The sequence below is a fragment of the Phodopus roborovskii genome, unplaced genomic scaffold (genome assembly GCF_943737965.1).
Source record: "Phodopus roborovskii unplaced genomic scaffold, PHOROB, whole genome shotgun sequence".
Lineage (NCBI taxonomy): Eukaryota > Metazoa > Chordata > Mammalia > Rodentia > Cricetidae > Phodopus > Phodopus roborovskii.
The window spans coordinates 39,127,667-39,351,145 of NW_026126418.1; the positions used below are offsets into that span (position 1 = coordinate 39,127,667).

The 223,479-nt window shown below is 39.3% G+C and overlaps 1 protein-coding gene across 3 annotated transcripts; it reads left to right on the forward strand.

Annotated features, from left to right (window-relative positions):
• The first annotated feature begins 5,548 nt into the window (after positions 1 to 5,548).
• Positions 5,549 to 151,960, forward strand: Cobll1 (cordon-bleu WH2 repeat protein like 1). 3 transcript variants are annotated; one of them, XM_051184564.1, is made up of 15 exons: positions 5,549 to 5,573; positions 6,093 to 6,219; positions 95,082 to 95,270; positions 105,491 to 105,692; positions 108,730 to 108,958; positions 114,910 to 115,007; positions 115,105 to 115,329; positions 130,727 to 130,883; positions 131,507 to 131,581; positions 132,735 to 132,854; positions 136,431 to 136,662; positions 137,614 to 137,711; positions 140,012 to 141,834; positions 144,257 to 144,430; positions 150,746 to 151,960. In XM_051184564.1, the coding sequence occupies exons 1-15, from the start codon at positions 5,564 to 5,566 to the stop codon at positions 150,830 to 150,832; spliced, it is 3,846 nt and encodes a 1,281-aa protein (XP_051040521.1). In that variant the 5' UTR covers positions 5,549 to 5,563; the 3' UTR covers positions 150,833 to 151,960. The 3 variants fall into 3 exon arrangements, with proteins under 3 accessions (XP_051040521.1, XP_051040523.1, XP_051040522.1); XM_051184566.1 differs by lacking the exon at positions 132,735 to 132,854; XM_051184565.1 differs by lacking the exon at positions 5,549 to 5,573 and having other exon boundaries at positions 5,937 to 6,219.
• Positions 151,961 to 223,479: the final 71,519 nt, after the last annotated feature.

Below are 223,479 nucleotides of genomic sequence, written 5' to 3' on the forward strand. Positions count from 1 at the left end.
CTATTTTCATTCAAACCACCATGGCGTATAAGAATACTTTCCTTTTATTACTCTACAGTGACAACTTTCAAGCTAGGTATGTTGGTTATCAATTTATCTGTATCTGGAATCCACTAAAACCTAAACAGCCAGATACACTTAAATAAACCATTTGCAGTGTGAAGATCCACCACCTTTTATCTGGGCTTCACCTTCTGGTGGCAGTTTATATAAAAGACATGGGAGAAGAAAGCTCCCCTTTTTACCTGTTTGCCCTTGTTTTTGCTGGCAAGTCCATTCCTTCACTGGCATTAGGACCTACTTTGGGATTCTGGAATACACTAAATACCAGCTAAGACATCCAGTGTTATGGAATAATCTTTTTGTACACTGTTAAGATTTGTCTTTGTCAAGGTACTTGCTGATTAATTTAATAAAAAGCTAAATAGCCATTAGCTAGGCAGGAGACAGAGGCAGGGCAGCCAGACTGGAGGGAGGCTGGGAAGAAGGGCAGGTATCCGGAGTCAGCAGGAGCCACCATGAGACAGAGCAAGCAGGATGGGAAGTATGTCCATGAGGTAAATAAGCCTCAGGGTAGCACATGAACTAATACAAATATGTTAATTTAAGTTATAAAAGCTAGCTCAAAATGAGCCTAAGCCATTGGCCACACAATTATAATTCTCTGTGTGGTTATTTGGGGAACAGTTGGTGGAACAGAGGTGACTGGCAGTCTAGACAGAAAAAGTCTGTCTACAATCCAGCCTCATAAACAGCAACAACCTGGTAGACATTCTAGTAAATTCTCTTCATATATATGCGTGTTATACATCTTGTTCCTCTAAAAAACCTTAACTAATACACTAAGTTATCACTTAAAGATATTCATAGAAAAATTGACCATTTGATATGGCCCAATATGTAGCTAAGGCTGAGCTTTAATTCCTGATCCTCCTGACCCCACCTCCTAAGAGAACCAATGCTTCCTTCTTACTAGGGCCAACTCACTTTCCATCTCTTGTTTTCAGTGATCAGCCAGGGCTTCTGATCTAAACTTTTCTTCTTAGACTCCTTCTTTTTAGGAAGGCCGTGTAACAGTTTCTTCAGAGACATTCCATCCTGCAGGAAAACTCCTTAAACAGAGAGGTAAACAACTCAAGATAGCTGACCAGATTCACTAGGCCTTTCCCTGTCAGCATAAGCAATGAAAGCAGAGTTCCTTTCAGATCAAGTTATGACAGGTGATCCAAAAAGACTCAGACCAGCTGAGCTTCAAAGAAGGCTCTTAGAGGAAAAAAGACGTGAAGACAGACCAGACCAGCTGCATAAGAGAAGCATAAACCAGCCAGGCTACCTGGAGGAGGGTTAGACCTATGGAGGCACCTGGAATGGACACCCTCCAACTTGTTGAGCTGCCTGGAGGCTGAGCAGTATGTTCCAGGTTCCTAGCTTTGTGAGCTGTTACCAGTGCTGGGATGGGCTTTGGTGATGTAGCTGTCTTTGAGTCATTTCTGCTCCTGTAAAAAACCCCAACAAAACTCATTGGTTCACCAATGTCTTAGTTAGGGTTTTGATTGCTTCGATGAAACACCATGACCAAAATGCAAGTTGGGGAGCAAAGGGTTTATTTCACTTACAGTTCAGCATTGCTGTTCATCACTGAAGGGCAGGATCCTGGAAGGCAGAAACCGATGCAGATGCCATGAAGGATGCTGCTTTCTTGCTTGCTTCTCCTGGCTTGCTCAATCCACCTTCTTATAGAATCCAGGACCAACATCCCAGGGATGGCACCACCCACCATGAGTGAGCACTTCCACATTGATCACTAAATGAGAAAATGCTTTACAGTCGGATCTCATGGAGCCAACATTTCCTCAACTGAGGCTGACTGATGATTCTAGCTTGTGTCAAGTTGACAGATAGAATCAGCCAGTACAATTGACCCCTTGTCAACTTGACACACTAGTACACCAGTATTAACCACATCCTTGCCTTTCTTATTTATCCCCAAGATCTCATATTAAAATCAAATACTTTAAAAAGTCTCTCAGTAATTACCAATTCAAACACATTAAAATTTCACTCTCTTAAAATGCCCAATCTCTTTTTTAAAAGTTAAAACTCTTTCCTCTGTGGGCTCCTTTAAAAATCAAAATTAAGTATCTTCTTCAAAAGGGAAGAAGCAGGGTACTCTCACAATGGCAACCAAGCAAAACCAAACTCGTACAGTATAAAGAACTCAATGTCAAATTATCTGGGATTTACTCAGGATCATCCGGATTCCTCTGAAGGGTTTGGGTCACTTCTCCAGCTCTGCCCTCTGCAGCACACACAACTCATAATCTAGGCTCCAGCTGACTCCAATCCACTGCTACTGCTGTTCTTGGTGGTCATCACACGGTACTGGCATCTCCAAAATGCTGGGGTCCCTTGCTGCAACTGGGCAGCACTTTCACCAATAGCCTCTATTAGGCTCTCATCACAGTGCCAAGCTTCAACTTTTTTTGCATGACCTTGTTAGTTCTGGGCCTTCAACTGCCACTGAGGCTGCACATTCACCAATGGTCTTTCATGGCCTCTCACAGTGCCAAGTCTCAGCTGCTATCTATGACCCCTTCGTGCTTTCAAAACCAGTTCCACCTGGGTGAAGATTATATATTACCAGGTCCAGCTGGCTGCCAGCATGAGGTACAACCTTGGCCACCTCTGGAACACAGCTTCTCTGAGCTTTTAGCAAACACATCCCAGAAGATTTCACCTCAGTGATGCTGGTCTCCTCTTAATCACTGCTAATTTCTTAGATCCAGCCAACCAGCATCAATTGTCCCAGTAAAGTGAAGGTTTCACTTCAGTAGTTCTGGTATCTTGTTAATCACAGCTGGTTCTTCAGCCCCAGCTAACCAGAACCATGGGATTGAAATTCAAAATAACCAATGGCCCTGGTAGAGTCTTTGAACACCCCGGAAAGTTTGCAAGCCAGACCTCCATCTCCTGCACTGTTCTTAACATTCTTATCTCCCAAGTCGTCCCCCCCCCCCCCAGAACATCCCACTGAGGTCTCAATACTCAATGGCGTTTTTTAGCCCAAAGTTCAAAGTCCTTCCATAATCCTTCACAAAACACGGTCAGGTCTGTTACAGCAATATGTCAATACACTGGTACCAATTTGTCTTAGTTAGGGTTTCTACTGATTTGATGAAACACCATGACCAAAGTGATGGCATATGCCTTTTCTCCTTGTCCTGGCCACCCTGGCATGAGCTGCTGTTTTTCATCACACCTTCCCTGACATGATGAATGGACAGCTCTAAATCTGTAAACTGTGAGCTGAAATAAAATTTCCTTCTGTTTTCATCAGGTAGTTTGGTCACAACAATGAAAAGCTAACTGAAAGGAGCATGTCAGCTTCGGTCCACCTTCCAGTCTCCCAGGGCTAAGAAGAGTGGGCTATTTCTACCTGGGCAGTCTGCAAAGCCTTTCTGAAGTGCTAATACCTGAGAGCATGCATTAAAAATGATTGTATGGAACAAGGGGTAAGATTTCCTATCAGGGAAATTGAGCAACATCTGGACAGACTTGAATAGCTCTTCAGAGGGACTGGGAAGGGGCCATTTCCCAGCATTATGGAAAAGGTTTCTAGCAACTATGATTACTATTTTGCTGGTAAGTTATGCAATTACAAGATTAAATCATGGATAGTAGTAAAAAAGAACATGAAGTATAGTCTTGTTTCTAAGAGCTGCTGCACATATTTTTAGTGACTTAATCCCCAAACAGACTAGAGCTTTGGGGGGAATCTGTTGTAAATTCTGGGCCTCTCCAAGCTGTTCTTAGAGTAATTAATGGCTTAAGATTTTAGGGCCCCTCAGCTTTGTGTCACCTCTTTCTTAATACATCTCTGCAGGATTACAATATCACTGAAGGCTATGGACAGTCAGTACTCCTGCTGATGTAATCTACAAGAAAATAAAACATTTCACTTGTGCAAGTGAGCCATTTGGATGGATTCAGCTTCAGTGCATGGAAAGTATGGCTTTGCCCTATCCTCAAGAACAAAAGGATGGCATGGTGTCATGCGAGTTGCTCTCAGCAGTTAACAAAATGTTGTGAAAGTATGTTTAAGATCAGCCTACCTGGGATTCAATAATGTTAGCAGTGGGCTCTAACTTCAGGTTGAAACTAATGAAGTGATTGATCCTGTGACTCAACTCGATAAACTTCTAAGTGGTTTCAATGTTACTCACTACTTACAGCCTGTCTAAGCAACTGCTGTAAATCTATTATTCATTTAGACTCAGGACTCAGAAAAGGTTCAGGAACTCGTCGAACCTGTGTTATTGTTTAAAGCCTAAAACTCAGATCCAGTTCAATCAGTTGCCTCAGTATTAGTCAAAATATTTAAAAGCAACTTTTAATGATATGGTTCTAATGGAGTAATCCACAGAAGTTGCCTCATCCTGGCCTCCATTCATATTCAGGAATGTACTGAGTCTTTATTCTATACAGCAAGGGAGACTAAAGACTACCCATAGCAGGCAAAATGCTAAATACTGGGGAATTGTTGCTTTTAATTACAGAATTCGTTTGTGGTGGTTGGTTGCAATGAATGAGCAACTGAAGAACCTTTAATTAAACACGGGTTATAAACACCAATTTAATTTTAATGTGTACCAACAGTCTGAATCCTTTCTGTTATCTCACAGCATGTTCTTGTCACTGAAGGTATCCAGTTTTTTTTAATGTTAACATTATTTTCTGACGTTAGCGTTTGAATTCATCAATATGGTTTACATTAAATAAATGACAAGCTTCTAAGAATGAAGAGAGGATATGCAAAAGTACCTGTTTGTCAGGTGGGACGATGCCTTTGAAGAGCAGGCTTTCAGGAACTGAAACTACAAACAAGCAAGCACTGTCTGGGATTCCTTTATTCCTGTAAAACTTCCAAGATGCCACTAACTCTACGTATAGTTTTTTCTTAGCTTACAGACTGTCATCATGAGAACGTCCAGTCCTTAAATCACAGCTGTTGGGATGTTCACATCACGAGAAGCATGCCTGAGAAGACAGAACAAGCTTAAACTTGCCACCGATTAGAAAGATCATAGTGTCAGAGGTGCCATTTACAGGCTAGCAACCGCAGGGGTCAGTAAGGTTAAAAAAAAAATCCTGCACTTAGAAGGTCAGCCTGCAGGTAGGACTCAGTCCGCCAGCTCTCTGCACTTCCGCGACCAGACGGTCCTCCCTCCGGCTTTGCAAGCCAGGTACTCTCCTTGTCCCTCATGGGTTCACCGGGCTTCCCCCAGCGACGCGCTGGCGGTGGGGACTAGAAAGCGCTGCCTAGGAGTTTCCTCTCTTCCAGCCTCGCTGGCGGTACCGTACCCTAAAGCCGCGTGTCTCGGGGCGGGGGTGGGAGGGGGAGGAAATTTCTCCTCGCTCTGCGTCCCCGCCCGCCCGCCCGCCCGCCCTGCCCGTCCCCTCTCCGGCTGGCTGCCCTGCTCGCTCCGATGCCGACTTCGTCACCCTCACTTCTGCTGGGCGAGGCGGCCGAGGCGGCGGCGAGCTCGGGGCTCCCGGCAGGGCCATGGGGCAGGGTGAGTGGGGACGCGGGCACGGCGACCGGGGGACTGCCGCCACCTTCCGCCGCGTGCTCGTTCTGGGCGTCCGAGCTGGCCTGCGGAGGAGGAGGGGTCCTCCGGACCAGCTGCGAGCCTACTGGACGGGCCGGGTCCCCTGGAGAGCGGGAAGCGGCTTAGGAAAGTGGGGGCGCTGTGGTCTCCAGCTCCTCGGTAAAAGTTTGCACGGGGTTCAGTTAGTGCGCGGCCGGCGCCAGAGCCCAAGAACTGCGGGCGTGGCGACCGTCCCGCGCCCAGCCCGCTCCTCCTCCTTCGCAGTCGGGGCCGCCGCGCGCCGCCCCTTCGCCGCCAACTGGCTGCGGGTTGCAGCCGGGGCGGGGACCCGTGGCCTTCCTCGCGGCGGACGCCCCCGGGCGGGGGACCGGCCCGCAGGTGGAAGCGTCCCGGGGAGGCGGGTCCGCCCCCGGCTGCAGTGGGTCGAGGCGGGCTCTCGGCCGGCTTGCTCCCGCCCTGACCCTCCGGCCTCTCCCACCCCAGCAGTGACGCGCCGCCTCCAAGCCCGAGCCCGCGCAGCAACCAGCTTCGCGATGGACCGCAGCGCTCCGGATCCCGGACCCCGCAACGCGCCCCGCACCTCTGCCCCGCAGTTCTCGGGCTCCTTAGGGTAAGCAGGGGAACCACCCTCCCGGCCGCCGAGGCCTCCTGCGTGCGCTTCACCAGCCCCGCAGCGCGCTCCCCACGGGTCGCCTGGGTCCTGGGCCGAGCCGCACGCCGCGGAATATTGCGTCCTCCCGGGTGTCTCCTGGGTGGGGGGTTCGGTGGTTTGGGCAGACTTTCCGGTCGGGGTTGCTAAAGGCCAGGCGAATGCCAGGCGTTGGGTGAGGAGTCCCGGAGCAAAAGTGGTAACAAAGGGTTCCTTGTTGAGGCTCTGGAGCGGGGGACGACACCTGTAAGTGCGCTCCGGGAAAGGAAGGAAAAGTTTTACTGGCCAAGCGCTCAGGCCCAGGCGGACCAGTACTGTCAAGGTGACTGCAAGGAAGGGGCTTTGTGAAAGTCCACGGAGGGCGCTGCAAGGTGTGCCAGCTGTCAGCCCGGCTTGACAGTTCCGGGAGCAGGCGGGGTGCTTGCCTCTGACTGGGGGTGTGTGTGTGTGCCTCTGCCCAATTGGTGATGCCAAAATCGAGCGCAAAGTCGCATTGGCAAACAGCTATACCTTTTATCGTCACGTGTCTGAGGCGCGATTGGAGGGGAAGGGGATGTCACATGGTGAGTTAATATTAAATGAAGCATGCCTTCCTGCCAAATATGCTAAAAATCACTGTTAAACGTTTGGGTAAACAGTAGTGAGAACGGGTAAACAGTAGTGAGAACAGGTAGTCCTGCAAGAGTTGAGGAGAACTTCGGTCAAGCTACACAACCCTGTCCTAGAAGAAGGCATCCTGTCGGTACACCTTCTAATCTCAATTTTCTTGTTAATCAGATCGTGGAAATGCCCTAAACAGTATGAAAATTCCAGAAATAGGAACGTTAAGGAACAGTTGAGACTGTAAGCAATGAATGAGAGTCCTTCAGGTTTTTTGGTTCCCCCCCCCAGCCCCCCTGGTTTATGAGGGAAGAAGTCATTTTTCCCTGGAACATGACAGGCGTTTCCCTAGGAGCAAGTCACAGCATGTTTATTCATCAGAGGCCATGCGAGTATTGGCAGTTGTCTAGAGGAAACATGGAAGAATCTCAAGGCAACATGACTAATCTAACAGATATTTAGTGTAATGCTTACGTAGAGGAAACATGCAGTGTATGAATTCCTTCTTTTTTCTCTAAATTTTGATCTTCTCCATGCAAATAGCCTTTTTGCTGTAAATGTCCACACTTTTTTTTTTTTAAAAACTTGATAAGGTGTATCCTTTCACATATTCTTTCAATGTGTTGGTGGGATGAACATAAATCAAGTCCTGAAAATAGAGCTGTAGATTTGTCTAAGTTGATGATGGGCCAACTTTCACAAGACTGAATTAGATTCTCACAAAGTAACAGAGATTTGCGTTGGCGCCTTTGGTAGTAGATTGTTCCCTAAACACAACCATTTACACAAAGTAGACTTACAGATGCTCAGGGGTCATTTTTTTTTTTTTTTTTTTTTTAAGAAAATGGATGAGTTCAGATAGCTCTGTGATGAAGAAATTCAAAGATCTTTCTAGTCACAAGCATAGAAAGAATACCCCAGGTTGTACACTTGGGAACTTGAAGGCTGAACCAATGAGTTCTCAAAGAGTATGCATAGAATTTCTCAGTGAAACATTTGCTGTTCCTAAAAATTATTTATTTATTTATTTTAAGTCAGAAACCCCTTTAGCCCAAGTCTGGCTGGTCTGGAGCTTCATTTAGAGTTGAGGGTGACCTATTGCCTCTGCCTTCCAAGTACTGCCATTACAAGCATACAACAGCACACCTCACAGAAGAATTTTTTTTTTTTTGAGGCAGGGTTTCTCTGTATTGTGTTGGATTGGAGCCTGTCCTGGAACTCGCTCTGTAGACCAGGCTGGCCTTGAACTCACAGAGATCCTTCTGCCTCTGTCTCCCAAGTGCTGAGATTAAAGGTGTGCCCCACCAACTCCCAGCAAGAAAATATTTTAAAGAACCTTTGCCTTAACCTTCTGAACTTAAGGGAAGACATTTGGAAAAGTGCACAACACAAGAGCTACAGTAGTACCTAACAGTATCCTTTAAGAAGTGAATTTCTAATGGCATGCCTTCTCCCACTTGTCTGTTGCCATGTAATTTCAAGTGCTTGTTATATTTGTTGGTTATTCAGGATTAGCTTTTGCTTTTTCTAAAAATAAAAAAAATATAGACCTTTAAAAAGGTTTAAATTGTGGAAAAATAAGAGTATTTAGGAGGTGACAGGGTGTAATTTTAATATGATATAATTGTTGGTTTTGAAGGTAGGTTCCTTACTATAGAACTAATTATATCATGACTCAATAGCCTAATAGCTGGTGAGGCCTACTTTAGTTCTTATCCATGGGTATTGTTGCTCAAAAGAGGTCCTCTGTTGTCTGTAATTTTCCAAGGTGTATGCTGTTGTAACAGGTTATTTGAAAGACAAATCAACACAGCTACGTATTTTACAAAGGGACCAGAGGAAACCCTCTGCTCAGGTTCCTGAGCCAATTAGTAAAAACTGAGGTTTGAGGTGACTGTTCATTGTGTTCACTGATTTGAATAGTCTCCTCACCATGGTAAAATATTAAAAACAAAACAAAACAAAACAAAAAACCCAAAAAACCCCTACATTTTAACAAACCAAACCATTGGTGTTGAATCATTAACTGAGAGTTATAGTTTACTTTTTTTTTTTCCACAGAGATTCCTAGGTTGGAAACTTGGCCCCTATATAACGGAGTTGCAGGTGGTCCCTTTAAGAAATGATGAGGTCATTAGAGAAGATTAATGGGGGTGGGTTGGCTATGGGTAGTAGAGAATACTGTTGTAAAGTAAGCTTGGCTTTCTCTGCTTGCCTCTTGCTCCATTTCTTGTGGTCTTCTGCTGTGATACTTGTATTTTATGGTGCAGCTAGCAAGCCCTTACCTGATAAGCAGATAGGGCTGCCTGCACTCAGGCTTCAGGCTCTACAGCTGGAGCTAAACACACCTCTTTTCTTCAAGAACTACCTAGTCTCAGGTATTATTTTATTGTAACTTAAGATGGACTTACAGTACAGTACTTACAGTAAAATTGATCTCCCTCTTCCAACTCACGTTTTTATTATATATTAGTACACTCGGGGAATAGCATTATTTTAAGAAAAGAATAGTTCTGTGGCCTCTTGGCTACTGTGTTTTGTTGGGAACATTCCAAATAATTGTGATATTGCATATCTTAAATCAAAATTGTAATAGTTTAAGTTTTTTCTTCAGTGTTTTCATATAGTTAACTCACATTTAGCATAACATAGTGAAACACCTAGGAGAGATGGGAGTATCTGCATAGAAGTTGTGGCTGCCTTGTGGCCACCAGCTGAAAATCCTGTGGCCTTCAAGGGGTCTTGGCTCTATGGATCACATTCAGTATTTCCCCTTGGCTTCTGGCTCACCTCCTCAGTCCTTCATCATCTTCTTAGTTCTCCTTCTCAGTATTGTGTATACGTATCCATTCCACTGGCCATTTGTTGCATGTCTTGTAGGCTTGGCTTTTTGACTTTGGAAAATGCTGTTGAATGTAGATATCAAAGGCCCTGAATTTCAACAGCTTTGATTTTACTTTGAGATTAAATGTTTGTTTATTTTTCCCATGAGTTTGTTTTGAGATGAGCCCTACAAAGTGGAGGCCGGCAGTGAACTCTGGGTCTTCCCACCTCAACCCCTTGGAAAAGCTGCCTATTTATGTGTACTATGATGCTAGATTAAAGTTTGCATGTTACTTACATGTTTTACACACACACACACACACACACACACACACACACTTTTAAAGCAAAATTGCAAAAAGCAATTGATTTGAACTGGGTTCTAGCACTATTTATAACAGACCAACCCACCCCATACAGAGTGTAATCAAAGTAATTGAACCTTGTCGGTAACTAATGGCTTTAGCTGTAAACAACTAACTAGTTAGGCTTTAACCAACTGCCTGCTGATTGACTCCACTGTGGCCACTGGACTTGTTTTCTGTAAGTGATGTGTAGTTATCTGGGTAGAGAATGCTTTCAGAGCCTGCTCTGATTGTCTGATTGTAGGGGCTGTACAGTTCACAAATCTCTGCTCAATTATAGTATTTTGAATTCATCTCAATAATTTTCCTTCTGAATATTCATAGGTGTCACATAATGTATATCCATAGATATATATGTTTGTTATCTGAAGCCTATCATCTGTTTGTGCCTGTTAACATAGGTTTTCACATAGATGAAAGTTAGCTGGTTTAATAAGTATTGTGACATATGAAAATTTTATCACTCACTAGTTTCCTTGGTTGGAAATGTTAGGTTGGCTGGTGTATCTTTGAAGAGAAGAGCGCTGTTGAGACACTGGTTGAAGAGTTGAAAGGTTTTAGAGGTGAGAGTAGTAACCAAACATTATTTTCCTTTCTACTGTGACTTTATCCAGTGTTAGTAGTTAAAGTTTCTTGTGGCCAGTAATGGGTCCAAAATATTATGTAGAACATTCCAGAAGGAAACAGTTTGTAAATGTTAAGTCACATTTCTTTCTGAGTACCATGATGACATATTATGTTATCTGGATTTACTCTGTCTTATCCAACCCAGCAGATGACTGTTCATCTATGCTGTCTGCTGTCTACCACTGATCACTTGGTAGCCATGTTGGATATCAAATCAGCCAACTCAAAGCACAGTAATGTTTTAGGGTCAAGAAACCATTATTTGCTGGGTGTCTCATGCATGTTATCCCGGGACGTGGGATGTTGACACAGGATGACTGTCACGAGTTACAGCCAGTCATGCTAGGCTACAGAGTAAGACCTAGTCCCTAATAATAATAAATAATAAATAATAATAATTATCCAGAAAGAAATCCTCATTTCACTTAATGGTTCCAACAATCTAAGATTTGTGGTTCTGAAAATTCAGGTGTGCCACAAATAAGTTCAGTGCTTTCTTGAATTGAAAGTACAAAATGATTTGAAAGAGACACATTCACCTCGAATAACTTTTATTATAGTAATATTCCATTTTTTACTTATTACTATTAACACCTCACTGTTCCTAGTTTATAAATTAAACTATGTGAGTTGAGGTAAGGGTGTGTATAGGGAAACATAGTATGGCTAAGGGTTTAGAAGCAGCTATGATTTAGGGCATCTATGGGAGCCTTGCAACATGATCCCCACAAAGAAGAGCCTACTTATTTTCTTGGAGTAAAGTTATCCAAGCTTTGGGTCTTAATACCCAGTACTGTGGCATTAATCACTGAGAAAAAGCAACGTGATTGCTGACCTCAGTCTGAGACTTTATCTTTGGAATCATGTGCTTATGCTGGCATTCTTTGCTTGCCCAGATAAGCCTTTTTTTTTTTTTTTTTTTTTTTTTGACTTTTCAAAAATGTAAATGTCAGAGTCTTAGTTGACCTTGTTGTGAAGGAATAGACAGGGTTTAACAAACTCACTTTTACCTTTCACTGCTTTGGGAGCACAGGAGTTAATTGGTGGGCTAGAGAGAATTAAGGAAGAACTTACGGAGTGCTTTCTTCTGCCTCTATTTGGATGCATTATTGGTTCTAAACTTTGACTATTGAATGTTTAGTGTAAGTTTCAAAGTAAGAATCACCCAGGTAATTTTAAAACCAATGCACATGTTTCCTTACACATCTACCTGCTTTGGTTTGATAGGTTCTGTCTGAGCCTAGGGCTTGGTTTGATTGGCTTGGTCTGGTCCAAAGACATGGTTAGGTTTACAGAGCAACCAGGTTTGAGAGTGATTGATTAACAACAACAGCTGACTTTGGGATGGAGGTACTGCTATTTTTTTTTTTTTAAAGAACTAAGCTTGATTTTAAGTCTCTAAAGATACTATTCATATTCTGCATAGTATGTTTTTTTTTTTTTTAAATAGTCCCCTCCCCCCATTTTGGTTTTTTGAGACAGGGTTTCTCTGTGTAGCTTTGGCTGTCTTGGAGCTAACTCTGTAGACCAGGCTGGCCTTGAACTCACAACTATCTGCCTGTCTCTGTCTCCTAGTGCTGGGATTAAAGGCATGCACCGCCACTGCCTGCCTTTTCTTTTTGAGAAAGTATATTAACTTCATCTTATCCTTGCTGAATTAACATATCCATGATCAAAAAACTCCAGTGGGTACAGGGGTATTGGAAGCAAGATCTGCTTCCAAACCCAAGTCTTTCAACAATGGGCTTAGCCTAACACATTGAGTTTACAACTGTGTCATGTATTGCATTTGGTGTTTTGGTTTATACTTAATGGCTCAAAGTGTTTTTTATTTCAAATGGTCTGAAAAGTTCATTATGGCAATTCTTTTCAAAGCAATGTCTATATTTTATATATTTAAAAATACCTCACATTCCAGTTATTATAAAAGTGTGTAACACTGAAAAGGAGATTAAATACTTGGGCTGTATGTGAAATCCATGATAAATTATTTTTGGTAAATTATGTTTTCAAGCTCACAGTAAAACTTCTACTCCCAGTAAATGGAAATCCTTTGTTGTATGACAACATGTTTACTTTTGTTATATTGTAGCTGTGAAGTGTATTTACAGCACAATTTCAAAAGTAAGGAGAGCTTACCAAATGAGAAACATGAAATGGTTTAGTAGAACAATGCTCAGTTTCTCCTTCAAAATCTTAATTTCCTGAGTGAGGTAGCAGGAAACAGTGACAATTTTGTAGGATGTATTTACATAGCAGTGCCAACCATCCATTTACCATCCATTTACCAAACCCCACCCCTATGACCTGAAGACAGGGTTTTTCTGTGTAACAGCCCTGGCTGTCCTGGAACTCACTCTGTAGAGCAGACTGACCTTGAACTCAGAGATCCTCCTGTCTCTGCCTCCCAAGTGCTGGGATTAAAGGAATGTGCCACCACCGTCCGGCTTCTTATTAAGACTTCTTTTCATTTAATTTGTCAAATCCTCATTAGTTCTTTCATATAAAGCGATTTGGGTGGGGGGACGCTGGGAAATTTGCTCCTGATTATAAGTGCTTTGCTGAAGAAATTATGTGTACCCTGTAGGTAAAAAGAAACATGATATCAGATACAATCAGTACATTGGTGCCAACTTAACGTTCTGTTTATTCTTAGAACTTAAGATACCATGCCTTCCTCATGGGTTTGCAGACTGTGGCCTGACAAATTGTGACACTACCTGTGCTTTTCTCCATTTTTTTTCCCCTTTTTAAAATCAGAGCAAATAGAAACCTCAATGTAAAATTTACTGCCTTAAACATTTGGAAGTGTACATTAGATTGTATTAAGCATATACATGTTTCTGAGTAGCTATCACCCTCCCCATCTCCATACACGTTGTTCCGTTAAAACTGAAAGTTTATTTTCATTAAGTGATAGTGGTCTGCTTCCCCCTTTTGAATCACCCAGCAACCATTCTACATTTTGCCTGTAGTTTCTTTGGTCTTGCCAACCATCTCTTTATAAGTCGGATCTGTTGGTCTTTTGTGACCTGCTTATTTCACATGGCGTCAGTGTTTACATGTTGTATCATGTAGGAACACTGTGCCCCTTTGTGTTGCTTCATAATGTGTTTGTGTGTAAAGAGACATCCTTCTGTGGATGCTCAGTTTCTTCCATATTTTACTTATTGTGAGTAGTGATGTTATAAATATGAGTGTACAAATAGCACTTAGAGACCCAGCCTTAATGGAGTGAGGAGTGGAATTGCTGTCTCATACAACCTGCCTGCCAGCTCATTCCCTCCCTCCCTTTCCCTTAATATAGGGTCTCACTATGTAGTCCAGATCTACCTGGAACTCAAGTGTTGCTAACATGGCTGTAGTTTATAAATGTATTTTAATTGTTTGAAGACAGGGCCTTGCTCTTTATCTCTGGCTTCTTGAAACTTGCTATGCAGCCAAAGCTGTCATCTGCCTCCAGAATACTGGGTTTTCAAGCATGTGTTGCCAAGACTAGCTCTTGTTAATTTTTTGAGAAATTTTTATAGTGTTTTCTACAATAGTCATATCATTTTACATTCCCATTAACAGTAGATAAAGCTTCTCATTTCTTCACTGTCTCAAGAACTGTAATTTTCTGGTAACCTCTCATGCCAATAGTAGCTATTCTAGTGGTATGACAAGTGTGTCTCCTTAATGGTTAGTGACGTCATGTAGTTTCCAGTTATGTATCCTCTTTTGGCTATTTCTATATCTTCTTGGGAGAATTAATCTGGTCAAGTACTTTGAATGTTTTTGAAAAATTGTTCTCTTTTATTTTTTTCATCTCAAGTATTCTTTGGATATTAATTTCTTGTTCTCTGCCAGTGTTTTGGAGCAGCTGAATTAGCTGGCACTAATGCATTGCGTACTGTGTGCACACACAGTTGAGTAGACCAGATTATGATCTGGTAGCCTGCAGAGCTAAAAACAGTTACGCATTCCGAAGCTCCTTGGAAAAGTTGGTTGACCTCCTGCTTAACCTATGAAGAGAAAACATGTATTGGTTTTTAAATATTGAACACAAATGTCAGTTGGTTCTAAATAATTTTATACATTCATAAAATAAAGTATTAGAGATTTTGCAGAATAGTAAATTGGTTTTTCTTTTTTTCAGATGAATACTAGTCTTGACCCTTGGCAAATGAATTTGAATTTTAACATTTAGAGGATGTTGGATTAATACTCATTATCTTATATTGGATGGACTTTTAGACTCCTGTACTAGAGAAATCCTTCACAAACAATGACAGATGCAGTAGGGTTTTCAGAAGTAAATGGACCCAAGGTGCATGGAGTTCCTGTCTAGTTTTTTTAAAGTTTATTTTATGTGTGTGTGCGTGCGTGTGTGCTTGCTTGCATGTGTGCATGAAAGTCAGAGGTTCTCGCCTGCCACTGTGTGTATCCCAGGGATCGAACTCACAGTGTTGGTCTTTGCAGCTGAGCATTTTACCACTGTAGTATTTTGACTCTGTACTTAACTTTAGGAGTTAAATCAAACTGTCTTTGTATTTTTTTTTAAGTTGTTGTAAAAGATATTTTTTAGCCTTGGGCCTTTTAGTGTTCCAACTTTAGTATGATAGCTATGAGACATTTTTTTTTTTCTCATGACACTGCTTTGATAAATTTTTTCTCCTTCTGTTATAGTAAAAACAAACTAAAAGTATGGGAGAATGAAGTTTCCCAGGACTATTTATAAAGGGCCAAAGGGCCACAGTTTTGCACAGAAGCTCCCTATCTGAGGAATGCCTGCTTTGAAAAATGTGAGGAGTGAGCTGGGGTTGCTGGATTTTCACAGAATGAATTCACAGTGCTGCCCATCAGTTTAAATATTTAGGGGTGGATTCAAACATCTGGAAACTGGAAGAAAATTTTGAAGTATTTTTGAGAGTACATTAAGGGGGTGGTGGTCTCAGTTTTTGAGACAGAAAAGAATGCAAAGGCAGTTAGATCAACTTGTAGCACTCAGTGGATTTTAGGTAGCTAATACCTCTTTATGAGGACCAAAGTCGCCTCATGGCTTCCAGACAGTAATTTGTGCCTCGTTCTTTGGTGTCATGTAGTAGGTAGTATTGTGATTACTTCCTTGTCTTCACTTGTTAATATGATTCCCAGGGAGCAAACTCATAGGCGGGTTGTAGGAATTTGATAGGGGGAATGATACTGAACTACAGGTTTGAGTCAGTTTCTCAGCTTTGTCTATGTGTAGAAAACGTGGAGCCCCACGAAGGCTTTTAAGTATGTGGCCATATGGTGTGAGAATGAAGATCCTGGCTATGACTTGAGTCCCTCATTTGAATTTCCTAGATTTTACCTCTGTTCTGAATTGGGTTATCAGTTTAAATTGGAGCATAATGCTATATTTTATTTTCAAAGTTGGGGATAAAATGATGTGCTTATATCTTTTATAATTTCTCCAGACTTGAAGAAATCATGTCATTTGGACATATTTAAAAGAGTGACTGTTTTGAAAGAATATTTCCTATTTGGAAAAAAACCTGATTTTTCGAAAATGATACAAATGATTTAAGAGGCAAGATTTTGAAAGAGTATTGAACACGAACTTGAGTTATAATAGCTTAGGTTCATAATGTGGTGTTGCATAATGACTGACTTTGTGTAGGTTGACTTTTACGTGCAAAAATTACTACGGCATATTGTTACAGTGCTTGGCACTATTGTGGAAAAACTGGCTTCTCAGTGTGGTCAATACTGTCTAGGTTTCTTCTTGCAGTTGCTATGATCAAATACTCCTATGAAAGCAATTTAAGGAAGGAAGGGTTTATTCTGGCTCGGGGCAGCCCATCCATGGTGGGAAAGTCAAGAAAGACAAAAGGAGCTGCCATATACCGCTGGGCAACAGAGAGTGATGGATGCATGCTCAGCTCACCTCTCCTTTTTACATGGTGCAGGATGTCAGTCTGTGGAATGGTACCACCCTCCTGGTGCACCACAGTTAATGAAGAGTATCCTTCAGGCATGCCCAGAGGCTCATCTTCCCTGTGACTCTCCAGTTTTTCAAGCTGACAGTTGAGATTAACCACCACAAACACCAAGTAATTGGCTGCCTTTTGGTGTATTTTCTACATCACACCATTTCCGTTTATGGCTCCTGTCTGTACAACAAGGTCTACTTCTAAGGAAGTAGTTAATATCCTCAACCCTAGGTGAGGAATTTATGGCCAGTCCTGGAGGATTTCCATCTGTCTACTCTGTCTTTATGCACACAAACACATGCTATTATTTCTGCAGAAACAGAAGTCTGGAAGTAGTAGATGAGCCTAAGGGGAGCAGTGGTGGCGAGAACCAGCATTTTAACAGCTGTTGCAATTGTGTGTCAGTTCAAATATTCTAGAAAAACAGGAAATTGAGCTGCTAATGGGAAAATGACCAGGACTCTTCCATTCTGAGCTCACTGGATATGCTACGCTTTCTAGACCAGTGAAATCAACAGTAGTCAGTATAGTTGTGGGAGTCATTGCGTGTACTTTGCCACTTGTGAAAAAGGATGAGAGTTAATAGCAAGTGGAGTGGAGTGTCCCAGAAGCAGCCTGGTGTTCCTGCCTTGTATCATTGCCTTAAAAGAATAGAGACAACTGTAGGGAACACATCTCTCAGGAAAGAGGTTGCTATCTGAGAGGATGACATCTGTGTTTTTTGTCCTTTGGCCACTCTCTTTCTCTGCTGTCTGTGACTCAGTAGATGGCTGCAAAAATTCTGGGCAAATCTTGGCTTGGGAGTGCCTTTGTCCTCGCTTTTGCTCCTGTGTGTCATCCTGCATACATCCTAAGATGTGTCATTCTACATCTCCAGAGAGTAGTTAGACACACTGATTGTTTTGGCTGTGCTTCAAGAGAGTAAAGCTGAAGGTGGCGGAAAATAATGTCTTTAGGTGAAAGAGGTAAGGTAAAATGTTGATATTTGTGGTCATATGCTACCAGTATTTGTCTCCGTGTAAACATTTACATGTGGTGCATGCATGCATATGCATGCAGGTACACGCGCACACGTGCTTATGTGGAACCCAGAGATTGATGATGGGTGTATCACTCTATTGCCCCCCACCTTATTTCTCTGCACTAACATCTCCTTCCCGGATCCCAGAGCTCACCAGTTGGCTAGAGTGCTGACCATGGAGCTCTGGGGATCTGGCTGTCTCTGGTCTCAGCACCAGGGTTGCAGGTGTCTGTTGTACCTATCATGCCCAGTTTGTCATGTGGTGTTGGAGATCTGAACTTAGTTCTTCACGTTTGTGTGGTAAGCTCTTTTCCTCATTGACCCATGTTGGCAGCCCCCATGCTTTTCTGTTTTCTCTCTCTCTTGTAGGTTAACTTTCATTGTGATAGTGTACCCCCTATGGGCTATTTTTCCATCTAGGAAAGTGTGAGCTGTATCATCACTTCAAAGGGAAGCATTTAATACAAGTGATCTGAAAGAGGAAATATGTTCACTTTCCCCTTGACATTCTATGTGGGACAGGTTTTCTCTCTTCAGTGTGTTGCCACCTCTAGTCCACTCCTTTACCATATTTTCTTTTGGAAATGCAGTCTCCCTTGGAAGGTGCAATGTGCGGAAGGGATTCTTGCCTTGCAAGTATGATGCTATCTATGTATGACAGCTTGTCAAGCTGTCAAGGACCCGATTCATACAGGACACTAAGAAAACGCAGCCCTGGGATTTAAGACAAGTGATTTTCAATTTATTTAGGGACGTTTTTAGGATTTTTCAAATCAGTTTCATGATTTCAGGAACGTATTTGAAATGTAGCATTTTGGGATTTTCATTTTTACTAGGAACAATTGAATATTAGTACTAGTCTTTCATAACTGAAATCCATTACTCTGTTTGTTTGTTTGGTGTGTTTTCCTGCCTATTAAACACATCAAAAGTTAAAACTGGCCAACTGTAGCAGCTCATGCCTGTAATCCTAGCAATAAGGAAGGTTGAGGCAGGAGGATTTCTGTAAGCTCAAAGTTAGCCAGAGCTACATGTGTAGTTGGAAGTCTACCTGTTGTAGACTGAGTGAGAGCTTGTCTCCAAAATTAGAGCGAGAAAGACAAAGACAGAGAGAGGAGAAGAGGGCAGTCAGTCATTAGCACTGGGGTATTTGAAAATTAGATTTGGTCATTCATTGCTTCTTTATAATTACTTTGTAAGCTAAAGTCCTAGAATCCCAGTGTTTGTTTGGATTGGTTTCGACACCAAAGGAGAAGTAAACGGGTGATAGTAATGGTTTGGGTCCCTAGGAAGGAGAAAGTGGTGAGCATCATGATAGCTCCTGATCTGTCCGTTTTCACTGTGTGCTCCAAGAGATTTCCTGTCTAGAAGCTGGTAAAAGTCCTGGCACTTTGCCATTTCACTCTCATCATTAAAGGCATCTGAGATGTCTTATGCATTGGCCCCAAAGGCCAAGCCTTCTGCTGATTGTGTAGTGTTACATGTCATGCAGTGTGATTTGGGTGGTGGGTGAAGAACTTGTCCTAGTATAGTCATCACATCCCTGCTAAGCCACTGTGGCTCTGGGGCATTTTCTGGGAATGAGACACAGCCTTGCAGGCTATAGAAGATCTTCTCAGGGATGTGTAAGGAGGACAAAGGCACTCTTGCTTGGAAGTCCAGAAGGGAAGTCTTTCCTTTAGTTTTAGAGACCAAACACTTTAATGTTGCCAAGGAAAAGCTGTTTGGGGTGATATATGCATTCAAAGTTCAGAATTTTAAGGGTATAGATCATGTTTATTTTTAAAATAAAATGGTGACTGTTTTGGAATTTGGGGTAACAATTCTACATGCAATTTGATTTTTGTTTCTTTAATTTGTGTCTCAGTTGTGTGTATTGCTTTCTTTCTTTGAGCTCTTTGTAACTGGCTCACATTTTCGCACTGTTTAACTCAGAAACCAACTTCAGGGAGTTTTAAAGGGGAGAATTAAATGCCTTTTATTTTACTTAGGTTAGGTGAGTCATGTGTCTTTAAATGCAAATGTCAGGATGATCAGATTTGTACTTAGGAGGTAGATTAAAAAAAAAGAAAAGGAAAGGAACAAGCAGCTGAGAACATATACTTGGAGAGTTGATAAATGAAGACAACGATTTCTGATGGTGGGAAAACACATGCTGGCTTGCCTTGTCACTGAACAAGCTGTTCTGAGGTCTTTGATCTATGGCACTGTTGCGAAGCAATCAAGTGATCTCAGATTATTGAGAATGTTTTGTGTATGAGATTGTATACAGCCTTTTCAAGAGCAACATATATAACTTTGGGGATATAGCATGGTATAGTGTGGCTCAAACCTGAATGTCTTGTACAGGCTCCTGTTTGGGGAGCTTGATTCCCTCTTTCGTAGGTGTGCTTTAAGGCTAGGCTAGCTGAGGTGTGGGTTACAGGAGCTGGCTGACCTTTGAATGCTGGTGCTATAGCCCTAGCTCCGTTTCATGATCTTCCAAAACTGGAGCCTCAGTTGCAGGGTCTGACTGCCCTGAAATCCCCTTGGCTTCCCCCTTACAAGTTGCTTCTGTCAGTATTTTGTCACCAAAACAAAAGTTAGTGATATGGGTGGGAGTGGGGGGCTCTAATCTGTGGTCAGATTGATAATTGTGTCAGTGAAGGTAACTGGTGTGTGTGTGTGTGTGTGTGTGTGTGTATCATTATCCAGTTCTTGTTTTCCCAATATTTAAATGACATGGAATGACATATCAGTTAAAAAAAAAAATCTTTTTAGTTCCTTCATTATTGCCATGTAGACTCCCACCCCCAAGGTGACTGGTATTAACATTAACATCCCTTTAGTGACAAACTGGCTCCTACCTATATAATCCCAGCTCATGGGAAGTTGTGGAAGGAGTTACAGTGAAATCGGATCAAGGCCAGCTTGTGCAACAGTGCAAGACTGTCTCAAAAAGCAACAACAAAAAAATCTTTAAACAAGCAAAACAAATCACAAATCAAAGCACACTTGCAACACCAAAATAAAGCATTTCCCGCCCCCTCTCCCCCATGATTATGCTCAACTCTGGTTTTACTGTTTCTTTGGACTGCTCGTAAGATACTATAATTTAAAACTTTCTCAGGTCCACACAACAAACATAATTTAAATAGTATGCAATGCAGTCATTATTAGATTCTAGTGCTACCATACTAAAAAAGTTGTCTTTAAAAATTATTTTTATTTGTGTGTGTGTGTGTGTGTGTGTGTGTGTGTGTGTGTGTGTATGTATATGTGTGCGCGCGAGCGCGCGTGCTCGTGCGTGTTTATGTTTACATATGAGTCAGGTGCCTTCAGAGAACATCAGATCTCCAGGAGCCAGAGTTACAGGTCGTTTGTAAGCCATCTGATGTGAGTTGCTTGGGACCTCTGTAATAACTGTAGGCACTCTTACCACTAAGCACCTTCCCAGTTCTAGTAAAGTCTCTAACAGAAATAATATTGTACAGTGAATCAGTCAGTTAAATAACGTGAAGATTTTGTTTCATGGTCATGTAGCCTCTTCTCAGTAAATCAAGAACCTGTGCCCCACATGAAGTCATGCCTTCTTACCAGTCCGAGCAAATGTGTGTATTGTTTGCTTCTTTATCCAATAATGCTGGTTTACATCTTGCTTTAAACTTAGTAGACCTTAGCAATCATTCCTGTCCTTTATCAAGCCCCTCTCCATTTTAGCTTCCTGTTGGCAGGTGTTTAGGTTTGCTTCTCCAAGCACACCCTACCTTCTGCTACTAAGTGATCACAACACTATTCTTACATCTATTGTGAAATAGGAAAAAAAAAAAAAAAAAAAAAAAAAAGCTGAGGCTATGTTTTTGGCTGCTTGCTACTTTTATGTGTATATCAGGTTTTAATTTCATTTCTGCACATACTCAGACCAACAACTATTAGCTTTTAGATAAGAATTATTTGAATTTGTGGGAACTTGAGTCATAAGTTGATGTAGGGATAGGAGCAAGAGACTTGCTTATTTAATGAAGTAGGAGACACTCCATTGTTGTGTTGAGTGCTGGTATGAGTAGAGTATTAACTTTTATAAGTACTGACAGCAGGCTGTTGCTGAGATGTCATCAAATGCAGTACTATAAAAATCACTGGTGTAGATTTCTCATCATTCTTAAGATTTTGTCTTAGCTTTGTGGTCCTTTTGAAACATACTCAACAGTGCAAGTGAAAATTCTTAGTGCTCTTATTTCAATTTTGTGTTTATGGGGTAAAATTAACAGGGCCCATAGACAATGCTATCATTATTTAGGTTTAATATTCCTTGAATCAAGACAGAAAAAGAACATTTGGTTTGTAAGTCAAGTTAGGGGTTCTGAAAGTGAAGTAGGCAAGTAGTACCTAATCATTCTTCCTTGTGTCAAGGCTGGAAAATCTAAATTGTCAATGGCCGCGGCATTCTGGTGCAGGACTCCTGTTAGCAGAGGAATTGGCCAGTTGACATAAACAAAAATAGATGGAAACCTAAGATGGAATTATGAATTTTTTCTAGCTCTACAAAGAGACAGAATTGGGAGGTGCTATGAAGGCAAGGAATTAAATTGTGTCAGGCATGGAGGTGCAGGCCTGTAAACCCAGCACCCTGTATTCCAGAACTCTGCAGGCCCCGAGGAGGATCTGAAGGTCCAGGCCACCCTGGAGTACATAATGAGATTCTGTCTCAACTCCCATCTCCTCAAATTGCCAAATAATTATCTATGTAGCACAATACTTACAATACTTTTCTCTGATGGTTTTTGTTTTTTTTTTCCTCCCTAGATTCAAGTGCTGTTAGTTTTTTGTTTTTACCAAAATGGGTGTAAAACTGCAAATTATTTCGTTTGGAGGAACACCTTTATCTGTAGTTTTCCTTTTCTTTTTCTAAGGCATTTCTGGCAATACACCAGCCTTTTATTGTCCCTTAAAATAAGTTGAACTCCTAAGCCAGAGTTTATCTTTAAAATCAGCAACAGCAAAACAATAACACCTTTGAGAGGGAAAGGTAGGGAGGAAAGGAAGGTGTTGACAGGCATGGGTATGAGGGTGTTTGTGGGGGAGATGAGGGTATTCTGAAAGCATTGTATACATGGATGGAATTTTCAGTGAACAAATCTAATTAATTAAGAACAAAACAAAAAGCCCTTTGTGAAATGATAACCTATGGACAGGTGATCCCACAGTCCTTGGTGCATCTAACTAGAGTCAAAGTCCCTTCATTCAGCTCTGCAGCCTACTTACCATTGGCTGATGGGAGGAACCAGCACACTTGGCTCTCTGGTATTTAACAGCATTGGTTTGGGTTTCAGACAAAACTGGTCCATCCAGAAGTCAGCTGGCACTTGGCAGGCTGCTGTCGTAGGGCGAGCTTGGGCAGAAGGGCTGGCGCTGGGTCTCTCTGCATTGCTGTTGGCTGGCTCTGGCACTGTCTGACCCCTCCGTAGTAGGGAAGTCTAGTCCCACAGAATCAGCAGTGGAATTAAAACTAGTGTGTAGCAGGCATGTAATATGTTTGATAAATTTCAAATGACTGTCCACATTATTAGACAGTAGCCAGTTGTAATGCTGACACATATTACTGCAAGGAAGCCAAGGAAGGAGAGGATGGGATTTGGTGAAGCTTCCTAAATCCACTGTGAAAAAAATCCATGCAGAGTTCATGCTGCTTGCTTTTGGCAAAACCTACATTAATTTTGATGAACTCACCTGCTTTTTCAATGGAAGAAAGTCTCCCCCTCCACCCCCCACCCTGCCGTCCCTGTTAGATTAGGAATGTACTGACAGGGTGACTGTGAGATTGCTCCCATGGTGGAATCTATGTAAGAAGCCTAAGAGCTTGACACCACTGTGGCCACAGTTCAAGCACAGAGGAGAACATTCTTTTCAGAAACAGACCTCCTACCTCTCCCAAACAAGAACACGAGGCATGGTGCACTGCAGATGCTGTAAAAATGTGCCAGCTGTAGCTATTGATAGGCACAAAAGCCCCTGTAACTCCCAAGTCTGCTCCCTACGATGATAACAGTGTGCTGTATTTGAGGGCAGTGTACACCATGCTTGTCCCGAGACATTAAAGCTATAACTCTTTCTCCACTCTTGATTGAAAATCTTAATTGTGCCAGGTGTGGTGGTGCACACCTGTCATCCTAGCTACAGGAAGGAGAATACAAGCTGGAGGGGCAAGTCTGGGCAATTTAGAGTGACTCTGCCTGAGGGGTGAAAGTGCTGATGGCAGATCATTTGACAAGTATACATAAGGCCCTGGGTTCAATGACTGGGTTGGGGAATCTTTACTGGGTCAAGTATGGTGACATGGGTGTACTAGTTTCCTTTCTGTTGCTGTTTTACTCTGACCAAAGGCATCTTAGGGAGGAAGTTCTTTATTTGGCTTATACTTCCAGGTCATAGGTCTTTATTAAGGAAGTGAACGCTAGCAGGAACTGAGGAATCCATGGGAGAATGTTGCTCACTGGCCCACTTCCAGGCCTGTTCTCTGCTAGCTTTCTTATATGGCTGTCACAGTGGGCTGGGCCTTCCCATATGAATGGAGACAGTCAGTCCTCCAAGGACATGTCCACACACTGATCTGATCCAGGCAAATCCTGGAAAGTTTGCCCTTTCTAGCTGAGTGTAGGTTGTGTCAGATTGACAGTGGATTTATATATTAACTTGCATGTTTTCTTTTGACTCACTGTTTTTTGGTTGGTTGTTTTAATAAGAATATATACCAGGAGTTGAACCTAGGACCTTTGGCATGCCAGGCCAGAAAACCTACCACTAAGTTGTAGTCCTAGACATTTTTAATTTGTTTGAGACAAGTATCAATATACCTTTTTTCTTCTTTTTTTTTGTGGGGGGGATGGTTGTCCAAAAAGAAAGCCTCATTCAAACTTTCTTGACACTGTATTGGCTTTTTTCATAGCATATGTATGTTGTTGGTCTATTCTGGCTATACCCAGGCATAAACTTGGCACTTTGAAGTTATTAAAGAAACAGGGTGATTCTGGTAAGTTGACTTAATCGGTGTGCTTCACAAGGTAATTTGACTGTGAAAGCTTCAGAGGTCAAATGAGTATTTGTAAAATACTTTTCAAGTCAATGATGACCCCAAATGAACATTTGCGAAGTCAGACTTTGCAAGGTTGAGGTAAAACTTAGGTGATACTGGGTGTGGTGACACACACACACACTGTATGTGTGTGTATGTATGTAGGCATGCACACATGTGTCTGTTTTAAAAAATTATTTATTTTATTTTATATTTCTGCCAGTTTTCCCTCCCTCCTCTTGTCCCAGTCCACCACCTTATCCTATCTCTGTTCTCACCTCCATCCACTCCTTCTCTTGTTCAGGAAAGTGCAGGTCTCCCATGGATATCAACAAAACATGGCTTGTCAGATTGCCTTAAGACTAAACACCTCCCCATGTTAAGGTTGGTCAAGCGGACCCTGTGTGAGGAGTAGGGTCTCAAAAGCCAGTAAAAGTCAGAGACAATCCCCATTCTCACTGTTAAAAGTCCCACAAGCAGACCAAGCTACACAACTGTCACATATGTGCAGAGTGCCTAGATCAGTCCCATGCAGTCTCCCTGGTTCAGTCTCTGCGAGCACCCATGAGCCCAGGTTAGTAGATTCTGTGAGTACATTAGTTAGTAGATTCTTGTGTTGTCTTTGACCCATCTGGTTCCTACAATCCTTTCCCTCCTCTCTAGGATTTCCTGAGCTCATGCCTAATGTTTAGCTGTGGGTCTGCATCTGTTTCCATTTTTGCTGGATGAAGCTTGTCTGAATGACAATTGGACTAGGCACCAATCTATGAGCATAGCAGAATATTTTTATCTTGAGATTCATCATTGCATTGACATTTTTTCCCTCCTGTAGTGTTTGGTTCTATCTGAGGTCTCTGGGTCATCCAACCTGTGGGTCCTGGTGCTATAAGCAGCTGACAACAGATCTTTAATCCTAACACTTGGAAGGCAGAGACAGATGGATCTCTGTGAGTTCTATATATCAAGTTTCATGTCATCCCAGACTACATAGCAAGAGCCTGTCATAACCCTACAACACCCCCCCCCAACAAAACAAAACCCAACAACAAAAAAAGATGATAGTGTGGACTTGGAGTGATGCCAACTCTCCAGGTGTCACATTAGCAGTTTGACATGTTCTTCTGTGTCTAGTGGTAACATCCAGCTGACATCTGGTACCTTTTCTGGAGAGGAGTCTGCCATCTTGATGTGTTACTATACAGTCACATGACCAGGCCAGTGGCAGGTATGGAAACCAAGCCAGGATGTTAGGTGAAACTATCTGCATCTTGGAATTGCTGTTCTGTTTTGGAGAACCACTAGCATGGCAAGGCCAGAGTGTAGCAGAGGTAACTGCAAATGGAACAAAACACTTTGTTTTATAATTTTATTTTTCTTTAATCATTTTACTGTAAAATTAACATGTTTAATGCAGAACATTTAAAGATCCAGTGACTTTAAAAAGAAAAATATTTCATTTTGCCTAGTGGAGTCAATAATGCAAGTAACTGGCATTTTTGACATTTTCCTGGTGCCTTATATATAATGTTATAGATTTACGTATTTCATGCAAAAAAGCACCAGTCGTCGAATACTGTAGAGAAAGTTGTGTTAAGCAGTTTTGTTCTCTTAGTGTACCTTGGGGATAGAGCCGTGTTTGTTAAGAAGGAGCCTGATGGGAGCCACAGTAAGCAACATTTACAAATTCATCTATTAAAACGTGGCTTTGTACCTTCAAGTCCATGTTCTTTCCAAGGTGGTTCACATAACTTTGTTGTTAGAATGCATGCTTCTGGATTGCTTTGTGAGCATTGTACTGTATTCATGTTTTCTCTAAGTTTATATTGTAAGCTGTTCAATTACTTAAAATTCATTTAAAAATTCTTTTTGAATTTTTAAATTCCTGTCAGTGTCCCTGTGTACTGTGGTGTTACTTTTAACCTTTCATCTCTTGAGCCTCTGAACTGTTCCCAATGAAGTCGTTAACTGAAAGGGATGTAAGCCTTAGGTTGGGAGAAGGCCATTTTTCAAGCCTGATGCTGTGAAAGAACCGCCCATAGGTTTAATTCCACAGCTAGAAACCAAAAACCATTGCAGCCTTTAGAGGAACCTGTGAGTGTCATCAGGGGTGAGATGCCAGGGAAGGGACATTCTTTGGGGGAAATCGAGGCAGTTAGCTATTGGAGAGCATTGAACTAAGGTCCGATTGCATGTAATTGCCTTCTCTGGTAAGAGGTATCGTTTCTTCTGTGATGGTTTGGTTGGTTAAGAGGTCTTTGAAACAAGTCCCCACTGTGTAGTTGAAGTGGGCCCAAGCTCACCCTCTGAGTGCAGGGATTTCAGGTTTGTACCACCAGCCCGCTCAGATGTGTGCATTGTAGAAGTACAGCCCAGTCGGGGCTGGGCATTTCAGCAGTACTGCAGAGTCATGAACTCCAGAGGAGGCGAGATGCCACGACAGAGGCATGGCCAAACTCTGGGGTATAGGGCCTGAAAGCCTTCAAACCTCTCAGGTTCCTTTAAAGGCTGAAGAAGCTGCTTTTGTGACTAGAAATTGATTTGGGAGGAAGATAGTTAGAAAAATGGGGGTTCGGTCTGTTTAGCCCATAGCTCATTTTAAGGACAAGAAACCTTTTTGATCTCATGTTCACTTTTTTTTTTTTTTTTTAAATTCACGTGCATTTACTGAAAATGAAATTTATTGGATAGTGGGTTGGGTATTAGCAGGAACTGCATTGGTAATGTTACTATAATACATGGAAATTATATTCATAGAACAAAATCATTTTGGCTGAGAGGAAAAAGCTGATTCTATCTTTTTAATAGCGTACATCGTTGTCAGGCAGATGGCTCAGGGGGTAGAGTTGCTTGTGCTCAGGCCTAAGGTTCACTCCTGGATCCCACAAGGTGACAGGAGAGAACCCACTCCCAAAAGCTGTTCCCTGACCTCCCCTTGTTCTGTGGCACAAACACACACCTGTACATACATACACAGCCATACACACACACACACACACACACCCTTGAACAACATTTGAGAGCATGTAATAATAATGCTTTGTTTTAATATAATGAAAATCTAAATCTTTGAGATACCAGTTACTATGCACATGAAATAGTTTTTTTTTCTTTTTCTTTTTCTATATTGGATGGTAGCATGTCTGATTTGGGTCTTAAAGTGTCTGTGCCATTGAGAAAGTGCATAGGGATATAGACCCTGGTCAGAATTTTCCTATGCTTGGTTTTCAACAGACTCTAGGAAGTTAGCATGGATTTTTCTTGGCAGTGTCAAAACTGCCTTTCTCAGCCTGGGTTTGTAAAGACAAGTGTGGAGAAAGCTGGCCTCACCACGGAGCACGCATTGCAAGGGCCACTGAGGTGCCAAAGGGAAAATTGCTGAAGGGAATATTTTGTAACCCAGGAGGAGTGAGGTTCATTGCTATGGCAGTAAGAGACGGTGCCCTTTGACTTATTCCTTCCCTGCCAGGTCAGCTGTCCCAGTAGGCAGGGGTCAGGCTGCCAGTTTGACAGGCAGCAGTGACAGTTAGTCTTCATCTGACAGTTACTCTTCATCTGAGGAGATTCTGGCAAGTCATCTTTATTGCCTTAAACTTGGGGACTGGTCCTCCTAGAGTGACAAGACACACTGGATGTGTAGTTGGAGGAGCTGTGTGCAAAGAGAACTAAAGACAGTAACTCCTTGAGCACAAGTTCATGTAACTGATGTCTACACCTGAGTGGTTGAAATTTTTGAATGTCTACCATAGCATATGACGTATGCATGATACATTCACACTCCCCTCCCTCCATTTTGTTTTGAGACAGGGTCTCTTTCACTGGCCAGGCGGTCCCCAGATTTGCTAGGCTTGCTGGCCACAGAGCCCTAGGCATCACCCTGTCTGTACCTGTTGAGCACTGGGATTGCAAGACTCCATGCCACCATGCCTGGCTTTTCGTATGATTTCTAATGTTCCATCCACAGCTCATAAGGCAAACTTTCTATGGACATGGATGAGGAATGAACTCTCTTCCTAGGCCCAGCTCTCAGTTTCTGTTTAGTAAGTCAGTAGTTGATACTTGGCTTGGGATCATGTGTTCCCAAGTATAAATCAAGCTGTTTTGTAACTCATTAGTTCACGGAATGTGATTCTTTGTAAGCACATTTTTTTTTTTCTAGCCTGGAGCAATCATTAGAAAAGACTCTACCTGGTAAGATGTAGAGATAATATAAGCACACCTTGTCTATATTAAAAAGCTATCTTACCTTTCCTTGTAAGAAAGAAAATAAGCAACCACACAAGTGATTTTTATTGTTAGTGATGCTTCCTTACTGGAAAACTTTGCCTCTGAGCCTATGATAGTCTTTTCTTACATAAGAACTTTTTCTTTGGTGCTTTTATATTTATCTACGTGCACAGACTGGACACCACTCACTGTGGTCTTCAACGAGTCAATTCTCACATACAGTTATATGTAGTTTGTGTATCTAACCCTGACAGATTGTATGGGGGGGGGGTTGGGGTGGGGGCGGAGAGTCCGGTGACATTGAGGAGTTGTTTCCTGTCATTGCGCTCCAAGGTGTCATCATCATTTGCCAAAGTTTGTTTTCATGAGTCTGAAGGAAGACAAATTTTTATTCTACTCATAGAGCACTTAAAGCACACCAACCAGGATACTGGTGGCTGGTGAACTGGAGAAAGCCAGTCTGATCAGCAGCAAGTCTGAGCCACAGACCAGAGTCTGTTCAGTTGTTGTCTAGTGTTTTGTTTTGCTGTTTTCTGATAAACTCACCAAAATTTATACAGCTTGAAAACACATCACATATCGGTTTTTGTTGATTTCAGAGAGCGAGGTAATTGTAAAGATTTGTCAGAACCCTTCAAATTTCTTGTCAGCATTTGTGTGTTTTCTGGAAATAACAGCATGTTGCTCTGTGCTTTGAACTGTCTCAGATAGAAAGACTTGGACATTCACAAAGTTAAAATAAAATTAGGAGCCAAACCCAACGGTGCCTCATTGATTTTCTTGCAGGATAACCTTTAAAAGTCTTCTAGCTCTTTAAATTAAGGATGAACTCTAAATGAAAGTTGGTGGGAAAAAAATGGCCACAGGTTCAGAAATAGTCCACATCAACTTTTTGAGAAACTATTTTGTCGTCTGCCTCTCATTCCCCCCTTGTGCCAGACACAGACACATTCACATTTCCTGCCATCAGGAAGCTTTACTTAGAAGTTTCCATTTTTCAGTTGCGTTTGTGAAGCCATGGAAGCTTCTTATTTAGGGGGAGTTACTGCTCTTGTTTTGTGTTTCTTCAGTGGTTGATGATGTTTAAAAAACTCTTAAAATTTACATACATTCACAGGGTAGACAGAGCTCTTCTCCATTTGCACATTCATCTTTTTTATTTGATTGTTCCTCCTCAGCAGGGCCTTACAACATAGCTCTGGATGACTTGGAACTGGCTATGTAGACCAGGCTGGCCTTGAACTAATAGAGATCTGCCTAAGGCATGAACCACCATGCCCAGCTAGCTGATTTTTCTAAACAGTCTAACAGTCTTACTATGTGAAACCCATTGATTAAAGGTATATGCCACTACCACCCAACAAAAGGTTATTCTTTTCTGTTATTTATTTCTTGAACAGTTGATCTTTTAGGATTGATTTGAAATGATGCCATATCATACATTGAGTTTATTTTTGTTTATATGTTTGTTGCTGGACCTTATTTTTTTTTTTTTTAATCTTTTTTACCTTTTTCATTCCGACAAAGATGTGTTACTTGAGGTGTTATACAGTATGGTTTGTCTTTATGTAAAAATTAATTTTACTATTGTGTCCATGATGTGTGTGGGAGCATGCATGCCACAATACACACTGGAGATCAGAGAACACCTTCCTGGAGTTGATTCTCACCTTCCACCTTTATGTGGGGACCAGAGATTGAACACAGATCATCAGACTTACAGGGCAAGCACCTCTATCTATTCAACCATCTCTCTGGCCTCTTAAAGTATGTTATAATGTAAGATAGGCTATGTTGAAATGATTAACACTACTTTGTAAAGTTCCCTAGCTGTTTGCAGCCATTCTTTAATATACTAACATGGATTTAAATTTGGAAATGAGATTTGGTGGGTTGAATTCAACTTCCATATTATTTCTGTTGTCTTGACTTTGCCTACTCAGAAGTATTTTGATCTGTTTTCTGCCTCTGAAGTCTCACCTCTGTCACAAAACTCTCCATTTCACTCCTCATGGGTTTATTTTTGTCCTTGTCCCACGTTTAGAGGCAGAGTCTCCCGAGGGCTGCTCAGCTAAGCAAATGTCTTCAGACAGTTCTACCCTCATGGTATTGTGAAGGTGTTCTCACCAGAGTCAGTGTCTTCTGGGAGCTTAATGAAACTGCAGCTATTCGGATCTACTCCCAAATGTATGCAGTCTGAAGCTGTGGGGGATGCTGGCAGTCTTCAAAGACCTTCCATGGGATTGCGGGCATTGGAAAGGCTGCAGATTACTGGTTAGTTGCTAGATCGAGGACCTTATAAAATTGTTGCCTCTAGTAGCAGTAGTTGCAGGAATCACCTGTGTCTTGGGCAGCTATTATCAGAGTGCTGGTAAGTGCCAGTGGAGTAATGTCAGTGTCAGTACTAATGTGATGGTTCTTGTGAGTGGAGGAGAAGATGTGGACTGAATCCCACTTCAATATTATATAGGATTCTATTAGATTCCAACATTACACTGGATGACATAACTATTTCTATAATATTTCTCCAGTTAAATCTGTCCTGGTGACTAGAATATACTAGTGGAATTACAATTAATTTCTTCACTGAAGTAGTAAATAATAGCAGTAAATAAGCACAATAAGTACCCCAAAACCTGATTAGTTACTAGGAAACTGGAAAAAAAAGTTCACTTATCCAAAATGTTATTAGATTGTTTGATGCCAGAAATTGGGGTAAATAGTAGGCATAAAAGGTAAGCTTTCTGTGGGGCTAGAAGTTTATCATTGGTTAGGGGAAATAACCAAAGGGATGTGGTGCTTATTATAGCAAGTCCAGAATAAGGGCTGCTTTGGAAGGCCTGAGGCATCCTGGGAGAGTGGGCCCTTGAGCTGCTCTTTCCACCTCCTTCTCTTTCACCTCTTCATCCTCCCTTTTCTCTTCTTCTTTTCTTCCTGCTCCTCCCCCTCCTCTCCCTCCTCGCCCTCCTCCTCCTTTTCTTCCTCCTTCCCTCATCCTCATCTTCTGAGACAATAGCCAGGCTGGCTGAAAACGTGTGATCTTCCTGCCTCACGCTTCTGAATGTTGGAATTAAGGTATCAGCCACCATGCCCTGCTCTGGAGCTCGTCTTAAAGGGGTGTCTATCCTGCAGCTGAGGTATGTAGAAAATGTGCTAGGAATTTAGTCAGCCCTTAGTTCTCTCCCCAGGTACAAGGGGTCTTATGGTGGAGGTGAGGCATGTACTTGAAGTTGCCAGACTGGAAAAAAGAAGAATTTAAATGTACCTCAGAGCACTAATGCTGTGTGGTGGAGATCCTTGAACAGTTTAGTGAGGAAAACAAGCTGGGTGAGGGCAGGTGAGACTAAAATTAGCCCAGCTCCATCATACATTCTCTGAAGACTACAGTGGACTGAAATACTTTGTTTTACTTAGTATTTTTTTTTTTTTCCCTTTATGGAGGGGTAGGATTTGTCTCTTTCTCTCTTTTTAATCTCAATTATGCTGTGTATTTAAAACACACACACCATTTTACTTGTATCAGATTAAGTCATTTCACATAAGGTGTTCAGTACATTTATTTTACATCATTGGTTTTCAACCTTCCTAGTGCTGAGACCCTTTAATACAATTCCTCATGTTGCTGTGATGCCCAACCATAAAATAATTTTTGTTGTGACTTTATAGCTATAATTTTGCTACTGTTATGAATCTTAATATAAATATCTGATATACAGGATTTATGATATATGACCCCTGTAAAAGGGTAGTTTGACCCCCCACCCCCAACACACATACACACAAGTGCAGAACCAGTTTTACATGTTTGTACATCATACTTTCAGATGGGGGTTCTGTTCATAGGTTTTGAAAGTGGATAATTAGCTTTTTTTTTCTACCTGTATGTATAGCCTGCTGAAGCCCTGATATCTGTTCTCAGCATCCATTTGCCCAGGGGCTGTGGTCTTACCAACAGAGGCCTGGAGGCTTCCTTTCTGCCTCACTGGAGTACCTTTCACCAGGCTCTGGTTCCTTGATGCTCACTAGTCACTTTTTCTTTCTACCTGGATTTGTGTGACCGCCTCTTATGTGTCTTTCAGCTATTACTAATCAGAAAGAAATACCCAAAGAGTAACTTCATGCCAGCCTCACTTCATCTACCTCTGCTGTTTTAATCAGATCCTTGTCCCACAGTTAACCTGTACTTAGCAACTCTTGAGGTGGTTTTTTTTTTTTTTTTTTTTTTTTTTGGTACACATGCTGGTCAGTCTCTCCTGTCACACTCCCTCTCTGATGACCACTTGATTTCACCTCAAATAAAAGAAATTCTATTTTTATTATATCACAAGGGTGACATGTTGGTAAATACTAGAGAGTTTTAGAATATAACTAACTTCTAAAATTCTATTTTCTGCAGTATTTAGTTGATGTCTTTGGTTCCTTTTTCCTTTGGAATGTTTATCACATGTACAGGGAGATTTGAAAGCCTGGGGTCAGTTCCTCCCCTATTCTCCAACAACTTCAGTGCCTGTTAAGTCATCAGGGATGCATGGATTCCCGTTCCTAACTTTCTTTTCTGACCTCACCTCCTACAGACTCTTTCTACCACATTCCTTTCACACCTGGGAAGTCAACTGGAGCTTCTTTAGGAATCTAGAGTTTCACTTCTCTCTGCCCATGCCTTGTCCTTCTTTGTCTGGAATTCTACTGGCCCAGCTCACTGCCCAGAGGCATCATAGGATTGTCAGTGGATGCTGAGTTCCACATTCCACATTCTTGAAGTTTTCCTGGATCCTTGAACCAATACATTTCTTCTTGATTGCCTCCAGGGTTGCAAGCTTTTACACAAAATGGCAAACTTCTTAAGTGCAAGATCTATTCAGTTTTTCTTTTTTCCCCCTCCAAACTAGCGCTTAACTTGCAACTTGCATTGATTTTTTTTTTTTTTCCTCCACAAGAGGCTTTCAGTAATTGCTTTGTCCCTAATTAAGACTTTGATGATCTAACAAGCCTTCCTTTTTACGAAGGAGGATGCAGTAAGAAAATTTGTATTCTTTAAATAGCTGTCTATTTTCGCCCCAACCCCCCACCTTTTCTTTTGCTTTTGTCTGTCAGGTAAAGGAATCTGTGTGTGTACTTGCTGTTTTGTTTTGAGACAGGGTTTCTTTGTGTAGTCTCTCTGTAGCCCTGGCTGTCAGGGAACTTGCTCTTTAGACCAGGCTGACCTTGAACTAAAAGATATCCGCCTACCTCTGCTTGGGGAGTATTGGAATTAAAAGTGTGTGTTGCCATGCCCTGCCTGGATATATTAAAAAAAGGTTAGGGGAGGGATGGTCCTATTGTATGACAAAACTTTTCCTTGGGAGATGCAACACACCCGTCTACTCACCCTAGATAGGGACATATCAAAGGATGTGTACCACCAAATTTCAACTTGGTGAACGAATGGGTTTTATTGTGCTTACTTAGAGGAATATGGGTGATGGATTTACTTGCAGGAGCAGAAGTGGCTCAAAAGACAGTTGTATTACCAAATCCCACAGCACAGATGACAACTCACATAAGCTGGAGAATCTGGAACACACAGAACACCCTGGAGGCAGCTCAACAGGTAGAAGATGATCCTTTCCAAGTGACTCAGTGGTCTGGTCTTGTTCTTTGCAGCTTGGATTGTCTGAGTCATCTCTGCAGCTCAACTCCAATCTCAGCTCTTAACTGTTTATTCTGGCAGACAGGGGCCTAGTGAATCTGGTCAGTTTCAGGGACTTCCTGAAACCATTTTGAGTTGTTTACCTTCCTGTTCAGAAGCTTCCTGCAGGATGGAATGTTTCCATTCCAGGGGAAGCCCTTATGTAACAGATCCGTAGACCTTTTAACCCATTGTGGCTTTAGTGATGCTTGTTCAAACATTGCTTGAAAAAGTATCATAATCCTCCTCCTCCTTGGACATTTTAAGAACCATGTCCCTTGACATGCTTTGACAGTTTTCTCCTGTGAGATTAAAAAAGGATAGAGCAATGTTTTCCTGGTGGACCCGTTTTACTTCGCTGAATATGCTCTTCACCACTACATTCTCCTGCTTTATTTAAGAACTCATTGTATATACATTTCTGACCCCACCTTTATGCTATGAGATCAAGTCAAGTTCAGCTTCAAGATCTGCTCAGAGTAGAAGCGATTTAGCATTTAGCCCTTCTCCAAACTACCTTCGTGGCTTGCAGGAGCTTAAGTCAACAAAGTTAGGTTAATCAGTCAAATTAATAATAAAAGAGGCTAAAAGATAAATATTGGTTCAGAGTCACTTATATATCAACTACAGCTGACCCGTGGAGAATTGATTTCGCCTCTGCCTTCCTGGTTGCCAGAAGGACAGATAATGAAGGAGGTTAGTGAAAGCCTTAGGACATGGTGGGAGTTTACTGAATTTTTTAGAGTTCAGGTATTTTGCTTTCAAAAGTAAGAGGGCCCAGCAGTGATGGTGACACATGCCTTTAATCTCAGCATGTAGATGGCAGAGGCAGACAGATCTCTGTTGAGTTCTGGTCTACAGAATGAGTTCCAGGACAGGCTCCAAAGGTACACAGAGAAACACTGTCTCAACAACCCCCCCCCCCAAAAAAAAGGGGGAAGAGGAAAAAAAATCCTATTAATGCCCGTTTTTTCTTTCTGTTTGTTTCTTTTCTTTCTTTCTTTTCTTTTTTCTTTTTCTTTTCTGGTCTCAAATATTTTTGTTATTTGGTGTTTTTGTTTGTTTCCTTTGTTTTTTGTTTGTTTTTCTTTGTCTTTAGACTAAAATGGAGGTGGCATTGTGGAGGAAAAGGAAAATGGCAGAATGGTTAGTTGTCTTGATGTGTCAATATTTTCTTCCTCATCAATATACAAGCATTGAGATAAATGCAATTGGCAAATTCCTGGACAGTGTACTTATTTAGCGTTTAGGAACCATGTGCCAGACTATTATTGGCCAATATTTATTAATCCTTATTAGATGTGGAGTCATGTGGGCTGTGTTAACCATAGTCTAGCATCTTGTAGTCTGTGAGAGCTGGGACCTGAAACAAATAAATGGAGCATCCTTTACCTTGTAACAGCTAGCTGGTAACCCACTTGTTTATCCATTTTTTTTTTTTTTTCAAGTAGAAGATTGTCTTCTTGTATGCACAGGAGAGACTTTTTGAATGGGGAGTTTTCCAATGCTTTGTAAAAAGCAGCCTTCTAGGCCTGGGTGGGGCCTCCAAGGCCATTGATTATACAGCTGGTATGACGTGCAACAAGCCCTGTTCTCAGTTCCTTGTACTTGGTGGCAGGGGTGGGGCTGGTGGGGGGGAGGAGGGGTGGAAGAGGTGAAGGAATTTTTAAGAAGTTCTTGCTGCCTGTCATACAGACACAGATCTGAAACAAAACAGCATTGTTTTCTTGTTGGGTGGCCTTTGGTAAGTTCCTTAAATCCTCATAGCCATTGTTCTCTGGGTTACAAAATGAGATTGAAAGTGATTGTGTGTGTGTGTGTGTGTGTTTGTGTGTGTGTTTGTGTGATATGCTTGTAGTAAGACCCTGCAATCTTGTTTCCCATTCCCTTTCTTCTTTATCCCTATAGAACAACTCAATCATATGACCATATTAAGCAAAAGTCACTGAAAAATTTCAGCCTTTCCATTAAATGTTCTCATGATTTCCTAGTGTACTCCAGTGACTCAAGACGTATTTTGGGTTCTGGAGAGCAAAGACTGGACTTGAAATTGGAAGCCTTGTGTTTATGTTGTTACACTTGACTCTCCCAAGTTTTAGGAGGGAGAGCCATGCTTTAACAGATTAATTGGCTCAGTACTTTTTTACTGCTTGGCAGTGCTCAATGGGAACACCAAGTCTACACTAAGCCGAGAAGCAATAAGGAGAAATATCCTTGTGGATGGCATGAGTCCCTATGGGATGGATGGCGCTGTCTGGTGCCATAGCTAAACCAAGTGGCTACAGTTTGTGGTAAAATCTTCCTCATGGACATGTTTTACACTGTGGCTTCATGCTCTCTTTATTCTACCAGACCTCTTGAAGTACACATTGTTTCTCTAGTAAACTGAACATACAACCGTGAAATCATCATTGTTGATTAAACAAACACCTTTTATGACTCTTGTGTGTGTGTGTGTGTGAATGTGAGTGTGTGTGTGTGTGTGTGTGTGTGTGTGTGTGTGTGTTTTAGCCTCTTGATTTTCAGGTGGCATCTGAGTACTATGTGGAGTTACTGTGACAATGCCAACATTTCTACTTGTCAGATGATTTGATGACACAGCTGAATATATCACTTTCTAAAAGCTAATTCAGGAAAAGTTGAATGTTCAGGTTTTTTTTTTTTTTTTTTTTTTTTTTTTCAGAGTTGGAAGTTTAATGTTTTGGTCCTGAGTCCTCAAGAACATTGTTATTTAAAGGAATAAATACTGAAATCTTTGCAATAATATAATAGTCCAATTTATTTGAGCATAGTCAGATATGTCACATCATGGGAAAACGTAGAAATTTAAGTTGTGTTTTACTTTGCTGTTTAATGTTCAAGTGGTTTATAGATGTTTAAGCATCCCAGTGCCTTTCCTTGCCAACTTTGTATTAAAAGTATATTGTGGCTATGATTTTTAACAGTAACATCAGCTATCAGTTATCAAGGGCTTATTAGATACTAGAAGATTAACTTGTGTTTATTTTATATACAGCTTTGATCCGGATGCTAAGATGTTTGTTTTACAACTTGAAATATTAAGTGGAGAAAGTAAAATCTTGGCAGCCCACAGGCCTATAAGGTAGTTGTACCATCTGAAGATGTCACCTAGCCTGGTTTGTTATTACCTCAGTTGTATCACTGATGCCCATGTTCGAACACATGCAGAAAGGACGTCTGTGTGTAGTAAAATTGAATGGTTGATTTCAGTGCTGGACAAACATTTTGGGGCCTGGAACCAGCTACACTCTAATTCAAGTTCATCTGGATGTTTTATTCTAGATTATGAATTGTTAAAAGTGTAACATAAATATGAAGTAAGATCAAAGACTCTTAGAGACACAGACAGAATATGACCTGTCTGCCATTCTGTGTAAATCACAAGTACAGAGGGTACTGCCCAACAGCTACGGGAGTGGTGCTATATACATTACTATTTTAGTTTTCTGTAGAACAGAAATTCACAGTTGAAAGGCATTCAGATGTTCTTGACTGACCTAGTTTCTGACATAATTCCACAAGTCTCAGAAGTAAAATGGTTTCATTGTCTCATTTGTGGTCCTAGATGTTGATTACAAAAATTAAATATGAATGTCAAAGCACCTTCACCCAGGTATGATATCCAGCTTCAGTGTGTGGTGTGTGGTCGGTCTTACCAACTGCGAATATGGGTACAACCACGTTGGGGCAGGAGAGCCAAGAACATGCTAGGGTGTTTAAGTTTAAAATGAAAGCAAATGTGTTTGGACATCTCAGGCCTCTGAACTGTTGAATGTCAGAAAGAAAAATGACAGATTGTGAGCATTAAATACGTCTAGAGTTTAAGTGGGACAGTATTAGTGAAAACTTTGATTTTTGACTTTGAACTTGTGCTGGATGCTGCCTCAGTTCTTGCTTTACTTCTAGTCTGAATGTGACAGTAGAAACCTGCATGTAATACTAGGAGCACTTTTTCTGCACTCCCTGTTTATTGTTGACTCCAGCTGTAGGGACTTTGTAATCCTGACATTTCTGGAAGTCAGAGTGAGACCTTTTAAAAACCAGTAGTCTTAGAACAAAGAACACCAGGAGAAAGCTGGTGCGTCAGTTTGCATTTTGGTTGGGAGAGTGGAACCATGCCTATAGCACTGGTCCTGGATGATGAGATTTTAATCCTCTAATTGTGGTCCATCATTAGATGTACTGTTCTGTATTTTGCTGATGCCAGGATGGGTAGCAATTGTTAGAGTCAATGTTATTTTTCTGAGACTGAATTTTCACATATGGTTCTGCAAGTTTTAAGAAGTTTTATTAGTGTGGATGTATATGGTGTGTGTGTGTGTGTGTGTGTGTGTGTGTGTGTGTGTGTGTGTGTTTAACTGCAAGGTTGCACGGAAGCCTTTTGCATGGCAAGCATTTTCACCTGCTGAACCATCTCTCTGGCTCAGGTTTTGTTGGCTTTTGAGACAGGGTTTTACTCTGTGGCCCTGACTGTTTTCAAACTATCCCCACAGTCCCACAGCTTTGCCAAACACATGTTATCAGATTCACCCCCCCCCCCCACACACACACAGCTGGGATTGGATCATGATTATATACACAGCACATTGCCACTTAGTATTCTGGCATTGTTTTGTTTTGGGACCGTTTCCTCATGTACTGCAGGCTAGCCTTGAACTCACATCAGTTTTCTTGCCTTCACCTCCCTAGTGCTTGTATGTGGACCTGTACCAGTCTGTGTCTTAGTTCTTGATAATAATTTAATAAAATATAAAGATTTTTTTAAGGATACAAACATGGAAGTGGGAATACTGGAGATGGAAGGGTTAAGTGGAATGGGGTCAGAGACATAGGGAGGAGAGGAAAGGGCTGGTAAAAGACCAGTTAACACCAAGTATGTAGGAACACACCATAAGGAAATCTGCTACTTGGCATGATAGGGCTTTAATTAAGAAAGAATTTGCCATGTTACATCCTTCTTGACCAGCCTAACCTAGGAGTGGATAAATGTAAAGGCCATGGCAAGGGATTACTTGCTCTTGCTCAGAGCCAGGCTCTCCCACTAACTCAGTTGGCAGTGACTGACTTTGCTGGGTCTGTGCAGTGTGCTCAGGCGCATACGCAGCATGACAAGACACTTCTGGAACCAGACATGCTCTGCCGTCGCCCTTAGGATTTTCTTTTAAGTGGATTAGATCTATTCTGCAAGTTTTGGCTGCCATTTTCTGAGTTGACTAATTCTGGATTTTTTTTTTTTTTTTTTTAACCCCCTTTCATCCATTTAGTAACAGGTCCCTGCAAGTCTCTATTCAATGTCAGCAGAACTCTGACAAATGGATGCTTGAAGGCACCTGTTTTTTATATTTCTTCATTTTTCTTTGTCTTCCCTTAAAACTAGCTTTTGTTTGGGGACAGAATTTTCATTTAAAACTCACTGTGAACCATGTCTAAATTGAACTGATGTCTGCATTCCAATTACTGATGTTAAATAAACATGAATTTAGGACTTTGGTGGTCTATGGGATTACGAAGTTACTGGCATGCTTGATGAGATTGATGATATAGTCACTTCAATGGGGTGACTTGTTTAGATGCCATAGGAAACTTAATTGTGTATAACATTAGAATGTATGTGTTATGGTCTCAGACTGCCGGAGTCCTCTTGCTGTGGGTCCATGAACACAATTCAGTTTAAATTGGTTAATGAAATTTACAAATGAATCAATTACGAGTTTGTTAGAGGTTTTTTCCTTTAGAACTGAAACTATAACATGCACTAAGGGATAAAATTAATTACTTAGCAGTTAGTTATCTTCCTGTCATTTTTTTTCCCATACTGATTAATAATAGAAAATGCCACTAATAGCTTATTAAAGGCCAATCCTAGATTTGAACTATTTTCATTCAGCCAAAGCACCTAATCTTATAGGAATTTAAACCTCAACAACTCCTTGTTGTATCATCCTCTTCTTTGTTTTTCTTTTCCTCACTTGACTTCATGCGTGAAATGACAGTGCATTGAATGACTCCAGATAACTGAGTTACTGCTGTTTATGCATAAAAGTTTATTAGATAGCTGGTTTCTGATGGATAAGTATTTCTGTTACATTTAGGTATTTTAAGGAGTTTAGCTGGAAGTTAACAGATTACAAAGAACTAAAATATATAAGCTATATCTTCCTTTTCAACTCTGATTCTACAGATGCTTGGAAACATATTTCAGAAGATTAGTTGTTTTCCTTAAAATTCAAGCATATATTTTATGATTAAAGAAAGGATTTTACCTTACAAATGAGGAAATATATTAAAGATGTCAAGAATGTTTCATGTGTTGGTGTCTTTTGAGGATGACAGCCTATGATAACATGTTTTTTTTTCAGTGTTCTGTATTGCAGAGTTGATGTCCAGAGGGTATTTAGTGGACTTAGTAAGTACCACATTGTTTGGCTATAAAAAGAAACATTGTTCTTACTTTTTAAGAGTATGTGAGTGGGGTAACAAACCAGCCATTTCTGGTTTAAACAATTTCAGTTAGTGAAGATTTTTACAAACGAGGCCATACAGAAGATACTACAAAATACTGTGGACTTTGTTTTATGTATTGAAAACTAAATTAAAAAAAAATTTTTTTTTTTTTAAAAAAAAAGTCTTTCACTGTGTTAGCTTTAGCTTTTGCATGTGATTGTTTCAACAGTCTAGTACACTTTACCCTAGAGAGCTGGACTCAATAGAAAGAAGTAAATAATACAGTCAGCAGCTGAAGGACATAGTATAAAGTTCAAGACTGTGCTGACAGATTCCATGCTACAATCTCATTAGTTTTATTTAACATTAGTTTTAAAGTCAAAAGCAGGTATTTTTTTAAGTTGTGATTCAGAGTAGTACAGACAGACTGTTAGTAGCAAGCAGTGATGGCTAGAAGACAGAGGCAGAAATACTGTCAGTCCTAACTAAAGTTAGGAACCATTCAGACCTTTCTCTGGCAGACTCTACTCACTAGTACGTCCCAGAGCTGGTATATGGCCTAGCATATACAGAACTTTAAAATGCTGTTCACTAAAATTAAAAGAAGAGACTGGAAGGAATCAGACTAAAGTAAAATGTGCTTAGTGTACTTAAGAAGCTTATCACACTAATTATAGGCCAGCCCAGAAGGAAAACTCAGTTTATTTCCACAGATACAAATTCTTCAGGCCAAAGATACTATTTAAAATAAAGTTCAAATAAAAATAAATCAACCACTTGGAAATAATGACCAAAGTTCTTGAAGTATTTAGAGTTGCAAAAAAGAAAAGTGAGTAGGTACAAGAACAGAATCATAGTGTTAGTAACAGTCCCTACTTAGAAGCCAGTAAATGTGTGAGTTTTTTTCATTATGGAAATTAAACATGAGAGAACATGAACTAAGAAATTCAGCCCATTTGCTAACTGACAATAAGAAGACAATAGTATACATACACAAAGAGGGAAGGTACAGGTTGGGAGCCATTTATCTTCAGGAGAAGAAAGGAATTCAGAGGAAAAGAAAATAAATGTGTTAGGTGAGTGTCAGGCATGGAGCTCCAGTCCAAGGCAAGAGATGATGAGTTACCCCCAGTCCAAGCTGTGTGAAATGTTTCAAGATGAAAGCAAAACAAAACAATAACAATAAGAATAACCCATTAGATAGCTCCGAGGGTGCTAAATTAGAATGTCTAGGTAAAATGGAGGATTTCCAAGAAAAAGAAAACATGGAATCATGTATCAGCTGTTGATTCAGCCATGTAAAATTGTTGTAGAAGAGGTTTATTTCAGGGTTATTGGTGGTATATGCCTTCAATCCCAGCACTTGGGAGGCAGAAGCATGGAGCTCTGAGTTGGAGGCCAGCCTGGTCTACAGAGTGAGTTCCAGGACAGCCAGGACTACACAGAGAGGCCCTGTCTTGAATGCCAGACCACCCACCCACCCACAAACCAGTTTATTGATAGGGCTACAGTACCTCCAAAAGGCTCTGGCATAAGAGTACATTTATCCTGGCATTTTATATGCACAAATTGAAGAGGGCACCCTTTTTTTCCAGACAATCCTGTGAAAACCCTAAATGAAACTACTCTGTAATAAGTTAGATTATTACAGCAATTCATTAATTGCTTAGTAAATGACTGTTTAAATTCCATGTGAATCAAAGGAAAAATACTGTCCACGGTAATACAGAGCCCCTGTCTTTTCTTGAGGTGTTTGTGTTATTTATCCCTTATGTAGTGAAATACCCCAGACTTCTTTGAAATGCGTCTGTCTTGCTGTTCCTCCTATTTTAACTGAAATCTGGAATCATTTCAGTGCCTGAGCTTATGTTCTGACTCAGTTTAGGCCTGTGGCAATATGGTTATCTGAGCCTTTTCCTTATTTTATCTGGGCTCCTCCTGTGTACAAGGCATCCCTTTTCACCTATCCCAAGAGGACTTTTTTTGCCCAGGGTTGTGCATTTTTCATGCTCCGGGAATGTTGAGCTGTCTGCAGACCTTCCTTGCCTCTAGCTCCCTGAGGTCTGCTCTTTTGGAGCCTGCTGTCACATCTGCTAGGGCTGAACCATCACTCTTTGCTTTTAATTGGGACAGAGTTCAAGAATGGAGCTTTAGCTCCCTGACTGTCTTCATGTGTGTCCCTTTATGATTAGATTAATTAACATATTTTATAAGGAAATTGACTGGAGATAAAGAATCTTGTAGCATAATTAAGAAATTATGAAATATTAAGAAAACACAACATGATTATAAGCCTGTTTACATTAGATGACTACAGCCAATGCTAGTTAATTTGCTAACTTAAAAAAAAACTTTTTATGATTGCTGTCATGCTTTAAAAACACTCAGGTATTATTACTAATATACAGCCATTGAAAGGGCAAGACGTGGTAACGAAATACTTAATAGGAACATTACTTTCTAATTTTCTCCAAAAGTTTTCAGTACCTTTTTTTTTTTTTTTTTTTTGGTGTGGCATGGAGGAACTGTACTATGATAAAAATCACAAAGACTTTAGGTATTTATTTCCTGTGTGTAAGGGAGTATGTGTGTTATGACATTGAATTAGGAAAACTTAGGTTGTAGGTTGAGCCTGTTAGCACTTGGGAGGCAGAGACAGAGGAATCAGGAATTCATGGTAACCTTGGTTTTATGCAAGTTTGAGACTAGTCTATACTACATGAAATCCTGTCTAAAAGCACTGATCCAGAAAATAAAAGACAAAACTAAACAAACAATCCCCAACTCCTGCACAGGTATATTAATCTTTCATCCAACTAGCAGTTTAGCCCTGATGTTATTGCCTTATTATTACTTGCCTTTTAGAACAATTTTTGTTCATGTCTTGCTTGGAAGTAAACTTGTCTCGTCTCCCTTTGTCCCTTTTCTTTTGTCACTTTGGGTTTTAATGTAAAATGTTGTTCTCAACTTGTTAGAATAAGTGAAATTGAATGTTCTTTTAGAAACTCATGCAGACTTTTAAAAAGTTAGCTATAAGTTAAATGGTAAAACATCTTTATTTTGTTTTGTGTTTGTTTTGAGATAGGGTCTGCATTATGTAAGTCTGGTTGCCCTGGAACTCACTGTGTAGACCAGGCTTGCATCAAACACACAGATTCCCTGCCTCTGACACGCAAGTGCTAGGGTTAAAGACAAGTGTCATCCCAACTGACTAAAACCTCTTTTAAACTATCCCAGTGTTTCATTTTACTTACTGCAAGGCTCTTATAGCTTTCACAGAAGTGAAGGTATATGTGTTCTGACTTCAGCCATGCCATGCAGTAGACTTTACTTAGCAAGCTTCAGCACTTACAGAATGGGCTCTGTGCATGACTTTCATACTTGTCTGTTGCTGTTCTTTTCCCTGCTTGACTGGGCTAGTACAATTCAGTTTTTCCATATTATTAGTTAGATCTGTCTCAAAGTATCTCACTATAGATACACATTTGCAGGCTTAAATTGTTGAATCTTAGCTTATATTATAGAGGCAAGTGTTAACTGAATCACTCCTCCCCTTTTGTTTTTTTTTTTTTTTGGGGGGGGGGGCTGGGTTTCTTGGTGTAAACGTCCTGGATGTCTTTGCTTTGTAGACCAGGCTGGCCTCAAACTTACAGAAATATCCCTGCTTCTGCCTCCTGACTGCTGGGATTAAAGGTGGGTGCCACCACTGCCTCGCTACTGCATGGTTCTTACATTATATATTTCTGTTTAAAACAGTTCTTGGATTATATGTTATAAGCAATTGTTGGATTATATATTATAAAATGATACTTAACTGTATACTAAATACTGTACCAATTGCTATAGAATTCACAATAAACATAATGCATATATTTTACAGTTTTTAAATTACTTCAGATACACTATTTTTGTTCCTAGCATTCACTTTTTAATATTGATTTACTATCTAGGTGTTTTGAGAATTGGCTATAAAAATTAAATATAAAAAGGCAATGTCTACATTTGTTGTGTGTGTGTAAAATTAGCACATTCACCCGTGGTTCTTTCTATTACCTGGTAGACTGACCTGAGGGATCACTTTGACCCAGTGAGTTTCAGACTAGTAAAAGGAACCATGTTTTGTTTAGTTGCTAAACTGTCCAGATTGTAAAATACTTAACTAAGGAGACATTTTATATTTACTTCACTGATAGCTACAAAGAAAAGTCATTGCTATAATACCTTATTTATGGTGCTCCTTCCCCTTTTGCATCAGAACCTGCTATGTAGCTGAGGTTGGCCTTGAATTTGTAATCCTGTTTCCTTCTATTTGAAAGCTTGAGAAATAAGATGTGCAGGCTCTGTGGGTAAAAAGTCACTGTGCACGTGTGAGGCCTTGAGTTTAAGTGTCCAGAACCTACATGAAGTCAGGGTGTAGCTGAGGGATGTAATCCCAGTGTTCCCACTGTGAGGGAGAAGGTAAAAACAGGGGAACCCCTGGCCTTTGGAGGCCTGCTAGCCTGGAATGTGCAGGGGTGAACCACAGAGATTCTGCCTCAAACAAGGTGAATACCAAATACAGATACCCAAGGCCCTCCTCTGACCTGCACACAGGCACCTTGATGAATATGTGCCTGCACTCACATGAACAGACACATGCACACATGCCGCATGCATCATACACACCATACGTGCATACACATTTCAAAAAAAAAAAAAAAAGAAAAAAAGAAAAAGAAAGAAATGGCTTGTTTCTAATGACTGGATGTATCTTTAGGATTTTGGATTATATCCAATCCATGTTAGTGTTTAGAGTGTCCTCCTTTCTCTAGAAATATACGCATGCACAGTGCCAAGTAGAAGTGAACATACTATTCAAGATTCTTCTTCTGTTAAGGGTGCTTTGATTTTAGGGACAGGCATAAATAGGAAATCATGGGGCAATATCTACAATCATTGTATCTATAAAGACTTAATTTTTAAACAGTCAATAATATGTGGTCTTCTTGGATGTACAGTTATGATATTTCAAGCCACATACAAGGTTTTGTAAACCACACCATCATCAGGGTGTACAATGGTTCTATCTCTGCAGAAAAATATTTCTTGTGTTCCTTTGTAGTCAGAACTTTGCCCCACTATAACATCTGATAAGTACAATTCTAGTCTTGCTATAAGTACCTTTTGAAGAATTTCTTTGAAACATCAGCTCTCTCTCTCTCTCTCTCTCTCTCTCTCTCTCTCTCTCTCTCTCTCTCTCTCTCCTTTCTCCCTCCTTATTCCTTCCCTTCTCCCAACCCCTGGAGAGACTGTCTCCTTTCACTTAATATTAATTCCATTGATATTGTAGCAGTGAATTCTTTTGTTCTTGTTCAGTCTAGTAGCTCATATTGTAGACTTCCTGTATATCAGTTATCCATTTACTCATTAAATACTTTGGGGATGGTTTACAATTTTTGATCATTACAACTAGAACATTCATGTAAAGGGTTTTGTGTGTGTGTGTGTATGTGGTGTGTGTTTAAGTTTTCATTTCACCTGTGGAACCACCTAGGAGATGGGTTGATGAATTACATAATTAAATATATGTTGAATTTTATGACATCCCCCCAAAAAAGTGTTACTGTTCATACTTATTTTTTAGCTATTTTAGCACGTTGTGATATTTTTTATCTTATACAGCAACTTTATTTTTTAATATTATTTATGATGTTTTAGTTGTAGTGTGTTTCACATTAAATTGACAATAATGGAGGTCAGTGTCTCTGCTTTCCTAGGATTTGACTGGGATTGTTAAATATGTAGATGAATTGAGGAAGTATTGCTGTTTTTATTGTGTTGGGTCTTCTGATCCACACCTATGATAGGTCTCTTCATTTTGGGGGCGTCCTTCTTGGTATCTACTGCCTTGTTTTTTAAACTTGAGACTCTAGATCCTCAACACACTTTGATAAGAGTTATAGTTAAAATATTTTCGTAGTTGTTACTATTACTGTAAGTTTTGGGTTTTGCTCAAGAAAAACAATAAGGCAACTTCTTCCTGGGTGTCTGGCACCTCCCTGTATCCTTGACTGCTATTTGGCTTCTGATGTGTCTGAGCTTTGAGCTGTTGGAGTCCAGCAGGGTAATTGGAGGGGGAATCATTGAATTAGTTGCTTCTGTTCTGTTATTCCAATCTACTCTTCAGGTTTCTCATGTTGTTCTTTCTTGTGTTGTGTCTGTATTGGAGAAACCAAGTAGAGTGTGTTTACTCATTTGACATGTACCCAGAACCTGGACCAATACTTCTGCTGCCTTTAATCAACTAGCTTTTAAAACATTAAACAATTTGTTAGCTATGAGTAGACAGTCTACCTTTTCTTGTTTTTCCTGACAAGACAATTATAGTGCAATTCTTTTCCCAGCCTGATTATCCAGTAATTATTTGTAGTGAAAGTATTTATTAGGGAAATTTATTTTTGGCTGGAGTAGTTGTAATTGAATACATTTTTTTCCTTAAAGAAGAGAAATCTTGTTATTATATCTGAAGAACTAGCTTTGAGGTCTTTAAAACATCCTACTGTAGTCTTTGTAAATGTTCTAGTGAAATGGAAAAAATGAAGTTTTCTTTTTGTATGTGGAAAATTTCATGTCATACAATTTAAAATTTTAAAATGAGAATGAAATTAAGGTGTGATTTTTCAAAAAATAAGAGCAGAAACACTATGGTCAAGGATGATCTGCTTGAATCTGAGAGCTTTGTCACTAACATGGTTGCTTGAAACTTTTCCTGTTTTCTTGAACAGGCAATTGATTGAATTGGTTCATAGCAGTATTTGGTGATCCAAGCCAGAACACTTGCAAAATAACCCCAACCTGTGTCCGCACGTAATTGTACAGATATTTAGAAATAGCAGTTTCACAAGAGGTGTCTACTGGTACAGTAGTGGCAGGACTATTTAGGGGATAACCAACCACGCTGTGATTGTCTTTGAGGTTGTCTTTACATGATGAATTACATGTTGAGTGCTGTACACTCAATGAAGCCTGTGTGGCTTGGAAGGTTATAGGCCCAAGGAAGGAATACATTACTGATGTTTTGCTAAAATGGACATGTAGCCAAACTTCCTTCTGAGTGTTTCTGTTTATACCCATGAGACCAGTGTTGCTCTCACTTTGAATCGAGCAAGCTCCTTTTAGCTGTGGATAGTGGTTAAAACAGACTTTCAAGATGGTCAGAGCTCTAGGAAATGTGACTGTTGAGTGCTCAGTCCTGAATAGGATGTCTACATTACTCCTCTCCAAGATCCAAGAGACATCACGGTGTGTGTGTGTGTGTGTGTGTGTGTGTGTGTGTGTGTGTGTGTGTGTGTGACAGATGACAAGACCCAGAGTGTGGAGGGGTACACAGTGAAACACCGTCTTCTGGACATAACATTACTGTGGTGCAGGTATAAACACATGGCAGCTACGGCCACCTGCACAGCACTTGTACTCAAATGAGAAGTGAAAGCCAGCAGAGGAGGTAGTAGGGAAGTAAAGAAGGTCACCAGAAATGGCAGTGGAATATGTGAGGGTGATGGCAGTAAATAGGATTGCGGCACAGTATGTACAAATAATGTCAGTGTAAAATAACGTTAAAAATAATGCCAGAGCCGAGGGAGAAGTCCTTAAATGGCCCAAGAGTTATTTATTTATTTAATCCGCATCTTGGAATGTAGCCAGGCTGGTCTTGAGCTTAGATCTTCCTGCCTCAGCCTTCAGTTATGGGAGTACAGATGTGCACCTGCATATCTGAGCAGCTCAGGGCCTTCTGCAAGATCACCTGCTATTGCTCAGTCTTGATGAGGACCATGTTTAGCTTAGTTAATATGGTGTATAGTCTGGCCTCGTTTGACTCCCGGGTCTGTTTAAGTGTCCCGAGAATTAAGATGCCAAGCAGGTTTAGGTGATGTTTTATCAGGGCAGGAGCCTAGGCTCTTTATAAAGTTCTTTATTTCTTAAACTTTTTGATGCATAGGAACGCTGTCTCAGAATGCCTCATTGTTATCATACGATAATGACATTAGGAAAGCATAGAAGACAGACTTGGGCATTCTGAACTCTAGCATGAACTTATGAATTATGAAGGTGGTATACTGATAAGAGAGATGGAAGAATAAAGTACAAAGGGTTAAGTAACAATAGAAGGATTTCTCATTACATGCATAGAAGAAAACTACTGTTTGGCATCTTTTATAGTATGGTTTCAGTAAGGAAACAGGATCCACACAGTATGTTAGTGAAACAGAAATTTTACATGAGTCATTGGCTGCCTAAAAGAGTGATTGATTTATAAGGAAACACAGGCACCCAAGGGTGAGACCAGGTAACCATGGAAGAACAAATCCACAAAGAAGTCACACATCCTTGGAGAAACTACCCTATCCGTGGGAAGCACGATGGTTTGGTTTGGAGCTGTTTGACAAGTAGATACTATGAACAGAACAGCTTGGGAGTAGGCAGTCAGTCAGCTAGCAGTGGTATGGACAGAGGTGTCTGTCTAAGAGCTGCAGACAAGCAGATGTCCTTTCCAGGGTGCTGGGTGGTGGGGATAGGCAAGGTTGAGTGTGAAGGGGCATCTAAAGGAAGTTCTGTGTGTAACCTTCCAGTCTACAGGCAGCAAGGCCTCAGTGTAGCCTTGATACCAGTGCAAACAGAAGGCCTTTAGAACCTGCAAGCCTGTGAGGGTTCTGATTTCAATGTCAAGGTAAAGATTACATTTTTGTGCCGGCCCATGAGGGGCGGGCCAAGGTCTGCCCATAGATGGTGCCGGCTGTGCTGAAGGTCCCATACCCGCATGCATCATACCCTATCCAGCACAAGGCTGACAGTTGAGTAAGCCCTCTCTTCCGTGCCTTTCGTAAAAAACTGAACACCGTGATGAAGTGATTGGAGCAGTGTTAAAATAATTCACTTGCTTATCACAAGGTACTCACTGAAAGATTTATTTGGAGCTGAGAAGCAGCAAGTTGAGACACACGGCGTCTTTCATTTTGAAACAGTGAGGGATTATGTCAGCATATTGAGTGTAGAAATGATGCAGAATGTGAGTGTGACTCAGTTTGCAACCTGGCTCTTTGAAGTGATGATGTGTGAATCTTAGGAGTTAGATAAGTCTTACTGACTGTACATGAAGGACACGCTGAACTTTGATTATCACACCCCTGAGATTGGTGGGAAGCTGTAGGAATTTGCAGAAGTTGGTTGCATTTTTGATAGTTGTCATGGTGATGGTATTTAGCCTATTATATGTTTAGGGGAGTGGTTTAGTTCTCTCCCTCTCTTTGCTGACTACCTCCTCTCTCATCAAGACTGGTAGATTGGTTCTTACTAAAATGAAATTTTGTTTAGTTTGTCCCGCTTATCAACTGACTTTTTATTCTTCAGTTTTCCAAGTTAAAATCTTACCCTTATGTGAGTCAGTTCTCACATTGGCTTAGTTGACTCCCTTGGTAACATTCTGGGTGTCTGTTGTGCCCTGGCAGTTTCCTCAAATGATGTCTACCGTGACCGATAATCATTTTTTTTTTTTTTTTTGAGGTTTCAAGGTTTTATTTTTACAAATCACGGAAGAGGCATACTACCACCTTCACTCCAAGAGGGAGGGTATCACCCAGCTTTTGGACTCGGTACTAGGAAAAGAATACCTCCCCAGAAGGGCTTGTACTGATAGGCAGGAGCCTGTGAACACGGAAGTATAGAAGGGACACAGACACGGGGGCCAGAGCTGCAGTGTGTACTGGCCCTGAACAGCTCACTTCCAGTTTGCTTTTAGGAATCTGGTACATGCAGTTTGTCCTGAGTGGGCTTCTCCAGTCTGAGTGTCCTGCAGACTGCACCCTTTCACACACCCCTGGTTTTCTGCCTCTCTGATAAGGTTATCTGTCTACATATCTTTCTGTAACACCATGTTCATCCAGTTCTCTACTTAACAGTTTTCTGCTCATCAAAGAAACCAAAGAGATTTCGTGTTAGACCCTGAGTGTGGGCCACAGCCGTCCCAGTTTTCTCCTGGCACCAGGAATGAACTCCTTCAGTCTCTCATCTTCTCTCATGGCCCTGTTACCCTTCAGCCTTCTTCTTGGCTTGTTTGACAGGAGGTAGGGAGCCCAGTGGGTCATTCTGTGAGTTTCCAGTTGCCTTCCTCCTGTGGTTTTGGTCATTTCCTAAGCTCCTGCATCTCTGGCCTGCATGCTCTGTTGATGGCTTCCTCCACAGGTGGGCTTCTCAGGGAGAGGTCCAACCCGACTTCTGGAAGAGACTGGCAGCTACTTTGCAAGATACTTTACTTTTAGATTTTTTCCCCCCAGTTGTTTCTTTAAGATATTACTGTACTCATAAATCCTTTCATTGGAAGCACAAATCTAGGTAAATAAATAAATCTAGGTCAATAAAGGTTGAAGTTAAATAAATGTTGACAAGATATAGAATAGTTGGTGCTATTATTATATGCATCTTAATTGGAGTTTCTGTTGCTGTGAAGAGATACCATGACAAGGCAACTTATAAGGAAAACATTTCATTGGAGTGGCTTGCTTACAGTTCAGAGGTTTAGTCTGTTATTATCATGGTGGGATGTGGTGGTGTGCAGGCAGACAAGGTGCTAGAGAGGTAGCTTAGAGTTACATATCTTGTGCAGACAACAGGAAGCAAACTCGGACACTGGGTGTAGCTTGTGCACATGTGAGACCTCAAAGCCCACCCCAACAGTGACACACTTCCTCCAGCCAGGCCACACCTCCTAATAGTACCACTCCCTTTGAGGGCCATTTTCTTTCAAACCACCACAGAATGTAATGGCATGTTCCATGAGGATGTCCAGTGGCCTCTCTTCTGAGGTATACTCTAGGAATACTTAGTACCCTTGCCAAGTCAGCTAAACTTGTACCTTATATTTGGTATATATACATATTGAGAAATCATATGTTTTCGTCCTGTAGAATAGTGATTCTCAATCTTCCTACTGCTGGGACCCTATAATATAAGTTCTTCATATTGACCCCTCCAACCATAAAATTATTTTGTTGATACTTCATTAACTGGAATTTGTGACAGTTATAAGTTATAAGGTAGTTTTCTGATATGTTGGATATCTGATATGCACCCCTGCCAGGAAAGGGTCATTTGACACCCCCCCTCCCATCGAGAACTCCTGCTCTAGAAGCTGATTTTAATTGTAACTTTGAAGTGACATATACACATTTTAATTTGTCATTTTACTAACTCCAAATGCCAAGGGGTTTCTCTAAGTCCAGCCATGTGTTTTCAACACTTAATCGCCTGAGATATTGCAGGTGTCTGTTCTTAGGAGTTTTAAGGTGATGTCACAGCATTCCCACCTGTGTGAGGCTGTGGTGAAGAAACTGTTTACTGTCCATGGGAGAATTTTATGCACTGGCTGGTGGGTATTGTGGTCAATCTAGCAACCCAAGGGTAAGAAAAGATTAGAGGCTGTATGCAATAATATGTTTTAAAAGACATAATGAATGGATAAATGGAATCAATAGCAATGCCGTGAGAAACAAATGATTATTTATTTTGGTTTGCTAAATTAAATTTTGGGGAAATTGCATATTTTTATCAGTATACACTTTGCCCTGTAATGTCTCTCCTTTCCTGTATGCGAAGTAGTCTCTTGGAGAATTTTGTTTATATCTTCCAGGCTTTCTGAGAACTTCAAAATATGTTATTTATTTAAAAAATGTAAAGAAACCCCTTTTAGAATGTTATTGTAAAGGAGTAGTTTTAAAAGGGACTTTTTAAAGTAGTCGTTTCCCTTTCAAAATAAACATTTGATTACTTGATACGTGGAACCCACTTTCCCTAGAGACGGACATGAGAGGAGCCCTAGCAGGAAGTGGGTTTAGCAGAGACTGGCCACCGTGATAAGTATTGCTCACAATTCACTTTTGTTTTTATTGGCTCCTGCTGTTGGCATTGACTTAAAGGGCTTTAAGATTCATATTCTTTTCTTAATAATACTAAATCTCAAAACTAGTACTTGTTGGGTGGGGAAAAGATTTATGAGTTTGCCAAGGTCTCTGGCTCTGACATACAGGGCTGCCACAGGAGGATGCTGCAGCCGGATTAATCTGTGGGTTATAGGACTGCCCCATGGCAGAGTTAACCCTGTTCTCGCTCCTTCCTTCTCTGCTCTTGGCACTGCTTGGCAGCGTGCACCTGGCTGAACCGTGGAATGTGTCAAGTGGTAGGAAACCTTCCGGGCCATCGATGTGCCTAGCAAAGGGTCACTTAAGTGTCACAATTCTAAATATGGTACTGGGAAATTCTTCAGGAGCGTTGCCCTGGCTTTGTCTGCCATGCTGCAGCTGCCTTCTGCAGTACAGTGTAATGAAGTACCTATAAGTGATGCCGTATTCTTTTTCCTCAGGACCTGCTCTTGGTATAAAATAACTCTGAAACTCAAGGTCATTTTCTCTCCACGAGAGAAATTTAAACAAATGCCATTTTCTTTTATATCTGTATCGAGAGTAATGGCACACATCATTGAAGGATTATAGCCACAACGTAAGAAAAGGCAGGCATTGCTGGCCCCTGTTTGTGTATGAGAAGGGTTCAGTCTTCACCCTTCAGCTGAGGTGTGGTGATCACAAGGTCAGGTGATTCTTTGGTTTAACAAAGAAAGCTTGCCATTGTCTCCTTTATGTCCCTTTTGTCCCCAAATCACATGATTTGGGACAGGTTGTTATGAATTATGAGTGTCTAAATAGTTTATGTACAGGCTATTTTTAAAATGCCTATTAAAATTTCATAGTATTAACACATGCACACACCCCTGTAATCTAATTGAAAATTGATCTTCTCGTGGTGACACTAATTATGTCTGTACTTCATAGCAGTTTAAAAAGCAATGTTCTGCTAGGAGTGATTGTGCATTCCTGTAATTTCAGCTGCTTATGAGGTGGAGGCAGGAGAATAGACCAGCATGGACAGCCTAGGGAGACCCTGTCTCAAAATCAATTATAGTAAAAGGGTGCTCAAGGTATTTTTTAGTGGTAGAGCACTTGTTTAGCATGTGTGAGGCCCTGGGTTGAAGCCCTAGTAACAAAAAGGGAAACAGGGATTTATTTATGCTCGCATCAGCATGCAGGAATTAGGCTCTTATGCTGGTCTCCATTCTTGAGTGTCTTTTCCATTCTGTGACATACATTGTTTTTCACGCATACATGGCCTTCCATGCTGTTCCTCATTCCCATTTGGGCCTGTCTGCATCGAAAAGCGGATGTACATCCAGCTGGACATGGAAAACATGACTGCTAAGAGCTATTCAAGTAGGCTGTTTTTAGGGCACTAGCGATTGACATTGTTCGGGATTTATCTTACAAGCACAGATAAAGATGCAGTTATAATAATATATTTGTTACAAAGTTTATGTCAAAATAATGTGAAAATATTTGAAATTAAGTTTTGTTAAAAATTTCTCAAATTTGTGAGGTAACAAATAAAAATTGTCAGAGCTTTTGGTCATCTTGAGCATCTAGGACAATTTAATTGTCTTTTTGAAAATGGTTTTAAAGCCTGAAAGCTGCCATAGGGATTATAAAGCACTGTCACAAGGCAGAGTTCCTTCTGGGTAAAAGAAGTGCCATTCATTCTTCCACTTCATGTGGAGGGAGCCCCAGCAGGAGTAAGGTGCCTCCCAGGCTGACTCATTTTCTTGGCCTGTCTGGTCCCAGTGGAGACACAGCAGGGCCCCTGTCTCCTGTAGGATTCTGGAGGCTGATTATCTCCAGGAGGAGATAAGGTTGTTGTTCTTTTCTTAAACCAGTAGAGTAGGGATCCTTGATTAGGAGTAGAATGGAATTTGGGGGTAGGAATGTTTATGGGTGGGAGCCTTGGGTGTGTCTTCCAGTGGAATGTCTCTATTCCAAAGGGTGAGGGATTACAGGGCCTGGTGGGCCTGCAAAGGGAGTTAGTGCAGGCTGGAGCAGAATAGGTTACTTCATCTTCTCCCTACATTTTTTTTTTTTTTTTTTAAAGTCAGGAACCTGTGAGGGGTAATGCCTGCAGGCAGGAGTTCAGGCTCAAAGGTATTCTCTGTAGATGCAAAGTAGAAAATAGAGGATTGGAGAGATGGCTCAGGGATCAAGAGCACTGACTGCGTTTCCCAGAGGACTGGAGTTCAATTACAACTCTCTGTAACTTCAAGATCTGACACCCTCACACAGACTTACATGCAGGCAAAACACCAATGAAAAAAAAAAAAAAAAAAAAGGTAGAAAATTGTAAATATTTAATGCTAGATATTTTATTGAGCCCCAAACCATTTTTATTATGGTTTTTTTGTTTGTTTGTTTTTGTTTTTTTTTTAAAGGGGAACAATTTTTTCCCCTCTCAGGATATATAATGCTTATATAAGCAATTTATATAAATACTGTACAATTGGTACTGTTCAATCTGAGTTTGAAGACATCCAGACATCCAGGCTTACCAATTTAAAGATCCAATAGTTGGCACAAGGTTACTTGGTGATGGAGTCTGTATTTCCATGACAGTCTTTTGAACTTGGGCTATTTGTTTCTTAATTATGATCCTATCTTGAAACAGTAGCCATTTCTAATTATGTGACAGTTGAAGCCCCAATGTTGTTCTTTTTAGGGGAAGGTGGGGATTGGGTCTGGACATGTTTCTGTTCTTAAAGTTGAATTTGCTGGCTGTCTATCAGGCTGTGGTTTCCTGAGTCCAAGCCAGGTGATTTTAGAATCCAAACATCTCACCCTCAAAATTGGCATTCTGATAATGCTGTTTCATTCCTATTTCTGTTTTACCGTTGTTGTTGAGACAGCTTCTCAATGTGTCACTGAGGTTGGTCTTGAATTCCTGGACTCTAGGAATTGCTCTGCCTCAGGCACCTGAGTAGCTAGAACTTAAGTATGTGCCGCTATGCCTGGCAAGATGCTGACTTTTAAGAAATTAAGGTCTCTCTAGAGCCAGGAGTTAAGGAGTTTTTTTTTTTTTTTTTTTTTTTTCCTCCCCCTTTGTTGTTCACTGCTATTCCAACCAGAACTGCATACAGTAACTTCCATTCCCTTTTGGCAAATCATCTTAAAGCAGATTGGAGAAGTCAATTTACCCCATAGACTTTGCTGACCAGTAATCTCTCCATTGGCTAACTCTAACTTTCACCTTGGAGATAGACTAAGTTGTTGAGCAATGATTACAAATCATCTTCTAGATTTTATGATTATATAGTAAAGTGGTTGAGAGCTGGTTGTAGCTCAGTAGTGGAATGTGTGCTTAGAATGCTAATGGGCCTGAGTTCAAGTCTCAGCATCGTACAACACATACACAGACACGCTAAAACCTACAAATGGGAAAGTAAAGCAATTGAGCACTGATCTGATCTAGAGTGTTATCACTAGAGTGTTATCAGCCTTCAGTTTCAAGAAATACAGGGATGATATGCGATATTAATTTGTTTGATTTTTAGAGACAGGGTCTCAGTATATACCACTGGCTGTCTTGGAGATATATAGACCAGGCTGGCCCAGAACTTAGGATAATCTGCTTGCCTCTGCCTCCCTAGTGCTTGTGTTAGATGGCCGACACATAACTTTTAAATAGAAAAGAATTTCATGAAAAATTGTAAAGAAGGCTGGCAGCTTGGGGTAGCAGCGTCTTTGAGTACAGTGAAGCCAGTACCACCCCGTGTAGTGATATTCACATTGCCATCCAGAGACATGCCATGTCTGCTACCATCCCTGGAGAAGCTGCTTCTCAAGCACAGTTACGATCCCAGAATCACAGAGAACCAGCCACAGATGGGTTCTCACAGCATCTCAGACAGCATTTTTAACATAAAGAAGTATCTCATGCTTTGCTGCTTTCACACTCATGCAGTCAGCATTTGTAAGGCAGAGTTGCTCCTCAGAGGCTGAGCACAGGGGCCCTGCTGAACTCACTTCCTTCCTGGTCTTTGGCCTGCATATCTGGTCAGCAGCGTCCTGGGTGGAAGGGAACCTGGGAAAGGGAGGATGCTGTAGGTTTTGGTTTTGTCATTCAGGAAGGTAGATAGGAAGGAAGCTCATGCTGGGGTTTACCCCAGCTACTGAAAAATCATGGTATGATGAGCCCTTGCTGGTTTCCATAGCCACATTCCCTGGCCTGTCTCATCCCCAGCTGTCAGAAAATGTCATCTTTGGTCCTTCTTGCCCTGTCATTGAAAACACAAGAGGATTTATCCATGCCATAGGTATGTTCTCAGTGAAACGATACTAAATGTGATTAACTATAACAGTTAACTTTAAAAAAGTATTTTTGGGAAGTTGAATATCCTATCAAGAAGTGAGGGGTATTGGGAGCTTTTACTACCTAATGCCAGGAAAAATTATATGTAATAATGTAAAATTTTACATGGTTATATACTATATTTATGATGATATAATGACATAATTTAAATAATATACACATATATAAATTTAGAAATTGTTTGAGTCCATGTATCTCTGGGAGAATTTTTAGCAGCATTCTTCCACAAGGATGGGCTACACAGAATGAGTTGTGTGTATATACAATTTAACTTACATGTATACATTTATATAATTTATGTGAATGGAATGAAATCAAGGTGTGGATTTTGCTGGAGACTTTTGGTGGGAGTCATTCTGTAAAGAGACACTTAACAAGCTGATATTTCTTCACGTTCTGCAGAAATGTGAGGAGGAAGGAAGTTATTTCTAGGTCATGTTATGTCTTTGGATGTGAGTTTTAGATCAAGTACCTACCTAACACTATTAAGTCTTGCTGGGTCCTAAAGAGAGGTAGAGAGTCCTTTTCCCTCAATGGCCAATGATATCCTGTACAAGCTCTGCTTTCGCTGCTGAAGTCCCATGTGTGGTCTTTCTGTTTCCTTATCTTGCCAACAGCCTATTTATTGCACAAGTGTTAGACCCTGGTGCATAATTTAAAGGGCATAGATGAATGAAACCCTTTGTTCTTGATTAATGACAGAGTATTTATATTTGCTTGTTTTCTTGTTTATATTTTTATCTACTTCACTTCTCCTGCTGCTTTTGAATGCAGAAGTAAAAAGAGGAGTGTTGAGCTTAAGGGAAACAAAATAGGAAAAAGGGGGTGAGGTGGGTGGGTGGGAAAAGACAGCTGCCCATTGTAGAATCATTATTAAGGTCCATAATTTAGCACAGTGAGTGTCAACCTCTCCCGAGGTCCAATATGGAGAAGTAGCCTGTAGTATTTGCTGAATCATTATTAAGGTCCATAATTTAGCACAGTGAGTGTCAACCTCTCCTGAGGTCCAATATGGAGAAGTAGCCTGTAGTATTTGCTGAGAATCTCCTAGTTGCACTAGATTGTTTCTTTTGAATTGTAGAGTTTATTTGCACTGCTGCGTAGGTGATGATAAGAATAGGCTTGTCCACCTGGGTTTCTGGTAGATAGTTAAGTAGTAACTAATACTCTCACCTGGTTGGAAATCTGAATCGAAAAAGTGAGATGCTAAAAATCACACCCTTTGAGAACTAATATGTTGGTCTATAGATTAGACTGCCCTTGAGCTCCTTTGTAGAAGTTTTGTTGTTCTTGATTTTCAAAAACACCCTTTTTTCTTAGACAACGCCACTCTGCTTAGCCCAGAGGAAATACTGGATTTTCTGTGTGTTCCATTTTTGCTTTGTGTCGCTCCCTCTGATGAACTAGGTATGAAACCCCCTGAATTCTGACTGCCTTGGAGGGTGATAACCCTTGGGCCAAACACCACTGACTACCTTCTTGCTTGCATTCTTGTATCTTGGTCATTTCCTGTCAACCCCCCACTTCCCCACCCCGACCTCACCTAGATTATTCTTAGTTCTCTCTATATTCTCCATTAAAATGGGGGTTGTGATACTCTAGTACTCTATCATAGTGTGTCTGTGTATACATTTATTTTTCAATAAATGCTACTCCTGTAAGCCATCTCTCTTGCTATTGCCTCGAATTAGCAGACTTTTGGAAAGAAAAATTGATACACTCCACCTCTATTCTCCTGGCTTCTGTGCTGACTCTGTTTAATTCCCTATATACCCTATGCATCTACTCCCTGTGTTAATTTAATTTTTTTTTTTTTGCAAGAAAGACATCAGTTCATCCCTTTATCCATCAATCTATCATCTGTTTATTTATTTACATACTTTTATTTTTGTGTCTGTCACATGGACACATGGAGGGCATAGGACAACTTGTAGGGGTTGAGTATCTCCTTTCCCCTCATAACAAGCTTAGTGGCAAGTGCCCTTTATCTGCTGAGCCATCTCACTGACTCCTACACTGATCGATTTCCATGGTTGGTCAGTGAACTCCTTGCAATGGTTGCATCAATTTTAGGCTTTTCTTCTTTTTTATACTAACCTTTGCCCAACTGTAAAACTGAGACTGTATTAAAGTATCTCCCATTCTATTCTCTAATGGATAGGGGATACTAGAGGAGAGAGTGAGCCGGGGCTACCTGCATTTATGTCATAGAATTTTAGCTTTTAATTATCACCATTCAGATAAAAATGGGGGGGGGTATGTTCTAGTTTGCTTTTCTCTTGCTGCGATAAACACCATGACCAGAAGCAACTTAGAGAAGGACAGGGTTGATTTGGCTTGTATTTCTAGGTCACAGTGCATCATTGAGGCAAGTCAGGAGAGCAGGAAGTGAAGCATGAACCACAGAGGAATTCTACTCTCTCACTTCCTCCTGGGCTCATGTTCAGCTAGCTTGCTTATATAGCTCAGAACCACTGGTCCAGGGGTGGTATGCCCATAGTGGCCTGGGCCCTTCTCCATCAGTTAGCAATCAAGACAGTCTCTCATAGACATGCCTACAGGACAGTCTATGAGACTAGATAATTCTTCAGTTGAGATTTGCTTTTCACAGGTGTGACTCTAGGTTGTATGAGGTTGACAATAAAAATGGACTAGCACGAGGTATTTTAGGGAATAACACAGTCTTTGATGTAACAGAATACAGGCATGAAGGGACCAGTGAACAGTTAAGATATTGTCTGGACAGTTGTAGGCTCTGACATTTACAGAGTAATGACAGCAATAAGGAAGAGGAATTTGTTGTGAACCATAAGTCGAACTCCTTGGTGTTTGTTGGAGCTAAGTGATTAACATGAATGGCATGCCATTAACTTGGACTGTAAGACTCTTAAGAGAAGATTGGTGGCTGATGATCAAGTTATACATTGGTGTTGAAGGAGCACAAGAGAGTTAGAAAATGGCCACACTGTTCTGACTAGAGAGTTAAGTAAGAGAGGATGAACAAACTCTGCCTGAGAAATGTGTGATTGAGTTAGAGCCAGGAAAAGGCGAGCTATGTTAAGGAAAGGATGCAGGGGAAGGAGTCCTTAGAGAAAGAATATGTAGGGCCTCTGGAGACTTACTAGTGGTTTAGGGAGTGAGAACAGGAAACTTTAAGAAGCTGTGTGGATTGGGGCACTGAAAAAGAACCTGAGAAATCATTTGGCTGTGATGGTGGTTCTTGGATCTGAAGAAAATAAAACTGTAAGAGAATGATTCTCACATTTAGACTCTGTGGTGTGATTTGAGATTCATTCATATTCTCTCTCCCTCCCTCCCTCCTCCCTCCCTCCCTCTCTGGTACATGGTCATGGAAATGAGCTCGTCCTGTACCACTTTGAAACTGAACTCTTCATGATCCTTTTCAAGCCACACCCAGTGTTACCTTCTCAGTTCGTGCATCCCATCCATTTTCTAGAAATGTCTAAGTCCTCTTAGTAATAAAATCCATCTAAGATTATTCCAGTCCTTACCTCTAGAGTATGTGTCTTCATTTCTGCCCCCTCTTTCCTTCTTCCTGTTTATTTGGTGTGGCTGCTAAGATTCTAGTTGCCCGTGTTATTTTGCATTTGTGACAAGACTGCACATTTTGGTACGTCCCCTTTACTGTATGAGTAAAGATAACTTGTAGAATTTGTATAATCTGAAAGGACAGGAGAGCAGGGGAGATAGCTCACTCAGTAAAATGCTTACTATACCGTTATGAGACCTGAGTTTAATACTAGAACTCATGTACACATTTGGGTGGAGCAGCATCCACATATAATCCCTGCACTGGGGAAGTAGAGATGGTTACATCCCTGGGCTCCATGGACAGCTAGTCTTGTTTAATCAGTCAGTTCCAGGCCAATTGAGACTGTAAGCAAAGAGTGGTGTTTAAGGTTAACCTTTGACTTCCACAAGTACATACACATGACCACACATGCGCATACACAAAATAAAATGGCTCTTTATCTAAGGCAGGTCCTCTGAATTTTGATCCAAGTATAGAAGGAATTCTTGATAGATTTCTTCATGTGGGAGTAAGCTTGTTAGAGGAAATATGTTCATGGTTAAAAGTCTGTCAAGTTGACTTTAACACATTATATTTCACTAAAAACTTTAGATTTATTTTCTTTTACTGTGTTCCCACTTCACTAAAATTTCTTCATCACCTCAGCTACAAGTTTCACTACTGTCTGTATTAAAAGTCTCCTCACTGGGAGATGAGAGAGGATTTCCTCTTGCTGTTTACTTTATATCAAAGAAGAATGTGATCCGTGCTCTCAAATACACTTCCTATTTTTTCCTTCAGGAGACAGTCTCAGCTGCCCTTTGTTAATTGTCTTTTACGGAAAATCCTCAGTTAATAGAATAGGTGATGACTAGAATATCTTTACAGGATTTGTTTGTTACTATGGCAACCCCAGAGGTGATGTTGTCTCTTATATTTTTTGACCTCATTGCTCATATGAAAATGTTTGGTGTAGCTTCCTGCAGCAACCCCCACTGAGAGTTACTACCTTGTCCTCCTGACTCATCATGAAGGGCTTTGACCGTTGTTTTTCTTTCAAGAAAAAAAAAAAAAAAAAAAAAAAAAAAAAAGAAAGAAAGAAGAAAGGAGGGGGTGGGGAGACAGGGGAAACCTTATTTAATATTTGAGTACTTCATTCATGGGGCTTTCCAAACGTTTCATGGGACTGCCTTGAGTGACTGTCTGCTCTTACTGCTTTTAGCACAATACCACAAACAGGGTGATTAATAAAGAATAGAAAGTTATGCCCTCAGTGTCTGGAGGCTGGCCAGTCCAGGATCAAGCACCAGCTGGCACCGAGGCGGTGCACCCTCATGTGGCAGAGTGTAGAGGGCAAGACAGCCTTGAGCCTTTTGTAAGGCCATTAATCCTAACCATAGATCAATTAGCTTCCTCCCAACACTGACCCATTTGGTATTACATTTCTAACACATGAATTTGAAGGGAGGGGTACAGTCATACCATAGCACTTTTATTTTATAGTATGTCTGCCATTTTAAGATCCTTTGTTCACACTTCTAGTGGCAATGGAATCCTGCAATGAAAATGTTAAATTTATTTCTGTAATGGAGCATATTATAACAGGGTAAATAGATATGCATATGTCTGTATCCTGTGAGGGAATCTCACTTTCATAGCTTATGATTATGGTCTCTACTTGCTTAGCAAATGGAGTGTGGGAGAGGATGGAAAGGGATCCATGAGAGCTGTTTGCTCAGAGGAAATAACATCAGAACTGGCTCTTCCAGAGCAGAGAGGCAGACAGTGGGTAGATAAGGACATAGCATGGTGGACTTCCTAGAAGCAGCTACACACACTAATTCACGTGGGTCTGGTATTTCAATATATCAGTGTCACTTGTGTAGGGAGCTTAGACTCAAGAAATACCTGTGTATTATACCACAATGGTTTTTACAGACAGCAAACACAGGGTCCACAACAGGCCTATGACCTGAAACTGTGATGGTAGGACCCCTTTGGAGATCTTAAGGTCTTTTTGAGAATATAAAATATCCATAAACAGAAACAGCTTTGTAATTTGTACATGCATGTGAATGCAGCCCAGTGCTGTGAGGATTGTGAAATGAGAGAAGTTACTATGAAGTGAGGACAGAAGTAAAGTCTTGTTACCAGTTAGCTGGTAGAGTCCTTTTGCCCCACCCAGCTAGGAATTATGGGTAGGCGAGGAGTATCTTTTCCAAAACTGACCAAGTGCCCAGTGCCTAGGTCCCTGGACTGAAAAAGTCCCAGAGGCATCCAGCCCCGACCCTTTAGAAGGCTGAGGCTCCAGGCTCTCAGGTCAGAGGCTTGTCCCTTACCACACAGAGTTGGCAGTTTCTATAATTCTTGGCTGCTGACAGGAACAAGCAGCAGCAGGTCCCACCTGCTTGAATTAGAGCCTTGATACAGGCCTTGGAATCTGGGAACCCCACGCTCCCTGGTTGCAACTTCAGAACTTAGGGTATTGTGATCCTTGGATGCGACATCCCTGGCTGAGAGTGAGTTTAAATTGTTGGCCTGTAAGGTTTGACAGCTCTCTGGAACTCTTTCAGTGACCGGTACACAGGGTTTCTTTCTCTTCCCCAGCTCGTTGCAGCCTCCTCAGCCTCTGTTCCCTGCCTTCTCTTGACTTCCCTCCTACAGTGCCTTCCTCTCCACTGCCTCTGCCCTTCTCCATTTGTCCCTGTCACACTCTCTGCCTCTTCAGCTCCTCCTCATCATTCATGCTTGTGGTCATTGTTGCTTCCTCTGTCTCTGCCTTTGCCACTGTGCTGCTGTATTTTCCTCATTTTACCACCCAGCCTGCTCTCCTAATGATGACCAAAAGTTGATAAGAAAAGACCACTCAAAAAGGGAATCTCTTGTTGTCTTGTTGGACCTGACTTTGTACAACACTAGAGAGCAGCACAGGATGCCTTTCAACTGACTCACAAAGGGAGTGGCACAGCGGCATAGTGTTTCCATTGCTTCGATAAAACACTATTATCAACAGCAGCTTGGGGGGGAAAGGATTTATGTCACCTTACAGCTTATATAATCCATCATTGAGGAAAGCCAAGGCAGGAAACTGGAGGTAGGAGCTATTATCTCAAACCCAGACCAATGTTTAACGGAGGTGCCTATTTAACATATCAAGGTGGACCTGGCCACCAGGCTCTCCCAGCATCCCTCAGGCCCTACCTGTTGAAGGGTACAGACTGCATACCATGCCCCCTAATCTAAACTTACTCAGGTTTCCCTATGTAATACAGCCATTTTGGCTGTGTCAGTCTCTTGGCCCAGGCCGCCCCTCTTGATCACTGTCTACTCTCTTGCTCTCTGTGTTCTTCTCTGTCCACACATAGTCCAGCTCAGGGTCATCAGGGTCATTCTCACTCTGGACTCTTCCAAATGTCCCTGCCTCTGGCTATGCCCTCCCTTTAATCTTTTAATCTACACTAAACCTCTCCACTATACCAGGAGTACCCTCCCGCTTCCTTCCTTCTCTCTCCTTCCTTCCTTCCTTCCTTCCTTCCTTCCTTCCTTCCTTCCTTCCTTCCTTCTTTCCCCATTCAGGAACTGAAACAGAGGTTATGAGGATCACTGTTTACTGACTTTCTCCTCATTGCTTGCATAGCTGCCCCCCCTTTTTTTAAAATTAAATTTAAATAAAGTTGTTTTACATGTTAACCCCAGTTCCCTCACTCTCCCATCCTCCCTGGTCACCCCTACCAACCCCAGCCCATCTCCTTTCTGCTTCTCAGGGAGGGTGAGGCCTTCCATGGAGAGTCTTCAAAGTCATATCATTTGGGGCAGGGCCTAGGCCCTCCCCCATGTGTCTAGGATGAGAAAGTATTCCTCTATGTGGAAGGGGCTCCCAAAGTTCATTTGTATACTAGGGATAAATACTGACTCATTACTAGAGGCCTCTCAGTTCTCCTAACTCCCACATTCAGGTAGCCTGGTCGATCCTATGGTGGTTTCCCAGTTATCAGTCTGGGGTCCATGAGCTCCCCCTTGTTCAGGTCAGCTGATTCTGTGGGTTTCTCCAGCCTGGTCTTGACCCCTTTGTTTATTACTCCTCCCTCTCTGTAACTGGATCCCAGGAGTTCGGCTAGTGTTTAGCTATGGGTATCTGCTTCTGCTTCCATCAGCTACTAGATGAAGGCTCTAGGATGACATATAAGGTAGTCATCAGTCATTATTGTGGAAGGGCATTAAAGGTAGCTTCTCCACTATTGCTTAGATTGTTAGTTGGTTTCATCCTTGTAGATCTCTGGACATTTCCCTAGTACCAGATTTCTCATTAAACCTATAATGGCTACCTTTATGGTGTATCTATTCTTGTTCTCCTCCATTCTTTTCCTGTCTCAGTCTTCCTGCTCCCTCATGCCCACATCTCCCCTCCTCTTCTCCACTTCTCTTTCTTCTAATTCCCTCTCCCCTCCCTCCATGCTCCCAATTTGCTCAGGAGATCTTGTCCCTTTCCCCTTCTCTGGGGGACCATGTATGTCTCTTTCAGGGTCCTCCTTGTTTCCTAGCTTTTCTGGTGGTGTGAATTGTAGGCTGGTAACCCTTTGCTCTATGTCTAAAATCCATATATGAATGAGTATATTCCATGTTTGTCTTTTTTGTGACTGGGTTACCTCACTCAGGATGGTTTCTTCTAGTTCCATCCATTTCCCTTTGAATTTCAGGATTTCATTGTGGTTTTCTTTTGAGTAGTACTCCATTGTGTAAATGTACCACATTTTCTCCATCCATTCTTCAATTGAGGGGCATCTAGGTTGCTTCCAGGTTCTGGCTATTACAAATAATGCTGCTATGAACATAGTTGAACAGATGTACTTGTTGTATGAATGTGCATCTTTTGGGTATATGCTTAAGAGTAGAATTAGTGGATCTTGAGGTAGACTAATTCCAGTTTTCTTGAGGAGCTGCCATACTGATTTTCAAAGTGGCTATAAGAGTTCACACTCCACAGCAGTGGAGGAGTGTGCCCCTTTCTCCACATCTCCAACCAAAGGAAATTAATTATACCCACAAAAACATAGGCATTAGCTAATCCCACTTTACCAACAGCCAAAAGAAAAATGGGGGAAATCCACACACAGTACCACCACCATCAACAAAACCAGAACAAACAAATTAACAATCAATGGTCATTAATATCCCTCAATATTGATGGTCTTAACTTGCCTATGAAAAGACACAAGCTAAAAGAATGGATACGAAGGCAGAATCCATCCTTCTGCTCCATCCAAGAAACTCACCTTAACTTCAAAGACAGATGTCACCTCAGAGTTAAGGGTTGGGAAAAGATTTTCCAGTCACTAGGACCCAGGAAACAAGTGGGTATAGCAATACTTATATCTAATAAATTAGACTTTAAACTAAAATCAATCAAAAGAGATGAAGAAGGTTATTTTTTATTCATCACAGGAGAAATCTATCAAAATGAATTCTCAATTCTGAACATCTATGTCCCAAATACAAAGGCACCCACATTCATAAAAGAAACATTACTAAAACTCAGTCTCACACACTTATAGTGGGAGATTTCAACACTCCACTCTCAACACTACACAGGTCCACCAGACAGAAGCTTAACAAAGAAACAAAGGAACTAATAGAAGTTATGACCCAATTGGATTTAACACACATTTATAGAACATTCCATCCAAACACAAAAGAATATATCTTCTTCTCAGTGCCACATGGAACCTTCTCTAAAATCGATCACATCCTTGGCAATATAGTAAACCTCAATAGGTACAAAATATTTGGAATAACCTCCTGTATCTTATCAGACTACCATGCTTTAAAGTTAGAATTCAACAACACAAATTGAAACCTACAAAATCGAGGAAATTGAACAATGCACAATTGTAGCCTGCCTTCCTAAAGCACCAAGGACCAGTACAGGGTTGATAGTGCCCACAAGAGCTGGGCCCTCTCACATTAGTCACAAATCAAGAAAATGTCCTACCGACTTGCCTTCAGGCTGGTTCTGTAGGAATATTTTCTCTTAGATTTCTTTTAACCAGATGACCCTAGCTTGTGTCAAGTTGACCTAAAACTAGCCAGCACATACAGCCTGTTGATAACATCTTGAAAAAGATTGGACAAGGATGTTTACGCCAGTCATGGTCCAGTCCATCATGTAAATGAGAAGCATGTTCTACCAATTGTAGCAGTATCTTATGCAAATGAAGGACAGTATTTGTACCAATCATAAGCTTTCTGGCAGGGTGAATAGGGAAAGAGGGCCTTCTCCTCTGCTCTTGGTGGGAAAGCCTGCGCAGCCACCTAGAGTTCACTGAGACTCAAAATAGCAAAAGTGTAGAGTAGGTTATCTGAAACAGTCATGGCTGGGTTGTGCCTTTAAGATGTGAGGGTGTGTTTTGGCCACAGGCAACTGTGGTTGCCATGTGGTTTATTCAGAGCATCAATGGAGTGTTCAGAATGTCTGCCTGGTGCTGGCATGGATGTAGTCCATCTGGATGCTGCTTAACTAGTAAATGTTTCCACAAGCCAGCCAGAAAAAGAAAAGTGTCCAAAAGTTGTTAATTGTGGTTTTAACCTCTGTCTCCAGTGTTTTTGCTTATTAAAAGGCTTATTACTAACATTAGCAATGATTTAGCAGTATTTTGCAGTGATTTAGTAACATTTAACTCCTGTTCCAGGGCTCTAGGAAGAGGTGGGTCCTTCTGTTTTCAGTGTGAAAAGATGGTGGTCCACATGTGTCTGCTGCTTCTCCTTCCTGGACTTAGCCTAGGGCTACCTCCTGATGGAAGCACCCTAGGAGGAGGTGATAGTCGTCCCCTGCACATGTGAAGTGCTTCATGGGATCAGCTCCATTCTGTTGTTTATGGTAGTCATGTCTGGGTGTGTGGTTTAATGTCAGCGATAGGGAAGGGGCTTTTACTCCTGTGGTTCTGGCCAACCCTGGCAGACCTTGTGTGGCTGGTACCCTTTACTGCTTTTGGCAGTGCCCATCTACCCTAAGAGATGTATGTATCCTGCCTTTTTAAAGAGACAAGTGGAATCTGGCATCATATCTATGGAATCACAGTGAAAAATGTAGTTATTATCATACACTGAAGGGCTGATCTCCTCTTTATATATTATGGGAAACTATTACAAAGCTATGCCTACTAATAAACTATTGAGAAAGCATTTTCAGATACTTCGGGAAATTTTCATTTTCTAGATGAAATTGTACCTTCAGTGGATTTTCTTAGTGCTTCAAACATGAAGCTTTCGTTAAATGTCATTATTACAAAGTATCGGTCTTTGAACAGATATCTACCTATTATATTAAAGGTATTCATAAATTGACTATTTTATACCTAAAAACTATGGTAAAATAGACAAAATAGAGTGTCCTGTCCCTGTCATCCTGTCCTGTCCTGTCACTCTCCAGACCAGGGATTAGGTACAAACCACAGCCCAAAACTTGTTTTCACAGAGTGTTCTTTTATTAAGGGGGAAAGAAAGTTAAAAGTGGCTGCTTTCTGAATCAGGCAGAAAACCAGCAGCCAATGACCTTGCAGGTATAAATTTTAAGAGGAGAAGAAGGGATTCTGTGTTGGAACGGGTTAGGATGTGTTGGAAAAGGAGATAGAAGACTAGTGAGAAGGGAAAGGGAACCAGAGAAAGGGATATTTGTCTCACGGGGACAAAGGGCTGCCTCTGGTTAGAGAGGAGACAGACTGTCACATAGGCAAGTGGAGGTTTATAAAGGTAAAAATGGGAAACCTTGTGTTAGGATGAGGTGTTTAATCTTAATTGGTCATGTTAATTAGGTGACCCAAAGGGGACTTTTGATTGCAGGATTTCATACTTTAATAGCTGGACCTTGGAAGTTAAACTCAGCAGGATGTGGCCAAATAAGGGAGTAGACCTTGGGTGCTAGCTTCAAGATTGTAATCTAACAGTTTTTAACAAGACAGGATATGGGGGAGAAGGGCAAGGCTTGCCAGAGCCGTGTTTGCTGAGCTCAAACTGGCCATAGTCCCTTCCATAGGTAGCATTTAGTGATGTGCAGAGTTGTGTAACCAGCGCTATTACCTGGCTATGGATTATTTTATTATCCTAAAGCCTGAGGCAGGAAAGATGGCTCAGCTGTTAAAGGTGAGGCTTACATCCAAAAATAAAAGAAAGTCTTCCTATGTAAAGATTCCTGTTTCTGTCTCTTTCTGTTGTTGACAAAAATTTTCCTGGGGATATGCAACAGACACATTTACTCCATGACAGACCCCAAGTATAGATACCACCAAAATCTATTTACCTTGTGAGCCAATAAGTTTTATTGGGGTTACCTAAGGGCATACAAATGAGGGGTTCTTTATAGGAGCAGAAATGAGTCAAAGACGTTACCAAGGCCACCCAGGCAAGGGTGACAGCTCACAAAATTTGGGAAACTTTAGCATGCTACACAGCCAGCAGGCAGCTCAACAGGTTGGAGAGTGTCCCTTCCAAGTGATTGAGTTGCTCTAAACCTCTTCCAGGGAGTCCAACTGCTTTGTGCTTCTTTCAGGCAGCTGGTTTGGGCTCAGCCCTTCTTTGTAACTTGGCTTGTCTGAGACTCTCACTAGCTTTTATTGCTTTCTTTTTGGAGGAGCCTAGTGGATCTAATTAGTTTCAGGGACTTCCTGGAGTTATTTTGAGTTGTCCACTTTCCTTTTCCTAAGGAGCTTCACTGCAGGATGGAATATTTTCAATCTGAGAGGAAATTGCTACACAACACTTTCTCCTCCAAACTATAGCATCTGTTAATTAATGTGCCTACTGTTTTGTGTAGTCATATGATTTTTTTTTTTTTTTTTTGCAATAGGTTTCAAAGCATTGGAAATCGGCAAAGTATTAGAAATCAGCTGGTTTGATTTTTATTGCTGAGTTTATGAAATTAAACATAGTGACCCATTGATTAGTTCTATTAGCATCATGAAATAAACTTTCTAGTCATCTGAATACTTTGAAACTTGTCGTCATAAGAGTTAATTTAAAAGTGATGTGTCTAGACAGTTTTGTTTAATATCAAAGTGTTGGTAACTTATAGAGCAAATGAAAAGCTTATCATAGTAAATTTAAGTAGCAGTAGAAGTCAGGCCTTTCATGGGCTATTTTAATACCAACAGTTAACTTATGGAAAAAATTAGCTCCCAAGAAGTTTCATTCTGTAATCTGTATATCTGAATTGGCAAAATATGCATAGAGGTAAAGGGTACACATCAAAATAACTGGAAAATTAGAAGTGTTGTCCACACTTAAGAAATGTTCCAGATTACAAGATTAAAAACTTGTGTCTTCTTTATAATTGATTGTATGGGATAGGAAGGTAGGTTAATATACAATAAAAGTCTTTAGTCAATTGAAAATAATCCACTGATGTTATTAATTAGGAAGTTTGCAAATTCTCTAAACTGAAGTTTTAGAAAGGTTTGAACCCCCCCCCCCCCCCCAGGGCAAACCTTGCTGAATCCAGGTCATTTTACTGTTTTTCTCTATGTGCTTTTCTTATGCGTTTTTAGTTTTGATTTGCTTTGAGTATGTCACACCTAAGTTTTTGAAACAAAATCAGGATGGAAGATTTAGTTTGGAGCACTCTGGGCATTGGATCTGCCTTTATCACAGTGGATAAGAATGATGGTTCTAAAGTCAGGCAGCAGTGGTACAAATCCTACCATCCAGGAATACTGCCCTCTTGATTGACAGTGAAGTTCTTGTCCTTGACTTGTCCTGAGCATCTCTTCAGGGAGCTGAATGTTTTTCTGTGAGGTTGTAGAAAATAGCAAACCCTGCTTAGGGAACCCTGCATGAAGTCCCCAATGTTGGGAAGCTCAGCAGCTCTGACCAGATGACAACACCAAAAAAGCTTCCCTAACTAAAAGCTCAGTGTCAGCGTAACTGTCTACAACTTGTTAGTTTCAATTTTATTTTCAGCAACTTTTGCAAAGTTTTTCCAACCTCTCTCAGGAAGTAACTAAATACACATTGTAAAATTCAGAACATTAGAGAGGGAAACACATTACTCACTGTTAGTGAAACTCTGAATGTGTGTGTGTGTGTGTGTGTCTATATTGACACTTCTCCAGTTAGGAACCACCCCTGGGGAAATCTGCACAACACAGGCAAGGTCTTAAGGAGTGTCTGTTCTAGACTGACTAAGTGGGAGAGCAAATTATAAGCTGGAATGACATTTACTCCATGTCCAGAGACCTCACAAGGTGACAGCAGGTCTCCACGAAAACACAGCGTCTCCCTCCATTCCTGCCTCCTAAATTTCCACTTTGCCCAGCAAATAGACTCTCAGCACCACCCAGGGCAAACATCATTTGACTTCTAAATACAGCACAAAGGTGAATGTGCACAAAAGTGGGGTTACTGTTGAATAAATAAGAGTACCGTGCTTTGTGGTGGCATTGATGCGTCTCTTCGTGGAGTCCAGAATTGTCTATCCTGAGCACCAAGGAAAACAGTAATCAGGTCTTAGGGTCATGTGTACTTCCTGTTTTCTTATTTTGAGACAAGGTCTTGTTATGATTCTGGTCTGGAATTCATAATCCTCCTGCCTCTACTCCACCCTCCACATGCTGGGATCCCAGGCTTTTGTGCCACCACACCCACCTTAAATTATTCATTGTCGTCCCCCCCACCCAGGGGGTGGGGGGTAACCACCTTAAAATTGGTCTGGAGGAAAACTTTCTTGAGAAGTCTCAAAACTTTTCCATGCAGTTGACCCAGAAGCTTTAAATAAGTGACCGTTCATCTTTCACCTGACCAATGACTTATTAAATTCGAAGGGAAGAATTGCATGTGATATCTTTACTTTTCCAAAATGGCTATTAATGAAGACTTGCCTGTGATCTTTTTGTGGCCTCGGGAAACACAGTGTTAGCAGTTCATGCGGTGAGCACCCATGCCGAGGTCTTTATAGGCACGCTTAAGTTTTCTCTGTAATCCCTTGAGTGGCTATTATTCCTACCCCATTGCACAGATGAAGATAAAGATAGAGGGAAGCAACAGCTCCAGTCCACAGCATGCCAGTGACTATTCAAGAATCAGGCCCAGGGCAGATACTAATCTGTTTCTTTCTTAATGTACTCCTTTAACTACAACCTTCTGTTCTCAATATAGTGGTAGTTCTAGGTATGGCTATGATACTTTACTACTCTGTTTGTAGACTCCAAGGTAGCTTAAGATCTGAAGTTTACCCTACTCAGTATAGCCTTCCTGGGAGAGCCCTTGTCTTTGGATGCCCAGACTTCTTTTCTCTCCTGTGTTGGCTGTTCTTCAGTAAGGAAGTTGAACAGTGTCCTCATCCTCTGACCTGTTATCTTGCTGTGTTAGTGCTCAGCAATCTCCCAAAGAGTGGGGCTCAGGTAACAATGAATGAGCCTCTGGGAAGGTCATTTGGCCTGAGACCCAGGAGGTCTCAGGATTGGTCTTTTTGTAGTCTTTGGCAACTCCTGGGCACTGTGCAAAGGAGCAGATAGGAGGAGTGAGATCTAACTGCTGGCCTGGAGTTTCAGTGCTGTTCTTCCTTAGACATGTGGAAGTGGGTTGTGGGATTACATTGAAGACTGACTTGGAAGCCCAGAGTTCCAGTTTCTTCTAGAAACCTGACCCATAGTGACATTCCTGTTCGCTGCCTCCAGTCCTGTCTTCTTATGCCAGTTTCTTTTACATTTGACCCTGTAGCAGCCTTTCTTTTGGACTAGCAACCAGCTCCCAAATCATGACAGAGACTTATTTATTATGAATGCTCAGCCTTAATGTTACGCTTGTCCCACCAGCTCTTATAACGTAATTTAACCTGTTTCTCTTCATCTATGTTTTGTCCTGGGACTTTTTACCTTTCTTTCATTCTGTGGGCCCCATTTCACTGCTAACTCTGTCTGTCTGTCTGAACCTGGGCATCTCCCTCTCCTTTTCCCTCATTCCCCCCCCCCCCCCCCGGGTCTGCCTCTCTGTCTCTGTCTCTCTCTCTCTCCTTTTTTCCTGAGCCTAAACTCCTCTTCTTACTATTCTTTCTGCCAGTCCCACATATCCCTCTACTGCTTACCTGTGGGTCTTTTTATTAGAGCAGTCAGGTGCCTTAGGTAGCCAAGGTGAAACAGCAACACACTTTACATAATTAAACAAATGCAGCATAAACAAACATAACATACCTTTACACAATAAGACCCTTTTAAACCTGCTGTGTGCCTCAGTGACCTCGTGTTAAAGACATTCTTTTACAACTCTTACAAGTTGCTTTAGTATACAATGCTGTATTATGCTCGATTATGAGCCTCATCCATCTTGGTTTGAAAGTGTTCTTCAAAGGAATGTTGTGAACCTTTTTTTAAGTTCAGGCTTATAGAAGGACTCCATTTCCCTTCCTTTTGATGTTGTTTGGACATGCATGGAATATTCATGGAAATGGAAATAACAAATACTAATTCCACTGTACTGGTTAGTGTTTGTTTGTTTGTTTTTGTCAGTTTAACAGGAGTTAGATTCAAGTGGGAAGAGACTCTCAGCTGAGAAAATGTTCCATAAATTGGCCTGTAGACAAGCCACAAGCCTGTGAGACACTGTCTTGATAAATCAATGATAGGGAGGAGCCAGCCCGCTGTAGGAGGTATCACCTCTGGGTAGGTGGCCCTGAGTTGTAGAAGGAAGCAGTCTGATAAAGTCAGTAAACAGCTTTCTTCTATGATCTCTGCATCAGTTCTGGCTCCCAGGTTCCTGCCTTGACTTCTCTTATAATAGACTGTAAGCCATAATGTGAAACAAACCCTTTCCTCCCCAAGCTGGTTTTGGTTACAGACTTTTATCAAAGCACTATAAAGCTAAGATACCCGAGGGACTTGAAAATGATCTTGAGAAATAGTGACCTTTCAGGTGAGTATTTATTTAATAATAGTAACATGCGCACATGCGACTCGCCGCATATTATTTCTTTTCTATTGTAAGACCACTGGAAAACTTTGTTGTTTGCCAAAAGTGAAGCTGAAAATTAATTTTTAAATTAAAAAGTTAATATACCAGATGTGGTGGTTCACATCTGTAATTGGAGAAACAGAAGCAAGAGGATTCAAGATATCCTTGGCTGTATAGTGATTTCCAGGCCAGGCTGGGCTACAGAATGAGACATTATCTCTTACAAGCAAAACAAGGGAAGGTTAAAATTTAGAATGAAATTTATACTGAAGTGCATGTGGTGTTTTACATTGCTATATAAAACACTAATAAATAGAAAAAATGAAATGCAAATGGGATTATATTTATAAGCTTATCTTGTATAAACTGAAAATTATGCTATTTTTTATTTTAAAATCTAAAATATATAGCATTAATTCACTTTGTTATTTTAGGCATTAATAATAATGTTCTTTAGAAGTGTATATACACTTCTAAATATATATACACTTCTAAATAAATATATACATTCATACATATATAATTTTATCACTAGGTTTCCTAAAGGACAGTTAGTCATAATTTTATATACATATTTAACAAGATCATGTGGGTTCTCAAGTTTGTCTTTATTGCAGGCCTTGAGTAAAGAATAAACAGGTACCTCTTTGAATTTAGGTCGTGATACTGACAATGTTTTCACAGGAACAACCTCACAAAATAAACACACAGAGAGACCAGTGATAAAATACTTGAAGAGAATTGTGGTACTGTAACATGATGCCTGAATATGTTTACAAGGAGGGGGCATTTGAAGGGAGATCTGAATGACAGAACTCTTTAGAAGAAGAGAATTCCAGGCCTAGAAGGCAGCCAGACAGGCTGGAGATCTGGGGCACACAGACCTAGAAGCAAAACAGTGGTTGCTGGAGCACAGTGGGCAGAGAAGGGCACATAGAACCAGAACTCTCCCATCTTGTTGAGCCACCTTGGCCAAGGTAAGCCTGGGATTCATTCTGAGCCCCATGGAGACTTTGCAGGACTTGGGACAGAGGTGGCAGAGAGCAGAGGTCATGAGACAGTGATGGTATGGGGTGAGGTGTTGGGGTCAATCAGTGTGTTGCCCTGATGAAATGCATTTATATGTGAGTTGAATGTGGGGAGCAAGGAAAAGAGAAATGGAATATTTGATACTCTATCCCAGGGAGTCTGTATTTAGGATGACAAAGGTTGAACTGAGGAATAGAGAGGCCACTTATGGCACATTGTGTTTGAGATGCCTACTTAGCTACAAAGACATGGCAGAAAATTAGGTGATAATAACTAGGAAGGGTGAGACTTACCAGTGATGTAACCACCTGGGGACCTGGAGAATGAACGTCTAAGGGCCATTGTGCTGCTCTGGGCCCCAAAGGGACAGCAGAGGTACTTCAGCACTCACTTGGGGAAAGCAGATTGGATTGCATGTACAATTCCAGATTAGTATTTTAAGATGGACAAGGTGAAAAGCAGTCAGCGATGTAGGACTAGAACAGAGCCCAGTTCTTCAAAGTATGAGGGTAGGGGGTGTCACTGTAGATAATGAATATAAAGGACCCTTTCAGAGATGCAAGGGTGTAACCTCATGGATTAGGCTAAGAGCAACTAAAGCAGGGAAGTTGCCAAGTAAGCATGGATACCTTTAAAGGAATGCATAGATTTAGTTTTCCACATGGTATTATATATACGTATGCAGTGATTGATTCCTCCATCAAAGTACATTAAAGTATCTACTTCATTCCCAATTGCCTTTTCCCTGTCCTTTTATTTTATTTATTTTAATAAGAGCATTCCTTAGCTGGCTTCCAGTGTTCATTGCGGTCACCATACTACATATCAGGTCTTAACACTCATGATCATCTTTTTAAAGAAGGTTGCTCTGCAGAAAGGTATAGATACAAGAATAGAAAGAACTGTAGAAGAAACCAACATATTTAACGTAAGCGTGGCAAGCTGAATTCAATTCCAGGTCCCACATGGTGATGCATCTCCTCCTCCCTCACTGATAATAATAATAAAAAGAAAAAAACAAAAACAAAAACAAAAAAACAAAAAAAAAAAAAAAAAAAAAACGTAAAAGCCAGGAAGGAAATTTCAGAGGATGTTCTTGATTGCCTTTATATTTACCTGTGTCAGAGCCACCGTTACATAAATAGAATAAGAAATAATGCTTCCTTTAGTGAAAGTAACAGTACGTATAATTTTGTATTGTTTCTGTGACTTTTATTTGAATAGCTTCCATTTGATATTGAGGGTCTTGGGACAATTCTGAATTGTTGCAGAGATATATTTGCATTGTAAAAGGACTGGCTGTCAGATCACATTTCACTCCTAGGTTGACTTCTCTGTGGCAGGCGTGGGGTCCCCAGCTCCAGTCCCAGCTTCTGTTAACTTTTCACAGTAGACAGTTGTGTTTGCCTTTATGCCAATAGATGAGGATCAGCCAGGGCTTTACCATGTCCTTGTCCTTTTCACACAATCCACCCCTAACTACTGTTTTTTTCATGGGGTGCTTTCTTCTAACTATTCTTTAAATAATATGAAGGTTTTCCTTTAGTATTATACAGATGTACTCCTTAGTATTAAAGTGTTTAAACAATCAGATGGGATAGTGCTTAAAAACTATCTGGTGTATTGAGATCTGCAAGCATTTATTGCTTTATAAAGGAAACAAAATTGACTTTTGTAATTTCTTGGGAAAAAAAAAAAACCTTTAGGTTTTGGGGGATGAAACACATTCTCTTTTTTTCTTTAAAAAAAAAAAAAAAAAAAGGCTAAATGTTACATGATCACTCCCAGAATTATTTTCTAAGAATCATCAATTCTTGCTTTTATGTATTTGTCAGAGTTAAGAAGTGCCTGGTGTGTGTGTGTGCGCGCGCGTACACACACACAAAACACACGAGAAACATTGGGCTTGCAACAGAGCAGGCATTCAGTTTACCATTCTCTAAGATCGAATAGCTAACATGGGCTGTGTCTAAGAGGCATTCTGGAAGAGTTAGTTGTAAGTAGGTCTGTTTTTAAAACTTTCACCATAATTTACTTTTTCCTCATCAGTTGCTTTAAAGATGCTAATATTTCTCCTTTGAACAGTCATTAATAGTAAATATTTTATACATGAGGACTCTTTTTTTCTAGGTCAGCATCCTGTAGAAAATGCTGAGAACCTTAGTTTTGTGAAATGATGTTATTCTTCTGGACAGCATTAAATGTATGCAGTTATGTAACCTGTGCTTGTTGAGGAAGTTGTAAGTTAACTTTCCTTCAACTCTTGTGTTTCTAACTGTTGCTGTCCCTTATGTCCTTGAAGCATGGTAGACATAGTCAAGTTCTTTGCAGATTCTGCTGGATGATTCAGTCAGATAGCTCTTACCTGGGGCTCTAATTCTTTTTACAAGGTCTAATCGCAATCTCTCAGTGTTCCCAAGGAATCCTAGGAAGTGTTTGCTGTTTTTTCCTTTTGATATCATTAAGTAACAGACACAGAGTTGGTAAGTTATTTGACAGAGAAATTGAAACTGGAGTGAAGGCATTAGTTTCTCAGCGGGCTCATTTCCTTGTAGTAAACTGATTCGGACCTTTCTATCTTGACCTTCTAGGTAATGAGTAAAAACTGCATGTAGTCATATTTACTTGAATTAAAGTTTAAAAGGCCTGTAACATAACCGATGAAGCGGGCGTTGGATCAAACATTAACGCTGCCTCTGTGGACTTTGAGTAAGAACGGTTGTTCAGAAATTCTGACTGGGCTGCTGCCTGGCCATTTACAACTTTGTTTCATGTAAGAGCACAAGCTGCAGTTTACACTGTGTGAGAGCTAAAAGGCTTTAAAAAATCAACAGCACTGGGGATTGGACTTGGGGTCTTGCATGTACAATGCTGTACCCTCAGATCTTTGTGTGCTAAACAACTGATTGTTTATTAAGGACTTTTACCACCCTGTAGATAGTTGCCTGGCATCATGTAATGTAGGTAAATGGGACAGTACTTTCAATAAGTGCTAAATGTTTGACAAAGAGTATCTGTTAATAGACCAGCCTCGTCTACAAGAGCTAGTTCCAGGACAGCCTCCAAGGTCACAGAGAAACCCTGTCTCGACCCCCCACCCCAAAATATGCTAATAGTAAAAATATTTCTTTCAATTGAAACTCCAAATAGTTTGAATTGAAAAGTTGATGACTTAGAATAAGATGGGGCTGGAGAGATAGCTCAGAAATTAAATGCACTTTCTACCCTTCCTGTGACTGGTTCTTAGCACTGATGCCAGGCATCTCACAGCCACCTCTAGAGGATCTGACACCCTCTTTAGCCCTTTTCTGGTACCTACACTCAAGTGGTATACCTTCACTCAGACATACACATGTTATTAACAGTCAATAAGTAAAAATCTTAAATTATGAAAATGATGAAAAATGTAAGTTAACATTGTCTTGTGACCTTTTATGTTACTTTTTAAAATACAGTTGTATGCAGGAGTCTTCCTAGTGCTAAGATAGTTCAAACCTTATAATAAATTAGTAGCGATGATTGCACATGGGAGACAGTCCAAATTTTGAGATTACAAGTTCACTTGCTCTAAATCTAAAGCCTGGGAAAATTTAGTCCCAGTGCAATGAAAACAAGCACACACATATTAGGGGCTATTTCTAAATAGAAATCCAACTTACCTAATTGAGTTTTAAATTGCCCATAGAAATCAATGCATGAGACTTTTTAAATTGTACTAATAAAGAAATACGTTTACTTACAAGTTTCATACAGATCAACAGAAAATGCAAGTTCATATTTCATTTTAGAAATGATGTAGTTTTGTTACTATCTGTCACTGGTTAGTTGGCATGTAGCATGAGGCTTTAGGAAACAAATCTGTGTGTTCATGTAGTGGATGAGGTCAGAGGGTCATGACTGGAAACAGGCATATTTCATGATGTCACTACTAAGGAAGAGGAAAATAGGGTGACTGTTTTGTTGATTCCCACTCACTAATCTCATGTTGTTTGGGAAGTAAATTACCATGCAGAATCAGGCAAAGAAACTGAGCAATAAAACTATTCAACACAAAGTCATTGCACATTCACTCAGTATTGAGAGTATAATTATATTCTATGTTCATATTGAAATAATTACTCTTTAATCTTCAGAATTAACTTTAGGTGTGTTTCTAACAGTGTTTAGAAATTTATCTTTGAATGGTGGGTTTAAGTCCCCTCCTGTGACTATTAGCCTTGTCAGAAGAAAATGGGAAGTAATTCACATGAGGATACATTGGGGTTGTGGATTGATAAGCTGTGAGGAGTGTACAATTTAAAACACATTTTCCTGGAATCAACCTTTTCCTTTTCATGATGCATGCTGCTCCTGGGCTGTCCTCGCTTGTTAATTCCAGCTGCTTGACAGAACTTCCAGTTGTCTGAATCTGGTTTTGTTTTTTTTTTTTTTGGAGTAACTTGGTTTTTGTTTTTCGCCAGATCCAAACCAGTGCAGTATGCACACTGGGGACCGGCTTTGCCTTTAAGCTACACTCACGGCCTGGGCCACTTGGGTATTACAGCTTTTAACTTCTTGTAAAAGTGTCTTTTAAACTCATATGTCTGGTTTGTGTTCTAGGAATACTCTATAATAATCTGCCACTACTGTAAGTGCCGAATCAAAACACATAAATGTATTCCCGAGAGAGAAACTCTAGAAAATAGTTTCCCCTCTTGTTTAAACAATGAATTATTTAGTATATCAAATTGACCTGTCACATGAGCTTTGTTTAGGATTACTGAGTTGATTTTCATCTTGAGTTATAAAGAGTTAAGGTGGTCAAAGTTAGCTATAATTCCTGAAAGTGATATGGTACACACACACACACACACACACACACACACACACACACTCTCTCTCTCTCTCTCTCTCTCTCTATATATATATATATATATATATATATATATATATATATATATACTCTATATATATATATATATATATATATATCTCATAAAACAGTAAAAGTAACCATTATACCCTTAATAATAAAGGCCTCATGCTTTGCTTTAAAGAAGGATGGTAGAAGGAGATTGTGAAAATATAGTAAGAACAGTGTGAATAGTGGCAACTAAATTTTGAGGTGAAACAGAAAATGACCTTTTTATAAAACCGCTATAATAAGCACACCGATTCTTATTCAGCATTACAGAGTGACTGTACTGATGTGGATCTTGCCGTCTGTACCTTGGCGTTTGTCATAGTTAGTGAACCACATCTGTTTTATACGAATTCCTGGGCTAAAATGGCTGAACAGTTTCTTTGTAAGACTCTGAGCTGTGATGACCACTGCTACTCAGCATGTTACACATCTGTGCCCTTGTTTCTAGATCCACCTATTTCCCCACGGAACCTTTGTGTAAATGAATGTGCCATGTGTTTTGGTGACTCCGATTCTTGTTTCAATGGAGGAATAATTGCAGTGGATGTTATAATGGTTATTATACTGAGCTGCCTTCTGTGGAAATGATAGGGTAGTTAGGAGGGCTAACAGAGGAAACCAGTTAGGTTTTTTACAAATGCCCCTGTTTTTCTTCTCCTTCTTCTCCTTCTCCTTCTTCTTTAAATTTAAAATGATTTAATTAAGTTTTATGGATCATGAAAATATGGGTCTATTGAACTTTTCTCAGGCTAGGTGTTGTGCATGCCTTTGTTCTCAGCACTTTATTCTCAGTCAGAGGCAGGAGGATCTCTGTGAGTTCAGGGCCAGCCTGGTCTACAGAACGAGTTCTGGGATAGCCAGGGCCATTAGTGTGCACGCATTAATTGCTTTTCTTCTGGTAGCATTCACTTACGTGTCCTTTTGTAGAAACCTGGGGTCTGTGTTTGTTCCGTTTGGTGTACTGTTTTTCTCCCAGCACCTCACTCATTTGGTTTTTAGGTCTCACAATGCCTTCACCAGTCCTAGGAGCACAGAATGTGGAATGTAGTCCCTGAATGGCATGGGGACAAGAAAATGCCTTTGGATATGAACTGCTGGAGGTTAGAGATCTAGATCTGTAGTTAACTGACCGATGACAAAGAGACCCTTCTCTTGGGAATTTGTTCCTTATTTTGTAAAATGAGCAGAAGACAATATCACACCATGTTGTTGTAATAATTACTTAAGGACTCATAGAAGCTCCATTTTAGTGGACAGGTCATTTTTGGGACTTATAAGAACAATCGACTAATATCAAATAATTTACATGGTCCTTTGGCTGTAGGAAATGTGACTTCTTCTTTACCCAAAGCCAGGGAGGACTCTACTAGTCTTGTGTGGTCTTCTTCACATCCTGTTTTAGTCCCTGACCTATCTCACAAGAACATAAAATGTATTCTTAATTTTTCATGATTGGAGAGAATGTATTTAAAATGATTTCACTGGGTGACTTGTCAGACTAATAGTATATGAAAGTAAAACGTATGACTTAGAATAAACAGGAGGAAGCTAAATCTGTTTCACTGTGATAGAAATGCTAGAAACCCTGTTGGTTGGTTACACAGGGTGAACTGCCAAAGACAGGTTTATTTTGTGGATGCATCCTCTATTTAAAATAGCAAAAAGTAATTCTTTGTGTAGGTTCTTGCCTAAAATGGTGAGAGAAAACTCACTTTACAGCATATGCATCAAAATCCCTATCCCATTGTGCTTTTAGCGAGAAAGATTTTTTTTTTAATTTGGAAAATATTTGTCTACATGACAAAGTATGTATTTGTGTGTGTGTGTATGTTTCATTCCTCTAAAATATTTTATTAAGCTGTATCTTTAAGCAAATGAAAACTACATGTTTTTCATGATAATAAATCTCACAATACTTCGACTCTGGTACTTTTGCACTGTGCTTTCCGTTGCTAGTCAAAAATCTGTTAATTTTGAGTACTCAAAATTGTAATTTACAGTAAGCCTTTTAGATCTACTTGCTGCTTTTATGTAGAGTATGTGAGTAAACCCCTTTGTGTTTACCATGGTATGCTTGCAGTAAAGAAAAAATAAACAAACCCCAAAAAAGAAAACAAAAAACACCAGCAATAATTACAGAAGCAGGAAAGCCAGGGCTTCCTCAGAGACCTTTTGCTGCTAATCCATGGTTTTTGCTAATGTTCTTTGTGAATACATATGTGCTTTTCAATGTTATTGTCTCTTTTTTGTTGACATGCTAGGAGTTTTACGATTCCTCTACAATGACTAATTGTATTTACTCTGGGATGGGCAATATGTCGGAGAATGTGTTTTAAAATATATTTTTATTAAGTCTGATAATTTTGTACCAGTACTTGATCAATAAGAACATGTAAATCGAAACTATTTAACTGCAGACTATTTCATCCTCAGATAAAAGGAATTTATGTTTATAGAGGAATAAACTGGGGAGATACATATGTGTGTCTCACCGCTGCCTAGATTATTGTTTTATTGAGATAATTGCTCAATAAGAGTCAGCAGGTTCTCTGTCTGCAAATGCTTGCATGAACTTAAAATAAAAAAAAAATCAAGTTTCTGGTCATGATTCCCTGAGGATATGTCCATGTATGATTCAAATTCTGTAGCTTTTATGTAGAAATACTATAGAAGTTCCCAAATTTTAGTTAACTAAGTTGCTCATAAATTCACTACGCTGGTAAAACAAACTACATGTCTGTAGAGTTCCCACTTGGGAGCTTATGCCTAGTTTGCATGTATAAGCCTTCTGAATTAAGCCTTTTGAATATCATCCAAATTATGCTTTTTTCCTTTTTTTTTTTTTTTTTTTTTTTTTTTTTTTTTGAGACAGGGTTTCTCCGTGCAGCCCTGATGACCCAGTTCTCTCTCTATAGACCAGGTTTTTCTCAGACTCAGAGATCTACCTGCTTCTGTCTCCCATGTGCTCAGATTAAAGGCGTGTAATACCACATGGCTCCTATATTTTAAATATGCAATATATAAAGAGATGTTTTTATAACAGTGAAATGAGATGTTTTGGAGAGGCATTCTAGTGTGTCACCCCAAAATGTGCTATTGAATTAAAGACCATAATGAAGAATGAATCAAAACCAGAAAAATCAAGGAATTTCTTGTTAGAGAAGATGTGCACAAAGACTTGTGTTTGAGAGTTCTTACCAGCAGCATTTTCAGTAGCTAAGAAGGAAGAAAACCCAAATACTTATCAATTGGATGGTGACTAAATCAAACATCCCTTCATATAGTGACTGGTACTAGGTGATAAAGAGAAACAGAGTTTGGATGGCTACTCCAACATGGATGATCCTTAGAAGTACCAAGCTCTATGGAAAAAGACAGCTAACAGAAATCAGTGAAATGTCCTCAAAATAAATATATAGAGTCAGGAAGTATGTTAGTGTTGCCTGGACTGTGTGGGGTTATGTTTGGAACAGTGTTACTAGAAACAATAAAAAAAAAGTCCTTTTGAAATTATATATGTACACAGAGGCTAAAAATGGGTTTTTGAACTCTTGCGGCTGGAGTTACAGACATTTTTGACACTAAATATTTGGGTGCGAGCACCCAAAGTCCTCCAGACCTTCAGCAGAGCAGTCAGCACCCTTATCCCCTGAGCCATCTCTCCAACCAAAAAGTGATCTTATATAGGATAAACATACAAATGCCAGAGGAGGAATGTTGAAGGTCCAATGCATCCTCTGATTTTATAAGAGAAGGCAGGAGCCATTATTTATGAGATCAGTTTTATTGCAATGTGTAGTGATACACACACACACACACACACACACACACACACACACACACACACACTACCTGAACTTTAACTCACATTTTCCTATTGGATAGCATTGAACTTAATTTTTGTACCTAGTTTTAGTTGCCAATTTTAAACCTTTACTGTTCTAAATTCAATTTTATTATTCCCCCTGTGTGTGTGTGTGTGTGTGTGTATGAGATACACATACACATGAGAGAGAGAGACAGAGAGAGAGAGAGAACATGTGTATGACATTGTACTTGTGCAGAAGTCAGAGGACAACTGTATAGAGTCATTGTTCTCCCATCTAAGGCTCTGAAGATAGACCTCAGGTAGTCAGGCTTACAATGCCCTTCCTTTATTGCTAGTGTGTTTTAACACCCACCCACACCCCATTTTATAACTGGAATGCATGCTGCTTACTGTTTGGAGGGGTCTCTGTTATTGGTTATGGATGTGTCTTCTGTTGGTTATAGATGTGGAAAGTTTTTTTCTCTGTGAGTTATCTTTTCACCTTAGCAGGGTCTTTCACATAACTAACTTTAAACTCTGACTTAAGTCAGTTTATCAAGTTTGTAAAGTTGTTAACTTATTTTTAAATCCATGATGACCTGGGCCTGAGAACCTTTTGTCCAACCTGTGGGTCTGAATGCTTTATCTAGTATGTTTTCATGTAAATGTTTAGAAGTTTACGTTTTCCTTTTATGGTAGCATTGGGTTAATTTGTTTCATAGATTCTGCTTCATATTTTTAACAGTTCTCCTATTTGTCAGAACTTTTAGATGGCATAACTATTCTATATTTACCAATGTTATTGGTTTAATTTTATCCCAACATGCACCACTCCTCAGCTCAGATTTAACACAATGGAGACTAATGACTGGATACTGTTTAATATTTACCAAAGTTCATATTTGATTTTTGAGATATGACTTTAAAGTATTTTTCTTTCACTTGTTGGTGGCCGATCTATCTCCCTGCTTGCGTAGAAGATAATTCATTCCTGTTATTTATCTCTCTCTCTCTCTCTCTTTCTCCTCTCTAATAATTCTAAATCACACATTTAAGTTTTAGAATTTCTTTACCTGTCATGCTTTTGAAAACTAATAAAATACATGGACTAAACTTTTAATGACTTTGTGTAAATATTTCTTTGCATCTGTTTGTTTTGTCAGAATGTAATACAAGTATGCATTGATAATTTTCTCTGTGATAAGTTCCTTTTTCTTTGCATCTTTCTGAGTGAGATATTTACCCCCTTGAAACAGTGGAAGTAGATGCCACATATATAAAATCTTTTATTCTTAATTTCTAGTGTGCCTGTAAAGTGTGTTCTAACTTTTGTCTAGTTATTTCTCCCTGAGTTTTTATTAATAGAAAAATAGCGGTATCAACCAGATTTTATTACTTTTAATTATTAATTTTGAAGTACTCTCTTATTTTTGAAACTTTTACTTCTTTATTTATGTATTTTGCCTGCATATATATCTATATCCCATATGTGTGAGTTACAAATAGTTGTAAACTGTTATGTGACTGCTGAGAATTGGACCTAGGTACTCGGGAAGAACAACACCACTCCTAACCACTCTTACCCCTCCAGCCCTGATTTTTGTGGATTTTTTCTTTAAAGAATTTTCACTTTGTTGTTTTGGGCTTGGTTCTCTCCTTCCCCTTTACCGGTGTTCTGGGGGATTAAATTCCTTTGTTACTCCCATAGAGCAAATGCTTTCACCTGTGAGCCATCTTTCCTGCCCCTCTTATTGCCATTTTAGACAGACTTTCGGACACTCCTCTGACTTCTTCATATACATCTTGGAAGGTATCAAACAAGATGCAGTGGAAGCTTATGAGAAAGGATGTCATGTTCAGCCACTGCTGACATTGATCACTCGTGGGGCAGACAGGTGTGACTGGAACTTGTTGACTGAATTATGATTTCATGGTTTTAGTTTGTTACACAGAGAAATCATTAGATTTTTGTACCTTCCCTGAGGAATGAAGAATGGCTTGTGGGAGAGTGCTGATATTCCAGGTACTGAAATGTAAAACAATGAGGGAAACACAATCCAGAAGACACTCAGAATTTCTCGTTTTCAGTTTATCAGAAGCTCATCTTTTTCCTAGTGTGTTTGCCAAGTGAGAGGCAGGCACTTGGGAACGGAACCTTTTCCAGATTTCCAATTCCTGGGAGCCTCAGAACAGACCCATAAGTGTCTGAGGGCATGTGATCTTTTCACCAAACATTGCCTGCAGACTAGCTCAGCCACTGTGCTCTCACAAGTTCAGCACATCTCATGTCTGTTGTCAGTATCAACAGAAGTCATGCTCAAATCTTTGAATGTGGTAGGACCTATGAGCCTCTAAAATACTGTGTTTTAGAAATACTGGAAGATAATCCAGAGTAGCCATGGACAGTGAAGCCAGGACTTTATTACCCAAGAGGGTGTGTGCCATTTCTCCAGCCTTCCAAGGGGAAAGCAGTCACTGTTGGGGAGGCTGAGGTTGCTGTACATCTGGAATCTGCTTTACTGCATACACAGCAGGCCTTATTTAGACTACCAATGTTAAACTTGAGGAGTTTGGCATTCATTTGTGGTCGTGCCACATTCTGTGCGCCTTGGGACAAATTTCTTCCCTTCCCGAAACCATACTTAAAGTGTAATGTCAACTGCCTCGTGAAATGAAATGTAAAATTTAAAGAGACACACAAGGCTTAGTGGTGGATATTCATGGATTGTATTCTTTCTTTGCTCCTCTGCTACTTGGCCTTGGCTCATCCATGGTTTGGTTTGGTTTGGTTTTATATGACTCTTTGAGCTCCCAAGGGAATGCTGTGCAATAGCTGTTGAGAGCTTTGGCATTAGAACCAGAAATCTTGATATTAAAACTCTTCTCCGTTGGTGACATTAGGCAGCACCTCCCACCCCCAAACCCCCACCGCTGACCCCGCCTTTCTATGCTGCCTCTCCTCTGTTGGCACTTACCACATTGGTGGTGTGAAGATGGGTCAACACATCCGGAGGCACTGAAGACAGTTCATCTTTGTGATGTCTAGTTTTATGTCTACTTGATACAAGCTAGTCATTGCAGATAGTGGGACTTCAATTGAGAAAATAACTCAATAAGATCAGCCTGTAGGCAAGCCTGTAGGGTATTTGTTAATTAGTGACGTGGGGGGAGGACAGCCCTTTATGGGTGGTGCTCCTGGGTTCTGTAAGAAAGCAGGCTGAGCAAGCCATTAAGCAGCACTCCTCTACGGTTTCTGCATCATCTGCTCCTGCCTCCAGGTTCCTGACCTGTTTGAGTTCCTTCCCTGGCTTCCTTCAGTGATGAACGGTGATATGGAAGTGTCAGCCAAATAAAACCTTTCCTCTCCAGCTTGCTTGTGGTCTTGGTGTTTCATTGTAGCAATAGAAGCCTTGAGACAAGTTCTCCTCTTCTTCCTCCCTTCTCCTCCTTCTGACTTCTCCCTCCTCTTCCGTTCTTCTTTGAACTACTTCTTCCTCAGCCTCTTGGACCACCCACATCTGGCTAGGTTATTTCTAACACATTTAAGGCTTTCCTCTTGAGGATATTGGATAACACTATTTTGTTAAATACTCCTGTCCTTTATTGGAATTTATTGTCAAGACTTAGATGGTAATTGGATAGGTGCTTGCTTTGGTAGAGCGAATACCCACTCTGTACTGAGACAAGAGAGAATACGAAGGTCCAGGTCCCAACCTTCAGGGAACTTTTCATCCAAACACTAAATAATAAACAAGTAAATGCATGAGCAAGATGATTTCTAGTTGTAATAGATATGATGAGGACAATGTCATGTTATGAAGGGATATACTGTTAGGACTGGGGTTTGCATCTCTTCTGAGAGGTCTGGGAATACTTCGGTAAGGAGTTGGTTGTTGTTGTTATTTTGATTATGTATAATTAAGGCTTCACTGTGAGTTGTTTTTTTTTTAAACATGTATACAAAGAATTTTGAACATCCTCCATACACATCCCATTCTCCCCCTTTCCCCATATTTCTTCAGGATTAAATCTTTTATCTAAAGTCAGAATGAGCCCAAGGAATAGGTGATTGACAGTACAGTGCTTGGGAGTGTTTGGGGTTGAGAAAGCTGTGCAAGGTCCTCAGGTGCGAAGGGACTGGGTCTGTTTCAGAAAGGGAAAGACACCCATGTATTACATACAAAACAGACATATGGGATAGACATAATAGGAGAGCTCAGGTTTCCCGGGGCTAGCCCAGATGCTCAGCATGCACTAGGAAGGCTATGTGGTGTGGGTTACTCTACCCTTCACTCTGCTGATACAGTTCTGGAGAAGGAATTTGGCTTTTGTAAGGTTTCAGGTGCTGTTCCTGGTGTTTGGAAACCAACTGAATAAATTCCAAGGGGACTTTAAAGCTAATGTAAGGGCTTTAGGATGCACTGTCAGTGTAAGGAAAGCCAGTGGAGGACCAGAGATAGGAACCTGAATGAGCGACATATTAGGAAATCGGTTTCTTCTCCATCTTCTATGGGTCTCAATTCTGACCATAATGGAGTTAGAATCATACTGGATACAGAATTAGAAATGCTGCAGACAAGATGAAAAGTTCAGTGTTAGTTATAGGATACCTGTAGAAACCTGAGTCAACTGAAGTTTTGGTATTTTAAAAATGTATCCATCGTTGGGTGTGATGATTAATTAGACTGCAGACATGGTGACCAGCCTGTAATCCCAGCCCTGGAAAGCTGAGAGGTGGGGATCCCAATAACAAGCTGGCTGTAAAGACTAGGTATGTCTATGAACTCTGCATTTGATCAAGAGGTTCTGCCTCAAGAATACCATGCAAGAACAATGGAGGTCTCTGCATCTACACATGTATACCCACACATACAAATATGCTTGCATATACACACCACACAAGATAAATGGTAATGAAGAGTCGTATATGTAGACAATAGTTACTAAACACTTGTGTCTGGCTGTCTTCTCTTTCCCCTGTCCCTTCCCATCTTTATCTCCTCCCTCTCCATTATTAAAATCTTCTGCATTTAGATAACCTATAATCTCTATTTGACTATTTTTACTTGGCTTGGGTGACATTCAGTGCTTTGGCAGATTCGTGGCATGTCATCAAAACATTAATAACACAAGAAGTCAGTAGGTTAAACAAAAAAGTATTTGAAATTTTCTGCTGGTAAATGAAAGGTCATGTAAGTTAAAGCATTGAAGCTATTTAAGATTCAGGCCAAATCCAGGCCTCCTCCTGGTATTCTTTTCACTAGATTAGACTGTGGAGGATGGAGTAAGTGAACCGGAGAGGCACACCCTCACTTTGTGAATGGGTCACAATTAGAGCTAACACTAACTGGCAGGACACACTCTGCCTAGGAAGTTCTACTCTGCCTTCAGGGGCTGAGTCACTTGCTGTACTCTCTTAAGCTCACTGTGGGCCTCCACCCCACTCCCACTCAGCCATTTCCAGCTGCTGTCATTGCTCTGGTTTGCAGTCACCCATCTGCTTGGTGACCTTTTTGCTGTTCAGTTTTACACCTTCCTTTTTGGGTTGTTTGACACTGAGAGAATCTTAGTCTCAAGTGCTTAATCTCCCAGGTACTTCCATGTTTAGTTCCCAAGAGAAGCCAAATGCTTTGTTAATTGCAACAATAAAAGGAGACTTGAAGATAATCACGAGTAGTTCTAGGTAAACAGTGCTTTCCACCAGCCTATTTTCCAATTGGCATAAGATAGTAATTAGAGATGGAGTGTCATTGCAGACTCCAAGGGCCTTAGAGTGCAAGACAGTGCTCTCACACACAATGTCAAAATGGTGAGAATTTATTGGTGGGTCCAGTAAATGGGAGACACTGCAGGAAGTTTTACTTCTTTGGACTCTGAAAGGTTGTAGATAGAAAAAGATGTAGAAGCCAAGGAGAGCAATGTAAATGGACACCAGGACAGCACCACCTGGGGTCAGTGGGGGTGAGCTTTGATCTGTTTATAACACAGTGTTGACAGAGGCATTAGGGATTAGGTATATGTTATTAAGAAAGAGGATTTTGAGTTCCAGAGAACTGAAAGAAATGTTATGCTCAAAAGTGGGGAAACTCGAGTCTTTTTCTGATTCATTTTTCTGCTGTTTTAAGAGGAATTTTTGATTGCTGTGCTTTCTGGTTAATTTTTGCTCATGTGTCAGTAGGCTGTTGACCTAAGCATATCATCTTTGCGCTAAGCCACTTATTGAATCCTCTTATGTTTTTCAGCTGATTCACTGACTTTTTAATCTCCTTTCTCTTCTCTGTAGAATTTTATCATGGCTTTCAATTCTAAGAAAAACGGTTTTCTTTTATGCCTCTGTATGCTTTCTATGCCAGAAATATAAATCATTTCTAACTATTTCTCATTTATTTAGTTTTTTTTCACCCAAATCCAGTGCATGTTCACTTCCAATGCTTAAAACCTTTCTTGCTTCTCAGGAAAGTTCGATTCTCTTGGGGTGACTATTAGCAGAACTGTGCACAGGTAGCTTCAGTCCTTCACCAGACTTTATGGTAATTTTGTATGTCCATCAGCCCTGTGGGCTGTGCCCTTGGAAAGTTGTATTTGAGTTCATCATCTTTAGGTCTCTTAATCATACTTGAATTGGGTACCGAATTTGTCTGTTACAGAAATAGTGCTTGTGATGTATGAGTAGTCAGTTTCTACGGATTAAAATTTGGAATAGGGAAGTGTTTTTCTTTGTAGATTAAAAAAATCTATATATAGTAACTATTTTAAAATTTTATTTTTGTTGCATATTATGAAAGAAGCCTTTCCTAAATTCAAGTCAGATTATATGGCTAAAAGTTAAAGACCAGTTCTTTTAATAACTTAGTATACAAAGTACTACTTTTGTCTTAGTGTAGTGCTTAAAGATGCTTGGGTTTATAAGGTGTAAATTTTGAAAACACTGAGTTGGAGGGTGGTATATTTACCTCCTATGGTTCTTATATTTTCTTAGGAAATGTGGAATTAAAGTTTACATTTTCCTTGAAAGTAAATGAATTAGTATTCTTTCTTCCAACGCAATTAGTTTTTAGAAAATTATTTTATGTGTAAAATGTTTTGCTGTGCCTGTATTTGTGTGCCTCGTGCACGAATGCTGCCCATAGAGCCCAGAGAAGGGTGTTTCATATGGAAACTAGAGTTTCGTTATAGATGGTTGCTGGCTGCTATGTGCATGCTGTGAATCAGCCACGGTCCTTTGGCAGAACAGCCAGTGCTCTTAATCTTGGAGCCATTTCTCTGGCCCTGCCATCATTTATTTTCTTATTTTAGTTTTTTTAAAGATAACATTTTCAAACTTTTAAAGTTAAAATATTTTTAGAAAAACCCATGTCATTAGTTTTTTTCTTCCCCCATATCTTATTTTTTACAAGACTGTCACACCTTTAAATTGTTTTTGTAGGAATTATTTTCAGGATAACCAAGTAGCCTCATTGTCCACTTCACACTGATTTTAGTAGTATAATTATTTGTGAAAGTTCATTGGAGCCAGTTTGTAATTCATGAAATAACTATGTGTTACTCTTCTTGTTGTGACAAAATACCTAGCAAAAGCAACTTAAAGTATAGTCCATCATGGCTGGGGAGTGAGGCATCCTTGGCCAGTCAGTAGAGGGAGATGATCTTGCAGGCTCCATTTCTACTTGCTTTTTTTCTTTTTGCTTACACTGCCAGCCCTTGGGATGGGACCACCCTTAGAAGGATGGTCTTCCTCCCCCAGGTGAACCTTTCTAGAGGAACTTCAGAGGCCCACCCATAGGTCTATCTCTTAGGTGATTGTGCACTTGATCTTATTTTTAGTCCAAATACCAAGAAGGCAATTTTAAATCTATCCATGTTAATTGTGAATATTAACCAATTATTAGTCTATCCCTTGTCAACTCAACAGTCAAACACTTTTTAAGCCATAACCCCACATTCAGGGTCTTCAAAGGTTCATGACCATCTCATAACACAAAAGGCATTAGTTCATTTGTAAGAATCCCCAAAGTATTAACAGTTCTAGCATTGGCCAAAAGTCCAAAATGTCTTACAATACCCAAGGTAATTTCTTATCTGTGAGGCCTTGTAAAATAAAAATTTTAAAAACCACATTATCATTTCTTCCAATATGCAATGGAATAGTATAAATAGATATTCCAAAGAGGAGGAATAGAGGCAAAGAAAGGGAAGGTTGTGTAAAAGCTTTAGGAAACTAAGCAGGTAAAATATCAAATGCCCAGCTTCATGTCCAGATATGGGGCTTGTGATGGTACATTTCTGAGCTCTCTAGGAGACATAGCCAGACCACGATCTTGAGTTCTGTCATCTACAGCACCCATAGCTTCTTGCTTAGACTGGCTCCCCTCCATGTTTGCATCTTTCCTTAATGGGCATCCAGTGGTACTGGGTTCTTCACTGCAGCTTAGACATTATCTTCACAGTGTTATGTAGCAGTATTTCAAAATAGGGAACGTTGTGATGATCTATTATTTATGATTTATTAAAACTTGCCTGAAGGTACAGAAAGCAAAGCCAGCCACAAGCCATAGATGTCAGGCAATGATCATACACACCTTTAATCCCAACAGCCATACTAGCTAGTCATTGAGCCAAGCTGTGGTGACACACATTTTTAATCCCAGGACTCAAGAGACAAGCAGGTGGATCTCTTATTAGTTCAAGGCCACACTGAGCTACATGAAACTGATTGAGTCCTAAAGAGAAACAGCTCACACAAAGGTGATCTCAACATTTGGAATCACACACCTTAAATCTTAGAACTAGGGAGATAGACAAGGAAGAACCAAAGGGTCTCATGAAAGAATCAGTCTCTAGCCACGTTGAGAGCAGAGCAGTCTGAATGAATCTGAGGAGCAGTCAAGTTGGAAACAGTCTGAGGATCGTACCTTCCATCTGAGATGAGGATGAGGTAGACGTAAGAGCCAGTGGCTGAATACTTTACTTCTCTGATCTTCAGCTTGAAGCTTGAACTGCAGTATCTGTCTCTGGGTTTTTATTTTTCATGCTACAGAATCTAATTTGCTTGACTTCATTGGCTTCCTGCAACCATGGTGTAAGCCACCACGATCCCATAATTCAGCATTTCCTATGCCTATAAAACTATCATTTTGTTGATGATATTCTCAAGTTCTGTTGCCAAATCAAGATAAAGTATGGACTCCTCTTCCATAGCTACCTTGGCCCTTGTGTTCTGTGGTAGGCAAAACTAGGAAGATAACTTTTCCTAAGTAATTGTTTATAAGCAGGGAGTCCTTTTAATAGTTGAGTAGGTGGCATTTTCAATTCTGGGTCTCTCCTTTCAAATGAATTTGTATTTCTAAAAGTTGGTGCCTTCCATAGGCAGAGTTGTACCCTCCAGAATTTTCCCCTGTTACCTAGTAAAGAACACAAAATTTCTCTTTAATGAAACTAATCTCTTACTGCTCTTATCTCCTTAAACCTTATTTGTATCTCTCACCATACTTGTGCTTCTTTCCTTGCTAAACTACACACTTTTTTAAATTTCTGCTGTGAGTCTCATATAAACCTCAATAACCAGAGTGAGCAAATACTAAACCACAGTCTGAATGTTTTGCTGCCTTGAAAATTGCTCTGCTGAATAACTCAGTCTGTTGCTTTCAGCCTCACTTGAGTTTTTAGAATGCAATCAGACTCAACAGAACGCAATATGAATGGCCTCTAACCCAGTTCCTGATAGAGTCCTGTTCATCTCAGAACCCTCTCGAGAGCCTGACCTTTTACTGCCTCAATTTCTGCAGGCATTTTGGTCTTCAGAAGTTCTGAATGGCCCATTCAGCTCTGCTCATAGCATTCTTAGGCTTTGCTAGCCTGTAGCTCCCAAGCCTTCCATGTTCTACAAAGTAGTTTTACAGGTCTGTGAACCTCAAGGTTAGTTGAGTTACTTTCAAAAGCCAAGAGTATGTTTTGGCTTCTGATTTGTCAGTATATTTTGCCATGGTGAGGAAGTTGTGATATTAGGATTCTAGGGCGGTAGTGAATGCCAGTGTTTATTCCCTTTCTCCTTTCTATGTGATCTGGACCCGATGTATCCATTCAGGGTGGATCTTTGCTGCCTCTGTTAAACTTGACTGAAAATGCTCACTGGGTAATAGCCATGACCTGATGTGTGTCTTATAGTGCCACAGTTCATTGTTCAGTGCTAGGAAGAAGCAGTAGAAATATAGCCACTTACAGCTTTCTCCTTTAGAAGGATGATCTGGTAATCAGGAAAAAATAGGGACCAATTGATAGATTTAGAGATTCAGTTGCATATATATGCTGTATCATTTCAGAGTCCAGAGTGCTAACCATTCCACAATGGAACCAATCCGCTGTATCATTTCAAAGAAAGAAGTTCTGTGTACACATTTCATACCACAGGGTAGACTACACTAGACTATAGTGAATAGATAAGGTTTATCTGGATAGAGCAGTAGGGCATACTAGTGTGGAAAGAATGGTTGACTCAGAGAAGCCATTGTGAGGTATATAGCGCGGTAGTCCATCATGAAACATTGTTAATGTAACCACATCAAAAGAAATGATATTCTTAATTTGATAGAGATGAACATTCACTGAGCCAGATGAAGGCCAATATAGATCTTATTGTCTTTTTTAACTGTATGTTCATTATATGTAGATAGCTGTGGGTTTCATAAAGACACTTTCATACTCACACATAATGCTACTTTGCCCCCACATCCCTTCCTCTCCTGTCTTCCTTCCTCTCCTAGTAGCCATCTTCATTCACATGGACAGTTTTTCTACTTTTAGGTCATATACATACACAGAAATGATTTTGTATATCTGGGTAAAAGCTAGGGTCCACAAATGAGTAGAAGCACATGCATGATTTGTCTCTCTGGGTCAGAATTCACTTAATATTAAAACCTTCAGTTTTATTGCAAGTGACATAATTCCAATGTATAGCTGAATAAAATGCTGGTGTGGGTGTGGGTGGGTGTGGGTGGGTGTGTGGGTGTGCCTGTTTTCTTTATGTGTTCCCGTTGATGGATCCCTAAGATGATTCTACTTTGTGGCTATAGTGAACAGTGGTGTGGTAACTATCCTTGAAGAAGAAGCTCTATGATATGTTGATTTCTGAAGTCCTTTGAGTGGATGCCTGGGAGTGGCACGCTGGATTGTACAATCCATCTGCTGTGTTTTTGTTCCCCCACAGAGCCTGCATACAAGTTTCCAAAGTAGTTTGACTAGTTTACAGTCCTGTTTGTACAGGCTTCTTCTCCTGAGTATCTCAGCATCATTTATTGTTATTTTATTTCTTAATGCCCACTCCTCTGAGTAGGATGAGATGGGATTTCAATGTCCTTTTAGATTGTTTACCTGATGAACATTTTTCATGTGTTTATTGGCTATTTATAGTTTATGTTTTTTAATTAACAAATTAAAATTTTCCTGGATGTGAAAATAATCTAAACGTAGGTTTGGGATTTTAATAAAATTAAGTAATAATAGAAAGCTTCTGTTAAGGTGTTTTATTTTCTGGGTTTTCTTATTTCAGGAGGAAACCAAAAGCGAAGGCACCACTTCCTCCTGCCGAGACGAAGGGCACAAGTGTCCCTTCTGCTGAGGAGCCCGTAGAATCGGCGGCTGTCATCATGGAGCAAAATGAAACTATGATAGATAAAGACATTGACCTTTCAGTGGTCCTGCCTGGAGACATTCTCAAGTCTGCCACTGTTCCTGGCAGGTATGCTGCACTGGGTAAAACACCAGGGTCTCACTTTCTTCTGCCACCACTGAAACCTCTGTGACAATATGTCTTCATTTTTTTTCCCTCTGACAAAAAACATCTGTTTTAAATATGTATGTATGTATGTATGTATATATTATGAATGCATGCATGTATGTGTAGTAAGCAAGTGCTGAAGTAGTAAATCCCTTGCAGCACTTTAACATCAAGGCTATGTACTCTACCAACTCAATCCAGTGATTAAGGCTTGGGATTTTTACACATCTCGTTCTTTACTGATGGGTGTGCATCTCATTCTTCATTGATAGGTGTTCTAAGTCAGCCTGTCCTCCTGTTCTGTCTGCATGTCAAGGCTTAGGAGCCAGGTCCTGCAGCACAAACAGCCCCTCCCCCATCTTCCCCTTTAGGCTGCTGCTGCAATGTGAGAGTTACTTCACTTAAAGTAGCGTTTTCTTATTTACCCTAACAAATTCATCTGTATGTAACATCAAGGATCTTCTTTTTCAATTCACTGATTTAATTCTGTAAACATGGGTGTATCAAGTAGAAATAGGAAATCAAACTTGAACTAGCAAGGAACGGATATATAATTTAGGAGGCTGATGGTTTAGAATACTTGGACAAGAGCTGGGAAATGGAACAAAACCACTTGTAATTTTCCATTTCATCCCAAAGTGGAAAGTTACATGAACTATATAATTGATCTCACTGCCTACCTGTTTTTACCTTCACCCTCATGTTGTTATCCAGTAGCATGTGTTAGAAACAAAAGCTGCTTGACCTTAACATAGCATGAGTGTATGCATGTGTAGCACAAGAAGTAAGTATTGTGTTTGTCATCGCATTCTAATACTATGGCGTTCTGTAAAACTCTCATTCAGGATAACCACAGTTTCAGATTAATTCAAATCATATGTTACTCTGTAACTTTATAAAAGTTGATGGAAATAAAATAAATTCAGCCTTAGGAAATAACTCTTAATTATGCTCCTTAAGTTTTATTAAGTTACATTCCCCCCCCCCCATTTGTTTTTTGTAGTGAAAGTTGTTTTAGGGTTTCTTGTTTCTTCATTGAACGCTGTTTATGGGGTTGCTATACCCGTGACTATCCTTGGTGGGCTCCTACTTATGTCTGCACTCTTCTGGGGAAGAAGATTCAGACAGTGACCATCAAGTTCTCTGACGTCATAGCATTAAAACAGCGATAGGAATTGACATAGCTGAGGAAGTAATCCCTATTCACAGCAGTTCAGTTTTTCTGCTTTTCTCTGAGTCCTACAGGTAAGGCTGGTTTCATCACAGGCTTGCTTTTCCTCTGGGATGTCCCAGTAACCGCACTGCATTGTGTGTGTGGTCTTTTCTGTTTGGGATCTGCTGCTGTCCCGGCCTCTTAGACTTAGTTTTGAACCATGATCTTGCTCTGAGCCTTGCCCACGCACCATAGTCTCAGATTTTGTACTTGCCACCTTCCCTCTGGGAAGCAACATCTCGAGTCCTCTGTCTTGAGAGCTGCAGTGGGATCTCATCATGTTTACACTGGCCCATTGCTGAGATGGTAGACCTCCTTTAGCAGTCCTTTAAACACCTAGATTTTCTGCTTTCTATTATTTCATGACTTGAGTTTGTTCCCCCTTTCCTTCTTAGTCTAATTTATGACTGATTTTATGATGCCCCATCTTCTTCATTTTCTTCATACAAGACTTAAAGGTTCTGAATCATTTTTGTTGCATGTGTTCTTACCAGGACCATAGAACTTTTCATACCTTTTGCCTCCAGCCTTTTGGTTTCTCCATTCCTAAAACCTGAGTAATTTTCCATCAATCACCCTTTGGATGTGTCCCAGCCCAGCTATTGTTGAGCTATTGTTGATTTGCAGCATTTGCTTATCTATGAAAATGTTTTGTGTCCAAATTGTTAGGATTAAATAACACATCATATATTGGTTGCTAGGATTACATGAAATACTATCACTGCTTGGCTCTATTTTTTTTTTTTTTTTTTTTTTTTTTTTTAGTGGTGGAGAGATGATGCTGAGATCCAAAGGCAGCATCCTTTAAGTCCTGTATCGTGGACTCATACTCCCAAGCTCTTTCCTGTAGGGAGCTTATTTTCTTCACTTAGCCTCTCCCTTTATGGCTCTACAAACAGATTCCACTGGCTGAAGGGACCTCTCAGTTTGTGCAACAATAGCAATCAGTACTAAATCAAGGAAGTCCAAACTACCAAGTGTGGAGATTGGAATATGTTAATTTCTCCTCTGAAATTAAGTAGGCTTTTCCTTCCCTACCCTCTTTTATATATCTTAAGCTTTACCACATGGCTCTTTGTTCTCCAGCAGATACTTTCTTTTTAAACCTCAGGACCTTTATAAACACCTTCCCCAGTCCTCTGAAGGATTTATGTCTGTCCTTTTCTCCAATCAGCTTACGTAGGCTCAAGTGACACTTTATATACAGAAACTTCCTGATATCCCCAGAATCAGTTGTTCTGTACCACATCCCACACATACTCCTGGTTCCTCATGTAGTAGAACATACAGTTTCATGCTATGCATTTTATATATTTATCTTTTGAAAAATCAAAAACAAATTTTTTTTTCTGCCTTTAACCTGTGTTTGTGCACGTGTTCGAGAGTGTGAAAGGGTGTAAGCATGCATATCCTCCTGCATGTGCATCTAAGTGCAGTTGCCTATGGAGGCCAGAAGAAAGTGTCATGTCTCTGGAGCTGGGAACCAAACTTGGGTCCTCTGGAAGAACAGACTTAACTGCTGAGTTGTTCTTTCCAAGTAGAGATCATGGTAGGCATTGCCCTAAAAGGAAATGCCTCTAATTTTTAAAAAAAAGTTTTGTGAGTTGGAATTTATTTGTTATCAGGTTTTAATGTGTCAGCCACTTTTAATAGTCTCACCACCCAAGAGCTAACCATGCATGGTCTAGTCTTTTTTATGAACTTTTCAGTTGGAGGACTAATGATTATTTGAAATGTCAACCATATAAAGCCACTGTGTGATTTTGAGTGTCTTAGTATGATTCTGTGATGCTTTTTGACATACTTTTTCTAGGTATTGTAGCGTGAAGTATGGGGCTTTTGCAGGGGTAATTTGGAGTACCAATAGAAGTGTGAGGTGAGGTAATAAAAGCTGTCTTAACCGTTTACTGATGAGCCATTATTTTAAAAGGTGCTAATATGCGCAAAAGATGTCCAAATAGTCAAATATATTCTATTTATTAAATGTGTCATATCTTTGTAACTATAAAAGGGAAAAATCTTATGGAGAAAAAGAGGCCACACAGAACTTCAAAGTAGAAACCCTAGGTAGAAATTACACTTTGCTTCATGACTTACTTTGTGAGCTCAAAAATATAAACTGGCCTCCCTGGGATTTTTGTGTTAAATGACCAGAGATATTTTACATAAAACAAGTGGCCTATTCATACTTTGTCCAGTACCACTAAGAATAGTTCTGACTGGTACACAGTCAGTAGCCGACTCAGAGCATTTACATGGAGTAGAGTGCCACCTATTGGAAGTAAGTAGACTAATAAAAAATGGCAGGCTACACCATTGTCAATTTATGTTAAAACAAAGCAATTAAGCTTTTGCCACCAAGGCCGACATCCTGAGTTTGGTCTCTGGGACCCATGGTAGAGTGCTTTTTTTTTTTTTTAAATTGCATTACTAGATCTAAGACACTCAAAAAAAAAAAAAAAAAAAACCAATTGAGTTCTTACAAGCAAGGCCTTTAGGACTTGTTAGGGGGCAGGAACAACGAATGACTCAGTAGTTAAGAGTACTAGTGGCCCTTGCAGAGAACCTGAATTCTGTCCTAGCACGAACATCTTGCAGCTCACAGATACCTGTGGTCCAGTTCCAGGGATCCATTGCCCTCTCTTGGCCTCAAAGGACACCTTCATGCAGGTAGTTCATATATAGCCAAGCAGGTACATACATACACATTCACACAAATGAAAATAAATAAAACCTTTATATATTTGAAAATACAACAACAAAACAAAGCAATTATGAATACCAGAATCCAAAAGTTCACATATAATTGTGTTTATTGAAAATTGTTAAATAAAACCAGGTCTGTAGCCAGCACTTCAAAGCACAGACAGGAGGATTAGAAGGTCAGTTATCTTCAACTAAGTAGTAACTTTGTGACCTGCCTGGACTGATATGAGACCCTGTTCAAAAGAACAAGTAAAACAACAACAACAACAACAACAACAAACCACAAGCATTCTTCCAGGCTGGCTTGGTCAGTGTCTGAGTTAGGATTCCTATTGCTGTGATGAAACACCAAGACCAAAAACAACTTGAAGAGGCTTATACTTCAGAATCACTGTTCACCACTGAAGAAAGTCAGAACAGGAATGCAAGCAGGGCAGGAACTTGGACGCAGGAGCTGATGCAGAGGCCATGGAGGAGTGCTGCTTATGGGCTTGCTCCTCGTGATTTACTCAACCTGGTTTCTTATGGAACCCAGGACCAGCCCAGGGATGGCACCACCTACAATGGGCTGGGCCTTCCACATCAATTACTAATTAAGAAAATACCCTGCAGGCTTGCCTGTGGCTGGAGCTTATGGAGGTATTTTCTTAATTGAGGTTCCTTCCTCTCAGATGATGTTAGCTTGGGTCAAGTTGACAAAACTGTGGAACACATTGAGAATCCCACCCTCATTTGGTTCCCTTTTAGTTATTTTCCATGCAATGTCTGACCCTGGCCTTCAGCTGTAAATTTCCACTTGTCACCATAGTGAGAGCCGGGGGTGTGTTTGCAAGAGGCTCTTTGCACTGCACCATTAGTTTTTAATGAATTCCTGCTTTCTCTGTTTATCTGCTAGCTTTGGTTTCCTTCTCCAGTCCCTGGTCCTCCTTCTAGGAGACTTAGTATGTAAACTTGGACAAACAGCGAGCATTATGTGACCTTTGCACCTCACCTTTGAAGAAAGGCATAACACCCTCAAAGAATGAGTGTAGCGCCCACAGGACTTTGAGTATGAGAAGAACTCTAAAAGATATACTGATATTTCTCCTGGTGATTGCAAATTCAGTCAAGTTGATAGCAAAGACAAACTATACCACAACAGGTGTGTGTGTGTGTGTGAGAGAGAGAGAGAGAGAGAGAGAGAGAGAGAGAGAGAGAGAGAGAGAGAGAGAGAGAGAGAGAGAAGGGGGGAGAGGAAGAGGGAGAGGGAGGGAGACAGACAGAGAGACAGAGAGAGATTTAATGGGTATATTCTTTTTTGTGTTAGATTGTTTCTATTTGTTTGTGCTTGGCTTCCTTTTGCCCTCTGAATTCTTTCAGAACTGGAAGTTCTAACACAGCATAGATCTTACTCAGTTGTTGGTGTGTGTTCAGAATTGAACTCAAAGCAGTTTTGAGAATTTGTTGCTATTGCATAAGATGCATTGTTAGAGATTGGGTTAGATTTTAAAAAATCTTCCTTATTTTTATGTTGCCTGAAACACATCTGTACACTTATCATGCATTCCCATTTTCTAGGGTGTTCCTTTTAGTGTCCTTTATCCTTGAGTCATAACCAAGAGCAAGTGCCCTTTTCCTCTCAGCTGTATCAGATTGAATGAAGAATTACCTAGGCACCCTGTTGGCAAATGGCCTTGTTGAAACACGGAGAGGCTTGGAAACCCACCTATGCCATTGTTGCATGTCTTGCTGTTCTTGGAGCCCTTTATTGCATTGTGACCTGTATCTTTTGATATCCAGCTCGATCTTTAAAACACAGAAATAGAAGCTCTAACCATCTGTTATCAAAACCAGGTTAAGATTACAACCTCTCTGTGCCCCAGATACAGAAAGGGTCCCAGAGGATTTAGGAAGGATTTGATGACGTCTTTGATCTATACAGAAAAATTATAGTACAAAGCAGATCGATAGTTCTAAGCCATCCATTTTACCACTGTAAGCACTACCTTGAATCATGAGGATGCTCAAATGAAATTCTGGGTTGGAGAGTCAGAAAATTCTAATCCCAGTGATTATTCTAGGTGTTTTGTAGAATATGATTTCTTAACCTCCTCTGTTTCATTCATAATGTAGGAATAGCTTTAATGGTCTGTTTGATATGAGCACAAATGAAATGATAATAGGTGATCATTTGTTTATTAAAAGTCAGAAATCTCATAGAGGTTTCTTCATGTCAAAGGCAGTTTTAAGCAGTTTTAACTGTTTTTTAAAAAATATTCTTTCCAGGAAATCAATATATAAATGTCTGTAAGTACTACTAATACTGTAGAAACAATAATAATAAATAGTAGTGTTGCAGCTAGGTAATGTGATAAATTGAAATTTACAGTGATACAGAGATGAGGAGAGGCAGCCAACACACACATCAGTGAGGTAGTGGTAATTCAGTGCATAAGCTCCTTAACCACTTCACTCAGATGCTCCCACCTTGGGCTACAGGAAAATGGCACTTTCCCTGTGGTAATCCATGGCCAAACCTGCTCACTAACCGCTGTCAGTCACGTCAGGTCAGGTCAGGACAGTTATTCCTAAGCCCAAAGTGTTGTCTTTGGCAAACATGCTTTGGCACCAGGATGGGTAATTCTCTTCTGAACTTAAGGGCTGACCTGACTTTGTGTGAGAGCAGCATGTGACTAGTAAGCCTAGCAGCGACCATGGGACATGGAGCATGCTTCAGAGTTTGAGTCCTGCCTGATACTGTTGTGGCTCCTTTTGACAGAGCTAGAATGTGATTTCTACCCTTGCTGAGGGAGGTAAACTTGGAGGTATTTTAGTGTCAAATACTGAGGCTTCTCTTACATATTTTTAACTATTCAAACTGATCTGAAGGTATGTTGATGGCTTTATATAGAACAAGGCTGCCGTACAAATTGCTAAAGTTGTTAATACATGTCTTTTCCTAAGACTCGTAACTCTCCCTTCAACAACATCAGCCGCTGCTTGTGGATCTTGGTGGCATCCCTCCCCCCACCCGTGTGTGTGTGTGTGTGTGTGTGTGTGTGTGTGTGTGTGTGTGAGATTTTCTCTCTCCCTCTCTCTTGTGTAACATTGCAAATCAAGCAGAATTGCCCAGCAGGAAATAACGACTGACTAGTTCACTAAAGCCCTCTTGTAACAGTATTGCCCTCATTCTGTGCCTCCATTCTGGTCTTGGGAATAAGGATTGCTAAGCTGGGGGCCTTCAAGAGAGGTGTCCACATGTAGGTGTGCATGGATCCTAGATAAGGTCTGGGACAAAATGGCCAGAGCCCCTATCACACAGTTCCTGAGCAATGTGCCATCTTTTAGTGACCGTATGTAAATCCCCAAGTGCTTTGTTCTCCGCTCTCATGTTGAAGAATATATTTTAAGGTGTGCTGATTTTGTTTATGCTCTGGAACATTTGTTTAATGATGCAAAGATGTTTAATTAAATAAAATTAAATTCACCGGCTATTGGGAAGCTGAGTCAACAATTAGGAGAAGGGTTTATAAAGAGGGGCCAGAAAAAGATCGAGGACTTCTTGGAAGACACAAGAGGTGAGCTAGGTGAGCTGCTTGCTGTTCAACCTCTGTGGGCTTTTATCTTTCTTATGTATATCTACTTTTCTTCTTACTCCATCACTGGTCCCTGACTTCCTCCTCTCCTTGTTCTCTTCCTGCTCGTCCTAGGTTCTCCTCGTATCTGTACTCCGTGCCTGCCAGCCCTGCTTATTTTTGGTTCCTGTCTCACTATTGATGGTTCAGCTCTATTTGGACCACCGGGTGTTTTAGATAAGCGCAGGAACACAGCTTCACAGAGTTAAACAAATGCAGCATGAGTGAAAGTCACACACCTGAAAACAGTATTCTACCACACGCTCTTACTCCCTCTTCCTCAGTATTTAGTCCTGGCTGACATTCTAGCTTCACAGGTAATACGCTAAGCCCCCCATGTAAATTTTTGCTATAGCCCTCTAACTGTTGCTACAGCCTTTTAAATCACACTCTATAAAATCTCAGGTCTTTCCCAGAGAAGCCTTTAAAAAACACTGTAAGACTGTAACTAGTTTTTAATTGCTCTGCATCCAGGTCCTTGGAGCCTGGGCATTCCAGGTACAGCTGACATGTGGACTTTCCCCAGCTCACAGCTTCTCTCCAAGTCTCTATTCTAATGCCATCTCCCAATTAAAACTTTCCCGCCCACCCTCCCCACTCCCAGCATTTATGGATAGGAGTCTGTGTATTCTTTTTGTTTCTTAACTCTCTTAAATCCAGGCCCTACAAAGTTCAGCACGAAGTCATTTACTGATTAGTCATTTATTATGCTGCCTCTACATGGGGTAGACCAAGGGTGCCATTAAAGAGGAACCTCTTGTGAGATAGCTGTAGGATAAGGCCCTGGGTTCAATCCTCAGTTGTTGAATTGGGGAGAGAGGTATAACCTCTTCATTGCACAGAATTTGGAATGGCCCTGGTGTTGGGGACCAGCAGTCTGCTGACCCCCGCTCCCGACGATGGGCGAAGCTCATGGCCATGTCATCAGGCTTTACCTGGCTGCCAGAGGACTCAATTACGCATGCAAGCCCCCCTTTTAAAGCAAGCACACCAAGCCCCCCCTTGCCCTCTTTCTTGCTCTTTCTCTCTGGTTTTGTCTCTCTCTCTCTCCCTTCTCTCTCCCTACCCCCCCCCCCCCCCGCTTTCGGTTGGCTACCAGCTCCCTTCCCTCAATAAACTCCATGTGGGCGCTGAGTCTCCTGTTTGTGTTTCTTAGGCAATAGTTGTATCAAAAGAACAACACCGGGGATGAAACTAAGCTGAGTGTAGGGGGTGGTTTGAAAATCTAGGTAAAGTGGTTGGTATCTCATTTCAGGTGACAGCTCCTCTTTAAAAAAAAAAAAAAAAAAAACAACCAAAAAATTCTAAATCAAAGAGTTCACCGACCTGGGGCTGCAGTTTGGACAGGCAGGGGTGAGGCACTGTATTAAACAGGTATACTGGATTTGACATGGAAAGCTAAATGGTGAGTTTCCTAGCCTCATTTCTCTGTCAGGCTTCCTGAAAGCTAGTAGCTTAGGTTCAGGGAGAATAATTAAAAAGTCATTTTCCCCAGACATTTACATTATCCCAGAAAAGAAGGGGGTAGCTGGTCACAGATTTCCCTAAAGCCAAGTCCATGAAGCTTTACTTCCACCCATGAAAGAAGAAACAGGACTTCTGTGCATTGTTTTAACGCCTTTTTCTTAAGTGTGAATGGTTCAGGATCTCCAGGCATTTGAAGGGAATGTGATACAAAAGATTTTGTAATTTGTTTTTTCTGAAGGGTTGACAATTAAGAATGACAAGCCCACAGTGTTCTCTTAATGTGAATGAAAACTTGTATGTTGGCAGGTGGTACCCATGGCAAGGGGAGCCCCAAGCTGAGAGGTACTCTGAAAGCCAAACTGGGTGTGCAAGAATCCTGTAGAAGTTTTTCCTGCATTGAGATCAGTCCTGTGTTCTTCTGCTGGCCATTATTTGATATGACCTCAAACATTTACTTCTGTTGCTTTACATAAGGGCCAGTAACTTTATTTATTTACAATTTTTAAAATTTATATTACAATCTTGTTTTACATGTCAATCCCAGTTCCCTCTCCCTCCCCTTCTCCCCTGCCCCCCCCCCACTGACTCCCTCTCTCATCCCCTTTCTGCTCCCCGGGGGGGGGGGGATGAGGCCTTCCATGGGGGATCTTCAAAGTCTGTTGCATCATTTGGAGCAGGGCCTAGGCCCTCCCCCATATGTCTAGGCTGTGAGAGTATTCCTCTATGTGGAATGGACTCCCAAAGTCCATTCGTATACTAGGGATAAATACTGATCCATTACCAGAGGCTCTATAAACTAAGGGGCAATAACTTTATATCAAGGGCCAGATAATAAAAAAATATTAAGCTTTATAGGCCATTCAATCTACAGGTCACATTGACCTTAATTTGCCACTATAACAAAAGAGCAGCCTGAGATATTATATTAACAAGTCAAAACTTGGCAAATAAAAAGTCTGTAGAAAATTAAGTGATCCTAACTTGTAAGATCTCATGCATTCTTAATCTGTTGGGATTTTCTCTTTCTAATCATGAGATTTTTAAGGCTCTCTCACAACTCTTACTTTGTAGCTTTACTTTATGTCATGAAGGCAAATGGCCAGAGTAGGGTTCTCAAGGCAGTTATGTGTCACAGTCTGTTGACTTAGAGTCTAAGGACCATTGCTCCTCCTGTTTTACAGTAAGCCAATGATGGACTTGCTCGTGTTCCTCTGTGCACAGTACCACTTAAATCCGTCAAGTCACACAATTGATCTACTGTCTGCTGAAGATAATCTCATCAAATTTAAGCCAAACACACCAATAGGAACGCTGGAGGTAGAGAAGGTCATTTTAAAACCAAAGTCTCTGGACAAGAAAAAGCCTACACCAATAATCCCAGAGGTAAGGACTCTGTCACAGATTTTGATGTTTTTATGGCTGAGATAGTTATTTTTTTAGTCAGTGTTTATGGTTATTTCATCATAAGTGAAATAAACATAGACTTCTGGTCTAGCATTTTATAATGCAATTCTTAAGTTTTCCTAAACCACTTTGCTTGTTATCAGTTTAGGTTATTCATTCTTGGATCAGCTAGAATTGGGGGAAACAATTTAGATATCAAATGCTCTAAAAATAATTGGCTTGGCTACATCAGAATCTGACAGTAATCCATGTGAAGTTTAAGTTACGATTTAAAAATATTTTATGCTTAAATGAAAATTTTAAAACCAATGAATATTTAATATCATATTTGACTTCTGTATATTTTGTGAGTCACTAATACAACATATACCCAGATTACAGTTTATTATCCTATATAGTAGCTCGTCTTTCTTTTTTAATGATTTCTTTTTGTGAGTAGTAAGTGTTCAGGTGGATGTATGGAGGCCGGCAGAGGACACTCATTGGCTTTGTCATTCTCTGCCTTGTTCCTTTGAGGCAGGGTCTTTCCCTGAAGCTGGAGCTATTGTTTTTAGCTACTCTAGCAGCAAATGCCAGTGGTTCTCTTGTCTCTGATCCCCACAACACTAGGGCTGTAGGCATGTGTGCAACCACGCCTGGCCTGCTACATGGATCATGATTGTACAGCATGCACAGTTTATCACTGAGCCATCTGTCTATTCAGATCCTTAGATGTTTTTGTTTCCTTTTTTTTTTTATGTGTGAATTTTAACCAGAAACTTTTAAACACAATGATGCTAATTTATTCATTTGATATTCTTAATGTTATTTATTTGTCTATTTGACCAAACCCAGGATGTCATACCTGCTAGGCAAACATTCTACCAGTGTGCTGATGTCCATAGCACTTAACTTTTCTTTCCTCTTAAGATTATTCTCATGAAGTTATTGCTATAAACACAGGAGTATAAGTTTATAACTTAAAAAAATAGTTCTGAGTTACAAACATCAACATTTTTTACTTCATAAAATACATGAAATTTGTGCACTGATTTGAATAATACATTCTTACATATTGTTTAAAAGCATTTACTAAAAACGTTGACAACTTTCATGACAAAACATTAGCTTTAGTATGTGATTGAATGTTAAATATTAATAAGACAGTGGTCTGTCTTCTGTCTAGGTATGAATTATCTGCTGTATATACGTGCTATTGATCCATATTGGAGCAATTTTATTTATGTAACAAATAGCTTGCCAATCTTTGGATTCCCCTCAGTTACACACAGGTTTAGCTTTATGAATGAACATTACTAAGGATCTGAAAAGTGTATATTTTGTTTAGTGTAGTGACCTATTGCATACATTAATTTTTTAATGGGGGTTAATCCAGTTTCATCAAAATAGGGAGACACTTGAAAGTGTGCAAATAATTTTGAAATTACTAGTATTGTGTCTAAGTAAAGATGATTTTGATCTTCCTTACTATTATGTTAGAGTTAACTGGGGCAATGCTAATGTAAACAGCAAACATCAATGACAATATGTAGGATTCACTTACTGATAACTGACCATGTACCTGGCAGGATGCTAGTCTCTTAGTGTTACTGATCTGATTGATCCTGTTAGAAGGAGTAATAGTAGCTTTTGAAATACTTTGGTGTTTATTTTTTCAATGTGGCTATTAACAGGTTATTACAATTACAACACCAGCATTCTTTAAATAAAGGACAACATAAAATGTAGATGTTATTATTGTGTGTATTTGATAATTTGAAAATACTTTATAAGACACAATGTAATAATATTACTAATATTACATATGAGCCTTTGTTCTTGTTGGGTTTAAATCTGCAAGAGTTTTAGCTGGGTGGTGGTGGCACACACCTTTAATCCCAGCACTTGGGAGTCAGATGCAGGTGGGTTGCTATGATTTGAGGCCAGCCTGGTCTACAGTGCAAGTTCCAGGATAGCCAGGGATACACAGAGAAACCCTGTCCCCCAAAACAGAGACAGATAGATAGATAGATTGCTCAATCTAAATAGAAACAACCTTAAAAGAATTTTGAATTTAATTTACCAGTTATAAAAACAAATTGAGCTAGGCCTGGTGCATGGCTGTAATCGCAGATACTTAGTAGGCTTCAACAGGAGGATCACAAATTCAAGACTTACCTTGGCTATAGATTGAGTTCAGGTTCAGCCAGAACAATTAGTGACACTGCATCAATATCAAAATTGGAAATAGCTTAGTAGTTGTGCATTGTCTACCATGAATAAAACCTCAATACTGGTAGACTCTTCTGCCCTGCAAGCCTGCTTCCGAATAATCACACAGGAACTTTTTATTAATTATGAAAGCTCAGCCAGCTTTAGGCTTAGGCTTGTTTCTAACTAGCTCTTATAACTTAAATTAACCCATTTCTATTAATTTACTTTCTGCCTTGTGTCTTTGTTACCTTTTACTCTGTACATTCATGCTGTTTCCTCTCAGCCTGGCTGGCCACTCCCCACTTCTTTTTCCCAGCATCCTGTGTACTTGAAAATTCTGCCTTGCTATTGGCCATTAGCTTTTTATTAAGCCAATCAAAATGACACATCTTCACAGTGTACAAAAAGTTTATTCCATGGCATCTTAATCCCCAGGACCATTAAACACACACACACACACACACACACACACACACACACACACACACACACACACACACACACACACAATGTAGTTTTTATTTTCTTATAATGTGTTTTAAAATTAGGAAATAGCATTAATGAAAGAGAAAATTTTATACCAGAAGAAGAATGGAAAGAAATAATTGCTGAAGAATTATAAAGCCTGGAGTAATAGATAACTCTGGATAGCATTGCTTAGAGTATGTTTAATAAATGACCTGTGGTGTTAACTATTTAATTCACATGTTACAGAACCTAGAGTTGTGGTCTATTATTCTAGATACCATTCTAGATGCCATTGTGGAAATTTTGTTTTAGTAAATAAATTAGTTTGTAACTGTGGCTTTAATTTACATTTCAGAAAACTGTGAGAGTAGTGATCAACTTTAAGAAAACACAGAAGACCATAGTGAGAGTTAGTCCCCATCTACCACTGCAAGATCTTGCTCCTGTTATATGCAGTAAATGTGAATTTGATCCATTGCATACAGTGTTGTTGAAGGATTATCAGGCTCAGGAGCCCCTGGACTTGACACAATCTCTTAATGACTTGGGACTGAGAGAGTTATATGCAATGGATATCAACAAAGGTAAGTTTCCCCCTACTTGAGTGGTGTGTGTGTGTGTGTGTGTGTGTGTGTGTGTGTGTGTTGTGAATCAAAATGCCAAGGATTTAATGGATCAGTCATATAGATAGAAGTGAATGCATCCTATTGAGGGTAAGAAGAAAAAAATAGGTTGAAATAAGTAAATCAAACCAAGCATACATTTTAACTTGGTAGCAGTTATTGAAATGGTCTTCTTGGCTGTCATCAACATTTTATATTTTTCTGTCAATCTAGGAATTCTTTTGGTAGTTTTGCATTTTATTTAATTTTATTTCTGTTTCATTTTGTGTATTAGTGATCAGGTCTCATTGGGATACCTAGCTTGGGCTTGAACTTCTGAGCTCAAGGAATCCTCCTATCTCTGCTGATTCAGTAGTTTAGGATGACAGGCTTGTGCACCATGCCCTGCCTTGGGTGGAATTTATCGTTATTTATTGTGCATTTTGAATTTAAAAATAAAGTATCTATTTATGTGCATGCCCATGCTGTTCTATGAAGCAGTTCTTAGTTTATAAAGATTTCATATAGTTTTGTATGAGGCTTAGTTATTATCACTCACATTTGAACATTTTTTTTTCTGAATTCTTTTCTTAGGTCATTACCCAGACAGAGTAAATTAAACATGCATATAAAGTGAATCATAGATAACTACCAAAATTTTCTAGATAGGCATGCATTAAAATGTGTCCATCTCAAATGAAGTTGGTTTTTTTGTTTTTTTCCTGGTGCCTGGTAGACCAAGGCTGTTAGATTATTCAGTGTGAATCTCCTTCATTTGGGGAAATAAGGGTTTAGTGGAGGAGACAGTTAATGCACACTGCACAGAGAATTTCAGACATTCTTCTGAGGATGTGGTACAGTGTAATCCACAGACTACTGTTAATTTATTTTGTTTTCTGTTTTTTTTTTTTTTTTTGGAGGGGGGCGATAGTTCTAGACAGGGTTTCTCTGTATTGCTTTGGAGCCTGTCCTGGCACTTGCTCTGTAGACCAGACTGTCCTTGAACTCAGAGATCTGCCTGACTTTGCCTCCTGAGTGCTGGGACTAAAGGTGTGCACCAAACTACTGTTTTGAGTCAGTGATATTTGGTAGTTAATGGAGAGCATCATCACAGTCATTTCCCCATTTTTACTCCCTCTTGCTGTAGCCCCCTCCGTTACTGCCTTCAATAAGTCATCCTTCCAAGGTAAGATACAGGAATCAGTAAACTGTAAATTACAGCACAGAATTGGGAGGATTAAAGTTGAGATTCTGATTGTAACTTTCTTAACATTACTAACACAGAGAATCCTGGGGGTTTGATTTCCTTAAAAAGAATTTATGGGTTCCCTTCTTTGATTTCTGGTTCTAATTATAACAATTTCACTTCAACAGAATGATTGGTGATGTCATTCTAGAGCTGGGAGTAATAGTATAGATCTGTAATTCTAGTACTCAGGGGGCTTTTGAGGATTCTGAGTTTGAAGTCAGTTTGAGCTACAAGTGTTAAACAAAACAAAACAAAACAAAACAAAATCCCAGACACTAAAAACAGTACTGAAAATGCATCATGCTAAAAGTCTGGGAAGATCTGAGAAGACCGGTTTGCTCTCTGATATAAGAGATATAAGTAAGTTGGATGGGAGCCTGCTTGGATGCAGTGAGGGCAGACCCTTGGGAGGTTCCCGGGAAGGTCTCAGCTGCTTCTTATTGAGCAGCTATTGGGAAAGGTGGTACTTCTCCCCCACCTCCTTTTTAGAGCATTGTTTTCCCTTTACCACCACTTAGTTTTGAATGAAAATTTATTCTAACAAAAATTTTTATATTAAAATTAGCTTTAAAAGCTTAAAAAGACATTTCACGTGGTATGTAAAAATGTTCTGTTTTCTGAAAGAAAATACATAAAATGTTTAATAGTGATTAGCTTTGTGGGACAGGTCTGTGAGCAAGTTTTCTTATTTCTTTGTGTTGTAGGATTTATAATGAATATGTATTACTTTCATTGGAAAATTGATTAAAATTATTTAACAATGGGATCTAGGAATCTTCTTCCTCTGTTACAAAAGGGTAGGTTGGGATCTCTGATTTGTCTGATTGTTACTACTCTGCCTAGCATCGAAACATTATTAAACTGCATATGACATGTTGCCAGGCTTTTCTGATTAAGCCAACAAGAACAAGTGTATGTTGATTTATTCTTGGTGTCTCTTATAGGCTAGTCTAATCAAAGAAGCTAAAAATTCCTATTTTAAATATACCCTGGCAGAGAATCAGGAACTAGGCTCTTTCATTCTGACTCTCAGTGGCTGATAGGCCAAGGTGGCAAGCTTCGATGGAGGAGATAGCTTTATGAGGCTGGATTCTACTTCTGTGACAGTCAGGAAATGGGAACAGATAGTTTTTGTTTCCTTCTGGAAATGGTGCTTGTAATTGGCTTGCTCCTCACCACATTCCATGATCTTCTTTAAAGTGTTTAACACACTGATTTCTAATGTCCCTTTTATACCCTAGCCTTCCATGTATGAGGTTTCTCAGAGGCTTAATTGTTGTGAACAGAACCTGCAGGGTGGAATTGTGGAGTAGTCAAAAGAGCTCATTTTACCATGCCAGAGTCCAGCAGGTCAATTCAAACCCTACAGATGTTCTTACACCCTGATTTGGTGGGTTGTCATCAGAAGCCTTCAGAATTTGTGTGCTGTAGCTTTTGACCTCTCTTCTAGAATCAGGAAGCTGCAGTGCCTGAGCTGATTTCCTTAATAAAGGCAAAGCTTCACATGTCTCAGTGTTTAACTCTGACAGCTCAGTGATCTGCACACAGCTTTAAGTGAGGAGGGCTGACCTGGTGTGAGGGGTGACCAGCTGTCCAGAAAGAAGCATCATTTGACATATTCTGGCTACGCTTGCTGAATGGCTCCACTAGTTTTCAAGTTGTTCAACTCTCAGGTCACTTGATTTCTGAAATGTGAATGGAATGCTGATTTTTTTTTTTTTTTTTTTTTTTTTTTTTTTTTTGTCACACCACTGGCTAACCTATGCCAATGGGGGGAAAATAGCTCAAAGTGAAGCTTTTATTTCTTTCTTCACAGGGTTTTCGGAAATAAAGCATATGGAAAACCTTTAGCCTTGAAGTACTGTCCATGTCCCTTGGTTATTTGTTAGCCTCAAGGAGGCCCTTGTGCAGCGAGTGCCGCTTATTTCCTGTCTGAGTGATTGACGGTGTCAGTTTGTGAGATAGAGTTTTCCTATAGTATGTTACTGTGACACAATGCATTAATACGAGCTTTGGTATTAACTTTTATTTCCACTGCTGAGATAAAAATGCCCTGACCAAAAGCAACTTGAGAAGGCAAAGGTCCTGATCACAGTCTATTTTACTGAGAGGCTGAGGCAGGAACTCAAGCAGGGCAGGGATCTGGTCACAGGAATTGAAGCAGAGGCCATGGCTTCCTCAGCCTGCTTTCTCATACAACCCAAGGTCACCAGCTCCGAGATGACACCACCTACAGGGGACTGGGCCCTCCCATATCAATTATTAATCAAGAAAATGCCCCACAGACCTGCCTACATGCAACCTGATGGCCTTTTCTAAATTGAGATTCCCTCCTTCCAGATGACTGTAGCTTGTGTCCCATTGACACATACATACATATATAAACAGGCTCCAGCGAGCACGCACACACGCATGCACACACGCACGAACGCACGAAACCAGCGCACACTTTCTGCTTCCCTACAGTAGTAGTCTGCTCATTGCCACTATTTGTTTATTTTTTTTAAGCTCCTTATATTACCATCACTTAAGTACCATCACTTAAGATGATACATTTACTTCTCATCTAAGTCATCTCTCAGATTTTTATGCAAAGTGCTTTGTCTCCAATATCATTTAAAAATGCACTGATTTGCATAGAATTCTCATTGTTTTTTAATTTTTATTTATTTTGTGGAAGAGATACTTTCACAATTTACTCCCCACCCCTTTTTGAATTTATAAGTTTTTTACTAAAGGCACCAAGTCTTTTGCCTTCCATGATTCATCTCATAGTCTGTCTATTCCAGGACTGGTCCCATGCACCCTGTGGGTATCACTTCACCTACTTATTTGTTCCTGTCAGCTGACTGTAAATCTAGAGACTTGACGGGCTTGGGTGAGATAATTTGTGGCAAGAATACTTCATAACTACCAAATGATCCTTGTCTGTATCTCCTCCTCAGGAGGTGGAGGAAGAGGATTGTGTAAGTCTTGGGCTCCAAGGCCACCCTGAGCTGCACAGAGATGCCTTCTCCAGGCAAACAAAACACCCTTCATAAATAATGGTTTGTGCCCCCACTTAGAGACACAGTAATAACAGCGCTGATCATCAGCTTTTGCTGTGTGCATCTCAGTAAGGAACTGAAAGGAGGTGGTAGTCCTATGCAGTCTTCCTTTTAGCTACTAGCACTTTTTTTTAAATCTTGTGTATATGAATGTGGGGGGAGCAGGGTGGAATGTCTGTACAGGAGTGCGTGTGCTATGACACACATGTAGCAGACCGCAGATTTTGTTCACTGTCGTTGTCCACCTCATTCGAGACAGGGTCTTTACTGGTGTGCATGCTAAGCTAGAGGGCCCACAGGCTTCCAGGGATTCTCTTGTCTGCCTCCCATCACATAGTAGGAGGGCTAGGATTTTAAATGTGTGTTCTCTTGTTCTGAACTCAGTTCCTCATGCTCATGTGACATTTCAGTATATACAGTTACTTTTAACGACAGCAAATCATCCTGAATTTTGCCAGTGCAAACACTGACTCCTTTGGCATGATTCCCAGTGAACTTTGGTAACTTTCTCCATGATGTGATTAGTTGTTTGTAGCTCATTGCTTTATACAAACAGCAAATTAACTAATTCAAAGCAGCCATGGTTCCTTCCAGTGTGACACCATTTTGGAAGTATACTGGGACGAAGTGGCCTAGCTGTTGACTGTCCCTTGGTTATTGACCTCTTCAGTTGACATTAGGGAATAGACTTTTTGAGGGGGATGGTTAAAGAAGGATTATGGATACAACCTTGAAGTTTGATGATTGCCATTCTAACTAAAGTCCAGTTTTAGCACTGTTATCCTTTAGGGCCTGATCATTTCAGCCATACTAGAACTACTAGGTTAAACGAATAGCATTTGTGAGGCATTAGTTGATTCATCCTTCCCTCGGTGCGTGGGGGAGATTGGTTCTGAACCCTTGTGGGCACCAAAATCTTTGGAAACTCAAGACCTTGATAAAGAATTGCTTAGTGTTTTCATATAGCCTGTATGTGCCACCCCTCATATATATTAAGTCATCTCAGGACTATTTGTGACACTCGGTACCTTGTAAATGGTCACTATGGCAGGTTTTCAATCAGGAATGGTGGCAAGAGAAAAAAAAAATCTATATGTATTCAGTACAGGTTTAATTTTTCTGGGAGCACTTTTCATTTGGGGTTTGTTCTGATCCATTAAAGTGTACTTGCATATAGACAGGCAGCTGTAACTATAATGGCTCATGTTTTGAGAGTGAAATAACACTTCATGATTGTTTAGCTCTGACAAAATTATATCTGAAATAAACAAAGGAGAAGCTGTGAGGAAGAAGCACCATGTGTCACTTACTGTGCTGTACCCTTCTTACTTTGCCTCTGAAATGCTGGTAATGATACCGTGCTTAAGGAGTTGAGTTCACTGTTTTCGCTCTGCCTCTGGACCCTGGCTGTGTGTCTTAGCCCTCTTAAGCTTTGTTTGCCTCTGGTCTAAAGCGGTAACGGTATTCTCTTGTTGCTTTGAGAATCGGATAAGGTATTTGCTGCTTAGCAGAGTGGCTATAGCTGGTAACATTCATCATCAGAAAAGCTTTTGAAAGGAGAGCCTAGAAAAGAAACACTGTGGAAATGAGTTACACCCGTGAACAAAAAAAGGAAATTGCTTTTTATCTTTTGTCAGAGTCCTGCCAAATATCCCAAACCCCGGACATCGTGAAGGAGAAAGAAAACAGAGGGATCTTCAGCTTTTTCCAACGCAGTAAGAAAAAGCGGGAGCAAGTAAGCATTTTCGTGCAACGTGTTAAGATTCGCAAGTATTTTAAAAGCGGTTTTTGGTTTGATTGTAAGCGGTCATTGCCTTTTGATTCTCCGTTAGACCGCCAGCGCGCCTGCGACCCCACTCGTGAGCAAGCACCGCCCGTCTTTTACGAGGTCCAACACAATTTCCAAACCCTACATTTCCAACACGCTACCCTCGGATGCACCCAAGAAGAGGCGGGCCCCACTCCCCCCCATGTCCACATCCCAGGGCACTGGGCAAGGTCAAGAGAGGCGAGCTTCGTGTGTGGAGAGATCTACCAGTGTGGACGACAATGACAAGGTGTGCTGGGTTGGTTTGTTTGTGATTGATATAGGGAGGTATCTGTTTTTCTCTCTCTAAGTTGTCCATTCCCACATAGGCTACTGACAAAGAAGCAGTTTTTAAAATGCACTCAGTAGAAATGTTACTGACAAGATTGATAGAAAAAGGTCGTGGATACTCCTGCCATATCTTGAATGAATGTCAGTTTTAAAAAGCTTCCATCTTCAATATAAATTTCATCTTGCTTTACTTCTCTCAGCTGGACTATCAACACTGTTTTCATGTATTAGGAATTAAATGCATATCTTCAACACATACCTTCTAAACAATGACATGCATCTGTATGTTCCATTCTTGGGTTTCTAACCTTTGGTATCTTCAGAGATTCTTCAGGGGGAAATCCTGGTGTTTGCTTGATCTGTCAATGTTGTTTTTTAAAACAAGCCTTTTACTAGAAAATATGCTGCTGTTTTACTCATATTGTCTATCCAGAGGGGGTGTTCTACATAAAGCTTTATCAATTTACCAAAAACAAGCAAACACACAAACAAAAAACTTATTTTAGTATGGGTGTGTGTGTTGTGTGTGGCATGTGGAGGTTAGAGAACAATGTGGTGTATTCTGTCCTTCCAGCATGTAGTCAGCTCCAGGGATCGAACCTGGGTCATCAGGTTTGGTGGAAGGCCCCTGCCCTTTTACCAGCTAAGTTACCTCCCCAGACCTCTTCAGCTTAAAATTAAAATATTTAGGACTAAAGTTTCCCTGAATATATCTTTTTGTGAGATCCATTTGTCTAAATATATCTATACTTCTTTTGCTTTATTGAGGTGGAGCGTAAGTGAGATTTGGGTAAACATAACACCATCTGTTTTATTGTTTATTGTCAGGAGGAGTAATTTAAGTGACATTGATAGTGAAGTGCATTTTGAGTTAACTTATTAGACCCCAAGTGGTGCTCCAGTATTGAAGCTGACAGATGTTATCCCCTGCTCAGGATGGTTAGCGACTCAGAGAAATAAACTCTTTACAAACTAAGTATTTTCTTATCTAAGTTAATGTTGTGGCATAAAAATCTTCATAAGAGTAATTACTTTCCCTTCTGAGACAGTCATTTACTGACAAAACTTGCAGGGTGTTCGTTCTGTAGTTGGTTGGTGGTTCTCAGAAAAAGATCTCTGTGTTTAGTCATAGATGTGTGTGGGAGTACAATCGTTGGGTGAAAAACTCCTCTTGGATTCCAGAAGTCAGGGATAAGGCATGCTTGGGCCTGAGCAAGAGCCAGACTGCAACAATGCAAGGAAGTAAGGACAAGGCTGGTCCTAAAGGCTTCTTTTTGTGTTACAGCCCCTTTCCACTACTTTATAGGAACAAGAGCCTTTCGAAGATTACTTTCCATTTTAATTACCTTAAAGCTGAATATAAGTTTATAAGAATATAAACTACTATAAGCTTGTGTAGCTTCCAAACTCTTCTTTTACAGAATTTCCGTCTATTACAGCTGTCCTCATTCAGGCCAACCCAGTAGCTTTGAGTGCTTTGATTCCCGGGGAGTCTGGGTCATCTAGCATCTGCCTTGTACAGGTCTGAGCTGTGGCACCAGCGACCTCATGGGAGGCTGGTTCTTTTGATTCTCACCCTCCACTCTGTGACCACTTGGTGCCCTGTGTTAAGTAATTTTTTTTTTTTTTTTTTGTATATTGCCTTTGGCAAATTACACATCTTTATGCAATTTTCTGATTATTTCATCTTTTGATCTGGACATCTGGGTATTTCTTTGATGTATTGTTCAACAGGAACAAGAATTATTTGTTTTTCCTAAGAGAAGCTGAAGAACCATTTTTTGGGGGGGGTTGTTTATTCATTACCAAAATCCTTAACGATTAAGATGAAGTTGTTTGTCTATTTGTGTCTGTTCATGTACACACATGAACTCATGCCTTCCTAGGCATTCTCAGCACTTAGACTCGTGGCTAGATTTTATGTGACTAATCACCCTTCATTTAACTCTTCCTTAATCTTCATGGTCTCCTTATAACTTAGCAGTGCCCCCCCCCCCCACCCTTTAAGTAATACTGTTACCTTCTTTATCCATTACCCATTTTCTATACAGGCCATACTTGAATCTATGGGCTTAAGTACACTTACTAAACTCTTGAAGAAAGGGTATTTATTTTGTTTTGAATTTGCGAGTGGATCTCAACGTCAGTGGTTTGAGTGATACCCCTCTAAGAGTTGTAGTCAGGTCCTAATGTAACCAGGGTGCAGATTCTGGGGTTTAGAATCCACCAAATGGCCCATGCCATGAGTATTTTTTAGGCCCCTGGCTCCTCACCTTGCCCCTTGTTCTTGTTAGAAACCCGCCCTTGTGCTTCCCTACCGTTTCTCCTCACAGTGCCTTCTGGGAATAAGAATCCCACTTTTCTGGAAGCCTGCTTCCATTTTACTTGTCTACATAAGTCCTTCTGACCCTTTTCATTAAGCCCTGAGGCTTATAAATATGACTTGACTTAGAAATAGAGTGTGTGCATATGGGTTTCAATTTGGAGGTACCACTATCTTGCTTTAAGTTGAGCCTGAATGCAAAGGCTAGGATCCATATTAGATGATTCACAGCACGGAGACAGAAGAGAAGGCCATGTGAAGACCCAGGCCAAGCTGGGTGTTCTGTTATACAGGAACACTGGAAGTCACCAGAGACTACAATAGGCTCTCCACATGCTCTGATTTCAGACTTCTGGCCTTTAGAATCCCGTTTTAAGCCATTATGAGTTTTTATAGCTTTCCTAGGAAACTACTATGCCAACTTTGTAATTCCAGTCTTTATATTCTTCCTGTTAAATTTCAACACATGAATACTGACTCATCACTGTATGGAAATCAGCATATCTAACACGCAGTCCTGTTTTTACATTGTATTCAAAAGTTCAAACTCATCTTGGTGTGTGTTTGTTTCATAGTTTTCATGTCTATTAGAGACCAGGCTTTTATGTATTCTCATAGTGTCTCTCATTCCCTTTGCTCAAGTCATTTCCAAAGAAATCCAGAGTAGAGAGTCAGAAGAGAACATACTTAACTTGTCTTCATATTGCTCTTTGTGGCTGGCTGACAAATTTGTGTTTCTAATTTACCATTTCCCAGGTCAGCCATCATTTTGGGGTTCATAATTTTCTGTTCAAACCTCTGTTCCTTATCAGTGCCAAGATTCTTTGAACGCTAAACAGGACATGTGAGTCGTTGTTGCTCATGTGAAGTCTCACTTCTCACCCTTTCAGAATGGAGTGATGCTGCCTCTGTCTTCTGTGTCATCCTTCTCCACAGAGTTGCTTCTTAATGAAGAATGCTCTACAGAGAATAATCACTTTCTCTGAATCTGTCTTGAGTGTTTTGATTTGTGTGAGCCTATTGGTTTGAGTCTTACATAAGTTATAGTGAACTCTTGAGATGGCATTGTTTATGTTCAAATATTCATGAAATTCAGAACATAATCTGCTTATGAATGAATGTTACTTTGTTGATATTTTGTTTTAAATTTTAAATAAAAAATATAAATTTTAATGAAGTTTTCTACATCTACTTGAAGAATTTAGTTGAAATTTTAACAAACATTATGTTTCTAGTCATTGAAAGTAATAGCAATGAAATATGAAAACATAACTAAAAGAAAAAAAATACGTGTGACCGAAGCTGCTATTGCTTGTGATACAATGTAAACCACAAGGGTGCGCTGTTTAACAGAAGTACAGCACTCCAAAACATCTTTTAAAAAAAGGATAATGTTGCAATGGTTATGTTATGTTAGAAATCCTTATTTTGTTTGGTAAAGTGACAGAAAAGTAAACATTTATAATGAACAACATTTTCATTTTAACCTTTGGTTCACTTTAGTCCCCTTTTAAGTAGCCACTGGTTTAGTAGTCACCTTCGTTAGTTAATCAATACTTAAAGTATTAACTACATCTCTTCTACTTTTGGCTTTCCATATTTAATAATTTGCTTCATTCTTACAGGACATTTCTCAACATTGGCAAACTGAGATACTTGGATAGTGATTCTGGAACAAATTGTGGAATGTTTCACATAGCTGACTGTTGATTTTCAGTATAATTTTGACAGTTGCTTGTGCTCTTCCCAAAAGTGGTCATTAAACCAAGTTAACAAAACACTCTATCCCGATCTTTGTGGGATTTCTTCATCTAAACATGTTATCTAAAGAATAAATTTAACTGATGTTCCATTTAAGTCAGTGCTATAACGTCTTTTTCATGTACATAAAATTTTCTATACACTTTGGCATGATTTTCAGCCCCATGTAATTTTCTCTATAAAGGTGAAAATGTTCATTTCAAAATGAGTTTCCAATTGGAAATTTTCTAGTAGTTTTTCCTGAAACTTTTCTGAACATTTTCTTAAGCAAGTTTTTTTTTTTCCCCCTAGTGATTTGAAATGTCATTTGTGTTTCAAGGTATATGATATCCAGCCTTTGTCGTTTTATGTATGAACAGTTAACATGGCACTCCTATGTGTAAACATATAAGATCAGATTGTCAAACATAGTGGAATTGACTTAGATTAAAACTAATACAGAATTTTAGAATTAAAGCTAAGTATAGGCACATGATTCCTGTACCCATTTGTTGTCTGTTGGGAACACATTTATCAAAATCAGCAGGCAGAGGATGGAGGCCTTCCCTCTTAGGCCAGTTAATCTCTTAGACTGGGGATAGAAGAGTTGAAAAGAAATGGCTGGAAATCTTCACCCACACAATTCTGAAAACCTTTGGAGAATTTTTTACTTGCATATTTTGTGTAGCTTTAGTGCTTAGAATCCTGGGCATACAACAATGGATAGCTTTTCCCCTGGTCACTAGCATGGTGTTTGACCTCCTTTGGGATAGGGTTGTGGCTGAAAGCACAGTAAAGAGATAATCTCTACTGGGCATTTCATTTGGTCTCAATTTGCATGCCGCTACAGAAAACGTTCAAATATTGAGAAACTGGAACTTCTTGCCATCTACTATTATGCAAGTGAAATTTAATACCCAGAGTATTAGTTTTTAAATAGCTGACTAAATTTTTTAGGAATGTTTCACATTCCTCTTTTACCCAGTTTTATCTTTTTCCTACATAGTGTGGTTTAGAAGCAGATGATATACTAATGAAGTAAGTAAACTTTACTTGGTGAATTTTAATTCTAGTTATTCTATGCAGAGTAATTAAGGTTGTATTTCCCTGTTGTTATAGACTATGTATTTGTACTCATTAAGAAATATTTCTCTTTCTGCTTTTTTTTGGGGGGGGGCCAGGTTATCATGTACACTTTATTTTCCCCTCTACTTTCTTCTCGTATTTATTGTATGGAAAGTAGACCCCACACATAGTTCTTCAGTTGCTTAGGAACAATGGTTACCATGGCATTTGCAGCTTGATATACAGAGTACATCTGGTACACTTCCAAAACTATGAGTGGGTTAATTCATCTGAAAAATGTACCATCACAGTATAATGCTTAATTTTTGCCAGGTATGTTGCCCATTATTTCCTTGTAACTTTTCTAAAATTTATTAACAAATCAGCCAATATAAAAGTAAAGCTGTAGTGCATGCTTATGGATTTATTTTCTATGTTTCAGGCATAGTTCTAAGAACTATGTGTAGATTAATTAAGAAATTAATCTACACAAAAGCGCTCTATTAGTACTTCCAGTCCCACTTCAAACCTAAAAGCAAAGGGATCTGCTAACTATAATTTTCATCTCTAAAGAGAAATAATATTAAAAAAAAAAAAACACAGTTCTCTGACCATTCCACAGTTCTCTTCTTGTCTATAAAGGAGAAAACAACTGGACTTGCCTTAAGCTTCACACTAAGGTCAGAGCAAATACTGAATCAGAAGTCCAAGCTTTGCTTAGCTGCTCTCCTATTGTGGTGCTTGGATAGACTTGCCTTTCTCTGGTAAGCCCCGTGCATCAACAGAAGCCACAGACAGAACATAGCCATGGTTATTAAGTTTGTAGGGAGGTAAAGCTTGCTTGACAGCTTTGGCATCGTGTCTAGGATGAATTGAAATGTCCCCCAGTTTATTACTTTGGTTGGTTTTTCCCTCTGGCATAAGTTCCAAGCTAAGTTACTCAGTTAAGTGTTTTGTAGTCTCTCCATGTGTCCCTAGAAACATGTCTGTCCTGTTTGTTATGATTACAGGGAACCATGGTAACTGTTTCTTCTCCTTTGCTTTGAATCCCAGGCTCTTGTTCATTGAAGATGCACTGTTAACCTCAGTGCTCATCTTCTGGCTGAGAAATGTTTAAGCCAAGGACTGTCACTAATAAGCCTTGATTACATAAATATATTTCAGTGAATGATGAGTGAACAGGACTGAGGAAAACACCATCTTGCCTTAAGTAGAGGAATGTGAATGTGAAAGTCTGTCAAGGGCATAGCATAGGCCTTAAAAATTTGCCTTTTTTTTTTTTTTTTTTTTTTTTTTTTTCTCTTTGCACAGGAAAGGGCCAATGTAGATGTAAATGGGAGGCTACTAAACCTGGTCATGTCTTTTGTCATCTTAGGCTTTCCTCCTTGTTCTGTCTTGTTCTTTTATTATCCCTGTTTCTTTTATTTCAGTCAACTTGTTTTCATCTTCACTGAACTTAACTTCTCCATTGCTGAGTTTTCTCCTCTAAGGAATAAGATTTTGTAACTGAGTTTCCCAGAATCTTCAAGTTCTTGTGTTGCAAAATTAATGTAAGTCTGGCTTTTACCTGGTGAAAGTGCTCTGTGGTGTGGACCTTTGGTTGGTGGTAACGAAGTCACAATGCCTAGTCAGTCCTATTGGCAGATTTCAGAGACCCAAAGAACGATAGTAACTAACATAGAAAGCTTAATACCCGGCATCTCTCTCTCTCTGCTGTGACAGTAACACAAGAGTCCACACTGGAAGCACCTTGCACTACTACAAAGAAATGGAGGGCTTAAAGTGTGAGAAAGATGTGTTCAGTTACTGAACCTATTAACTAGAGGACCCAAATATCATTATTATAACTAATAATGAATTTTATGCTAGATATGTTTGATACAAATCTTGTGACCAATTCAGCCACTTGATATTTCCTGGAGAGCCTAACTTTCAGGAACAAAAAGCCACAGGCTGTTGGTGGTGATGCCACTTGGAACGCCTGCTAGTCGATCTAGCTATCTTACTGGCCTCTATCGTAGTACTCATTTCAGGAGATTGACGAGAGTGGTGCTGAAATTGCCCACGTAGATGCCTGCTCACCCAGTGTGAGTTAAAGAGCTGCTGGCCCTGCCCTGTCCCTAACATCTCCTGTTGTTTCCTGCTCAGCTTGGCTGGCTGGTACTTCATGCATCATTTCTGTTTCTCCACTCCCTCACTTTGACAGGATAGTCTGAGACTTTCCATGCGATCAGTGGGGACTCTGAATATGGGCTTAAACAGAGAGTATGGAAATAGAGTGTAGAAACTTCCAGGTGCTTCCTTTTCCCAGAGAAGAGATTCGGGTCTTTGGAAGAAGCTTTTCCATATTTCACCCAGAAAGAGAAGTTTATTTTGGAACTGCTTCAGTGACAAATTGGCATTTATATTTCCATCCAGTGGAAGTGCAGTTGTGTTTACGCAGGTGTGAAAATTTCACATGAGGAAATAGAAGGCAAAACCTCAAAGGGATGACCAGTGGCTAGCATTTACAGTAACTATTTTTTTCTTTTATTTTGTAAAATTTAATATACATATTGATCCCAGTTCCCTCTCCCACCCTCTCTTCTTCCCTCTTTCCCTTCCTCCCTCCTCTCTACCTTCCCTCTCTTCCCTCCCTCCCATGTGCCCCAGCTCCCCTTCCCCTTCCATCACCCCCCCTCCACAGGTAGGGTGATGCCTTCCAGGAGGGATCAACAAAATCTGTCAAGTCATTTGGAGTAGGGATTAGGCCCTCCCTCCTGCCTCTAAGCTAAGGGAGTATCCCTCCATGGGGAATGTGCTCCCAAAGTCCTTTCATGCACTAGGGATTCATCCTGGTTCCATACAGTAGCTTTTCTTTATTCCACTTTTATTTAGGCATTCTTTATATTCCACATGCAATTATACTGATTTCATTGTTACAGGAGAAAAATTTGTGGACAGAGCTCACATGCTTTGCAGATTCAATACCTCGTATTTCTATATTCCATTAATTATTACATAATAATCATCTCCAAGATAATAGTATTTAAACCCAGCTTGTATATCATAAGTTGTAAAGTTATTTTAGGGATCTTCCAGCAAGAGCGTAAATGTAAACCTTAGTCATATATGAAGTTGAGACATTGGGACATATTCATGGTCTATTTGGATTAGCCTAATGTCAATCATAAGGTATTTAATACATTTTTATGATGTTGAATAGGTTATCTGAGCATATTGTGAATTTGTTCTATAAAAAGAAAATGTATTTTAAGGCTAAAGATCATTTCAAATGCTTGTTTAGGTGCGCCCTAAACCCAGAACTGCCCAAACATGAAAATATTCTTAAAAGCAGATATAATCCAAGATCTCATTAAAAAAAAAAGAAACTTAGCAACATCATTGGGGTTGGACTGCTCTGTTTCTATTCTTTATGTCATTTCCTCCCTGTATTCTTTATGATTCCTGTAGGACATACTTCACTGTCCTGTGTTGTGATACACTTGTGATTAATACATAAACCAATAATGTTTCCAGTGCTAGTCCTCAGCAAAGCTGGGAAACTCTGCTTAATTCTGCCTCTGTTAGATTTCATCCCATTTGAGTGAGTGAATTCTAATCCGGATGTGGATTCAGGGGGACTATCTGCCATGATTTTCCATCTGACCTTACCACTTTCTTTCACCTGCTTGTTCTAGTTTTCTCTTTTCACAGATCATGAAGTTTGTGCTGTTTCAGGTGCAGGACTTGCTAATAAGCACCCAGCCTTATCAGTGGCTTTAACTAGAGCAAATAATTGAGTAGCTAATGATTAGCCAAGGCAGGTTCTCCTAGGGAGTTAGAAACCTGTTTTCTCAGCTTGCAACTCTTTCAAACTTAAAAATAACTTAGCCCCTCTTAAAAGTTGAGTAAGGAAATGAATGTTGCTGTCAAAACTAAAGAGTTGTAAGCAGTTAATTCTGATTGAGCATGCTTATGAAATTGTTCAAATGTATATCCTATAGTATGCATTTACCTACTTATTGCCAAGATTTAACAAGCTAGTGTTAAACCTTAATGTCTTTCATGGTATGATGAGGTGACTTAACAGTGGAGATCCTCAGGCAGTAAGCCTGGCATATGCAGTGAGCTCTGCACATTCAGTAGTCTAAGACTATTCCAGTAGGAGTCCCACTTCCACTCTCACCAAAGATAGGTGGTTTTAAATGCCCCCACTTTATATCCACAACTCTCTTTCTTGCCCCTGCTATTTACAAAATAACATCCACAGCCTAAAAATAGGCAAATGTAGTAATGCCAGCTAATGTCTAGTTAGCATGTACTATGTCCTAGGCATTACTCTTGTACATGTATGTTGCTGTTTGGGACAACCAGCCCCTTGTTGACGCAGGTAATTTTCATAGTTAATGTGATTGCTTTCCAAACTTGAGAGGGCTAAAGTTCCCAAGACAGCAACCAGCATTGTTCCTGGTTGAGTTCCTAATACTGACTCCAAATCCCATTTGTTAGTAACTATTAGAGTATATCCTCTTCCAAATTGAGAACACTCTGTTAGCCTCTCTTCAATTAGACATGTTCCCTTTTAATCTGAATAAATTGACTGGCTGCTTTGGAAGCTTATAATGTGTGTTTCTTAATTATATTAGTTCTGCAAGTCGGCTTTCTAATGTTTAATATTCTTGACTTTGGAGCTTCTCCAGTCCTGTGTGTCACATATTCAACATAAATTTATAATAGTTTTCTTGGCTACAATTTTGTCAAAAAATACTGAAGTCTTCTAATGTGCACGCCTCTTTTCATGAAGACTTTGACCAAAGGATGTATTCAGTAAAGACCTCTCTTATTTGGGGTCCTTCAGGGTCCTAGGGTTTTCACCATTTTTTTTTTTAAGATTTATTTACTTATTATGTGTATAGTGTTCTGTCTGAATGTGTGACTGCAGGCCAGAGGAGGCCAGATCTCCTTTCAGATGGTTGTGAGCCACCATGTGGTTGCTGGGAATTGAACTCAGGACTTTTGGAAGGCAGTACTCTTAACCTGTGAGCCATCTCTCAAGCCTTGTGTTTTAAAAAGTAGTTCTTTAGTCAACATAAAAGATCTTCGGATTTGACTCTATGTGGCCTTAGCTTTCTTTGACTCTATCTTGACCAACTGTAGCTCTTTGCAGTGAAAACTCTTTATGGTAACCAATTACCTCTTGTCTCCCTGTATTATAAGACAATAAGATATATAAATCTACTTTCTTGAAGGTTAACGTTAATCTCATTCATATGTCAAATATGTATTCTGTCATCAGCTTATTGCTGATCATCTAAAGCCACAAGTCTTATTTGTTCAGAATTTCTACCGTTGGGCCATTTTCACTAACTGTCACATTTGCACTTTTTTTGTCATTAAAGTTAGTAAGTTTTCACCACACTTATCACATAGACTGTGGTTATGATGAGCCTTTAGGTGTAGCCTTTATGTCTCAGAAATGATCACATTCTTAGCACTCTTGATCCAAATAGCATCTTTAGAAATTTGTGTTTCTTTCTAACTTCTCTTCAGGCTAATGGGGTACCTCTCACAGGATAGGGTTATAGGACGTCTGTGTTTTCTACTTTCAATTGACTTCATAAATAGTACTGAAAAATTGAAGATGTTTATAAAACTGCAGTCTATCTCATTTTGATGTGGTTTAAATTCCTTATCCCTAGAAATATAATTATGGTATACAAAGATATTTACTAGCTTGCTTTTGAGACCGCCAGACTGAATAAATGAATAAATGAACCTGTGCCTATTCTTTGAGTTACAGAAAGGTTCATATAAATTTGTGAGCCCATGTAGAAAAACTTCTGCCGTTTTTATTTCTGTCATCTGATTATTATACTCCTCTGCCTTGTGTTTAAGAGTGCTGACTCGAATACTTTCTTTTGCCTGGCAAAATTCATGTTGTGACTGCTTTTGTCAGGTGATAAAGGAGACCCCCTCTGGAACAGAGATAGGGCCTTTAGCTAGAAGTGAAAGAATTTTATTACACAGTCATGGAAGCACTAAGTCAAAATGCAGGAGCATGGATCCAGCAGGCAAGCCAGTTTCTCTTGCTTCCTGCTTCTCTGCAGTTACTTACTGATCACCTACTGTATTCTCGTGGAAGAACCTGGACTGTGGTTGGAATGGCGTGTCACTAGGGCTTTATCAAAAGAAGTAAATTCATCAAGGAATTACATCTAGTTCTTTCAACCTTGGGGGCAAATATTTTAAAAAGTGAAATTCCGGGTTCTTTAGAATTTGAGACTTCCCTGATAATGTCTGTGTTGGGTATCTTTTCCCATATGATATGGTGTGTATATCAGCATCCAATTGCATGTGAATTTTCACCATTTGCCTATGTTCATTTGTTTTCCTTACCAACTCAGTTTTCCTTCCAAATGTCATAGGCCACAGTTTAGTTTGTGAAGTATTTTTTAAACACTGCAGGCAAAACTCTTTAAAATGAACATATGGATATACTTGTTACATACAGTTACATACAGTAGTGTTGCACAGGTGTCTGTAGAGGCCAGGAGTGGGCTCTTGGTTCCCTGGAGCTGTGGTTACAGATGGCAGTGAGCTGGGTGGTACTGGGAACCAAACTCCAGTCTTCTGCAAGATCAGCACAAGCTCTTAACTGATGAGTCATTTCTCTAGACCCCTAGCAGTTTTTTCATAATCATCTTCTGTGATGGGTACGTTTTGTTTGCTTTTTGTTGTCAGGCTTCATACATCTTCAGAGAACACAGCTTTATTATGTCTTGAACAGCCTGGTGGCTTGCTGGAGGCTCTGCCTCCAGAGCCAGCATGGATGACACTGCCTGCCCATCTCCCGAGCTTGGCTGATCTGAGCAGAATTTGTTGCTTTCATAAGACACTAAGTGAAAGTTTCAGAATACAGAGGCATCAGTAGAAGCTTTTATAAGCTTTATATTCCACTGAAATGGTTTTTAAACACTACCAGGTCTCATGTTTCATTCTCAGCTCTTTGTCACGGAAGGTCCTTGAATTATTTCACAAGTCCATTAAGGATGCACTTGTGTGCCCTCCCAAGAGGTCTGATTGCAATATTTAATCAGAACTGACGTTAGTGACTCTTGAGTCCAAATGTGGACTTGGCTGCGTGTTGTAGCTCATTTCTTGCATGGTTATGGAGAGGTCTCGGGACTTCTGGAGGAAGGAGAGGAGTAGTGTTAGTTAAGGGCTGGCTTAGGTGTGGCCATCAATACTTTACCAACTGGTATGGAAGCTTAGTTATTGGCTACCTCAGAGGTCATGGTGGTGCTACGCTATCCTATCCCCTTTGTGAAAGGAGCAGGTAGAGAGATTTGTGGGGTTGAGTGTCTGCTGTGGTACATGTCACTGTTCTGCCCCCATGGCATGTTTAGAACCTTCTTATTTTCCTGCCTGGTGTTGGGAGGCACCTCTGGAAAAATACTTTAAAATTCTGAAATAGTAAATTTGTTAAATTTTCCTTGACTAACAGCAAGGTACAAGGATTGAAAATTTTTTATGAATTTATTCACTACCCTTTAAAGTACTTAATTATCTTGTAAGATTAGATTGACCCAAGATAATACATGCATTCCGAGTTCAAGTTCACTTCATCTTCTTATAATAATTGCAAAACTTCTATAAGCCAGACATTGGTGTTGAAATACAGCAGTGGGCATAATTGGGGCGGGGGCAGGGGGTTCCTGCCCTTTTAGTCTGTTGGAGGGGGAGTTGACATTGAACAATTACCACCTCTGTAGTATGCTAGAAAACTATTTATTCAATGCTGTTCTACAGGCATCAAGCTGGGAAGCAGGTTGAGGGCTGGAGGGAGTCGAGGATTCATTGAGGAGGTGCCATATGAAAAATAAACAGCAGGGAATAAGGGTTATGCTGCTGTGTTATCAGAAGAGCTAGTTCTAGGCCCACAGAACAGCAAAGTTAACTACCCTTGGGTAGGGATAGCAAGACAGTGTGGCAGGAAGAACGGTGAGACTGATCTGAGTCAGCCACCCATGGGGAAGGAAATTATTAGTGGGTTTTGGGTAAGGGAGCTTACTGCCTTGTGCATTTTACCAAGAAAGCCCCTTTATTGATGGGCTAAAGAATGAAGTCAGTTTAGAAGGTTCACAGTGATTCAGAGAGTGATAGCCATCATCTGGGTGCTGGATGTGAAGGGAAGAGCCAGCAGACCAGAGGTAGTGTGGGTGGAGAGAGCAGGTGAAGGAGCTGGGAGATGGGAGCAGGGCTGTCTCAATGCTGAGACTCGTGAAGACTAGAAGGAAGCAGCTTCCAGAGCTCAGGTGTAGACATGCTAGCATCAAGTGTCCTTAAAACAGTGGAAATAGAAGAGAGGTCTAGGATGGAGACAAGAGTTCGGGATTCATTATTATGTAAGGAATACTTAAAAATCAAGAGAGCCATGGGGTTGCCAGAGAGTGAACATGGACACTAAAATCATATTCTGTGAGATAGTCCCACAGATTTGTCTTTATGTGATGAATAGCAAATTGGAGTGGCTGGAGTGTGGGACTTGGAGAGTAAGCAGTGTGGTATCCCAGGACTAAGGAGAAGTTTGGATAGCAGTGGTCAACTGTGCTTAGTGCTGCACAGGTCAAATCAAGGAGTCCGTTAAGTGACTATTTCTTAAGTTTGGTGATTTCTTTAAGGAAAAATATTAATGTCAAAGGTTTGGAAAAATTTGTTGGAGGGACTCTAGTACAAAATAGGAGATTGGACTACATATACATCTCTATGAAGTGGGCAGAATCTAAGATGGTAGGGCAGTTGGTCGGGAGGCATCCCTGCTCGGGAATGCTTGTCCCAGGATCAGCTGACAGTCGCCTGCTGTGGGGCAGCAGGGGCTGCTTGTGCACAGTGACCCCAAAGGTCTTGCCTTCCATATATTTGTCTGTCTGCCTGTCTATTGACAGATCTAGATAGATATATCTAGAGATACAGATGTACAGGCAGAGAGGGAGGGAGGGAGGGAGGGAGGGAGGGAGGGAGGGAGGGAGGGAGGGAGAAAGACTCCTATGTTGCAAGCTGCCCTCTGGCCTCCGCATGTACAGTGTAGCACACATACAGGCACTCATGTACACATGCAAACAAACACACATACAATAATAAATGTAAAACAAATTTAAAGAGCTGATTTCTCTCTTTTTTGGTACAAAGATACACATGAAAAACATGTAAAAAATCTTCATGTGACATGGAAGTGGAAAGGAGACTGGGAAGGAGGCCATGTATGAAGAGGACGTGTGTGTGTGTGTGTGTGTGTATACATGTATATATATATGTATATATGTATGTAGGCATGTATGTATGTATGTGTGTGTTATTTACATTTTTAAAAACCAGTCAAATTTTTTTTGGTTTTCAGCATTTAATTTTTAATTAGCATACAAGGTATTAGACATACTTATGACATTCTTGAATAAAGTGTGTTTTAGTTGCTTCTTTTCCCCCTACCCTATACTCTTCCTTATATAGCGTGTGTGTGTGTGTGTGTGTGTGTGTGTGTGTGTGTGTGTGTGTGTGTGTGTACACATGAGCACATGCACTCCACTATTCATGTATGTGGGGAGGCCAAAAGTTAGTGTTAGGTATCTGCTATCTATTGTGCTTCACCCTAACTTTTTTTTGATACAGGGTCTCCCACTGACTCCTGAGCTCACCCGTTGGTTTGACTGGTTGCCCAGGGGACTGTGGTCCATTGGTTTCCTCTTTCCCCTCCCCCTCATCTTCCTACCCTCACCCACACTGGGGTTACAGATATATGGGTCACCATGTGTGGGTTTTAAGTTGGTGCTAGAGATACAGACTCAATGCTTAATGGTTGTACATCAGTACTACCCTCTGACCATCTCCTCAGCCCTTTCCATCCTGTTCTTTGCATCCAGTAATTTTTGCAGAATTTTCCTCAAAACTTAGCTTTTGATTGTGTCACTTTGGAGTCTTGTCTACTGTAGTTTGTGTGTCAGCCCCGTCGTAGACTGAGGTTTTTTGTTTGTTTGTTTGTTTGTTTGTTTTTAATAGAAAGGCCATTGTGTTTGTTTCTTTATGTATCCATCCCCTTGTCTACCATCTGTACGTGGCAGATGCTCCATAAATATTTTTGGATGAATGGCTGTGGTTCATTTTAGTATTTGACATGTTAGCTGTGGAGGTCAGGGCCATCCTGAATTCTCTGGTTTGTTTCTAAATTCTTTGGCCATTTTGTTTTCTACAGAGTTCTGCTGATGGGGTCATGGTGAGGACAGGGTCACTGCAGCTCAGTAGCTCATCAGCTGGAACCTTGTCTCTGAAAAGAACAAAGCGAAAAGCACCGGCCCCGCCTTCAAAAACACCCGTGCAGCATAATGACACCAGCCTTGCATCTGATACCGGTATTTATTCTCTTGTGAACAGTACATTGGCTTTGGCTTTGTGTTTTAATACAGTCAATAAAGCAGAGTGAGTCATGACTTTTGTGTCCCCCTTTTAAACATGCTTTCACTATATATCCTTGGCTGGCCTAGAACTCCTCACAGAGATCTGTCTGCTTCTGTCCTTGAGTGCTGGGATTTAAGATGTGCTTGTGTGCCCCCCTTTCTTTTTCTTTCTTTCTCTCTGTTTCTCTCCGTGTGTGTGTGTGTGTGTGTGTGTGTGTGTGTGTGTGTGTGTGTGTGTGTGTATTAATGATACCAGGCTTTTAAAACAGTCTGATTATTCTCACTTAACTGCTTTTGGAAAGTCTGTAATGAAAAACGGCTTCGTTGTTGTAATGAGCCTGTCAACAGTGTGCAGATATATTCAGAAGACACCAGATTCCAGGTTGACTACTTTGGAATGGGGATGGAGGGTCAATGTAGTCATTTCACAGCTGCACGGTAATTGACCTATTAAGTTTAATAAGTTCACCCTTCCTGGACTAAGAAAAAGCAGGAAATTCCTCAGGAGTTGTTTCTCATCAGAGTGTGACTTTTTTTTTTTTTTTGTTTTTTTAAATCGGATTTCTTGCTTCTTTCAGCCCTGCCTCCAGAAGATGGACTTGCTCCAGACAGCGCTGTGGAAGCAAACTCTCCTGAGGGCCTGTCCAGCCCAGGTATGGCTCCCTTCACTGCATGCTACAACTGTGAAGGGAAGCAATGTCTTCACAGTCAAGAAATGGAGATTTGAATTCTTTGGCCTCCTTCCCCCACAGTTTTGTTTCCTCATCCCAAGGATTGGATGCTAGGATAAGAAACTGGCAGAGATGAAAATTACATTTCTGGAGCTGGACCCCAAGTGCTCTCTGTATTTGGCCTCTTGTTTTTCTTTATGCACTAGCTAGTGGACAGTTAGCAGCCTCCTTCTAGGTAGGGATATACCACAGTGGAAAGAGTCTTTGGTATGTTTCAAAGACTTAAAGTTAAATAGTCTCTCCCTCTCAAAAACTGCTTCCTCCAGAATGAATTCAGCTTCCATGCTGTCCTGCTCTAACAATGAATGTTGTTCACATGTGAATATCTCCCACCACATAGCTCACATTGTGGATTCTCCCCGAGTAAATGACGTTAGAAATAATACAACAGTTCCAACCGTTTTTATATTTCAGTAATAACTACTTAGTAGATTTTGTAAGGATAACTATGAGCTGGGTTTGGCAGTGCCCATCCATAATTCCAGCATTTCAGTGGCTGAGGCAGGAGGATCCATAGTGTCAGGCCAATCTGCCTTAAAAAAAAAAAAAAAAATACTAAAAATGTCGCACTCTTAGTACATAAGCATGGAGATATTGCCAGGTATGACTACCTGCATTGTACCATTTATAATCACAATGTTGGGCGAGTTTAGGAGCACCTGACCTTGAATCTTGTCTCTTACATGATACTTAGGAATTTGAGATTTTAAATTGTAAAGGAATCCCCTGTTTATGATTTAAGACATTGCTAGTATATAAGTAGTAGTGCTTTCCCACCCCTCACCCCCCTTAGAACACTCTTAACAAGACCATCTCATTCCATACAGGAATTGTATCAGATAATGTTACAAACATTAAAATATATGGTAGAGTTAGAAGGTTTCAAAGTTTTGGAGAGATGGGCAGACTACTCACACTTTGTCCCCTGTTTGTTTCTTACTTTGCCTTTTCAGAGCTTTTCTGTGGGTGACTGTGAGCTAATAGCACTCATTTCCCACTGTACCTTGATGTCTGCTTGCTTTGTTTTAACTCTCTTGTCTAAGTGCCATTTCCACAGACTCTACTTCTTTGGCAGAGGGCTCCCCTGGCCCCGCGATCCTAAGCCAGGAGCAGTGCACTGTGCCCAAGCCGGTGGATGAACTTTCGCTCTCTGAGGGCCCGGGAACTCCAGAGGCAGCTGTAGCATCCTTGACGTGTAGGTGCTCAGGCCTTAACTGGCTGTGGCTTTGGTATATGCAGAGGAAGATGCCTTTAAGTATAGATTAAATTACTTATTACACTCTAAAATGTTTCATAAGTAAATAATCATGTATGCCTTTACCCAGGTTTATAATGTGTGGTTTTCTTTCACCATCTAAATAAGCAGGACAAGGTGGGAGAGAAGTCACTCAGTGGCTCTGAGGAACACTTTTGCTTGTATTGGGTTTCCTATTGTTCGGAAGGGCTGCTTGAACTTGATTATTTTCAATGAGCATATAAGAAGAGTATTTCCAAGTATTCTTTATTGAACTACCCCTGTGTTAGCTGTGTGGCTTATTTTCTCTAATGTTATTCTCAGATGCCTCTTCTCTTTTAAAAGTAGGATTATTTTGCTTTAAGATAGAACATCGTTATAACTATAAAAAGCAAATCTCATAAATTGACCTTTTTTTATTTTACATATTGATCCCAGTTCCATCTCCCTCCCTCTTTCCCTCTCTCCCACCGTCCTGTGCCCCCCAACAGCCCTCCCCTCCCTCCAACTCTACATGTAGGGTGATGCCTTCTAGGCAGGGTCATCTAAATCTGTTAAGTCATTTGGAATAGGGGCTAGGACTTACTTCTCTCCTGTCTCTAGGTTAAGGGAGTATCCCTCCATGGGGAAAGTGCTCCCAAAGTCCTTTTGTGCACCAGGGATACATCCTGGTTCCACTGTCAGAAGTCCTTAGACTGCCAAGGCCTTCTAATTGAGACCCATGTTCAGGGTTGACCCAATTTTTAATCATTTTGACTTAGTCACCTAAAATTAGTATACTGTCACATGCTCCTTGTGATAGTACAAAGTTGTTTGAGGACTTTGGCAAACAGTTTGGAGAACTTTTAGGGGTGGTGGTGGAGATTAACACCAGATCTTCATGATAAGGGGGTCAGGGACATCCCACTGTGCTATCATTTAACCCTTGACAGGGTATTTAAAATGAAATGAGCATACTCATTTCCTAGATGACTCAACAAGCATTGCCCATGGGTATTTTTTCAAGAAAAATGAAAGTGCATATATACATAAAGCCTGCAGTTGTAGATTCCAATGTGGTACTTGCCTCCAAAGGGGAAAATACCCAAATATTTCTAAACTAAAATAGACAACTAAGTTTTAACTCATCCATACATCACAGTACAATACTGACTAGAAGGAGAAGTGTGTTTAGAATTAGTTTAATAGACCTATATCTTCCCAAAGGCACAATATCTGTCAAGCAATTTTTCCATTTTGATGATAGCCAGGAAAAACATGTGGTATCTAAAAAGACATATTTAAGTGTTAAGTTTAATAGCATCACAGTTCAAATGCAGCAATCACATTCTTTGAAATAGTAGTTACATTTCAATCTTCAAATTTATTTAAATTCAAATTCTTGAACATTTTTTTTTTCTGAGTAATCAAATCTTTGTGAAGAAAGTAATCAGTAGTACCTTTTGGAATTTCCTTTGTAGACTGAGCTGTCCAGAAACACATAGAGACCCACCTGCCTCTGCCTCCTGAATGCTGGGATTCAAGGCATATGCAGCATGCCTGGCATTGATTTTCTTTTGAATTTTCTTTTGAAGTTTTCATTGTTGTTTTCATTGTTGTTTTCTTTTTCTTTCCTTTTTTTTTTTTTTTTTTTTTTTTTTTTTTGGAAAGGTTCTTGCTTTGTTGTTCTTATTACCCTAAAATTCTTAGGGAGACATTATTCTCCTGCCTTAGCCATCCCAGGTGCTAGTGTTGTATATAATCAAGACCCACTCAGACTCCCTCCTTCCCTCTAACCCTCTGCCCCTCCCTTCCTTCCTCCCTCTTTTGTCTCCCTTCTATTCTCCTCCCCTCCCTTCCCTTCCCTTAACTTCCTTCCTTTTTTCCTTTCTTTTGGGCAGGGGATAAGTTTTCTCTATATAGTTGTGGCTGTCTTAGAACTCAATGTAGACCAGGCTAGTGTTGAACTCATAGATAGCTGCCTGTCCTTGCCTCTCAAGTACTGGTACTAAAGGTGTGCGACATCACTCCTGGCTCATATGTTTTTTCAAAGATCAGAAGTTAATACCCATTCCTGTCTAAAACTAAAATTAAATTTCTGTTACAGTTTGTGGATGGTCTGACTACTGTAGCAATGGTACATGACCTTACTTCCCTCTCTCTGGGTAAAATTAAACTGCATTCAGATGCTCTCGTGTAAATGGAGATGTTTAATTTGCTTAAGCAAAAATCCTGAGCCTCGTGGAGAATTTAACTTTCACAGTTGATGTTGGCAAGAATGATGAGCGCTTCGCTGCTGGAATGTCCCCCTTTTTACCCTATTGCCATTGGTTGTTGGCAGTAAGAAGTAATGATAAATTCTTAGAGAATGAAATATTACCCAAAACTGTTTAAAAGAACTGCACACACGTACATACCAGTATGGGATAAAACTTAGATAGAGTAAGTGTGTGTGTGACTGGGAGGGGAGGAATGTAAAAGAGAAAAGGAAATATGAGCGTGGATACCTGCTTATGTGTGTTTGTTATACTTTCTGGAACAGAGGAAAAAGTGTCAGAAGATGTCCATTCAGCTAGACATGCTGGGTTGTGCCTGTATTTCCTAGCACTCAGGGTTACATGAATTTGAGGCTAACCTGTGAAACGTAAGATTCTACCTTAACAACAAAGGAAAATTGAAATGAGACTGACAAAAACAAAACAAAAAACCCTGAGTCTGCTGCCTCAGATTTGTAATTCTAGCTACTCAGGAAGTTGAGGCAGGAGGATTGCATGTCTAGGTCTTCCTGGGCTACAGAGCATAGTCAAGGCCAATCCGGGAAATGTATAGGGAAAAATACTTAAAATGGCTTGAAACATAGCTTGGTGTGTAGCACAGTTTTACCTATCATGCATGAAGTCACAGGATTAGTATATCATATCTAAGAAGAGAAGAAAAAAATAATTTGCAGTGTTTTATCTTTGTTTTCCTTTACTAAAATCATTAGGCAGTTAGATAAGTGGCTCTTAGTAGTAGATTGCACATTAGAAACACTTAAAAATCTTCTCATTTCTTGGCCCCCAGTACCATAGTATTCTAATTTAGTAGCAAAGTGGCTGTGAACATCAGTATTAACAAAGGACACCCAGGTACTCTTAACTGTAGTCAATGCTGATGTCTACTGAGACAGTCTATGGGCATACTACCTAGCACAAAAATCTCATGTTCTATTAATTTGTATTTTATGTGACTATTTTGTCTAATTCACATTATATTTACATGACTCTAACCTTATCTAATGAAAGGTATCCATTCCTAAATGCAATTATATGACATTTAGAAGATTAACCTTCCATGACTAAAGCCCAGAGCGGTAGAACATGGTTCTAGAATGATATGAATGTGAGATGTTCTGCTTATATGCTAACGAGACCAATTACCATTAGGAAAACATTTCACTATTAATTAGAAACCACAAGATGCTAGCTAACTGTTGTTATTAAAACCCCCTCCTTTCTAGATTGCATAGGATGAACAAGGCAGATTGGTATTTAGAATTATAGCTGCATTTCTTTGTAGCTGGTGTGAGCTCGGATTACAGTCTTGAAGAGATAGATGAAAAGGAAGAACTGGGTGAGTCATCTAAAGGTCCAGTGGAAAGTATTGCTGTGAAGTCACCTGACATCCCTTCCTTATCTGCTGATGTAATGAATACATTGGAGAAGGATCCTGACTCTGCCCTTGACCTCAGTGATGGAGAGGCATCTCCCAGCTCGAAGGGAAAACTCCAAGGCAGAAACACAGAGGGACAGTAAGTAGTGTTTAGGTCACAAGTAGTGTTGGTGGTTTGTTTGGGTAATGCTGTTGTTCTGACAGAGAGCTGATATTTTCAGCTTAGTTATAGTTAGCCATTTTGTTTAGGTTCTATCTCTCACACTGTCCTTGTTAAAGATGCTTATTAATAAAGTAGTACATGTAATTGTGTTTAGATCAAGGGTTGTAGAGTCCTCATGTCAGGTACTCATCACATAGAAGTTAGTTAATTTGTGGGGTTTAAAAATAAGTTTCCATTTGTTCCATACATTTTGTTCCTTATTTGTTTGACCCAAATAATTCATTGAGATTTCACTCTGTACTGAATGCATCTGAGGATTTTTACTACCTGGACTCTGTAAATTCAAAGTAAATTAAGTCACCAGCATTGTTTATAGTCAAGTCTGAGATGTGAATAGCATTGTCCATCTGATGCAGGAATTCTGAAAACTCCTCTAGTCCACTTTGCAGTACTGTGACTAAAGTGGACATCAAACAAGCAAAATAAGCTTTCTTCATTAGAGGGTTACCTAATTTGCATGAGATTGTCTCCAAAATAAACTCTCTTGTCACCAGGAAAAAAAATAAAATAAAATCAGTGAGGTCAGTTCACATCCTAATTTATGTAGTAGACTTTGGACTTTGCCAGATGCAAGAATAAAATGTTTCATTTCATTTCCTTTTTTCTTTAAGAAAAAATAGGTTCTAACAACTAAGTAAAGACATTCATTTGGGAGAATGTCCCTTTTTACCAAGCCTCTTACATCTTCTTTGCAATAGGACACATTTACTGAAGCTAATGTTTCCTAGCAGCATTTCCTGCTATATTTCTCTAATATTTGGCAGGAAAGAGTGATTATTTCAATCCATCTGTCTTTGAAAGAAGTATTGCCTCCTTTTTTTTTTTTCATGGTGTGTTTGAATAACCTCTACAATTCATGTCTTCCAGAGGACCACATAATGCTGTTGTGAGTGATATAAGCAACGAAGACACAGTATCTGACAGTATAAGAGACTTGAAGACATTGGGCCCAAGCCAAGAGAGTGGTGAGTGTTACAAACACTGATGGCCAACACAATGTCATAGACACACAAACCAAGGACTATCCTTAAAACAGGTTAAGTAGATTCTTTCATGTATCAACTCACTTAATATCTGCCTCATTATGAATATTGTTACTTTTAGTCTCACTTTGCACAAGAGTAAGCCATGAAGATACTGTCTCACAATTAGTAAGTGGTGGATGTAGGGTTTGGACAGGAACTGTATGATCCTTCCACACTGGGCTCTTAGCTGTCATGTCTGCGCCTCATGATGCTGTCCCTCCTTTTGATGCTATCTAACTTAAATCTCATAGCTTAAGGTTGTGTCCTCTGTGTACCTCTGTGTCCTGAGTTCCTCTCAGTTCCCTAGTGCATGTTTTTACTTCATACTCAAATTGCCACACTTTGGATGAAACTTGCCTGCCTGATTTTGAAGCCATATAATTATGAAATATCACTTGTCACCATTTCCCCATTCTCACCCAAATTAAAGCAGTTTCTTGTTTTGTTCATGATGTAATTGGTTTATTTCTGCCAATTAGCATAGGGTCGTGCTGTCCTTGTATAGAAATTGTTTTCCATCTACTTCAGCCATTCAGTTTCTATCCACACCCTTCTGTGTTAACTTTGTTACTTGATTACTACAAGCCATGCACTTCAGTATTCCTGACTTTCCAGCCAAGTCACACAGTGTTAAGTTGGGGAATTCAATCTATGACTTCCTGTGAAATGTTTATAGCACATAACAAAACTGAACTTCAACACAGAATAATGCAAGTTGGTAGTGGTGGCGCATGCCTTTAGTCCCAGCACTTGGAAGGCAAAGGCAGGTGGATCTCAGTAAGTTCAAGATTAACCTGGTCTGCAAAGCGGTTTCCAAGACAGCCACAATGGTTACACAGAGAAAACCTGTCTGGAAAAACAACAACAACAGACAAAAGAATAATGCTCAGAAGAGAATTCAAGGAACATGGGATAATACATTCTAAGGGAATGAGAAGGCGGTTTATGAATGTTTATGGTTGAATCTATATTAAGTGAAAAAACTTTAATAGTCATGGGAAACAAACACAGGGCCATAGAATTCATATTTGGAAGGAAATGGATAATTCCATATTGTTGTTGTTGTTGTATGTATATATATATGTGTGTGTGTGTTTGCCCTACATATAGTACAGAATTTTATAACTAATGTGTTTTTACTTGATTAATTTTTTCCATTCACAGTACTCTTCTCTGATACTATACTAAAATGTTCTAAAGCTCTTCTTGGTTCTGCATATACCTTTGAGGAAATAGTTTTGCTATTGAAAATCATGATTTTGTAATTACTTCATTTGGGAGTCATTGTACTTATTTTACAGTACTGGGGTTTGTATACAGGACTTTGCACACAGAGGGTGTGCGTCTACCACTCAGGTTAGGTTTAGGGTCTTCAGCGCTCTTACTTCAATTGGCATCTGACACACGGCTGTAGTCTCAGTACTCAGAAGGCTAAGACTAGCCCTGGGTAAATAGTGAGACTATCTGAAAATCAATCACTTCCTTTTAAAAAAATTGGACAGTCACATCATTAAGATTTGACACCAGGTTAGTGCGAGGTTATTTGCGAGTATATCTCAGTAATATTTTCTGTCATATACATGTACTTTGTAGCAATCTTTGTCAACTTACAGTTTATTTTAAAAATTATTTTCTAGTATCTGTAAGGTATTTTATTATATTTTTCTTTTTGCCATATGCAATTATCTATGTACCAACTTTTTATCCCATTATAGAAGTCAGTGTTAGTTTTGAATAGAGAGAAGGAAAGAAAGGTAATGTAGTAGTTACCTCTCCCTTGTTGGCATTCCTTGGGAAATGGTGCAGCCATTCCCAGACATTTTGTGAGCATTGTCATTAGACCTGAGTGAAGGTGGACAGCTGATGAATTCAGTGGTGGGTATAGGTTGTCTTCTTGACTGTCTTTGGGAATAATTATGACATGTTGATGAGAAATAGAGAGTGATTAGTAAGTCAACTCACTGAAAATATGACACCTGAAATTCAGAGTTTTAAAACCAGTAAGTTAGAGTTGCTTATTGGAGATCTATACAAATAGTTTTACCCTTAATTATTTTCTCTTAGAAACAGCCCATACTATTTTTCTGTGTCCCATTACTTGCTTTGCATAATTATGAAGCTGAAAATGGTATATAGCACTCACATCATCCAGTTACAGATTGGGTAAGACACACTGAAAAATTGAATTCTCTCACATTTTAACGTATATGCTTGAAAGTATTTTTTTTCTCTCTTAATAGTTCAAAATGAAATCATGGTCTGTGCCACAAACACAGATTATGTGAAAGACAGCCCAAGGAAAACAGAAACCTCTACAGAAAGCAAAGCCGCAGAGAAAGCCATGGATGTAGAAGCTGATAGACTGTCGGACTTTCCAGTATGTACAACGGATCATGTTAAAAGCTTCAGGGAAAATCATCTAAACGCACCATCAGGACCAGATCAAAAATTGAGTCAACCAAGTGTAGAAAAGACAAAAATGCAAGATGCAGCAACTCAGGCCACCCCTGCTTACAGCAGTTTTGATGGGACTCACGAAGACCGTAATTCGTCTGACCTCAAGGTTGATGAAAGTGTGCAGACTTCAAATAGTAGCAGATCAACTCAGCACTCCTCCTCAAGTCTCCATGACCCTGTAAATGTCTCAAAGGCATTTGGGGGTCAGGGCACTCCAGCACCTGTCCAAGATAGACTCCCTGTGAAAGAGCTTGTGTGTACATCTGGGAACGACGACCATTTGTCTCCTGTAGATGGAAATGATAAGAATCCAGCTGCTTCTTATCTAAAGAATTTTCCACTTTATAGACAGGACTACAGTCCCAAGCCAAAACCTTCAAATGAAATTACGAGAGAGTATATACCTAAAATTGGAATGACTACTTACAAGATAGTGCCCCCCAAATCCCTGGAAATAGTAAAAGACTGGGAATCAGAAGCAGTGGGGAATAAAGATGCCCAAAAGATGGATGCTGGAGGGCATGAGCATATGCTTGGGAATGTGAAAGAAACAGCTATGCAGACAGAAGCCCTTGTTACTTCCAGAGGGCCACAGGAGCTTCAGCCTGACCCTAAGGCAAATCCAGGCTTAGGCACAGAGCATCATTTGCACAGGACTCTGAGCGTTGGTGCAGAGATGAACCCCCCAAAACCTCCCAGAATGACTACGGACACTGGCGGCATTCCTTTTGCACCAAATTTGGAAGATATAAACAATATTTTGGAGTCAAAATTTAGATCCCGAGCTTCAAACCCCCAGGCCAAACCAAGTTCGTTTTTTTTGCAGATGCAGAAGAGAGCATCAGGCCACTATGTGACTTCTGCAGCTGCTAAGAGTGTGCACACTGCCCCCTGGCCTATCCCCAAAGAACCAACCACCAAAGAGGTGCAAAGGGACCCCCGACCCCCTCCAGAACAGATTCTTTCTTCCTTAAGTGAACGGACTCATTCTGCTCAAATGCCCAGTATTTCAAAAACTGATGACAGGATCATGCAGAAGCCTGCTGAGATCTCTCTTCCTCCCTCTGCTATCAAGCCTGTGGCTCTTCCTGCTGAGACCTCTCCTCCCCCTGTAGCTCCCAAGCCCCTGGCTCTTCCTGCTGAGATCGCCCTTCCCCCTGTAGCTCCCAAACCTGTGGCTCTTCCTGCTGAGACCTCTCCTCCCCCTGTAGCCCCCAAACCTGTGGCTCTTCCTGCTGAGACCTCTCCTCCCCCTGTAGCCCCCAAACCTGTGGCTCTTCCTGCTGAGATCTCTCCTCCCCCTGTAGCTCCCAAACCTGTGGCTCTTCCTGCTGAGTCCTCTCCTCCCCCTGTAGCTCCCAAGACTGGTAGTCAGGGAGCATCACTAAACCTGAAGACCTTGAAAACTTTCGGGGCCCCAAGACCATACTCCAGTTCTGGCCCCTCACCCTTTGCCCTTGCTGTGGTGAAAAGGTCACAGTCTTTCAGTAAGACACGTCCAGAGTCCAGTGAGGGCTTCTCTACCCAGCCTGCAGACACAGAGGGTGAAAAGACATACACAGTAAATAAATCTGCGGTGGTTCCCCAACCTGATGATGTTGATAAGGTAAGCCTTAACTTTTCAAATATAAATAATCAGTTTCCAGTATGATTGATTTGGTTAAAGTAGGGGACAGCCTATATTATACCAGTACTTTAGTATGGTTGTATATTGCTTAACTCTGAGTTACAATAGTCAGCTATAGTTATAAGGTCATTGTTACGAAATTGTATGATTAGCAAAATTTTAAAGTCTCTTTATTCATGTGCATGTATAATTGCTGAGTGTAGAGTAGTGACTATTTTCCTGTGCATTATTATTTTTCTTAACTGCTTTAGATATTATAGTTTACTTTCTTTTTCATCTGCCTTTATAGAACTATGTAATATCCAAATAAGTATAGTTTTAATTATTTGTAACAAACAGTATCAAGAACTGAAAGGGGCCCAAAGTGTCTCAGTTGTGTATTTCCCATCACATGTATTCAACTTCAGCTTGCCAAACATATGACATGTAATGTAATTTAAAATGAAAGTGGCTTTAAACTGTATTTGTCATAATTATCCATTATGGTAGTTCTCATTGAAAGACAAAAAAGTGAAGTTAGGGAACCCCCCTCCCCTCCACTTGAAATAAAGGACAGTCTGACCTGGAAAACTAACCCAGACCAATATCAGTTCCCTGGAATTTGTTAACTTCCACTCACAAGGCCCTGAGATAGCAGGATGCCAAGAATTCACACTCCTTTCTGTGAGTCAGCAGGCTGTAAATAGGGTCCCTAAGAAACAAAGAGATAGCTGCAACTCTGGTTTGCCCAGACAAGATTAATTAGCACACCCCGAGGCCCTAAGGTCTCCTGACCCTAACAGTAAGACCATCCAGCCTCAAAGGGTCATGTATTCAATGGACAGAGGGTCACACCTCCCCCCCCCAAGCTTGTGGGTTTTGCCTTTAAAAACACCTGTGCCCAGGGAATGGGGCTTCTCTCTGGCCTGCACGCTGAGGGAGCCCATTTGCACAAACAATTCCTGTTCATTAAACCTCTTGTGTGTTGCAGCAACTGGACTGGACATTGAGTTCTTGGGGGTACCGACCGAAACTGGGAGACTCCTCATTCTGAGGGTCTTACGTCATTACATGCATGTAGACCAAAATACCATCAACTTTCAAAAAGTCCCATTGACCTGAATTGTCAACTAAGCATTTTGCTTTCTTGATTCCCATAAAATAGTCAGAGGAGATGATGGTATTCACAGTGTGATTCATGGTAATCCATAAGCCATCTTAAAAAAAACTGCATTTCGTCTTCTACTCTGGTAGTGTTTGAGAAATACTTTCCTGTTTGTGTGACAGTTCCAGGAACATTTTATACAACTTTTTTAAACATTCCCAGACTAAAAGAACAGTGATCCTGATGCCAAGTTAATATTTTTCTTTAATGTTGAGGCATTATGTATCTTGAAGACCATCTCCTCATACATTTGACATTTATGCTTACTAGTTTACCAGCATCAGGAAGCGATTTGTGATACAGAGAATTATGAACTTGGGGGTAGAGCCTGCTTTTTTCTTTAGATGGATTACCATTGCTAAATAATGCAAACTTCATTTAGATGATGGCAGTTTTGATTCACTGCCTCAGCCTTATTTAGTTCATTTAAAAAGTAAAGATAATGAATTTGACAGTTTGCAAAGGACATTTTTAGGATTACTTGATATAACGCTTCCCAGTTTCATCATTTACTAAGTATTTGTTCTTAAGAGGTTTAATTAAATTTCTGATTATTTCGCTTGGAAGTTCTTAGCATTTATGTTTAGTCCAATGAGTTAAAAAAAAAACTAGTTGTCCTACCATAATTCTTGTTGCTTCTAGAAACAAAAAACTTAGGCCGTTAGGTATAGTAGAAACATCAATAGTCCCTTGTTAGATATCATATGGGATTCTAAAGTATGAAATTGTCAGTTTTCAACTGCCTTGTACATTGGCCCTAATATGTTAGAACCATGAAAATAGGTTATTTTTCAGTTTGTGGAATTTTTTAAAATTTAATTTTTATTTATTTATTTATTTATTTATTTATTTATTTATTTATTTGTTTATTTTTTGAGACAGGGTTTCTCTGTGTAGTTTTGGATGTGGATTTATTTTAAAATCATGAGTTTTGGCTTTGGTAGTCAGTTCTATGTATTGGCAATATCAGTGTTCTTTGATTTACACACAGTAAAATGACCACTTTATTCATGAAGCAAAAAGAGGTAACTCTCTCCCACAGCTTCCTAAGCTGAGAAAGGAAGGTACATAGTTCATCCCCCAACTGGGCTCTACCAACAGATAACCGAGTGAAGGATGGAGATACAGAACTGTGTCAGTGTCATTAGCATGGCAAATGGCAGTTTTTAAAGAGCAATTGCTAATGCAGTTTGTAAAATAGGCCTTTTCTTCTCTTGGAATTCATAAAAAAAAAAATCTTGTATTTATTTTTCATAGCATAATAAACCTGTACAGAGTGAACCAAGTTCTCACATGCTGACTCCGACTGACAACCCATCGTTCACCCTTAAACAGAGTTCTTTAACATTCCAAAGCTCTGACCCAGAGCAGGTACGGCAGAGCTTGCTGACCGCAATCCGTTCCGGAGAGGCTGCCTCCAAGTTAAAGAGAGTAAGTTTTCCCTATCAGACAGATGGTTGGCAGTGGCTTTAATTTCAAACTTGTTAAACTAACACTTAAGTGTGGGGAGGGGGATTCTTCTAACATTCAAATATCAACAGGAAAGATGCTAGAAATTATTCTTTGATTTTTTTTTTTTGAGGTATAAACTGAAGGATATCAGAGTCTTACACATACATAAAAACACATTTGGTTTCCCCCCCACTGTGTGGGGCCAGGTTGAGTGTAGAAAGCTAGCCTTGACTCTTATTTTAAGAAATTATATTAGTACAGTAAGAGAGATTTTCTTGAAGTGCACCCCTTTCCCCTCTCCTGATGGGAGATGTCATTCTGTAAATATGTCTCTCTTATTGGTTAATGAATAAAGTCCTGTTGGTCAATAGGAAAGCAAGAAATGTGGGTCTAGGAGACAAGGAGGAGAGAGGAAGAAATTGAAAAGACATTCAAGAAATAGGATGGGGAGAGCAGAATGTCAGCCCCTCTCTCTGGTAAGATAAGACCACATGGAAATACTTAGATTCATAGAAATGGGTTAATATTTAAGACAGAGCTAACCAATAAGAAACGCTAGTAACAGACTAACAGCTTTATATCTAAGACAGCATCTCTGTGTGTTATTTGGGGCTGGCACTGCTGTGGGACCAGACTTGCGGAAAACATATAACACCGTCTCCCCCCACCCCAGAAAAGTGGACTTTTACCAGTGGGAACATAGATGTTTGCAGTCATATCTCCACGGTCAAAGTAACTATTGTGTGTGAGTACAAAAAGCAATTTAACGTATTAAAAAGTAGAGAGGAGCCTAGAGAATGCAGAGGAGAATTCATCCATGGTCCATATTCATAATGCCTACCACATGATCCAGCCAACCTTGCTTAGCTATAGAAGAGCAACAAGATGGAGGTGTGATTCCTCCAGACAGAATGTGAGTGACAGGTGAGTGTCGCCTCTCTCTCCACCTTCTTTCCCTGGGAGAGGAGAGTCCAGGGCAGGTTGACCAGCCATTGCCATGGATGCTACTCAGTTGTGCTGTGAGAAGCACTTCAGCATGGATGTTCTGAATACACTGACTGACTGGGTGTTTTATGTTGTACCTCTGTTGATGATCCCATCAGAAGGCTAAGAGACCTGTCGAGTAAAGCTTTGAGTTTCACAGAAATTAGAGCTACAAAGGAACAGAAGTGCTGAAAAACAGAAATAAGGAACCAGTGTTTTATATGTTCCAACTATACCAGCCTTTGTCATGCACAACTGTTCAAGGCAGTTGCCTCTGTGTGTGTGTGTGTGTGTGTGTGTGTGTGTGTGTGTGTGTGTGTGTGTGTTTGTTTGTGTTTGTGCATGCATGCTTGTGTACGTGTGTTTTACTGTTGTTCCAAGAGACTTGGCTCTCCCTTCTGGGCAAGTATTTAGACAGAGTAGTATTTGCTGGTTTCAAGAATGAAAGAAGTATCAGGGAATATTTCAGAGGAAAGATTTGAACTTTGTAGATTATAAATATGTACCAGGGCAGCAGAAAAGTTCATATAGATTTAAATATTGAAATTAACATTTTATCAGTCCTCACAAATTTCTTTGTCAAGAGGGAAAATATGCTAGTGTCAATAAATAACCCATTCTTGTTTTTGAAAATATTTATTTTCTGTTCTTTATCAGGAAGTTACAGATGAGTTTCAAGCCATTTACCACCAATCTAAGATTCCTAAATTCAATAAATATGAGGCACAATCATTTTAATAGACACAGAGGGCAGAAAGGTCAATAAGCCAAGCATTGCTGTCTATGTAGCCTGGGCCTGCCTGAAAAGTAATGTTGCATTAGATTCCCAGGAGATCCTGGTGCCTACACAGAAACTGAACACAGTGCTGTGGGAGGGAGCAAGTGCTGTATATACTAACCGGTTCCTGTGTTACACGATACTTTGCATTGAACTGCCAGTGTGTTTCAAGCCAGCAGCTGGAAATACTGGTGGATTCTTGGGCCTGATCTGGCAGAACTTTCACATAGTAAACTCTCAACTTCCAGAAATAGTTGGGTCATAATCAATGGAAGGGGACCTAATTGGTGCACCTGTAATTGTATCCTCTTTAAAAGTCATTACATTCTATTGAGTGTAAAACTTTCATCTTATTGAGTAGGAGGTTATTAACATCTTGGAGCATGTAGAGTGCCAACTCCTAAGATTTTTTAATGAGCATTTCATACATAATCTATTTTATTTCACTAACAGCGGTTAAAGTAGCTAGCAATGTCCACAGTCTTTAAACTCAATGACCAGCATTCCGGCTCTAGTATATATCCTTAAAAATGGTTTTGAGTACACCAAGACTTATATATAACAGTGCTCGTGCCATATATTTTGTAAGGTTCCAAATAAATATAACTCTAATTTATTATAACATAATAAATAAAAAATAGTGTTTTCGAAGACTAACCCATCTCATGGGATCATTCTGTTATGTTCTTTGATAGTTCATACATTTGTACAATGTGTGTTGACCATATCCATCTACCACTACTGCCCTTTCACTCCTCTGTCTCCTCCCCCACCTCCCTCTTAACTTCAAATCCTCTTTTAGAAAGTGTTTGCATTGCTTCTCTGAGATTTTCATACGAGGTGTTTTATTAAAGTCATTCCCTTGCCCTGTTCTTCCCAGATCTACTTCTCCAGGTATGGCTTTCACCTTGTGGAGCAGGCCTTAAATCCAGTTAGAAAGTGGTTGGTTACTCTGCAGGATCCATTCTACCATTGTACCAGTAGTGTGCCTTGTAGCACATACGAACTCAAAAGTGTCTGTGACAGCATGTACAAGTCCTGCACAAGCTCAGGCCAGACAAAATCCAAATATGGAAAGGGGAGCTGGTTCCATGTTTACCTATGTCTTTGAACTCAAAATATTCAGTTTAGTTCCAGGTTCCAAACTGGCTATGACTCTGGTTTCTGTAGAGCCGCTAACCTTCATTAGAATAGCTACCTTGCATTAGAACATTCTGTTTATGTCCCGTGTATGAAAGTGGCTATGAGAATGCTGTGGCTTATTTATTTATTTATTTATTTATTTATTTATTTATTTATTTATTTATGTATGTCATGCTTCTCTGCAGCCTTTCTATACCTAACTCCCATTTACCCCACAGGTAGCCATGGAGTCTAGTTTGTCTTCATACAAAGCTTTAATTAGCCTAGCATAATTTTTTAAAATTGTGTTCAGTGTTCAGATTTATCATGAATCAGTAAACTGTTTGTAGAGAATGAAATTAAATCATCCATTATTGCTGCTCTACCTTGACACAAGGACTTTGGCTGTACCTAGTGCTTTGTGCTATCCCTAATTACTGAAAATCAGGCCATTGAATTGTTACAAATAGAATACAGTTTTTAAAAATAGAGTCTAAAATAAATTTCTATTGTATACTTTATATTGTAGATTGACTCAGAATGTAAAATTTATCTTTGGCTGAATAGAAGTCTAGAAAGAACAGCAAGTCTGTGGAAGCTTTTCCCAGACCCTCCTTGGCTTGTATTATTTAATTAGCTTGCTTTCATTTTTTTTTTTTTTTAATTTGATTTGCTTTTAAACCAAGGATCACAGGTTGACAGTTCTCCAAATGCATTTTCTGTAAAATATAATAACCAGTGTTGTGTTTTCATAACCACAGTTCAAATTATGTGTCTATTCATGAAAATTTCTTCAAACACCAAGGGTAGATATTCAGCAGGCACATCAGTAAGTTCTTACATGTTAGTTTTTAAGAAGTAATTTTATTGTGGGTCTGGAGACATGGCTAAGAGATTAAGAGTACTGTCTGTTCTTGCAGAGGACTCCAGTTCCAATTGCAGTGACCATGTGGTGGCCACTCACAACTGCCTGTAACTCTGGTTCTAGTGTATCAGATGGTCTCCTGGCTTCTGTGGATACTGGGACATAAAATAAAAATAAACTGTTTCTTATGTTGTAAGCTAATTATGTGCATAGTTCAAGTTAAATAATCCTTTGGTTTCTGAATGTTTCTAAAAAGTTGTTGTATATCTTTTGAGAAATATTCTTTAGCACAAGACCATGACAAACACCAAAAGAAGCTGTGCTATAAAGGATCTCTCTCTGATCCCAGAGTTTATGTATTTATATACATGTATATTAATGACATCTTTTTTATTCATGTATTTTTAAATATCAAAGAAATAGCTTTATTTTTTCTTTTAAGATAACCTCTCTTATTTGTTTGGGTTTTTGGTGTGTGTGTGTGTGTGTGTGTGTGTGTGTGTGTGTGTGTGTGTGTGTGTGTGTGTGTGTGTTGTTTGTTTTTTGGTTGGTTTTTTTAATATTTATTTATTTTTTTTTTTTTTGAGACAGGGTCTCATCTATCTATTGTAGCCCAGGCTAGTCCTGCATTCACGATCCCTCTACCTCAATTTTTCAAAGTGCTGAGATCATTGTAGGTACATGCTGTCAAACCTTGTGAGTAATTACACCCTCCAAAATATTTTGTTAGTGTATTAACTAGTTAGTTTATACCATGGAACCTTCTGGAAATAATTTATAAGCTCGCATTTCTGAAGGTAGATCTATGCTATTTAAGATGATACAGTATTTGCCTTTTTTTAAATTAGCTTCCAAAATACTATTCTGCATAAGTTTTTTTTTCACATGTTAAATTTTAATTGACACTCCCAACTTCATCTGCCTCCTCTGACCCCCCACTCCAGCATTTCACCACACTGACTACCCTCTTTCATTTTCCCCATTTCTATCCCTTAAATTGCACTTCCAGAGAAGCAGAGTTCAAAACCCATGCCTGGCAACTCACCAAGGGTTATAACTCCAGCACCAGGGGATCCAATGACTTCTTCTGGCCTCTGCTGATAGGCGCGCGCACACACACACACACACACACACACACACACACACACACACACACACACACACCAGCATAACCACCCACCCCAACACACATATGCATATAACTAAAAATATACCTTTTTGCAGAAGGATTTTGAGATGTGTAATTATAGCTTGAATTACAAAGCTGATTCTCTCACAGAGAGACTTCAAAATGAAAGTTCTGCAGTGAAAAGTCATTTCTTTTGGCCTGTTGATTATATTGGAAATCAGTTATCATTTCAGGTGTGTAGTTTCATCTGCTCCACTGCATCTGGAGTTGATTATCCCCCTCCCCCCAGGAAATTGATCACCACAGAGAACCTCTTCATCCAGTGAGAAGCAGGAACTGCAGTACAAACAGAAAAGATTCTTTGTACACCTTACTCCACTGACAGGGTGTGTGGTCTTTTCTCTGCCAGTTCTTACCCGGAGATTGCAGTTATTCTTTATGAATCTGTGCTGCTCAGATTACAATGTAGATGAAGAGATTTTTTTTTAATATTTTACTTTACATGTGACATATATGTGTATGTATGTATGTATATATGTATTTACTATTAATGATCTGTAATTTTTTCTTTACATTCTTCTAAGTCTTTAAAAAAATACCTTGAAATTCCAGGGCATTTGAAAAACTCTTCAGTTTTGTTTTCAGAGTGTGTATGTGTATGTCTGTGTGTCTGTGTGACTCTGTGTCCCATACTGGCCTGGAACTCTCCTGCCTCAGTGTCTAAGTGCTGGGATGGCAGATGTGTGGCATCCTACTTGGCTGTCTTAAATAATTTTTTTCCCTTCAGTGCTTTGCATATGGAATACTCAACCCCTGGGTTTTGAAAGTTGATTGTTCATTGATTGAAAATTCCTGTAAAGCCTTTTTGTTATTCCATTCTTCTAGGCATAATAGTCATGGCTGTAGCCCTTACCATGAAAGATTTCTTAAAGACCCAGTTTGGGTGGCTGATGCCTTTTTTTTTTTTTTTAATCTTTAGGGAGTTGGTAAGAGGAGGATTTCAAACTACTTTCCGGTATTGTAAAATTGTAAAATGTTTCAAAATTAATTTTTCCCATTTATTTTTTCAAAGCACTTTTGAGAAGCCAGGATTCATCTAGCTAAAACTGCCTGTGACAGCTTGGCCTGCAGTCTGTTTGTGCTCTTGTCTTTTATGTTGGCTTGGTAATTTTACAAAGACTAAGATATGTTGGTGGGTTATTTAACTTGTTTGTTGTGGAAATAACAAGTCTCTCATTTTCCATTTCATGATAGAGTGAACATTTATTGTTAATTATTTGTAAATCATTGAGTGATAAATACTGAATGCTAACATTTTCAGTTAAGCAAAAGTGATGATGTGATAATGGTTGAAAATTAGACAGCTGTCCCATTTTATAAGAACTGATGGGAACAAAATGTGTTTTTTGTTCTTAGGTTACCGTTTCATCAAATATAATATCTGTGAATGGGAAGTCGGGACTCAGCCATGCCATGTCTTCTGATGCCCAGAACAATCACTAACATTCACCTGCAGTGACACACTTCACTGACCAGCTCTTTGCCTACAAGGAATATTGGCAAATACATATTCAGATGTACATTAATATATAAATCTGTTCAACAACAAGCATTTGTGTTACGGATTTAATACCAAAAGAAAAAAAATAGCTAGAATTTATAATTTATATAATGTTTGGTCTTTTTGACATAACTAAATATTGCTGCTTTAGAAACTTTAAACAATGTGTAAATGACTTGTCTTATTTCCCATGGTGAATAATCACTGCTTAATGATTTTTTCTTTTGTTTATGGACATACTGTGTACCATGCAGCAAAGATATAAATTGAGATTTATGGACATATTGTATGACAGAGACACAGGCAAGCACAAGCTAACATTTACTGCCTCAGCATTAGGCTGTAATTAGATACATAAATTATAATAAAGCCTCTATGTTGAAAGATATGGAAGACTAGTAAATAAATAACGTTCAGTTATTATTATTGAAGAATTACTTAGTGTGAAACTTATTTTGTGCATTCTTTAATTACAAGTGAGCGCCAGATCTATACGAAATAATAAAGTATTTTTTAATGCAATACTTTAACTTTTAGAAGTTAAATTGCACAAGGAAACTTTAAGATGTTTTCTGTATGTAATTATGATGTTACACAGATATTACATATTTTCTAATGCCAGAAGTCTTAAAACATTCCTATGAAAATGTTGATATATTATGACAGTAATTTCACATGTGGTATATAAGGAGAACAGGGGCTAGTTGATGTCCACATTTAATACTTTAAAGACTAGTTAGAAATTTCCAAAATCCTGATTTAATTAAAATAAAATGCTAAACTAGTCATTTAGATAGCTCAGATGCTAATCGTCTAAATAATAATATATATTTTCTTGAAAGCCAAACTGGTTGAGGGAAACAATGATTGATGTGTTGGCTTAAAGTGATCCTAGGATCTAGAACATCTTGGTGTCCTGAATTTCCTTAAGAATTTAATTGTTCCTTTATTCTGGAAACTGTTCAAACAGTCTGACACTGTTTTGACTCTTAATAAAGCTACTGAGATATCTACCATTTTTGCAAACATGAATTTTTTTCCACTTAATAAAAGCAAGTTATATATTTGAAGTCTGTTGTTTCTGGTGTGGTTTGTGTTAACTAGCATTTAAAAATTTTTATGTGTATTGAGTGTTTTGCCTGCTTGTCTACCTGTGCACCCTATATGTATCTATGGACCAAGAAGGCGCTGGGTCCCCTGGAACTAGTGTTTCAGACAGTAGGGAGCTGCTAGGTGAGTGCTGGGTACTGAATCCGAGTCCTCTGAAAGAGCAGCCAGTGCTCTTAACCACTGAGACATCTCCCCAGCCCTGATGAACATGTTTCTGCCAACCATTAGCACACATATAATAGTAGTTCTTTCCAGTTATCAGGCTTCCCAGTGAATAGTTAAGCCCTGATGTTCTGACTCCAGCACATAAAATACTTAGCCTGATTTCTGATCCTATTATTTCCTTGTTTCAAGCTTAGAGGATGAACCTTCTGCACAGATAATTAAGTTCTATCATTTTAAACCAGTAAAGAACAGGTTTTTAAAAATCAGAGTTTGTACAATTGCCTGTTTGAGGGAAACTGTGATCTCTACTTCAAGCCGTATCATCAATGTGTTTGTGTCAGATTGAAGGCTTTTAAAGTAACATTTAAAAACTCAGAATGTAATTTGTGCTTCAGGCTGTAGCATGTGAATTCTTGTCTAAAATACACAATGCTGTCATAAAGTATACGATGAATCTCAAACCTTTAATAAGAGGTGAAATGTATGTAAATACCATGAAGACAAATAAGATACAAATAGCATGTTTTAGATATGTAAAAGGGTTAATTTGTTAACAGGATGAGGAAATCTAAAAGGCTAGCAAACATGGAAAACAGTTTTCATTGCTAATCAGAGAAGCAGTAGACAGTAAGGAATACATAGGTTACCAACTCAACAAAACTGTGAGGTCCAAAGTTAGTAAGCATTAAAAAGAAGGAACAGCAGTGGGTGATATCTAGCTGTTGCTAGGAAATGTACTGCATTTCAGAAGTCCCTTGCCTATCTCCTCAAATTATTCAAAATGTAAAAAGAGACATTAACAAGATGGGACAGCCTTGTGTGCATCCTTATCAGTATTCCACACTGTGATACATTGTTGGTAGATTCATAAACAGTTCTCAATCAAGCTAGAGTCCTGGGTTAACACAGATACAGCAAAGCATAACAAGTGAAAAAAAGTTATAAAACAAGATGGGTTTCATGAGATCAGTTTCAGAAAGTATAAAATAAATGATTCTGTACATTACAGTTGAGCATGCAGAAAAAAATCTCCCACATTTGGGAGTCACTTACAGGAACCAGATGAGAAAAGCAAGTGAGAATTATGGGAGCCATCAATTGGGTTGCTGTGTTTTATTTTAGAAACTTGTTTGAAAACAAAGACTTCTTCCACCAAAGATTCTAATCTACAGAAGTATTCTTAATGGTTTATAGGTTACATGGGATAGAGGCAGATGTGTCAGTCTCTGAGTCATTCATTAGGAGTTTTGAAAAGTCTTGCCCACACTGTGCATTAAAATGTTGTCACTGTCTCCTTAACTGAGAAGTTCATGACAAGCTGTTTTCCCCTTCATTTCCTCTAGTTAATAACAAGAATACAAGACAGGAATGGCCCAGAAACAGCTTCAGATTATCATGTTGAATAGCCATATACTGTTGATGGGCTCTTTATGACTTGAATATAAATACGAGATTTTTATTCTTGGTGTCTCAGCTCCCTCTCTGGGGGAACCACATTTAATGTTTTGGTTAAATCCATTGATGGATCTCTAAGGTCTTGAGTAGCTGTTTATGACAGAGTTGCACACTAATGTTCTTAAGCAACTTGACTTTGGCATACTAATACTATCCCGGAAGAGAAAGTTTTTACACCTAAAAGATCTGTCACACTTGTTAGCCATCTTCCTGTTTCTTGCTATGCTATACCAAACTGCCTGGAGGATAGGTATTTGGGATCAAGTCTCAGGTCTGTCTACCATTTTAAAATCATGGGATTTGGGGGAAAATTTAACGTCCTTTTTTTTTTTTTTTCCTTTGAAAACTCAACTGATGTACCTATCTCATAGAGATGATTTTTAAGGATTAGATGAATTTTAAAGATGTTTGACACAGGATTTTCTTTCAAATGCACCTGTTTTTCACACCTAGCAAGAACTACACTTTTTTGTTCTTTGTGGGAATGGCCCTCCCTCACATTTCACCTACATGTGCCACCAGGTCTGGCACTGGAAACAGAATCCACTGTGTAATTTAATCAAAGTCCTTGCAATGAGACCAGTTATTTCCCCAAGACCAGAGCTGATAATTCTGAAGACCAAGACTCAGTTGATTCATGTGCCTAATGGCAGTGTGCCTTCTTCTCACTACCAGGAGACACTACAAAAGAGCTAAGACTCACACCCATTCTTTTTAACTATTATGCTTTCTAAAATAAGGGGGACTCCCAGCTGAAGGTGACAGTGTAGATCCTTGCCTGAAATGATGTCTTTGAAATTATTTGAAATACTCCTATATATTTGATACTTCAAACTTTGCAGAGGATTATCTTGTTATTTGACTTCCTGTGCAAAACAAATCTGGAAGATGGCTGTGTTTACAAATATTAATCAGCCAGACACATCTCAGGATTTCACATTCCCAGATTGCTCTTTCCCATAACTAAAAACTCACAAATGCGAGTGAGGTAAACGGTGCTGGTTTCCAAGGTCTCCAGAGCTGTTGCCTGCTTAAGGACCCTTTAGCCTTTTTTTCCCCCTTCCATTTTATCACTTTATTGCAAATTTCCAGCCCTAATACTGTGGTTCATCCTGTAGGCAGATAAAGTACTTATCACAAGACAAAAAGGCCACCATATATTCTCTCAAAGAACTTTTCTCACAGGTGTTTTGAGAAAAAAAAATGTAAAAAGTTCTGTTAATTTATATAGAATTCTTGGTTTTGATGCATTGTGGACTTTATGAATCCATTTGAAAGTTGAACACATTGTTTTTCTTGGTGTAAAAAAAATGCTACATTTTCAAAAAAATAATTTCCAAAAAACACTCATCTCTTGTTTTTCTTTCTCCCATTGTGGTGGATAAGTGATAGCCCACATCATTTTTCTGCAATTCAATGCAGAGTTGCTCTGTGATTTGGCAGGCATTTTCTGTACAGAGGCCAGGCTCATCATCCTGCCTGTGGAAGCATCTGGTTTTGTGCCTAATACAAAGACAGAGGTGACATAGTACTGGTTCTAAGGCATCTCAAAGGTTGTAGACCTTTGCTTCTGGACCTATGCTTCAGATGCTGCTCTGAGAAATGTGTGAGTGGTCCTGAGGGAAGCATGAAGGGCAGGGGAAAAGCAGAAGCAACTGTCAAGTCTGGCACTCTGACATGAGCCAGCCCAGCCCAAATCAATGGGGGTCATAGAGCCTCACCCAGCACTACACGGAGCTGGGCTGTTAGAGCTATGGTGGGATAGTAGGTGGAATGCACCATTTTAAATGTGATTGAATGACTTTAACTGTATTCACAGATACATCCAGTCTGTTCTCCAGTCTTCTCAAAGGCTCTTTGGACTTATTTTATAACTTGATGGATAAACTGCAAGATGTCCAGTTAAATTTATGTATTTGCTAAACATTCTTCAATATGAGTAGTTCTGTGCAGTTTCAGGGACACATTAAGGATGTAGCACAGTATCTATTACAAGTTTTCAGCCACTCATGCTTCAAAAGGCAAAATATCAGGTGACCGAGAAATTTTGGTGTCACAGTCCATTTTCTGCTTCTATAGCAGAAATACCAAAGACTAGATGCTTTATAAAGAATATAGTTAATTTTGTTGGCAAATTTCTAGTAATCTAATATCTTGCATGTTGGTTTTAAAAATAAATAATTTAATTCAGTAACTCATATAAACGAACTCCATACTTTAAAGCAGTGGTTCTCAACCTTCCTAATGCTGTGACCCTTTAATACAGTTCCTCATCTGTGGGGACTCCCATCCATAAAATTATTTTTTTCCGACTTCATAACTGTAATTTTGCTACTGTTATAAACTGTAGTGCAAACATCTGATATGTGAGCCCTGTGAAAGGGTTGTTCGACTCCTAAAGTGGTTGCAACCCACAGGTTGAGAACCACAAAGAAGTGTGGCCATACCCTCAAGAGGTTTAGGAGCAACTTCATGGAGGGGAGGAACAGATTCAGAAATATGGAGGAACAGCTTTACGTTGCAGGAGATATTTCATAAGAACACTTGGTGGTTGGCCGATGCTAGGATGACTTTAGGGTAGATAGACAGGAGCAGGAAGGTACTTAAGCTGAGAGTGAGTAAAGCCTGTGGATGGTGTGCAGAGTGAATTTCACTAACAGAGTGTACATTATCTTGGGGTGAAACGTTAGCTGGTGTATTTGGTAAGCATACACACTAACTATTTCCATTCTCCTAGGCCTTGTGAGGGGTGACTAGGAAACAGATTGCTAACACATAATTCCAGAACCCCAAGAGAACTTATAGTTCATGAAACAACAGTATCATACTAGCATCGCAACTTGCCCATCTTCCTATAGGTTATCTCTTCCTTGTTGGTATTTGGAAGGCGTTTATATATTCTTAATACTAGTCCATTGTTAGTTATATGAATTTTAAATAATTTCTTCATGTCTATACCTTCTTGTTTTACAATTTTAGATAACTCAAATTACAGTAATTGGACATATCAATATATTCTTTCATTACTAAGGGGGGTTTGTTGTTTTGTTTTTAATTATTATTAAGAGATACTTTAGCACTATAAGGTCAGGAAGGGCATTTGATCACACTTAGTTCTGGCAATTTTTAGATTTTCTATCTTAAAGTTAAGGTCTGATGTCTGCAGTGTAAGATATAAATACATTTTCTTTTTCATCTCTAGATGGAAAACTTTTTTTTGAAACTCTGTGATTTAGATAGTCATGACTCTTCAATAATCTGAATGTCACCTCAGTCATGGGTGATGACCAATAAATGTGTGTCACTTTGGGAATACTTTTCATCTGTTCCATTGATTAAGATAAACATATCTTAATTTATACTGTCTTGATTACTAACCTTACAAGCAACCTTTGTATCTTGTGGGGGGAAAAGGGAACCCCTTCCCTTTCAGAAATGCCTTGGCTATTCATTGGGGGTTATTTGTTTGTTTGTTTCTTGTGTTTGTTCTACATAATCTTTAGCAAAAAATTAAGTTTTGTGGTGTGGGACTAGGGATTTTATAGAAGAGTTAATATATCTGTTTAGTAAATAGAAAAGAAGGTCAGTATCAGGGAACATAGGGATCATTCTAATTTCCTAACAGCTGTTGGTCACTGATTCAGCTGATATAAATATTTTGGGAAATGAGATGGAACTGAATAATAGTTAACATTTGCATGTATCTGTTTACCTTTTTGGAGCTAGTCTTCAGCCCTCCATATCCTACTCTTAGAAACAGATGTCTGTAGTCTTCATCAATCGGTTCTCTTGACGAAGGGCTTTCTGTTCAGCCTATATAGTACTGGCAAGAAATTAAAGAGAATGGAAAGGTCAGGTTAGGGTTCTCAGTTTGCTCATCCCTCCTACTGGCTGTTAGCTACCTCAGTGAGAGCCACAAGTTCTGTTATGTCTGCCTCTTTCTTGCAATAACTGGCCTTTGCAATTCCTTTAATGATTTTACACCCCCTTTGCCTTTTTAAGCTAGGGATAGTTTTATCTTCCTACCCTTGCTAGTCCTTGCATGTTTTACTATCCTATAATAGTTATTTCAATAGTTATTGCCTCTGTGACACTTTTGACCTTGTCCTTGTACCCAAAACTCAATGTTGTCATCTATTCAGGAGTCCTTTAGAAACTTTTGCAATACTTTTAAAAAATGGAGGGAAAGAAACAGATCAAATATCAAATTGACAAGTAAGTGGGTATTTGAATATTGTGGTATACTTCCCAAATACAACATTATGCAAAAGAGCAAACTTATTATTACCACAGTGAACAACACAGATATGCTTGGGTAAACAATGTTAAACTTTTTAAAGTAAGGAAAAAAAAGTATGTGTGTATGAAAATACTTATATATAAAATATTTCTTTTACTTGAAAAAATTAAAATTTTCAAGTAAGTAATGATAAACACCAATTTTGAAGAGTGACAGAGTTATTTTGCCTGGAAAAGAAGAAAATTTGATCCAGGTAGGTAATGTGTCATTCTCTTTTAGAAACTAGATAGTGAATTCAGAGGGTAGTACTAGCAAATGAATTAGTCAAAAAGTAGATACATAGTCTTATTCAGGTAAAATTTTGAAGCTAGTTTAGAAAAATCTAGACTTCCAGACTATCAAATTTTAAATCTCTTCACTACATAATCTTCGGAAGTGTTTTGTTTAGTTTTGTTTTTGCTTTTGAAATATAACGATAAACCATAGGCCAGAAGTAGACAAAAACAGAAATTCAGAAGTTAAAGATCATTTGCCCAAATCCAACTCTGAATGGTGGGAGTTCTACCCAAAAGCTTTGGCAGTGATGTCTCAAGATGAAGGGAAGGAAAGAAATGCAGAGTTGGGGAGTCATGGGAGTCTTGGTGGTGAACAAGGGAGGACCAAGTATGAGGAGGCCAAGAGTCAGGACAGATTCGCTACCTCAGAAGTTTGGGATCAGTGTGAGGAGTATAGTCTATTAAGATGACAGCATAGCATAGAAGTCACAGTGTTGTCTTAATAGTTACACTTTTACTAAGTGATCTGATTCATCTCAATTCCTTGGGCTCTTACCAAGCTTTTTGTATAGTAGGAATTATATACGAGTGTGACACTTCTATGATTTTTATTGACACTTCCAATAATGAATTATACTTCTGCAAAACCAATTACATGTATCTAGCTGCCATATATAGTCCATTTTACTTAGTGTGTGTGTGTGTGTATAATAAAGTTAAAAGATATATGAGACATGCCAGCTTAAAAATTGAGACTTCAAAATTAGAGTGTAAATTGTCAATGTTTTAATATCAAACATTCTTCAACTCACAATACATTTCTTTAGCCAACATATGTCTTAAATATCCCATTTAATGTAAAAGTATCCTATTTCTTGCCTTCAATAAAAAAAAATCTTATTAGTGAATTTGGATGAAGTTAACCCCAGAACTCTATTTATACAATGATTTTCAAGTGTATTTCCTATTTTTATCATGTCCTTCAACTGCAGTCCTTTTCAGGGTTGTCTATTTTTAGTTCACTTAAGCACCAGGCCATGGAAATACTTTCACACTTTTCTATATAAACACAGCAGTCCTGTACCTGCTTGGCTGCACGGGCCAGTCTCAGGTGCCTTCCTGTTAATGGAGTGAGTATGATGTTTCCTGTTTCACTTCAAAGAATGCCTGTGATGATGCTAAGAGAGAAGTAACAGCAGTAATGCTTTTAGTATCCCTATTATTTCCCCTTTGACTTAATATTTTATTAATTCTTTGGGAATACGTAGTCTCTTGATTATATTTGCCCTGTACTCCTATCTGCTACCCCCAACTTTTCACAGATCCACTTGTTCTTCCCTAGCTCATAACTTTGTTGTTATTATTTTCTTTTTGTTCTGGTTTTGTTTTTTAGAAGAGGCCATCTTAAAACAGATGTCATGGCCACCCGTCTCTTACAATCGTTCTACTTCCTTTTCTACAATGCCACAATGTTCCCTGAGTCTTAAGTATAGGGTTGCATTACAAATGTATTAACAGGGACTGGGCACGTCACAAACAACTGGTCTCTGCATTTTGACCAGTTATGGTTTTCTGTAATTATTTCCATCTGCTACTCTAAAAGAAGTCTTTTTGATGATGGTGATTATCTGTGGATATGTGGCTAAGTATTTATAATGCAGTTAGATACTACATTCATACTGTTTTTGGAAAATGGTAGTAGTAGGTTCTCCTCTAGGTTCCTTGGCATTACTAGCCACAGGTTGTTGCCTAAATAGACAGTGCTAGGCATGAGGTTACTACTACTGAGTGGGCCTTAAGTCCAATTAGGTGACTGTTGGTTACCCTCAGGATATAAGCATCACTATTTCACCTTTTGGAGTATTTTACTGTACTGGTAATTAATCTAGCTGCTAAGATTGACAATTTCTCCCTTTTAAAAAATTGTCTAAATGTACTGTCTGTGGGGAAAGGCTGTGTTTATTTCAACATAAATTTAAAAATCTCTGCTTCCAATGCCTTTGACAGTTGCCTGGGTGCCAGAATGCAGAGTGTGTTTGTAGGTTCAGATATTTCATGTGATTTTTAGGCTGCAGCAATCAAGCAAATATTACAATAAAACAAGTCATGCTTTTTTGTGTGTGTGTTTCCCGGTAGCATATAAAAGTTATGTTTAACTCAGACATGTTGGCAGAAGTCTGTCATATTAGAACTTTGAAGACAGACACAATAGGATCATGAGTTCAAAGTCAGTTTGGGTTAGTAGATAGACCATGTCACAAAACAAAACAAAATCCCATAAAAGTTATGTTTATATTGTACTTATTACCTAATATGTGTGATAGTATTTATCTTAGAATTAATGCCCATATTTAATTAAATATGTTTTGACACTAAAAGTGCAGACAGTATTCAGAATTATTGAAAACCGATTCCTATGTATTTAATTCACACACCAACACATACAAGCAACCACTCCCAACTGAAGAACAAGCAGTATCCACAAAATAGGATGTAAGCTGAGGTACAACAGTTTGAAGTTGGTCTATATCTGGTTAGTATGTATGCTGATTATCCACATCAGTTTTGTTATAGAAGGCTGAAAAGAGGGCCTACACATAGTGACTGTCATTGCTGTGTGTGCTGTTGAATGAGGCCGTGTGGTTATGGAGATGGAGGTCCCCTCCTCCTAACTACCAGCCTGTAGATACCATCTGTCGCAACAACGAAGCCTGTCTTCAACAAACACTAGCAGTTGGTCTTTTCATTTCTTCCCAGAACTATTTGTTTTCAAGACAAAGGTCCCTGGAGTCTCACAGAGAATTTTGCCTGAAGGAATAAATCCAAATGAAATTACAGAATGCTTTCTTAAAACTTTAAATGGTCATTAAACAATAAGAAGCAAAATGGAATGTATTCTCAGAGTGCTTGCCCAGTATGGTGTGCCAATTCCATTTTGTAGTTAATTAAGAGGTTATGATTTACCATAGAGATATTTAAAGTTGGATACTCAGTGACCAGTTGTAGTACTATGTATGTATGCATTTTTTCAGTTTCCTTGATTGTAGAAACTGGAAAAATGCATATATACATAGATTAATGACTAAAACAACCATTACACTCTGTGCAAAGGGAAGGTCTTAGAATGACTAGGACTCCAGAGATCTGGTAGTCCCGGTAATTCTTATCAAGACTTACACATTTATCAGGAGACCTTGTCTGAGTTACTTAACGTGACAGCTTGAGCAGACTTAGAACCACCTATGACATCAATGAGGCACCAGGCTATATGTATCTTTGAGGGCATTTCCAAAAGGTTAACTGTCAAATTAAGACCACCTGAATACTCCTGAGTCAGACAGGAGCAGAAAGGGAAAAAAGATGTCTAAGTGCTGTTCTCTCTACTTTTTGACTGCTATGAAGTGAAGTGACACCTGGGACCCATGTTCCCACAGCCTTAATGTAGGGTTAATGTAGGAATGGAACTGTGCAACCATGGACTGAATTCTCTGAAACTGTAAGAAAAAACAAATCTTTCTTTCTAAGAGTTGTTCATAGATGTATTTCTTCACAGAGACACAAAAGTAATATATGTCCAAGAGGTTCAAGTCCTACATTCATAACACTAAGGTACTTAGGGAAATCTTTTTCCTTTTCCAGAAACTATATGTGCTGTGATTTTAATAATGACATTTTTAAATAGCCATTTTCAAGGTAGAGGTTGCAACATCTTCCTCAAAGTCTAGGTTCCCTTTTGAGTGATAGGGTTCCTTATGAAGAATGAGTATGGTTAAGTGGCTTCTGTAAAGGATCACATTTGAGAGGTACCGAGGGGACAGAGACTTGTCATTGCCAAGTAAGTCACATTTAAATTCCCTCAAGCCTTGAGAAATACTGTGAGGGAAAAGTGCAAATATAGCACAGTCATTCCTTCAGAATGAGTCGACTCCTAGGCCTCCTGAGAGCACCTCAGCTGTGCGATCATCTATATGCAAAGAGAAATAATAAGATGCATCTATATTTGGCACCTGGCACTTTTCAATGTCTCAGAGCATTCATCTATCAATACACATACATGTTATGTTATGACTTTCAGGAAGGAGGCACTGCCATGCACACTGCCTCATGCAAAGCAATAGACACACATTGAAGATTCTTTTCCTTCCCTGCTGCACAGAAAATTGCAACCGCACTAGACCAATCAGAATACAAGAGGAGGCAGCTGTACCTGATTGAAACCATGTCGAGAATCAAGATCCACAGATCTGCAGTGCTAAGAGGTTAATGAGTCTATAGTCCTACCTCTAGGCACAACTGTCCCAAAGCATTCCAGTCAAGTTACAGTTCAGCCTCTTGAAAAAAAAAATCTTTATAATGCATTTCAGTAGTATATCCCATTGTCTAAATGTCTTTAGTCTTTTAAAGTTCTGAGGACAATAAGAACCCATACTCACTTCTTTTAATCTCCAAGTTGACAGAGAAATAAAATAATAAATTTATAGAAATGTCAAAGATGATGAGAACCTTATAGTTAGACCACGGTGGGGGGGGGGTAGATGTCAGCCACTACTCCTGAAGCTCTGCTTAAGGACAAATCCAGAAACAAAGCTCACCTGTCACCAGGGCAGGTGTGGGATAACTGCTGGCTTGCTAGAATCTCTGTGGCTCAGTCTGTTCATCTGGGAAATGGGAAATAAGCAATTTTCTTACGTGTCAGTGTTTGCTCCCCTTTCCAGGACCTTATGAAGGGAGGGTAATGGAAAATTCTGTCGTGGAATTTGGTTCCAGGTACAGTAATCTTGCCAATCTAATGATTTGTTTTCATCAATAGGATTAATTTATCCTGAGTCATAAGATGAAGTTTCTCCTTATGTTTTATAGATCATACCAGAAGTTGATCAACTACTATTTTAAGCTGAAAGATAAATATCAAACAATGAATTCTTACATAGAAAAAGTAAGGAAGTATAGAATCCGCATGCCAAGAGTGATGCTTCCCTGTTTACTAACACTATTTGTTCCATATTTCAATGCATGGACACTTTTTTATGTAATGCTCTCCATAGCTTGCCAGCTGGCTTATACTTCTGGAACTTGGGAAGGATACACACATGTATTTGAGTGTTGTGTGGAGAGAAGAGTGGATGACTGGAAACTAGAGCTTCGGGGCTTTCTCTGGGATGTTTATCATTGTGGGTTTCAGTTCACAGCTGCTCTCTGAGCTTTGTCAACTTCACAGGAAAGAGGAAACTATCCATACCTGTTTGACACTGGATTTGAAGGATGGAAATGGAAATCATTGGTAAAATCACCTAGGGTCTACAAAGACCTAGACTAATATTAGCTAGCCATGACTCAGATCAGTCACATATTGCTTTTACTCCTCTCTAGTTCTTGTGAGTTCTAAGAAGTGGTTGAACAAGGGTCAAAGAAGTAGGTTGGGTTTCTGTGTTCATTTGGCTTCACTTTTCTATTGCTCATCACAATGCAAACCCATGGAGGATATTTTCCTTAGGGACCCAAGTGGCAAGAGCAGAGTCTGTATGATCCAACTGAAAATAAGGTTTCTGCTTACACTTGAAAAAAAAGAAAAGAAAAGAAAACTATGTACATGTTATGTTTGTTATATATTTTGGCTGTGGTGTAGCCTTTAACAGCTGAGCCATCTCTCCTGCTCCATGTCATATCTGCTAATAAAAAGTATATAGGTGGTTTAGGGACCTAAAACATTATGTTTGTATCTATTTTTTTGGTTGTGGTGTAGCCTTTAACAGCAGAGCCATCTCTCCAGCCCCATGTTATTTGTGCTAAGAAAAAGAAGCGGTTTAGGGCCTAAAATGTTATATTCCTACTTAGTTTATGTGTGTGAATGTTTTGCCTGTGATTATGTCTGTGTGCCATGTGTGTGCTTGTTGCCTGCAATGGCCAGAAGAAGATGCCCTGGAACAGGAGTTTCAGGCATCTCTGAGCCATGTAAGTGCTGAGAATCAAGCCTGGTTCCTCTGCAAGAGCAGCAGTACTCTTAACCACCAAGCAATCTCTTCAGTCCCACTCTGTTCTTGTTTAGACTATAACTTGTTTAGAATAAGCCCAAAAGATTCAAAGGTAAGATTTTACTTTAGTAGGCAGCTCACCATGATTCAGTATGAGATAGAAATGATATTTTCTTCACAATTTGGAATGTGTTAAACAACAATAAATCTGTCCTTGTCCATAAAATTAAGATAAATACAAAAACATTTTAAGATGCCAGTCCTAATTCCATGACCCGGGGCAGTCATTGACAGCACTTAGGTACATGAGCTCTTTCTCTGAAATATTTTGACTGCTCACTAGCTGGCTCTTGGCATGTTATTTAGTTTCTCTAAGCATCTGTTGCTTCCTCTAAAGACTGGTGCAGACTCTGGGATCACTGTGAAGAGCACTGAGGTAATGTCTAGAAATAGTCCATTGTGTGGTCCATAATGAGCTGTCAAGGTCAGCCTCTGGTATTTCCAGAATTTCCACCATTCTGCTGTAAATGGAGAGAAATTACAATTCAAGGAGGGGAAAGAAGGCCACTAATAAACCGTTGTACTAGGGCTTTCTGGAGAATAAACACTACAGGAAGTCTTGTGTCTCATGCAACAGCACAAAATGACTAAATGCTCTATTGTGTGACCCAGGACACTGTGAAGTAATAGCTAAATCCTTTCAACAGGCTGATAAGACAGGTACTACTATTGATACTAGTACCATTTTACAGACTCAGTACATGGAACCAAAGACAAGTTAAATAACCTTAGGTGGTAAAAGCAGGATTTGATTGCAATGTCCTATTTCCAAAGTCCACTTTGTGTAAATAAATCTAAGCAAGTTTAATATTTAACAGGAATATTTGTAAACAATATAGTAAAAGCCAAACATTCTGATAAGCACATGGTTTGAAATTCATAAGAAAATTATCACACAGATGATTACCAAGAAAGCAATCAGATCACTGGCCTATAGACTTATGTAAAAATTTCACCATCAGTCCAGTTGGTCATGCGTACCCATTTGGTCATATGGTCTCTGGTTTGGTTCATTTCTTTTGAACTTTGTAAATAGCTAGGAGTTTCTGGGCAGCAGGCAGTGTTCTTGGAAAAGTGATTTATATTATTCTTGAAAAACACTTTACTGTAAGAAAGTGTTTGGCATATGGTAAGGCTGAGTATTCACCAGTGTCTCTCAGATTGTGTGGCTTTGGAAACACAAGTGGATATGTTAAATCCTTTAGGTTTCTTTTCCAGAATGTGCTTTATGACACCACTGAACAATCATCCACTTATTGATTCCTGCATAGTATTTCACTGAGTGGATGCAGACTAAGTTAAATCCCATGCTCTCTCACTTACTTACTCAGTTAAGAAAAAAAGAGGGGTGAGGGTGAAGACATGGCTTAGAGGTAAGAAAATGGACCACTCTTGCAGAAACCTGACTTTAGTTCCCAGCACCCAAGCTGAACAGCTCCTATCTACCTGGAACAGGGGATCCCACATGGACACCTGCACTAATGTGACCCTCCACACATGAAATTTAAAATTAAATAAGGAAAGAAAACCATCAAGAATCTACAGGGCTGGACAAATGATAAAACCATCAACTGTAAACGTTTGGAGGAAATCGCTGTGTTAGATGTTGCAGAGGAAAGTGTAAATTGGAGCAGCCCTTTAAGACAACAATTTGGCAACATTCATAGAGAACTATAAATGTTCTTTCTGTTTGGCACAACTCTCCCATTCCTGGGAATTTATCCTAAGGCAATAATTAACATGAAGAAGAAAATGTAGAGAGAATTCAAATGCAGTGTTCATTTTAACAGAAATCTAAAGAGTCAGATGGTTGTTTAACCAAGAATAAATAAATAAACAGCCATGAAATATTTTGTTCCCTCACATAGATATAAACATGAACTTTCGAAAACAGAAAATTAATGTCTAAAAATGTTGAAGGTGTACTTTATCTCTATACTTTGTACCATTTAAGATGAATAAACTGGGAAATACCATTGAATAATTGAAGGAGTGATTTTGTTTTCTTATCTATTTGGCATTCATTTTTTTTACTTATATGTTTGTTTTCTGACACAGAGTTTTACGCTGTCACCTCGGCTGCCTTCAGATTCAAGATGACTCTTCTGCATCTGCCTCCTAAACCCTGGGATCGCAGTTGTGAACTCCCATTCTTGACTTTGAGTGCTCTTAGTAAGAATACACTACCTAAGTTTTCTTCTTAAATGTCATTGAAGATTGTGTAACACAAATACAATGATCAACTTTTTAAAAGGACAAATAAATGGAGGTCAAGTTGTCTTTGTCTTTAGAAGAGAAAGCAAATCTTCTCTTGCCCATATCCATCTACAAAACTCTTCTAATGAAGCACGGCACAAAGCAAAGGGCTTGTCATTCCCTTTCAAGGAGAGATGGTGTGCTTACTGATCACCCCCATGAGATTAATGCATTAGATTTATATCACAGCTTTGGTGTTACCAAAGTAATTGGCAATCTTGCTCCCTTCCTCCACTCCTAGCTGCTACCTGTGACCGTTAGCCTGACTTTCAGCTCTTTTCCTTTACTGCTGCTCTCTCATTGTGATCATTTGACCTCTCATTTCTATTGGTTACTCATAGCTAATTCTCTAACATGTGTGTTATTCCTGCTGTACTCTGGTCTCTTTTAAAGATGCCCTGACTTCATTTTCGTTTTCAGGGCTTGGGATGATTAAAGTTCACACAGTTCCAGTTCTTACTTAAACAGTCCTCGTTCATTTCCCAGAAGGGTAAGTGACCATGGTTTTGTTATTATTACTTCTGCCTTCTACTAAAATTCTCTATTCATACAGAGGGAATACTTATAACTGCTGTGTATTTCTTTGTTTCCGATAGATGCCTTGTAGAAAACCTTTGGCAATTGTACTTTGGTGTCTTAATTGAGTGATCATGTTGGCCAGAACTAGCTAGGCAGCCAGTGAATCGGTCTGCATTAACTTTAACTTTGGTCTGTTGCTAGTAGTATTTCTTTTGTTTTTTCTCTTGTTGAGTTATTCATAAGGAGATATTTTCTTTTCCAGAGTGGATCATTGCCCTCAAGAACTTTTCAATTTAATAAACACAAATATTGGCTGGGCTTTTTATTTTATTATGAAATTATGATGTATGTAAGACTTCTAATTTGACTCTGTCCCCTGACTTTTGCCTTTTACCATTTGAAAACTGCAGTTGTCAGTGCAGAACTGTATGCTTCTCCAAATGAGCGTGTGGTGCCATAGGATGAGTCCTCTGTTGTCATAGCTGATGAGTTAGTGCATCCCCCTTCACCAAGGACTGCTGCAACAGGGTCATCTGGAGTAAGATACAGATGTACAGGCTACAGCACAAACCATGGGTCAAACCTGACCCCTGTACATCCCTTCACAGGGAAACTGTTACTTCACCCCTAAAATCCCTTTTAGACACGTGTTCTCTCAATAAATCTGGTTGTTTTCAAGAATGATAAAAGGACTTGGTCAAAACTAAAAGCACTAAAGGCTTTTTTATTCAACTAAGACATCTGAAATGACTATTGGCTATCATTTAGAATGTACTACAGTAGAGACAATGGATGCAGGATATAAAGAATGTTTGACTGGAACTGCAGATATGGATATCTATATGTTCAAGGGTCAAATGCATGTATATTTGACAACGATATTTAAATGTTCAAGTTGCTTTATGGCTTTGGAGTATAAACAAGGGCAGTAATGAAACATGGTAAAACAAGACAGAAGTGAGAGGTTGTTCCTGAGTAAACAACATTCTGAGAAGTTGAATATATGCACTGGGTATTTCTACCACCATAACATTTGGAAGAAAGGATGGTCCTATCTTATCGTCCAGAAAACCCAGTATTAAAATGCACATGTAGGAGAGAAGTGTAATAGTTCTGCTTTTTGCAGGACACTTGGTGTTCTTAGGAGATACTCAAGATCCCTCTATCAGAGCCCTTTATTCCATGTGCAAAATACCCATTCCTATAGTTCCCCAGTAATATATCTGTTATGCAAAGTGAAAATTCATTGTAATCTTCTTATCCTTACAGAGTAGCCACAAGGTCATTCAGACTCACTTTTGGCTTCTGTGTGAAGACAGCCTAAAGCTGTTTAAGGTTTATCTGGCTAAGGGAGACCTTGGAGCCAACCTTTCAACTCATCACTAACGAGTGCACATTAAGATGTTAGCTTGTGTCCCACACCTGCCAGTCTTCTCCAGGCCTACACCTCCCCTTTATTTTACTTCATTTAAAAACACTGATTATTCATATAAGAAGTTTAACCCTTCCTGTTCTGTTAAACATTAATCTAAATTAATAATTCATATTTATTTTTTTTAAGAGGCAGACCATACCAGCCACACCACAGAATGGGTAAGTGACCTAGCTGCCAGTGGAATTACACCCCTCCCTGGAGTCTGTCTCCTGGAACCATTCTCCAGGCCAGTTCAGTCCTATCCTGTCCCTAGACCCTCTGCTGAACCCTCCCCTAGCTCCAGAAGACTTCCACCAAGCAGATGGCCACACAAGCCAGAACTGGTAAGTGACCCGCCTACCAGAAGAGCTGTTTCTCTCCTGTGTTCTGCCCCCACAACCTCAACACTGTGACCCTTTTCCAGGCCAACACTGTCCCAGCTAGTCCCTGGCTCTGCTGCTTCTGGGTCCTGCCCCTAATCTGAGCAGACTTCCTTCACTGAGACACAGATCACACCAGCTACATCTGATGGTGAATGACCCTCCTGTTCTATGGTCTGCCCCCTTCCATCTCAGCACCAACACCATTTCTGGGCCCTGCCCCCAACTCCAGAGGAATCCCACTGCTCTGAAACAGCCCTCAGCAGCTAGTAGCTGGTGAGTGACTAGGCTGACAGCTGGACTGCTGCCAACTCCTTGGGTTCTGCTCCCTCAAGATCCACACTACAATTGAAACCCTCCTACCTCATTATCTCCCTGTAGGCAGTGCTTCTTCAGAACTCCAGCACATTCATAGACCCATTTCCACACCAGTTGGAAGAAGAGCCCCAACAGCTCTACCAGAAGAGTCAGGCTTTATTGGAAGCCAGGCCAGATCTGGAGACCTAAGAAGACTTTAGCTTTACTGGAACCAAGATTCGATCAAGGGACCCAAGGCCCTCAAAATCCCAAGTGGAGACACCCTACTGGATGTTACTCCCCAGTCACTAGAACCCTTGGCCACTTAGGGCAGAAGACCAGAGAGGAAACAGAAGCCAAGTTAATAAAACACCTATCCAACTAACACAAACAAAGGAATGAACACCTAGACCTACAATCACCCCCAACTCCAGATGTCTAAATGACAGTGTAAGAACACAATAAAGATCCAGGTGTTGGTGATGCATGCTTTAATCCCAGCACTTGGGAGGCAGAGACAGGCAGATCTCTGTGAGTTCGAGGCCAGCCTGGTCTACAGAGCGAGTTCTAGGACAGCATCCAAAGCAACACAGAGAAACCCTGTCTCAAAAAACCAAAACAAACAAACAAACAGAACAAAATAACAGAAAGGGCAGTATGTCACCACAAGAAAGGACCCAGCTATCATATGACAGCAAAACATGAACAATCCAACACAGCTGAACCTCAAGAAAAGAACCTTAAAAATAACTTCGTGAAAATGATAGAGGTCCTTAAAGAGGAAATGGAAAACAAAAATCCCTTGAAGAGGAAAAATAAAACAAAAAACACATGGAGAAACTCAATAAATCTTTTAAACAATGTCAAGAAAACCAAAACCAAACAAACACTTGATTTAAACAAATAAACACAAGCTGAAGGAATTCTGGAAACAGAAAGTCTGAATAATCAAACAAGGACTATAGGTGCAAGCATATCACCGATAGAATATATGAGATAGAAGAGAGAATCTCAGGAGTTGAAGATACAATACAGAAAAGATTCATCAGTCAAAGAAAATGTTAAATCTAAAAAATTCCTCACACAAAATGTCCAGGAAATCTGGGAAACTAAGAAAAGACAAAACTTAAGAATAATAGGAATAGAAGAAGAAGAATCCCTGTTCAAAGTCCCAGAAAATATATTCAACCAAATCATAGAAGAAAATTTTCCCAACCTGAAGAAGGACAAACCAATAAAGGTACAAGAAGCACATAGAACACCAAATAGACTGGACTAGAAGTTCCCTTGTCACATAATAATAAAAGCACTAAACATACAGAATACAGAAAGAATATCCAAATTTGCAAAGGAAAAAGTCCAAGTAACATCAAAAGGCAGACCTATTAGAATTACACCAGACTTCTCAATGAAATGTTAAAAGCCAGAAGAGGCTGGACATACATCTCACAGACTCTAAGATGCCATGGATTCCAGCCCAGACTACTATACCAAGCAAAACTTTCAATCAACATAGATATTTCATGAAAAGGGCAAATTTAATCACTATCTCTCCAGAAATCGAACCTCACAGAAGGTACTAGAAGGAAAACTCCAACCCAATGAAGTTAGCTACACCCACAAAAACACAGGCAATGGATTACTCCACACCAGCAAAACCAAAATAAGAGACACACACCACCACCACCACCACCAACAACAACCAAATAACAGGAATTAATAATCACTGGTTGTTAATATCTCTCAGGATCAATGGACTCAATTTGCCAATAAAAAGACACAGGCTAACAGAATGGATATGAAAACATATCCTTCTGCTGCATACAAGAAACACACAACAACATCAAAGACAAAAAAAAAAAAAAACCTTACAGTAAAGGGTTGGGAAAAGATTTTTCAAATCAAACAGACCTAAGAAGCAAACTAGCAAAGATAGCCTAATATTTAACAAAATAGATTTCAAACCAAAATTAATCAAAAGAGATGAAGAAGGACATTTCATAGACATCAAAGGACATATCTACCAAGATGATGTCCCAATTTAGAACATCTATGCCCCAAATACAAGGGCTCCCACATTTGTAAAAGAAAATTATTAAATGTTAAATCACGTATGGAATCCCACAGATTAAGAGTGGAATACTGCAACTTGCTTTCTCATCAATGGACAGGTTGTCCAGACAGAAACTAAACAGAGGAAAAACAGGACTAATGAATGTTATAACACAAATGGACTTAACTCTACAGAATGTTTCACCCAAACACCAAATAATATACCTTCTTCTCAGCACCTCATGGAATGTTCTCCAAAATTGAGCATATACTCAGCAATTCTTAAAAGGTAAAAACCAAACCAAACAAAATGGAATTACTCCCTGTATCTTACCAGATCACCATGGATTTAAAATTGGAATTTAACAACAACACAAACCACAGAAAGCTTATGAAGTCATGGAAAGTGATCAGATCTCAACTGAGTTACCACTGGGTCAAAGAAGAAATAAAGAAATTAAAGACTTCCTAGAATTCAATGAAAATAAATGTATAGCATACCTAATCCTATGACACACAACGAAAGAAGTGTTAAGAAGAAAGTTCATGAAACTAAGTGTCTGCATAAAGAAATTAGAGCTATCTCATACTAGTGACTTAACAGGACACCTGAAAGCTCTAGAACAAAAAGAAGCAAACTCAGCCAAGAAGAGTAGACAGCAAGAAATAATCAAACTGAGGGCTGAAATCAATAAATAGAAACAGAGAGAATAATACAAAGAATCAATGAAATAAGGAGTTGGTTCTTTGAGAAAACCAACAAGATAGACAACCCCTTATGCAAGCCAGATAAAAGGCAGAGATAGAGAATATCCAAATTAACAAAATCAGAAACAAAAAAGGGGTACATAAAAATAGACACAGAGGAAGTCCAGACGATCATAAGGTCACACTTCAGAAACCTGTAGTCTGCAAATGGGAAAATCTAAAAGAAATGCACAAATTTCTTAATAGATACCACATACCAAAATTAAATGAAGGTCAGAAAAACAATTTAAATAGGCCTATTTAAACCCTAAGAAAACAGAAGTAAGCATTAAAACTCTCCTAACCAAAAAAGCTACCCCCCCAGGAAGGTTATAAAGCAGGGGGGAAACTGTGGTTGTTATGTAAAATAAATTTTTAAAAAAGCCTAGGGCAAGATGATTTCAGCACATAATTCTATTAGACTTTCAAAGAAGAGCTAATACTAGTATTCCTTAAATTACTCCATAAAATAGAAATAGTAGATAGTCAAATTCGTTTTATTTGGCCACAGTTACTCTGATATCCAAACCACACAGACTCAACAAAGAAAGAGAATTACAGATCAATTTCCCTAGTGAACATTGATGCAGAAATACGGGCAAACCAAATCTAAGAATACATAAAAAAGATCATGCACTAAAATCAATTGGGCTTCATCCCAGAGACACAGGATGGTTCAACATACAAAACAATCTGTCAATGTAATCCACCATCCATGATAAAATTCCTGGAGAGATCAGGGATACAAGGAATATACCCAAATATAATAAGAGCAACACACAGCAAGCTGATGGCCAACATCAAATTAAATGGAAAGAGACTCAAAGCAATTCCACTAAAATCAGGAACAAGACAAGGCTGTCCACTCTCTCCATATCTATTCAATGTTGTACTGGAAGTTCTAGTTAGAACAACAAGAAAACAAAAGGAAATAAAGGATATACAAATTGGAGGAAAAGTCAAAGTATTACTATGTTCAGATGACATGATAGTATACATAAGCAACCCCCAAAATTCTATCAGGGAACTTCCACAGCTGACAAACACCTTCAGTGAAGTGGTTGGATACAAGAATAACTGAATCAAAGTCTGTAGACCTCTTATATACAAAGATAAAAGGGCTGAGAAAGAAATCATGGAAACAACACCATTTACAAATTATATAAATATCTTTTGGTAACTGTAAATCAAGCAAGTGAAAGACCTGTATGACAAGATCTTCAAGTCTTTGAAGAAAGAAACTGAAGAGGCTATCAGAAGATGAAAAGTTCTCCCATGCTCATGGATCAGCAGGATTAACATTTTAAAAATTGCCATCTTACTAAAAGCAATATACAGATATAGTGCAATCCCCATCAAAATTCCAACACAATTCTTTACAAACCTTGAAAGGATAATGTTTAACTTCATATAGATAAACAAAACTCCCAGGATAGCTAAACTTCCCTGTATTACAAAAGAACTGTCAGAAATATTACCATCCATAATTTCAAGCTCTACTACAGAGCTATAGTAATAAAAATAACATGGTATTTGCACAAAACAGACAGGTGGAACAAGGGAACTGAATCAAAGACCCAGATATAAATCTATGGACAGCTTATTTTTGACAAAGAAGCCAAAGATTATACAATGGAAAAAAGAAAGCACCTTCAACAAATGGTGCTGGTATAACTGGATGTTGACATATAGAATGCAAATAGATCTATATCTATGACCCTGCAAAAAACTCAAGTCAAAATGTGTCAAAGACCTCAATATAAATCCAGTTATATTGAACCTGATAAGTGGTGAACAGCCTTGAATACATTGGCACAGGAGACAACTTCCCAAATAGAATGCCAGTAGCGCAAACACTAATATCGACACTAAATAAATAGGACCTCAAGAAACTGAAAAGCTTCCATAAGACAAAGGACACTGACAATAGAATAAAGTGACAGATTATATTCCCACTTCCAGTAGAGGGCTGATCTCCAAAATATATGAAGACCTGAAAAAAACTAGACTTCTAAAAAAACAAATAATCCAACTAAAAAATCAGATACAGATCTAAACAGAATTCTCAAGAGAAGAATCTCAAATGGCAGGGAAACAGCTGAAGAAATGTTCAGCATCCTTTGCCATCAGGGAAACACAAATTAAAGTAACTCTGAGATTCCACCTTACATCTGTCAGAATGGCTAAGATCAAGGCACAAATGACAGTTTATGCTGGAGAGCTTGTGGAGCAAAGGGAACACTCCTCCATTGCTGGTGGGAGTACAAACTTGTACAACCACTATAGAAATCAATATGGAGGTTAACCTCTCAGAAAATTGGGAATCTAACTACCTCAAGACCCAGCTATACCACACTTGGGCATATACCCAAAAGCTATTCAATCCTACTACAAGGTCACTTGCTCAGCTATGTTCATAGTAGCTTTATTCATAACAGCCAAAAACTGGAAACAACCTAGTTGCCTCTCAACTGAAGAATGGATTTTAAAAAATATGGTACATTTATACAATGGAGTATTACTCAATGGTTAAAAACAATGATGTCAGAAAATTTGATGTTAAATGGATGGGATTAGAAAAATTCATCCTGATTGAGGTAACCCAGATCCAAAAAGACAAACATGGCATGTACTCACTCATACGTGGATATTAGCTGTAAAGTAAAGGATAACTATGTTACAATCCACAGTCCCAGAGAGACTAGGTAATAAGAAGGGCCCAAGAGGGAGAGAGGGAGGAAGAAATAGAAGAGATATGGGTGAACTGGGGATGGGTAGGGATAGGCACTTGAGGGATCAGGTTAAGGGTAGGATGGAGATGGACAATACTGAAAGAGTCTACTGGAAAGGGGGAGGGGATGCATTTCCAGGTCAGGTAGAAACCCGATGCAAGAGAAACTCCCACAAATCTAATCTACAAGGAGGATCCCAGTTAAGACTCCTAACAATAGTGGATATGTAGCCTGAACTGGCCATCTTCTGTGATTAGATTGCTGACTACTCCATTTGTCATCAAAGAGACTTTACCCAGTGATTGCTGGAAACAGATGCAGAGACTCACATACAAATATTAGCTTGAGCTAGGGGAATCCTGTTGAAGAGAGGAAGAATGATAGGAGCCAGAGGGGTCAATGACATCACAAGAAAACCCACAGAAACAACTAACCTGGCTCACAGCAACTCATCAAGTCTGAACCAATAGCCAGGGAGCCTGTATGTGACAGACCTAGGGCCTGTACATATATGTGACAGTTGTAGGTTGGTCTACTTGTGAACTATTTACTAACAGTGGGAACAGAGAATGTTCCTAACACGTTGGTTGGCTCTTGGGAACCAATTCCTCATACTGTGTTGCCTTGCCTAGCCTTAATACATGGTGAGGTGCTTAATCTTATTGTAACTTGATATTCCAAGCTTTGTTGATATTCATGAGAGGTCTACCCCTTTCTGAAGAGAAACAGAGGTGGAATGAATTGGTCGGAAGGAAGTGGGTAAAAGGCCTGAGAGGAGAGGATGAAGAGAAAAATGTGCTTGGGGTGTAAAATAAATTAAATAAAAAAGAGTTATCTGCCTTAAAATTGCTTTTGATACATATCTCTATATGAGTAAAAACATGTATGGGGGTATTAGGAAACCCAAAGGCCTAAAGTTATGATTTTTATTTCTTTTTTTTTATTTGAACAGAGGTAAGTTTATGGTGATAATCAATGTGCATATACCACATTTCTTATAGACAATTACTACACACACACACACACACACACACACACACACACACACACACACACACATTTATCTCTATAATTTCATGGAGGCAGCTATTTAAAATTCCATCCTTTTGTCTGACACTTAAAATATATGAAATTTAGAGATATTTTCCATCACAAAAATATCATTTAAAATTACAACTTCCAAGATATGTCTTACAACAATACAATCTAAGTATATTTGTATACTTCTAAACATAGCTAAAACTTGATATAAAATATACATAGCCAAGATTCAGAATCATTTTCAATTGCTATGACCCAAAACATAGACATTTTGCATCTAAAAGTAAAACTGTCCATAACTCATGCAAAATCTGGACATATTCCTGTGAACATTTTGGTGCCAACATGTATTTCTTAGAACTTGCTGGTGTCCATTTTGAGTGTAAAGGTGTAAATTATATGCCATAGCTCTGGATTCCTCTCATCAAAGCTGAGCTCACCTCTCATCAAATCTCTTCCTCACTTGAATAATTATCTGTGTCCGATGTTTTCATTTGTTCTAGATCTATGTGTGATTTTTCGATGACAGAAATGAGTAACAATAAAGTGCATATATGTTAATAGACAACTCAGGTTGATGAAGAATTAGTGTGGGAAAATAACTTGTGTTATTTTCATACATTGGTTTGCTTGTTGTAGTCTCAGTAGTACAACATATAAATTCACATAAACTGAGACATTTTAGCAAACTCTATCTTTTAAATAGTATATTGACATTAATCTATAACATAATTCTTATGAAAATACCTGTAACACTGACATTAATCCATGGAAGTCAAAGAAACTTCTGCGATTCCCAACAGGAGTCAACTGCTGCTTAGCTTAATGTAACATTCAGTCATTTATGTCTCATTTCTGTGGAAATATTTGGAAGATTTAACAAATATCTGTGGTAAATATTTTTGGGTTTAAAACATTTTGCTGTTGCAAATTATAAATTCCAAAATAATATTTTTACATAACTACTAAATTATTTTGGAAGACTCCAATCACAAATCATGGTATTATTTTCTTTGTATGACCCAAATCTTGTATCTTTTGGGAATGTGTTTTCTTTTTTTTTTTTTTTAGGGCAAATCATCCTAACATTGATGGGATATTTATTTCCATTCCATCTTTGATTATCTTTTGCATAACTCAAAATAAGATATTAATATAGAAAATATCATAGTTGTATGTAATATATAGGTAATGATAAATGCTTAAACTGTGGCATTTGTTTTGTTAATTAGTTATATCATTCAGTAAGACAGCATGACACTGTTTTTCTTATAGACAATGACTACACACACACACACACACACACACACACACACACACACATTTATCTCCATAATTTCATGGAGGCAGCTATTTAAAATTCCATCCTTTTGTCTGACGCCGAAAATAAATGAAATTTAGAGATATTTTCCATCAGAAAAATATCATTTAAAATTACAACTTCCAAGATATGTCTTACAACAATACAATATAAGAAATAAGATAACCCACCCAAATAATATTTTTACATAACAACCAACTTATTCTGGATGACACCAATCCCAAACCATGATAGAGTTTTTCCATACCACCCCTTCTGTCAGCCACACTTTCTTTGCCTCCAATTGGAATTTCAGAGGGCTATCATTTTTTTACCCAGCTGAATGAGGTTGCAGTAGAGTTTTTCCACACCACCCCTTCTGTCAGCCACACTTTCTTTGCCTCCAATTGGAATTTCAGAGGGCTATCATTTTTTTAACCTTAGCTGAATCAGGTTGCAGTAGAATCTCATAGACATTTTCTTCCTCTCTCAAGTATAGCAGTGATTCTTTCCTTCAAAAGGAATGAACAAACACAGTAGTGTAGTAACAGCAGTGTGTTTTGTTTTCACTGATTACCCAGAGTGTGGATTGCTCAAATTTGTCAGGTTTAGAATATCATTGTGTCCTCTGGTGAAAGAATTCCTACTTGTTTTCTTCTCCTTCTCCTTCTCCTTCTCCTTCTTCTCCTTCTCCTTCTCCTTCTTCTTCTCCTCCTTCTCCTCCTCCTTCTTATTTATTTATTTTATTTTTGTTACTATTTTATCAGAATATAAAATCAGCCAATGAGTCAGAAATTGTAATATGAACACTGTATCCTAATTTCTAGCCCTGAGCTTCAGGATTACATATTCTGTGAGTAGAGAGATCCATAGGCTGTTCACTGAGTGAGAGCATAATGCTTTTCAGGACAATACTGCAGACTCCTAAATTGTTTACCCTTGGGTAACCCATTTGGATCTTTACTGAAACACAGTATGAATCCCTCAAACATTAGCCTAGGACATTACTTGTTTCTCCATAAAATTAAAACTAACTTGAAAATTGTATCCTGTAAACAGAGGCAGTAAGCATTTGGTTCCATAATCTTGAAAAAGGCAAAAGATGATGTAATCACAGAAAGACAAGGTCAATACTACTACTAACTACTACTAGTATTACTACTACTACTACTACTACAACTACTACTAATGTTTTAAAATTAAATAAAACCCCAAATAAGAAACATTACAAAACCAGAATAAATATCCACTGCAATAAAGTTTGATACTTCTTGCAACTGCACTCTAGTCGTTACCTAGTATAGAAAACTCAGTACCCAATAGTTCTTTCATGCCTCCAGATATGATGCTGGTACTGGAAAGCTGGTGGTTCATTAAGGCTATAGACATCACTTTGGATCAGAATTCTATGTTCATAGTCCCCATTCCTTCTATGATGAACATTTGGTTCAGGAGTTCCCTGACACTGGTGAGAAAGAACCATGACCTCTGGCTAACCAAACGGATCATTTTCTTCAAGTTAGAAACTTTGTGGAGAACATATATCTCTCCATAATAATAATAGTAAAAAAAAAAAAAAAAAATCCAGTGAGCTCATGTATTGCTGTTAAATAAGGATCAGGATAAACAAATAGGCCAAATAGATGTTTATTCAGGGAGAAATACCTTACAACCTAGACAGATGAACACCAGCAAGTTCCACCAGATGCTCTCCTGTCCAAGTCTCACCAGCAAGAGAGCTTTTCCCGGCTCTTCCTCCAACCTTCTTCCACAGGTCACTTCCGCCCATGGCTCCACCCCTAATGGGCGTGGTCAGTGCCACAGGAGGACTATCTCACTACAATTCCCCTTTTAGTCTAAAGAAAAGATTTAGGCTTAATACAAAACTATATACAAAACAGTGAATAACAAGTGTGCTCTAAGAAAAGGAAAATCGAGAACAAAATGACCTACATATCTAGTCCTAGGGTGAAGGCATAACGGAGTTTACAATAGAGTTGTCCTAAGCTGGAAAACGTAAGTCTAGTACCTAATATATCTAACTAGGAAGAGAGAATAATAGTTGTGATAGTTTAATCTTCAACCTCATCAAGACCTGAAAAGGAAAATAACGATACTAGGGTAGACAGGAAGTGCGGATGGGCAACTTCCAAAAGGTGCAGCAAGGACAGAAACAACAAGCCGCCTGGACAGTCACCCTAGGTCTCACAGCAACGTTGGTACATCCAGTTTTGGCTAAGGCCAAGAGAACTTGACAAACCACAACAACAGCAGGGAGGTAGAATGGCTGTCTTACCCTGACTTGGCAAGGTCCAGCAGTCTTCTATATTTGTCTCCTGCAAACACATAGGATTGCATGTCCAAATCAGTGGTCAAGGTGGGGGCAGTTCTTTGCCCAACAGGCCATTAGCTGAGGCAAGAATGAACTCCAGCAGGAGCAACAACAGTGTCCATCATATTTTCGGGAAAGTGCATGGTGCTGTCAGGAGCAACAGTGTCTCATGTCAATGGAGTACTAATATTAAAACATTTAAATGCCATGTTCTGCATGTCTATGAAGTGATTGAAGATTAAGCATCTATATCTGACTAATCTCATAGGTACAGGAAACACGAGTGAAGACAATCTGTAATACTCAAGAACTTAGCTAAAAAACTGATTGAAACTTCCCTGAGTAAAGCAGGAACAAATACTTAAACAATATAACTATATACATATATATAAATCCCTAAAATAGAGGTAGAGTAGAAATATCAAGACAAGAGGTAGAACTATAAAGGGCAGCATGATAAGTATCCCAAATGTATACAAGAAAAGTATACATACATAGAATATGGCAAGAATAAATGTGCATAAATTGTATCAATAAGAAATGTCTTGAACGTAAGTAAAAGTATACATACATAGAATATGGTAAAAATAATGTGCATAAAACAACATAAGTGGAAAGATTTCACACAATATAACAAAATATAAACTTAATTTTACATAGCTTACCACATATAAGAATATATAACGATGTAAGCTGTAAAATACTATTATCTCACTCTTACTCAAATTCACAAGAAAATAGGCTAATCTACCTATATCCCATCTAAACCATACCTTTCCCAACCATACCCTATTCTTGTCTAAAAGATAAACCTGAGTGTAAGCATCACTTTCCATACCCAACCCTAAATAATTAAATCCAACCCAAAGAAGATGACTATTATCCCAAAATTCCAAGGGTCGGAAAAGGGGGCGTCATTATCTTAAGGTTACTTCCTGCTGAAATGGGACGATGATTGCTCCATGGGATCCTGTAGGAAGAAAATTTTTAGCAACCAAATTTCTCAACAGAACTGGCTGTGACATATGTAGCTAGTCACTGTGTGGCAGAAAATGCTTGACTGTAGTTCTATTTGAAACTCTGGCCAGGGTGTAATAAGAAGGTGCACCATTACAGCTAGCTAGTCATGAGTTGTCTTGAGCAAAACAGTCTCAAACCGGTTTTAGGGTGAAGTTTGTAGTTCAGATGCATCAGGTTGAGTCAAGTGGAAATGGTGATGCGGGGCCCCATCTTCTTTCCGGACAATTCAAAGATTGCTGTTAGGAATCATTATTATTCCTTGTGGAAAAGTTACACATCAATATTAAAGTAAAATTTTCAAGTTTTAAGGTATGCATTAGGGAAAGACAACAATAAGCATTAAAACGTATGTGAGAAAATTAGGATTTCAGAGAGAAAATTGCGTATAACAAATGAGTCCCCAGATTTTGTTTTCTTCTGCCTTACAACAATTGGCTTCTTGATTTAAGGAAGAAACCATGAATTTAATCTTAACAACATGCTTGAATTTAGAGAAGGAAAACCAAATCCAACTCCAAAGCCAGCTTGTTTTACATGAACTGGGGCTTCAGGAATACTAGATAGTAGTGAGAAATAGATTTCTATATAGAAATAATTTACTACAATTAAATATTTTTACCATGTATCAGATTCTGCTTCATTAAATAATTGTTTCTGAAGAGCTGTCTTCTCTTCTGTAGGTACCTACATGTTCATTGTCTTTTGGATGTTTGATGATAGGTTTTCTCTGTTTTCCTGTAAGAACAAGAACAGAACACTCCCCCTACCTTTGAGAGGCCTCCACACACCTTATGGAACCTAATTTGTTGGATGACTTGTCATTTCTCTTCATTAAGATGTTTCTCTTGTTCAACTTGGATCTTGATTAACTTAGATGGTATCCATAATTTTTCTTCTCCTGTAGATACAAATGCAAAACCCCTACCCCAACATAACACATAACCTGCTTTCCATTCTGAGGTCAATACATCCTTGAAGTACACTGGCTGACTTAGTTCAGAAGTTTTTTCCATTGTCCAGTGTCTTTCTGCAGCTGTTTTTCCTTTTTCATCAGCATTAAGAAAGTTTAATGTTAATAAAGCATTATGTAATCTGTGTTTGGGTGTCTTGGTTCCTCCTGCCTGTTTATGGAGCATTTCTTTTAAAGTACGATTGTATCTCTCAACCACTGCTTGTCCTGTAGGATTGTGTGGTATACTAGTTATGTGCTTTATGCTATAATACTCAAAAAACTGTTTCAATTTGCTGGAGACATAGGCTGGAGCATTGTCAGTTTTTATTTGTGCAGGTATGCCCATAATGGCCATTACCTCTAATAGGTGTGTGAATAACAGAATCAGCCTTTTCAGAGCTCAGAGCAGTGGCCCATTGAAACCCTGAAAATGTGTCTATAGTGTGATATACATATTTTATTTTTCCAAATTCTGCAAAATGAAACACATCCATTTGCCATATTTCATTCCTATTTATACCTTTAGGGTTACTGCCTGGTGGTAAAGGAGTTTGGTTATAGAATGAGCAAGTAGGACATTTCCTTACTATTTCCTTGGCTTGTTCCCAAGTGATAGAAAAATCCTTTTTTAAACCTTTGCTGTTCACATGGTGTTTCTTATGAAACTCTGAGGCTTCTAGCACACTCCCTATCAATAAATGATCAATTTCATCATTGCCTTGTGCTAGAGGACCTGGCAGAACTGTATGGGATCTGATGTGTATATATAGGATGAGTTCTCTTTCTGATAGGATCTTGTAACTGTATAAACAATGAAGTTAATTCTGTATTGTCAGGAATAAATTCTGCAGTCTCAATGTGTAAAACGACTCTCTCTGCGTATTGAGAGTCAGTAACTATATTGAGGGGTTCTTTAAAATCCATAAGTACCATGAGAATGGCATACAATTCTGCCTTTTGTACAGAATTGTAAGGGCTTTGAACCACTTTGCTAATTTTTCCTGATTTATATCCTGCCTTGCCTGATTTGTTTGCATCAGGGTAGAATGTATGAACTCCAGAAATAGGTGTTTTTCTTACAATGTGTGGAAGGATCCAAATCGTTTTCTTTATGAATTTGATTCTCTCAGTTTTGGGATAGTTGTTGCTAATCATTCCCAAAAAGTTACTGCAAGCTCTCTGCCAATATTCGTTATCTTTCCATAAGGATGAAATTTCCTCATTAGTTAAAGGTACTATAATTTCTGCTGGGTCCCTTCCTGTTAGCTGATGAAGTCTTAATTTACCTTTTATAATCAAGTCAGAGATCTTTACTATATATGTTTTTAGTTTTTATTCTGTTTATGTGGTAGGAATATCCATTCTAATATGATATATTCTCTCTGCATCAAAATCCCTGAAGGATATTCTCTAGATGGTAATATAACCAGAATACAGTCTAGGTTTGGATCCATACGGTCCACATGTATCCTATTTTCTACCTATTCTAATTCCTTCTCAGCTTCAGCTGATAGTATTCATGGACTATTCAAGTCCTTATCTCCTTTTAGGGCCATTTTCAAGTTTTTCAAATTATGCCCTTCTACTCCAATAATGGTTTGCAGTTGAGAAATCTCTCCTAGTAATTTTTGAAGATCATGAAGAGTCTGGTAGCGATCTTGTCTGATCTGTACTTTTTGTGGTCTAATTTTCTGTAGACCTATTTTATATCCTAAGTAGTTGATAGACTCTCCTTTTTGTATTTTTTTCAGGTGCAATTTGTAATCCCCAGCGAGGTAAAACTTCCTTTACTTTCTCAAACATTTTTTCTAATATTTCTCCTTTAGTGTCAGCTAACAATATATCATCCATGTAATGATAGATTATGGATTGTGGAAACTGTTTACAAATTATTTCTAGCGGTTTTTGTACAAAATATTGGCAAAGGGTGGGGCTATTTAGCATTCGCTGTGGCAAAACCTTCCACTGATATCTCTTCACCGGTTGAGAATTATTGTAATTAGGTACCGTGAAGGCAAATTTCTCTTCATCTTGTTCTTGTAAAGGTATAGTGAAGAAGCAATCCTTTAAATCAATAACTATAATAGGCCATTCTTTGGGTATCAAAGAAGGCAAGGGCATTCCAGGCTGTAGAGAGCCCATTGGCTGGATAACTTTATTGATGGCTCTCAGGTCTGTAAGCATTCTCCATTTACCAGATTTCTTTTTGATAACAAATACAGGAGAATTCCAAGGGCTGGTTGATTCCTCGATATGTCCAGCATTTAGCTGTTCCTGAACCAGGCTTTCTAAAGCTTCTAACTTCTCAGAGGTCATAGGCCATTGCCCTACCCAGACAGTTTCCTCTGTTAGCCATTTTAAAGGTACGGCTTTTGGTTCCTCTGTTTGTTCAGCACTTGTATTCTGTTTTTGTACAGCCTGGATATTTGGTATCTGTCTTGTATAGAACTTTATAATATTTTTTCCACAATCATTAGGTCGTTTATGGTTCCTATCTAATACTGGAGGAATGTTAATCTGTGTATTCCATTGCTGTAATAGATCATGACCCCATAAATTTATCACTACATCAGCCACATATGGTCTCTAACTTCCTCTCTGTCCTTCTGGTCCTATACGTTCAATCCATCTCGTGCTCTGTTTTACCTGAGACAGGGTTCCAATCCCTAAGAATTGAACATGTACCTCATGTAGGGGCCATCTTCGAGGCCATGATTTATTAGATATGATAGTTACATCCGCCCCTGTGTCCAGTAAACCGTCAGTCTATTATTCATCTTAATTATCAATCTAGGCCTATGACTATTTATAGCGGTTTGCCAAAATATACGCTTTTTATTTCCTTCTGTCATGTTTGATTCAACTTCCATCACTACTTTGTCATCCAGAGCGGTATGAGTTTTTATAATAGGCACAGAATTTTCTACTTGTCCTGTGGGAGATTGTCTTCCACTGTGACTGGGAATGTTCAGACCACCTGTGACGTGGGGGCCTTCGAGAGGCCCCCCCCAGGGAGTTTCCCAATGGTAAAGGGTTTCCTTGCTTGTCTCTGATCGATCTACACTCATTTGTCCAGTGTACGCCTTTGCCACACCTTCTACATAACCCAGGAGGCTGAGGCCTTCTGTTTGATTCATTCCTGGGAGTGTTATTTCTAGGGAAGCTTTGCCTGCAATTTCTTTTTAGATGTCCTATCTTACCACAGTTACAACATCTGACATGTTGATATTTCTTCAAACCTTTGGAGATGGCTTCTCCTACCCAAGCTTCTAAGTCACCATAATAAGGAACTCTGTTATCTTGATGTCTTCTCTGACCTTTATATATGGCTTCTCCTACCCGTGCTTCAGTCTTATTGTCATTATACTCAATGTTGCCTGTATATAGGACCCATTCATCCAAGGGTGCTGATCGCATTTTTAAAGGCCAAAGCTCCTGTTTGCATTGAGGATTCGCATTCTCATAAGCTAAAGATTCTATGAGTATTCGCCTAGAATCTGGGTCTGCTACCTCTAATTGTACTGCCCTAGATAATCTTTCTAGAAAGACACTAAAGCATTCTCTGGGTCCTTGCCTTATCTTGGTATAGGGTTCTATCCACTCTCCTAATTCATGAACCTTATCCCAGGCATTCAGAGCTGCTGTACTGCATAGAAACAGGATATGTTCATCATACGCAGCTTGGGTTTCTGGGTCAGCATAAAGACCCTCACCAAGGATTTTATCCTGGGGAGCTTTATAACCTTTCTTTAAGCCCTGTATTTCAAGAACTTTTACTTCCTCTCTCCATAAAGCCCTCCATTCTAATTGAGAGTTTTCAAGGACAGCTGATATTAATTGATCCCAATCCTTAGGGGTTACCTTGTTATTCCTTGCCCATGATTCTATTAATTGCTTCACATATGGTGAGTGCATGCCTTAAGAGACTACTGCTTCCTTTATAGCTTTTAAATCTTTCATATGTATTGGTCCCCACTGATATGCAATGACACCTTTTGGGTGTTTTTTTGTTGCTGGTTTTTCATTAATAGATACAGGGAAAGCTCCCCTGACCCTAAATGGTGTGGAAAATTTTAAGTCTTTTTCATGCCCTGTTACCTGTAGTTCTTCTTCTGATGTATCAGACTGAATGTCTTCTAAAGCCTGAAATCTAGTCACCATTGTTTCTCTGAGTGTCTGAACTTCTTGAATCAAATAACTTTCTAGAGACTTCATTGCATCAGTCAGTTTCTTACTTTCTCCAACTACAAATGATTCCATATTTTTAATCTTATCATCCTTAGATATTATCTGAATGGCGTGTAAACTGCCTTCCAGAAACAATGTTCTATCTGCTAGCTCAGCATTATCCTCAGACATGGAAGAGATTCTATCATCTAGTCTTTCTATCTGATGTTCCAGTTTTGTAAACTTATTAGTAGCTTCCTTCGACCAGGAACGAGCTGTTTCTGCTAGCATGTTAATGTATTGCATTGTTTCTGTTCTGGTTATTGAGGTATCTGACATGAAACAAATTTTGTTTTTTACTTGGTCATTTTCATGTTCCACGGTTTGTATTCTACCTGTCAGCTCTCCAATGCCATCTTCAATATTCTGAAACTTTTTTTCTAAGCATTCTATGTTTTGAATTCTATCCTTTTCAATGTTTTGAATCCTTGTTACTAAGTCTCCTGTGGTTTGTACAAGTTCCTTATTGTTTGCTGTAATCTCAAACCATATCTTTATGAATATCATGTTAATGATGAAACCCATTGCTATTACAAAATAAAAGTACATATTGGTCCAGTCATAAGTTTCTTCTGCTAAAATCCCTTCTATATATGAAGTAAAATAATTCCTAAAGTCCTGCATTGTAAAATTATCTGCCATAGATATGGGACAATTGATCTCAGATATTATATCAGCTTAAATTGCAAAGGATGTTACAATTGTCTTAGGTGTAATTCTGCTGTCCTGGAACTTTGATGCTTTTAGTTGTTGATCTCAGCTTGTGGTAGTTACGCCTGGAGGTGTGCCACCAAATAGCATCCAGCCGCAGAGGACTCATTTGGTCCCGGTTCTGCCTGGAAGTGTACCTCCAAATATTGTCCAGCAGCAGACGATCCTTCTGATCCTGGTCCCTGTAGAATAGCTCTTAACAAGCTATGGCAAGAGAAATTTTGTTAGACAAATGAGTAAAAGGAGTCTTGTGGAATTTCTGGGACTGCAGGGCTAACTGCAGGAAAACACACAAGCAGGGTGGGTGCCAAGCGGCTCTGCACCAATGCAAAGAGCAGTGCAGAAATGGGCAAAAAATGAGAAGCAGTGAGTGCCTTCTCTGGCCCGCTTTGGGGACAAAGATCTCCTTTGCCATAAGGAAGAGGCAAATGTCCCAAAGCTGTAGTGAGTCCACCTGGTTAGGCAAGGGACCCTGCCCGTTGGGGATGGTGGGGGAGGGGAGCAACGTCTGCCACCTGGGTGAAACCCAGGTCCCCTAAAAATCCTAATCCTGCTTCTGACACCAGATATGCTTTTAAATAAGGATCAGGATAAACAAATAGGCCAAATAGATGTTTATTCAGGGAGAAATAACTTACAACCTAGACAGATGAACACCAGCAAGTTCCACCAGATGCTCTCCTGTCCGAGTCTCGCCAGTAAGAGAGCTTTTCCTGGCTCTTCCTCCGACCTCCTTCCACAGGTCACTTCTGTCCATGGCTCCACCCCCCAATGGGCATGGTCAGTGCCACAGAAGGACTATCTCACTACACTCGTGTATTCCATGAATGCACAAGTCTTTAATATAAAATATTAAAGTATGTGCATATAACATTTGTATTTATATGTCTTTTTGAATAGTTTAAATCATCTTTAGATTATAATATCTAATACAATGTGAATGCTATGTACTTGCTATAGTATATAGTTTAGGCATAATAAGGAAAATGATATTATTTTTTAGTTCAAGTGCCAACTTTCCCTCAAAAATTTTCACTCTTTGCTTGAAACACTCTGAAGATAAAGAGCCTTCTTATTGGAGGGCCAGCTGGAGTCACAGTCTGGCTTCATTATGACAGGTCATGCATTTTCATCATACACATTTTTTTGATACTTCTTCCACAATTCTCAAAATTCAATTATTTACAACTACTTGACCATCCAACCAATCTATTATCCATTGAATTGGCATATGTCCCCATTCCTTTTATATTTGCTGCACAAAAATATTAAATCACTGCTCAGTGTTTTATAACATTTCTTTTATTACGGTTATGAACTCTGTTGGTGAAGAGTTCAGAGGAGACACAATGGAGATGGCGTCTGTGTGCTATTTGACGTTTACTACCTCAGCTAAGAAGTTTCAAAGCCCGGAGATGGCTTTGACTACAGGCTGGAACCATCTGAAAGCCTGTTCACTCAAAGATCTCTCACCCATACTGAGCTGATACAAAAATGTAGAATTAGGCGCTGGAGCTGGTCTTCATGGCCTCTCTTGGCCACCACATACCCCAGCAAACACAGGGCTACTGCAAACGATGCTAAAGTCAACACTTTCCACCTTCTTTTGAAAAGTTATTGGGCAGATGCGTCTTCAAGATTATATGCCTAGGACCTGGCAGTACCTGATGCACCAGTTTAAAGAAAATCTTTGATAATTTCATACAATGCATTTTCATCATAATCACCCCCCTACCCCACTTCTTAACTCTTCTCAGACCCACTCCCACCTCCTCCTTAACCCCCAGTTTCATACCCCTTCCAGGAACTGCAATTTATGTTGTTTGTATACTGCTGGATGTGTAGTCATCCACCAGAAAGTCGTCAACATACTTGGAGCAACATCCATGGAGTGATCTCCCTCCCACAAAAGCCATAGCTTATTAGCTAGAGGTTGGTACTATTAACCCTCCCCATTTCTTACTAGAATATTAAGTGGCTTGCTCTGGGGCTAGACTTGTGTATGCAACCACTTCTGTTGTGAGTTTGAGTACAGTTGTTTTGTCATTTCCAGAACACATGGTTTTGCTCCTGTCCCCCCAAAGTCTGGCTTATGTAAACATTATTTTCCCTTTTTTGAGTGGTGTCTGAGCTTTGGGGAGGGTATGTGCAGTTACTAATGTGATTCCATTTGTAACTGCACACTCTATAGCCATTCATTCTCTGTGCTTTGACCAGTGTGAGTATCTGCTTTGACCAACTGTGAGCGTCTGCATTAACCACTATCCACTGCACAAAGAAACTTCTCTGATGAAGTCTAAGAGCTGCACTAATCTGTGGATATAGAGATAGGAATCTAGAAAGTCCTTTGATACAATGTCCATTTAGCAGAATAATAGCAATAACTTCACCCTGGGTCCTACGAGCTTCCTGGCCATACTTCTGTTTGTTTGTGGTTTGGAGTAGGTAAATTTGTATGTTTCCTCCTGTGCAGTGAAACTTAAATCTAGTTAGAAAGTATCTGTTTAACCCTGTAACATTGGTGCCACCCATGAGCATATATTGCCACACTGGCATTACTGTTATTCACAGAGCTCACAGCTGGGTAAGGCTGTTGGTGACTTTGCTTTTGTTTACTCAGCAGCTGGCACAGCACCTGCTAGAACTATGCATGGGAGATAGCAAGGAGGGAACTCATTGGTCAGTACCTACTTGATTTCTCCATGTCCTGTGACCAATGTGTGTGATGTTTTCAACTATTGTTGAGGGGATCTTAACATCAAGTTCTGCTGTACAACCAAGAACAATGGCAATAGACTGCATTGCTTGGGGGGTTTTCAGGGACACCTGTGGCTAACAACTTGAGGAAGGCATTCCATATGAGTCAATGGATTTTTTATTTGGCAACTTATGGATTCTGGAATGAGCATGTAAGGTAACTCCCTGTGTGTGTGTGTGTGTGTATTTGGATGAATGTATACACACACATAAAACAATCTTCTATATGGCTTTTTCAAACATTCTTAGTTAGTTATCTCTACTCCAACAGTCTTCTCTGCACCACCCTTCCCCTCTTTACCCACTTGAACATTCCTTACTTGTGTTTACTATCCCTTTCCCCCTTAAGATGTTTCTTCACCCTCTGTACCAGTGATGCCTTTCTACTTTCCTGGATTACACAGGCATCCCAAATTAAAATTTTAATTCTAGGATCCACATATGAGTGAGAACACGTGGCATTTGTCTGTCTCTGGATTAGCTCACTTATTATACTGTTTGACAGCTCTATTCATTTTCTTGTGAATTTCATAATTTTACTTTTCTTTAGAGTTGAATAAAATTTCATTGTACATAGGTACACATTTGCACTATTCGTTCATTGACAACCAGGCGATTTCTGTATCCTAGATGTTATGAACAGAGCAGCTATGAACATGGATGAGCATGTGTCTCTGTAGTAAGAAATAGTCCGTTGAATATATATATTCCCAGGAGTGGTATAGTTGGATGATATGAGAGTTCTCTTTCTGTATTTCTGATTAATGACCACACTGGTTTCCACAGCGGCTGCTTCAATTTACTTGCCGGTTCTGATTTCCCAATCCTTGCCAGCATTTTTTTTTTTGGTTCTTTGTTTCTTAATCTTTGACATTCTAATTGGGATAAAAAGAAATCTTAAAGTAATTTTAACTCCCATTTCCCTGACAGCTAAAAATGGTGAACAATTTAAAATACAGTTATGAGATTTTTTTTTTCTGAGGACTCTGCTCAGTTATGTAGCCTCTCTTTGAACTGTTTGCTCTCTTGATGTTTAGTTTTTTTTTTTTGTTTGTTTTTTACTTCCTTAGATAGATACTAACATCCTGTCAAACGTACAGCTGCTGGAAAGGATTCTTTCCATTCTGTAGGTGTCCCAAAAGTTAATAAACACTTTCCTTTTTGATACAGAAGCCTTTTTAGTTTCATGAAGTCTCATGTGTTGATTTTTAGAGAAACTCTTAATGAAGAAAATAGGTGAACTTAAACTTTTTGAATTCTCAGTGCATGTTTTTAATGGGTCTATGTAATCAAAGACTATTGAGAAAAATCATCATCTCTTTGAATGGTTATGAATCTAATGTTTTATCAAGCAAAAGTGGAATTAGAATTTTCTTTTAAACTTGTTTTTGTTTTTCTTTCTTCAACCCCAGCAGTTTGGCTATCAGCAAACTACTCACAGATTGGAGAATAGTGATCTCAGTCTTCTGTGGAGCATGAATATGTTTGGTACAGAAGTCATGTCCTAAGGGCTTAGGGTGGGGCTCAGTGGTATTATGCTTGCCCATAATTTGAAGGCCTTGGGTTAAAAAAAAAAAAAATCCTTTCATGAGAAACTTAGTTCCAAGGTTCCTTATGAATTAATTTCAGACTTTCTTCTTAATCCTCTCATCTGAGTTATTCCTTCAGAAGCCTAATTGTTACCTTTGAGGATGGGCCAACCTTTCCAAGTCTGGAAAAGACCACAAATATTCTTGGAGGGAGAGGTGGTATGATTCAAAGATTGGCTGCCATTCCTTTCCACAATGTCTCTGTTATGGGGGAGATGTTTATGGGGAATCCCCTGAGCCAACATTTTTGTGACCAAAACTAACTGAGGACAAAAATCTTTAAAGATTTCAGTTTGGGTAGCCTCCACAGCCCTTTTACCTAAATGACACAGTACTTCTAACACAAAGCCACCTTTCATGAATTCAGAGGAGAATGCTTGCCTTTTGGACAAAAATATATTTTGACAACTTCGGCAGTTTGCTATGCAATTCACCACATAATGGATCCAAAATTTCCAAACAAGATTATGACAGAGGACTCACAACAGACTGTTCATGAAGTAGCAGACATTCAACAGTAACTTTGGATGTTATTTAAGTCTCCTGAGTCATGTCTGTGTTCAAGGGAAATTCCCAGAGAATTGATGGTGTTGACCACTGGGTGTTTTCTAGTCTTCTCAAACCAACATCAGATCAAAACAGAACTTCATTCAGTGAAGTTCACAGTCCACCTGACCACCCAAACATGCTGAGGGACCAGTAATGTGGTTTCAAATGTTTCCACAGCAACACACACTCAGAATTTGCTTTTCAATCAGGTACACGAGTTCCCAGAATGAATGGCAGCTCACAGTAGTTGTGTGTTAGCATGCAGACATGAGTGAGGATGATTGGCTAGCTGAAAAATTATCACAAATTGATCATAGGAAAATTTCATAAGTGTGATAGAGCTGTTTGAAAGTTTAGTCTTTTCATGATGTACATGACTTTAGAAGGTTGTCCTAGCTCCAGGGACCAGTAAAATGTCAGACTTAATGAAATGGTAGAGGAAAAAAAATGATCATAAATGCAGATACATACCATTATTTAGTTTTCAATTAATTTTCTCTAATGGATATACAGCACACACTCAAAAGGTCACATACTTAGCAGTAGCTGTAGATGGCCAACACAAAATGATGTTTTGGAGTTTGGAGTTTGTTTTGGTGTTTTGGAGTTTGTTTGTTGTTTTGTTTGCCCATATGCCTTGTCTGTGTGTGTTTTTTGTTTGTTTGTTTGTTTTTGTCTCTCTATAGTTCTTTTGCTTATATATGATGGTATTCAATTTTATCTTTATGGGATTTCTGTGTGGCAAATGTGTCTCTCTGCATCTGTAAATGATTCCTGTGCCTTTTAGTCAGATCTATTTTTTCTGTTCATTTGTTTCCTTCTATTATTTTGTCATTCTTTTTTGACACTGCTTTCTAATAAGAAAGAGCAAGAAAATGTGTGGATTTGGATGGATGGAGATGTTGGAGGATCTGGGAGGAGTTGGGGGAGGGGAAACAATAATCTAAATATGCTGTGTAAGAAGTAAGGTTTTTCCGCCTGCAGCAGTCTGGTTTTGTCCCGCCACCGCGCCAGCCCCAAATAATGCACAGAGACTCTGTATTTGATACAATGCTATTGGCCAGGTACTAGTTTCTTATTGGCCAGCTCTGCCTTAGTTATTAACCCATTTGTGTTAATCTATGTATGTCCACGTGTTCTTCTTACCGGAGCCGGCTGTCCCATACTGTTCTCTCCAGACTCTCCATCCTAATTGAGAGGAGCTTTCAAGGACAGCTGATATTAATTGATCCCAATCCTAAAGGGTTACCTTGTTATTCCATGCCCATGATTCTACTAATTGCTTCACATAAGGTGAGTGCATGCCATAAGAGACTACTGTTTCCTTTATACCTTTTAAATCTTTCATACGTATTGGTTCCCATTGATATGCAATGACACCTTTTGGATGTTTCTTCGTTGCTGCTTTTCATGAATAGATACAGGGAAAGCTCCCCTGACCCTAAATGGTGTGGAAAATTTTAAATCTTTTTCGTGCCCTGTTACCTGTAGTTCTTCTTCTGATGTATCAGACTGAAGGTCTTCTAAAGCCTGAAATCTAGTCACCATTGTTTCTCTGAGTGTCTGAACTTCTTGAATCAAATAACTTTCTAGAGACTTCATTGCATCAGTCAGTTTCTTACTTTCTCCAACTACAAATGATTCCATATTTTTAATCTTATCATCCTTAGATATTATCTGAATGGCATGTAAACTGCCTTCCAGAAACAATGTTCTATCTGCTAGCTCAGCATTATCCTCAGACATGGAAGAGATTCTATCATCTAGTCTTTCTATCTGATGTTCCAGTTTTTTAAACTTATTAGTAGCTTCCTCCGACCAGGAATGAGCTGTTTCTGCTAGTGTGTTAATGCATTGCATTGTTTCTGTTCTGGTTATTGAGATATCTGACATGAAACAAATTCTACCTGTCAGCTCGCCAACGCCATCTTCAATATTCTGAACCTTTCTTTCTATACTTTCTATGCTTTGAATTCTATCCTTTTCAATGTTTCGAATCCTTGTTACTAAGTCTCCTATGGTTTGTACAAGTTCCTTATTGTTTGCTGTAATCTCAAACCATTTCTTTAAGAATATCATGTTAATGATGAAACCCATTGCTATTACAAAATAAAAGTACATATTGGTCCAGTCATAAGTTTCTTCTGCTAAAATCCCTTCTACCTATGAAGTAAAATAATTCCTAAAGTTCTGCATTGTAAAATTATCTGCCATAGTTATGGAACAATTGATCTCAGATATTATATCAGCTTAAATTGCAAAGGATGTTACAATTACCTTAGGTGTAATTCTGCTGTCCTGGAACTTTGATGCTTTTAGTTGTAGATCTCAGCTTGTGGTAGTTACGCCTGGAGGTGTGCCACCAAATAGCGCCTAGCCATGGAGGCCAAATATTGTCCAGCAGCAGACGATCCTTCTGATCCCGGTCCCTGTAGAATAGCTCTTAACAAACTATGGCAAGCAAAATTTTGTTAAAAGGGGACTTTTGGAATTACTGGGAACACAAGACTAAATTTGCAAGCAGGGCGGGTGCCGCCGAGCGGCTCTGCGCAAATGCAATGTCCGGTGCGGAAATGGGCAAAAAATGTTAAGCAGTAAGTGCCTTCTCAGGTCTGCTTTAGCGGCAAAGATCTCCTTTGCAGTAAGGAAGAGGCAAATGTCCCAAAGCTGTGGTGAGTCCACCTGGTTAAACCCTGTCCATTGGGGAAGGTGGGGGAGGGGAGCGGCGTCTGCATCCTGGGTGAAACCCAGGTAATCCCACTTCTGACAACAGATAACGTGGTTAAATAAGGATCAGGATAAACAAATAGGCCAAATAGATGTTTATTCAGGGAGAAATAACTTACAACCTAGACAGATGAACACCAGGAAATTCAACCCGATCCTCTCCTGTCCGAGTCATGCCAGCAAGAGAGCTTTTCCTGGCTCTCCCTCCAACCTCCTTCCACAGGTCACTCCGCCCATGGCTCCACCCCCCCAATGGGCATGGTCAGTGCCACAGAAGGACTTTCTCACTACAATGCTGTATAAAAAAACTTATTTTCAATAAAATAAAAACTATTTTTTTCTAATAGAGCCATGCCTAAAAATACAGCATCATAGCCATGAGTTAACATCTATGTTATTTGACACCATAAGGTATTTATTGTATCTATTTGCTAGGGAAGAATCTAAGGTGTAAGAACCTGGATCCAGATCACAGACTCATGAACCCATAATAGAGCTTTGGAAGGAACTGCTTCAATGCTCTCTATCAACTAGGGTCAAGATTAGCCTAGTGATAACCATGCTTGAAAAATACACGTAGCTTTGAAGGTACTATTACACCAACCTCTGAGGGACAGAGAAGTGATAGTCATGTCATTTTTATAGATACCTTTTTATCCATTTTCTATTTTCTACTGCTTTTCAGGGTTTCTGTGAATTTTATTTCATAGTACATATGCAAACAACTTCATTTAATTCTTTGAAAAAATCACTCCAGAAAAGCATTTGATTATTTGCATCTTATATTCGGGTCACAGGTTATGCTTTAAGAAGCCCATCTTTGTTTTGTAACTTCACTTCACCCATCACTAACTCCTTTCCCAGTTCCCTAAGTTTCTTTTCACCACTCCCTTCCTTCTCTGTTGTTTCAACTTAGTTTGGACCTTCAGCCTGTTTCATTTGGATTACTGAAATGCCTTTTCAAATTCTTGCTTCATCCTTGGGCCACACTGATCTTTACAAAACAAACATTATGTCATGCAATTCCCATTGCCTTTAAGACCCAGCTATTGCTACTCAACTGTGCAACCACAGCCAAGTGTTTTATTCTCCATGACTCAGTTTTATCATCTACAATCTTGGGACCAATATCTAGAGCATACCAATGATTATAAAAGCAGAGACAACTTGAGAAAAATGAAGACTCCATAGTAAACCCCAGGAAAGTGTGACATAATTGTTAGTTTTACAGTGTAGAATGTAGTCCAAATTCCTCCAGAGAGCACTCCACACAGCACAACATCTTTTCTTCTGCTTTCCATCTCTCTTCTTTAAAAAGAGTTATTTTATGGGTATAGATGAGTACCTACATGTATGTGCACTGAATGCATGCTACATACCTATAGAAGCTAAAGGAGGGAATCAAATCCACTGGGGCTTGAATTACAGGCCACTATGAGACCCATGTTTGTGTTGAGAACTGAACCATGGTCCTCTGCATTCATAGCAAGTGCTCTTAATTGTTGAGCTATCTCTCCTTTCTCCTTTTAACCTTCATCGTATCTCAGATCATTCTCTGACATACTCTTTTCTGTGTTGAGTAACGTGTCTTCCACAGTGTGACAAAAACTCACTCATTCTTCAGCTTCATGGTCCTCTGAAAAGGCTCTTCTGGGCTTCAAACCAGGGGAAGTCCTTTTACTAGATGCCCACTGGTGTGCTCTTAGTGCATGCGGGGGGATGCCCATCCATGTGCTCTTAATGAATTCAGAGTGTTAGGATGAAACACCACAAACTGGATGGTTCCATGCTTAGTCTTTTTCTAAGGGCAGGGTTCCCTATAAGAGAACATTGAGCATGAAGATGTCAATATAAGCTATTATAAGGAACTACGGATGTTCAGATCACATAGGAGCTGTGTGTGGGGACAGATCGGTCATACCTGCTAGCTTCTTTGTCTCATTCACTTGCTTTTCCAAAATATTTTTTATCAATTAAAAATTATTTATTTGTGTGTGTGTGCACATAGAAGTGCACGTGCTCATGCGTGTGTACCATAGTATGTGGAAGTCAAAGAATCTGTGGTAATCTCTTCTTCCTCTCAACGCTGTTGGTTCCAGGAATCAAAGTCACGTCCTCAGGCTTGGCAGCAAGTGCCTTTCCTAGCTAAACCATCTTGCCAGCCCTTCCACAAGGTTCTTGAAGGTAGAATTTCTTTACTTCAGAACTTATGTTGGTAGCTGAATATAGTGAACATTTAGTAAATGCAGGAACAATAAATAAAAGGGTCACACATGTGGTAAAGCTGTTATTTCAAAACCCAGAAAGAGCAAAGCAAAAATATTTGTAATGAGTTTCATAAACATGTTTTCCCCTTGAAATACTCAAACATATTATCAATATGTAAGTAAATGAAGAATTTGTAATTAAATCCTATAAGATGGTAAATTTTAAATAGTGCATATCACATATTTTCATAGACATACTATAAAATATATTTAGTGATATGAATAAACTATTGTACTGGTTTTTTTTGGAAAAATGAAATTGATAAGTTGAACACAGTTCTAATTTTCTTTCTTTTATTGTAACTGTCTCTGTTTATTTTACTTTGCAATGAAATTGATCTTGGCTTATTGGTCTGTAACATGGGGACCTAGATTGAAACACCCTGTGAAATACAAATAGATTTTTCATTCACCAAGGTAGGTGATCCTTAAGATTTTAACCCCGAGAACAGAAGTTCATTTGCTCTGTGTATTATTTGTCCTTCTTACAGAGGCCAAATGACAAAACAGGAAGACATTTGACCAAGTATCAAGAGAAAACTGCATGTTCTAGAGTCTTTTTTCTTGTCTTACTGTTTTCTTCTTAAAACACTCTTGTAACTGTGTCAATCAGTATTTCTGAGAGCCAGAGAAGGAGAAAAGAGATATGTTATAAGTATAAAAGAAAGATACATAGCATCATGGATAAAAAGCTTATGGCCATAGAGATATCTCCATGGAATTCTAGCTTTGTCCATTCCACTTAGGGGGCCACTTAACTAGTCCCCTTTCCTCTTTCACTGACTTAACTTACATCAGTACTCCACATAAGTTGATAACATGTTGAGAATAATCAAAAGGAAAATAAGTGGAATCCATGTAGAGGAACTGAGAATTGATTTTAAAAGATAACATCTACAAGACTTCAATTACCCTACTAGGCACAATCCTACTCAGAATTTTATGTGCTCCACAACCAGCTGGGGATCTTCTTAAATTGTAAGTTGTGGTTTAATAGGTAGGATGTAGGACTGAAATTCTGTGTTACTGCTTCTGGGATTTCTCACAACTTTCCAAGTTATGAATTAGTTGATGAGGATCAAGCGAATTGAGACATAGACAGAACAAAGAAGAAAGTAAAGGAACTCAACTTGGAAGACGACAAAGGAAAGGCGAGGGGTTTGAAGGATGGATAGCAAAAGATAAAAAGGGAGTTTTAAATACATATAAGTACATACGATATCCTATATACAATGCACAAATGCAAATGGATTTAGCGTGGATGTGGAAAAGAGATCACACAGTGGGAGAGTCACGCAGCAAGAAGATCAATTTCTAAGAAAGGCAGAAGTCCAAGTGGTAGATGATTGAGGCCTGAACTACTTTAATATAGTCATCTGTATACATAATTGAGCTGTATACTTGTATGTGAAGAAGAGGACTTAATGAATGCCTAGACAGGGAGGGTGAATAAAAGGAGAGATGGGCAGCAGTGACACACCCTTTAAGCCCAACACTCAGGAGACAGAGGCAAGGAAATCTCTGGATTCAAAGCCAGCCTGGTCTATAGAGTGAGTTTCAGTACAATCAGGGCTACACAGAGAAACAGATAACAGAAAGAAATAAGCAAAAACCAAACAAAAACAAACAAACAAGAGCAGGGTAGATTCCTGGTCACATCTGATTTAAGCAAAGGAGAAGAGATGCAGGGATGTCTGTGGTCCAAGAAACTGGGAAACAGTGCTGTTTTATTCAGGAGAGGAGGTACAGTAAAGGATCATATTTTGTGGAACATTGTGAACATGTAACTTCTAACAACAGAACAGATCTTCATGACCTTTCAAAGTCTACTCTAGTTTGGGAATTAATGTTCTCCAAGTGCACTTATGTTAAAGACCTGGGACTTAGGGTAGTAATAGCATGAAATGTTAGAATCTTGAGGAAGTCATGACCACTGAAGGTGTTTAGATGACAGAGGACATGCCCTCAAGGAGAATTGTGGAATCATGGTCCTTTCTTCCTTTGCTTTTGATCCTTTGACATAAGGTGATCAGGTTTTGTTTTGTTTCACTTCAACAAAATACTGAGTTTATTTCACCTGTATATTTTGCCCCCACATCTCACATCTTACCATCACCATTACTCTGGCCTATCATAACATTCCATCTGTATTTCAAATCAAGCCAGACTGTGGTGAACATGCCTTTAATCCCACCACTCAGAAGGCAGAAGTAGGTGGATCTCTGTGGGTATGAAGCCAGCCTGGTCTACAAAGCAAGTTATAGGATAACAAGTTCTAGGCCACACAGAGAAACCCTGTCTTGAAAAAACAAAATAATAAATAAATAAAATCAAAGGGTATATTCTCATCCTGGCAAAACAGCCATTTAAAAATATAAACAGCACATCCTTGATACTGGAATCTAGATAATGTTTATCAAACACACTATGGAAAACCCTACCTTGTGGTATATATAAAAAAGCCAGATATCAACTCCTATAGCAATTAAGTAAAATGGGATACTTCAAAATATTTAAACTATTTTCTTAAAGAAAATTCTTCCACGGCCAGAGATATCAAGCAGCCTCCTGGTCCATCATCAGGAAGCAATTCTGCAGAAAATTAATGAATTTGGAAGGGAACCACTTTTCACTACACTTGTTTTCATTGTTGGCTTAATGTCTTTTGTTTTCATAATCTCTTTCATCTCCTTCTTTTTATTTATTCTTTGTGTATTTACCATCATGCATCTCCATCTCATTCATTTCCCATCCCTTCATATCCACCTCTGCCCTTGCAAACCTCCCCCTACAAAATGAGTAAAATAAAATAAAATTTAAGAGAAAGAGGAAAAAAAAGAAAAGGAAAAATTAATCTCATCATGGAAGCTTCAGTGTGACAGTGAGTCATACAGTTAACCCTTTAATCTATATGTCTTTATAAGTGTTCATTGTAAAGAATCATTGGTCTGGTCTGAGGCCTCTGGTTTCTGCTTCACTTTAGATGCTGGGTTCTCTCTGGAACTCCTCTTGGTTGTCCTGTGTGGTGGAAATCCTGCAGTTTTGGGTCCGTAGGACCTGTCCCTTCATGTGGTTCAGCAGATCACAGATGGGGTGGATGCTGGGATGGACCAACCCATAAACCTGGTTCTGGGCCTGGGTATTTGTAGAGTTGGTCAGTCCACCAGCTCTCCTTCATCCTCATCTCCAGGGTGAGTTCTCCTGCATTGTACTGGTGAGTTGGTCAGTTGAGTTCACCCCTTGCAAAGATGAGCAATGGCAGCATCAGTTCTTCTGCTTTCAAGTTCTCAGGGTATGATCTCTTAACCTTCACCTACCGTGTTGTCCAGATATGGTATAGGGGCCACTCTCCTAAGTACTGCAGCTGGTGAGGGGCAGGGACAATTCTCCTGCTCTTATGACCTCAGGCACTGATGGACAGGAAGAAGGGAATCTCTCTCCTGCCCATACTACCAATATGACAGATGAGTAACAAGGGCCTTAATATCTTCTACAGAACTTGGTCCTCTTGGAATTTTAAGTGAGTTTTCCAGGTTTTGTTTTTGGTTTGGTTTGGTTTTTTGATTCTTGACCTTTTGATATAGTATTAATGGTTTTAAGTTTGATTTTTGTGCCTTTTTAAAAAACTAGAATATCTCATACAGAATTGTTCTTTGGAGCTTTTTATTTCCTTATCATCAAAATCATCATCTTCTTCATAATCATCACTATCATCTTTGTCATTGTCATCATCATTTTCAACAAGTTTTACTTTTTTCTGTGAAAACTTGTTACCACTTCCAGGGGCAGATTGCTTCCCTGACATTTCTAAGAATTCTTCATTGTTCTCATCTCCATCTTCTCCCTGACATCTTCCTCCACAATGACTAGGTGATGTCCACTAACATACACAGGCCCTGAGCAACACTTCAACCCGAAGACTGTAGTCATTGTCACTTCAAAACCCCTAAAGGAAGCTAATGATTGTACAGATTTTCAATATTGCCAGTGTTACTTTAATTGGACAATTGAATTGCCTTCATAATTTATTGCTTCTGCCTTAAGAATCACCATTTTCCCTTATTATTAAACTTTTTATATCCTTAACAAAATGTCCCTAAATCATTATTGGCAATTACTAGTGTTCATTTTCACCATTACCTAAGTGAAAATATTTGTCAGCCTTAAGTTCACAATCAAAAGATAATTCGGAGGCCTCAGAGGGAGCATGTCCATGTCCACTGAGTCTTTGAGGGTGTGTGTGAAGTGGAACAGATATGATATCCTCCTGCTCCTCTCAATAGACTCCCAAGATGGAATTCTTCAGTCTTCATTCTTCTCATTATGTGTGGTACTGTCACAGGCTCCAAGACACAGGCCAATTAATCATGAACTCAGACATCTAAAATCTGAGTCCTCTCCAAAATCACCTTTTGTTTTCATAAACTAATACTCTCAGGTGGTCTTGGTAAAGTGACAGAAAACTGGCTAACACGATCTAGAAACCTGTTATTTCTTCTTAATTTTAAAGTTCGTTATCTTTGAATGAACTTCTATTTTAGCAATAAATAAAAACAACTTTGAGAAATAACATTTTGCCCTTGTTTTATGAGTCTCTCCAAGAAATTTCTTTTCTTGTTTATAAATTCTCTTTGTGTGTTCTTTAAACTGCTCTGCTATTACTTTGATAGTATTAGAAGTGATGCCAGGATGATGTCACAACAGCAAGCCCCTAACCTTGCTCTCCCACAAAAACACTGTCTTTGAAACAGCAAATAGTCCTCGAGTCCTTTATGATGATGCCAGAAATAAGGTAGGAGGCTAAGTCAGTAAGCAAGTACCAAGTCAACAAGGTCAAGAACAGCTATGTGGACAGGAGGAAGAGAAGCCATTTTCTTTTTAAATATAGAAGAGGACTTAAAGTTGTAGGAACATGGGGTAGGGAGTACTTGGGGAGACTGGAGAGAGGTAGTGGAAGATAGAAATAATCAAAATATGTGTATAAATATATGCATGTTCAAATAATAAATTAAACTAATTTAAAAAGAAACAGAGACTAAGAAAGGATAATAATTGGTGACTGTGGCCAAAGTATGTGATATGCATGTATGGATGTGTCACAATGAAATCTGTTAGTTAGTACAATATACAATAATGAAAATGTGAGAAGAAAGAAAACAAAAACCATTTGATGTTATCCATCTAGCCCCTCCTGGAAGTTGTTAGAGATAGGATTGGGAAGGAAGGTTCAGTATTTGTCATCCATCTTTCAGAAAGAAGAGAATGTATATATTCAATGTTCCAAATTGGGGGAAGATGCCAGATTGTTTATGGGACCCATACACTTTTGATATGTGGGAATCCAACAACAAGATAGATCTCAGCAAACTATGTTCAGTGCCAGAGATCTTGTAGTGCTCAGGAGAGACATTAGACACTAATTGGAGCAGGGTATTATGAATTCCAAAAAAGAAATCACCATTGGGAATGTACACGGAAGAGTCAAAATAAACACCCCAGTGCAAAGGTTTCAGAGCTTTAAGACTCTTTACCCACATTTATTGGTGAAGGCTGTCCCCTGAACAATGCCAGTCTATAAAAATTAGAAGGAAGGGTTGTGTTTTAAATACAAAAATAATCATCACCACCACCAACAACAAAAAATAAGACACGTAAAGAAATAAGGAACGATTACCAAATTCAAAGAATTAAAAGAAAAAATACGTAGACATATTGTAAAGAAACAGAAATCCTTGATTTTTTATAAAACAAAACACTTGCTTTAAAGACTCATAGTGAGACACAAAGAAGAAAAAAGAAAGTAATAATATTACAGAGTTAGAAATTAGGCAAAAGCAAAAACTTCCATTAATTTTAGAGCCAAATTAAAAAAAAATAAACTGAATTTTTCACTGCAGTCTTCATCAAATAAAAAAAAATTAAAGAACTTAGTAAAATATAATTTCAAGTTACTAAGAGGAGCAACAGTACCAAAGGAATGAGAAATGTGATGAAAACCAAGGAGATTTAGGGATTTTTGGAGAATCAGCAAACCAAAAAACAAGATATAGAAGAAAGTTCCAGAATGAAAAGAGAGACAGAAAGGGAGAGAAAGCTCATTTGAGGAGGTTATGGCTAAAAACTCCCCAAATGTGAGGAAGGGCATTCAGGAACCATTTTGATGAATCCAACTAGACACAATGTACCAAAGAGGTAAAATAAATCAAAGACAAAGAAGGAGATAATTCTGAAAATAACAAGAAAAAACTTCCCACAGTCTGTGAGAGGTATGTCTTAAAAGAGTAAAAATGATTTATTAGCAAACATTACAATTCAGCAAAATGGGATGACATTCTTAAAGTGCTTAGAGGAAAAAAAAAAACATGTTAAACATGAATACCATGCAGAAAACATGTCCTTAAAAGTAAATGGGAAATAATCAGTTTTTTAAGTAGTCAAAGGCTGATGAAATTTATTTCTAGAATTGCCTTAGAAGAATTACCAAAGTGAATTCTTTAGTTTTAAATGAAAGTATGTTAGATAGAAAACTCAAACCATATTAAATTAGAAACTACCCTGCCAAAGAGAAGATATAGACAAATACAGAATCCTGTAATGTTGTCCTGGCCCCACACAGATCTAGGTACAGAATATAAGAAATTAGCTCTAAAATCATCTTAATGGATACAAATTACAAAGGATGTACTTTGTGACTTTATAGCATAAAATTGAAGGATATGTGATGGATAGGTCTTATACAGAATGTATTATTAATATAAATTATTATGGCTTTTGATATTTTATATAACTCAGTGGTAACAACAGAGATATCATCTTTAGAAGATACAAGATGGAAAACAAGCAAAGAATCAAAGCAAAGAATAAAAAAATCTACTAGATGCAAAGCAAATCAGAAAGAGAGATAAAAGTCTCTGTATGAAACATATGAAAGGATAATCACAGTGATATATTGCTTCTATCAGTAATTGATTTTAAATTAATAAGTTAATTTTTGTTGTTGTATTATTGCTTTTCAAGACAGGGTTTCTCTGCATAGCTTTAGAGCCTGTCCTGGAACTAGCTCTTCTAAGCCAAGGCTGGTCTCAAATTCACAGAAATCTGCCTGTCTCTGCCTCCCAAGTGCTAGGGTTAAAGGCATGTGCCACTACCACACAGATAAAAACTTTGTAATTTTAAAAATTATCTACAACATGATATTTGAAGCATGAACTCATTGCAAAAGTATTAGATCTAGCTATTCAACAGAGACATTACTTTTTACTGTTATATTCGTGATATATGACATTTTTGTGATGTCATAGCACATAGAACCCACTGTCTGCCTACTTGGTAATGTACTGATCATTAACTGCTGTCATCTCACATATGGAAGTCACATCCAAGTATGTTCCACCTGACTGTAGGTATGTTTCCTTAGACTACCATCACCTGTCTGTTCCCAGACACCTTACCTATTCTGATAAGTGCCATGAACTTTCTTCATTGCTTTCCATTCTTTCCCCCTATTTCCTTCTTTGGTTATATGGCTTTATTTGGCCTGACTTTGAGATTATGGACTGGTCTTCTGATTGATAATTGGTCTATGCAGTCCTCTTGTGGAATTTTGCATTTTATTCATTGTAGTTCTTCAGTTCAATTTTTAAATTTTTTTCTTTCTTTCACTTTTTCTGTGATGAATATTCTTGTTTCAATATGACGTACCCATAAAGAGAGAAATTCAACTGAAGAATTACGTCCACCAGGTTGGCCTTTGGGCATGTCTGGGTATCATTTTCTTGATTTGTTGGTTGATGTGGGGAAAACCCAACACATTGTGAGTGGTGCCACCCATGAACAGGTGGTACTAGGAAGTGTAAGAAAGGTAGCCAACTTGAGCCTGGAAGCAACCCAGTAATTATCATTCCTCCATGGTTTCATCTGCAATCCCTCCCTCTAGGTTCTTGGCTTGGTTTCCCTCAATGATGAATAGTAATTTGTAAGTCAAATAAACTCCTTTCTTCCCAAAATTTCATTTGGTTAGTGTGTTATCACAGCAAAGGAAATCTAACTATAGCCCATTTCTGAAATTATTTCTTTATATTTTCTTTAAGTTTGCTTTATGTTTTGTTTTGTTGATAAGTTCCCATTGTATAGTATAAGATGGCCTGGGACTTAATATATAATTGGAGCTAATTTGTGTGGGATAGTTGTGGTTTTGACACACCTTTACCAAATGATTAATAATATTAAGTATCTTCTAATGTGTCTATCGGACACTTTAAGTGTTGTGTGCCACTTTTCCTGGGGAGACATGAACAAGTGTCTATTGATCCAGATAGGGAACCAATGACAAACCAAAGTGAGGGTACTGCTAAAGTGAACTAATTGGTGAACTAATGAATTTATTTGGGCTACTTTAAGGAGTATGGGTGAGCAGGCTGTTACAGGAAAAATGACTCTTAGACATTTGCATGGCAATTTTCAGGTAGTTCAATAGATTATGAAAAGTATTTTTTCTAGGAAGCTCAACTGGTCTGAGCCTGGAGACTTGTCTCAGAAGTCCTTACAACGTTCATATTCTTAGGGAAGGAGAAGCCTAGTGAATCTTGTCAGGTTCAAGGACTTCCTGAAATTTTTGAGTTGTTTGCTTCCTGAACTTCCAGGAAGGATGGGATGTTTCACTTCCTTTAAGAACATTGTATACCTTATTGAGCTTCTCTTCAAGATGGGAGGTTTTACCTTGAAGAAAATTGTGAAAACATTAAGAAATATTTTTATTTTGTTTTTGTTTGGAGCTTTTGACAATGGAATGTTCTTTTTGTTATCCTGCCTCTTCTTGTAGCATGAATAATAAAAGACCCAGAGACTGATAATAGGGTGCAAGTTTCAAGTTCAATATCAGAGAAGCAAAGCAGTCTAGACAGTAGATCTTACCTCTACCCAGCTGAAATTGCAATCCTCAGACTGCTTCCAACTCCAACTCAGATTTACTCAGACTGCTATGTTTTCCTCAGTGTGGCTAGAGACTTTCAGACTGAATGCCTCTGCCTTTTATACCTCTCAAATCCTGGGATTAAATATGTGATCTCTGATTCACTGTGTGGTAGCCCAGGATGGTCTTGGACCAGAGATTCATCTACCTTTCTCCTGAGTCCTGGAATTAAAGGTGTATACCACCTATGTCTGGCTTCTATAATAACTAGTATGGCTACTTTGCTATTTTTGATCTCCACTGGCTTTAATAAACTATTAACAATATATCACCACATCTTCTCATTTACTGAATTAGGAAAGCAGCTTCTAAACCACCAGCTTATTCTGGGGGAATCTGGGGAAGTGGAGGTGAGGGATAAGGTTTTTCAGACAAGTAGACATCTGATTTTTTAAAAAAATTTAATCCGATAATATCATCAATGTCAGTGAAAAGACTAAAAAAAAATTAAACTATCCCCCCTTCAATGTGTATTTAAGACCTAACTCTCAGTACTTGTGAAGGTTTATACTTTCATCTTAAGTCTTTGCAAATACAGTCAACTTAATATGAAATCATTGGAGTGGCCTAAAGTCCAGCTTTTCTGGCATAATAATAGACAAGAAGAGAAGCACACTTAGCAAGAACATCTTGTTAAGGTGGCTAAGACCAAGATTGGACTGTTGTGTCATCAAGCCAAGAATGATGAGTGTCAAGGATCACTAGCATCTTTGGCTAAAAAGGAAAGGCATGAAAGAGATCTCACAGTGGAACCAAACTGCTGACAGCTGAAACTCTGATGTCTAGTCACCAGATTTGTGTGAGAATACATTTCAGTTTTAAGTGTCCCTGTTTATGGTCCTTTGAAATTAATACCAGAGTTAATAAAGATACCTATGATTCAATAAACTTCCAGATTAGATCACCCTAAATATTTGTAACAGTTTATTTATTGTAGCTGTGTTTTTTTATTTCTATAATTACACAAGGTACTTTGGTATCATTATCAACATCACTCTCTCCTGAGCTTTAATCTCAAAAGTTGGCTGCAAAGTTAGGCATTCTCTCTATAAGCATTATCAGATGCTTATGACTGGATGAAGCACAATAGGCAAAATTAGGAATAATAACACCTTCCTTCGAGAAAACACCATAATAATAGTTCTTATACAGTAGTATCATGACTGTACACTAACAAGAGGTCTAATCAAACATTCACTGAAGCACTGAAATTCAGCTAATTGCCTCATAGTTACTGCGTACCAGAACTGAGATGCAGACCCAAGAATATTTATCTATTAGCAAACTGCACATTCTGTGGTTTCCTACATCCTACCACCTCTGTCTCCTTCCTTTCTTTTGATCTGCAAATCAATATTTCACATATTCCTTTGCTATTTCTTTTTCCTTTGTGTGTGTGTGTGTGTGTGTGTGTGTGTGTGTGTGTGTGTGAGAGAGAGAGAGAGAGAGAGAGAGAGAGAGAGAGAGAGAGAGAGAGAGAGAGAATCTTGATGTGTAGCCCATGTTGGCCTGGAATTCACTATGTAACTGAGTCTGGCCTCAAAATCTCAACAGTCCTGCCTGAGCTTTTTAAGTGCTTGGACTACAAGAATGGGCCACAGTGTCTTATTCCTCTGTGGGCTCTGAAGGAGAGACATGCATGCCTCTTCCCTGGCTTATGATTGTGCCAGCATTCCTTGGTATTCAACATTCTTGGCTAACTCATTTATCATGGAAACTCCTTCTCAGACTTCACATGGGTTCTTCTTATGCAATTTTTTCTTTTATTCTTTTAATAATATTACTTCCTAAACTTTTCATGGATATTTGTACAGAATATATGAAACAGATTGCCTTCCTGTCAGGTAAGAGTGGACCTCAAGTCAACTGTGTCTGCCAGAACCTGGCTCCTCTCTGCACTCTGCCCTATGGGAGGCTATGTTTTCTAGATGCCTCAGTTATGTAGCATTGTAAGATCATTTCTGTGCAGCATGTGAAAGCATAAAATAGCCAGAGTGTGGTGTTCATGCTCTTTCCCTAATGAGAGGCAAAGGAGATCATGTTCTAGATGCTTGCGTTGTAATTACCTGCACTTTGTCAGCTGTGAGCCAGAGAAACTATGTGGAAAGGACTTCTGCCATGCCATCTTTTCATCATGGCTTTGCTTTGTTAATCCAGGGAGACCTAAGAGTAAATGTCTGACAGCAATGTATTTAGCCTATGCTAGCTGGTCTAGAAGGCATACTTTATAAATTTTCTTCTTTTCTTCCACATCAAGAAAGCAGAGGAAATAAAAATAATCTTTAAGTCAATAATATCAAATTGAACCGTGTATTTCCAGACTGAATATAATAAATGTTTATTGCAAACCCTGAGAGAACTCAAAAGCTGCAGCTGAGAGCTAAGAAAGATCCCTTCACGGCCAGAAAGCCACTCACTAAAGATGATTTTTCTCATTCCTGCAAACCAAATTAGTTCAGTCAAAAATAGCAGAAGGGCATTATTTAAAAACAGAAAAAACAAACAAACAAACAAAAAAAAAAGAAAAACAAAAAAACCACACATATTCATGCTAAAATTTCAGCTTGAGGTTTCAGCACTAATCTGACCATACCTTCAGAGGGTTTTTATGGTCTGTAGTTGAAATAAAAGACACTCTGGAAGATATGAATTAACAATACAAGTCTTTATTCTCTCTACAAATAGGGGCATGGGGGGAAAGATGACTGGACATACAGTTTCAGTGCTGCTTCTCAGACAACCACGCTTCTGCTTAGTACTCTGTGTCCCATATGTTCAGTGTTGCTCAAGACCCTTACTTCTGTTTCTGCCTAGCACACATCTTCTTTTAATCTAGCCTCCTCAAAAATCAACAGGCAAGCTATGGTTCTCCTTCTTGAGCCTATGCAATTGGCCTGAAATGCTTTTCTCTCTTAGCAGACCTAGCCCTAGATTTATCTCTAGTAGTGGGGTGGTTTGAATGAGAATGGCCTCATAGGCTCATTCACTTGAATACTTGGTCCCTAGTTGGTGGAACTGTTTGGGAAGGATTAGGAGGTGTGGTCTCTCTGATTGAGCTGTGTCACTAGAAGCCAGGTTTAAAATTTAAAAACATACCCCCCCCCTCTCATTTTCACTCTGCCTCATGACTATTAGCTCATGGAACTTTGGGGATTGGAGGTGAAGGTGAAATTTTACACTGTTTTGGGGCTTTTATATTTTTAGTGACTTATCTGAACTGTAAGCACTTTAAGAAACAAACAAACAAAACAAAAAAATCCTCAAAGTTTTGTGTGCCAGTTTGTAACTTGAACATTGCGTGATTGTTAGCATATGGCACTCCTAGGAGATAGGTTAGCCTATTGAGGTTAAATAATGATCAGGATAAACAAATAGGCCAAATAGATGTTTATTCAGGGAGAAATAACTTACAACTTAGACAGATGAACACCAGCAAGTTCCACCAGATGCTCTCTTGTTTGAGTCCCACCAGCAAGAGAGCTTTCCCTGGCTCTTTTTCAGACCTCCTTCCATAGGTCACTTCCACCCATGGCTCCACCCCCCAATGGGCGTGGTCAGTACCACAGAAGGAGACAAAGTAAATATCTCACTACAATTCCCCTTTTAATGTAAAGAAAAGATTTAGACTTGATACAAAACTATATACAAAACAGTGAATAACAAGTGTGCTCTAAGAAAAGGAAAATCGAGAACAAAATGACCTACATATCTAGTCCTAGGGTGAAGGCATAACGGAGTTTACAATAGAGTTGTCCTAAGCTGGAAAACGTAAGTCTAGTACCTAATATATCTAATTAGCAAGAGAGAATAATAGTTGTGATAGTTTAATCTTCAACCTCATCAAGACCTGAAAAGGAAAATAACGATACTAGGGTAGACAGGAAGTGCGGATGGGCAACTTCCAAAAGGTGCAGCAAGGACAGAAACAACAAGCCGCCTGGACAGTCACCCTAGGTCTCACAGCAACGTTGGTACACCCAGTTTTGGCTAAGGCCAAGAGAACTTGACAAACCACAACAACAGCAGGGAGGTAGAATGGCTGTCTTACCCTGACTTGGCAAGGTCCAGCAGTCTTCTATATTTGTCTCCTACAAACACATAGGATTGCATGTCCAAATCAGTGGTCAAGGTGGGGGCAGTTCTTTGCCCAACAGGCCATTAGCTGAGGCGAGAATGAACTCCAGCAGGAGCAACAACAGTGTCCAACATATTTTCGGGAAAGTACATGGTGCTGTCAGGAGCAACAGTGTCTCATGTCAATGGAGTACTAATATTAAAACATTTAAATGCCATGTTCTGCATGTCTATGAAGTGATTGAAGATTAAGCATCTATATCTGACTAATCTCATAGGTACAGGAAACACGAGTGAAGACAATCTGTAATACTCAGGAACTTAGCTAAAAAACTGATTGAAACTTCCCTGAGTAAAGCAGGAACAAATACTTAAACAATATAACTATATACATATACATACATATAAATCCCTAAAATAGAGGTAGAGTAGAAATGTCAAGACAAGAGGTAGAAATATAAAGGGCAGCATGATAAATATCCCAAATTGTATCAATATATAAAATGTCTTGAATACAAGAAAAGTATACATACATAGAATATGGCAAGAATAAATGTGCATAAATTGTATCAATAAGAAATGTCTTGAACATAAGTAAAAGTATACATACATAGAATATGGTAAAAATAATGTGCATAAAACAACATAAGTGGAAAGATTTCACACAATATAACAAAATATAAACTTAATTTTACATAGCTTACCACATATAAGAATATATAACGATGTAAACTGTAAAATACTATTATCTCACTCTTACTCAAATTCACAAGAAAATAGGCTAATCTACCTATATCCCATCTAAACCATACCTTTCCCAACCATACCCTATTCCTGTCTAAAAGATAAACCTGAGTGTAAGCATCACTTTCCATACCCAACCCTAAATAATTAAATCCAACCCAAAGAAGATGACTATTATCCCAAAATTCCAAGGGTCGGAAAAGGGGGCGTCATTATCTTAAGGTTACTTCCTGCTGAAATGGGACGATGATTGCTCCATGGGATCCTGTAGGAAGAAAATTTTTAGCAACCAAATTTCTCAACAGAACTGGCTGTGACATATGTAGCTAGTCACTGTGTGGCAGAAAATGCTTGACTGTAGTTCTATTTGAAACTCTGGCCAGGGTGTAATAAGAAGGTGCACCATTACAGCTAACTTGTCAGTAGTCGTCTCAAGCAAAACAGTCTCAAACTGGTTTTAGGGTGATGTTTGTAGTCCAGATGCATCAGCTTGAGTCAAGTGGAAATGACGAAGTGGGGCCCCATCTTCTTTCCGGAGAGTTCAAAGATTGCTGTTAGGAATTGTTATAATTCGTTGTGGAAAATTTAAACAACAATATCAACATAAAAATTTCAACCTTTAAAGTATGCATATTGGGAAAGGCAACAATAAGCATGAAAATGTATATGAGGAAAATTAAGATTTCAGAAAACCGAGTATAGGCAAATGACAGTCCCCAGATTTTGTTTTCTTCTGCCTTACACCAGTTGGCTTCTTGATTTAAGGCAGAAACCGTGAATTTAATCTTAACAACATGCTTGAATTTAGAGAAGGAAAGCCAAATCCAACTTCGAAGCCTGCATTGGCTTACATGAATTGGGACTAGAGGAATACTAGATAGTAAAGAGAATTTCTATATAGAAATAGCTCACTAGATTTAAATATTTTTACCATCCATCAGATTCCTCTTCGTTAAATGGTTCTTTCTTGAGAGCTATCTTCTCTTCTATAGGTACCTACACGTTCAGTGTCTTTTGGCTGTTTGAAGATGGGTGTTTTCCGTTTTCCTGTAAAGACAAGAACAGAGCACCTCCCCTACCTTTGAGAGGTCTCCGCACATCTCACGGGAACTACGTTGATGGATGACTTGTCATTTCTCTTCATAAGATGTTTCTCTTGTTCAACTCAGATCTTGATGAACTTAGATTATTACAATACTCAAAAAAACTGTTTCAAAATGCTGGAGACATATGCTGGAGCATTGTCAGTTTTTATTTGTGCAGGTATGCTGAGAATTATTGCAATTAGGTACAGTGAAGGCAAATTTTTATCTTTTTATTGTAAAGGTATAGTGAAAAAGCAACCCTTTAAATCAATAACTATAACAGGCCATTCTTCAGCTATCAAAGAAGGCAAGGGCATTCCAGGCTGTAGAGAGTCCGTTGGCTCGATAACTTTATTGATGGCTCTCAGGTCTGTAAGCATTCTCCATTTACCAGATTTCTTTTTGATAATAAATACAGGAGAGTTCCAATGGCTGGTAGATTCCTAGATATGTCCAGCATTTAGCTGTTCCTGAACCAGGTTTTCTAAAGCCTCTAACTTCTTAGAGGTCGTAGGCCATTGCCCTACCCAGACAGGTTCATTTGTTAGCCATTTTAAGGGTAGGGCTTTTGTTCAGCACTTGTATTCTGTTTTTGTACAGCCTGTATATGTGTTGTCTGTCTTGTTTAGTACTTTATAATGTTTTTTATCTACAACCATAAGTTCGTTTATGGTTCATGTCTAATACTGGAGGGATGTCAATCTGTGTATTCAATTGCTACAATAGATCACAACCCCATAAATTTATTGCTGTTTTACCTGAGATAGGGTTCTAATCCCTAAGAATTGAACATTTACCTCTTGCAGGGGCCTTCTTGGAGGTCAAGATTTATTAGTTATGATGATTACATCAGCAGCCATGTCAAAAATCCTCCTAACAAGCCTGTTACTCATCTTAACTATCAATGTAGGTCTTTGTTCATAGAAGTTTGCCAAAATAAACATTTGTTTTCTTCATTCATGTTTGAGTCACCTTCCATCACTAGTTTGTCACCCAGAGAGGTAAGAGTTTTTACAATAGACACACAATCTTCTAGTTGTCCTGTGGGAGATTGTCTGGACCACCTTTGACATGGGGGCCTTCTAGAGGCCCCCCAAGGAGTTTCCAGATTATAAAGGATTTTCTTGTTTGTCTCTGGTCAGTCTACATTCATTTGTCCAATGTCGGCCTTTGCCACACCTTCTACATAACCCAGAAGGCTGAGGCCCTCTGTTTGATTCATTCCTGGGAGTGTTATTCCTAGGAATACTATAATTTCCTCTTAGACGTCTTACCCTACCACAAATAAGATACCTGGTATTGTGATATTTTTTTAAACCTTTGGAGATAGCTTCTCCTATCCAAGCTTCTATGTCATCATAGTTAAGGCATCTGTTATCTTGATATCTTCTCACACTTTTGGATATGGCTTCTGCTACCCAAGCTTCAGTGTCATTGTCATTATACTCAATGTTGGCTGTATATAGGACCCATTCATCCAAGGGTGCTGATTGCATTTTTAAAGGCCAAAGCACCTGTTTGCATTGAGGATTCGCATTCTCATAAGCTAAAGATTCTATGAGTATTCGCCTAGAATCTGGGTCTGCTACCTCTAATTGTACTGCCCTTAACAATCTTTCTAGAAATACACTAAAGCATTCTCTGGGTCCTTGCCTTATCTTGGTATAGGATTCTCTCCTCTCCCCTAGTTCATGAACCTTATCCCAAGCATTCAGAGCTGCTATGCTGCATAGAGACAAGATGTGTTCATCATACGCACCTTGGGTTTCTGGGTCAGCATAAAGACCCTCACCAAGGATTTTATCTTGGGGAACTTTATAACCTTTCTTTAAGCCCTGTATTTCAAGAACTTTTGCTTCCTCTCTCCATAAAGCCCTCCATTCTAATTGAGAGTTTTCAAGGACAGCTGATATTAATTGATCCCAATCCTTAGGGGTTACCTTGTTATTTCTTGCCCATGATTCTACTAATTGCTTCACATATGGTGAGTGCATGCCATAGAAGATTACTGCTTCCTTTACACTTTTTAAAACTTTCACACATATTGGTTACCACTGATATGCAATGACAACTTTTGGGTGTTTTTTCATTATTGATTTTTCAGTAACAGGTACACGGGAAGCCATAGGAGATGACACAATGACCTTAAGCAGGTCTCCCCTGACCCTGAAGGATGTAGGAAATTTTAACTCTCTCTTATGCCCTATTACCTGTACCTCTTCTTTTGGTTTATTAGATCGATGGTCTTCTAAGGTCTTCAATCTATTCATTGTTTTTCTCAGTGTTTGAACTTGTTGAATCACAGAATTTTCCAAAGACTTCATTGCATCAGTCAGTTTCTTTTTTCCAACTACGAGTGATTTCATGTATTTAATATTCTCGTGCATAGATAGAATGGCATGTAAACTGCCTTCCAGAAACAATGTTCTATCTGCTAGCTTGACATTATCCTCAGACATGGAAGAGATTCTATCATCTAGTCTTTCTATCTGATGTTCCCGTTTTTTAAACTTATTAGCAGCTTCCTCCGACCAGGAACGAGCTGTTTCTGCTAGCGCGTTAATGCATTGCATTGTTTCTGTTCTGGTTATTGAGGTATCAGACATGGAACAAATTCTGTTTTCTACTTGGTCATTTTTATGTTCCATGGTTTGTAGTCTACCTGTCAGCTCTCCAATGCCATCTTCAATATTCTGAAACTTTTTTTTCTAAGCATTCTATGTTTTGAATTCTATCCTTTTCAATGTTTCGAATCCTTGTTACTAGTCTCCTATCGTTTGTACAAGTTCCTTATTGTATGCTGTAATCTCAAACCATTTCTTTAAGAATATCATGTTAATGATGTAACCCATTGCTATTACAAAATAAAAGTACATATTGGTCCAGTCATAAGTTTCTTCTGCTAAAATCCCTTCTATATATGAAGTAAAATAATTCCTAGAGTCCTTCATTGTAAAATTATCTGCCATAGATATGGGACAATTGATCTCAGATATTATATCAGCTTAAATTGCAAAAGATGTTACAATTGTCTTAGGTGTAATTCTGCTGTCCTGGAACTTTGATGCTTTTAGTTGTTGATCTCAGCTTGTGGTAGTTACGCCTGGAGGTATACCACCAAATAGCATGCAGCCGCAGAGGACCCATTTGGTCCTGGTTCTGCCTGGAAGTGTACCTCCAAATATCGTCCAGTAGCAGACGATCCTTCTGATCCCAGTCCCTGTAGAATAGCTCTTAACAAGCTATGGCAAGAGAAATTTTGTTATACAAATGAGTAAAAGGAGCCTTGTGGAATTGCTGGGACTGCAGGGCTAACCGCAGGAAACATACAAGCAGGGCGGGCACCAAACGGTACTGCGCGAATACAAAGTGCAGAAATGGGCAAAAAATGAGAAGCCCGCTGCTCTCAGGCCCGCTGTGGAGGCAAAGGAGTTGTAGGGCAGAGGCAAATGTCCTAAAGCTGTGGTGAGTCCCCCTTGTTAGGCAAGGGATCCTGCCTGTTGGGGATGGTGGGGGAGGGGAACGGGGTCTGAGGCCTGGGTGAAACCCAGGCCCCGTGAAAATCGTATTCCCGCTTCTGACACCAGATATTGTGGTTAAATAAAGATCAGGATAGACAAATAGGCTGAACAGATGTTTATTCAGGGAGAAATAACTCACAACATAGACAGATGAACACCAGCAAGTTCCACAGGATGCTCTCCTGTCTGAGTCCTGCCAGCAAGCCTGCCAGCAAGAGAGCATTCCCCAGCTCTTCCTCTGACCTCCTTCCTCAGGTCACTTCCGCCCATGGCTCCACCCCACAATGGGTGTGGTTAGTGCCACAGAAGGAGACAAAGTAAATATCTCACTACATTAGCCCTTAAGAGCTGGAGGCCACTGGGAAATCTTAGATTATTGGGTACATACTCTTGAAGAGAACTGTGTATACTATCTCTTCCTGTCCAGCCCACCTTGATTTGGTTCATATTTCTTGAGTGCTAGGCACTGCACCAAACATAAGGAGCTACAGGAGAAGCAGCGCGACTTGCCTTCATCAACTGAGTAAGGAGAAGCAACAAGCAGCAATTGAGAGGGCTAAAAAGGAAGTAAAATGGCAATGGTCACAGTGGCAAGGGAGGGTCACTGATCAAAGGCTCTCTGGGATGTGATTAGAATAGAAGCCAAAGTAATACCAGGGAAAAAGCTTTGCCCTAACATGGAGGAAACATCCCAGAACTAAAGTCCCGGGGGTGGGGTGGCCTTTGTATTTGTGTGTGAGAAACAGTAAGAAGCCAACATGACAACAGAGAAAGAAGGAGAGGAGAGCCAGGAGAGGATGGCATGGCTCAGACAGGATGGTCACCAAATGTCATCTGTACATGGGTTTTACTGGACTAGATCTGCCCCAACCTTTCTCTGCTAATTCTGTTGGTCTGTGCACTTTTTATCTTCTCTGCCTTTTGTAGCTGTTGGGCTCAGGTCCATAGTCTCCTAGACCATGGTTCTCAAGGACCCACCATATTTCAAACAGGATAGCTTTGTTTCTTTGAGGAGTTATTTGAAGAAAACATGCTCTGGTTTAGTAGCCCGTTCTCACAAGCACTCACTGTCCTTTCATGTGGCTTCTCTGCCAGTGTACTAACCAGGAAAAAGGCCAGTGAGAGCCTTTTCAGAAGCTCTGGACGTCTTTGGTGGTGTTGATGCCATGCCATGGTTAATGGTTATGGCACAGTGGGGATAGTATCTGGGACACGCAGTACTTTTAGGATTTCAAAAGGTGCTGAAATTTATTTTAAAACCAGGAGAAAATAGGGACTTTTAGATGGAAGAGACCAGTCACAGCACTATAGTCATCTTCATGGGAATACAGAAATGATTGTAAGTCAACAGCTCCTCCCTTACCATGGGATTATATCTTAATGAGCTGAGCATCTCCAAAGGTAAAAATACCCTAACTTAGACAGACATGGATTTAGTGAACATTACGCTATGAACATCATAGCAATCAAGTACACTATAGTGGACATAATATGTAATTTCCCCTTGGGATTGCTTGCTGCCTGGAGCTAAGACAAGAGAAATAAACTTAGCTTAATCTCACCCAGGGAAACATAAAAGTTCAAACTTTGATGTATGGTTTCCACTAAATGTGAATCCTATTCACAAGGTCTTAATGTTGAAAACTCCTAAGTCAAGGATCATTAGAAAAATAAATTACATAAATAACTAAGATAAATGTATGCAATTAATTAGTTTCAATTTAATGCCCATTGTAACTTCAATTTTAATAATTTAGTCTGAAACATGGCTTAGAATGCCCTTAATGTTACATAATAATAACTTATTAGAACCTGGACTATTTGTCTATATTTAGCTAACCTAGATTTATTCAAGATGAGGACACTGGAAAAATAAACCAAGTTTGAAGCAACATTGGTAAAAAGAAGTTTGAAAGCCAATGACAACAAAAAGTAATTTCTACTTAGTCCATTGAATTGCCTTGGCCTGATCCATATTTACTAACTTCTTTCCTTCTAGCTGTTTTCTCCTTCTATCATTAACTGAAACAGTAGGACTCAGTCATGAAGCTAGCAGAAATAACCCCCTGGGGGAAGTAATAACTACCTAGATTTCTGACTGCATCTTTTCTGTACACTTTGAGGCCTTTCCCTCTCTGCCCACAAGGATTCCTGCCTAAAGTTTGTGCAACTCTTTACTTCTTAGACATTTGTGTCTGGTAGTTTTCTCTATATCATTCTTGTAAATACAGCGTCTCTGCCAAAGGATCCCAAATAAGCAATAGTAGTTGGTACTTCATACTACAGGCTCATGTGACAGTCCCAAGTACCTTCTACCCAGGCATCTGGGTATTCTCCAATGGTGCGAACTTCATGTATGCAAAAACCACCCCCAAACCTCCTACATTCAAATTCACCCCTCTAACTCTGCTCACATTCCCACCTCTTCTACCCCACCTCTTCTACCTACCTACCTACTTACCCACTTAGCACATGAGTCGTCTTAGGATTCACCCACTCCTTCTGTGCTCCAGCCCCCACTCCCACTACAGCTATGGACACTATTTTCAATGAGTGTTACCTAGTCTCTTTGCTTCCCAGAGGAACAGATCAGCTTGCCTCCTGGCTCTAATGCTTGGCTCATATTGTATCTCAAATGTTCTTTTGGAACTTCTGTTTGCTTCTGATTGTATAGAGAGGAGTGCTGGTGTTTCACGCTGATGTTTGAGAAGACAATAAAACCCACCAGACTTTTCTTAATTTGCCCTGGAAGTTATAGCTTATACAGTAAAGTTGAAATTCATGACAGTATGGAATAGGATTTTGGTTTTGTCACCTACAGAGTGGGAATAATCCAGATTACCAAAAAGTTCAAAAGGAACCCTGCAGTATGACTGAGGTCATTGGTAGTGAGCCAATAGAGCTGCATACACATTCAAGAAAATAGAATATTCAGGCATCCACATATATGTATTTATACACATTATATATGCACACACACAAACAGACACACACACACACACACACACACACACACACACACACACAATCATCTGCAAGCCAAGCATTTTAAAGCAGAGAGTAAGGATTGAGATAAAGATAGCCCATTGCTTTCCCTGGCTAATGTTCCTGAAGCTTAAACCCAGTCTATTTCCAGGACTCAGAAACTCAACCTAAAATTGACAGGATTGATGGGTATGACCATTGCCTATGATTTCTTTTGTGGCTGATGTATGAAAGCAGTGTATCAGTTTCTCTAGTTATGTGAGACATAAAATTGGATGACAAACTGACCCTGCATATTGCTCTAACCAGGAGCCATATGCCATTAAAATGAGAAGAAAATATCCAACCATTCAATTTTGTTGTTCCTGTTAACTTGGGTGTTGTCCTGCTCTGTTTTTGCAACAACAATACACAAGAAGTCAAGATATGAATGTAAAGAAAGAAAACAAATGCAAGCTGAGGGAATTGATCATCCATAGAATACAGGCTTTAGGGGTTTACATGTCAGCTATATGTGAGCTATAATCATAACAATGAGTTTTCTTGTGTAAAATTTATAGCTCTATGAAGGTGTATTTTGTTTTCTTTGAAAAATAACTTTCTACAAAGCAAGTTCCAGGACAGCCAAGGCTACATAGAGAAACCCTGTCTCCAACCTACTCAACCCCTCAAAAAAAGAAAGAACAAACTTTCTTAGAACATAAAGCTAAAGGAGTGGTATGAGCCGTTCCTAGGAATACTTCCCTGTTTTCCTGGGTCAATCACACTGGCTGATGGCTATTTTTAGAGGCTAAGGCAGATTGTTCTTAACCTGTGGGTTGCAACTCCTTTGGGGTTCAAAAGACCCGTTTATAGGAGTCTCGTAGCAGACATCCTACAGATCAGATATTTACATTGTGATCCATAACAGTAGAAAAATTTCAGTTATGCAGTAGCAACGAAAATAATTTTATGGTTGGGGTCACCACAATATGAGGAACTGTATTAAAGGGTTGTAGCATTAGAAAGATTAAGAGCCACTGCATTCAAGGATTGCCATTTCCTGATTATCCTGCCAATAATCTGACCATTTTGTATTTGCTGACTTTTTCTTTCCCCCTTTCCAATGTAACCAGTGTGCATCCACTGAAATACTAAGGTTTGGATTTACTGGCACTGCTAGTAAAATAAGATACACAAATTTGGCAATAAGTAAAAAAAAAAAAAAAAACAGTGACTAGAGAATTAGACCTAGCCACTGAATGCAATCCAAGCTGAGCTGTTACATAGCTTCATTTTGCATTTCCAATTCAACACTGCTGGTACGATCACTGGCAGCCATCTGGAGTGCCGAGCTCTAAGAGCAGGTGTGGTTTCCATCTGATGAAGGCAGGCATGCACACATGTGCTGAGCCACATTCATGAAGACTTGCTCTCCAAGGATGGAGAACAAAGGTGCCTCCCTGGAGTCCCTTGTGGTTTTCTTTTCATCAAAGTATCAGACTCTCAGTTTTCAGTCCTCAAATTTCTTCTTCCCACAATACAAGCGTTTTTAAAGCAGAGAAATATCTAAGTTACTGGAACATTCTTGGTGAGAAAAAATTAAGGAGCCTAACTGGGGCAGTGTAGGAATTCATAACCATGCTACAATTTCTTTTCTTTTCTTATTGTTCTTAATACCATTTATTAGCACAGGAACAAATGCAGACCTAAGAAGTCTAAAACACATAACCAGTCCACTGAGCAGTTCCTATTCCATGCCTATGATTAGCAGTTTAAGGTATTTCACTACAGGCTTCCACCTTTAGTGGATTCAACCTTTAATTTGCATATGAAATAAAATACATCAACTACTCGTTTCCTACGTGCTGTCTCATAGCCAGGTATCATACACACACGAGGTAATGATCTCTACAAACTGTTAAATACCATTATTTCCTTCTAAGAGAGAAAGACAAACCCATACTACAATTTCTATATGAATCAGGATGACCAACTGGGGGCCGTACTAGGGGAGACATTAAGACATTTCTAAACAGTGCAGGCAGGTGTTAATTACTGCTCCTACAAGTTGAGTTTTGGATATGGCTTGAAGATTACTTAACCACCTACTAGAAAATAATTAATGGGATTTCCCCCAATAGACCATCCATTAAAATACAACCTTTGCCTATTGGCCATAGCAAGTAAGTAACTCTTTAGAAGACCAACTGCTTAGTCTTAAATTTTTAAAAAACAAAAACAAAAAACAAAAATCTGTAGACTGCTGGTGTTTTCCAAGCCTGGTAAAGCAAATACAACCCTTTCCAAAGAAACTAGCACCAGTCTAGTCTCCATTTTATTTTTTAAAAAAGAAAAAATTGCCTTGTAAATCAGTGTCAAACAAGGAATTCAAAAAATAGATCAAGTCATCAAGACAATTTGACATGAATATAACCTCTCAGGATATAGGTATTAGAATTTATTTATTTATTTATTTATTTATTTTTTTTTTTGAGACAGGGCATTACTTTGTATCTGGCTAGTGTCTAGAACTTACTGTGTAGACCAGGCTGGTCCAATTTGAAATGACATTTGTGTCTTTGCTTCTATATTCTAAATAACACTATTATTTTCAAAGAGATAAGAGACAAACTTGAGATTTTTCTTCCATTTTTTAAGTATTAGAAACAGAATAAACCAATTTGTGCACCGAGTAAGCTTATAATTATATAAGTTTCACTGAAGAAAGCTATGTTAGAAAACAAAACAAAACAAACAAAAAAACAAAAAACAGCTAGAGTAAAGTAAGGAAAAATGAAAAATGAGTGATACATTAGTCAGAATATAAAACAAGGAGGTGCTGGAGTAAAGTCTAAGATGTTTAGTTGCAAAAGGAGGTTTTAGGAAAGACATGCTGTTAAAATGATAATGGTTGAGAAGATTTGTAAACCAACAGAGAATATTAGATCATAGATCCAAGAGCACGTACAGACTTCAAAAAGAAACCAAAATGACATATCACATTACAATAAAACTGCTAAAACACAAGAAAAACAGAAACCGTACAAGTAATGTGGTGGCACATAGATTTCTCTCAAAGTTAAAGAGATGTGAAGGCTGAGAGGAGGGCTTGTTTAGACCAGAAGTTAACCTATAATCCCCAGCTGCCCAACGACCAGGCAGTTTCCTGGTACTCTAGGAGTTGAAGTTCCTGGGAAATAACAACAAAGCCTCATGGGAAAGTATGATGGCCTATGAGTTTTATCCATAAAAGCTCTGACAATGCATGCCTCAAGGCTACTTACTTGGAAAGTGTCCAGGTGATGATATTCTGTACTAAATTCCATCTTGGTCAGTATTTAAAATTTTAATAAAAACTTGTTTAAATTCAGCCAAAATGGTGAAACTCCGCCCCCCCCCCCGGGAATTGCTGGATTAACACTTGCATATCAATCATGAGAACATGGACATGGATCCCTAACACCTCCATAAAAAGCCGGGCATGGTGACACTTGCCTGGAATTCTAACACGGAGAGATGGAGACAAGAGGATCCTGAAGCTCTCTGGGCAGCTAATATTACTGAATCAGTGAGCTCCAGGTTCAATTAGAAAGCCTGTTGAAAAAAAAAAAAAAAAAGTGAATGCCGATAGAAGAAGACACCTGATACATACAACTCTGTGCACACACATGTGCTTGTGTTCTGTCACGTGCAACTTTACATGCATGAACATGTATGCACACACACATACACAAAACAAATGAAAAATCAATCCATCCATAACGACATTGTAAGAACAAAATGCTTATGAATAAAGGTTGAATCATAATTTGGAGACTACAAAATACTTTTGAAAGAAACTAAAGAGTACCCAAGGGGAGAAATATATTCCAAAAAGAACTAAATATTAGAAGACAAAATTATTAAGAAGAAAATGCTGGGCTACTTGAACCACAGATTAAATGCATTTCCCATCACAATGACAACTGGATCCTTTGTATTGATTGAATAACTGGTCTGGAAACTCAGGAGACATTCAAAGGACCCGGAATTGTTAAGTAACCTTTCAAAGAAAGAATGCAATTTGTGGGTTCATAATTCTTGATTTTAAATAGTGAAAACTTACTATAAAGCAATAACCCTCATATTTATGGCAAATTGTTTTCCCCACCCTTGGGTGTCATGGAATTAGTAGGTAAAGAACCTAGGGTTTTCAATACATGGTAGTGGGGAAGCTGCCTATACACATGCAAAATGATGAAGTTTGGCTCTTCATACCACATGAGATACAAAGTTTACCCAAAGATGTAGGAAAGACCTAAAGGTCAGAAGTGCAACTGAGACTCCAGGAAGAAAGACAAGTGCAAACCAGTGGCTCAGGAAAGGTGTCAAAAGTTTTAGCAGATAATGCTACCAAAGCCACGAGTGGAAAAAAAAAAAAAAAAAAAAAAAGTGATACCACTCAAAGGAAACTTTCTGTGATTCAGAATTGCAGTTAAAGATGTATTAAAATATTTTCAAATCGTAAATTGGATAAAGAAATTTCATGTAGACTATGTAAAACATCATTGAAGCCAATAAAGATGGAAATGGCTCAATTAAAAATTAGTAAATGGGTATAACTCAGTTGCAGAGCATTTGCCTGTCAAGTACAAAGCGGTGGCTTTATCCTCAGCACTGTACCAGAACAAAACAAAACAACAACGACAACAACAAACAAACAAGAACTAACAGGAATGAACCTGAATACACATTTCCTCAAAGAGAATTCATAAATTGCGAATAGGCACACCATCATTAATATGGAGGTTTGAGTGAGAATGGCCCTCATATATTGTCTCATATGTTTGAATGCTTGGTCCCTAGAAGGTGTGGCATTATAGGAGGATGTATGCCCCTGGGGACAGGCTCTGATGTTTGAAAAGCCCACACCATTCCAAATTAGATCTCTCTTGACCTCATAGTTTTGATGTAAGCTGTCAGCTGCTATTACAGAGCCATACCTATCTACATGCCTCCTTGCTCTATGCCATAATGTTTGAGGACTCACCCTTTGAAACTGTAAGCAACAGTCACTACCCCTAAATTAAATATTGTTTTTAATAAGTTGTCTTGGTCATGCTGTTTTGCCATGACAATAGAAAAGTAGCAAAGACAATTAGCCGTGTGAGACATACAAATAAAAACAGTACAACCTGCTTCTCACTGGAGTGGTAACAATGAAAAGATAGTAAGGGTTAGGATATATAGAAATCAGAGCACCCACACCCTGGTGGGTGGGAAATTAGAATGGTGCAGACTCTGGCAGCTTTTCAAATGATTAATCACAGAGTTACTGACCCAGCAAATCCAAAGGAAAGTAAAATTGTGTACACATACATACATACATACATACATACATACATACATACATACATAGTGTTCTCTGTGGCACTGTTCACAATAGTCAAATGACAAGTGGAAGCAAACCAAATGTCTGTCAGCTGATGAGTATATAAATACCATGCATGTAAGACAAGAAAAGCGATTGTGCAAATGCTTACACCAGATTGTTACCATTAGTACAGGCCCCAGAATCTAAATTCTTGTGGCACTCCATGATGAGGGAATATATACACATGCATTGGTGTTTCATTACAGGACACAAAGCATACAATCTGGAAGGAGGCATAAAGGGAATAAATATCCAAACTTCATGACCTTCCTGATTCAGTGTCCTGCTGTGCATTATTTAGACAAAACAAGCCACATTTTGAATGCATGGATGTACTTGGATGTCACCCATAAAGTACATCAAGAGGTCTGGAAAACATGCCCAATGGAAGAAGTGGGTGAGTAGGGAGGAAAAAAGGAATAACAATCCAAAAATAAGTGAGAAATACTTGAAATAGAAACATGAATCAAAAATTATCTATTGTAAAATGTTTAAGAATTTTTAGTGCCTTGACTGATTTTGATGATCCCTCATGAAAGGCCTCAGCCTCCTGGAGAGTGGATGGGGGATGGGATGGGGAGAGATAGGAGGGGAGCATGGGAGGATGGGAAGGAGAGGGAACTGGGATTGATATGTAAAATAAGATTGTTTCTAATTTAAATAAAATT

What these genes read in the sequence shown, in the direction of transcription:
- Cobll1 (XM_051184564.1), top strand. An exon ending in TCTGCCACTGTTCCTGGCAG is followed by an intron (nt 95,271 to 105,490) that starts GTATGCTGCACT and finishes CCTGTTTTACAG; the next exon opens with TAAGCCAATGATGGACTTGC. An exon ending in TGAGGGCCTGTCCAGCCCAG is followed by an intron (nt 131,582 to 132,734) that starts GTATGGCTCCCT and finishes CTTCTTTGGCAG; the next exon opens with AGGGCTCCCCTGGCCCCGCG.